This window comes from Liolophura sinensis, chromosome 11, assembly GCF_032854445.1.
Source record: "Liolophura sinensis isolate JHLJ2023 chromosome 11, CUHK_Ljap_v2, whole genome shotgun sequence".
NCBI lineage: Eukaryota > Metazoa > Mollusca > Polyplacophora > Chitonida > Chitonidae > Liolophura > Liolophura sinensis.
The window spans coordinates 5,161,843-5,366,124 of NC_088305.1; the positions used below are offsets into that span (position 1 = coordinate 5,161,843).

Consider the following 204,282-nt stretch of genomic DNA (forward strand, 5'->3'; position numbering starts at 1 on the left):
TACATCTATTTATGTTTCATATATTAATTATTGAATGAAAACATAACATCTTCCATTCTTTCTCTGTCACTTGATGAAATTTCAAAGCAGACCACACTTTACATCTTTGTTAATTTCTTCGAGTCAACACAATGAGTCCCACTGTGTGCACAGCTAGGTGTTTGCAGAACAATTTTATATGTTACATGAAAACAGAAGTGTAGACAGTCAGTGTGCCCCACTGGTTCTGACCCTCACCTCTTCCTCAGCCTCAAGGTCAACATCAGACTCGCCCTTCTGGAGCCCCGCAGCCACAGCTCTTTTCTTAGCAGCCTTTTCATCTTCCTGAAGAGAGAAAAGAAAATCCACTTTGCATCACAGTATTCTGTGCTCTGTCAAATACACAATGTTCTGCCAAAATAGAGTAAATAACATGTATTTCACCTTAGAGTTCTGTTGATCTTCCTGTCCGTGCTGGAAAACTTTGAGTCAGCACCAAAAGTAACACTTTATGACACTGAACTGCCTCAAAAAACACACATTGATATGTAAAATTTTAGCTCATTTCATCGCCACCAGAGGACACAGCGTGACGTCCCAATGTTGGGGAGGTCGTGACAAGTCGTGTGAGCTAAGACACTACAACACATACCACTCGTGTCCTTCACTGCCACTATAACCTCTCTGTTGTCCCACAGTTATTATTGGTATGTCTATGGGTCAATAGGGCTCGCCTGCTCTTTACAAAGGGAAGTAAGTCTTGTAACTGATACAACAACAGCGCCTTCTACCTACCTGAACAACAATGCCAGTTATCTCAATCACAACTCAAGTGATTACAAATACCGTACTTCAGGTATTAAGTTCACAATTCTGTAATTTTGCTTGACTTTGATTGATTCACTTAATGGTTGGCAGCAAAAGTATGCATGTGATTCTGAAAATGCATGTTTACGTACCAAATGTAAGGTTTAACAAGGTCAATCTTAGCTAATGTTGTTATTTAAGTAGTAGCAAACATTGCTCTGTCAGGAGTTACAAAATTTGCTTCCCTTTGTAGAGGGCTGCCAAGCCTCAGAGAATACCGGTAGCTCACTTGATTGAGCAGTTCATAAAACTGCATAATGTTCAAGCCATGCGATACATTCAAATATTGACCTCTACACCAAAATAAAGTAGAGTGATTGACACTGTCATGCACAGCTATTATCCTCTAATCAGATAGTGCTACGACCTTGCCATTAAATCAACAAGAAAGGCCAGAATTATTATACTATCACGACTATGGCTACTGTGACAGTAGATTTCATATGTTTGTGCACAAATTTACCACAGAGGTCTTAGATATGCAAATGGCAAATTGCATTTGGCAATTCACGTACTATGGGTGTCAACTGCAACCCTGTGCATGGCTGAGAAAATGTTGAGCTATAAGGTAAAAAACTGAGTGAGTGAGTGAGTGAGTGAGTGAATTTGGATATTTGGCCTCAGGTAAAACACTCCCTTGGTCTTTGATATACAAATTGCTGCTGATGATTGGCTATCTGTGTACTTTGTAGCCCTATGATTGGCCAAAAACTTTATCCAATCTGTAAACTGATACCGCCACTGACAGCATCTGATCCCCCTCTCATAATACATCCCTTACGTCCAACATGTAGTTGGTCTTTGATATGCAAATCACTTCCGATGATTGGCTATCTGTACACTATGACACCACCTCCAACAGCATCCGATCCCCTCTTACAATACCCCTCCTTACTGTGTACAGGCGAGCTAGAAAAAAGGCCAATTTCTCTTACCTTGTCAGCTTTTTCCTTGCTGTAACCATAGCGGCTGTCAAGAGAAAATGTGCGTGCACATGGTATTAGCAAGACAAGCAATATTCTGAAATTCTTCAACCCCCTTGCAGGTTTTGCTAGGTGTTTATTCAAGCATATTCTTAAACATTATTCTGTGTTCCGTATGACTTTTGTGAAACCCCAAAATTGGCCATTCAAACCAAAAACTTTTTGTCTCCAAAATCAAAAGGAAAATGTTCATAAATTGCCCCGAAAGTTGCTGTCATGTGAAGAATTAGGGTACTTGCAAGATGCTATTGCACGTTCTATTTAGAATTAAGGAATAAATTGGTTTTAAGACAATAAAGCAGTTGTATGAATTACTAACATATACCTCAAGCATACTTTGAAAAAAACCTTCAGAAAACAAAAGAGCTGCAAGAAATCACATTATACTTCCACCTAATTGAGCTTTGTCACTACATGTAAATCATTCTAAGCAGTTCAGTTATCGATCAGTCCATCAAATATGACTATTAACTCACCGCCCATATTCCAAAAGTGTTGAGTGGACACGAGATTCTTCGTCTCGAATTTTCCCATCGTCATGGCGGCGATATCTCCTCTGTGGTTTGTAGGCGTCCTTATAAAATCAAAAATTTCATCACCAATAATTGACTGCTATAGTGGCGTAATGGTTAGTGTCTTCACCTCAAAGTTTGGTGACCTGGGGTCAAACCCGGGTAGGGTCATACCAAAGATTCTAAAAAATAGTGCTTGCTGCTGCCTCGCTTAGCGCTCAGCACTGAGAGGTTAAAACAAGGGAACAGGGCTGGTTGGCCCAGTGTCAGTACAACGTGACTGGCTGGAGTGTCATGTTTGGTGTCTTCGGCATGATACTTTAGTGGCGACAGAATCCCAATCCCACAAGAAGACACAGCAAAAGTACTCACACATGATGATTCCTCTTCGTTCTAGGATTTAAAAATTGTTAATTACAACATAAAACCCATGCTTAAATACACATATACATCACCAATCACTGAATCATGGCAGCCTGTTCGCTTAAATCTCACTTATATATGTCTAGTTTTTAAAAAGACAAAATAGAAATTGAGACAGAATTAAATTATTGATTTATTTATATATTTGTTTACTTGACCCAGGTTTCTTTCACTTAAATACAACAAAAGTCACTTATTGGGTGTAAATTATACAAAAGGAGGAGTGTTCGGTAAGTAAATGTGAGAGGTTTTCCACATGTGACGTATGGGACTGGTGCAAGGCAACTGTCACTGGTGCAAGGCAACTGTCACTGGTGCAAGGCAACTGTCACTGGTGCAAGGCAAATGTCATTGGTATAGGTAACTGTCAATGGCGCAAGGCAACTGTCACTGGTGCAAGGCAACTGTCACTGGTGCAAGGCAACTGCCATTGGTGCAAGGCAAATGTTATTGGTATAGGTAACTGTCACTGGTGCAAGGTAACTGTCACTGTTGCAAGGCAACTGTCACTGGTACAAGGCAACTGTCACCAGTGCAAGGCAAATGTCATTGGTATAGGTAACTGTCAATGGCACAAGGCAACTGTCACTGGTGCAAGGCAACTATCACTGGTGCAAGGCAACTGCCATTGGTGCAAGGCAAATGTCTTTGGTATAGGTAACTGTCAATGGCACAAGGCAACTGTCACTGGTGCAAGGCAACTGTCACTGGTGCAAGGCAACTGTCACCGGTGCAAGGCAACTATCATTGGTATAGGTAACTGTCAATGGCGCAAGGCAACTCTCACTGGTGCAAGGCAACTGCCATTGGTGCAAGGTAAATGTCATTGGTATAGGTAACTGTCAATGGCACAAGGCAACTGTCACTGATGCAAGGCAACTGTCACTGGCCCAAGGCAACTGTCATTGGCGCAAGGCAACTGTCATTGGTGCAAGGCAAATGTCACTGGTGCAAGGCAACTGTCATTGGTGCAAACCAACTGTCACTGGTGCAAGCCAACTGTCACTGGTGCAAGGCAACTATCATTGGTATAGGTAACTGTCAATGGTGCAAGGCAACTGTCACTGGCGCAAGGCAACTGTCATTGGTGCAAGGCAACTGTCACTGGTGCGAGGCAAATATCATTCGTGCAAGGAAATGATCGCTAACAAACTTCACGTGAGACCATTTAATGGGGAGAATGTCATTTCGAGAACATTATAGGTGAAGGAATAATGATGATTTCCAGTAAGAAGCTGCCATTGAATAAACACCTTGTGTCCAAGGGATAGAACAACAGCAATCTTTGAATATCAGCCATGACCCATTTAAACGCAGATTTGAAAAAAAATGACATTCAAAAAAGAAACCTTAGTCAGATGACTCACCTTAACCACCTTCACAGAGCTGACAGCTTTGTCTTTTGTATTCTTGAATTCTTCATCCTTCAAAAATAACATCACAAGGTAAGCAAATAGTAATATAGCAGACTCATCTTCATACATGGAAAACCGGTTCATCAACCTTTTCACATATGATAGACCTACCTTCAGTCCAATTTATGCACATTTATAATTTCATTTTGGAGACAAAACTACATTGGTTGGATTGCCACATTTCAGGGTTTCACAAAAAGTAGAACTTTAGCTGTTAACATAGATTAATGCCTCCAGAATTTGCTTGAATAAACACCTTGCAAACATGTGAAAAAGTTGAGGAATAACAATAATCCAAAGACTGAAATAATTTTCTATTCAATATTTCAGCATTTTATTATGACGAATTACGAGAGAAAACATTAAAATTATGCAAATATCAGATGAAAATACGATCTTTAGTATATTTTTTCATTAAGGAGAACAGGGTATTTGAAAATATGTTTGTATGGTGGGCATTTGAGACCATCTCTTGGTACACATGTTCTGTGCGTTATAATGTTCTAAATAAGGCTGTGATGGATGTCTAATAAATTTACTTCAATCCAAATTTGTTTATATCCAAAGACATGCATTTAATTATGACAAATATTTATGAATATATTAAAAATATAACAGGTTGAGCACATTTCTTTGTTGAAAAGACCAATTTCTAGCCCAAATTTATCTAGAACATTATTGTGCACAATTACCCTCAGAAGGGCAATGTTACACTGGTTTGACTTGCCAAAGTGCATAGTTTTGAGTCCATGTTCTTGCCAAAATCTCCAGTGTAACCTTTTCCACAATGATGAGCTTTCTTGTGTGTGCTGTGATATAACAGATTAATGTACACATACATGTACATGGCTTCACTGTGGCTTCCCTATGTATCCCTGTGGCTTCTCTATGAATCCCTTTGGCTCCCTCATGTGACACTGTGACTTCCCTATGTATCACTGTGGCTTCCCTGTGTATCACTGTGGCTTCCCTGTGTATCACTGTGGGTTCCCTATGTATCCATGTGGCTTCCCTGTGTATCCCTGTGGCTTCCCTATGTATCCCTGTGGCTTCCCTATGTATCCATGTGGCTTCCCTATGTATCCATGTGGCTTCCCTATGTATCCCTGTGACTTCCCTATGTATCCATGTGGCTTCCCTATGTATCCCTGTGGCTTCCCTATGTATCATTGTGGCTTCCCTATGTATCCATTAGACTTCCCCAGGTGTGCTGTGACTCTTGTTGAACTGTGACACAGAGAACAGCCTAATGCAATCCCCCATCCCCTATGTTTCTCTGTGACTCACCTCAGGTGTGCTGTGACTCTTGTTGAACTGTTGCACAGAAAACAGCCTGATGTAATCCCCCATCCCTTATGTTTCTCTGTGACTCACCTCAGGTGTGCTGTGACTTTTGTTGAATTGTTGCACAGAAAACAGCCTGATGTAATCCCCCATCCCTTATGTTTCTCTGTGACTCCCCTCAGGTTTGCTGTGACTTTTGTTGAACTGTGACACAGAGAAGAGCCTAATTTAATCCCCCACATGTTTCTCTGTCACTCACCTCAGGTGTGCTTTGACTCTTGTTGAACTGTGACACAGAGAACAGCCTAATGTAATCACACATATGTTTCTCTGTGACTCACCTCAGGTGTGCTGTGACTCTTGTTAAACTGTGACACAGAGAACACCCTGATGTAATCCCCCTTATGTTTCTCTGTGACTCACCTCAGGTGTGCTGTGACTCTTGTTGAAATGTGAAACAGAGAACAGCCTAATGTAATCACCCACATGTTTCTCTGTAACTCACCTCAGGTGTGCTGTGACTCTTGTTGAACTGTGACACAGAAAACACCCTGATGTAATCCCTCACATGTTTCTCGGAAACTCACCTCAGGTGTGCTTTGACTCTTGTTGAACTGTGACACAGAGAACAGCCTAATGTAATCCCCCATATGTTTCTCTGTAACTCACCTCAGGTGTGCTGTGACTCTTGTTGAACTGTGACACAGAGAACACCCTGATGTAATCCCCCATATGTTTCTCTGAAACTCACCTCAGGTGTGCTTTAACTCTTGTTGAAATGTGACACAGAGAACAGCCTAATGTAATCCCCCACATGTTTCTCTGTGACTCACCTCAGGTGTGCTGTGACTCTGGTTAAACTGTGACACAGAACACCCTGATGTAATCCCCCACATGTTTCTCTGAAACTCACCTCAGGTGTGCTTTGTGCTTGTTGAACTGTGACACAGAGGACAGCCTAATGTAATCCCCCACATGTTTCCCTGTGACTCACCTCAGGTGTGCTGTGACTCTTGTTGAACTGTGACACAGAAAACACCCTGATGTAATCCCCCATCTCTTCACGAGTCTCTATAGCTCTCTTTACCAGCCACTGAAAGAAACAGGCCATCCTCTGTCTGGTCATTTGGTAGGTGATTTGTTTGTTTGTTCAATATAAAATATACGAATTTATTTAACAGTCAAACTGTTGTTTAATGCCACACTCGCAGATTTTCATTTCAAAGATGGTAATCAGTTTCACAGCTGCAGAACAAGGCCAATAAACCACCAACCTTTGGTATGTTGTGACTCAGGTTTAAAGAGGCTATACCATGTACTCTGGAGATGTTTGGTAAAAAAAAAAGTTAAATCAACTTTTATGCATTTACCTGGAATAGCTCAAAATTCTTGCCTTTCACTAAAAATGTCACACTGTCTTGTACCTGTATCTGTTTATAGTGTTAAGATGATTCTGAAGTTTAAAAATGTGAGCAGCTTTATAAATTTTAGGAACGTTACCAATTTTGAATGGTAACATATGCACTGACATTTTATTGGATTTGTGCTGATCAACTTCTCTAGAGAAGCCTTTTTAACACCGATGAACTTTCATTTGTGTATTGTGATGTACAGGATTAATATACACATATATACATATGCCAGGAGGAAACTAGGCAGAACAAGGAGGAAACTAGGCAGATCAAGGAGGAAACTAGGCAGAACAAGGAGGCAACCAGGCAGAACAAGGAGGAAACTAGGCAGATCAAGGAGGAAACTAGGCAGAACAAGGAGGCAACCAGGCAGAACAAGGAGGAAACTAGGCAGAACAAGGAGGAAACTAGGCAGATCAAGGAGGAAACTAGGCAGATCAAGGAGGAAACTAGGCAGAACAAGGAGGAAACTAGGCAAATCAAGGAGGAAACTAGGCAGATCAAGGAGGAAACTGGGCAGATCAAGGAGGAAACTAGGCAGATCAAGGAGGAAACTAGGCAGAACAAGGAGGAAACTGGGCGGAGATCAAAGAATACTCAGCATCTGGAGGCAGGCGGTAGCTTAAGATAGGCAGAGCCTGGAGAAAACTGGGTGGAGCCTGGAGAAAACTGGGTGGAGCCTGGAAAAAACTGGGCAGATCCAGGTGAAACCAGCACACTTTGCCAAGTGTATGTACCTGACAATATTCCTGATACAGGTGTCCATTACACGTCTGTACATTTAACACAGACGTTCTGAATATGTCAGAACATATCATAACTCTACATCTGTGAGAAAACAGGACTATACCTGCACCACAGGGAAGATATGAATGAAGTCCAGTCCCTGGATCTGATGAGGCTCTATACGGTGAGGGCATTTCATCTTGGGCAAAACTTCTACGATTTTCTCCGTTAGAGCTCTGCAGGCAAAGGACATGATAGGTACACCCGTTGTGTATCATATATGTAATTAATCACCTCTCCGTGACATCATGATTTTTATAGAGACGAGCACCCCAACTGTTTTTCTTTTCCATGAAAGACATCTTGGAATGTATATATTTTATTTAGGCCAAGGTTTCATTAATTCTGTTCAAAATGTCATGATCAAAACAATCGCATTAACAAGAAAAAAGAACACATTTTAAGGCTTTGCTTGAATAAATGTATAATAATAATAATGTAGTTTATAGGCTTAAAAGACTTACATCTTCTGACCAATGGTGGAGTTTTCTTGGAAGAGAAGGTCCACATCAACATCAAAGTTACAGGTCACCAGGCACCATGTCATCCCACCCACCACCTGTAAATAATCACAGACCTGTACAGGGAAATGTAACTCGTCTAATGCCAGTCAGGGGCCATGTACATCACCCTGTTGTCTCCACCTGATGATCTCACCTTTATGTACCACACTGGTCATATTGCAAGGCCATTCGCAGGCTGCTGAAAGACATTTCTATACAGCCAGCATGAGCCAGAAGCCAGCATGAGCCAGAAACCAGCATGACCTAGAATTGAACTCACAGTGTCCTTGGTCATTGCAAGGATTTTGAAAAGATGTTTTCAGGTTTGAGCCGAAGATAAGGTGATATCCTGCTGGACAAATGCAAGTTTCTGCCCCAGAAGTAATATTTAATGACCTTTCCATACTAGCTCTGATATTGGCAAAGTACTGACTTATTCACAGGATAACAACTGCATACCATGGTGGACACAAAAAAGATCACCTTGTCAAAGGGAGATAACCCCTTGATGCGAGCTCTGAAATATCCTGCTGCCAACAACAAGTCAATTGTTTGCTGTAATTTGACATTCTGTTCCTCATCTTCTCGCACATCATACTGAAAATACATATACAAAAATTGCATTAAAATTTATAAAAGATGCCCATTTTTAATTTTACGGTGGATACATGTCTAAAGAACTGATGATGAAAATGAGAAACCACATTTTTATTAAGTTTCATTATAAATACAAAGACAAGCAAGGTTCTATTTACAAATAAAGGCTGTTTTAAAGTGCTCTCAGCCACACTAACATGTTGTCAGAAGGGTGATAGAGCACTGAATCTACTTGTACAGGAACAAACAGAAGAAGATCCTTTCTAAGGCTTTCAAAAACTAATAATATCAGGTTTGTACATTTTTGCAGGATTAGATTGTTCGGTACAGTTTGCAGTTTGAGCATGTATCATACATTCAGCAGAATTCTCACTCACACCCTGAAGAAGTGTGGTGACAAGTGACTGTATGCAGCTAAGGTTCTTTAAATAATATGGCAAGTTATATCTGTTAACTACAGACCTTAATGTTGACTTTTTTTTTTTGGTCTTTAAAGCCACTGTCCTAAACAAAATGACGAAGACCCTAAGCTTCACAAATGTACTAATGCAGAGACACTCTGTCTACTCCGCTGAAAGAGCTCGCCAATGTGACACAGATGGCTAATTAACATAATCCAGAATGATCAATGAAAATGAACGTACCATCTTCAGCTGTAACAACTTTCTGTTTCATTGACCTAGATTGGGTTTAAATACGAAGACAATCTATGGTTGACCTGTGGGTAACTGGTGACATCAGATATTGCTAAAGTAGTTTTGATTTTGTAGGAGATGTGAGTCTTGATTTGATTTGATATTGACTGCTTGGTGTTTTACGCCATACTCAAGAATATTTCGCTTATACAATGGTCGCCAGCCTGGGAGAAACCCATGATCATCTGCAGATTAATGTCAGACCTTCCCATGTACAGCCGGAGAAATCCACCATGGGCTGGACTTGAACTCACAGCGACTGAATTGTTGGGAGGCTCCTGGGTCATTGCGCCGCAGTGGAGTTGCTCTGAATCAAGTCAGAACTTAGCCCCAGGTGACTATTTCAGCTCCTCTCTTTCTACTACGCTGGCGGAGTGTTACAGCCACAGGGGCATGCTCGATAAGTCCTTTCTAAATGATACCTGCAGATATGTGGCTCTTCCCTGTCAGCTTGCCCTCACACGCAACATCCCAGGTATATTCCACTCGGTAATGACATACCAGCCTCTGATACTGCAACCTATTTCAAAACAAATCCGCCATTAGGCTTGTCTTTTCAGGGTCAACGCACATGCGCCATCCACGAACAACAGCTTTTTCAAGACCAATAACTGTGGTGAATGTAAAATGTTTGTTGCTTCAGTGATGTCCGTTTCATAATTTCAGAGCTGGTGTGCCATTATTGAGTGGAATATACCTGCGATGTTGTGTGTTTGGGAGAGCTGACAGGTAAGAGCCACAGATGACGCCTGTTTTGAACTGCAGACATTATTTAGCAAGGACCTATCGGACATGACTTGAATAGATGTATGGTTTACCATGGCTTGCCCCTGTGGCTACAATACTGCGCCAGCACAGTATAAAGAGAGAAGCTGACAGAATTAGTCAGAACGCACTCTAGCCAGTATGCCTTCTACCTTAACACCCTCTATATATAACACATGTTCAAGCTAGTGGCATGGGCTCTGATGTATGCCTTAGATTCTATATACATTCTCTATATATATGGCCGGTAAATGTTCCTCCAGTAAAATACACATTTTTAAATTTAAAAATGATTGCAAGTAAATATGATTGCTGTTGTATAGAGAAATGAACAATGCATTGTGGACTTAATATTCTTGACACAGATTACACAGCTAGGCCTACTGATATTGGTCACATACTTCCAAATACGTAGGCTAACATAGACATGTACATGATGCCTGCTGACAGACCAGTGTTGTTGTAGACTGTCAACTGCACACACACGTTAGACCCCTGGCATTTAGGCAGAGGGTGTTTAGGTAGAGAGCGTTCTTGCAAGAGGGCGTTTTGACCTGATCCCAGCTGAAGCAGCCACCTGGGGCTAGACAGAACTATAAACACACAAAAAATGACAATTTTTTGCCAGAAATGGTCAACATGATCATAACTGGAGCTGACTGTGGGCCAACAAAATACTAAATGCACATTAATAAAAGTTAGCCGTGAGATACAGGCTAAATAAAAACAATTAATGAAAACAGCCATGTCCTAATCATGATACAGGGTCCATTTACCGTTACTGTCAACTATCGTGTCACGTCCAAAAAAAAAGATTTGCTACTATAAAATTCAACTTTCTTTTGCTTTTAACAAACACGGTTATGCGTTGGTTACCTCAATTTCATTTCCATCTGCATCATACTGAGCAGACGATAATTTTGAACCACTTCGAGGTCTTCCGGCAAAAACACTCCCACTCGTCGCCATTTTTGATTCTGAAACCTGGTCATGTGACACGGGAGCACAACGAGGTCACAGCAATGCACTGACGGATGTCTGAGATGAATGTAGGTCGAACTGACACCGGACCCCGATGTGGGACACCAGCTTTTTATCGATCTGTTGTCATTAAAACGTAAGGGTTGTGAGGTGGGGGTTTTGACTTAAATGATAATTTCTCCATGTTTTTGAATGCAAAGGATGTCATCGTACTTTTGATGTTGTCTCAAGGGGTGTATGTACATTTGATTTAATAAGCAAATGACAAGAACCGAGAGATATGTAGGCCAAATGAAATATAACAAAAAAATATAATGATAAGAACACATACTGACTGAAAAAGTACCAGCAGAGAAAAATACCAAGAAAAACAAATTTAGAACGTTGAAAAATGAATATAATTTCTATCTTACAAAGGTTATCTAGACTCAAATGGAAAGAGCCTGAATACATTACTAGCTTGTCTTTATTCTTTTTTTTTTCAAATAACTGATTGATAATTTTCAGAATAAAAACTGATTAAAAGAATTAAGGTATGAAAGCGTACAAATGTGTCATTCAATGAGAAACATAAGTTGAGAAAATTAAACTTAATCTCCGGTACAAAATCGTTGTGCTTTAAGTCACGATGCAATAGGAGAATATATGCTTGCCTTCCGTCCCGCAGTTTACGTCTTGCCTGACGTTGTACGAATACTGGCTACTGCAGTGATATTCCATTATAGGGGTGAATATTACGGAGAGATAAAGTCTTTTCAAGCGTGGTCAATAATTTCTCAAGGTTTTTAGATTATACGCATTTATCTGGCGACAAAAATCAACAGAGGCGTGTGAAGCCTCATGGTTGACCCAGATCACACAAAGCGCGGGAGATGGCGCGTGCTGTGTGCTGGTCGCTGATTGGTGGAGTGAGATCAGCCCAGTTGTAGAATGGTGTGACGCTGTAGTTGTCAGACGAGACGATATGGTCTGACTGAAAAATCACATCATTGCCGGCTGAAAATCTCTTTGTCCCTGTCGCTTACACTTCTGATCTCTTCTCGAAGCAAGCAGGTAAGTCTCAGTCGTTGTCTGGTGGGGAATTTGGGACCAGGAAGAAGGCTAACTTTGACATCCAGGTTGAGTTTCGTTTTCTGAAGAATCCAGCTGACCTTTAGCCTTGAGACTGGAGCCTAGAAATGGCTGCTGTGTTTTGCTGATCTAGGAAGTAAGAAATGTCGGGGATTTTGCCAGCCAAGTCATTATAACTCAGGTGTTATCCATCCAGAAAGAGGAAGGTGAAAGGAAATTATTAGGAAAGGCTGTACAAATACCAGAAGAGGCAAATAACCGTGTGTAACTCTTATTTTAGAGGTTAATATGGGAACGTTTTTTTTACGTGTGCGTGGCAGTTAACAGATGAAGAAAATTAAAATGTAGGTTTTACGTTTTCACTATTTGAATTATTCGCAGCGTTAGGCTTGTTTTAATTTATCCTGAAAATGTCACAGGTTTCTATTTTATTTGTTTGTTTGTTATTTTTTCATTTTGGACTATCCTCGAGTAGAGTAGTAATTGGTTTTCTTTTTAACTTACTGTAGTGAAACATTTGACAAGGGTTTGATATTCTCTTACTTTTGGGTCTTCATAATAAACTCGGTTGACTCTAAACCGGGTTATTTAAGTCTTTGCCATCAAGCACACTCTCTCACCCAGCTTTGATAATTAACATCTGCCTAAAAAGGAAACCATAAAAAAAAGTGGTATAAGGAAAAGTTCATTCAGACCTTCATGGTGAAAAATTGGCTTACTTGTCTTCTAACTAAGTGATAGGGCTAAATTAATTAACAGAGCGACAGATGTGTACCTGGATTATTGCTTTTAACTTGCATGCTTTAGTTTAATACATATCTTTATTTTTATATTGCTTCCTCAGGTAGTTATTTCCATGCCCATGATCATGGCCTCAGTAGGGTATTTGGTCCTGAGGGGCACAGTCCTCTTCTCTGTTGGCGTTTTCTTTGCTCTGGTTCTCAATCTCCTTCAAGTCCAGCGCCAGGTCACATTGTTTCCCCCGGAGGAGCTGGCTAGCCTTTTCTCATCAGCATGGTGGGTTCCGCCCAGCTGTGGAACTGCTGCAGGTGGGTTCTAATAACCAGATGGAACCTTTGGTTTCATTTTCAGTCATGTTAGTCTAACAGTATGTTACCTGTAATAAGTGGTCAAAGAGTTTGTGCCATGGAAGCATTCATGGCTATAGTAAATCTAAATTGAGAGGGTACATACGGTGGCAGTGCATTGGGTGCGAAAAACAGATCTTTAGGTTGGTGTTTTTTAATTGCTCAGGGCTGCTTCGATAAGAGTCGGAAGGGACCTTCGTTGAGTAAGAAATTAACACTGCTAGCATTGAGACTCCAACAATGTTAAGACAGTATAAGAAAAGGAGTTAGGAATCTTTCAGGGCCATTAATCTCTTCAATATGCCTGACAAATGAAAAATATATACTAACACACCTTTTCATTCACTAGCACTTTCTTCAGATAAATTTATGCATACAGTTACTGTGAAAATGCTAATGGTAGTGATTTGTTTGTGTCTCTAAAAATACAGGCTTCATTAAACTTTGCAAATTATTTCTCTACACCTCATAGTTCTGTCAGAATGTCTGAAAATATTGGGCGCACTGCTGGTTGAAAAGATTGTTAGAATTAGGGTAGATCTTTAATGTCGCAGGATGTTACATGATATATAAAATAGATAACAATACTACCACTCACAAGTCAAAAGTGAACCACCTGTCAGGATTAAAAAATATGTTGCCTCCCCATTGTTGTAAGAAAGTGAGAAGGTCATAAATTTGCAAGAACACCTCTTATATGAACGTTGATGTATAGAACTACATTGTATAGATCTGGCAGACAGCCTATATGTATGTCTGGGTCACCTTGCTGTTAATGCCTATATGTCTAGTATTATATATATGTGCATAGAGCTGACCCAACATTATTGCTAGGTCAGAGTTTTGGCAAAAGAACAACAGACACCCAGTGCACCTGTACGGTAGACATTTATGTACGTACTGTAATTCTTCAACCTTTTCGCATGTTTGGAGGGTATTTATTAAAGCATATTATGAGGCCATTATTTTGTGTTGACTCATGAAATTATACTTTTTGTAAAGCTCTGAAATTGACCAGCTCAGCCAGTGTAGTTTTGTCTCTAAAATCAAATGAAAAAAGGTGTATAAATTGCACTGGAAGTTGCTCTTTCATGTGCGAGAAAGTTGAGGAATTTGTGTTTACCCATCTTTGTAGCCCGACCGTGACAAACATCTGGTATAAGGGAAGGTCTGATAATTGCATATTTGCACATAATACAACTTTTATTTATGTCGTTATGGGTACAGATACTTTTTTATTTACTTAAAAAAATTTAAAAGAAAAAAAAATTTTTTTTTAATGGTTAAGGTTGTTTGATTTGAGATACTATTCAACAACTGAAATGTAAATGTATTATTTATATTAAAGACATCGGGAGAGGATTCTTCAATTTCTTGCTCTAATCTCCGATAACTTCAGCATGCATTAACAGTTACGTAACAAATGCATATTTCAGAAGATAAAGTGAAAAATAGTAATAAGCCAGTCTTTTTTCATTAAGGCAAAGAAAGCACTAAAATGAAATATAATTCAGAAGAATAGTTTGATATTTTACTGAGTAAAATGGTTTTTAAAACATCAGATTACACAATGGCCTGTTTGTCCCAGAAGTCGTGCGTTTCAAGGTCCACTCAGCAGAAGCCTTCATAGGCCTATATGCATGTTGAATTATGAAATTTAGCAGTCTGTGTGTGCACCAAGATAAATTTGCAGCATTCCTTGTTTTCATACGTGATCTCCCATCTTTTGTGATTTCAGCCATTATTGGCCTCTTGTATCCCTGCCTCGACAACAAGTTAGGTGAGGTGCATCGCTACAAGAGGGAGTGGTCCAGCGTCATGAGATGCGTGGCCGTCTTCGTTGGAATCAACCATGCCAGTGCTGTATCCTTTCCTTTCATGCCAGTGTATGTTGTGATCGTCATCACTGTAGTTTAAGGGAGCCAAGGTCTGAGGGGTTAAAACCGCTGTCTTTTGATCGCAGGGTAACACAATTCCTGGTTTCTCGGTCTTGATGACAATAAGTGGTTGATGATGCTCATGTGACCATTTTCACAAACATTCTAATGTTCATTAAAGACATTTGTCCGTTAGCAAGATCGCATGCAAATCAGGATGTCACATGTAAAAAAGTTTGCATGTAACTTGCCAAAAGTTGGTGGTTTATTTACGGTCGCTACAAAGTTTTAAATCCACCAATAATTACTCACTCGCAGAGGTCAGGCCTTACCTTTCAAAGAAGTTGCTGGCCCGATGGCTCAGGTGGTAGAGCAAATACTGGTAAATAATTCTGTTTCAAAGAATAACTCAGCGTAGTTTAATGGCTACATCAGCATGATAATATAATAACAGCTAGCTGTCTCATTGTTGAGTCAAACATTTGTAGGATGTTTGTAAACGGTCTGTCTGTTATCTGTGGACGGGGGCTTGTTTGGTCTACTTTTGTGCTTACTGACATGAATTGGTGATAAAGGGCAGAGATAACCTGTTTTAGTGTGGTGTGAGGCATGTCACCTGATCACAACATGTAGGCCAGTGTGATGTGAATGGTTCATGTGAACACATGTAGGTAACTAAGACGATATTTGTTTATATTTTGTGTTTTATTTTCTGTTCAAAACCAGTCCCATTGATTTTGTATCTGACGTTTAAATTAAAACTTTTGCTTACTATTGGACAATCAGCAACATTGTTGTTTTGATTGTATGTTAACTTCAGGTCATTATCATTCTGTCTTACAAACTTGTGAGGAACGAGGACTGTGCTCTATTCAACAACCTCCTCAAAATTACATACATGTACATAAGAACAGGAAGAAAAGTCCGTAAGTTTGTTTGCGCTATCGTTGATCAAAGAAATGTTACGTACCTTATCATACACTTTCATGACTAGACATGACCATGTTGGTATGTAATTTTTATAGAAATTTGTTCTATCTCCTCACCCTGTTCACCTGTTGCATTTAGTCAGAAAGTTGGTCGCAAAGGTCGGTTATTCACTCTGGGCACTCTGGTTTCATTCAACCATAAACCTGACTGATGTGCAGGCCTAGAATTTCGAAATTTCTTACAAGAATCCAGTAGGATTCCCAAGGTCAGAAACTTCGAGAATCCAAAGTTCCAAAAAGTAAATAAAATTATTTACTTGGACAAATGGAATCTGTAAAGAAATCATTAATCCTCAGCCTTTTTCATACCTGAAAGAATAACTTTAGTTTACATCTAAAGTTTAATGAAATTTGTTAATTGAAATAATTTGACTACATGGGGTAGCCAAACTTTTAGGTTTGTTTTCAGGAGGTGCCGCGAGCCTTTATGTCCAAAAGTCACAACATCTGCGACAGTTTTGTCTTTGTATAAGTTTTTTTATCTTCTCCCTATGTTTCTGACAGACTAGTATCTGGCAGATTGCCAGCAAAGCCTTATCTCCCAAATCATCACACACGAACTTATAATTGTCTCTGTGGTCCCGTTCCCTTTGCAAAAGGCATTTTTGGGATATACAGTTCACTTTTTTCGCCGAAGACACGTCCATTTTTACTGCAGTGGTTACCAAGAAAGAGACCTGTCCGTTCTCCCAACAGTGCAAGCACACCTTTGCTATTTTTGTAAACACAGGTATAACCTCCTGCTTTACTTTATTATTATCATAATGGGGAACGTTAAGCGTAACCTGAGACTTACTGTGTAGTGTATATTTAACACAGACGAGGACTGTTAAATTGATTTTAAATACTCGTGAGTGCTCGGTGAACACGACTGCAGCAGCAGAGGTTGTCACTGAGACGCTTTTGCCTGCCTTTAAGTGTTAGGAGATTGTGTCTTGTATCACACACTGCCATTGACCAATATATCAAACTCGACCAACGGAAGTTGAAGCGGGGTGGCCGTCATCGTTTCTGATCGGTGTACATTAAAACTGAATTCATCATGGGTTTTTTTGGAACACCTCAGGGGAAATAAGTATACACTTCCTCTGTGCGAGTCCGTGTAAATTTTTGTAGACAAGCATGGCAGGAGTCTTTGCACAAATCGATTCCCAGATTTGCTTTGAAATTCTAGGCCTGGTATGATACGCATGAAACATTTCTGAGTAGGGTATTAAACATGAATTAGTGAATAAATTATCTGCAGTATTGGACATCATCTGATCAGATAGCATGCATTTTGGTGTTTGTGCATGTTTGTTAACACCCAGAATCAAGCTGCAGGCATAGATTAAACCAGAATTTGAAATCAGACCGTCTCATTTCCAGTTCTCTTCCACTTTACCCTAGCTCTGCTAGTTTTTTTTTCAGAATATAGCATCTCAAAGACTGAGACACTCCCTCGGCTAATGCGTGGAGGGTAATAATTGTTTTTCTGTACGTCAGTAAGTCATTATTACCACTGAACTGTTACCTGTACATTTCCCTTAACTGGCTCCTCAGAAAATCGACTTTGCTAACAACATGCAGCTGTCCCTGTCACTGGCAGCCATGTCTATAGGCTTGTGGTGGCTGTTTGACAGATCTCGAAGCGGATTTGGTCTGGGCGTGGCCATCGCCGTCATAGCAACCTTTGTGACACAGCTTTTAGTTTATAATGGTGTTTACAGGTAAGTCGGTTTTGTCATCGGTGGTGGTGGCGGCGAAACAGATAAATACTTTTAAAGATCATCGACTACCTTGTACCATTTACCCAAAATGACTTTCGTCCATAAAAGTGCATTTTCATAGGCAAATAAATGTATTACAAAATATTAGGCAGACCTTCCCATGTACGGCCGGAGAGGAAACCAACATGAGCTGGACTTGAACACACAGGGTCCCCATTGGTGAAAGGCTCCTGGGTCATTGTGCCCCGCTGGCCTGCTAACCCCCTTGGTCACGGAGGCCCCTTGTTGCAAATGGTTATCTATATCTAAATTTGCAAGACCTACAGTCTGCTGTTGTGGAAAATATTTACACACTCTTGCAAAGTGGCGAAAAAAAAAAAAAGAATGTTAGGTTTCTAAGCTGCATGATCAACAATACAAAGAATTGAATGGTAAATTCTTAGGATATTTTGTGCATACTAATAATGGAGTTCATGACACTAGCCTACATTGTCTGTAAAACTTTTCCTTTCAAACTGATTTCAAGCTTATAAAGAATGTATTTGTGTCCATGTATTTGTTTGAAAATGTGTGTTTTTTTTTCTTTTCACCAGACCCTGACTATGAACTGTCTTTTTTTTGTTTTCTTGTTAGGTACACTGAGCCTGATTTCCTTTATGTTCGGTCATGGTTACCGTGTATATTCTTCTCAGGAGGTGTAACAATGGGAAAGATCGGCCGACAGTTAGCCATGGTAAGTTACATGAAGACATGCTGGACAAAGCAGTTGGGAAAATAAGCCATTGAGATAAAAAATAATTCAGTCTACAAAATTGCCATTTTTGTATGTTTCTTTTTAGGGGGGAAGGTGGGTGGGTGTTGATTTATAATTATATATTCTTTTCACTGAATCATAAAATTCCTTTGAAAACACACAAGAATATGTCCAGGAAACAGTTTATGAAAATGCATCATTGTATGTTACGAAAGATGCATGGGAATTTTCTTCTGCAAATTGTCAGAATTGTCCTACAGTGTTTCGCTTGATGGTGTTTTGAAATTCTCTTTATAGAGCATGTTTGAAAACATGTATGATACAGTAAGTGTTCATTGCTTGTCATGCTGGCTTAATCTTTGGTCAAAGGTGGGAAGGTTTGTCAGCAACCTGCAGATGGTTGTGGGATTCCCCAGGGTCTGCCTCCTTGTCATGATGGCTTCCTCTCTGGTCGTATGTTGTTGTATAAGTAAAATATTCTTGAGAACATTGTAGAACTCCAATCAAATAAATAAGTAGATAAATAATGAAACATTGCTTGACCCCAAAAATTGGTTCACATGTTAGAGTTTGGTAAATGAGAAGACTATGCTTGCTGTTTGTTTTTACAGTATGACACTGATGTAGAAAGGGAGAAAACTGACTGAAGCAATTTCCTGGGATATCATCTTAATTTGAATGGTATGGGTATTCATTTACCATGCTGGGTTTGAGAGTTTGTATCCGAAACTACAGCTTCATCTGTCGGAATGGTTACACAGTGATCTCAAAGGTGTGACGGAGTAATGTCCCTTGAATGACGCAGTGATCTCCCCTGATTGCTGGTTGTCATATGAGTATGATAGAATGAGCAGCACAGTGAATGGAATGTCTGGAGGCATTTGTTGTTGTCTTGCTCAGTACTTCAGTATTACATGTACCACGGACACAGACTGAAAATGTGCAATATTTGCTGGAGCATTGTTTCCAGTGGTGGTGTGTTTGATGTGAAACAATTTCTAAGAGAGATCAAGGCTTTATAAACTGAAAGACCTTTATGTAATCATATTTGTGTATATGACGGGAAAGAAGATGTATGTTTTATCAGCGGATCTCTGACAACATAAGCCTGATGTCAAGTGGATTTGTCCGAAGACTGGAAGATGTTCCTCTAGTTCCAGAAGCTTCTGGTTTATCTTTTCTGTCATGGTCCCTAATAAAAATTGTGTGCAGGCTGCATAAATGACTTCAAAAGGCAGATAGAGCTGTCTTATCAACACTGAAAACATTATTTGCAGTTACCCAGCTCAAAGTCTTCGGCAGAAATTTCGCTATGCAAATGTAAGGAAGTTTGATCTGAAACAGTTATTTGTCATTGCGGTAAACTGGTTCAGCCTTTTGCCTTGGGACTTAATTTTGGCAAACCTCTGCTAACTGACAATTTGTCTTCATAGAACTGACCGCAGATATTTTGCACTGACTCAGTTTTACTGCAGCTGATTTATAATTAAATAATCTGGTAAGGTGGTGGAAGAAATCTCTCCACCTGAAGTCTTACAGTGACATTGAACTGTGCTAGGAACAAAGGTGTATCTGTGGCAAGATGCAATGATATTACATGAACAAGTCTCTGTTAACGTGACTGTTGCTTAGACTGTGTACATTGTAGATTGATTGTAAATATTGTATGGACTTGTTTCTGACAATGTACAGGCAAGTCTCTTTTTTTTTTTTTTTGTGAACTGTAACCACAAAGTTCTGATGGACGCATCCTTTCAAAGTTGTGATTGAGATAGAAGTACATACACATGTGGGCTTTCCCATAGCTACATCTAGCACAGGAAATCAGCCATTGTCACTCATGTGGGTAAAGTTGCACTTGAGTAGTTGGTAATGGTAGAATTTACTCTTTAGTAAAAGCTTGGAACTACTTAGATGTGACCTGTTACTAAAGTGTATGTTTAATCAGAGTCTGAGTACAAATCCCCGGATATTGGACAAATTCCAGACAAATGAGTGCAGACAAACCTGGCTTAAAATGTCTACCCTGTAACATGAACATCCCCTGAAGTTACAGGAAAAACATGAAGTTGACCAAAGAACTATGTTGACAAAAAAAAAGGAAGGGAAAAAACTGTACCGTCTAAAGCAGGGGAATATTTATCAGCAGCCTCTTTGAAACATTTGGGATCAAGAGTGACAATTTACACGTGCTGATTCCATGGATGGAGGTGTGACTGGGCCTTTGTCAGAGGTGTGCAAAGGGAGATAATACAATGGCAGTGAAGAGTTCTGCCCTTTGCTAGATTAGACTGAATGATCACATAGATCTAATATAGTAATATACACATAATTATGCAATGGGAAGGTAAGTAGGAATCTGTTAAGCTGCAGTGGTTTTCTCAAGCTTTGTTTTCTTTCCAAATACACATGTAGCCGGACTGGTATTATTCAGTAATATTTGCTTTTGAAAGAAATACTTATCTGTGAAATAGAAATACTTATCTGTGAAATAGAAATACTGAGCATAATGTTGTTAAATCTGCTTACCTTGCACATGGTTGTGTATGCTTATTATTCATAGACAGGATACCTCCTATCCGTATTTCATTTGTGTATGTACTGTAACTGTTAAACACAAAATGCTCATTTTTAACTTGCACTGTACATGGAAATATGAATATTTATTCATTTCAATTAAAAATTGATCAAATTTAGGTATTATGTATGAAAGAAAGACACAGATGTTTTGTATGAACTGCAGGATGTGTGTGCAGAGGTAAAAATGTTTGATACTATGAACTCTTCAGAGTGATGACCTTGGAAACAGTCACATGGAGATGTCAGCTTAGGTCTCCTTTGTGGTGGCTTGAGCTTAATTTGATACTTGTGTTTTGAGTTCTTCAAAACGACTGATTGGTTGAACATTTTGATCCCTTTTGTGTATAATGGCATAAAGGTATTTTGACAGTTTTTCTGGTTGACACATTGTGGCATATTACTTGTGTATGCAGTGGACCCCTGAAATGAGATGGTGTGTGTGCAGTGGACCCCTGAAATGAGATGGTGTGTGTGCAGTGGACCCCTGAAATGAGATGGTGTGTATGCAGTGGATCCCTGAAATGAGATGGTGTGTATGCAGTGGACCCCTGAAATGAGATGGTGTGTATGCAGTGGATCCCTGAAATGAGATGGTGTGTATGCAGTGGATCCCTGAAATGAGATGGTGTGTATGCAGTGGATCCCTGAAATGAGATGGTGTGTGTGCAGTGGATACATTCAGAACATTTAACCTAGAAGTGCTGATAGAGATCAAATATATTGGATGATAGAAACCTTTGCAACTCAACTGACACAGTGAAGAAAATGTCACATTTTATTGGTTACATATGTTTTCATTTTTCACCCATTTGATACGCCCAAGATCTCTAAAGTCTTGCAGTTTACCAAAAATCTACAATGGCGCTTATCTTTTCACAGAACTTTTGGGAATCAGTTTGCAAAAACTTCTCCTAAATTTATGTCACCATACATGAATAACTTTTGCCAAAAGAAGTTATTACGAATTTGGATTTACTTAGTTTTATGAAATCGTAACTGTGACTTTGTATTTTATTTGGTAGAAGACGGTTCCGTTGGGCGGCTTTGATTGCATGATTGACAAAGAAAGAAATTAACTTGCTAGGGAACAGAATGTGTGTTTGCATTGTTCTGTGTTAGGTTTGAGGAAACTGCCAAACTGAAGTTCTGTACTTGTATATGTGTGTTTTGTATAGGGAAAAGACGTTTGGGTCCCAAGGTCAAACTCGGAACACAAAAAAAGATCAGTTCAAAAACAGCAGGTAGTTAGAGGTGCTCAAAATGGTTTGTAATGCCAGGAACATTGGTCTGTAAAGGGGGTCGAATACTCGGCCACAAATAAGGAAAACTGATTTGTTTTCATCTTGCAGTCTGTGAATTTCCCGTTAAAAGCACTGAATTGTAAGACCTGACGTTGCAGGATTGTTTCTCTAATAAATACACGCTCTTGACATTGATGTCCAACACTCGTCTCACTCATTACACTCGGTAATGGGAGAAAGGTGAAGGTTGAATACACAAGGGCTATAGGATAGTAATGTACTTTTATCATTCTCATTCATGTGTGTCCAATATTTCTCAAATACCAGAGTAACAGTTTGCCCCCTTCGACGAAAAAGTGATATATAGTACCAATAAATAGCTCATATTTATTTGTTTTACGAGATAAGTGCATATTGGTAATATTCATAATTAAAATAAAAATGTTTTATCAACTTGAGTTTTGTGTTGTATATTATTGAAGTGTTTTTGATGGTTGAGTTTAGCGGGGTGGGGGGGGGGGGGGGGCTGTTAGGTCTGATGTCTTTGGCGTAAACACTCCACCCGGACACCTTATGACGAAATTGTGTTATCTATAATAAATACCCACGTAATATATGGCATTGTTGAGAAGGTGTACTGGAAGTTTATCTCACTTCTTTTAGGAGATTTGAGGGGGTAGGGTGCGAACTCGTTGGCTCAGATGCTTAAACTGCTGGCTAGCTACAAATACCGAGATTCCGACAAATGAGACCGCGTGTTTGAATCCAGCTATGGCTGTTTTGACTGCGACATTGTCAGGTGGTATGTCAGTTATATGTACAAAATGTACCTGGTGACGGTCAAGGGTATATTGCTGTTTCCTTTCAGTCATACAGTCGCCACGATACGGCTGAAATATTGCCGATGTGGCATTAAGCCATAATCATTCATTCATTCAATCATTCAGCCATAAAGCTAATGTTTGAAGGCAGGGATATAATGTGTCCGATTCTGCACCATTCATAGCCATGAACATCCGGGCTCCTCGTAAAGACCCAGAGGTGATAAGTAACATGGAGCTAAACGCGCGAAATGTTGATATTTGCCGATTTCTTAATTTTAAAGTACTACAGGGCAAAGAAACTATCATATTCGAAGGTTATGCACATTCTCATTGCCTTTTCCAGAATATTGTTTTTCGTTAAGTTGTAGTCAAGACCTGTCTTGACTGGGGTTCACATAATGATGGCAATTATCGACCTTGGTGTTTCGGGTTGGTACCAATGTACATCCATTTGTTTTAGCTCTAGTTTTGTGACACTTTTGGTCTGATTCGTCATTTTCTGTCGATTTTGTATTTTGATTAAGTTTGAAATGTTTAACGCCATAAGAATTTTTCACTTCTGTGATTGTGGTCAGTTTTATGGGTGGAGGAATGCGACGTGCCTTGGGTAAAACACCGACCTTTAGCAAGTTAATGAAGAACTTTCTCTTATTCTGTTTATTGTGACAAAGGCCTCACGAACAGCGAGGGCGTGGAAATCAACACATTTCTTGTCCGGCAGGGTTGAACCCGTACCACTTTTGACCTAGCTACTGCAAGAAAGCACTTTTAATCACCATCCCTTCATGCATGTGGGCTGATACTGTTAAATAGGTGCCTCTTTTTATGACCAGAGCCTTCGTGGCCGAGTGGTTAACGTGCTAGCGTAACACAAGAGCCCAGGAACCTCCTACCAACGCGGTCGCTGTAAACTGATCATGCAGGCATGCCCCTCGTTCGTACGTGGAAAGGTCGGGCAGCAACCTGCGAATTGTCGTGGGTTTTCGACCAAGTTCCGTCCATCATAATGCTTGTCGAGTAAGTTAAATATTCTTGAGTACAGGGCATAAACCACCAATCAGATAAGAAAATAAATCTATATTTGCGATCATGGGCTACAGCCTGCTCCCCATGACAGATCATAGTATGGCACAATACACCTGTCGCGTTCTTGTTGGTGGGAAAGTTCCAGTCCTTAATAAGAATTGAAGAATACAAAAATGTCAGATATAAGACCATTAAAAACTGTTCAGGGAATCAGTTCATTTAAAAAAAAAAAGAACAAACAGTAAAATGTATTTGAAACATTTGAAGTGTTTGCCTACAACTAAACTTCAACACGCATATACATAATGTGCTATGAATGCATTCGCTGCGAATTCCGCGGCCTGCATGAATAATATGCGGAAGTGACGTCTTCGATATGCACTGAGCACAGAATCCGACATTTTATAAGCATCTTACTCCGTTGGAATATTCTATTAAAAAGTCGCTTTATTTTTAAGACAGTATTTAATTGTTTCATCTAATATCATTTGGCATCTTCTTTACCATTCATCCCATGTATAAGTGGACTACTGTTTACATCCATGTATAAGTGGACTACTGTTTACAGCCATGTATAAGTGGACTACTGTTTACATCCATGTATAAGTGGACTACTGTTTACATCCAGAAAGTTGTTTTAGCAGTCTGTATAACACTATACATCAGAATTCAAAGTAAGGAAAAAGAAGTGCACGTGCCTTGTCGGGCATTCGTCTTTAAGATTGTGTCTACCAATCAAATACGTGATCATGATAGTAAGGGCTGTCTTAGGTCATACTTTCTGGAATATGCTGATTTGGCGAAATCAGTTAGCCTTGTAAAATGTAAGCGTCTACTTCTCAACGAAAGCAGTAGAGCAAGTACAGAATGTGATGTTCCTTAACGGCAAATTTATGTATTTATTTACGTGATTGTTTTACGCCGTTCTCAAGAATATTTCACTTATCCGACGACGGCCGGCATTATGGTGGGAGGAAACCGAGAAGAGTTTGGGGGACACCCACAATCACCTCTTCCACCTATAAAGTAATTCCGGCTATTATTTCATTATTTTCTTTGCGACAACGTGATCTGTGTGCAAATGGGTAACTTGTTACTTATGTATTACAAGACGAGCGGGTCGTGGTATAGTGGTTCAAGGTGCTTGCATGCCTCTGAGGCACACGGGGTGCGGGTTCAAAACCCTCCTATAACCGATCTTAAACACAGTGGGGTAAACTGACAAAAGGCCGGGTTTTATCGGGGACGCGGGGACCATGTGCCAACTATATATATCACACAGTTGTCGCTGCCTTAGTTTTACTGGACACTGAATTTGTAAACTCCCCCACTCTCAGTGTCCGTGGGTGAATGATGCTCCAGCCACCCAATGGTTTGATCACACTTGAACGCGTGACGCCACTGAGCCGGAAAGGTTACCCCACGGAATTTGATTGCCTCTTCTAGGGCGTTAAATCTCATGCAGACAATGCACTGACAGAAAATCAGAAAACAAATGTGTCCAAACCGAATGTAAATCTAACAATACTTATATAACTGCACATTACTTTGGGCGACGTCGTATTAGTGAAATGTTCTTGAGTATGGCGTAAAACACCAATCAAATAAGTAAAATCAATCAATCAAAATAAATAATAAATAAGCATAGCCTATATACACAGACAACTTCTGACGATAGTCCAATCGATAAAAAAAAAACGCCAAAAAACATATTCACCAACACCCACACCAAAGTCTTGTAAATGAAGCAAGTCTTTAATTAGAACCTTTTACATCACGTTCTTTCCAGTTAATGAGTTTGACTCATGAGTACAGTAACTATATACACAAATTAGGCATCGACTGGGAAGGGGTCAAAGCTTGTATAAAATGATGATTTCAGACCCTTACTTCCAGGTGGTGTGTGTCGAGCATGGCCTGGTTTTCAGCATGGAAATGTTTCAAACATGGCCTAGTGTCCGGTATGACCTCGTGACCAGCACGGCATGGTGTCCAGCAATGTCGGGTTTCCAGCATGACCTAGTTTCCAGCGTAATCTGTTGTCCAGCATAACCTAGTATCCAAGCATTGTAATGATGCAAAGCAATGTCCGGTGTCCAGCATTGTCTGGTGTCTAGCATCTAGTGTTCAGCATAGACTGACCAGCATTAAATATTATCCAGCGTTTCCCGGTGTTCAGTGTATGTTGCCCAGCATTGTCTGGTTCAGCAACTATTGCCCAACATTGTCTGGTGTTCAGCCTATATTGTCCAGCATTGCCTGGTTCAGCATATATTGTCAAACAATGCCTGGTTAAGCATATATTGCCAAGCATTAGCTGGTTTTCAACTTATATTATTCAGCATTGTCTGGTGTTCTGCTTCAACTCACACAAACACCACACATAGGGACACTTGTTCACCTTTGCAAAGTTGCCATACACATTCACAGTTAATGTACCGGTATATATATAAAAAAAAATCTTGGCACTATACCTGAAGATATACACAAATGCACCGACAATAATAAAAATATTCGACTGTATATATACAAAATTATGTTCACCTGTAGATGAGAGACAAACAGTTTTGTTCCCTGGAAAACAAAAGCATTCATATACAAATTGAGAAATCAGCCTTTCTTTTGATCGACAACCATGCATGTAAACTTGTGATGGGTATGTACATATATATATCTTCTCTCGTTATGGGACTGGAATTGTCATACAATAGGCCAATGGGGTGTGTCTCTAAATAACACAGTAGTGATAGGATATAAAACAGGCGTATATACAGATAACCCACACGGTGTACATCGTCTTTATCGTGACCTTCAACACGGCACTCCAGTCTATGAAGAACTCTGATGAAAGCAACATTTGATTGTTCACTTAGTGGTGCAGGAAGTGTTGGAGGAGTAGGGTTAGGTGTAGCAAAAAGAGGGCTCGGGGTGTGGACACTGGGGGTAGTCCAGGTCACCAGCCTGACTATTTACCTGTCCAAAATTTCTTTGGGTATCAACACCGTGTATATCATCCATACTTCAGTCTCACTGAAGAAGTATTTAGGCAGTGATTACTATGGATAGGGCTTACGACTTCGCCGAGATTGAAGATCAGTCCGTACATATTCTGTTTACGATTCTTCAGTTCCTAAGCTTTTAAAATAACTAGCTCACATTTCAAATTCACTGACGAATGTTCAATCTGACTGAAAGCGGAGATTTTCGGGGGAGGGGGTAAAAGTGACGTATTTGGAAAAAAAACATTGTAAATATTACATAGTATTAAATTTCAAGCGCGGTATTTGTTATAGCTACTCTGTCCGACAACAGCCATCTGCACTTAATAGATATTCACCCACTTGCCTTCCGTATTATACATAAAGCAGCCAAGCTTACGCATAAGTACATGTTGAAAAAACATCAAAACGTTGAAAAAAAATATGCGATACAAAACAAAGCATAAAAACATAGTATGGCATAATTTAAGAGGAACTATTAAACAGTATATCTGTACATATAACTTTGTGTTATAGCGTGTAAATGTTAAAGTCTGGCGTTTAGTTTTGTCTTGAATAAAACACCTGTGGACGGGCCCTACCTGGTGCTACTATAGTGAAACATTTAGAATCATCACTTTCACAGAACGATGGGTGTGCATCTTTGATGAAGGACGAGCTTAACACTGTATTAGATCAATACATTGTTGTTTTAGTTTTGATCAAGACAGCAGTCGTGCTATCTAAACAAGAAACACAGAGATCTACAGGCATGGGTAATTTTGTTTATGGAATTTATTCTCTTAGTTTAAAAGCAAATGTTAAACTGTTAGCATTTTGTATGTTTAGAAATGTAAAATATGAGACACTGAGAATAAAATCCAGGCGGAAAATTGTTCCATCATATTTAGGATACAGAATTATATATTCACAAAAAACCACAAATGTAAATCGCCAATAAATGAGAAGGAAAACTGCCCCTGAGTATACCAGTATACCATACAGAATGGCGGAAGTACATGAATGTCAAGATCACTGGAAATAACAAATTCAAATTGGTGATTGTTCCCCAACATAACCTACTCGACCTTGGTCATTTCAAAGGATACACGAAACGCTTGATTTTTATTCCTAATATGGAGAATATGGTGAGGCCCCTTCTTGGGGTGTAAATATAGCTTTAAACTAGTTTTCCTGAAGACATTTAGCAGTGGGGGAGAGGTGAACTGGAACTGGAGGGCGCTCAGTTGGTCTCGTGTTCATCGATGGCGTCATTCCAAACGTTTCCGATCATTGACGGAAAATATTCATAATACGGAGGGGATATTAAAAAATATAAAATATACCACATATATAACTTTTTCGGCATATCTTTCTTCATGTTCCCTAAGATCATACTCTTCGTTTTATATCAAATTTTCATGTATCCTTTAAACGTTCTCTGAAAAAAATGGTAAAGCTGACATTTTTACTTCCATGTCTGGAGATGGTATCTCCGATATAAGCGAGCTTGACGGACCCATGTGACATAAGAAGGAAAAATAATACATCACGTATTAGGGAAAACGGTACACATGTATGCAAGATCCCGAGGGACGAATCCACGGGACAAATTCAAACTTAAAACCATGATATACATGAAATACACAATTTGTGGCCCCATGAGTTGAAAGTTTCACATACAAGTGGTATAACATAATACTCGTTAGGTGTTTCCAGTGTTAAACAGACAGGGCCTAAAAATAAGGGTTTTAATCATATTTCAAATCAAGATTAACGTCAAAAATAATATATGGAAGCGGCCCCCACCGGATGTAAGCCGGTATTTACGATTCAAGGTCTCTTGCGGATGGGCTGTAGTAAAGTAGTCCGTACAGACTCGCAGCATTTACACCTGTTTCAAAACCTAACCGACTTGAAAAACGCCACTGACGTCACATATCGAATTCACGGAAAATATACATTTAAGGCATCTGGGGTTCTTGTTTAGTCTTAATAAAGATGCTTGGTATTGTTTAGTTGCGTGTCATTTTGAGACAAATCATAACTAAAGTATTATACTTGTGTGGTACATGTAAAAAAACTATCCAGATTCAGCGAGCTAGTCGCGAAGGTCGTTTTTCCATCGTCACAATACGTCTGATGACTTAGTTGATAAAGTCGTCTAGACGACCACTGGCTAGATGTAACGTCTAGCCACAAGAAAAAAAAACAACCCAATGCAACCGATACGATAAAGTGGTCCCAATGGCTCCATGTGCAGTCCACATAAAACTCCGCACAGTTGATGAAATTAAGGACAAAGTGGTGTTTAACACAATGGCTAGCTTTGACATCCACAAACAACATCTAAAACAATTGATGGAATAAAGAGATAAGTCATGTCAATCCCACTAGCTGAGTGTGGCGTCCACAAAACATACTCCATCCGATTGATGAAGTAAAGAACCAAATCATGTCAATTTCACTGGCTCGTTGTGGTGTTCACAAAACAAAACCCAGAATTAGTAAATGTCATAGAAATTCCCATTTGCTAGTGACGTCCACGGACAAACATAAAAGTCGGGTAAAGTCAATAATGCTCTGGCGGGGGGAAAAAACGTTCCAAGTGCAGTGCTAAGAAAAAAGTGCCAAACGAAAGACTGAACGGTGCAGAAGAGGAAAACGGACGAACATGCCGGTACAAAACCATCTCAGCGTCTGATATCGCCATTAGTGCAATCATTGCCTTCGTTCCCCAGGGTAGGGGATAACAGTTCATCATTCTCTTCCTCAGGGCAGTCATCCTGTGGCAAAAAAATAAAACATAACTGATGTAAATAAAAAACATGGACAAAAAAGAACAACATAATAAATGAAAACGACGAAGACTGATGTTCCTCTCGAACAAAAAAAAAACATTAAAGCAAGCGCTGATACACATCGAATTGAACTCAAGTGACAAATAAACGTAAAGAAGGTGTTCACAATACGGGATGTAATTACAAAAACAATACATCAGATAATTATTAATAGGTACAATCTGAAAGAATTAAACGCACAACTGTAATAGAGGTAATAACAGAATGTAACCGCACCGATATATCAACAATTTTAACGTTGTGTTATTAACTAGGGTTTAACTTAATTGTGCACAAAAGAAACAAAAACAAACAAGAAAAAAAAACATCCAGTTGAAAAATCTCGTGCAAAGATGGTGAATCACAAAGAAAGGGGTGAATTAAGACAAGGATTGGGAAGAGGTCTTCTATAACGATAAGGGCGCTGGAGGGCAGATAACAAACGTGTCAGGCATCTAGGGATTCACTACCATAGTCTAATTAGTCATTAAAGCAGTTAATGGGTTCGTACCAAACACACAGTACCCTGTGGTCATGACTTTTAGCATGTTCGTTACACGTTAATCATCACTTTCCTTGGCGAAATAAAAAGAGTGTGTGATAAAGCCGTGAGTGTGTAGTAGCTAGCACTTCTGTCTGCCATCAACGCCACATTCAAATGACGGTGCGCCATCGCAGAACAGATTGTGATTGGATTACAGAATTTTCGGCCAGTTACGGACATAAGAATGGGTAAACTGACAAGAATAGTTTAATTTTGACCAGTTTTGCGAAACTGTTGTTCTCCAGCGTATATTCTTTCATTTTATACTTTTTATGGAAAACGTTTCAACCAGCATCTGAAAAGTTTTTCAGATTCACAGAACGATTCATTAATGAACTCAGAACAATTCATCAATGAACTCAGAACAATTCATTTCAGCCTTCACTAAAGAGCCTTAAGCTATCCGCGGTAAATGTACCACTGATATAAAGACTTATCCATTACTAAAACCATACAGATAATGCGGATTTCTCACAGTTTCAACGTAAAACTTTTTTTAAATTATGTACTCTACTTAACATGTACGAACAGATAGTGTGACTGAAATGCACAAGCACCATTTTGTTTTTTTTTTACTTTCTGCTTTGTTTGAAAATACCAGTTCATCATTTATGTTTTGTTTCCATTGTGTAAAATTTTAACCCGTATTTTGTCATGGGTAAATGGTAAGGTCATATGTTGAGTGAAAATCATACTGTCAATCCCCGGGAGAACGTTGAGTTTATAGTTTGGAGATTCAAGTTCTTTGTCGTCAAATTTAAAGAAAAGTCCTACTGTATCATGTGACATGTCAGAATTGTTAAGGAACTGTTGTTAACATTTGTTTACCGATCACCATGTTCTGGAAGCATAAATAATTCCTTTAAGGGCTTATTAAATCCACCTGCATTCAGCTCCTCAATACTATACGTCACTCGTTTACAGCTTATCTCAATCTTCAGCTTTGGGGTAGCTGTAGGCTACTATATCATTAAGTGTTCTGCTGTCATCATTATTTGTTACGCACGACAAATGTAAGCAGTCAAGTTCAGCTGGAAATAATGAGAAAGAGTTTGCAATATATTGGCTCTGGTGAGTCTGAAATTAAAAAAAAAATGTTATACCTTTTTCTTGTTAATTTGCGAAAATGACGAGTACCAAGATTCAAAGATCAAACCATTGAAATAGATTTCCCTCAGAAAAGAGGAAACTACCAGCCATTATAAGTGAGAGAAGGATGTGCAAAGGACAGAGTAGCACACTGGTGCACATAGATGTGGAAAAGCAGGTTACCTCCCTTGTTGTGAAGCTGTCACATACCCACTCCAACACGGGTTTTGATTAGTTTGAATTAAAAATGTTTTTGAAGGATGAAAATGTTTTCGAACAACATGTCATGAAAGATGCAATTCTTTGTCAAGAGGCTTGGCAGAACCATCTCTGCGAAAATTCAACACTTTTCCAATTTGGAATTATTTTTGTGACTTCAGCACATACTTATTGATTTTTTTTTCTTAACAAAATTAGCACTCATATCAAATTATTTTACTTTTCCAATTGTACAACATTTGCAGGCCTTGTACAATTGACAAACAGACAACAAAGGAGTTCGTCGGAACGGCGCAAGATTAGGTGATTCTCAACACATACTATATCCACATTTGTGTTTCAAAGAGTCCCGAACAATCACACACGATTTAGTGCCCAGACATTTCTGCTCACACGAAAGCTGAAAGCTATTAAAATCCAGCAATGAATGCCTGTACAAGACACAAGCCCTTGGGAACATCTGACAGCCTTATGCACGAAGGGTATAGCATATTTCTCTTGACCTCATAGAAAGTTGACAAAAGAGTGCAGTCCGACTGAAGTCCCATACGAGTCGCCATAACATCTAAACGACTAGCAGTCATGTACTATTTTAACAACCACAAAATTTCAATTACTGAAATCATCACTCTCTTTGCCCACCCCAAAATCACCTCACCTCACCCCTCCATAAAAGCGGGGCCTTTTCCGCGTATTCGAAACATTTGACCTTGTGTGACCAGACCGTTCGTCGGGCACTATCGCGAGATTGTTCGGGAAAAAGCGAGATTAGCACACCACTTCCACACAATGACTACACGGAATTGCCTTCCACTTTCTGTGCGGTGGGAGCCCCCTTCAAGATAACCCGTTCCACCATTCCTTACAGCTTCCAGAGGGGGTCAAGCTCTGCTGCTCGGATTTTGTTGTGCTGATGGCATGCACTACACTTGGTGCCATGAGAACGGCCTCTAGCGTTTGACTGTTGAAGGCAATCAAACATGATACATATATGTGAGACGTTCAAAGTGAGACGTTCAAAGTGAGACGTTCAAAAGGTCACAATAAACCGAACAGACAGGGAAAGAGAGATAGATATTTTGAACAAGATATCACAAGGCAAAGCATAGAAGCATGAGAAGATAGGTTCCTTGTTTCCACGGATACGACGGAGTGTTCTCTAGACAACACATTCTGACAAAAAAGCACGGTTTACATATGTGTCTAAAAGCTGATAGAAAAAAGAACTGATGAAAGATCCTCCGAGGCAACGGTTAAGGTGTCATTTTAACAGCATATTGGAGAATAAATGCAGACTTGAAATGCTTTATCAGTCTAAGGTTGTCAGGATTCACAACATCAAGAGTTCTTAAATTCGATCTACTGATAAATTATTTTCACTTTTGATATTGTTAAAATTTGTTACTTTTCAAATCAAGGTCACGAGGGTTTGCAGTTGACAGATTTGTTATTCTTGAGTTGGGCTTACGCCCTGAGTTACCTCGTGGTTTAACAAAGTTTTAATGTCATTTGTGTTGGTTTTCCAGGGAACACTTTTTAATTTTATTTAAAATTATACACCTTTCATAAAAACGTTTCAAAAAATCACGAAAAGAAGAAAAGGAATGTTTCAAAAATGTACACAGATAAAAGCATGAAGTCAGAGCAATTCACCACTAGCCTAAAGTGCCCTTAAACCATCACCGCTACTTGTGCCAGTGGTATAATCTCTTGCAAGACACGTCACCCTGAACCAATAAAAATCTAGCTTTCAAGAGCAGTTGGTACTCTGTAGGTGTTGAGAAGGAGACACAAGTTACCTGTTGCCCTATCGGTCTATCATGGCTATTGATTAGTACCTGAGCGGTGAGAGATTGAGAGAACACCTGAGTGTATGCTTGAGGAGGACTGTTAGCGCTGGCTTTCCGGGCAGACATCTCCAAGCCAAGAACGCCTGCATCTCTGGACGTCCTTGACCGTTTGCTGCTTTCTTGCTGCTTAAGTCTCTTGCGCCATTTTCTTTCCAGTAGATTTCGAACCTATTTACATACATACACACAAAACACATTATAATAAACTGCAATAAAGGCAACCGTATGCATGTATGGTAATAGATAGGCATAATAACTACGTCTACGTCTAATTAACCGACATTCATTACATTAGTAATTACTCAATGCCCAGTTTCCGTCACATCTTCAACATTGAGGAACCTTTGTCGCCTGAAGCAATTCTGGCCACATTTGTGTAATTTGTTGTTTATTCCCGCCTTTACCATGACGTTTTGTAGGCAAACTAGTGACATCTTCATGTATTACAAGAGAAAACTGGCCAGTCCACCTTGGACCCTAGTCGCCATTACGCAGGAAAAGGCAGTCCCTTAGGTAATGTGTCCATATGCATTTTCATGGCTAACGTTAAGCATTTAGGTTTTGCATTCTAAGTGAACATTCACAAGGAGTGCATTTCTTCAGACAAGCTTCACAAGAGTACCTAGCTCATCTCTGCATATTTTGACAAGAATACCTACGCGCATTCCAAACCACTAAGCTGAAATGTACTCAACAGACTCTATAGGGTCGCGAAATTCTCCCAACATGAACAACGTTGGGCTGGTTGACAGTGAAAACCATTATCTTAATAACTCAGAACGATCTAAATGATCTCTCAGCCAGTCTGTCGTCGCATTCGTGCCATACACTTCACAACTTCACGTCTTCACAACCCTGCGCAGCTAAAGACATTTAACACCGATGAACGGCCTGAGGAATACAGCCTTATCTACTCAGATGATCGCTGACGAAAATAATATATTAAACAACAGCCACATCAACGCGCTGGTGAAAGGCCGTGTAGATTGCCGTGTGTTCCAGGCTGCGCTCGCTCCCCGGGTTATTTATCAGTTAATACCAGCGAGTGACCTGGCGTTAGACAGCTAACGCTATGTAAGGTACCCTTCAGCATTGACATTACCTCGCCGTTCAGGAAACAGAAGAGTAAGGCCACAAAAAATCCCTATAAAAAACAAAACAGAAAAAGCATGTCTCAGAGGGATTCCGCTATTACCAGCTGGGCAAAAAGAAACTTTACTTATTAAAGAAGAACCTTACTTTATTTGTTAATTTATTTATTTGATCGTTGCTTAACGTTACACTCCCTTATACAATGGCAGTCTTATAAGTAGAGGAATCCGGAATACCCGGCGTAAACCATTGACCTTTGGCAAGTTACTGATGACCTTTACCACGTGTGCACGACTAATCTTCAGCGAACGTTAGACTGCGCAAACGGCCATACAATCTTCGTCTGCCACCAATGTCCGATGGATGGTGCGGTAAAATGATCACCTTTTTTTTGCAATTCCAATTACACGTAGCGTTTTAAACGCAACACTTTCATATTTCGCAACTCATTTAGTGGATATCAGGCATCTATGCAATTTGGTCATACAGGTAATAAAACAGAGCTGTATTTTTCACTTGGAAAGAAGGCGAGGCATAGGATATAGTTTAAAACGTACAGCATCGAGAGTGAAACCAGATGACAACGGTGTATTAGCTGTCAAATGGTCACACGTAGGCTAACCGGAGAAATGGTGATAGGAAAACCGCTACGCAGGCGTTTTATGCTACTCTCATACTGTACATTTAAATCAGACATGCATTTTTTAAATCAGACATACGTTTACTCTCTATACTCTACGTCTGTAATTATAATGTATGTACTGCTCCAATTTTGGCCAGAAAAGCGGTACAGTTAAATCCAGTAAAAGTTTCAGATGCATTTTACTACGTTGAAATTCTAAAATATTAAATCCAACTATTTTAAAGGACAGAATTTAATGATCTTTTACTTGACTTATACTTCACGTTAGTGTTTCATTTGCCTTTAATAAATTACATTTTGAAAAAGCAACTCTACCCTTGGGCAGGATGGGCCTTGCTTTATCCCATATCACTATGCAATACTGTACCTGAAATGATGACAGGAAGGCAACAACGCTTTTGTAGACCAGGTAACCCGGAGTGCCTTCTGCCGGTCGGACAAGCATCAACAAATACTGGATGCCTAGAAGTGGTATAAGAATGAGAGTTGCGCGAACAGCTTTCCTGCAATGAAAACCGGTAATATTTAGACCTAGTCATCAATGTGATTATTCGGTAATATAAAACACCGCATAGAGCTACGACGGTGGGATAATTGGCAAATGGTCACACATAACCGTTGGGCATGACAAAACGACAAAACTCTTGTCAGTTTACCTAAGTTCGGGTTTATTTAAAATGTTGATGTAAATGCTTAAATAATAGCAAGTTTCACCCCAACCCGCCACCCCTCCTCCCTCCCCGGGCCATGGCTAAAGCAGAATTAGGTAAAAAATGCATCGATGTTAATTGCAATATTGGGTTTCCCTCGGGCACTGCCCGGTTTTCTCCCATCATTATGCTGGCCGCCGTTACATGTGATATAGATGTGAAATATTCTTGACTACGGCGTAAAACTACAATTAATCAAATAAATAAATGGCAATATATTAGGCGCCACTGGTCTAGAATTACTATAAGTGCCGCACCGTCATCACATTTAATATACAATCACACCAAAAGTCGTACTCACCGAATTCTCACTTGTATATGACGGCCGTCAGTTTCATGGGTGGGGAAATCCGATATATCATATAGCCTATGCCAAATTGTCAGGGATATTCCACTTCGTGCTGATATTTTTTTAACATACGTTAGTATAAATTCCAAGGAACAGAACGCACAGTTAGACTGTTCACCACGTGTCGTGATAATCGTCAACGACGAAATCTAGTGAGGTGTAGCACGAAATTAGCATTCAGAATTATTAGTCGGTTTGAACGTTTCCTTACATTTGAATCATTAAATCTCCACCAAAGCTTATGTGTCTCTGTTTGATTACCATACTCAAGAACTTTACACTTCCGTCACTTACTCCAGTTTTACAAATAATTATGACCGAAGCCAATTATCAACCCAGGAATCGGAAATCAGTAGGCCTGCAGGCATTGCATTCCCAATGCGAGTGTTTCCGGAGAAAGGAAAAAAACATGCTTCCACTCAGAAAGGATCAATCAGGTCTTCTGTGGGGAACAGACATTTTGACATTTTTCTATCAATTTTATTGATTTATTGATTGGTGTTTTAACACTGCACTCAACGATGTTTCAGTTTTTCCACGCATGGCGGTCAGGTGGGAGGATACAGTACGTGGTAGTTCACAGCATACAGTGCGTGGTAGTTCATAGTATATAGTGCGTGGTAGTTCATAGCATACAGCGCGTGGCAGTTCATAGCATGCAGTCCGTGGTAGTTCATCACACTGGGCCGCGTTGTTCATAACAGTGCGTTATGTACGTCACAGCATGACATTTTGCAGTTCATTGGGTCGTGTGGTTCACAGCATAGGAATATGTGGTCGCTCTGCATTGTTTTAGTGTTATTGTATGTTAAATGTGATGACAACAAAGCAGTTTGAGTATTTCTAGGCCAGTGACGTCTGATCAATTGCAATTAACATCACTGCATTCTTTTTTTACCTAATTCCGCTTAAGCCTTGGTGCTAGTGGGCGTGTAATTTGCAACCATTTATCCATTTAAATGAACGGTGAGCATAAAACCCTAACCAAGGTAAATTGACAACATGCCGCATTTCACCAGCTTCGTGTGCCCATTTGCCAGTTATCACACTGTCATCTCTGCTCTGGTTATTCTCTCTGTGCTGTACGTCTTAATTATATAGCATAGATTTATGCAGTTTATAGCATAGTGTTATGTGGTTCACAGTATAATGTCGTGTAGTTCATAGCATAAGATTGCGTAGTTGACAACACAGAGAAGGCGAGTTAAAATGCCTATAAATATTTATAGCGTTTGTTGATATGGTATGCACATCCGTAGTTCACGTGAGAAACTTCATCAGTCGCCTATCAAAGGCCGATAGTTCACATAAAACTGACCGACAACGCAAAAGTGAAAAATTCTTGAACATGGAGTTAAACCCCAATAAAAACCAATCAAATAAATACATAAATAAATACATACATAAAATGCCCCATTTTGTATAGTTCTTGCTTAGGAATCCGAGAGTATACATCCAGATCCTAATAACCCACTTACCGCGTTTGACATGTTTCTCGTGCGTAACTCGCTCGGAGTTTTGTCAGTAAAATACGGAGAATGTTCAACAAAAACACCAAATTTACCTGCAAGAAAAAAAAGAGAAATAAACAACTTAACGCAGGAGAACCAATGACATTCACAGCTCATTAATCATGTCGTCTGCTCTGTTGGGTTCTTGTTCTCATGGAGTCTTTCAAGTTGTATCTCGAAAGAAATGTTCATACAATTGCTGCAGAATTTGACACAGTCCAAAGGGAGTTAAAACCATACAGAATAATGATCAATCGGCTCTGGATTTTTTTCGCCTATTGGACAGGTGGACAAAGTGTGTCAAAGAAAGGGTTGGGAGGAACAAAACAAAAATACAACATCGTTAGGCAGTGTCTCTGGCCAACTATGAGAATAAACCCAATCTGTTGGAGGCATTTAAAAGTTAACTTTAAGTCAGTTATATGGATGACAACTTCTATAATGACATAAATCGACGTTCCTGTGTGCCTGTTTTACAGTGTTCTCGAAAGTGGAAAGAAATACGGTGGTTCATTTGTGCCATACAATTTCATTAGGATTTTCTTTTATATTTTCTACACCTACTTTCTAGAAAGCCACTTCTCTAACGATTTATTTATCTGGACATGTTCGGCAATCAATTATTGTATTTTACGCTGCTTTTCTCCGCGGTTGTACTATTTCAAGCGCGGTGAAAATAGTTTGGATTGTGGTGAACCCAGTTTGGACAGCGGTGAAATTGTTCTACATTTGGGACAAAATTAATTCGCCTGAGGTGAATAGTTTGAACACATGACACTAATAAGTCTGTACAGAATGAACATTGTTTTCTTATTGGGAGCGCATGTAGACAAATGATAAGAATTATGAACTTACGAATAAGGTAACAATTATGGGTACAACGATGATATATTCTAACGGACCAAACTTCATCCAGCATCTATAAAAGAAACAGACATAACTTTAATCTATTTTAAGGTTAAGTGACTTCTGAACACATTTTATAAATTAATTAAAAGGACATCATTAATTTCACATGTGTGTTTCTGTCGTACATAACAGCCGTGACAGATCTGACAACATCCCTTCATTTTGCGGTCATTTGTAACTCCTACCTAGGACAGTCCGAATTAATATACCAGCAGAAATTTGTACAGACACTGTTTTAATATATGGACAGTTAATTCTCCAGTCACACTAGAAACTCCAGGGCAATACACCTTTATTTTCCACAGGCCAAAGATTTAGCAAAACCTGATCGTCATTTAGTCAGATATTTCGAGAGCTCACATACATGGCAGGGTAATTATACCATCATGTTTGATCATTGCTTAACTAGTGTAATTATGAACAGTAGTTGCTATAACGTATTTTATGTCATTGAATTTTTGAGATCACATTAGCATCAACATCTGAGTTACAACCGTACGAAATACTAAGGGTTCTATTTGGCCCAGGTGCTAAACCGCCTGACGTGCTGCAAGTGCCATGTCAATGACCAATTATGTCTCATCTTTGACGGCAACTCTATCGGTTTTGGTTGAGGCTTTAAGTCAACAAGTTTGTCAAATGCCTGACGAAGGTCGGTGGTTTACTTAGGACATTCCGGTTTCCTCAACTCATTATATAATAGCCGACTGCCGTCATGTAAGTGAAACGAATTTATTTATTTGACTGGTGTTTTATACTGTGCTCAAAAATTTCACTTATACGATGGTGACCAGCATTACATGAGTGAAACAAATTTGTTTATTTAATTGGTGTTTTACGCCGTACTCAACGATATACAACTTAAACGACGGTGATCAGCATTATATCTGTGATACACAGTGGTACAGTGTAGAAATTAGGTGAGTTTCTTAAATCTCACTTACCGAGTAGAATATCTGTTATTCAACCCCCTAGCAACAGAATATGCAACTGTCGGAATAACTGGAACACCTGGATAGAACAGAAATAATCAGAACAGATGCTTGGGAACAAGATTGATTTACTCATTTAACAAAGTTTTAACGCTGTGTTCAGGAAGCTTTCAATTATACGGTGGAAAGTCAGTTTTATGGGAGCAGGAAACGAGCGTACTGGGCTTAAACCACCAACATTTGGCACGTTACTGACAAACTTTTCCACGTGTGGCGTACATATTTGCAAATCATATTGGTGAAAGACAATAAAGTAGTCTGCGGAAACAGACTCACGAGAGTCAGCGACTGCTTATTGTCACCAATGCACCAACAAAAGAAAGCGAAAACTACAAATGCCATGTCCATGTTCGAGTTTGAACCCATCATCACCTTGTGTGTCCTTGCTCTTAGACAAGACAAGAAAGTCGTGAAAAATGCTCTACTGGTACCACAGGCGGGTGTCTGCCTGGTTTCCTGGAACCATTACGCTGGTCGCTGAGTTATAATGAAAATATTCTTGTGTACGTCGCCAAACACAAAATGAGAACGTGGTATTAAAACTACTCGTCGGAAGGCCCGGTAGCCAGGTGGAATCGGTACCCTGTTAGCACTTCACAGATGTAATTCTGAGTGTTTTAGGGTATAAAATCTTTCTTTACTACCAGCCGACCAACCTTCGTTATACATACTCATGTTTCGTATGGAAATAATGTAAAATGTCTAAACTTTGAGTAGATATATGTATGAGTTTTAGTGACGAAAGCTTGAAATCGTTGGCTAGAGGGCACAAGGTTGTGGCGAGACTGACATCCCATTGACGTTGATATATATATTTATGCGGCCAGCATTATGGTGGGTAGAAACCGGACAGAGCCCGGGGGAAACCCACGACCATCCGCAGGTTGCTGGCAGACCTTCTCACGAAGCCAGCATGAGCTTGACTTGAACTCACAGCGACCGCATTGGTGAGAGACTCCTGGGTCATTACGCTGCGCTAGCGCTTTAACCGACTGAGCCACGGAGGCCCCTTGACGTTGATAGGTACCCATCTCCGTAGATTTTGAGGATTAACCCATGTCAAGATTTTTATGAGTTAAATTATTATTGGCCATGAATGTTTGGGGCTGAGTTACACGGCTAAACGTTGCTTAATAACAAGGGTCTGCACGAGGCACCAGATGGGGGCTTCCTTAAACACAGTGACGTCACGGCAAATATTCATGAGAAGGATGCGTGGCTTCTCACCGGAGAAGACTCCAACATGGCGGGACCTTGGAAAGTGCATATTTTGTTGAATGATATAAAGTTTATCTCTCTCTTACCGAAGGTTTCGAAATTCCAATCCCAAGATTTCAGGTAAGTTACAGTTTATACACGTGGATTGGAGACATAGTTTTATCAAATGTGGTTTGTTCTTTTACGTCTAGAAACTTTCCATGTTGGATGTTGTGCGAACAACTATGACCTTAAACGTGGGGAAAGCATAAAAATCACATGAAGTTATAATGGAAGAGTGCGAAAAGTTAGTTGTACATAATATTTTTTCGATTTGACTTTAAAGAAAAAAAAACTTTTTTTGATGGCTACTTGAGACAACCTCTTGGTATCAGGTTTATCAGGTTTTCATAATAATGTTATGCATGAGGATGTAACACATGTTTAATAATTATATTTCCACTCATCGTATTTATATTTTTAATATATTCCTAAACACTATCATAATTCAGGTTAAACGCATATTTCTGGATATAAACACAAATTTACACTCAAATAAATTTATCAGACATGCGTTACATCCTTATTTATGCCACGGCTATACATACTAAGAAACTGTCCCTAATATGCATCATACAAAAATATTTTCAAAAATTATTTTCTCTTGAAAGAAAAATTAAAAACAATATAAGAAAAGATCATAAATGCACACACGTTTTCACGCGCTTTCATCTAAATTTGGCATCATTTTTATGTTTCCTGCTCTTTATACCAAACTACTGACATTACTTTTCCAGTGGACTCGCCACGATATGGCTGAAATATTGCCGATGTGGCGTTAAGTCCTAATCATTCATTAATTTCCAGTGGTAATCGAACCAGGAACTCTCAAAAAAAAAATGATCTGGTAAATTTAAAACAACGTTTGTTGACTGTTGAATGACGCTAGAATGTATTCTTTTATTGTAGCAGATTATTCTGTTAACCATATCACATATATTCATCCTAACATATATCCCATATCCCAGAATACATCCTAGCATCACTCAGACAACGGACTTTCTGTTAAAACTAACAGATTATTTTTTTGAGTGAAGTCTTACCCCAACCGACCGCATAGCAGATCCACATGAGTTTAGCCCCCGGACTGAATGGAGTGACTATGATGGTGTGGAGATACAGGCCCTCACAGAACATCCAGAAGTAATTACACAGGGTGAAGAAACGGGTGGTCACGTGTAAAACCCGACACCACATCTGAAACGAAGCGGACCAAGGTACACACTGTGAAAAAAAACTCTCGCGTACATGTAAAATACAGCCATGCATTTGAAACGAAACAGATCACGTTACACATCTTGAAAAATGCATTGTTACATGTAAAAGACGACACCACATCTGAAACGAAATGGACCAAGATAGCGCAGTGAAGAAAGTCTCCGGTACATGTAAAATACGAAACCATGTCACTTTTGCGGCTTCGAACATATAACCTTAATATACTACATTTCTTGTAGTAAATGACCATACGGCAGTATGGTTTTAGAGTTGGATGTTAGGAAATTCGCTGTAAAAAAGACAAAACAATGCAGTCTATTGGCTGACATAGAAAGGTTGTCTTACTGTGTAGTATTTGTTATTGTAAAACAAATTACTCTCCACGCCTATTGTCCAGCATGCCACTTGTTTTGGCATAATTATGACGTCACCTAGGGCAATGCGTTCTTGTTGAAATGAAGCGCAAATCTGATAGTAATACTTTATTTATATATTTATTTGATTGGTATTTTACGCCGTACTCAAGAATATTTCACTTATACGACGGTGACCAGCATTACGGTGGGAGGAAAACAAGCAGAGCCCGGGGGAAATCCACGACCATCCGCAGGTTGTTGCCAGACCTTCCCAGGTACAGTGTAATACCTTTTAATTTAAATTACAATAATGTTATTGGACTGAAGTCCGAGCTCAACAGCTTATTATGCGTACTTCTATATTAGTAGGGAAAGTTTAAGGGAAAAAAGCAAATTCAGTATGACGTTAGTACATCTTCACGATTTTAAGAGAATCTACTGAGAAACAGAGCAAACTCAACACATATTAATCGATAACCCAACACAAGCTCGCCGCATATTAATCGTTATCCCAACACAAACTCAGTGCGTATTAATCGTTATTCCAACACAAACCCTGCGCATATTAATCGTTATCCCAAGACAAACTCAGCGCATATTAATCGTTATCCCAAGACAAACTCAGCGCATATTAATCGTTATCCCAAGACAAACTCAGCGCATATTAATCGTTATCCCAACACAAACTCAGCGCATATTAATCGTTATCCAACACAAACTCAGCGCATATTAAACGTTACACCAACACAAACTCAGCGCATATTAATCGTTATGCCAACACAAACTCGGCGCGTATTAATCGTTATCCCAACACAAAACTCAGCGCATATTAATCGTTACACCAACACAAACTCAGCGCATATTAATCGTTATATCAACACAAACTCAGCGCATATTAATCGTTATCCCAACATAAACCCTGCGCATATTAATCGTTACACCAACACAAACTCAGCGCGTATTAATCGTTATACCAACACAATTTTCAAGTAAACAAGATAATACACGTGTACCCATACAAGAACAATGGACATCCTCTTCAGCATTCTAAACTTAGCTACGACTAAACATTCGCCAAGACAATTTTCAATAAAGCATGCGATTTATTCACGGATTCTTTGTCCATACTTATTCCCGCCCCGCCCCGTTCTTTGTTTTCTGCTCATTTTAGGTCGCGTATTAAGCTTTCGTATACGCATATCTTTACGTTTCTATATTTATTCATCGAGGAGAGTTGGGGGATAGTGCCCATTGGTGAAGCTGGGACTCCTAAAAAAGTAGAAGTGTTAAAAAGCCTGTTTCTAATTCCTTAAAAGACCACTGGTTGGCTGGTGTGGGAGATAAGAAAGTCCAGCTAGGCTAATTTGAATTTTCGGTACTGTGCATATAGGCCTACATGTTTTAATCCATGAAACTTTATCTTCGCTTTTGGCCAGTCAGCGTCGCTTATGTAATTCCTTAAAGGACTCACGGGATTTTCTGTGATGATGACGGCATCCAGGTAGATGAGTTTGTAGCTTAGAATCCAGACGATAGCGGATAGGATGTAGGAGACGAAAAGGTGTTGATGAATCAAAACTCGATCACACTTCAGCTGTCTGAATGCAAACAAACGTGAGAAAACATTACTACCATCCATTAATTGTCACCCATAATTACCTGAAGTATCACAAGTGTGATTCTGGGGGTTGTGAGAGGCTGTTGGTTCACCGCGCTGCACTAACACGCTGGCCATTATAGGCCACGAAGGCCATCGAACATCGGCCTCCAATAAAAATGGTCTACGGCCGTACGTGGGAAGGTCTGGCAGCAACCTGCGGATGGTCGTGGGTTTCCGCCTGGCACTACCCGGTTTCCTTCCACCATAATGCTGGCCACCGCTGTATAAGTGAAATATTCTTGAGTACGGCGTAAAACACCAATCAAATAAACAAATAAATATAAAAATGGATATTCCGGGTCAATAATCACGAGGCCAATTCCCAAAACAACATTCAGCACAAATCACCAAAAGATCTAAGAAACTACATTGAGTACGAAATTAGGACGGAATCATGCAAATGGTGCTGGAAACACGCAGCAGTGTTCTAGGCGAATGAATGAAATCAGTGTCCAAATTGTGTATCATGCTACTCGTAGTTTGTATGTTGTTGATAATCAAAATATGTTTCTCAGTCCAGATTGCAACTGTTCACATTGTCAACGTGGCTTGCAACTGTTCACATTGTCAACGTGGTTTCCACCTGTTCAAATTGTCAACGTGGCTATCTATAACAATCACCGATCTTGCAAATATTTAAATATGTACAATGATGGGGAGTGTTTATTACATATGGTATCCGTTTAAAATTCTGACTTTATTATGGCTTCGGTGGCCTTATGGTCAGAGTGTCCGGCAGGTCGTCGGGACACTCGGGATCAAACCCGGTACAGGTCATACCAAAGACTTTAAAAATGATAATTGTTGCTGCATCGTTTGGTACGCAGCAAGGAGAGGTTAGAGGAAGGAAACAGGACTGGTTGACCCGGTGTCAGTATAATGGGACTGGATGGGGTGTCATGTCTGATGTCTTCGGTACGATACTTCAGCTGTGGCAGCGCTTTGAGGGCATAGACTCCCCTTGCCACAAGAAGCCAAAGTATATGTACACACACCTAATGACTCCTCGTCGTCACTTACTGAACAAAATGTTATATGACGATAAATCTCAAGCAAACATACATACATACATGTAGTCGGCTCTGTGGATCTATGGCTATTTAATATTCATCAATATAATGATCTAAATAAAGAATAAACCTTCAAGACAATGAAATGAGAGTATGGGGCGGGCAAGAGTTCGGCGTTTGCTTCACTCGATTAGCTCCGCTATTAAGAGCAATACAAAACGTCCTCAAAAACACAAGAGGCGTCTTGCTGTTTTCGTTCAGAAATATTCTTGAATCACGATAGGGATTCTTGCAGACATGTTTATTAAGCAGGCAAAAGCCGTTTTCGATTATGCTGTGGCAATGCTCGTAGTTCACAGATCAAAGAAAACCAACGAAACGTATAAACTGACGGTCATTGAAATAAGAGATTGTGACAAAGAGTTTCGAAAAAGGTAATACAAAAAATCCCACGAGACGAAATGCAAATGGAAGAAAGGTAAAAAAAAATTCCACAAGTGCAGATAACAACAGACTAATTTCTATGCTTATCGTTATCATACATACACGACTTGTGTATATATATATATATATACTTCTGACGCTTTGAATGGTTTGTCATGCGATTGTTATTCCTAAGTGACAATGCAGAGGGAGCTTTGATAAGACCAGTTAACGGTGCCAGCTGTTCTCATTAGAAAGGTGAATCACATTTTATACTTACCTAAAGTAGAAAAATATCCCCAGAGCAACGGCCAGGAAGGTAATTGAGATGAAATACCCGCCTATGTACAGATAAACAACCTGTTTATGCCCCTACAATCAACACATATAATATTTGTCAGGTGCCATGTTCGTTCACAATGTCAGCCGTCGTATAACTGAAATGCTCTTCAGAACCGGGTAAAACGCAAATCAAATCAAATAAATAAATAAATAGATAAATAAATAAATAAATATTCACAATGAATCAATATGTGACCGATGGTAACTCTTTCTTGACATTGATAAGATATATAGCGACAAGAAGACGAACAAAATTAAGAATATAAATCTATTTAAACTACACAGACACACCCATTGTCATTATCCATCGATGTGCTTTATGGACCGTTGTCCTGTTCTACCAAACACCTAAGTTGCTTGGTATAGCCACTTTCTTAATGCGGCAATGTGCTTTCCAGACTGGTGTCTAATTCAATCCATTGTGACAAACAATGAATAGAAATGCCATCCACAATCGCTCCGGAACAACCTGTGTACTTCTACGCGGGGCGTCCCTGTCCCTGTGTCAAGGATCGGTTCATATCAGCCCCACGGGCAAGGAAATGGAGAGAACAACAACAACAATAACAAAGGAAAGAAACACTTCTTTGACAATACTTAAAAATACTTATGCTAGAGTTCTCCTTACCTCCAAGGATTCATTGTTGACGCAGCCCGTGTAGTTTGTCCAAGGGCGATTACTCTCCGGGTGTTCCCACCAAGTACCGTTCACGGTACAGTCTTTGAAGGCTGTAGCTGGTGACAGAAGTGAACGCTATGATACAGTTTTATTCACAAACTAAATGTCTGGGCCTGGATTCACGAAAGATTTTTATTGCTGACGCATATCCGTTCAGCTTAAGCAACAAAATACTATACTTATGCAGTGTTTGACTTTCCAGATACGCTACATGTAGTACTTAAAAGTAAAATTAATCTAAAAAGACTTAAAACTGCGTATTTCAGCAATTTAATGAACTTAAAAAGTTTCGCCAAACCGGGCCCTGATGTCCACAAAACGCACTGGGGTAGACTGTACATATTGCTTCTGGATATCTCGCTCCTTAAATTACTTATGGATATCTCGCTCCTTTCTTTGCTTATGAATATCTCGCTCATTGCATTGCTTACAGATATCTCGCTATTTACACTGCTTACGGATATCTCGTTCCTTACATTGCTTATGGATATCTCGATCCTTACATTGTTTATGGATATCTCGCTACTTACATTACTTATGGATATCTCGCTCGTTAAATTACTTATGGATATCTCGCTACTTACATTACTTATGGATATCTCGTTCCTTACAGTACTTTTTATATCTCGCTCCTTTCATTACCTATGGATATCTGGCTCATTTCATTACTAATGGATATCTCGCTACTTACATTACTTAAGTATATCTCGTTTCTTACGTTACTTATAGAGATCTCGCTCCTTACACTGCTTATGAATATCTCGCTCGTTACACTGCTTATGAATATCTCGCTCGTTACATTGCTTATGGATATCTCGCTCGTTACATTGCTTATGAATATCTCGCTCATTGCATTGCTTACAGATATCTCGCTATTTACACTGCTTACGGATATCTCGTTCCTTACATTGCTTATGGATATCTCGTTCCTTACATTGCTTATGGATATCTCGCTACTTACATTACTTATGGATATCTCGCTCGTTAAATTACTTATGGATATCTCGCTACTTACATTACTTATGGACATCTTGTTCCTTACAGTACTTTTTATATCTCGCTCCTTTCATTACCTATGGATATCTGGCTCATTTCATTACTAATGGATATCTCGCTACTTACATTACTTAAGTATATCTCGTTTCTTACGTTACTTATAGAGATCTCGCTCCTTACACTGCTTATGAATATCTCGCTCGTTACATTGCTTATGAATATCTCGCTCGTTACATTGCTTATGGATATCTCGCTCGTTACATTGCTTATAAATATCTCGCTCGTTACATTGCTCATGGATATCTCGCTCGTTAAATTGCTCATGGATATCTCGCTCCTTACATTGCTTATGGATATCTCGCTCGTTACATTGCTTATGGATATTTAAAGGCGGAACTAAGACGCTTTCAGTTTTCGCATACATTGTTGTCAACATGATCCTCGTGTTATTTTATGAGACTGTGACATTTAACTTTGTGAAAAAACCGACCACCGGTAATTTCACTTCGATCTATCGTTATAATTACAGACTACGATAGCAAAAGTTGTTTACTCAAGATACATAGAGATCACTGATAAATTGATACCATATCGCGGAAATATCAGGTAATAAAATAAATAATTACTGTCTCAATTACTTCCAATTTTTGTGGTCTTTAATCTTGCAGGAAAATGTGGCATAGGTTTCAACTTAATCAATTTTCACTAAAATATGCTGCGATTGATTAAATGAAATAAGAGCAAAAGTTTTTAACATTAATACAAGATTAATTAATAGCTTGTCTTTGGCCATACGTATAAATTGAAATCTCTGATTAATACTTCAAATTTATAACTTTACGTAAATTATTTCTTTTCAAGATGCATCGCAAAAGTCTCTTGTTGCTATAAAATATTAATTTATCTGGCGGACAAATCTGCGTGGTCAATCAAACGATTTTCTGTACATCTATTTGTGTTTTTTCACTTCAAAATTACAAAGCCAATGGGGAATATTCTCCGTCTAAAGTAATCCCAATCAAAGCTACGTAGTCTGTTGTCCATTCCTACATATCAAATAACGCTTTGTGCGCAAACCTACATAGTACTCAGGTATCACAACAGAGTATTTATCAAACCAGCTTGGACCCGAGGTGCCATTGCGCGGGACAATGTATACTCCACTACAGAATCTTACACCCGCACACCTTTGTCATAACACACATCAACTTTTGTGAAATCATCTCTTTAGTCTCTGACATACTGCGGTGTAACTTCTGATCTGGTTTACGAAAATCTTATTTGGTGTACCCAAAACAAATCGATCAAAACTCGCAACAGTTTTTATACGATTGCCATTTGATGTCAAAGCCTTCGTAGCCTAGAGCTGTAAAATTATCACACTTTGAATACGTAGTCCTCAATTGAGCGTCCAGCAAAAAAATACAAGTGAGAAAGGACAAAAATCAATAATCGATCAAAGATAAGATGATGAAGGCACACTGCTAAATTTAGTTGGAGGCCAGCGTTAGCTTTCGTCGAGCTGTGTTCGCCGCTACCCAAGGCGAGTGTCGATTTCAGCCTGATGAATTACCTCCCACCGTCCACTACTGAGCAGATGTTTCAAGCCCCGATCAATTTTACAAAAGGAAATACCCTGCTATCTTTCTATGAAATGTTTCGGTAAGCTTTGCCTTATGTTATGTTCAGCACAATGTTATATTCATTATGCTGATTCTTCGAAACACTTAAAGAAAAGGCATATTTGAATGAAATAGAACAAAACCCACTGGCCTGATAGTCGCTGCAAGCCAGCGCTGCACATGTAACTATCTGAGCCAGCGCTGCTCATGTAATTATCTGAGCCAGCGCTATACATGCAACTATCTGAGCCAGTGCTGTAAATGTAACTATCTGAGCCAGCACTGTACGTGTAACGATCTGAGCAAGCGCTGTACATGTAGTCCTCTCAGCCAGCGCTGTACATGTAGCTCTCTCAGCCAGCGACGTGTGCATATCAGGAAATTATACACAATAATAAATAATGGCAGTTTCTATAAGACGAAACTGATTAGGATGCATCTCAGGTTCCGAATCGAATCCAGCAATTGGCGATGGTTATCCGAGGCACGAGAGAATCTGCATTGTCGTGGCACTACACTGACATGAATATAATTAGTGAAGACATTTTCTGGCGGTTGGAAAAAGGAAATAGCATTCTAAGGACTGACGAAAATGTTATCTATCTATACCGATGCTAATTTCTTACCGGACAAACAGTGCAAAAGGCGCTAAGCAATTTATCCGGTCTCCATGGCGCCAGTCAAACCCCATAATACGGTCTTCTCATACTTACCTATCGCACGTCTCCTCCCTAAGGGGAGGGAATATGACTTACAAAGTTTATGCCTCCCACGGAAAAGAAACCTAAATCTTATGAGTGATTCCCAACGTGAGTGGCTGTGACCCGGGGGATACATAGCTGGATTAGACCGTGGGGCTGTGGTGTTATGCTCACGCCGAGTGTCTCTGCTAGACCCAGCACCAACGATGCGCTATTGGAGATGATTGCGGAACTAAACCTTTTCAATGCAAATCCTATCAACGCTTGTACATCTCCGTGTACATTTATTTTGCATAAAGAGCTCGCCAGGAAGGGCCTTTGGTCATCTTGGGGACGCCTATGACCAATATTATGATGGTGGAAAGCAGACGCTAACTGTTCACATGACATGAGAATTTCATGAGATACTCCAGGGACAGGAACCATTTACAGGCACGCAAACTTGTACAGTTACCGTAAAACTACAATTCCCATAATAGCAAATTGTGTCCAATTGCGAATTTGTATGTTTATCTTGAGGTAAGAAAAAAAAAACACTAAAAGCAAGATGTGTCCACGGTTTTGGAACTAAGAGAATTGACAAGAGACCGTATTTTACCAGTTGCGTGTGACCATTTGCCAGCTGTTACACTGTCGTCGCTGCTCTGGGTTTTCTCTCTATGCTGTACATCTTAATTATTCTAACAATACTATTGCATATATATCTTAAATGTAGTGTTTTCAGTTTACGAGATTAGGAATGTGAGCCGCTTTAGATTGTTCCAAAGCACTGGTAGTTTTTAAACATTTTACCTACTTTTCAGCCGATATACCACTTTGCTAACTTACAAACCGAAAATATACATTTTAAACAAAGCTCTTTTTAATCCAACTGGAAGGAAAAAATAAAACATTTGAAGATACCAGTCTTAAGGTAATAAATATTAATCACACATTTCAAACAACGTATTTTTGTGTCCTCGGGGGGGGGGGGGACTTCACTCTTAAGTAGTGATTATATATTTGCAACATTGTTTTCTTATGTAAAATATCCCAAGAGCAAATCTCAACTGTAACTACCTCCCGTGGAAGAAAAGAAACTTGGATTGGGAGGCAAGGCTACCACAGAGCTCGCCTTTAGGAGACACGTGAATCGAAAACTTCAGCTCAATACATTAAGTATTGGAATCGTGATAATTTACGGTAATTAATCGGTAATTTAACGCCGATCTCAAAAATGTTTCACTTATACGAAGGCGGCCGGCATTATAGTGGGATGAAACCCGACAAAATCCGGGGGAATCCCACGACCATCCGCAGGTTGTTGGCAGGCCTTCCCACGTACGTCCGGAGAGGAAGCCAGCATGAGCTGTTGTACTATTTGAGGTACCACTGCTAACATTTGGTTTAATTTTGGTAATTTACGGTATTTCGTATGCAATGGAATATTCTCTTCGTGTTATTGTGTTCTACATGTCTGGAAACCCTGAGCTCAATACATGCAGTACCACCCCTAAGATGTTGTCTACCATTGATTTTAATACAAAATACACTAAGTCAGGAATTCAGTAATTTACGATATTTTATATGTACACACCAAATCAACGATGGAATATCCCCCTCTTGATACTGTGCCCTACATGTGTGGCAACCCTGAGCTCAATACATGCAGTACTTTTTTTGAGATACCAACCCTAACATATTGTCCTACATTGATCATACAATATACTAAGTCAGGAATTCAGTAATTTATGGTATTTAATATATACACACCAAATCAAAGATGAGCTATCCCCCTCGCGCTATTGTGTGCAAACCCTGCGCTCAATGTATGCAATACTTTTTAAGATATCACCCCTAACATTTTGTTTAACGTTGATTCTAACACACAATACACTATTGAGCTCTCCATACGTGCAAAACCTGATCTCAATACAAGTAGAACTTTTTAAGATTTATTTATTTATTTGATTGGTGTTTTACGCCTTACTCAAGAATATTTCACTTACACGACGGCGGCCAGCATTATGGTGGGAAGAAACGGGGCACAGCCCGGGGGAACCCCCCAAGACCATCCGCAGGTTGCTGTCTGACCTTCCCACGTACGACCGGAGAGGAAGCCAGCATGAGCTGGACATTTTGTTGCTTTCCCTGTTATTGGGTATTGGACGCCGACGCCGACGCTCAGGGTACAACATAAGCTACGCGTGTGCCTTGTACAGGTCAGCTAAAAGCACTTCATACAGGGTCATATGCCAAAATCAAATGGGAATTCGCGACTAAATTACAGTTTATAGGCAATGTGGTGCATATATAGTATATGACTCAAATGGCTTGTCATAACGGAATAGACTGCGGAGCATATTTGCGCCAACCGCAACGGGCCAATTATAGTCGAAGGGTAAAAGAATGGCGCATTTACGTATAAATTGCACTAATAATTTCCACTTCAATTCAAACTAGTTTTGCGTAAGCCGCCATTGACGATCCTCTAAATAAACTAACATGTTATAAGATAGGCGAAAAGAAAAGTAAATTATTATACAGGTGTAACAGTGATAAGCAAGCCTTACCTGTGGGATCAAACCCTTCTCCGTACTCGGGACAAAGTTGTGTTGTTCTGGTACCTGCTGGAGTGTCATCCCAACACAAAAGACCGTCAAACGTCCGATTACAGTAGAGTTTACCTGTACAACAAACACAGGTGTAGACATTGATATGGCGGATGCTTGAATGAATGAATGTTTGGGGTTTAATGTCGTGCTTAGCAATTTTTCAGTCATATGACGACGGGGAGTCATTAGCTGTGTGTATATATATATATATATATATATATATATATATATATATATATATATATATATATATATATATATATATATATATATACCGTGTCTTCTTGTGGCAGGGCAAGTCCATGCCGCCAAAGTGCTACAGCCACTGAAGTATTATGCCGAAGACATCAGACAAGACACACCACCCAGTCACCGTTCCCAGTCTGGAAAGTGACACATAATACAAGATTATGCTAGCTATCTTGACAACAGACAGCGCTGGTATGGTGGCATGACGTCATAATAACGCATTACGGAATGCAGCATTACAAAGAAAAATGACGTCAGTCTGCGAAATAATTTAGCTGCGCGGGGTACAAATTTAGCGTCACAGAGAAAAACGACGTCAGCAATTCAGCTGCGCAGGGTTTAAATCGCATATACCCCTTGTGGGCATGGCCTGCAGCTCTGACAGATGTATATCAACATTTTAACTTGTCTGATCAGACAATGACGTCGATAATGACGAATGAAGTTTGACGCATCAAACTATAAAGACCGGGATTGAATCTGCAACCGCTGGGGGCTGCTTCTCAAAGAGGTCGTAATGTCACGCCATCCTAATCACCATGGCGTCGCATACTGACGGCATATGCCGCCTTGGTATTTACGACCCGCATAACGTTACGACCTCTTTGAAAAACAACCCCCTTGAGCCCTAGCGATTGAAAAACAAAAGTTCTAGCCACTCGGTTACACGGTGTCAATTACACAAAGTGTAATTTTACAATTTTCTTCAGTTATGAGCATGGGTTATTATTTATAGCAGGCAGCCAGATATTAAATGGGAATAATAGCGACTGGTGCCAGATGGTCGCGTGGACTCGATACGTCTTTCTGGAACAGACATTCGAAAACAAGCAAAAAAAACCTTATGCTGGTTTTGCCATGATATGGCAGTGTCTGGACTGCCTGTTAGACCTTAAATATCATAGCAGCACACATTTGTCACTCCAAACACAGGACAGGGATTCCGTGGTAAAGATAACTTCTAATCCCATGGAGTTTTACCTAATTCTTACCAAATATCTGTATTCTCAGCTTTCAACTCAGCAGACACTGTTGATTTCGATTTTTGAGTTTTACGACATGCTCACTATTATATATCATTTATACGACGGTGATAAACGTTATGGTGGCAGGGAACCAGACAGAGCCCGGCGGAAACGCACGACCATCCGCAGGTTGCTAGCCAGAGAGGAAGCCAACATGTAGTCTGCCAACATGCAGCTGTTACAAGTCACTATCATAGTATTCGTGCCGCACGCCGGTCAAAAAATGTCACACTTATTAATGATGAATTTGCTCAATCATCGTCTAACAAATATGAGTGCTGATGCAAAGTGAGAATGAAGGAAATGAAAGACAGAATGAGGGTGACAATGATGCAGCGAGGTTGCGAATGAGACAATAAGGTTGATAATGAGAAAGCGCGAATAATGAGAAAATTGCGAATGTGATAATAAGGTTGGAAATGACGTAATGAGGTTGCAAATGAAGAATAAGGTTGACAATGCAGTAGCGAGGTTACTGATCAGGAAATACGTTTGACAATGACATAGTGAGTTTGCGAATGAGACAATAAGGTTGATAATGAGAAAGCGAAGTTACGAATGTGATAATAAGGCTGAAAATGACGTAATGAGGTTGCAAATGAAGAATAGGGTTGACAATGCAGTAGCGAGGTTACTGATCAGGAAATACTTTTGACAATGACATAGTGAGTTTGCGAATGAGACAATAAGGTTGATAATGAGAAAGCGAAGTTGCGAATGTGATAATAAGGCTGAAAATGACGTAATGAGGTTGCAAATGAAGAATAAGGTTGACAATGCAGTAGCGAGGTTACTGATCAGGAAATACGTTTGACAATGACATAGTGAGTTTGCGAATGAGACAATAAGGTTGATAATGAGAAAGCGAAGTTGCGAATGTGATAATAAGGCTGGAAATGACATAATGAGGTTACAAATGAGACAATAAGGTTGACAGTGAGAAAGGGAGGTAGCGAATATTATAATAAGGATGGAAATGGCGTGATGAGGTTGCGAATGAGGAATAAGGTTGACAATGAGGAAGCGAGGTTGCGAATAAGATAATATAGCTGACAGTGACGTAACAAGGTTGCGAATCAGACAAGAAGATTAACAATGAAGTTGCAAAGCTACAAATCAGATAATAAGATTGACAATGAGGTAGTGAGGGTTGCAAATGAGGATAAATGAGGCTAATAATGAGGAATTGTAGTTCAAAATAAAAGAATGTGATTTATTAAAACAAAAATGAAATCATACTCAAATTGAGAATGAGGACAATTACAAAATAAGATTAACAATGCGAGATTAGAGTTGATGAATGAAGAAATGAGACAAAAATGAAGTCATACTCATATGAGAATGAGGACATGACGATGACAATTACAAAATAAGATTAACAATGCGAGATTAGAGAAGACGAATGAAGAAATGAGACAAAAATGAAGTCATACTCATATTGAGAATGAGGACATGACGATGACAATAACAAAATAAGATTAACAATGCGAGATTAGAGATGACGAATGAAGAAATGAGACGAAAATGAAGTCATACTCATATTGAGAATGAGGACATGACGATGACAATAACAAAATAAGATTAACAATGCGAGATTAGAGATGACGAATGAAGGAATGAGACGAAAATGAAGTCATACTCATATTGAGAATGAGGACATGACGATGACAATAACAAAATAAGATTAACAATGCGAGATTAGAGAAGAAGAATGAAGGAATGAGACAAAAATGAAGTCATACTCATATTGAGAATGAGGACATGACGATGACAATAACAAAATAAGATTAACAATGCGAGATTAGAGATGATGAATGAAGAAATGAGACAAAAATGAAGTCATACTCATATTGAGAATGAGGACATGACGATGACAATAACAAAATAAGATTAACAATGCGAGACTAGAGATGACGAATGAAGAAATGAGACAAAAATGAAGTCATACTCATATTGAGAATGAGGACATGACGATGACAATAACAAAATAAGATTAACAATGCGAGATTAGAGATGATGAATGAAGAAATGGGACTGAAAAGGAAGAATCAGACTGAGGATGAAGGGGAATGAGGTAAACGAAAATAGGCAAATGAGGTTGAGGATAAAGGATTGAATTTATGTGATCAAGAATGACAGAATCAGTTGGAGAGTGAACAATAATGTTGATAATGTGGGGATGAGGTTTAAAATGACGGAAGGAGAGAATAACTTAGGGAATATAAGGAATGCGGTTGCAAATTAAGTTGACGTTCCACGTTATTTCCTCGCATAGTAAATGAGAAAATATCATGAAGAGTGACGAGAATGAGGTAATAAGGTAGAGATTATAGAGATAAGGTAGAGAAAGATAGAATAGAAATGGGAACGAAAGAATGAGGTTGAGAATATTTGAAAACGTTTGAGAATAAGGGTAAAGGGTTTAGGATTAGATAATGTGGTTGAGAATATGGGAAACGTTTGAGAATAAGGGTAAAGGGTTTAGGATTAGAGAATGTGGTTGGGAATATGGGAAAACGTTTGAGAATAAGAGAAAATGGTTTAGAATTATACAGAATGAGGTTGAGAATATGGTAATAAGGTATGGCAAGATGGAATATGAATAGAAACAAGAGAATGCCTTTGAGAACAACAAAAACATCATGAAATCAAGTAGAGAACTACGTTTCCCATTTATCTAAGAATCTGGTCGTTCCAAATCCGTTTAGACAACCATAATCAGGACAAGGATTATCCTGTAATTGCGATTCATATATACCACGGAACCCTCTCCGCTGGGTTTTAGGACGTCAGATTGTGGTAATTGTGTAACACACTTAGACGACCTCAACAACCAGGAAACTGAACATCTGTTTCAGACAGCCAATCTGGAGTGTTTGCTCTTGAAAGGGCTCTTTAAGAGGTAACGCGTGATGTCACGATATTCTCGGAGGTGCACTACACGAAATCTCAGGAAACTGGAAAGTTGTTAGTTTCAATTCAAAAACTCTAATCTGTCTGGAACTACTTTAATTCTTAATAAAGCATTGTTGGGCAGAATCCCTGTGGCGTACTTCGCTTTGCCGGATGGTTTTATCAATGGTCATGACGTTTAGGTGTATGTACAACACTCTTGACGTTTCCATCCACTCAAGAAGACACTCGGCAGCCCTACTAAATGTTATCGGCCCTAGCGTGTACAGTTAAATGCTAATCGCATCAATAAATGAAAGCACGAATAACAAATGACTTCACTCACTGTCGTTGGGGAAGGGCTTGCGGAACACGGTGCGGTTGCACTCGCTCAAGGCATGTTCCACAGCGTCTAGAGACATTGTTTTAGGCACAATCGTGGAGGTAGACGATGCACTATAGGACTCTCCGGTCACTGCTGCCATCTCGCCACGCTCTGCAGAAACGAATAGAAAAACATTGTTAGATGGTTGTATGTTTGACTGGATTATAAATATACAGTGTATGTGAACAGAGATTCTGTTACGAATCCAGCGAAAAAACACCCACAAACTGAACTGAAGGAAAACTGTCAAGACAATGTATTAATTGGTATTTGGTTTCACGATGCCAATTAAATAGGACTTCATGCGTGGTATTGATACTTCAATCAAGGGTTTATCCTAACAGTTTATGACAGTGCTTGTATAACAGGCTCCAAGGCTAGGAAACGAATACAACCGCCACGTAAAACACTTAAATAAAAAGTGGCACATATGCCAATGACTGCCCCATCGCAGACCTCTAAATAAAATTTGAAGAAAGCTTTCGACAATCAAGTGGTAAGAAGTTTGTTATTCACCCATTAGCGGCGCAATGGTAACAAATTAAAAAAGGAACGACAAACAAGTTTTAATAAACCGGAAAATCCGTTTAGATAGGCTTTGAGCAATATTGCGGACAGCGGGTTTTTGCATGATTTGCTGAAATAAAAAGTAAAACAAAAGGTGGTAAAATTTGACGACACCTTGTAAACAAACTCTATCCCAACTACAAAATACATAAACGGACAAAGGACAAACTGTTTGAAAAACGTACCCGGCATGCTGACCAGACATTTATGGCTGACAAAATATGTGAAAGTTTCATACCAGACCAAACTGGTGCTATAGTCCTGACCATACAATGCAGACAAAGTTTTAGTACAGACAAAGAGCGGCGGACGACTATGGACAGTAAAGGGGATAAATCTACCATAACAAAGGCTTTTCTGACAATACCGCCAGACTATAGCACACTCGTCACCTGGGGTAACTATCAATGATTCACAGAATCGAATACACAGCATTAAAATCAGACAGTTCGTAACAATAGCTTGACAGCCGCGCATGGAGATGTTTGCGCTACAACACCTGGACCACAGGTACGAGCATGCGCAATATGCTGCAGTTTTGTAGTTTACCTTGGGAAACTTCGGTTTCTTTCACACGTAACACTGATGTGTCTAAGTTTTACATTTTTGAGGAAAACTTCAAACAGCAGTTCAAAGTTTGGCGGATTAATCAACTCCTAATTTTAACCGTTTTGATAAAAATTCATGAGAATGGCATTTAATTAAAAAAAATCAAATAAATATAGACCAGTTAAATTGGTGATTAAACGTGTACCTAATGACAGCAAATGTCGCCATGATCTCCAACAAAGTAAGCAAAGATCTATCGGCAAATGTGACCAAAATCATAAATTTGAATATAATCTGTAACGAATGCGGGCATCATCGATATTTATTTATTTGATTGAAGTTTTACGCCGTGCTCAAAAATATTTCACTTATACGACGGCGGCCAGCATTATAGTGGAGGAAACCAGACAGAGCCCGGGGCAAACCCACGACCATTCACAGGTTGCTTGAAGATCTTCCCACGTACGGCCATCATCATTGATAGAAATGTGATCAACATCTACAGCATCTATACCGGTGGCGCATGTAGCCACGGTCTGCAACAAACGTTGTAATTATTTCTTGTAATATAGGAATGTTACGTTTCCAGTTTGTCCAAATATTGCCATCGCGGACAGAAAAGAATTAGACACGAATTACTTCATGCAGGAAATGCTCCTCATTACACAAGGAGTAATTTAACAATTTTCTGCAGTTAGGACTTGGAGTAAATGGGATTCAAATGAACTGGTGTCGGAAGGTCAAGAGGTACCGATATGTCTTCCCATAAGAAACTATTTTAGGACAACAAATACAGGCTTACGTTTGTTTTACTCTCAAATAGCGGCTTCTGGACTTCAGTCACATGTTAAGCAGCTTACAACGATAAAGTGCAGCTGATACACAGGCTGTCACTAGAACGAGATGCGCCGATGCATACTCCTATACCTGAAGTAGAGGTTAAAACATCAGGGGCAAAAAACACACCACTGTGGAATGTTTGCGTCTAAACCTGTTCTGCGTTAAGAGGTTTAACAGAAAAATTAAGGGCAGCTGTTACTCGCCATATTGAACGCCGATTGAGTGACACATCGTGATAAATGAGAACAACAATGTGGATTGGGACTAAATATCACGATCTTGAGATCTATCGTTTATCGCCTCAATGATGCCGTGAATGACGCGTACAATAAAGCACGCAACGTGCGGTAAGCTTTCTTGGTTTGACACGCACAAATCTCTCCTTGTTATTAATTATCAAGCTTTCAAACACATGTACTGGCAATGTTAAGAAAAAAAAAGGAATAACACAACCTTAGTTGCTTTGGAAGTGAAATGAAAACAGGCCAAAAACGTCCGCAGTTATTTCGTTCGGAAGTACTTGGCCACTGTACAAATCAACTTTTAATCCGGAATTCTTACGAGGCCATGGGCGCGGCATGTTACAGAAACCACGAACACCATGTCGAGTCACTTGTCAGCAGAAACAGTAGCGTTCTCGAGTTGTCGGTTAAAAGTGACAACATAACGGCGCTTTCGATTTTCTTAGTTTTCATTGCTTTCTTACGTTCGATCCGCCATATCTCGGATATGCAACATGACAACAAATAGGCGTGCTTTTCATGTTCTGTGTGGGTTATTTTCTCCACGCATATATACATTTTGTCTAGTGTTATCCATTCTTTTACACACCAGATTGTGTTATCAACCGAGATATTTTAACGAGTTCATCTACTGGTGTTATTGAACATGGTCCATAGCAAGGTAAGCGGAGAACGACACAACGGTGGAAGTCTTCACAATCTAAAGTTCATTAAAGACCACCTGTCTTTTATTAGTTAACATGGTATGGATATCTGTACATTTCAAGTGGGAAAGTTCGTCAGTAAATTGCCTTAGGTCGGTAGTCTAACCCGGGTGCTCCCGTTACCAACACTGATTGCCACTGTATTTATGAACGGGACTGTGACCATTTGTCAGCTGTCATGTTGTCGTTGCTAACTGCTCTTACTCTCTATGTTGTACGTTTTTAATTAGATTATTTAAGATGCACAATGTCAAGACAATAGTAGAATAGACTTACAGCATAGAGAATAAAACCAAAGCAGCGACGACAGTGTAATAGACTTACAGCATAGAGAATAAAACCAGAGCAGCGACGACAGTGTAATAGACTTACAGCGTAGAGAGTAAAACCAGAGCAGCGACGACAGTGTAATAGACTTACAGCATAGAGAATAAAACCAGAGCAGCGACGACAGTGTAATAGACTTACAGCGTAGAGAGTAAAACCAGAGCAGCGACGACAGTGTAACAGACTTACAGCATAGAGAGTAAAACCAGAGCAGCGGCGACAGTGTGATAATTGACAAATGGTCATACACGTAACCATTGAAATATGACTTTTTGCCGATTTACCTCAGTTAAGTTTTTTTCCTAAGCAACTTACATGCCTCTATGGCCATGGCTTATGCAGAATTAGGTAAAACGGAATGCTGTGAATTGCAACCAATTAGACGTCACTGGTCTAACTATAGGCTGTTTCAGAGCATCGTCTATGCCACTTTGGCAACGCAGAGACAGTGAAAATATCAACAACAAAAATTCAGAATCAGTCCTGATGTATCTGGATTTTGCATGGACTTAGTAAGGCAGTATCATAGCGTTTTAGAGTAAGAGAGAAAATTGGCAATGCATAAGCAAGACGTGTTACTTGTGCTTTCAACATTCAAACATCATCGAATATTACAGTTAACAGCTGTGGTTTTACCCCTGTATGTAGAGAGCACAGACGAAACTTCCAGAACTGTTCCAGATAGCAGCCATTGTCCAAAGCTATACCTTGCAACGTCAAAAACACTCACGACGGTTTGTGCACTACCCCAAGCTTTTCAATCACGAATTCCATCAATCAAGTCACGGTTTCAGGACTCCTGGATTTTGGCGAAAGTTGTCGCCCTGGCTTGTTTGTATTCTTGGTGGGATAGGTCTGACAGATGATGTTTGGGTTTCTCAAGTCCGCAGCGGGGTTATCCGCCTCTCCACAGGGAACGTAAGCCAGCTGATGAGAGTAAGGTGAAAAGCTCTTGATGGCCACACGCACATACACTCTGACGTTTTCTGTCGTATCAGTTATATGTTCAGTCAGTTCCTGGGACTAACCTTCTATACTTTATTCATGACAAGTGACGGCGGAGATCTTACAGAAGCCTGAGGCGAATTTTACAATAAGGTCTTCCCGACTAACTTCCAATGTCCTATCCAATCCACTATGACTCTTCAATTTCAGAAAACAAAAAGTCGGCCCTCGGCAAAGAATAATGGGATTAGACCATCCTACGTGTTAGTGATGGCGACTGAAACTTCTAATGCAGTCTTGGTATTGGCTTCCAGTAGTTTGATATACACAGAGCACTTTTCCACACCTTTGAAAAAAAAATCCGATTAATGAAATAAGCCCCAAATAGGAAGGGGACGTTTGTCTTTTAATCGTTATGGCACAAGAGGAGCGTGTTCAATCCCGGCCTTGGTCAGCGCAGCGTACGTTCGTTGAGAACACCTGTCTTCTAGTAATGATGTGCATATCTGTACGCCACACGTGTGAAAGTTCGTCAGTAACTTGCTCAAGGTCGGTCGTTTAACCCGAGGAGTGAGGTTTGCCGAATCCATAAAAACTGACCGCCGTCGTATAGGCCGAAATTCTTTATTATAGCGTTAAGCAACTATGAAATTGTATCAAATCAAATGGGAAACGACGCTGAAAAAAGCCACATAAGTGCTTAGCTTTGCGTAGCTGGAGTTGTTCTTTAGTATAACATGTCATCTTATATTTTGTTATATTCTTTCGCAAACATCAATTTCATATACAGTCTAGAATGGTTAGTTGCTAGAGGGTACATATCGATTCCTCACTGTCCTATATATTTACTCAAAGGAGAGAAATCAAGCGTTCAAAGTACCGTAAAGTTATAAAAAAACCCACAATTACAACTATGCCTGGAAAAAAACCTTCGTTCATAAATACAGAACGAAGTTGTCTATAATTCAAACCCCTATCGCCAGCGAGATAAACACTAAATAAGAACAGCTATATTGTGTGCATGGGATATCGCCGCAGGGCCGTAAATCTTTAATGTTTCGAGAAATTCAAAAGGATTTTTGCCCAAGCACTTACAACAGGGAAGAGCTGACTTCTATGCTCTTAAAGGGAGCGGGTCGTGGCTGGGTGGGCACGAAGAAAAAGATACATAACGTATGGGTTCAATCCAAACCTAATCTGTGACAGCTCTAAACGCCATAGACTGAACGCGACATGAATTCAATCAAGATGACTGTAGTCTGACTGATAGACGTGACACAATGCCATCTGTGACACCTCTAAACGCCATGGACTGAACGCGACATGAATTCAATCAAGATGACTGTAGTCTGACTGATAGACGTGATAAAATGCCATCTGTGACAGCTCTAAACGCCATAGACTGAACGCGACATGAATTCAACCAAGATGGCTGTAGTCTGACTGATAGACGTGATAAAATGGCAACTGTGACACCTCTAAACGCCATACACTGAACGCGACATGAATTCAATCAAGATGACGGTATTCTGACTGATGGCCGTGACAAAATGCCATCTGTGACAGCTCTAAACGCCATAAACTGAACGCAACATAAATTCCACCAAGATAGCGGTACTCTGACTGATGGTCGTGACAAAACACCATCTATATAAACGCCATAGACTGAACGCGACATGAATTCAACCAAAATGCCTGTAGTCTGACTGTTAGACGCGACAAAACGTCATCTGTGACAGTTCTATACGTCACCGGCTTTTCGTGACATGATATCAAAAATAACGCCTGTCGTTTGTTCTTTGGAGGCATTCATGCCTAAAAGTCCATAATTTATATCATTTATAGGTAAAACGAAATTTCGAGAAAAAAATGCAGAATACAATACAAAAAGGAACTCAATATTATGTGTTTTTAAGAGTCAAATGCTCGATGTCTTTGGAATAGACTTACTGCACTTCTCTATAAAGCAGGTGCCCGTCATTATTTCCTTTGCGATTAGTGGGCGTTTGATAGATACATCACTCCATGAAAACAGCAATCAATGGTTAAAACAGATCAAGCTCCATGTTAAAGACTTGCTGTGGATCAAGGGAAACACACGAATAAAGAAAAACTATAAAAAAATTTGGGGGAGTAGTAAGAATTCGGACATCTTTGGCTCACTGACCTTGTCTATGTTAAGTAGTTCGTGAGCACGTTGCGGACAACAGAGTTGAACCCCAGATCACATAGTGCAACCAGATGTGATGCTTCTTTCCTTCGCGCTGGTAATTATGAATAAAGCAAGTCTGTATTCTGCCCAACCCCGTGCCCCTTGTTCACATAATGCTGAGAGAGGGTACTGTGTCTAGATTTACTCATAAACACTAATTCATTATTTATGAGACAGTTGTTTAGTTTTTAATCACTGTTAAGTAAACCCATCATTCATGTGCCATGTCGTTTTAAGTAGTGTAAAATCGCTGCGAGATTGAGCTTCGTTATATGACACCCCCAGCGTGCTGCCTTGATTTACGTTTGGGAAACGTCAGTTAGTTATGACGGCCGGAGGACCGATTGTGTGTGACGTCGGAAGCTCGAGATGGAATGGGAACAGTGTAGTACTTTGTCCGGGAACTTCTCACGCGAGATGTTGTAAATCTAATCGAAATAAGGCCGCTTTATTCATCACACACAAGCTACGACAAATCACTTCATTTGCACAACGTGTCAAGCGTATGGCTTGTTTACACTTTCAGATTTAGTCGGATCCCAAGGTGAGAGGTTGAAAAAAAAAAAGCTTTATAATATAAGGCTGGGCGAATGGGGCTAGGGATCACCAAGCATCAGGTACCTGAACTCCCACCAATAGAGGCATGCCCGTTTGGGAAACATCTTCTTGAGGCAAAATGTGCACGCAATGACTTAGAAGTACACGTGTATATCTCTTTTTGCATCAAAATCCTTTAATTTGCACAATCGAGTTAATTATGATGGGGAGTTTAATTAAACTTAATTCAATGTTTGTATTTCACAGGTGCATGCATGCTGTATCAAACCACCTGGCCACCATTGATGTATGTAAATTATATTATAACGTATGTTCATAGACCAATCGGCCATCTACAATAAAATTCATTGATTATGCCATTTATCACTGGCGGTCAAACTTGCACAAGCATGCTCTGCAATTCTTCTGTAATGGGATATAAAATGTTTACGGTAACTTTATTCCCGCCGCTACAGTTCCATTTATGTGCGCTTGCAGTAACTTTATTCCATCTATGTGTGCTTGTAGTAGCTTTATACCATCTATGTGTGCTTGCAGCAACTTTATTCCATCTATGTGTGCCTGTAGTGCCTTTATTTCATCTATGTGTGCTTGTAGTACCTTTATTTCAACTATGTGTGCTTGTATTAGCTTTAGTCCATCTATATGTGCATATAGAAACTTTATTCCATCTATGCGTGCCTGTAGTAACTTTATTCCATCTGTGTGTTCTTGCAGTAACTATATACCATCTATATGTGCTTGCAGTAACTTCATACCATCTTTGTGTGCTTGTAGTAACTTTACACCATCTATATGTTCTTGCAGTAACTTTATACCATCTATGTGTTCTTGCAGTAACTTTATACCATCTATATGTGCTTGCAGTAACTTTATACCATCTATGTGTGCTTGTAGTAACTTTACACCATCTATGTGTTCTTGCAGTAACTTTAGTCCATCAGTGTGTGCTTTTTTCCTATGTGAATACATCAAATAGAATCAAATGCCTACAATTCCGTTAATCGCACAATCCCTCTGTCGCTCTGTACGAGTTAAAACGTCTGCCGACTGTGCCAGTTGTACAAAGTTCCTAGGTGCATTGTGTCTACACGACCAAAGAAAGTCGATCTCTTCGGTTATTAAAAATGTCTTTAATGAGTTGTGTCGACATCCCCAGAGACTTTCTTTTGCTTCAGTTGCACAACGTCGCACGCGGAATGCCTATTTAACATTTGACTGGTACGTGGATGTCGTTAAGGCGATCTTGGTTCGGACGATATATTGCATTAAGAAACTTTGGTCTTCATGGAATGTTATCTCAGCTTATGAATTGCAACAAAAGATAGTTCAATGTGAAAGGCTTAAGAGCAGAGAAACTAAATCCAGAGCAGCGATGACAGTGTGATAGTTGGCAAATGTTCACAGGTAACTGGTAAAATACATGTCAGCTTACCTCAGTTAGGGCTTTATTCTAACTGTTCATGTCAATGCTGAAACGCCCCCTCCCCCCACCCATATCGCCAAGGCTTAAGCAGAATTAGGTGAAAAAGGAATGCAGTGTGCTATTTAATACAATTTATGAGGCCTCACTTGTTAATAATTAGTCACAATACAATGTTGTCACGATATTTAACAAACAATAACATTAAACAATAACAATGCCTCTATTGTATCAGGGTCGTGATTGTTGTCTGAGAAATTATTGGCTCAGGGTCCTAAGTATTCTTATATCATTTATTGCATGCTGTTTGAAGTCCGATCGGATACATATATTGTTTTAGCCGGCTGACAGATCAAAAACCCATCCATAGACAAGTCAGGACGATAATGTATCTGAGATAACCCCAGCTTTGACACCTTAAGTAGTTTGATCATATCTATAATGACGAGCTAAACTTTTGGCTCTGCTTGCTACGGTTTTGATCAAGCCATGGGCACACGTTTTCCCACTTTAATTCATACTGACCTTGGGTGGAGAGAAAAACCCGTCCAGACTTTGTCTTATTTTCCACTCTGTGCTAGCTAAAGGAATTGTTAAAACAGAATTTTCCAATTTTAGGAAAGTTCTTGCATCGGTTAAATATTACAGAATTCTCCTTGCCATAAAAAACTGACGGCTTAAATGTTTTCATCGAACCACAAACGCAGGTTGTAAAATAAATAAAGGTTTATTTTATATATTTATTTATTTATATATTTATTTATTTGGTTTTACGCCAAACTCAAGAACTTCTCGCTTATATGACTGCACCGGTTTTATGGAGAGAGGAAACCGCGCAGAGCCTGGGGGAAATAAACGACATGTGGTAGAGGCTTCATGCATGAACTCACGTCGCGTAATACTGTATGTATTCAATTTCAGTATGATATTCACTGTATTATTTGGTTCAATAAAAACACCAGTTAACAAAACTAAAACTAATATAAAGGGAGTCTGTACTGAGGCGTCCGTTAGAATACACACGTTGCATTGTTCATTCAACATCACTTGAATCACTTTACTATGACAATATCATCCCTATTTCTTATTCAAAAAGCAAAATATTTCGCCACTGCTTGATGTTTACTTTGAGATTGAAAAGAACGGACAGACAAGATGAGCTTTATAAGAAAGCAATGCTCTGGAGAAATTGAAAATGGCTAAATCACACGAACGGAACAGTCCCGCGAGATTTGCACGCACTGGTGTCATATACGTCGGCAGTAACATCTACTCTCAGACTGACAATCTAATGCAGGAAATGGCGTCAGACCGACAAGTATACCAGAGTGTTTCCTAAAACAAAATGGAAATCAAGATCCCACCCATCGAAACGAAGCTACGGTTTCTTCTACACCAAACTGAAAATGGCCATGCAGTATGAAACACTAACAAAACGAGAATCAGCTGTTTGGGAGAATGCTAATTTGATTATATCTACATTCGAAGTTACCTACATTTGAACCTTGCAGAGAATAATACGGTTCCTGTTAGAAAGGACTTTGGATACTAATTTCACTCGCCCAGAACATATCCTTGCTTTCAGCATCGCAGAAAACAGATGACTGCTCTCTTATGCATGATTTCCGTCTTAACTTCACAATTTACATACTTTTTTAGTTCTTTGGTGGTTTGCGTTGAACTTTGTCTTGGGAATTGGCCTTGCGATTATTGACCTGAAATGTCCGTTTTGGTAGACAGATTGTATACGGATATCTATTTTGATGCCTACAGATTACAAAAATCGTGAAGAAAGTACAGTCTGGAAACCCTCACTGACCAAGAAAGGCCTATAATGCTACAAAACATACGGCTTACCCTTGACACGGCGTGTGTTTAAACCCCACTCCGACTGCAGCTTTGTATCAGGAAGGCTACGACGTACCCGATCAATCCGGTGTTCAAATAATAAAAACGACTGCATATCCGAACATAACATTCATGGATACTCGCTGAAACGCCAACAGATTTTATAAATCAAATGGCTGCTATCGACACTTTAGACATTCAAAGGACCCGGTGACAAAGAACTGAACGAAGCCTATCATGTGATCACATCGATCAATCTGCGATCTCTTGGGTTGTCATTGGTTCAATGTAGTGTGACGTCAGGTCTTAAGACAATCAAACTATCACCTTTGTGCTGCTAATATTTGGTGCTCAGGAGGGGAAACTTCGTACGGTATTACACTGAGTCAGCAGTATGCATATCTTACGCAATTGGACCAGTCTAAACTACTGCAATTCTTCAAATTTTTTGGGACAACTCGTCTGCTCTTTGTAGCCAATATACAAGCAACCGTAGCAGGAATATTTTTCCACATGGTTATGGTATCTAATGAACTACATATTCATATCTTTACTTTTCCAAAAAACAGGGAGATAAATGTAATATTTTGCTTTCAGAACTGTTAATATCTGTTCTAAAAATGAGAAGAATTAGGGTCTGTCAACAGGAAACGGAGAACGTACAAAATTTTCACAATGTTCCAGCAATTCGCACTATATTGCAGGGCAATTCTGGTAAATGCTACGGCAGACTGGTTGATGGTAAGAACTGAGCGCTGATTGGACGAGGACAGCACGCCAATATCTCTAGTAAAGCAGCCTGATGCCAATGGGATACCAGCGGGTTGTCTTCCCACAACAGGTGGCGCTAGTGTGAATTAGGTCTTGCGCTTCACAAGTCTTTTGTTGCGCGAAACCAAATGTTGTCTGTAGCGGTTTCATCCGTGACGTATTTGGTCTACCCATTGTGACATCGCGCTGTTGACGCTGCAGTGGAATGTCCAGCGTCATTGAAATGACGTAATACGTCCCACTTCGGACTTTTGCCGGTATCCCTTTGTAATGCTATATTTATTGAACACCAATGATTTTCTCGTAAACGTTTGTGGAGAAGGTGCAATGCGATCGACGGTCGATGAGGTGACATGCATACCCGTCTCTCCCAACTTCTCTCGTGTATCTAGACGACGAAAACAAACAAATCGTCGAAAACTTATTCTAAAACAGTTACATTTTCCCTACGAGATCGCTACTTTTTTTGAAGACTGATACTTCTTTATATATAAAATGTATTGTGGGATAAGGAGTTTTAAAACGCACTGAAATACAAAACTGTTACAAAAACACGATTAATCTCAAACCAACGAACAGCAGACTAGGACTTGCAAACGTCATTAGCTAGAAATATCAGAATGGATTATACCCTCGAGACATTTTTTTAGCCTCCTGATCTGAGAGTCACCTGTCTCTACTGAACAGTGTCATGTAGCAAACTGATCGGCGCCTTTTTGGTTTTTCACCTGCGTTTCTATTGATCGTTTGTCACTGACAAGATTTATTCTTCCCTTATGTCAACCACATTGGTTATGTCTTCCCAGTGTTTTCCTTTTAAGAACAACGCCACGTAAAAATGAAACGAGCAAAAGGAGATAAAAAAAACTATACCTGGAAATGCTTTTACTTATTTTTTTTACCCATTGTCGAATATGGACTGTAAGGTAACTATCAGGATCATTGTGATAAGGTATGTGTGCAATGACGTTACAACTTTTCCCACACCTTTATGTTCAGGTATGAATAAAATTCCGGTGAACATAGGCCATGCAAATGTTACAGCACGGTATATGGTTGCAATATTGCCAAGGTGCCGTTAAACCATAATCATTCATTCATTCATTCAATGTGTCCCTCTGCATGAAAAAGCTGATCTGAGATTAAATATCTACGTCACTGGTGACGTCACACCACATAAATATAGCCCTTAAAACCTAATTTACAATCTAAACATTTGGCTGAATTTAATTCTGTGAAAATAATCTATACAAAGTAAAAAAAAAAAGTACGTATGTTTGTATGTATGCTTCAGGCTTAACGTCGTACTTTACAATTTTTCAGTTACGTGACGACGAGGAGTCATTAGGTGGGTGTACATGTACCAGCTGTATTTATTCCGTACAATGCTGATTTCACTTCTTCCCCCTGAACATATCTTTACAACATGATTGAAAACTGTTGACTGCTTCTCTTTGTAGTGAGTGAGTGAGTGCTTGGGGTTTGACCGCTGGTCTACGAATGTTTGCTTCGACGCATTTTTGTGTTTGCTATCGCGTGAAGTTTATATTCGACACTTGCTAATGCTGTCAGCTATGCAGGCGTGTAATGAAATTTGGAAATATGCTAGGTATATGGTACAATGTACTTAGCTCAGCCTGGGAAATCAAATGGCGTGCGGCTGTCTGTATGTACATCACTTGCCGGAATAAACTCATACATCCCGACGAATCAAATGCGTACTCCGAGGTATTCTAATGCTATTCCAAAAAGATCTAAACAAAGACTATATGTACAATTGTAAGCTTAGAAACTCATTTATTCGTATGACAATCGATAGAACCAAACCTCATAGATTAGGTCATGAAAAAAAAAAAAATTCATAGACCGATATAGCATTCATAACATGGGCAATTTTCATTGCATCATAAAAACCAGACCATATCAATTACTCGCTGGATAAATGACATTTGAAGCTCCGTCAACAAGTCAAAAGCCGTTGGCAGTTTCATCAGTACACCTCGCGTTGTTCACGGTACAGGCCTGCTGTAAAGGCAAGGCAAGACGACGACAAGCGAGCTGCCACCCATGGGGCATTACTGTCTATTGACTTTGACTTTGTTTGAAACAAAAATAGTATGCTAAATACGGAAAACTTGGCAAACGCAAGAATTTACTCTCACGAAATGAAAAAGCAACAAACAATTTCTACAAAATCTCGATTTATATTTCTCGTCACTAGTTTTCGTAAACGTCGCTGTCCACCTTATAACGCCATATATGAAACGACGTGATTGACGAGGAAAGTCACGAAAAAATTTTAATACATTCTTTTCACAGACGTTGGTAAGACATCGGCGTTCAGACAACGGCACTTTTAATGTTAGCTAGTCACAAGGAAACTAACGTGGAGAAATTAACGACAATTCAACGTTGTCTGTGACAAAATTGTGTCGGTTCAACGTCACGGGAACCATAAGTTCGAAATGACGTCCGCTGAGGTCCTTATTCCAAAGACTTGGCAACTATGATAAATGATGTAAACCCTCGAGCAAAAACGGTGAATATTTGTAGAAAATAAATGTCATGAAATAAGACTACAAACAGCTGAATATACACAAAATAACATTTTCTCAAAAGAATATTATCTTAACTACTGCTCGCCAAGATATGGCTGAAATATTGCCGATGTGGCGTTAAGCCATAATCACTCATTCTTAACTACCACTGTATGCTGAAGGCATTTTTCTAAGATAAATAGAACTCTCAAAGTCAGGCAGAGTAGGAACTTAGTTATAGGCGAAATTTTACCATATAGATATTAGATATATAGACATATCATATAGTGATCATGGATACTATCTGAGCAGTAATTCGGACATGTAAACGCTGAAAGATCTGGAGTCGCCTGCATGTGTGACGACTGATTATTGCAAAAATGACAAAACCTTTGCTAATTAAAAAATTAATTAAAACGAGGGAAGAAGACCCTGACAAATTCTCAGATAGGTTGAAGAGCTCAAAACGAACTGATATAAAGCAGCCGCAGCCATTCGAAATATTCTGCTTTGGTTTTACTTTTGAGGGAAAATGTTCCTTCAACTTTTAGGACTTCTAACAGTAAAAGATGGTTCTTAATTCGTAAGCGGGTTTTTACGAATTGGAATTAAGCAGATGTTGGCAGAGCTATGATCACTCTGATAACAGACTATACAGCCTGAATAACAAAAAGCACTACACGAGCTTCTGTCAATGATCAGAAGGAGCCTGGAGGGCAAATGTTTAACTCCTATTTACTAAAAGGATTTTACTCAAACCTCAGCTTCTGGATTAGTGTGTGAGATTTCCTAAGAACTTTCTCAAAGCGATCGGTCAAAGCACCGCTTTGACTACACTTCTAAAGATTCAAACTCTGAACAAAAGATTAAAACCTAAATTGTAGAGTAGTACGACTGAAAAAGTTCAAGAGCACAGTTTGGGGAACTATTTTGGTATATGTTCTTAAAATTGCCATAGATGTGTACCCAAGAGGCAATTTATTACCACATTCATAAACTGTTATGAATAGGGAACCCAAAGTTCCCCCGGTCTCTGCCCGGTTTCCTCCCATCATAATCCTGGCCGCTGTCCTAAAGATGAAACATCCTTGCTTACGGTGTAAAACAAAGAGGCACATTTATAAATAATAGGAATAAATATCTAATCATATATTTTCCTATTTTATTTAAATGTTCGGTAGATCTACAGCTTTCCATGCCCTTTCCATGCCCACAGGTGAAAAACATGATTAAGATTAAATAGCACAGTTCGAGAAAATTTGTCCGAAAGTACAATATTACATACTTAAGTTTCTTTCATTATGGGACGTATACTATACAAACTGCCTTTACTATCATTGCTTTCGGACTCACATTATCAGACAATTATCTCGAGATATCCTTTCGCCAAAAAGTATAGCCAGGATGATGTAAACTGTCGCTGAGATGCTGGTATAATCGTCTGGGTGTGTAAGCTTAATTGCTACATGTACTTATGGATGGGCCGTCGGCACAACAAGTTCTTAGCAGACCCGTGTTTCCAAATCGCCATGCTAAACGAAGATTTTGTGATCTGTGATCTGATTTTCTCTCACTTCTTTTGAGAGGCACTTTGATCTTAGTAGACAGCCGAGTGTTCACTGCCACGATAATTACGTAACCTCAATTCATCGTATCGCCATAACAGACACGTCTAGTAGAATTCGTCAAGCAAATCTGCTTGGGCACCGGAAGAGAAGCTGGTGCTTAGACAGGTGAATTACTGGGAGCCAAAGTTAAACACAAATACCAGCTTCCCTCTACATCCAGGCGTTGACAACACGTTTGAAAGTGTAAAGTGCTTTGGATGAAATTGTTCCGATGGCTAAGCCCCATCCGTTCCTTATTCTCTGCTTCTATTTATGAAGTAGGACAATCTTTAATGAATGTGTTTTGTCGATCTTTCACAGGAGAAGAATCCCGTAGGTGGTGGTTTGACACACGCTAAGGTCTTTACGCGCTTAGTGCCGCTTGCATAATGTTTCAGACTATACAAATTGAGAGTTTGGTTAACGCTGAGAGCTTTAAGTAAAAGGCCGACTCAACTGCCAGAAATGGGATTCCAGACAAATGAATGGAAATCACGCTTACGGCAGACAGAATTGGTTGGCCATTCCTTGGATTGTTTGGATTGAAACGTAATACTCTATGGACCAGAGCGGTTACTGGTTCGAATACAGAGCTCCCATTATCTCGGCAAAGATGAGAGATTTCTTAAAACAAAATGCTGTACATATTTTTGGATAAATTTTCAACTGGTATTTCAGATAATGATTTTCACGTTTTAGTTTTCTCATCTTTTATAAAGGCTTATGACGGAGATGTTCCGCAAAACATCGACATTTGCTAATCAAAGCAAATTTTCTGTATTTACCTAGAACAGCCCACAGTCTAGTCGCTCAGTAAATATCAGACTCATACCTTTACTATCTATAGTATTAAGACGATTCTTAAATTTGAAATAGTTTACAAATTTTAAGCACATTATTACTGAACTCTAACGGAAAAATCCACAGACGAGGTGGATATTTTGTGAAAGGTATTTATTTGGGTTATTCTAAAGTACTTGCAAGTATTTACGCTGATAGATTTCTTGTCTGTCTTAAACCCGCGACCAAGTCAATCCATGCCACCATGTGAGTAAGCCACCAGTCTTTACATAGATGTAAATCTACGCGATCATATTTGGTGGTTTGTGACAAGCTTGATGTAAATCTATGCAGCCATACTTGAAAGACTGTGGTCATCCTGATGTAAATCTATACAACCGTACCTGTAAGATTGTGGTAAACAGGATGTAAATCTATGCAACCGTACTTGGAAGATTGTCAAAAACCTGATGTAAGTACATGCGACCATATACTTGTGAGATTGTTGTAAAGCTGGCGTAAATCTATGCAACCATACTTGCAACTGTAATAAGCTTGCTGTAAATCTATGCGACCAAGCACTCTGCGTTTGTGACAAGGCTGAAATTAATCTATGTGACTGTATGTGTAAGGTTATGGTCACGCTGATTTCAGCCTATGCGATCGTATTTGTAAACTTGTGGTCACACTAAGAACATTCTATGTGAAACGGTGGATATCAGTCAATGTGACCGCACTTGTAAACTTGTGGTCACCCTGATGTCAATCTATGAGAAAGTACGTGTAAGCTTGTGGTCGCGCTGATATTAATCTACGTGACCGTACTCGAAGGGTTGGGGTCACGCTGATATCAATTTATGTGACTGTACTTGTAAGCTTGTGAGCACGCTGATATTAATCTATGAGAAAATTCGTGTAAGCTTGTGGTCGCGCTGATATCAGTCTATGTGACTGTACTTTAAGCTTGTGGTCACGCTGATATTAATCTATGAGACAGTACGTGTAAGCTTGTGGTCACGCTGATATCAGTCTATGTGTTGGTACTTACAGGCTTGCGGTCAAGTTGACAAGTCACTCTATGTGACGGTGCTTTTCGTGGTATTCCACTACCTTATCCACAAAGTGTGTTAACTCTTTAAACGTTGACAGACGTTTTGCGGCCTAGAAGCGTTGACTCGATTTTAGTCGATAGCTTTTAACAGAGATTAAACAAGTTCATGAACTTCGGGGGTTTAAAGAGCTAGGATAATATAAGTTGATGCAGGCGTAACCGCGTCCTCCAGCACCCATGATTCTCTGCTATTTTTAACCAACATTACGTCCTAAGCACAAGAAATTTAAGAAGAGTTCCTAAAATAAAGTCTGGAAATATTATACAGCTGTTTGTGTCACGACAACATAGAGCAGATGGTATATGTGTCTCAATATTGAACATTTAATGGCTATGTGTGCCATTAAACATATCGTCCTCTCCACTTAACCTCATCTAAAGGAAACGTCATCAAAAAGGCTGGCTGCTTCATTTGCTTTATTAATCCGCCTGTCTATCGACGCAGTATTAGATTTTAAAATAAATATAATATTCACGGGGCCTCCGTGACCTAGTGGAAAGCGCGCTTGCGCAGCATAATAACACAGGATCCTCAAACCAATGCGGTCGCAGAGAGTTCAAGTCCAGCTCTTTCAGGCATCCTCTCCGGTCGTATGTACAAAGGTGTTAGCCACAGTTGGTCTTTGTCAGCTGATGGTCGTAGGTTTCCTCCGGGTTCTGTTCGATCCCCATTATCATAATGCTGACCTCCACTATATAAGTGAAATATTTTTGAGCACGGCGTAAAACAAGGGCTTTGTAGCAGTTTAAATGCGATATCTTCCACTGCCCATACAATCAGGAATCAGGGTCATATTGCTGGCTTATCGACAAAAGCTTTGTTTTTACGGCAGCTAATCGGTCCTCTATACATCAAAGAGGTTGCATGTTCAACTAGGTTGTATTTTCCCTCAGTGCCCACGATCATTTCTTTTAAATTGCGGACTCTTAAATTGGAAATCAAATGAGTCACATACCCCGGGTCTGTCGCTGTAATCAAATGCACAGGGTTATTGCACAGCAACTAAATGGTCATGGCTCCCTTATTCCAACTCAATCCTCAGGACTTCCATGTTTCACTTCAGTGCTCGTGACTCCCTCATTCCAACTCGATGCTGGTGACCCTTTTATTACAACTTAATGCTCGGAACCCAATTCATGCAGCTCAAAGCTCGTTACTCCCTCATTCCAATTCGATGCTCAAGATTTTCTTATTGCAACTCAATTCTCGGAATTCATTTAATGCGACTCAATGCTGGTTACTCAATTATTGCAACTCATTGCTGGTTACTAATTTATTGCAACTCAATGCATGTGGCTCTTTTATTGCAGGCGTGTGGCCATAATCATTCATTCATTCTTTACTTGCAATTCGGCGCGTATGAGTATATATATCACTGCAAAACATGATGTCGATTTTGATATTTCCAGCTATATTCTGTGGGACGCAGTATAAAGATCAAATGGCAATAAAGGTGACCTGGTACACAGTTCAATAAAACAAGCCAGGCAGATACATATTCTCTAATTCACAATCACCTGTGCTGTTTGTCAGACGAAAATAACAGGAACTGAACGACAAGGACATGTATGTCAAGATCAATTATAAATTGAGGAAAATCAATCATCCCGGAAACTCAGATCTCCAGATCGACCACAGGCATAAAGAAATGTCTGGCATATTAAAGGCTTGACGGAAGGACGGGGGAGAGGTTCAAAGACGAATAGCAAGAAGGAAATTAGGTCTACATATCCGCAAACTGATGATCGTTGTACAGGCTAGTTCCGGGAAAACAAATATAACAATATGGGGTAAGTCAATACCCACGCAACATTATATTTAAAACGTTGTTTTCTTTGCAGCAACCTCCGTTAAAAACATTCCAAAGTCTCTACCTCTCCAACCTTCCCAAACCTCCTGCTGGACACTATTATACCTGTAAATTATTGATCGCGAAATCCGTAAAAATTAGTTCCATGCGAAAAAGTCACAGTATACCTAAAAGTCTGACACGTACAGGTTTTTATTTTCATTTACTCTGGACGTCGCATACCCTGATTTCTCTCATCCAAGAACTGCTACAATAATATCACACAAGAGACTTCACAATATCCTCCTTATGGCATAGAACCAATCCGTATTAAAATTTATACGACTGACGTTGCGTATGGAGAAAGAGAGGCACAGAAAGCAGTAGGAATCAAACTGACGACACTGAATTTCGTAGAAGCACATGTCGGCTGTCGGCTAATTAAATAGTAAATCAAACTACTGGTACTGTACTATACTTATACCAAAATCATGTCTGACATACGAACTACAACAGACTGAAAGTTATTATCTACATTCAAGTCATACTATTGACCGCTAATTTAGCTATGCTTCTGTTGGGTGGCCGTAAGAGCCTGGCGACGAAAGACAGCAAAGGATTATTCGTCAGCGTCTACTCAATCCTCCCTGGGGGATACGTGTGGTAGTGGTGGGAATTCCAGCAAACTCAGAATCTGTGAGAATCACAGCAGGTGATAGTTAATGCGACCTTGTCCTCAACAAAGGGCAACAGAGATTTGGAGAGGAATCTCAGTTCGACATTCGTATACCAGTCGTAAACCATAAAGTGTGGTTCACGTCAATAACAGCAAGACCCTAAAGAACCTAAATAGTAGTTTCCAAAGGAATATTAAAAAATAATATATAAATCGAGACCAAAGTCAGGAGGCAGGACCAACACTGATAACAATTCAGTATTGTCGTCCATAACCATGTTTCACTTCCCCGAAAATCTCGCTTTCCGTATTGTGTGACCCACAGATCCTTTGGCTCTCGCCAGACTTCCACGAAAACTGAATACCGTAGTGAACGATATATAAGAATACAATTCCTTTGCCAATCGCAATTTTACCGGAAACTACTGTTTCATGATCTTTGGACGCTTTACTTCGGGATTAATGACTGCATTGAAATTGGCTGGTTTCTACACTTAAAGGGGAAAGAACGCCCAAGACTATGGCCCGGCAAACGATATGTGAAGGAGGAAGGTTAGCTACAAATTTAGGCACATCGGTAAAGGGCTTACACAGCCTCGGGGTCGTACGTTTCAAGATTACTGTAGAAACTATTACCATTTTAACCTCAGTGATGTACAATTTTCAAGTAAGACGCTAATAGGCGATGTATCAATAATGCAATGGGTCTAGCCAACCAAATGCATATAGGTGGATTGTAACGACTCATTCCGACCTTTATTTCTCAGCCTTCTGCAGCGCCAAAGCCTTCCGTATAATCCCAGCACTATATAGACGAATCTTAACATTTGATGTGTACAAAGACAAAGCAGCCACTTGAGAATCGATCACAATGTGATCAAATATAGACTATCTACACGTCTTCTTAAAACCTAAGCTCACAGTTGGTCAGTTTTAACCTTCAGGAAGCGGATGTCTGTGTCCAGAGATTGGCTCAGTCGACCAGACAACTGTCCCTGAACAACGACTCCGTAGACACGATAATCTTTGTAATTGGATCGTCGGCACGATTCCCGGCCCTAATGAGACGCCTTCCGGAAATGGCTAAACTGCGATGGATGCTCTTCACTGTTGTTTACAAGAGAATCGGGACTATATAGAGTAAAATTCCACCAATTCCCCGTTCCCAAAAATAAGTAAAAAAAAAGCAAAAAAACAAACAAAACAAGAATTGTCGCCATTGTCAGTTATAGAGGTAAAATGTCAACTTGATAAAAGGATCAACACGTTTACATACTCAACGAGCATATAGATGATTGTTTTCATTTGTTTCCTCGGTTTATCTCTTACTGACCTCGGCATTCAAGTTAAGTAAAACGTTGCAAAGCGCCAATCCAGTGAGTTCCTTACTGCCAATACTAGTCCTAAAACAACTCGCGTGATTTCAAATGTCAGCAGACAATGTTTGCAGGTTATGTACAAAGAAATACTATTGAAACAAACAATTAACTAGTATGTGATAGCTATAGATTTATCTAAACGACATGACAAATGAATATCTTCGATGTATATGATACGTGCCGAGCTCAATACTTGTAAAGTTAAATGTCGATGTCAGGGTTAATCTGTAACAGATGCCTGAGTGCACAGAGAAAACCAACGGCCTTCACCAGGTACTTGACATACATCCTGACTTCAAGCCGCAGCATAAACAGCGAGAACTGGATTCGAACCAGTGACTTCATCGGTCATGGAGCCGATCGGCTAAGGTGAAATATAAGTAAGCCTTTATTTATAGGGAAACACTAAAATGTCAAAAGTAGTCCTGATAGGATTTCCAACCAGTTTTATCATAAATATAAACACGCTGTCAGAAATCTGTTATCATAAATATGGAACGAGGTGTAATAATGTGTACCCAGTCAATGTGAACCGGTTCTGTATAGGGCTTCACGTTGTTCCCATGGAATATGAACTAGTCAAAGCGAATTAGCACAGAGTTACATCGTATGAGTTCAGAAGCAATAAGGAAGAAGGCCACCGGGTGGACAGCGCCGTCTCCGGGGTCTTTAAATGCATATATAGGTTAAAAAAGAAAACAATAGCTATATAACTATTCATAAAAGTAAAGCATTAGTAAATGAAGGATGCTGACAATTTCCAGACAAATGGCGAGCTCTCTAATGCTCCAGGTTCATGTACATGTAAATCAGACGGGCTAAGCTCATATACTCAGAACAGGAAAGAACCGACTCGAGATGAGGTTCGGAAGACTGAACAATGAGGCAATATGATTGGTTGAAAATAAGGAAACAACATGGCCGACAACGCACGGTTATGCTTGTATACATAATATAGCTGTAATATTTTAAAAACTGATTATTTGTCATATGAATACTCCGTTTTGTGCAAACAACCCACACCATGCTCTTTATTAACAACTCATAGACGAAATTTTTCATCTGTCCTTTCTTTAACACGAGAAAGCTAATAAATGCAGGATCAAACAAAGGCATTTTGCCAGTACCAGGTACCCGAGTTATCCCAGGGGTTATTTTCGGTACTTGACGTCAGACCATGCACTATAAGCCTAAAGCTACTTGTGTTTGAATAATTATACGTCACCCATATTTATATGCAAATAATATGGGCGTCCAAAGTATTAATGTGTAGAGGTTGCGGTGTTATGTGTCATTTACGAAAGGCAATTCTGAGCGAGTATGACTGATTTTACCGATAGCTGAATATTGGTTGACGAGTTAAAAGAGACAGATTGTAGTCTTTGTCCGATATGGCTCTATGGCGTGGATGATGCGTTAATGGTTCTTTTAGGTCCTTACAGAGACAGATGATGGTTCCCCGTATTCCATGTATTCACAAAACTGAGTATCATCCAGTATGACGCATGCACCATATGAAGAAATAACGCCAAAAATCAGATTCTAACGATATACAGTCATTTGTTACACCTATAAGATTCCTTTTAAAAAGAGTGAAGAAAGGTTGACTTTTTAAAATTACACCAAGTGAAGTGAAATTTAAAACCTCAGTATAAAACACATTATATTATAACCTCTCATGTCCAAATTAACATCCATATTGACTTCAGATAACACGTTTCAAGCGTTCCAAATCTTAACTTCAACGATTCAACAACAAATTGGCGTCGAATCACATTTCATATTTGGACCAATTTCAAACTACGCTTCGCGGAATTGGTACCTGATACATGGACTTGACCATTATATGCAAACAATATTTGTTATGAAAGTAAAAAACGATGTCTCCAGCAAATTCGTGATGAAAGGAACATGTTAATGGAATGTTAACGCCAGTGGGAAAACACGGCACCTCTTCTGTGTGAGTTACGTCCGTGATGCCAATTACTACAGTCAGCATCGTGAGCCCATTCAAATAAAAAAAAAAAAAAAAGAATACGACCTCGCCTTGTTAATTCCTTGTGTGTTAATTTATCAACCCTGCAACTATGGTAGATATTGTTTGTTTTGCTCTCTGAAATAGAAAATAATATTGAGGGCCTCCGTGGGGGAGGGGGATAGCACGCTAGAACGGCGAAATGCCTCAGGAGCCTCCCACCAATGCGGTTGCTGTGAGTTCAAGTCCAGCCCAGGTTGGCTTCATCCCTGACCGTACGTGGGAAGGTCTGACAGCAACCTGCAGATGGTCGTGGGTTTCCCCGGGCTCTGCTTGGTTTCCTCCCACTTTAATGCTGGCTGCCGTGGTATAAGTGAAACATTCTTGAGTACAGCGTAAAACACCAATCAAATAAATAAATAAATAAATAAATAAAATACTGGTATAGCTGAAATAAATACACATTCACACATCTTCCCCTGATCCGCAATTATTGGGCTTTTAAAGCCCAATGAGCTTTTTTCTACTAGAGTACGTTTGCGATGCAGCGAAGTCAGGACATAATCAACGGCTAGAAAATAAACATTTCTCTTTTTTAACCCAAAGAAATCTTTTTAGAAAAGAAAGCCATACTACTAATGGATCTCGCGATGGCTCATGGCGAGACCATCTTCAACGAGGGATATTTCACAGGACAATTTCTTTGAAACAGGAAATTCAATCGGGTAGCCGTTATATGGCGTTCCAGAGAGTGTTACATAAGGCAGCGGGGTTTGGCTAAAAGCTTCCCCACCGTCAAGCGACGAACGGTCCCTGTCTCTCGCAGTTCACAGCATTGATTTGTCGCACAAAGGTAGGTTACTTAGCACTGTTATACTCGGGCATCCACCCGGCGATGTTGAATGTCGCAAACGTCAATGGCGCAAGAATCGGTCTGCGTTCTGGAGGCGGTGAAATGGACGGCAGATAAGGCCGGGATACATGCATATAGTTAATTTGAGCTTAACATAAACATTGGAAGTGTGCCAGCAGTGACAAGGCCGATCAACGCACATGACAATATCAGATCTGTATAGAACAAGTTAAGCTCTATATGAGGGACCGTTCCTCAAGGCCATGAGTTTTACGGAAAGAATTCCCCACAAAATACTTGCTACACTATTGACAACCAAAAGCAAAAGGACCGCAGAATGGAGAGTAAAACTGAGTTGCGAAGAGTTCGTGATTGTTAGCAAATGGTCACACGTAACCGGTGAAATACGACCTCTTGTCAATTTACGTCAGTTAGGGTTTTATTCTAACCGTTCACATAAATGTTTCAGTAGCAGCAGTTTACACGCCCCCTACCACCATGGTTTAGGCCGAATTAATTAAAAAAATGCAGCGATGTTAGTTGCAATTTACTAGACGTCAGTAGCCTATAATTACGCAAAAGGAAAATGTATCAATTTGGATATTGTATAAGACACATACATCCTATTCGAGGCGAAAATATGCAAGCTCTGTTCATTCATTGATGGACTTCTTATTAAGATTTTGGATCACTCGAGGTAAAGTCGGCATATTTCATCACAAGAGGATCAGTTTGCAAGTGTTAGCGGTGACCACAAGCAGAACAACTTTTAGCAAGACAGGACATGAACGTCTGTTTCATAGCGGTGTCATATTCCGCTTAGCTGGTCACGTTGGACAAATGGACAGCAGCATTCAAAAGGCAACCGAAAAACATATTTTGATTATTGACAACTTATAAACTAGCATCGTACACAATTTATATACTGATTTAATTCATTCACTTAGAACACTGTTTGGTCCATACCAACATAATTCAACGCTGTAAATTACCTCCATTTGTCTGAATGTGTCTCAATTTTGTACTTTATATACTTTCTTGGCTCTTTGTGTTGAACATTGTTTTGAAAGTTGGTCCTGGGATTATTGATCCGCAACGTCAATTTTGGTTGACATCTGGCGTACAAATGTCTGTTTGGACACCTAGATTCTGCAACACCTCAGACAATTTCGTCGATCTGCCTAGTTAACCGTGACAATAACTATGTGAAATCAACCGAATGTTTACATCAGTTGGATAGGACAAACGAACTCATTTATTAAAGGAAAAACTGATCACAAGAAAACAAAAACAAAAACACACCTACAAAAAGAAGGAAACAGAATCTGTTAATAATACACTTCCCAGTCAGTCAATTTTTTTCAGTATTCCTTATTATTCCTAGAATCTTTTTACTTTTGCCGTCGTATTGATTAGCTTTTACGTCACATTCTCCTCAGCCAATCATCGCAGGATCTGTGCCATGCCCTGGGACGATTGAGCTAAACCATTTAGCACAGTTAACGGTATATTACTCAAGTGGTTGCGACTGGAAGCAAAACGAAAATCAAAAATGCTATCAGTTCAATTGATGAAATGGGATATTTAGGTCCTGTCGTCTTACAAAGGCTTTGTTTTCCTATGACCAAGTGTGTCTTTCGAAAATTCAGCTTGCGATTGACGAAATTTTACGGCCTTTTGCAAACACAAGACGTTTTTTTTGTCAAAATGTAACATTGGAAATGCGCCTGATACTACTCCTTTTTTGCGTGAATAGTTAATACATCGATATCAGTTTCATTTCCGCTATACATCAAACAACCATTTCGAAGTCACGATTTACTGGATATTGCTGATGGACACGGTGTCACCGGGGCCTAGTCCTTTGCGTTGTTTTAATGTGATTGTATAATAGAAGTTATGACAGCAGAGCGTTGTGTGTAATTCTAGGCCAATCAAGTCTAATAAACTGCAGCTCTCACAACTGCATATTTTTTAAAAACAAATTCTGCTTAAGCCATAATGTTAAGGGGCGTTTACGTTGCTACGTTCTAAGCATATACATGAATAGCTATATTAAAACCCTGACTGAAGTCACGTGGGCTGATTTCACCACTTCATCACTTCCCAGTTATCACGCTGTCGTCACTGCTCTGTTTTTTCTCTCTCTACGTTGTTATTTTTGTATCTAATATGCGAGCATCATCTTTTAAATTTTTAACAGAAATGAAGTAAGGGTGATGTTCAGAGCAATTTCGTGACAACCGCACAAAAGGAGCAAAAATCCAGTTGCATAATAATCCAAACACACACGGATATAACCAAATCTGCCAGCAGCTAAACGCCTTGTTGAAAAGCAGGAATTATTACTTCCACTTCCGGCAACGTGCCTGACAAAATAATTCTCTGATATCACTTAAATTACTTCAACATTTTTTTGGTTTGAAACACTTTCAAAATGTTATTTTAGATTTAATTTTAATGTTTATTTAATATTTATATTTAATTAAGTTAAAACATAATAAATCGCTAAATATATGTCGCTCTTAAACAGAATTTGCAAAACAGGCTGGCCATCTCTGTTCTGTCGCGCATGCGCAATATAGTGACCCTGTGCTCCCCAGGCTAGAGTTGGATAGCAGTGTCACAATAACTTGTTGACAGGGCATGTCTGTGTCTATTTCATGCTTAAGCGCTTGACTAGGACATGTCCGTTACAATTGTTAGGCGCTTGGCTAGGACATGTCCATTACAATGTTTAAGCGCTTGGCTAGGACATGTCCATTACAATGTTTAAGCGCTTGACTAGGACATGTCTAATGCATGTTTAAGCGCTATGAGTGCTGGGCAGCATTGGGCGCTAGTCTATAAGACAAGTCTATTCCATCTATAATCACTAGGATAGGAGATTTTTGCGGGTGTAAGGCTATAGTATGTTTGTTAAAGGCCTGCTAGGCTATGAGGTATGTCTATTATGGGTGTTAAGACATGACTTTTATGTACACGAAGTTGGGACTTGCCTATCATGGGCTAGGCCAGGACATACTATTAAGGGCACTAGGCTAGGACTCCTGTATCATGGATGCTAATATATCTCTTGTGGGCACTAGGCCAGGACATCTCTGTTATGGGCACTAGGTTGGGACATGTCTATCATGGGCACAAGACCAGGTTGTGTCTATTATAGGCACTGGGCTAGGACATGTCTGCCATGGGTGCTAGGCTAGGACCTGCCCACTGTGCGTTCATGATCACAACACACGAACTATCCATACATTACAGCATGAGATGACAGAGTGGGAGAACTGCGGCTTAACTGTTATCACAGCCGTAATACCCAACGATGCAAATATCGTAACTAAATTCAACCCCGTGGGAATTGCATGCAAATACACTGTGGCCAAATTAACAACATGGTAAGCATTATATTTGACATTTACTTCCAGCGGATCGGATATGCCGAGAATTTACTGTAGTCTACGAGGTGGCAAAACTTTGGGCATTACTATATACTGTACAGAAGCCATAATCTGGCGAGGGGACCCGCTCCCTCTCCAAAAAACTTCAACCAAACACACACACAAATAAGTATCAGCTACAAGGGATGGTATGTATTAACCACGCAGCGATGTCAATACCACGTCACAAGACATGCATGGACGACGATTATCTGTGCATGAGGAAATGAGCGATAAAAATAACACAAATGTTATAAATATGTAACACGTGCCTTACCGGTATACTTTTTACCTGTGATAACAATGTATCACCGACATTAGTTGTGGCTACACACATAGAGCTGGTACATGCGTAGCTGCCATCAAAATGCGCGATGTGTTGAGATTAAATAATTCAAGCGATGAGTAATTCTGATTATCTGTTGTTGAACAGTGCCAGAACAAGGCCAATGAGAAGTTGAACACCAAGCTTGTTCGGTTACCATTGATATACCTAATAAACATTTCCATAATCATTAAATTTTGATCACAGGCGTAAAATGCAGACCAGACCATACTAGATATTGGCATTGTCCAAACTCATCTATTATTATAAACGCGCATATCCAAGAACTGACAGAAACTAATGGAGATTTGTTTGTTTATTTATTTATTTATTTATTTATTTTAATGGCTGCTTAAGGCCGAACTCATGACTTTGTCTCTTTTCGATGGCGGTCAGAAAATTATTACGAAACTGGAATGCTCGGGAAAAACATTCAAACCTTTAATTAAGTTATTAAAATTTAGTTACTAATGAACTTTCCTACATGTGACATACAAATATGCGCACACCATATTTGTGGAAGTCAAGTGGTATTCAGCGAACTCAGCGTATTCACGACGCAAAGAACCACATGAAGGTTGTCGCACGCTTGTTCTCACCAAGACACCACAAACAGTGATAGCGCACGACACTAATGCTATTTTCCCAACCACGCGCAGTCCTTCATAACATGCATCACTGTGCAGTTGCAACTTTCCTGATGATAGAAGGAGTTTCTTCCGAACGCTTTCACAGTAACAATCGTGTACAGTGTGTGTGTGTGTTTGTTTTTTGCCGTGATGTTTTTAACAAACATTGTAAAACCAACTCATACCCATATCTTCTGATGCTATACTGAATGAAGAATTGATTTGCACCAAAAACCAGTATGACTCTATGATGCTGATGGCCTGGTTCATTGCTTTACTTGGATTGGTCATTTTGTTATTCTGACAGATTTTTGAATTTTTTTATTCATATATTCCTGTTAATACATTTTGATTTGAATGGCTGATTGATTAACGTGCATGGGTCAAATATCTGTATGCATTTCTTAGTTGCTTCTTAACACGTTCTGTTATTTTTGATTCAACGAATGGCTGGTTTTAATAATTTGTTCTGATTGATCGAGTAATGACGTTCCTGTTTGACTACATTAGTTTCACCAATTCTTTAACGAACTTCACGGTTGATTGCTTTATTCTAACGGAATGACTGATGAGTGCATGTGTACTGATTGACAACTTATTTCATGAACATCCTTGTTGAAATAATTGTTTCCCTATTTAGCAGTTCTGTTTCGATGGTTGATTGGTAAATTACGAATGAACGTCTTTATCCTGACTAATTATTTCAGGCGTACACACAATTGGCGGACTTCTGAGGACTGTCTGAAAAATTATTGAAAATAATATACATTATTTAGCTACGGAAGGCATATCTATCTCAAGCAATGCGTTGTTGTGGTTGGTCTTGTTTGGGATTTAATCCCAAATTCATGTTTTCTTGTTTGTGTCTACTTGTCATGGAAGTAAAGACACTCAGGCCTCAATACATGAAGGATAACTATATAGTTAACAAGGACACTAGATGCTGGGGTCATCCGTCTGGTAGGTTACTCTTTAAACCTGTCGCTTTCTAGGAATAGTGAGTAGCAACTGCTTTGGTACATAACACGGCGTTTGCAAACATGGGATTCGCAATTAATGGAAAAGGTTACATTTGCGATTCTCAGATATGACGTCCGTTTCATTTTATTGCGTTCAAGTTATGGGTAATGTTCAAAGGACAGCCAGTTCTTTATCTGAATAGTTTTCCCATGTTTTCATACATGGAAATCAGACTGCTGTGCGCTGTACAGCAATTTCAACTTAGCTTTTAAAAGAAGGCAATAGTTATTATATATTTCCGGGCCTATCAGGTGACACACGCACATGCGCTGTTGCAATTGTCTGCACAGCTTGCGTGGAATAGATCCTATCCCACATTCTCATTTTAGACAATGGCGTCATATGACGGAGAACTCCGCTGTGAAACGATTTATGGAACCATGAGCTCCGATTTGAGTGTATCATTTAAAAGCTACACTTGCATCATGGACCATAAATATTTTACGGTCAGAATCGGCACCCTAAAACCAATCTCAGGCCCATTGAGCAAAGTAATGTCTTCTCTCAAACCCTACTGGTTTGGGGTCTTGTAATGTGATATTTGAACAACAGGCCACAGCTAATAGACTTGATAAAACGTTCCACGCAAGACTATCATGTTAAGCTGGGAACTGCTGTTGGTCTTTGGTCTATAACCGGATTGGAGTGTAGAGAAAAAACGTCCAAAAGTCAATTTACAATCAATATTATTTCAGGGTTTGTCAACTTAAAGGCACAATAGCCCATCACATTCAAATGAAACCCAACGTTTATTAGCAAAACAAGAGAGTAATCAAAATAGGCAATCAGAATGGTCTTTTACAAAATCAACTGGACATTTCAGCTGAGTTTATTTATTTTTTCATTCCAATTGTGTTTAACACCATATTCAAGAATTTTTTCACTTTTCCTGACGTATACACCAACTCCTTTGACCACATTTATGCTACAAAACCCGGGCTTAATCCCGTAAAAGAACTGCTTTTGTGGTAAAAAGAGAGCGTCTCAGGAGATTTAATATAACGACTAAAGCAATGAGCGTAAAATAAGAGGCGCCACAAACGTGTGAGGGTTGGTAAATGATAACACTCTAGTAGAATGAACAAGAGAGGGCCTCTAATTAGCTATATGAATATACTCCTATTTTCTGGTTCACCACTAAGACGTGGCGAAATTAAGCACCGGAATAAGAATTCCTCATTTCTCGAAAAGAGATCTCTTACCTTTAACTCACTCCGTTTAAATCCAAGAGACGTCAGCACAGTGTTCCCCGCTTCGTGGCTAATTCAGCCAAATGCACGTACCAAATAAAGATCGAAAACCAGCCGCTGCAATGCACAATGTCACATATTTTTTCGAAGTTGAACAACTGTAGACAGCATGTCCGTGCCACTTAGGAGATAAATACTCCGGGACAACCAGATAAAACAACGAGACAGCAATGGGTCCTTGTACTTTCCAGTGCCACCAACAATTCCTGCCAAAACAGCAGAAGCTTTGTCTCGAGGACGAGCAAAGGCTCCACGGAATATTAAAACCGGAGAGGAAGTGATAAATTGCGTTATGTAAATATCGACACGCTTCCTCCCCTCCAAAATGCAATCCCAAGCTCCTTCACTGACACTTTCCCAGTAGCAGATCGGTCAGGCCAGATGCAATGTCTTCGTTGGATTAGCACTGGATGGAATTATAAGCATACGCTCTACCCTTTTGTATCGGAAGCTCGACTGAGTGGGCGCAGACGTCAAGAACCGGCCAGCTGTTCACGACTCGATCTCAGGCAACGGCGGGTAATCTGAACAAGGTCCCAATTGCTGTAGAGCGAGGGCAACATCACTGGCTAGAACTCACAAGCGCGACAACACCACCATATGGTATACGCTGGTATGAGCGTAGGGTGGATCGGATCTTGTACGGTCTTAAACACTTTATACAAGCTCGTTTGCACAACTTTGCACAAAGTGTACAGTTCGTCAGAGCACACTCGCTGTATACACTTTATAGAAATATAACTCTCCTGGAATAGAGGTAGAGGAAAGGTCGTTTTCGCATATAAATGTCGTCCACTGCGAGTCAATCTATTAAGGTCATAGTCAGGTAAATTGGTCTCCACGTAATTTGGCAGCTGTACGTGCGCAATGGGCTGGTATTTATAACAGCAAGTGAAAGGGCAATGCTTTAACAAAAGCCAAAAAAAAAAAAACAACATATATATATATATATATATATATATATATATATATATATATATATATATATATATATATATATATATTCGAATACGAGGCCTCATTATTCAAGAGGCTGACAGTTGCAGCCAACCAACGCTTTATATTCAGCGAATCAACAATCCAACACGGACACTGATATAATAGCCGTCAACCAAAATGAACGTCAATAATCGCAAGCTCATTTCCCAAAACAATGATCAACACAAACCACCAAAGAACTAAAAAAGTAAACAATGCACGAAATTAAGACGGATTCATGCAAAGAGAAGCAGTTTTCAATGAAAACAGGAAGATGCAAGAAATGGTTCAGGCGAATGAATTAAATCAGTGTCCGAATCGTGTACCATGCTAATTTATAAGTTGTTAATCCAAATATGAATCCCTGTTGCGCTTTGATTGTAACTGTTCATATATCCAGCGTGATCTTGTTCAAAACGATGCTGAAAATATGGCTCCTAGACCTGAGGTTAAGCGGAATTAGACAATCCGCTATGTCAGAATACATTGATATCGCCAATCCTCCATTATATAAACAGGTAGGTCCACTAATTAGGAGTGCTCACCGACAAACAGTTGTTTGAAGAAATTCGAGCATCCACTGTTCTAATTTCAGCACTATGCGACGGTGTAGAAGAAAGAGGAAAAAATTATTTTGAGTGGTGTTTTCCACCGAGCCCACGAATACATATAACTTAAACTGTGATATTGAAATATATGATATCATAGTCAGAAAAAGGCCGCAATAAAACAACTCTTGCTAATAAGGGTCGCTTAACTATACATTTGCTCTCCGTCATAGTCCTTTGACATTATACAAGTAAACAACTTGGAACTTATTTTCCTTACCCTTTATTCTTTGATAAACATTAATTGTTTGGTGGAAGCATTTCATCAACAAACGACACATGAGTTGATGGAAACAGCTTAAAGTATCACTTCCGCTTCTTTTACCGTCAATGATATGACATCAATCGGATGTAACTGTTAGACCGCATAAAAAGATGGCTGCAAGTGACGGAAAGAACACTACACAAACAATTTCCTTGAACAGAAAAACCGCAATCAAGTGTGCTGCGAATTGGATTGATGGAACAAAAAGAAAACCTTACAATTGGCTGATAAGCCCCACAAGAAACAAAACCACTCCTAAGAAAATAAAAAGAGACAAATGCTGAACCTCATAGCGATTAATGAGGTGGAAATTTTTGTTCTTAACGGTTAACTAGCAAGGGAAAATATCGAAACTAATGCTCATGTTTCTGGATAAAGAGTTTACGACTGCAAACTCGTCGTAAACTCTTTTAATCGTGCTCGAGGACTACAGAGTAGAACCGATTGACCATAATAACTGGTTGACCATAATACCCGAGAGGCAACCTTCCGAGGCCAATTTATCATTTTGATTTTGAAAAATGTGGCACATCGCTTCTCGTATTCCCTTGTGCCAATATCTCTCTGTAAAGAATCCTCGTCTTGGCAAAAATTCAGCAAAGGCCACGAAGAACATAGAGGCTATATGTGGGCTGTCTTATCAGTTAACCGTCCCTTGAAATAACGGCATTTTCAATATTAGGCAGACAAAAGATTTCCTTTGACCGATTCGACAAGGACCTATCTTAGCATCCTAAGCAGTTAGTTATAAACAGCGTCTGGGATTCGAGCGGATCTAATCGTTATGCATAAGCGCCCCAATTAAGCAGATATAAATCAAATCAACCAATTAATAAATCCTTTCTGATATTGGCACTGATTTCTTGACCTTTTAATACCGCTCCAGAAAAACTCTTTAAGAGGGCTCGGAATCGTTGGCAAACTTCCGGCCATTTACCGAGTGTGTATATATCGAGTGTTCCATCGTCGAATCGGTCAAGTGGCCTGTCAATAGAACCGGCTGCCCCACGGGAGGGTTTTCTGCGGAGCATCCGATGGGTCGGGGTATCTTTTTCCCGTTAATACCTCGGCCCAGTCGTTAGACTCTCAGCAAACGATTGCACAGTGTCATCTATCACACAAAACTCTGGCTAAATCGCAATTTTCGGCAGAACCTAGCTGGTAATGAGCAATACTTTTCAAGCATCATGTCCTCGAGCGCTTAAAAAAAAATTCTCGATTAAAAGTAAGAATACTTACTGTGCGGATCAGCAAAAGCGTAATCACGCCTTCTTGATGAGCACTTACATAGCTGATGATCATCTTCTGGCATTAGGGTCCACTTAAATGTAAATGGGATAATTTGAAATGGATTTAGTTTAACCAAATTTTCATTTGCCACTATAACCTTCATCCTATCTCTTGTCTGCATCGGGCCCACTCTTCATGCTGCCATCCCAAGAGAGTGACACTTTGAGCACAGAGATGAAATCCGACAATACCATCATCAACGTTAACATTTAGGTTGTCGACAAGACTTAAATATCTTTAGGAGTCTGCTTCACAAAACCATTATGGGTTAGAGTCCAAAACTTTAATCTTCTTAAGAAAACAAAATATTCGATATTCGATGGTAAAACCTGACTGAAAAACGTAAAATCAGCAATTATAATATTATCGATTTGACCCATAGGTTTACTTTGGTTTTAAAGTTCTCGGATAAAGTTCGTAATTGCTTTGTGAAACCCCTGGACTACAGTGCTGCAGTGGTTCCTTTCACTTATCTTTCTTATTTTGACGATTACTTCGCAAGAACTGACCTAATATTGGTGGAACAGCCAATAATCTATGACTGCATTTTATCCCAGGAATAAAACCAGATCCTATCTCTAAATTATCTGCAAGGCATAAAACAAGATAGATCGCTGAATTTTGTAGGAGGTATAAAATAAGATCATTTAGTTCAATAAATCGTCAAATTTTCTCCTAGATACAAAACTATTCCATCAATGAAATGTCTTCAAAACGTCATATGGCTTAGTTCAAAGACATGAGCTCAATGAACACACATTATTAGGAGCTGCTTAAAAAGAAGTCTTAACGGGTGACATATCAACAGGTGTCACAAAACATTAGGTTTAAACAGTGCAAATTTCAGAGAAATTTTGAAGATTTTACTGCGCGATAGAAACCCAATAAAGGGTCATAGTTCTCTTCGATATTTAACTTCACATTTTGCGTGTCAAATAACTCAAGAAATATGCAGAGGCAAATCTGTGATGGAAAAATAATGTGTTTCAGGCTAGAGAATAGGAGCCACTATAAAACAGCGCGTCAGGGGCACTTGTGCCATCCGTGGTAGAAAACTGTCTCATCTTTTGAGTCGAGACACGACAAAGGAGATTGAGACATACGACAAACATGAACAACTGGCGGCACCGCCGGGTCCCCATTGGCTTGACGCGAGAAAGAATCGTCCCTGGTTCGGTCGCGATAAGATTATAGGAACTCATCCAAGGGAGATAAGTCATATAAGTTAAGTACCTGACGCTATAACAAAATCCCACGGCTGCAATACGTGGTTCACTTGTCTATTAAGTGAGACATCCGGGGTAATAAACCGGATTTTCTGTTAAGGATCAACTCGGTTTGTGTCTTCAGGGAACGTCAATACTGGCTACAAATACAGAAAATGCTCAATATTTAACCCTCTGGAGTACCACATATCACCCTATATTACTATAATATTGGCGCCGAATTGCCCAGCTGCTTATCTATAACCAACAGAATTAATCTACCCAGTGATACCCAAGATAGCTCCTGATTCAATTTTACTCAACGGAGAAAGAGATTGCTGGCACAGTTACCGGGCAACTTTTGCCACAAAACGTTTAGAGATCTGCCTTTCTTTTTACATAGGCCTGGGCATCAGATGACCTGGCACTTTGGACCGCATTCTTTGGGACATAACCATAATGTAATCCCGATTTTTTGTTTTACTCCGGATTTACACGATCCAGTTATTACCACTAAAAATAATGCCACTAAAATTCGCGGCCTGCAGTCATCTGAACAGTCTGAGATACAAAAAATATTGATTTCAACTATATGAAAGCGCTGAGCAAAAGTATCAAATGTTCCCCATACCAACCGCCAAACGTTGATATCTGGGAACGCCAGAAACAAATGCCGTTGATAAGACGGTTGTAGCTAACGTGATGTAGTGTGTCACCTAACTACGATTTTCTAACTTGTCAACGCCGGCTAATTAGTTAACTTTCGATCGACGCAGGATGTGAAGTTCCCTTTTGACTCTGACATCCAACATTAAAACCCGCTGATGACAGTTGCTCGGTGCTTCGGTGGTTGTCCGAAAGTCCTAAGTGAAAGACTGGCCCCATCAATCGTCCTTTAATACACTGGAGTGTCGCATATTGACGAAATAAACACACAAATTGCTTTACATCTCCGCTCATCGATTTTGAGTCAAGACTCTCGTGGGACAGCGCGGGTATTGGAAAGAGCCAGGCAACATGGCAGACTGGTGTCAGGCAACTCATCGAGGATTCAGTTTGGATATTAAGAAAACTATGCCGCCTTAGGGTCACTCAGAGTTATAGTGAGCATGTGTTACTGGCGTTCCCGTAGACAGTACGCTTATGGTTTCTTGGTTCCCAGATGAGGGTAGGAAGTACCGATGACGTCTTAAGGGAAATAGGTGTATCTAACTCAAGAGCACATAGCGAATTTCGTCTCTGTTTCTTAGCGCATTTATCGATTCATTGTCAGTCCGGTCACCAGCTACTAGATGAAACAGTCACCGTCTACGAGCGTTAGGGGCGTATTAGGCTCAGTAAGAAAACAATCCCAATCGGACGTAAAGTCATTCGGACGGGCAATCCCCGGGGATACGACTTAAGACTGGATCAAGCCTTTACCCAGTGGGAAGCTATACTGAATAAATAAGGAGGAAATCACATGTACACTTGTCACAACAGTGTAGACGCTGTTAGTACTATTTTAATTGATTACGCAATATATGGTGAGACGTCAAGTTTAGGTATTCGTGGATTATCGTCAAAACCATGGGAACATAGATAAATATATTGCATTAACTAGATCTATATAAAAACAGGGGAGCGGGTTGTGACTCGGTTGTTAATACGCTTGCTTTCGATCACTACTGTACATGAGATGTTGGTTCGGTCCCAGCCATGGATACGGAATTAATCGGTTCACAGAGCTCTCTCTTTTCGTGCGACCATTTTCACAGTTCAACGGCAATGTTTGTTGAAAATCACTTGTCTTCCACAAGTATAGATGGTTTGCACATCTGGAAAAGTTTGTCAGTAAATAACCAAAGATCGCTTGTAGGCTATACCCCGATAATTCCGGTTTCCTGCACGTCTAAATCTGGCAATGAACACCCAAATAAATAAATGAATATATGAAAACTGTACTCGCCAGAAAATTCCAGTGTGCAGCATACAGTTAAGAAAACACAACAATCAAATTTATTAAGGAAGTACAGAATACAAATTACAATTGCACATTATATTCATAGATTATTTTTTATTAAAAATAAACTTTCATCACTTTTTATTTTTTTGCTAGTACTTTTTTCTGTTGATTGTGGCTCAATGCCATATTTAAAAATGTTTCACTCATATGGTGGTGATCATTTTAATACTGGAGTTGTGACGCTAGTTACTCACCAACTTTGTCACTTCTGACGTACACAGATATGCACAACATATTTGTGGAAGACATGTGGTCGACGACACCCATGTGGCCGTTTGTTGACGACAGTAGTCAGCAAGCCTTCGCGCACGGCGTGGCTGAATCATTAGTTTTTAAGCTTGCATATTTAACGTAAAATCTTCCGCTTACATTCATTTGATCATTTCGCACACCACTCTGATATGACATAATCTACGCTGTTATTAAAATAATCAATCTGCGCTTGTAGTAACTTAAGTAATCTAATTTTCAACTGTACATAAAATTTTTTAAAGTGGTAGGCTAAAATACTGTATGTAGGTCACATCGTCACTACACTGATGGTCTCGCAAGGGCGAGGTTTCTGTACGGTATATGAATTTAATTAAAAGTATATCAGTAATGTTAATCTAATGTAGTGGAAAGCCGTCTTGTCAGCGCACCATGACGGGTGGCCGTGTTTGCCTTGTGTTACCGGCGCCCACACTTAATGAAGGATCGGAGCGAAACGGTATTTGCATCGTATAAATGCTCAATTCCCTTTGCGTATTGCACTCACAAGCATTTAACACGCTTTCCCCTTAAAGCTCATTAGCAAGTGGTTAATTGGAGCGTTATTCGCGTCTAATCTGGCCAGTCAGATCTCAGGGGTGGGGTTGCCTGCTGTTTGGTGCCACCGTCGATATCCGGGCTGTTATGACGTCATGAAAAGGTGAGACCTTTGCTAAAGTACTGTATATGTACCAAGACAAGCATGAAGCCTTCATCAGCTATACACTAGGTTAGATGAGCGCATTAATTTTTCTTAATTTTTGTGCAGTAAAATTGTCAACTTCAAAAATCTAAAACATATTCACACCCCACCTTCAACTACAATGATGACATACCACCACTTGTAGTGTATCAATAACCTATATTGTGTATGATTTATTTATTTATTTATTTGATTGGTGTTTTAGGCCGTACTCAAGAACATTTCACTATACGATGGCTGCCAGCATTATGGTGGGTGGAAACCGGGCAGAGCCCGGGGGAAACCCACGACCATCCGCATGTTGCTGGTAGACCTTCCCACGTACGGGCGGAGAGGAAGCCAGCATGAGGTGGACTTGAACTCGCAGCGACCGCATTGGTTTATTGTCCATGGGGTAGTACTATCCAATCAGTAATGCATCACACTTCAGTTCGCAGGCAAATCTTGCACCCATTTGCCCAAACTGCGCATGTGTAACTTATACGCGGGATACCGACAACTTCCATGTTCCACCACATGAAATTTCATCGCGGAGATTGAATCCTGTATAGTACATAACTAGGTAAATATAGACTACATACTGGATTCCTTAGATTTTACGAAGACAAATAGAGTAAATACAAAACTCCTAGCACAAACATAAGTGTTCGGTGTGGGTTTAGACATCGACTTACATCCACTTATCGACTTTACCGGAATTAAATACACCCTTTTAGTTCCTTATATTTATATGTAGCCTTACAACGTAATTATCTTCAAGCTTAGTGGGGCGCTATTCACCTGTAGAACAAAGCAGTATAGCCCAAACTGAAAGGACTACGGTAAAAATACATGCTTCCATTTTCCTCGCGCAAATATTCAGGACACAATGAGATTTCATCCCGGTGATCCAATCCTACAAAATGGAGGCTAACTGGCATCATGACTAGGTGAAACTGTTCGATGACAAGTGCGAGTCTTTTGGATTTTTATCTCATGTAAGTACATCATTAATGATTTTTCCAGCCACGACAAGTAAATCGAAAAGGATCAAAAGACACAAACACACATCGGACATCAAAAGATCAACCCTGATGCTTTCAGAGCATACACAACGCCGATAAAAGCATTATACAATGTAGTCGAAACGAATGAGTTGCAGAATGCGCTATTCTTGCAGGTTGATAAAACTAAGTCAAGCTCTGATCGAAGTCGGAAAATTAAGAGCATTTTCGCTAATATTGTCTGATTTCAGAGGTATGCAGAAACCAAACCGATTTCATGGCGGTGTTCACCTATTGCTGACATATTTGGGGACAAGTTGTTAGGAGTGGTTTTGAAACCACCGGATAAAACTTGCGATTCAATAATATTTCAAACAATATTAGCAAACGAACTAAAAACTAAATATTTAGGGATTTTAAGTGAGAACTGATATCATCTAACTTAAATTACAAATATGAAGAATCATTTATGAAGAAAATACAAAAACACAACATGTGACATCCACCACAAATGAGTCAGTCGCGTTAACCCAAAAAGAAAAGCCATACGATATCCTTAAGATGGCAGAATCTAAAAACATTACACAGAAATTAATCCCATTTGACATCATTGCGGGTATCTTCCTTAATGCTACTAAAGACTAAACCAAGTATGGCTTCAGTCACTTCGTACGCCCAGTACTATAGCTATACTGGTCAATACGCGATTGGCAATCACGACTGATGCAGTGCGACAGTGTGAGACCAGGCATGAGTAAGCATTGACTTTGGGGACGATGTCAATGAGGTATTAGTAGCAGAGTAGCCTGGGGACGTCAACTATTTCAGTGTCTGCAAACCGTCCTTAATACACAACAATTGAAAGAGGGAGTTTGTTACCAGTCTGCATTTTATGGGTTAATATGTACAGTCTTAATGACTTCAATTTGTTTCAGTTTAATATACAGGTATGCACGACAACATTACCTTAATTATCCATTATGCAGTTTCCGAGTGAAGTTATTACTACAAAAGAGTGACTTCGGAGAGTGAAATAACGTCGCCTGCTCAGTGGCATGCTATACAGCTCCTTAGCTGCCTATCTTTTAAAATCACAGCATTCGTCTTTACATAAAACTACCCACAGAATATGAATATTTTTGTAATACGTAACACCCAAGCCCACCTATAAAAGTAATTCAGGTGGTTATTCGGATCCTGTTTTGTTAAGTGTCTATATTATTTATATAACCTCAGGTTAATATTTGCAGCCTGAACCAATAGTGCCGAAACTCGACGGCATCACGCCTCACTGATAATGTTGAGCCTCGAAACGTGAAAATTGGCAGAGGAATGTGAAATGAGATACGTTGAATGGCGAATATTCAATGATCAATAAACAATAACAATGTTTACTATCAATAATTCATCCAAATTCCAAACAGTAGGCTTGGTCATTTCAATCCAGGATGAATCGTCAACTTCCAAATTATTAACATTCCAGAGCAACGAAATACAAGACTAATTTTCAGAGTTAAAGCTAGTAACACAGAACTGTGCTACAGTAGAACAAAAAAAAATCAGACAAATCCGCTTTTTCGAACTTTACACAAACAGAAGCCGATTATATAATTACACGTTTTAGGCGTATGAAATTAGTCCAACGTCGAGGGGTAAACGGACAAAATAAAAGCTATACATGTCATACTCGGAAACGCATAAAAGAAGCAGTGCAAACTGCATCTCAGATAAGCTTTTATTTCGTATAAATTGCCATGTAACACTTTCATAAAAATGAAATGTATGATGCTGAGAAGAAATCAATCCCACTTTTGATTTGAAGGCAAACAATGCGTGGTTTCCCAAACCATGTAGATGCAGCATGCAAAAACAGCTGGCATTATAACTGCACGCTCGTACCGGATTAACAAGCTTTGGGGGAAATACCGTCATTGGCAATGTATTATTTACTCATTCATTATCACCACAGACTGATCAATAACCGCTTATCTGTTCATGATCACTGGTTTAAGCGTGTATGTAAATGTTAGTTCTAAGTTCCGGATTATGCACAGAAGCTATTTACAAAAAAAGCACCGTTATACAAGCAAATTACAGACGCGTATGTCTGAAACAGCTAGTGCAAAAACACTAAAGCTGAAAATAAAAGCTAAACTTGACAAAAAGAAATTGCACACACACCCTGGTGATACATAAGCAGGACAAAAGCTACGGTTCGACAAAAAAAGGCTGCAAAAAGACAGTGTGACAATGTGATGCACTTTCTCCCTAAACAGGTCGAGTTAAAGCTGTGTCCAAACACATCATTCTCTGTGTTATACTGTAGTACGTGGAACTAACTTTTTGATTTACGAGTGCAACTGTACAAAAACAGTGACTTGGACCGAGATATTTCAGGCGTGTCATGCCTCCTGTTGCTTCCTGATTACGTGCATCAGAAGAACTATGGCTACTGTTTATCACATTTACGCGAGCTATATCGGGACAAAAGCTGGGGTTCGAAAACGTCTACAGTAGACTGAGCGCATGGAATAGCCACAGAAAGATATAATGTGATAACTGGAAGCAAAACCGGTCAATTCAAAACTGTGTCCAAACGCATCATTACGAAAGGAAACAAAGCAAAACAGTACAGTGCTTGGATCGACTTGCTTTAGGCGTGTTATGTATACTCCCCTTTGGTCTCACATCACGCGGATCCAGTGAACTACGGTCACTGTTTATCATATTTACCCGAGTTGTGTCAGCTGAAATTAGTCGGATTCATGCAGATAATTAGCTTAGTTCAGGTTAACTAAATTATATCACTTGATTGCGAATAATCTTCAGAATCAATGGTTTAGCTCCGCTAATTACAGGAGTCAGTCACAAGGTACTAATGATCACCTTTTAGGTCTGAAACAAGGGTGGTAAAATGGGTGGTTTTATCTAAGGGTTTTTGTTTTTGGTGTTTTTATACCTTACGCAGGTGTTCCGTCACCGAGCCAAAGAGTTTGGAAGTACTTAACACGGCCAAAAGAAACTCATAATCTCCGTGTAATTTCTCCCAAAATACCAGATCCTATGATCTCAAACTCGCAATCTGATGAGTAAAATTCGTCGTTACTCCCAAAAAGGGATGCTCAAAACTGACAATCACAAGGCCATTTTCCCCCACACAATTTTCAATTTCTATTGTTAACACGAAGAACGATATCAAAAGTTAGATTATTCGGACTGACTGCTTTAAAAACGTTCCAGGTAAAACCAATGACCAGAACAGACCCTACCTCATCATTTAATCAATACTCGCACTACAACAGGGCTCTTTAACAGACGAGTATGATTCTTAGACTGCATGATTCACTGGTGTTCAACGCTGCGCTCAAGAAGTTTTCTTTCACTTATATAACTGCGGTCAAGTTCATCGATGGAGGAAATTTGAGTGCACACATATCTTGACTTGAGGCCGCAGTAGAGCCAGAGCCTGATGATTGCAACCAACCAACGTTTTACAATCGTCTGAACCAGCGAATCAAGACGACAAAACAGAGATTTGCACAACAGCCGTCAACCAAAATGGACGTTTAGTGGCAATAACACAAACCACCCAAAAAATGAGAAAGTTTATAAACACGAAATTAAGACGTATTATATAAATCTCTTTGTATACAATCATAGAAAAAGAAGAAATCAACAGTTTTCAATGATGATGGAAGGAATGTTCTACGCGAATGAATGAAATCAGCACCCAAATCGTGTACCATTCTAGTTAATAAGTTGTCATTAATCAAAATATATATCTCAGTTGCGCTTTGATTGCAACTGTTCATATATCCAGCGTGGCGATCTAATTCAATATGATGATCTACTATGCGGCCCCTCTCACTGGAGTTCCAAGCCCAAAGTCCCAAGATTCTTACAGCGAATAACGATAATGACCCAGGTCCATGTGTCGCTAAGGGTTCTGTTCAGCCGGAAAAATACCGAGAACGCCAGAAAGCAATGGAGCCATGAATAGTTCTACTTCGCACTCGCCTAACATAGCTTCCGAAGAGGGTTAACGCCGGTATCTTCAGCGATCATCCGAATGGTGCTGCGGAAATGGTTTATATTCCATCCGACTTCCCTGATACGTCACACGATAGTCTCACTGTCCTGAACGCCATAAGGAACGCAAAATAAAAGCAGAGAGCTTGAAGAAGTGATAGGATTTCGATTAACTCTGATATTGAGTCTGTATATAAGGAAATGGCTGGTTTCTTAGGAATCAGTTCTCCATGCAATTAACGCTCCATCACGAAAATTGTCCAGGTCTTGTCGCTTCAGCGAATCCCATCCGGGCCAGTGGTTTTATTCAAGATAACCGCTCGATAGATGCACTCAACATAAGGTAATTGCGTGGTAATTCACGTTCATCTCAGCGTAAAAGCTACCTTAGCAGAGGAAAGAGAAAATAATACGCTGTATCTGAGACATCAGTTCCAGGAAGGAATACAGTGTGGTCTGTAATGCCATCCAATCAATTAATAGATGAAAAATATAACATAAATCCTAAAGATCAATAACCACAAAAAAGCAAACATTTATAAGAACAAGCCCAATGAAACGCTTTGAATCAAAGTCAGGGAACCTACCAGTGTTCAAACATGGAAAAAATGGCAATAATTTTGTCAACAATCAACAAAACGACCCCAAGCTGTTTAAGTGAGTTTGAGCGCAATACGATGAACTGTTTGTTAATAGTGTTAGGTCCGGAAAACTCTTTCGAAATGGACTGACAGACGGAGTGTAAGCCCATTATTCCCCACCTTGTCCCGGCTACCGGTTTGAAATTAACCAACAAATCTTCAGTTAAAGAATCCCAAAAGGTGAAGTAACCAGGGGGATATATGTAGCTTTTCCCACATCTCTGCCTCTTGCGCTCTCACAGTTTATCTATTAGATACGTCTTACATCAGAGATTACATAATGAAATTGTGAAATCATATTTCACGGGTAAAATGAATTAAGGATGACTTGGCACTGGAATCTTGTCCACAATTTGATTTGCTCACATCACGCTCGCGCAAGAGTAACATCACGTTTCTGTCAACTGTAAAGTTCAGTTCTTGAGCTCTCCGCCAATTTGCGAAAGTCTAAGAACAACTTATCAAATTAAATAGGGTTACAGTTCATGCTTAAGTCTGTAAATCGCAAGCACTGTCCAGTTCACAAAGGTACGGTTCCCTTGACAGCTAGCATGTAATGAAACTCTGACTGCAGGCCGCCTTAATGAAATATACGTAATGTTCTATAATAAGATTTTACGGCCACACCGACCAAGGTCAGGCAGAGTAAGGCGCTATTCCTGACTACTGTTACCTTGCCGATGACAAGACCTTATTCCTGCATGCATGCCTACTGAAAGAAATATCTGAAAATCTGATCTCCATCTTGTCACTGTGAACCCATACAGAGTGTTTCAATAAAAACGATGAAACTATTTAAATAAAAGTCTGGGCACCTCCCGATGTTCAAAGATGGCTAAAATTCAGCCATAATTTTGTCAAAAAATAATATCTGTGATTTATTATGATGAAGTTAGTTATGTTAGACTTGGTAAATTCGGTTTTTGATGAATCTAACAGTAAAGAAAAGAATCTGTCTTTCTGTTTTTCTTTCTGTCTGCCTGCATGTTGGGCTCTCTATCACATGACATCCGTCTACAGTCATTCATCCAATCAACTTGCTGGAGAAAGCTGAGGGCCCAAGGAAACGATCAGACGAGTATCGAAAACATTCCGTAACCAATTATACAATTGTGATGTCAGTAATTTTTCAACGCGCAGTCGCTCCTGACTGGGTTTGTGCACTAACCATCCATTCACCAGATATCTAAGACATTACTGAAAGTATACAAAACCCAACATTCATCAGATCTCCACGGCGATTCAGTGACATTTTCACAGGGCTGCTCAATAGCTTGACCCATAAAATCTACATTATTCAGACCTCTAAAATGGCTTACAGTGACAGGCTGAAATCCACATGCTGGGTTTGCATACAAAAACCGACATTCTTCAGAACTCAACAAGGTCATAATGACAGGAAAGCGGTTTCTAACATAACAACATTGTAACACAATTCAACAGAGGATCTTTAATGGGGAAGATTTATCATCAAGGAGCTGGCAAATTTACCTATGCATTTATTTTCCCCACCCACGTTATAAATTCCTGTGGAATATTTCACGTTTTTCTGACAAATATTTCACATTCAAGATGGCGATCAGATGTATGCATAAAAAGGGCTTCCTGGTTATCAAGTCTAGTTGAAGTAATAGCTACAGACACATACATATACAGAATTAATTTGCCTAGGAGGTATAGAAAATAGACATATAACTCTTATACGTATGACCGATTTCACAGAAACCCGAAATCATACATTTTCTTTAAAACCCGTCATGAGTATACATTGAATCCATGTTTACGTAGCCTACGCTATGCCCCTATCGTCCCGGGGGAAATCTAACTGCGAAAGTAAAGCCGTGTTCACAAAAACCGCGAGCCGTGGGCTCGTGCCTCTCCCGGGACAGCTTTGCAGTGAGCGTATGTAACCGTTCTCCTTGTATTCCATAACACTTTAGGACAAAGCCCGTTTTCAGACAACCCAATAAGTGTATAAAAAACAACAATTACTAATATGTTACGTCACTAATACATAACAAACAAGGTGCAGTATACATTTTCGTAACATCTTATCCAGATGTGTCAACACATTTTAGGACTGTTCGACCAAAAAATATAGCTTTTGAGTGAGTGAGTGAGTGCTTGGGGTTTAACGTCGTACTCAACAATTTTCCAGTCATATGACGACGAAGGAATCTTCAGGGTGCATGTACGTGAAATGTGCCTCCTTGTTGCAGGAGGGATTTCCACCGCTCTTTTATTTAGTGCTGCATCACTGAGACGACTTACCGAAGGCAAGTAAGCCGCCCCGCCCGAGCCATTATACTGATACGGGTCAACCAGTCGTTGCACTATCCCCTTCATGCCGAACGCCAAGCGAGGAAGTTACAACTTCCTCTTTTAAAGTCTTAGGTGTGACTCGATCAAGGATTGATCCTGGATCTACCGGTCCCGAAGCGGGCGCTCTACCAACTGTGCTATCCGGGCCGGTCTATAGCTTTTGAAGCCTAGCACATGGTGAGGCGTGTACCCTAAGATGTTGGTGGACATTATTTTAGAAACTTAATTATAATAAAACAGATTTCTTTCTTGTTATTCCCACGAAAAACTGCAGGTTACACCCTAAGTGTACATGTACGTATAAACGTTACGTGTGCAAGAAACTACGCGTGTGCGTAATGCTACGTGTGCAAGAAACGCTGCGTTTGCGTAACGCTACGTGTGCACGTAACAACAACTGTGCGTAACGCGACGTGTGCAAGAAAAGATGCGTGTGCGTAACGCTACGTGTGTAAGAAACGACACGTGTGCGCAACGCTAAGTATGAATGAATGTATTCTTGGCGTCAAGTCGTGCTTGACAAATTTTGTCACACAAGGATGAGGAGTAATTAGGTGTGTGTACATATACTGTGGCACGGCGATTTCATGTCGCCAAATAACTGCTGCCACTGAAGTATTATACCGAAGACACCAGACGTGACACCCACGTCACATTATACTGATACCAGACCAACCAGTAAAGCAAATGTGCTCACGTAACGCTAAATGTATGTAACGCTGAGTATTCAGGAACACTTAGTGTAGGCAACACTGGTATTCAGGTATTCAGGTGTGCGTAACGCTCAGTGATGTCAGGCTACGTGTGTAACGTTTCGTGTGAGCAGCGCTAAGTGTATGTCAGCCAACGCGTGTACGTAACGTCTCGTGTGCGTAATGCTAAGTATATGTCAGGCTACGAGTGTACATAACCTTTCATGTGCGTAAGGCTAAGTATATGCAAGGCTTCCAGTGTATTACGTTTCGTGTGCGTAAGGCTAAGAATATGTCAGGTTACGAGTGTACGTAACGTTTCGTGTGCGTAAGGCTAAGTATATGTCAGGTTACGAGTGTACGTAACGTTTCGTGTGCGTAAGGCCAAGTATATGTCAGGCTACGAGGGTACATAACGTTTCGTGTGCGTAAGGCCAAGTATATGTCAGGCTACGAGGGTACATAACGTTTCGAGTGCGTAAGGCTTAGTATATGTCAGGCTACGCGTGTACATAACGTTTCGTGTGCGTAAGGCTAAGTATATGTCAGGCTACGAGTGTACGTAACGTTTCGTGTGCGTGAGGCTAAGTATATGTCAGGCTACGAGTGTACATAGCGTTTCGTGTGTGTGAGGCTAAGTATATGTCAGGCTACGAGTGTACATAACGTTTCGTGTGCGTAAGACTAAGTATATGTCAGGCTACGCGTGTACATAACGTTTCGTGTGCGTAAGGCTAAGTATATGTCAGGCTATGAGTATACATACCGTTTCGTGTGCGTGAGGCTAAGTGTATGTCAGGCTACGTGTGTACGTAGCGGTTCGTGTGAGTAACGCTAAAGTGTATGTCAGACTACGTGTGTACGTAAAGATTCGTGTGAGTAACGTTAAGTGTATGTCAGGCTACGTGTGTACGTAACGGTACGAATGCTTAACGATAACGAATGTCAGGCTATGTGTGTACGTAACGGTACGTATCGGTAACGGTGCCAGCCGTAAAGAGTATGGTGGGGAACTCACGTTTATGTCGCTTCCAATGGAAACATTCTTACTCCAATGCAGATCGTCCCGATCCCGACATTCATCACAGAATGGTAAAATGTTCACAGAATGGTAAAATGTTCACAGAATGGTAAAATGTTCAGAAGACTTCACAGAACAAACACAAAACAAAAATCCCCAAAATAAACGAGAAGCCAAGAATCCTGGCTTCAAAAAATAATATCACAAAAAAAAATAATATTATTGCCAGGGGCAAATCATCGCTATTTGCTTTAGTTCTCGACATTTTTTTGGGCATTCAAAGTAAGCAATCCCGAAGTGCAATCAGGTTGCTGTATTAAACATGGAAACGTTATAAAGACAACCGCCTCCTAATCCCTTACGCCCGCAGACCCAGCCTCTTTGTTAAGGAAAAAACCCACATCTCAAATAAAGACCACAGCTTCAAGATAGTGGATATCTTCATACTGTTGTATTATATCTTGAGCGTGGACAATCAGTATTTCTAAACAACTACCTCAGTAAATAAAGGAGAAAATTGTTCTCTGGTGTGAGCGGAAACGCGCTGCAAGACGCAGAGTATGAATCTGATGACTAAATTCCAATGGCGTTCTGAAATCTGAACTCTCCATGGTCCTATTTATTTATTTATTTGATTGGTGTTTTACGTCGTAGTCACGAACATTTTACTTATACGACGGAAGCTAGCATTACTGTGGGAGGAAACCGGGCAGAGCCCGGGGTATATCCACGATCATCTGCAGGTTGGTGGCAGACCTTCTAACGTACGGCCGGAGAGGAAGAGAGCATCAGCTAGACTTGAACTCATAGCGACCGCATTGGTGAGAGGTTCCTGGGTCCTCAGCCACGGGTTTCCCCTTATGGTCCTAACCTGTGTTAAAGTCAACAGCTAGGAATCACAACATCCGGCAAACCATGCAGGTTGGACATGCAAGGATTATCAGGTTTGTTTCCCCGTTTCATGGTTTAGACCAATTTGTGGTTTTACATTTTTACCCCATTTTCTTTTCGCCTGGTTTATACGCGTTCCTATTGGCTATTTCTACTTGATCACACTTTGGTTATTGATATCTAAGAAAGAAAGATTTATTTAATTCATTGGTGTTTACGTCCTACCCGATAATATTTCACTTATACGACAGAGGCCAGCATTGTGGTGATGGGAAACCGGACAGAGTCCGTAAGAAACCCACTAGTTTTGCAGATTAAGAAATAAAGAGAACGATACTATGTTATTATCATTAATAGTCTGTATCACTACCCAAAATCTCTCTAAATTATTAATACAGACGTCCACGTAACTTCATGAGAATCGCCATAATGACGTCTAAAGGTTGTTTCGAGCAGTTTGTAATATAAACATATGTAACAAAATTCTTGGTTTCATGTTTACTAAATTTTGTAATTTTGTTTACTAAACTTCCTGGATATATTACCAGTAATTTAGAAGGAATACTTTGACATGGTTTTCATTGTTTGGAACACGTACTAAAAATACATTTAGCCGTTTTGAGTCTCCGCCTCTCTTAGCTGTTGAGCTAACCACAGCACGAATCCGTCCATTTAAACATAAACGGGGTATACAGTTTCGTATACCCCGGTACAAAACATCGTACGGTTACACAGATGGATGCATTACAATACAATTTCACCTGCCCATGAAATATTGAAAAATATCGTGGTAACAGAATGAAATACAACTGCTGTGAGAGGCAAAGCCGACGTTCTTTGCATTATGTGGAGAATCGATTGGTGTGACGAAGGCACAATCGTCGCATTGAGGAGCAATAACCTGCAGGGAGTGGGGGTGTTGGGGTCGGAGGTCGCTCGCCCATTTAGTACGGCTTCGTAGAGCTTTTGCATCTGTCCCAGATATATACACACACACACACACATATATATATATATATATATATATATATATATATATATATATATATATATATATATATGGATGTGAATACGTGTATATAACTCAGGCATACCACTTGATAGAGAGACTCAGGAGACGTGACGACTCAGCAATGCTACGCACAAAATAACTCTTCACTTTCACAGAACAAGCGGTATTGTCGTACATATAATGCACAGAGTCATAACTCATCGTGGCAGCTGCTTCACACTTCACACTCAATTCCGTATACGTCCTGGTGCTTACACAGCCGTGTAGGATGTTACAGCTGAATAACAATTGGTTTATGGAAAGTCAGAAGTAGGCAGTATATACAATAGTACAATAACCTCAATGACACCACTGGTTTATATGTCTCTTTCCAGATTTCGCGCTTTCATCGAAGCTTTTATTTTCTTGTACAGACGTACATGTGCGTGCTTTCTCCGTGGCTTTCTAAATATATCATAGCCACTGTTTCTACTGAGGTTAAATTACACGCTATAATCATAGATTAGCCCACCATAGCTACAAACAAGTCGGACAGAAGAGCTGAATTTCTACAGAATCTTCCTCATTGACGTAATTTATCAAGATCGTAATTCCTTACCAAAACCACCAGAGTATATCCACCAATGAAGAACACCTCTCCCACAACGCCCCAAAGATGAAAGCAGTGACAATGATTTCCCGCCATTTTGTAAAGAAGCCAGAGACCATCTGATCTCCTTAGTAACAGGCGGCTTGAATGAAACAATTGTAAGCCTAATTGTTGTAGCATAAGAAATATTTTTGAAACGCTGTCAGCGATAGTGTTGGATTTGTATAATTTTCAGCTATCCAGATAGTTTGAGTATTTCTGTACAGCTTACGTGACGTTTCTTATACCAAAAGGGTTTACTGATCGCTGATGGAGCGGCAAACATGGCCCTTTTTCTCTGTGCTTCAATATGGAAGGGCGTTTTTGTTTTCACACTCTGGCAATCGCGTGATTTCCAACTTCATGGCTGTCTGGCAGTATTATGAGGTATAGAGGATCCAGGTACATGTATTAGCTACAGGCTTGTGTTCACACACAGTATTGTTCCTGTGGAATAGGGTGTCTTATCCTCTGTTTCAAAAACCCTTCCAGGAATTAACTTCGGCATATCCCAAACAGGCGATATGCTGAAGTAAAGACAATCCAATGGAGAAAAGTTGCTCTGAATGATAACAGTACTTTTCTAACAATCAGACAGAGCGTAAGCTCAAGGACGGAAGCCTTTATTTTGATTAAAACTGACGACATGTTGGGCAGTATTAATTTAAGCACGAATTTCAGCGTGATTTTCAACAGCAAAAAGAGTTCCCACTCTACGGGAGATAACCACTCTTTTTGAATAATAACCAAACTTTTCGAACAAGCCTGGAAAACCTACGCGCCTACATAAAGTAGGGTGGTTTGAGGGCCCGGGCAAAGAAATTTGAAAGAGATATCAGTATTTTATAGGGAATGTGGTTCAAATGCGGTTTCAACACGGATTTCCGACAAATCCCGGACTCGTGCGTCTTGTAATGTTCTATTTAAGTTAAACACTGTGCAAAATGTGTGTATATATACACATAATACCTCTTTCTGTTCTTTCTGGAAGCCCAGAAGGTCATTCAAATGTATGGAGTGTTTGCCAATTATCGTATATGAAATGAAGATTGAAAGCACATCAGCAAGTATAGCAAATATATGACAACAAAAACACATTTATCACTTTAACTGACTTTTCGATCGATATTTTCAGCTAAAATAAAAAAGAAGCGAGCCATTCTGTGTAGGACATTAAACAAACGCCGAGGACATTACGGCGTGGATGTCAAATTAATCGATAGCTTCTAACAAGAGTAAAGGGCTGAATTCCTGGTCAAGTGGGACATTTTGATGGACACCGCCGTTTACATTAAAATAATTCCCTGAGATAATAAACCATATACATAAAATCTGGTTAAGAATCTGCAAAGCTAGCGTCATTTGCAGCTGTTCGTCTACGGCAGTGACGTCAGACTTAAACGTGTTGATACGGACAGACAACTGACAATGTGTGCCAAAAGAAAAAAAAATACATACAAAAACACATAAAACGCCCATAAAAAGCAAACACGACTTTGGCTGTAACAGAATAATGAACTTTATCTGTATATTAAATGGAATGAGACCAAACTGTTTTGAATTCACATCAATACGTTTAATTTATAACTTTCACAATGGTTTTAACCGCATGTTTCCTGGTATTTCTCATACATTTTCTATAGCAGCGAAAATATTAACGCTGGAATCTGTAGATCATTCGCCCGGATTGCCTGAAGGAGATAATTAAAGACGCTGATGATAAATTTTCATTTCATCCTTGACAACGATGTCAGAATGTACACAGAAATGTTACCACGAAACGCTGCAAAGAAATAAAAATGAAGTTGTTATCCAAATAAAAAGTGCGTAAATTTATTCTCTGAACTCCTAAATGCCTCTCCAGGAATCGGTCATTTTATACTGTCATGTCAAGTCTTCTTCAAATGCTTTAACTTAATGCATATTTTCCCACTGTCAGATACACTGTGCTATCGATCTGTATACACTTTACACGTTTAAAGATAAACGTGTATACGTGTATTCATGAACAGATTACTGTGTATCTATGAGTATATACTGATGCCCAGCAATTTTTATTTATTTGATTGTTTTTTTACGCCGTACTCAAGAATATTTCACTTATACGAGGGCGGCCAGCATTATGGTGGTAGGAAACCCACGACCATCCGCAGGTTGTTGACAAACCATTCCAATAACGGTCGGAGTGGAAGCCAGCATCAGCTGGACTTGAACTCACATCGACCGCATTGGTGAGAGGCTCCTGGGTCATTGCGTCGTGCTGGCGTGCTGGCCACGGGGGGCCCCGACGCCCTGCAATATCCTGAATACCTGAGTAAGCAGATGAAAACAGACGAGCATAGCGTCAGGTAATAGTTATTGAGTAAGAACGTAATACGATACTGTAATGCATCCGCCAAGTTCTGCTTACCAGTAATGTCTTTTACTCAGATTAAGTTACAGCTTAGAAAGAGGACGGTAATGTATGGGTGAATATATATACGAGATACCTATGCCAGTTATAATATCAATTTATTTATTTATTTGATTGGTGTTTTAGGCCGTACTCAAGAATATTTCACTTATACGACAGCGGCCAGCATTATGATGGGAGGAAACCGGGCAGAGCCCAGGGGAAACCCACGATCGTCAGCAGGTTGCTGAGAGATCTTCCCACTTACGGCCGAAGGAGGAAGCCAGCATGGGTTGGACTTGAACTCACAGCGACTGCATTGGTGAGAGGCTCCTGAGTCATTACGCTTCGCTAGCGCGCTAACTAACTGAGCCACGGCGGCTATAATATGGAAAGCCGAATTTAGCGAGCGTGGAGGTGGAGTGAAAACTAATGTTTGGTTGTACACCCAATACCCTTGTTTTTGTCTGCATTTCCAGATACTTCTTATATATAATCAGTATTTTTGCTTGTTATCCATAAACTTTAGGATGTTACTCTGTTAACTTCTGTATGCCTCTTAAAGAATTTAATGTTTGGTTGACATAATGTGTTTATGTGTTTAGAGGGATTGAAGAGGTAGGGGGAGTGGGTCATAGTTGACACAAGGACAAGTACGGCTAATGTATAGTAATAGAACCGGCCTTACTTCCGATCGATAAGGTCAATGGTGTGCGGGTGGGGGGCGGGGGGGGGGGGGGGGGGGTCAGTCGGAAATCCTGAGAGACTCAATAACACAAAACCTGACACAAAGCTTTGTTTACTGCAGATAGCTCAGTGACAAACCAGTTGAATTAATTTCAAGAACGTCAACTCACAGGTAATGCTGATAATCCTCTCCTGTCAGAATCCAGGGACAAGCCAATGGAGTGTGCAACTCGTACTTACTCTTGAAGCACTCACACCCGTGTTTGGATATTCTGCATACGCTACATATTTCTGGTGATGAAAGAAGGGTCAAAAATATAACACGGCCTATGGCCAAATGCCATCAGTTCAAATCCATTTATTCATTATCGATGAGAAGGCTAGAAAGGGATACAATAGGTCTCATTTTCGCATGTCACAAGATGAAGATCGGATGGCGTAAAAGTGCTACTCTAAGGTTTCTGGAGGCCGTGTTGTCGGGAGAGAGAGTCGGGAGGAGGGCTAGGGCAGAGAGTGATCATTAAACCTGCAGAGACTACACCGATTAGTTCTGTGACAATCACAAATCCTGAAGACAACCATGAGAAGACCCATCGCAAGACAAATCGTAAACAATAATAGAATCCCACGCTCGACTTGCATGGCTCTGGTATTCCGCGAATCAATATCTTCCAAATGTCAAATTTTACCATTCATTGTGGCAGTTTATATTTACAAATTTCAGTCTCACGCATTTAATAGTGCTTTTTTTAAAAGCTGATTTTTCATTGCTTGTTATTGATCCTCTGAGTGGGCTCTGTAAGCCTTTAGGATTGAAAATCGAATCAAAACACAACAATTTACTCCAACCGGCCTTTACCGCAGCATTCAATCAAAGAAACAATCGTGTTCACCCTCTTCGGGGTATTTCTATTTATAGTAGAACGCTTCGTTTGTACAGTTTTACAGGAAAATTATTCAATGCGAAAAGCTGCTAGATAGAGAAAATACTCCCCGTGTCAACGACGGCCACCATAATTCGTCGTGACTTGCAAAGCGAAAGCTTATTTCCCATAGTTCTTCAGTTTGGCGATGTCTATTTTCCATAACATCGCTCCAACTGTCAATCGGACTGGAGAGAACACAGACACACGAAGCATCATATGCGCAGTAGCATACATCTGTCTATTCATGAACATGAAAAAACCTGTGTACTGTATTTCTACATATTATCGCTTAACTGAAGAGATTTAGTGTCGATCTTTGACAAAGATAAACACGGTGAAATGCCCATTACTCTTAAAACAGGTAGGTCACAGAAGATTACTAAACCGTGATATACCTATTTCGCACTTAATTCTTATTAAAGGCATGACAGTTCGCACCTTTATCGCGGACCTGCATTAGCGCTCATGTGTAACACACGACATCTACATCTACAGACGAATGGTTTGCTACACCTGCGCATAGACTATACATGCAACAGTCGGGAAACCAACTATGAGGGGCGGGATATGTGCGGTCTTTAGATAAATACCGGAGTTAGAATATTCGGCACCGACAACCGGACGCACTTCAGCCACGTTACCGGTTGAACAGCGCACGCGCGATATTTCAAACAGCTAACGCTATACTAATTAAGTTAGGAATATGTAAACGAGTATCCCACGAGTGCCAAACTTCTCGTCATACATGTGCTAAAATAAGGCGAATCCAAATGATTTCATTGGGCCATTCTCCTAAAAGAATTGCACTTTCACGTCATTATACTCGAAAGGTGTGCCAATTGTTTGATCTACGAGGAATTATTCCTGTTCTGTGTTGAATGAATTCTTTACAGGCAGGACCGAATATTGTACATATCGAGTCCAAAGCATTTCTTTCTGTCCTGCAAGTAACCTCAAAAACGTATCTAATCAGTTGAACTAACGCCCGACACCTAGGATACTGACCCTCGGACTCATCCGTTGGGATATCCCCTGGGGGGTAGGCACTGATCACCTCATCTCGCTAACTGTGTGACTGTCCACAGCAATCTATTCTGCCCAGATAACCAATGGATATTACGCAAGCGTAGTTGACTTCGAAATACTAGAATTCCGATTGATTTCACAAAAACTGCGTCTTCTTCTGAATCTGTTCCATGAAATTAGATTTGATATGAGATTTGAATCTATTCCATTAACACGGCTACACCTACACGCGGCAAAACAACGATCATGCTGTTTCACACAAAACAAATTATCATAGTACGATAAAGAACGGGATGCTGTGTTTTATTTCAAGAGTTTTAGTGAATGATGTCGTTCAACTGAAGTATAGTGTGACTCCGACATAAACAAATAGTTCAGTGCGACTTTCTTGGGTGTTATTAGGATTTTCATGCAGGAATAAAAGATTGGTTAAGATCTGACACTTGGCTCAGTCTGACATTGGACCAAAACCGCAAACTGTTGTCTTATACCCTTGTGATCAATCACCTGTCAGTTTTATCTATTTATTCAGAAAAAAGAACTGCGAAATATTTAATTAATTTTCTTTACACGACAATCAAAGTGAAAGCACTCAGAAAATACTTCATCACATTTTACATGTACGGAGCTTCAATACTTAATAAATCTTTTATATACCTACCAGCCAGTCCTAAGCAAGCAACAGAGCAATAATTAAGTTTTCGTATTTTTTGCCGTTACACTTCGTGCTTATTAAGTAAAACGTCTAAGTAGTTTACATATCAGCCCTCCTACCCATGGTCGAGGGCGGTCGGCATTCAGCTTAGACTGACGGAATACGTACGTAAGTGACAGTTAATTCTGTGTGTGGTGGTGGGGGTGGGGATAGGGGTGGAGGGAAACTGGGCTGAAAACCAACGTGTGATTTGACCAGTGTGGTCAGTAAGATCAGACAGAGTCAGTTTAGGGTCAGCAGATAATATATAAACCTAAGTATATCACGACATCTGAAATGCCCAATACGTGTACGTCTCATAAACAGCCTATTGACTGACTGAAGCTAGACACTCGTGAACTGCACACACTATGTGGCCTGTCACGGTAGTCAATACAACCTGTGACCGGAGAGAATTGGGGACCCATAACTCACTCATCCTCATCCCCTTCACCCATCACTCACTCTTTCCTTACCCCTCCCCTCCCCCGTGCAGATCTATACATGTAATTCTCTCTCCCAATACACTGTACCTCTTCACCTCCTTATGCTGTACATATAGAACTCCTACAGTGTAAGAGTATACTGTACATATACAACTCCTACAGTGTAGGAGTATACTGTACATATACAACCCCTACAGTGTACCTCCCTATACAGTACATACACCCATCCTACAGTGTACCTCCCTTTACTGTACATATACACCTCCTACAGTGTACCTCCCTATACTGTACATATACATCTCCTGCAGTGTACCTCCCTATACTATACATATACACCTCCTACAGTGTACCTCCCTTTACTGTACATATACACCTCCTGCACTGTACCTCCCTACACTGTACATATACACCCCCTACAGTATACCTCCCTATACATATACAACTCCTTCATTGTACATCCCTATACTGTACATATACACTTCCCACAGTGTACCTCCTTATAGTGCATATATACACCTCCTAAAGTGGACCTCCCTATACTGTACATATACCCATACATCCTGTACATGTACACATACATCTTACAGTGTACCTGTACACCTCCGTCCACTGTGCCTTAATACATACTGCACCTATCCACCTCCTACAGTGTGCCTATACACTTCCAACGGTGTACCTATAATCCCCATACGGTGTATAACCTCCCTGTAGAGTGCTTATACACCTCCTATAGTGTCCCTATACAGTGTTTCTATACACCTCCTACAGTATCCCTATACATGCCGATATATAAAGTGAAGCCGATTAGATAATCTCATAACCGACAGAAATGGAATAACAGAAGACTCAAAATTATAAAGCTCAAGCTGAGGTTATAAATTATTAGAAATGTATGTTTTGGTGCTCTGTTTTTCTGACCTGTTTTGATTTTTTTATTATCAACTGATCGTATTTGTCAGTTTCATTTCTTTATTTGACTGTTGCTTTACGCTGTACTCAAGAGTATTTCATTTATACGACGGCGGTCAGCATTATGTTGGGAGAAAACCGGGCACAGCTATGTAGAAACCCACGACCACCCGCAGGTTCCTGGAAGACGTTGTCACGTACGGCTGGAGAGGAAGCCAGCAAGAGCTCGACTCGAACTAACAGCGACCGCATTGGTGTCAGTTTCATGGCTAAGCCGATCCACCCTAGAGAACATCATTTATCATAATTACATAAAGTACAGGTAGGTAACGCGGTTAACATAAGGGAAAACATCAGTTATTATGGTTATTTATCTAAACTGCAGCTAGTGTGGTTATGTATCTCATACATCAGACATTGTGGTTGTGTATCTCATACATCTCATACAGGTAGTGGGGTTATGTGTCTGAAACATTTACTATTGTCGTTGTGTGTCTCATACATCAGATATTGTGGTTATGTATTTTAAACATTGGCTATTATAAATGCGTATCTCAAACATCAGATATTATGGTCATATATCTCAAACATCAGTTTTTGTGGATATGTATTTTGCACTTCACTACTAGGCTCTATAGGTAATGTATATCAACATCACTGAGGTCATACTGCTTTCAAATCCAAATGTCACCCGTTCTCTGTCCAGTTGTGGTTGCAAGCGAAGCAAAAGTACCTTACATATAAAAACACACATGGTTTTAAACAAAAGGTATCTTTGAATTTTCCACCACTATGGTAATGCTACCATATTCAACGACTCGCAAAGACCTTAGTTGTTGAAAGCGTAAGAGTTTAAGTTATTGTTTATATTTAAAATAAGTCAAGCCCCACTCACAATTCCCTTCGCTGTATGCGATAGGAAATCAATATCAGGGCACATGTCTCTTAACGGTTGTCACCGACTGCATGATTCATAGTAGTGCGTGCTATGGCTTCAGTTTAATTAACTTTCGTATCGTCAAAAATTTCTTAATTGAACATTTCTTAAGAGTCCGTTTCCGCATTTCAGCCCTTGAACAGGATTCAGGGGTTTCCGCGAACGCACTCATACGGAAGTGGCTTATTGTGGCCACGCATGTCTTTCCGCCGACATCCTTAATATAGTCCCATATCAAGAGGTCCACCGGTTCCTCTAAAACATGACACGGGACAGGTAGAGGCTTTTACATTCTCGTCATTGTGATAGCGGAAACTGCGATGGCATTGTTAATTAGGTTCACATATTCGTAAAGTCATTAAGAGGGTATTGGACATAAAGTGTCTATATTTCCCAACTTTCACTGTTTGCGCCTTCTCACGTTCGTTTAAGATCACTTTTCGACCACAAGTTCGGCGCTTAACAAGTGGAAAAGTTTACCAGAGATTTACCAAAGGTCGGTGGTTTTTATACGGTCACTCCGAATTCCTCCACCTTTAACTAGGCAACATGAAGACTTCCACTTAAACTTCACGCATCAAACCGACTTTACGGGCGCTCTACAAACTCTCTACAAGGCCTCTAGGAACGCGCTAATCTCAGGAACGTGCTAATCTCAGGAACGCCCTAATCTCCTGCCTTGTTTTGACTTTTAGCCTGAGCTGTACTGTATATCTATATCTTAACATCCCCAAAAGACAATACGGAAATTTTTTAATCAAACCAGTGAAGTTGGCTGTTGCTAACTTTTTAGTTTCTCGCCCTTGTTGAATCATAAAAAAACTATGTAAGCCGGCCGATGAGAGGTCTCTTTTCGCTCACAGAGGAAATGACTTGCTGGGAGACACTGTTATTGCTCGATGTTCACAGTGCCCGATATCGAAGTGTAAAAGTACACACGCATATTCTTTCCTGTCAGCAGCAACGTCCACACACTGACACATTGGACGAGCACGCTTTTTGTCACCTTTACCAGGCGCTGAAATCATCAAACCTTAGTTCTAAAATAACTCTACAGCTAAGTGGACTACCACAAGACCAAAGCGTTATCTGTCACGAGTTTAACAAACACGCTAAAATACCATGGAATACTAAAAACTCACAACAAACGGAGTAAACGCTGAGCAGCGAGGACAGTGTGCTCGATGGCCGATGGTCACACTTAAAAATGGAAATTCGGCCTCTTGTTATTTCATCAGAACTTGAGTTTTATTCTACCAGTTCATGTTAATGCTTAACTAGTAGTAAATTAATCACATTTAATAACCAATCTCATGAAAACAGTGCAAAGGGACAAGGCCTCAAAATGTCGTGTTATCATTACATTTAATAACTAATCTCATGAAAACAATGCAAAGGGACCGGGCCTCAAAATGTCGTGTTGTCATCACATTTAATAACTAATCTCATAAAAACAATGCTAAGGGACCAGGTCTCAAAGTGTTGTCTTGTCATCACATTTAATAACCAATCTCATGAAAACAATGCTAAGGGACCAGGCCTCAAAATGTCGTGTTGTCATCACATTTAATAACTAATCTCATGAAAACAATGCTAAGGGACCAGGCCTCAAAATGTCGTGTTCTCATCACATTTAATAACCAATCTCATGCAACAATGCTAAGGGACCAGGCCTCAAAATGTCGTGTTCTCATCACATTTAATAACCAATCTCATGAAAACAATGCTAAGGGACCAGGCCTCAAAATGTCGTGTTCTCATCACATTTAATAACCAATCTCATGAAAACAATGCTAAGGGACCAGGCCTCAAAATGTCGTGTTGTCATCACATTTAATAACTAATCTCATAAAAACAATGCTAAGGGATCAGGCCTCAAAATGTCGTGTTGTCATCACATTTAATAACCAATCTCATGAAACAATGCTAAGGCACCAGGCCTCAAAATGTCGTGTTCTCATCACATTTAATAACCAATCTCATGAAAACAATGCTAAGGGACCAGGCCTCAAAATGTCGTGTTGTCATCACATTTAATAACCAATCTCATGAAAATAATGCTAAGGGACCAGGCCTCAAATTGTCTAGTTATCATTACATTTAATAACTAATCTCATGAAACAATGCTAAGGGATCAGGCCTCAAAATGTCGTGTTGTCATCACATTTAATAACCAATCTCATGAAAACAATGCTAAGGGACCACGCCTCCGGAAAAGTGCTGGTTTATGCAGGAAGACATTGAAGAAAACTACATACTACAGAGACTTACCTGGGCTGCCATGTTGGCTGAGACAACAACAACTACGTATATCAGAGCTTCTTTTGGTGGTATTATCGTGTACTGGGTATATCTGATGGTAAGATCCAATGGGAAATCCTCTTAGCACGAGCCGTCAACAGGTGGACCACCATACACAGTCATAAAACATAGTGTAACTCCAGATCTAACTCACGATTTGAACACGGCGGCACGTATACAATATCAGTTGTGTCAGATAAAACGATATCCAGGATTAGAAACTGAAACCGGCGATTTTAGATCTCTTGGGGAGTGGAATCCGGTATATCTCCTGGCAGACTCACTTGTAACAGTTCACTATCTCTCTCTGATCGAACCTGAAAAAATGACAAAAAAAAATTGTAATATATATATATATATATATATATATATGTTGCTAATCTTTTGACAAGTCACTTCCTGGTTGAAAGAGGCGATATCTAAAGTTAGCGATACATTCAAAATGCCACCTAATGACAAGTAATAACGCGAGTCAATATGGAAATACATGCACCTGATATCACTGTAGCTCCGGGTTTAGCGAAAATAGGTCTTAGAATGCATTGCGCATGCGCAATAAGTAACAACGCTCTATTTCCTTTAAAAAATTCAAGTATATCAAGCTTGTTAAAATACTAGCCGCTAAACTTCAGCGTCTATCACGTAATGTAATTTATATTCTGACGATGCTTATGCTTATCACGAAAAAAAATATGAAGTGGACTTCATCATCAGGTGATAGTATATTTATGTGTTTGTGTTTGGTATACACGAGGCACGGCTTCAAACAGGAAGACTGACTTACAGTGCATGATATGAAATGAGAGATTCACAAGCATATTCGTTATAGCATGACTTCACTGGTCAGCCAGCATACAGGCAGATATATTTGTACGGATTGGCGTAAAGCGCATGATTCACAGGCATATTCGTTATAGCATGACTTCACTGCTCAACCAGCATACAGACAGATATATTTGTACGGACTGGCGTAAAGCGCAGGATTCACAGGCATATTCGTTATAGCATGACTTCACTGCTCAACCAGCATACAAGCAGATATATTTGTACGGATTGGCGTAAAGCGCATGATTCACAGGCATATTCGTTATAACATGACTTCACTGCTCAACCAGCATACAGACAGATATATTTGTACGGACTGGCGTAAAGCGCAGGATTCACAGGCGTATTCGTTATAGCATGACTTCACTGCTCAACCAGCATACAGGCAGATATATTTGTACGGATTGGCGTAAAGCGCATGATTCACAGGCATATTCGTTATAACATGACTTCACTGCTCAACCAGCATACAGACAGATATATTTGTACGGACTGGCGTAAAGCGCAGGATTCACAGGCGTATTCGTTATAGCATGACTTCACCGGTCATCCAGCATACATGCCGATATACGAACTGGCGTAAAGCGCCGGATTCCCCTGGATATACGTTATAGCATGACTTCACAACTAAGACAGCATACAGGCCGATATACGAACTGGTGTAAAGCGCCGGATTCCCCAGGGTATACATAAAAGCACGCCCTCACAAATCAATCAGCACACAGACAGATACACCGACTGGCGTAGGCCAGTACAAGGGTATTCGTAAGAGCTTCACCTATTCACATAACCCCCGAACAGACAGACGTTTTGATCCAAAGACTGAATTATTGATTCCTTCCGTGGGAAGTTCAGCAGTGGGGGCGGTCACGATCACTGGCCAAGCCGGATGTTTTCTGGTGCGCATGCCTACTTAATCCGATTTACATTCACAACATTGATTTGTAGTTCAACTTGCATTGACATATATATATATATATATATATATATATATATATATATATATATATATATATATATATATATATATATATATAAATCTGCACGGTTTAGTATGTAGCTTATATCTATTCATCTACCCCTCTTTAGCCCCATTGCCTGACATATCGATTAAACGAGCAAAGTTTAAAATTATTTCCTTTTCTCCCACATAGTTTTCACAAAATTCAAACTGACAACTGCTGAAAGACCATCGATACAAGAACGAAAGTCTCTCTAATGGCAGAATTTTTTTTTACTAAATACCACCAAAAACTTCAGAGTGCAGTCCAATTAGTCCTTGTCAAAAACATTTACCAAGTAAGAAGTTTCTTCATTAACACAATTTAGCAATATCTGTCCACAGTGTCATACATGTGTTGGAGAATGGAACATGGCTTAATAATCTAATAACGCATCACAAGATTTAGACACTAATACATCACAGATTTAGACATCACATGATTTATACACTAACAAATCACAACATTAAGACATCACAAGATTTAGACATCACAGGATTTAGACACTTACACATCACAAGATTTAGACACTAAGACATCACAAGATTTGGACACTAATACATCACAAGATTTAGACACTAACAAATCACAAGATTTTGACACTAGCACATCACAAGATTTAGACACTTACACATCACAAGACTTAGACACTACTACATTACAAGATTTAGACATCACAAGATTTAGACACTAATACACCACGAAAATGTGATATTACATGATTTGGTCGTCATCTTTTCGGGGAAACATTCGAGAGTATGGTGTTAAGAAATAGGCAGTTTGATAGAAAGATAAACTAAATAAATTTATTCATTTATTTATTTGATTGGTGTTTTACGCCGTACTCAAGAATATTTCACTTATACCACGGCGGTCTACATTATGGTGGGTGGAAACCGGGCACAGCCAGGGAGAAACCCACGACCATTCGCAGGTTGCTGGTAGACCTTCCCACGCACCGTCGGAAACAAAATTAACAAACAAATAACTAAATCAATAAATAAATACTCTAGAAAGAGCGAGAAATTATTCACAGATCCATCCACGTACAGATATATAGGCCTTTGTCTATCTGTGACATTAAGTTTGCAACTGTTTTCTAGAGGACCTTTTCTTTTTTTTTTCGCTAAACACATTATTGGAAAAAGATTTTACTACATGGCAGAATATGTCGAGGGCTTTGACAACAGCTGTAAACTGCATTTTTAATTCCTCAGCAATGTACTGTCGTTCACATGTACATGTATCGTACCGGTATACCTGTAATGCAAATGCTAAGTAGGCCCGAGCAATGAATGAAAAGGCGTATATTTGAAACTCAGAAAGAGCTTTGATTGGTTCCTAATATCTCGTGCGCAGATTTCCATTCATGTGACCATTTGCGGTAGGGCCACAACAATAGCATGTGTGAGCTCGGGTCTGTAAACAGGGAATTCCCGCCCCCTCCCATAAAACTAAGCCTGCAACACATAGCACAGCTTTACAGAATTTCCACGGAATACATGAATAACGCTGGTAGTTATAAAATTATATGCAATATCAAGACAGACTATAATACGCATGCTTCTGACAGTTTCAGTATAGGTAGCTAGAAATTTTAGACAAAAATAAATAATGTGCAACAGACAAACTTGTGGGTGTATATCGAATAAAAATATGATACAGTGTCAGATACAATGTCCACGTCCAAAAATTGGTGACAAAGAGGAACAATACAAAAGAGGAACAATACGAAAAACAAAAGCATGGAAAAGAAACTACATCAGCAATGACAGTGTGGAACTTGGCAAATAATCTTAAGCCATGACATCGACTTCGACCATTATTTTGGGAAACGTACTTTAAAAGTGAACTGCTGTATGTGGGAAGGTCTGTCAGCAACCTGCGGAAGGTCGTTGGCTGCCCCCATTCTCCGTCCGGTTTCTCCCAACACAATGCTGGCCGCCGTCGTATAAGTGAAATATTTTTGAGTGCGGCGTAAAACAGCAATCAAATAAATAAATAAATAAAAATGCATTGCCTTTCAAATTTCCCCCCAAAACGGCTATCAACAGTTGTTTTTTCTTTTGTAAGATTGTGGAAGTCGTCTTTGTGAAAATTACCGCTTAAGTATTTTTATTGCCATTCTGTACAATTTGTCGTATACTACTTCATCTATATGATACGGGTACTGAACATTTTCATGACAGTTTCTAATACCCATTAAATAGTGTGAGCAGAAGCCTTTTAATCACTGGATAATTGCGTCTTTCAACCGGTCACCGTTTTTCTTTGCTATCCGGAAACAGGTGTCATCTGTATCATTTATGGTTGCCTATCCTCGGTGTTATTAATGGTTGCCTGTTTTGCTCATTTTTATATATGGTTGCCTATCTTCGGTGTTATTAATGGTTGCTTATCCTCACTGTTATTAATGGTTGCAAGGGGTGGTAATGAGCTAAGCGAAAAAAAAAAAGATCAAACGAATATAAATAGTGCCGTGGCGAACCGTAAAGCTCATTAGTGTTCATTACAAGCAGTACAAATGAGCACCAAATCGTCTGACACAACCACACGGTCACAAGTGACCTCTGCCTGTACACGTGCGCATATCTACTTGCTTTAACACGTGGGCCTATACTGTCAGTCAGTTATCTCTCCGAACTGTTACGCCTTTGTGTCAATTTGCTTCCTGAAACCACTGTCGAACGCCCTAGAAATGAGTAATGGGACACGGGAAAGACATAATACCAGCGGAGGCATTTAAAAATGTACCGGTAGGGTGTCATTCCTAGATGTCAATTATTACAGGTGTGATGTTCACACTATAGCAGTTCCATAATGACACGTTTTGAAATCCTTTTCTGAGACTAGGTTTTGTGATTTGGGAATAGTATTGAGAATCCTTCGTCTACCCTAACCGAAACACTGAGGCTGTAGACTTTCACTGTATACAGAACATCACAAATGCACGAGGACATGACTATGATGCTGCTGAGAAGACGTCCACTGTATAAAATCGCCTACGCCCTTATGTGTGGAAAGCCGCGTCGGCCCTTTCAACATTTATTTCAGATATGTTCAGTTCATATATCTTGAATTCAATCAGATGTGATGAACTCATTCCAGATATCTTGAATTCATTTTGACATATCTGTTAATTATTTTGACATATTTGAATATGTTCTGAATGCATTTTGTCCTGCAGATATGAAAAAAAAAAACAGACAAAACATTTCACATATATAAAATTTAATTCTGTCCATGTCATAATGAATTCAGCCTAACTGAAATAAACGTGAACTTGACATACTGTGCTATATTGGGTGGCCCCATATTCGCCCTGGTTACATACGTTAGCAAAGTAAATGCCTGAACGACCTTTAAAGGCCTTACCAACAAAACTGAGAACATTTGACTCAGCCATGTTGTGTCGGACAGAGCCCATGTGTGGATACATACAGCCTGAATACTTCAACTTCCCCCTGCAAGAGGGGTGACTATGACGCAAAAATTGGTATGTGTCGATCTTTCACAATCATTATCACTATTATTGTCTTTCCATATAATTTAAAAAAGAATTTCAGGTGTCTGGAACAGTTTTCACACAAATCATCATGGAACCAAACAGCTTGCCATACTTAGGTATGCTGTGACATTAACCTTATCAACGCTCTCGAAATGAGTTGGTCTAATACGTCCTTTCATTAAGAATGCGATTACGCGGCTTCTTCTCAAATGCCACCACTATCTCTCTCTCTCCCCCCCCCGACTAACCCCACCCCCAAACCACACATACACATTTCCTCTCCCACAACCGGCTCGTGGAATCATCAACACCAGAAATAGATAAAATAGATACTTCAATGGCTGTATTGAAAAACTACATTCCGTGTCACACATGAATTCGTGCGCTGAGCAAATGAAAGGCGATCTAAACCGAAAGATTTCCTAACTGACACAAACGCATACGTACTTGTATAGAATGCAGGTCCATGATTTTTTTTATATCTTCTAATGTCAGGTCGTGCTTTGTCCACAGACATCAGGCTACTGAAAACACCAGAATTCAGTCTGAGCCTCATATTTGTTCAGACTCTCTCATGTGTTCAGGTGTTGAGCTCACTTGGCTTGCCAGGCGTTTCTTTTAGTCTTGTTAGTAAAAAGCTAAATCACCCACGGAGTGTGTTCTCCTTCCGTTAACCCTCCCCCCCCCCCCCCCCCCCCCAGCAGGTTCTGTCGTAAACCTTTGACTTGTATAAATAGCAGTCACCTCTGGGACTCTATAACAAAGGTATTAACTATCTTGCATCCGAAGAATATTGCAGAACACAAAGTTCATTTTTGTAATTTATGGGAGGCCTACGCATAGAACAATGGGCGAGAGCCCCGGGATTATTTTCCATACAAACTCGCTTCCGGTCGGGAGTCCACTTCTCAGACGACTGTTTCAAAACACAAAAACCAAACAGCCAAAATGCTGTTGTTTGGGATAAGTTTAACAATATGCAGATTAATGAAGTCGTCCGAATAGATCTGAGTAAAATCAATTCTGGCATTTGTAGTGCAGAAGACATCCACGAACTATTATATTCAGTGCCCTGGGAGTAGAGAAAGATGTGATCAGAGCATATACAAGTCATGGGTTGACAGCTTGTCCAACAGGTGTCAACATCGGGCAGATATGTCCATCATACCACGGAGGTTTACAAAGCACAGCTTTACAAATCCAGAGCAAGCCCCTAAGCGATATATGACCTGTAAAACCGACCGAGCCTTCTTGATTTCGCATCGGCTACAGCTGACCGACGTATGTGCAAGGTTTCTCAGTTTTGCAAAAGCCTAGCAACTCCCTCCAGCATGTTGTTCAAATCTTTTGAAAGCAGCAATAACTTAACCTAAAGTTTTCCGGTGACGTGGTATGTGTGACCATGATGTGGCAATCGAGTTCACAGATATATAATTTATAACAACGCTTGTATGGGCGCAATCTGATTGGTCACAGTTCTGAGTTTATACTCCAGTGAACCGACAAAATGCCTCTCCCACGTAGGACTATTTTTTCTAAGAATAGAAGTGAAAGAGACTGAAGGCGCGTCATATAAAATGAAATACAGAACACCATAAAATATATCTCTATTGTATTCACATTCATAAACAGGAGCATCAGTACAAAATTTGTGGATAGTCTACGGTGAATTAAGACTGTTTAAACGGTAGTGCCTACCTCAGTATGAGCTTAATCCACAAACATGCAGGCCTGCTGGGTCGCCGAGTCCATATGCATAGCCGAGTGCTAGTGTTTGCCAAAAAAGAAGCCAGTTTGATACAAAAAATCACTTTCCAACTAATGTTTAAATACACACTGTTTCCTCGTGGATAAACAGTATGTTTTGCAACCGGTTTGACGAAGTAACCTCCCGCACATCATTGGCGTTCAACAACAGCAGCAGCCCGTTATGAACAGCTTAAACGCCTTGTCGCAAACAAAATTGCGTCTCATGAATAAATTCAACTCTCTCTGCATCTTCTGCGCCCAACTTAATATTCTCTAGCTCGGAATTAAACCGCTAAATGTTTTTAGAAAAATGTTTTCCACAATTCTTTATGAAACGACCAGCAAATGAAACCTTTGCCTCGTCATTTGGTTCGCCGTGCACGTGACGTTGCTTAGTAACGGTAGAACCTTGATCACCAATTTCATTGGCCCAAAGAATCTCATAAAATGTGTTGCGGTGTTCCCGTCTTCAAAACAATCGACTAGCATTTCTCACCGTTTACAATGAAGTAAATATTAGATAATATCCTTTTATTCCTTAATTGAATTACAAAGACTGACTGTAATAATTTTAGTTTATTGGGGTATAAACGAAAAAACCGATGCGCTAACTTAACATGACAATGCAATTGTCTCACAAGATAACAGATGCAATTAGAAAGAATTTAATTAATGTAGGCTCTATAATCTTGGTCTTCTGTAAATTCTATGTTCTCTAGCAAACAGTTATGTTGATGGGTTAGTTGTAGTGAACAGTCCACTGGGGTGGACTTTAGGATTTTTAAAATTTAGGAAAAGTCATTTTATTTGCGTATATACCTGAGAGGTCGGGGCTCACTTTCACAAAGCCGGGTAAGACATTTATTTATCATACATCTGTCGTACGATATTTTGTACGTCGAAACTAAAGTGCCGTTGTCCTGTATGTGCGATATCGTACAAGTGCGACATCTTTGTGAAAGTGGACCCTGTAGATTTGCGGCCACTTACGTGAACCTCTAGCGATGTTCTTTGTATAAAACACCACTGTCCGGCCGTGAGGACCAGTATTTAGGACAAACTTCGAAGAGTACGATGTAAATCACGTGGATGAAAGTACTCATAAAACGGTGACGTCATCATATGCATAGCCATCTTAATCTGTTCAATTGTCACTTCGGGTTACAGGAGTGCATTAATTCTCCTTATTATTTATGTAGTAACTTTTTCAACTCCAACCCCCAAAATATATATCCTCTAACTTTCCCGTGGTACCATGCCATACCCCCAAATGCAGATTGCACTTTTCTCTGCAGCATAACAAAAAAAAAATCAGCCTACTCACATGTAGCATCATGTCCACCATTATTTGAGCTGTTGTTGTCGGAAGTGAAGGTGCAAAATAGCAATTCAGAAATTTATAGTGTATCAGCAACCTATAATGTCTGTGGTAGTATTATCCAATCAGTGTCCCTTCACATCGTCAGTTTTTCTATTGGCAAATCTTGCACCCAATTGCACGAAATGTGCATGTGTAACCTCTTTTTGAAAGCGGGAGGTCACATGACCGGCGCCTTTTTCTGAAAAATGTTGGCAGAGATACGGAGAAATCAAGCATGCAGTGTATATTCACTACTAAAACTCACATTTGCAGGGGGCGCCCTGACCGAGGTGTTAGCTGCCAGCGCGGCGCATGACCCAGGAACTTTTTCACCAATGCAGTCGCTGTGATTTCAAGTCCATCGCATACTGGCTTCCTTTCTGGCCATACGTGGTAAGGTCTCCCAGCACCCTACAGATGGTCACGTGTTTCCCCCAAGCTTTGCGCAGCTCCCTCCCATCATCATGCTGGCCGCTGTCGTATAAATGAAATATTCTCGAGGACGGTGTAAAACACCAATCATATAAATAAGTAATATTACGTATGCGTGCAGTCAGAGGTTAGAGTCCGTGCAGTCAGAGATCAGAGTCCGTGCAGAGTCAGAGGTTAGAGTCTCTGCCCTGAAAGCCTGGCACAATGGTTTCAGTTGAGTTCCAACTAAATCGCAACTAAGGCTTTTAAATGGATAATCCTTTTCTATCAGATCTCAGCTTATGTTACAGCTAAATACAGTCGTGGTCAACTGGGTGTCAGAGAAAAGTATCTAGTATGAGGCGTCATGACTGGTGTCCTGGGTAATGTGTTCCACTGAGTCAGCGTTGTGTAAATGACAATATTGTGGACGAAACACAAATAAAAACTAAAAATCTTCTCTGCATGAGAGGCCGTTCAATTAGAAAAAAGATTTATCTCGTACAATTTCTGATAGGTTACGTTGTTTTTTCTTCACCTCACCACTACACTACAAAGTACATCGAAGATAATAGCTCTCAGCAAAAACTACATGTACAACCCAAGCTGCAAGCTACAGCAAAATACCAGTTTGGAAGGTAAACAACGACGCATTGGAACTAGCAACTTGTTCTGCGTTGATTCCACATGTTTTCAATCCGCGGTAATCTAGTCTCGCAAAACCCCGCATGCCCTCGCGTTCCCTGGACAGTCTGGTATCAGAACCGCTTACAAGTTCACATACATATACAACACTCGGCTGTTCAAAGTGATGACTTAAGCGAATTCTGGTCAGTTTATTTCCGCCCATGAGCTCATTTAACATCGTGAGCATGGTGTATTCAGAAGTGAGAATAAGGATGTTCGCTACAGTAGGATACCACATTTTGTGGGACTACGGAGACCTCGTTGTGTTGGATACGTTTATTTATTTATTTATTTCATTGGTGCCGTACTCAGGAATATTTCACTTATACGACGACGACCAGCATTATGGTGGATGGAAACCGGGCAGAGTGCGGGGGAAACCCTGGACTTGAGCTCACCACGACCACATTGGTGTTCGATACGTAGACTAGCAGATGTTTAAATGTGAGAGCAATTATGGAGCTATACCACCATTAAAACCGCTTTGTTCTAACCCACACACCACAGAACTGGGGAAACTTCCTTATCCCTGAAATGCTAGTACAGCTAAACAACAGTGCAGCAACGTCCCAGCATTATGAAGGGATGTATACTGAGCAAATTACATTCATGTCTCACATAAACACAACTACATGGATATCAAATAAAATACTGTTTTAGGCTGATTTTTGTTGTTGTTGAGAAAATGCTTCCATTAAACTGAAACATGAGTATTATTTACGTATGTATTACCTTTAACACTAGCCACCATTTTAAAAGTGAAATATTCTGTGTACAGCGTTAAAGCGTAGAGAAATAAAGATATAGACATATTCACACGCTTAAACTAACATATTAATTGAAAACACACCATATTCCCTCGTCAAAACACAACCATATACTCTGTAACACACATTGGGTACTTAAAGGTCTATATTTGAGCTCTGGAGAAGGACAAAATGTCTCCCACCCTATCACATGCGCCAAAATGATATAATCATGCGCCATTTCCACACAAGCACATAGTGGGGCCCACATAACTGGGTATAGTTTCACCACCACACCATTAACCGCGCGTCGCCCTGTAACTGATATGTAGGACGACGTACATGTATAATATCTACATATAGCTACTGGATAAAGCTTTGCAATTTATGCTAACAACTATAACTTTCCCATAGGCCGTACTCATTTTCACTCTGCAAGTGGGCTTTAGTTTAAAGATTTTACTCACATAAGCAACTTTTCTCCAAGCGGACTATTTTCTTGTCTCATAACTACAAAACGTATATACACAAATGTCATTATTTGTATGTATAGCTACATAAGGACATATATGGACAAAAAAGGTCTCGCATGTAAAACAGATTCTCTCAAACAAATTGGCTGGACACGACCCTCCTTTAATAAAACAATGTCATAAGTCAAACGTAATTAACAACGACGCAAGTTTCTAAGACGCTTGGTGTTCATAATTGAACGTCGCTTCATTGAGTACAATCATGTGAATGACTAACAGCTATGGTATGAGAGGTAAAATCCATATGTATTACGCATGTAAGGCGATTTATCAACAGCACGATTACTCGCCATCCTTAATTCACTCAACAAACCCACAGAGCCGTGCCTGTTGACGCAACTGTCAATCAAGTTTCGGAAGTGAGTTTACTTGCACTCGGGATGTTATTTTTCTCCGGCTATACAATAGACTATATCTATTATCTGTTGACCTTGCACGCAATAGTTATGATTTCATCAGCATGCAGTCGTATTTATTATTATATCGATCTTTGTTTATTAGGTCGGTTCGTATAAACGCTCGCTTGTACACGTTTGTGCTGGGGGTAGACACATATGCGTGCATCTCCGCATGGTACCGACAACTGTCGCCCACTGCCCACTTGATCCTCAATAAATATAAGTATGTTCACAGTATACACGTCATATTAGGCTCATATAAAACAAGACCGTGAATTGATCTGGCTCTGAAAGGAACGTACAACTGTAAAAGTACTCATTTGTACAGTACATCTAGTCTACATTTACGGGCTTCGTGTCTGGTTTGTGTAAATACAATAAGTTATATGGGGTTTTACTTGGACAGGTGGAGCAATAAAATCCGGACGGAGACTTATTGCACGTGTCAATAATACCGCTGGGTATACAGCGCATTATACCAAATGCAGGGTTCAAGTTTTTCGTAGAGTCTAGTTTCGTCTGGCTTTATGTAAACCTATTAATAGTGTGTAGTTTGGTTACCAACAGGCAGAAAGTTTAAAACAGCAACTTTTACAACAGTACCAACGTGACTAGGCCTATAAAATGAAATGGTTTATAGTCACGAAACCTTCTCTTACAGGTCTTCTCGTATCACAGCGTGCAAAAACCAGTTTATTTACCATTTCCCTGATGTCTCCTTTAATCCAATGCTTCGAAGCTGTTTTTTTTGGGGTTGCACTAAAGAATGTCGTATTTGATACCGCGGACATCCGGGCACTTCACTCGTACGCGGCAGCGGTAAGCATACGATGAGGTGAAAAATAACACGCATCGTCCGAACACCATTTATACTTAATATATATAACAAGGTACATAACTCCAATGTCTGAGACAGAGGACACAACTTTACATAAATGGAAATAAAACACGGGAATATATTTCAACCTCAACCAAACAACGTTCGTTCGAAAGAATAAGCTTTACATCGGCGTGTGAATCGGCAAGAAAGCGTGTTTTCACTTGGCTACATGAAGCTGGAAACCTGTAAGTTTATAGCTTTCTTGTTTATACGGACAAATCCGGTAACAGGGAGGAGACCATCAGGCGACAGTTCTGGCTTGATTTCTCAGCGATGAAAGCCGCTGAAGCCACCATATTTCAGCCATCGACCAAGTGAAAGGTTCCTTAAATAAAACACCCTGACATACCTTAATTTGTTACGGTCTACAGCAGTTATGCTGCATTCTTTGTTTTTTTACTCCACACACGCAAACATGTCAGTTCAACTTGCCCCGATCACTCTAATCCGTCAGCGAGATAAAAGTTTAGCTCTGATTGGTTGTAAGCAAATCTGCGACCAATCAGAGCGAAGCTGACGGATTACAAGTGATGTAGACAGGTTGAACTGGCAGCTTACAATAACATTTTAATTCGTCGATGGTAGAAATATGGTGGCTCCAGCGGCATTCATCTCTGAGAAATCAAGCCAGAACTATCGCCCGACAGTCTTTTCCCTGTTCGACTAAACACGTGAAAACATGTTTGTGGGCCGATTTATACACAAGTGTAAAGTTTAATGTGCCAACTTTTGAACGAACGTCGTTTGGTTGAGATTAGCTCATTTTTCCGTGTTTTGTGTCCAGTTATGTGAAGTTGGGTTCTTCTGTCCTAGGCACTGAAGTTATGTACCTTGTGATATGTATTATGTATAAATAGCGGTCGGAACATTCTGCCACCTATGGTGGAAAGGTATAATGAGCAACATTCGACGATATTCAGGGAGGTACGGCTGGCAACAACCACACATTACAGTATGTAAGACGCGTGAACGATGTGCACAAAATATATAAATTGTGAACGTCTACAAAATCTCGTTTTGCACTTATGATAAAATCGAGACATACCGCATAGAGAGTAAGACCAAAGCAGCGACGAATGTCACCGATGAATTACCTCGGTTAAGGTTTTATTCTCACTGTTCACGTAAATGCATAAATAGTAGCAAATTACACCCCCTCTAGCACCATGGCCTAAGCAAATTAGGGGAAAAAATACAGTGATGTTAATTGCAATTTATTAGACGTCACTGGTCAAGAATTACTCAAAATGCTGAGTTGTGAAATTTAGCATACAATAACATTAAAGAACTGCAAAGCGACCAAGAGGTCATGAAACAGTTTGTATCAACTCCCTTGGAATATAAATAATGTTTTAACCGCCGTGTGTGAGCGAGTAAGCATGTCAGCGCGGTAAAACGGCAAATGCCCGCCGTCTCGAGCAGAGGCCTTGTAAATCGAGACATTAGGGTTTCACACACAAACTATCTCTGGTCCTGCGTCTAGCCATAGCCATAGCCATAGATGTCGCTTGGTTTACAATGTAGTATTGGTGACCAACCTGATGACATTGTCATCATATTTTTGGTGGTAAGAACTTTCAAGCCCATATAAACCGATGACAGTAAATTTCTTTTCATGTATATATAGACCACAAATTCATACCCCACTTCCCCTGAATATTCATTAGATAGCCTGTCTTTGCTGAGGGGATCTGACTAATAAAAGATAGTGCGATTCAAATTTGAAATTATTGAGCATATGGCGTGAATTCAAAGGAACTGTTCACGGAAAATCAAACTATAAAATGTTATATTGGGTCATTCTCCCCACGAAGATACATGTAGCAGAATTGATCCTATTTTAACATTAGATGATATAGGGCACTACACAGCAGTTCGTAAGAGTGTTTGCAAATCTCCGGAAGCTCTCTCTGCTCAGGGTTTCCTTGACTGTCACGTGATACGAACATGGGACGAAACACTGAAGAGACATAAAAGGTGCGTGACTTCAGATCTAACAATTCGCGACTGATCTAATCTGAACAGCGCCGTCTTTCTCAGCTTGATACTCTCACTGTTCTCTAACTATAACCCATATATATGTAGATGACGTGTGAGGTGATCGCGAAAACTAAAATTAGATCGGCACCTCTACCTAACAAGCCTACATGAGATGGGGAAATATATAAACTGTCATCTTGCAAATGTTTCATTTATTTATTTTGCCATCAAAATTACCCACAAATGATAAGTTTCAGCACGTTATACTTACTCAAAGTTGATATATTTATTTATTTATTTGAATTGTGTTTTACGGCGTACTCAAGCATATTTCACTTATACGACGGCGGCCAGCATTATGGTGGGAAGAAACTGTGCAGGACCCGGGGGGGGGGGGGAACGCACGACCATCCGCAGGTTGCTGGCAGACCTTCCCCGTGCGGCCGGTACTAAAGTTGAAGCCTAACTTATAATTTCATAAGGCTTATTGAAGTCCTGAAAGACTATAAATTATAACTTATAACAATGCGGATATGAAAAAACACTCGGATTTCATGGATTTTCCGTATGACGATCTGCATTTTATTTATCAGTCTGATTAGTGTTTCATTCCGCATTTTCGCAATATTACCATTAAAACGGTCTCGTTTTTCCCATGAGCCTTTTTTTTTTTAAAGGGTGGGAGTTAGAGTGAGCGAGTGCTTGGGGATTAACGTCTCTATTAACAATTTTTCAGTCATATGACGACGAAGGAATCCTTAGAGTGCATGTAATGTGCCTCCTTATTGCAGGACGGATTTCCACCGCTCTTTTATCTGGTGCTGCTTCAATGGGACGCCTTACCGACGGCACTATCCCATTCATGCTGAGCGCCAAGGTCTTAGGTGTTCCTTGATCCAAGATTGACCCTGGACCTACCGATCCCGAAGCGGACGCTCTACCAACTGTGCTATCGGGCCCCGTCGTAGGAGTCAGACAAAGTGACGTAAATGACAGGTTGATGCAACACGACATACAACGAGATATGATAAAAAAAACCCACCTAATACTATATCCATGTAACGAATTCATCTGCACATATTAAAACACAAATGTCAGTGGATTTGTCTGACAGTGAACGTCAGTAAGCGAAGTATGTTATCTTCTCAACAAAACATGCCCTAACTACATAATAATCCTTTGTGAAAAGAACATAAGCGACGCTGTGTAATACTTGTTTTCGTTACCCTTTCAACCTTGGCGCAGCCCGAAACTCGGTCTGCGTGTTCGTCACGCTCGCAGCATGTTAATCGAGTAGATGAGTTCATTGCATATACCATACGTGATGTTCCATATATATATATATATATATATATATATATATATACACACACACATCACACACATGAAGACGTACGTAGGGATAACGTAACAAAGAGGGCATCATTGACATCTACACATTCAGGAAATGCAGTCCAAATTGAGGTCACGCGATTTCCAAAGGATTCGGGTCAGTGCAAAGCACATGACACCAAGCTCGGCGAGTTTAACTTAAGCCTATAAAAGTGCAACGCGATAAAGTGTTTTCCAAAAAGTGACTAGCTCAACATTAGATTTGCTATACACTGCTACACAAAGAGCCGTACTGTATATCGACATATTCATAAACTGGATCCTTCAATTTGTGGAATAGTGGTTGAGTTTAAGGACGGAGAACCGGAGTTCTCGTGGGAATAATACCACCGCTAATCGCCGGGTATACACTATAGGCGTACACGATAAACCTCCCAAGTTAAAGCCGCAGCCTGTATCGAGGCCAACGCTTTAGTTGACCGACCAGCGATTGTCCGCAAGATATCGGAACAATTAGACTTCTGCGGATTGAAACAGATCTCTGACTCATCACCACAACATACGTCTATGATATGTAGACTTATAGACTTATTATGTAGACGGTATATAGACTTTTATGGTGTATAAACTTATGGGGTATATAGATTTATAGAGTACCGGTATACAGATTTATAGGGTATACAGATTTATAGGGTATATAGATTTATAGAGCACCGGTATACAGATTTATAGGGTATATAGATTTATAGAGTACCGGTATACAGATTTATGGGGTATATAGATTTATAGAGCACCGGTATACAGATTTATAGGGTATATAGATTTATAGAGCACCTGTATACAGATTTATAGGGTATATAGATTTATAGAGTACCGGTATACAGATTTATAGGGTATATAGATTTATAGGGTACCGGTATACAGATTTATAGGGTATATAGATTTATAGAGTACCGGTATACAGATTTATAGGGTATATAGATTTACATGGTATGCACGGTAGATTTATTGCGTTCATATCAACACTGGAAAGACTGGGTTTTATATAAGCACAAACTTAATACTCTTGGAAACTGCAAATATGGATCATTCGTATACCAGTGAGCACTGTCGAGATTTATGTAGATTATCCAGTAAAATTAGTTTGTACGATTGGGTAGCGCACTCTGTAAGCTTCAAAAAGCGTGACTTCAACGTACTTTAAAATGTAGGCCTGAATGTAGGTTGCTCATCAAGTATATATCCGGGAATGACAATGCCAAAAAATATCAAATAAATAAATAAATAATAAATTAAAAAGAGCACATATCCTAGACAAAATAAATGATAAAAACCTGAGGATTGCATTAAAATATGAGATCTGATATCATCATATGAAATCTTACCCGATTTCATCAATAGAATGATTCAGGATATCGGCAACGAAGGTAGACATACACACATATGTACATGTACGTGTGCTATATCAAGGATCTCTCAAGCATTAGACTGTGTACTGTGTTCCCGTATTGCTGTCCACGTATATACAAATTAGCACCATATGTTAAACCATAGATATAGAACGATCTGCCGAATACAATGCTGAGTGGACTACCCTTTAGCATTGTTTACATCAGTCTGACAACAGACGTATTAATACATCGGGTGACTCTCCTGGAAAAAAGGCGTTTGTCAGCCGTCGCTGGCGGCTATAGTGGAATCATGCAACTCGGGGACGGTGGTCATAAAGATAGGGGTGGGTGGGGGTGAAATTAGGACACGCCATTATATCTAAAATCTACGTACCGTGCCATTTGACCACATATGTATGGAGGGTCCTTGTATATATATATACGCATGTGTATTATTTCTAACCACAGGCTGGCGTTACCCTCCGATGACCCTTTTTTTTCTGATTTCTAGATCGAATCAATGGCAAATTGGTTGACGATCAAAAGTGTGATCAATTATTGCTTTATACATTTTTGTCGATGTTTAATAAGGAATCGATGATGACACTGTTCTGATGCGTCTAAATCTGTAAGGATTTGCTTTGTTAGGGCCTTTAATAACGACGATATGCTGTTTAGTGGGGTCGGGAGTTCCTAACCACCAGGAAAAACGTCGAAGTATGAAGCCTACTTTCAACACAGATGAGCAATGACTCACTCTAACATCTAATCCCTGTTTGTGAGATGCTTTCTCTCTAGTGGTTCATAGCCTCTTTACCCCTCCTGACCTGGGTAGACATGAATGTGCGCACAGCGGCGGGTAAAGCTAGGGGAGCCATCACGGACAGGGCATTGCCCCACGGTGTAAGTTAAACACGTGACCAACTGCCGCGCAACGAACAACAACACCATGGTGTATTTAAGCCAGTCCTCCACGACGCTACATCAGTTTTTTTCCCTCTTTTTCTTCTTCATGCCTGACATCATTTTGATGACATGAGGGGTATAAACTCAACGAACAACTAAAAGTTTGTCTTACCTGAACTTGCTGTAATCCAGAGCACTTTCCTTAAGGCTTCGGTACATATGTGTACAAGTTAACTTCACAGCCCAACATCCACACTAATTATCTGTCAACCAGAGCACAATGCAGTCTAGATCCGCTTTGAAAAAAAAACAGCATACCCGAGTCACACTCCTTTATCAAGCAGCTGACAATCCGCAACCGTTACGTTCAGCATGGATACATCAACTCACATTTATATTCGGTTCGTAGAAAACTGTTATGTGAATGATATACACGGAAATGTGACATACATATATATTCCATGTGGATCTCATATAGTACGCCTGGCTGAGCCCGACTTCGTTGGGAGGGCAAAGTTCGCGAAGGTCAGGCAGACAAAGACTTCGCTTGGCGCTCACTCAGCCAGCCTTCTCTCCAGCGTTGACTTGGGAGTTTCTCGCACACACACAACTACCGTTGATGCTGTCCCGTCCCGCACTTCTGTGCGGCCTTACAGTGCTAAGATTGACACTCAGTAGGCCTATTACTCTGAGGTCCAGGAGAAAGCAGTTATACGTATCTAGACTACAACACGTGTTGCGAGGAGTCAGTTGTGTGTGACAAATCTGTAGCTGATCATATCTGTATTGTAATTTGTCAATATTTAATGTAAATACTGCTGTAGGGCTACTGTGTGGGACTCCTCTCTGGCCAGCCTTATCTCAGCCACCACCCCCACCCAACCACTCCGCAATACTCCGACGTATTTTATCCGAATTTTTCCACATTTCAGCAGGTATATGCCGCTAAAAGAACAAAAACGCAAACTGTTTAAAAAGCACTGTATATATAGTTATATATACTTTGGTAGACATTGTCTCTTGATTTTGGTTTTGATTATCAGTTTCGTGATGACTAGCTGTACGTTACGGGATCAAATGAACGCTCTTATTAACAAACAAAACCAGCATGTATATGCTAATGACCTCTTTTTTCAGCAGTTAACTCATCGTAGTCGATATTGTGTCACATACATGTAACTATGATTATAGTAATTATAGTTATGGGACTAATATAGACATATCATTTGATGAAGAGACCTATCTGTATGTAAATGTACATGTATATATATCTACTACAGACACTGCTCTATGAAGTCTAATCCGTTAAATGAATGCTAGCTAGGTTTTTTTCGATCGTGACAGAATATAGAATATGCTATAAGCTAGACAAATATTTTCAGTGCGCATGACCGAGGTTCCTTCGCTGTGGGACAAACACATCCAAGGTTAAAACATTATTGCCCTTGGCAGTCTCAGAAATGTCTGCAAGTTGCGTAAATTTTATGTCTTTGTGAAAGTGAAGACTGTAAATGGGCGCGAACATAGTTTCAAGTGGAAATCAGATATAAGTATACATACAAATTAGATTTGGACTGAATATTTGGCTTTTGTCCAAGTCGGTAATGTCGTAGCATAGACATAAATGATCATGTGCTTTTGTTTATCACACGTATGACCCATTTTGCTCATGCGCATTGATGCACCAGTTGAAACAGCTATATGGCTTATTGCTACAAACTTCTACACTCTATATGACAAACTGCTCTGCTATTCCAACAGGATATTTGTGTACGTGTAACTGTGCAAACGATACAGTATTTGTGCTCTTTATTGATCCAGGTGTGTGCATTACTATATATAAAAGTGTCTGATTAAAGTATATGTGCTCAGTAGTTTTATGCGCATGTAAATTCGTATCTGTAACCGAGCAATTTATTTATTTATTAAATTGATTTTATTGGAGTTTTAGGCCGTACTCAAGAATATGTTACTTACATATAACTTGCCAGAATTATATGGGAGAAAAAAAAAAACGCGCCAGGAGAAAACCTTGGACCATCCGCAGGTTGCTGGAGGACCTTTCAACGTATGACCGCTTGAACTGGACTTGAAGTCACAGCAAGTACATAAGTGAAGTATATGTCTGCTCATTAAACATCCTCGGCTCAATGGTCAGGTTCACAGATAGTGACGTAGATCTAACTCTGTGATGACTGTCATCACAGGACAAAAGATCACCAACAGACCAACTGCAAACCAACATAATTTTACCTCTGTATTGAAAAACTTGATCCATTTGTGAAAAGAGGGCGAAAAAAAAAAACGTTATTCTTGTTAGCTTTTGTTCAAGATACAGCATTGTGGTGAGAGAATCCCAACATAAACTTGTGGATGGTGGTCGGTTTTCAAGGGGTCTGCCTGGTTTCCTCCCACCACGGTGTTGACCGCCGCCGTATAAGTGAAATGTTCCTGAGTGCGGCGTAAAATTTCAATAAATAAGTAAATTATTATTTGGTCTGCTTCAGATTTTGGCATCAGCAGTTTGCCTTTTTTGCGTATGAACCAAAAAAAAAAACCGTATCTGTGTCTCAAACATTAGAGCATGTACACGACACGTGTCATCCGCACGTGAGTAGTACGTCAAGATGACTTGTCTGAGCGTGTAGTCGTGTATGGGTCTCAGATAGGTCTGTCTAAGCCAGGATGAACGAGTGCCGGTGACAGATGTAAAAACCTTGTCTTGCGTCATCTAGGTCAAGTACAGTTTAAAAAAGAAGACAACTTTAGCCCACGCTTTTGCCAGATGTTAGTGCACAGGATGAATAGATAGGATTACGTGGGAGTTAGACCCATTATTATATCACAGTCATGAATTCCACTTATTAAAGCACTGTCCCAAGTTAAGGCAATTAACAATACCAATAATAGTGCTACCATTGACCATAATTTCTTAAAAAAAAAAAACAAAAAAAAAAAACGGCTGTACCTCGATGAAGGGGCATTTGAAAATAGTATTTATTATTGTATTTATGGAAAAATCTTTCATGACTGGTACAGTTTTTGTTTTCTCCCTTTATAAATGTAAAATTCTTGTTTTGTGTTGTTTGACAGTGACTTGAGCTAAACACTAGACACTATAGGATATGTTGAGACAGGAAGTCGACACTGTACCTTGATAGGCTTAGGCGTCGAAGAATTTTGCACCACTCATTTCGCAGTCTGTGACATGTATTGGTGTCTTTCAGTAGTACGTTCATGTGGTAATATCTACTTATTGTTTAGATTGTACGCCACACTCAAGAATATTTGACTTATACGACAGCGGAAAGCATTATGGTGGGAGGAAATCGGGCAAAGCTCGAGAAAAACCCAAAATTACCCCGCAGGTTGCTGGAAGATCTTCCTGTAAGACAAGTGAGGAAACTAGTATGAACTGGATTTGAACTCACGGTACCGCATTGGTTAGAGGCCCCGGAATCAATGAGCTGCATAGGCCTGCAATCAAAATCCTACATATTTCGCCATGGTTACTTCATTTAGAATATTTTCTCGAATATTTTCGCGAATCCCCAGATAATGTTTTCAAAGATGACAACAATGATGTCGTCTCGTTTATTTTGCGCTGATCTTTAAGAGTTCGGCGTTGTTGTTGTTATTGTTGTTGTTATTGTTGTTGTTGTTGGTGGTGAGACTATATATTACTGTTCTTATGTAATCACGGGTATGCATTTTTGAAATGCGCTTGCGTCACTCCTTGTTATCGCACAAATGCAATTTTTCTTTGTTTAATTCAGTTACTCTGTTGCTAATAGGAACTGTACATTAATTGTCAAGAATACTGATTTGTTCAAAAATTTCTTCACGTACAAAACCTGTCTTCTTGTAACATAAATGAAAATCTCATTAGTGTAGAGCTTTATTTACCAAGGAAGTAAACAAATGCCCGTAATTTTTGAAACATTTCTTTCATGGTGCATATATGCTGGATTAGCTTCAGTAGCAACTGGCTAAAGACTCGAATGCCTCAAAAGACAACAAACGTTACAACAGTGATCTGACAATAGATTACTGTTTAGGTGTTGTGAAACACACTGACTTTATAGGATAAATGACGACAGACTATATATAACTGGCTACACATCGAAGCCCAAATAGCAGTAAGAACACATCGTTATCTGGTATAGTTGTGACTTACGTAAGTGTTTTATGAGCACACGTATACATCGAAAAGTGTGACGTAATAGAGGAAAAATCGGAAGAATGAACGCATAGCTTTGAATCGCATTTGATTAAATACAATCACATTTGATTAAATGCGCTAACATTACCCATGGGAATGTTCGTCAATGGCGAAAACAAGTGTCTCACTTCATCAGTTTTGCTATCTTGAATTACCCCCATCTACCGCGCTCCACGCATGTTTATTCCAACGCAAATTGTTAACATCGTTCATCCTGGCCGGCTGTACCGGCACTCGTGAAATCCATTTTGGACGGCTATTTCAGGACACATGTGCCACACCACCTTCCTGTGAACAATTCCATTGTTTTGGTCTGGATGTTTGGGTGTGTTGTTGGGCGATTCTGCACCACTGCCTTCTTTCGGTCTCCTCGGAATGTTTTATTATCCAAATGTATCACATTCGTTCTGTAAAGTTTCAGTCCTCAGTTAACATATTTTCGATCTCGTCGTGGTGACAATTTTAGGGTAATTTTCACTAATAATAAATATCACAATATAGCCCAATTAGCCCATATCCATCCGTGTTGTTCACCCTTTTCTTACCCTGTTGGTTGCAGGCGCAAGTGTATTTTGTTTTCGCATGTTTGTGTTTGTATGTCTCTTTGTTTGTTTTGCAGTGGGACATATTTTAATGCCAGACATCAGTTTTGGATCCTTCAAGTTCCGTCTGAGAGAGAGAGACACCTGAACTTCGGCAACCTAGGAATCTTGGATAAACAAGGAAGCATTAGGCGACGAATAAACAACATTGACTTTTAACAGAGCGGCTTCGTAATGTGCTTTCGTCGTGGCCAATACTAAACCTCATGTAAACAGGCTTACTTCTCGCAAATATTTCACTGCTTGTCTACACTTACTGAAACGTACTGCAGAGTTGTCCCCCCTTTCGCGACTGAGCATTTTCTGGACCAAGGCTGTATTTTTCAGCTTATCTACCAAAATGAATCAGGCAGAGATTTCAAAACGGTGTGAGATTTTTGATCCAGGAGTGCTGACACTCACAAATGTGGAACAAAACACCTGAAAGCGTTAATTTCATTTGTTTTGATTTGTTTATATTTGAATGAAGACACGGTATATGTACACACACCTAATGACTCTTCGTCGTCATGTGACTGAAAAATTGTTAAATGCGGAGTAAACATACAGTTAGTTATTTCCCCGTTGCTAACTGGGATCAGACAGTTTGCCGTTCAGACGACGTTCATGTGCATATTTTTGATTCATCATGACAACAATAAAGTTCTCACAATTCCCTGCCATTCAGTTGTGAGGGGCCTGTGAAACGGTGCATCAGCATGAACTAGTGGTCATTTACATGCACCGGCTTTACAAAAGGTGTCTTGTCAATGCCGTTTAAACGTAATATATATCAACATGAGCGAGGAAATCATTTAGATAAGATACCAGGGCCCGCTTTTTTGCTTAAGAAAAACTGTTCTGCTCTAGTTTTTGACTAGACTTTTGAGTTACACGATCGTCATGAGAGCGTCCAGTTATTCTATATATAGAAAAGTAAAAGTCTTACCTAAGACACAGTAAACCCTCCAACCGCCTGAAGCATTCTGGCCCTGTTCTTCCCTGAAGCAAGCAAGCCGGCTGAGTGATTGATTGACTGGTTGGTGCTTAACACCGTGCATGGTCAAGAAAGTTTCACTCACTTGACGGTGATCAGGCTTATGGGTGGAGGAAACCACCGACCTTCGTCAAACCTCCTGACTGAAAGCCGCAACTGACACAGCGACAGCTGGATTAGAGTAGCCTACATCAATGACTTACGGTCTGATAGTCGCAGTGAACCAGTGCTTTAACCGGCTGAGCCCGCGAGTCCCCTCCTGGTATCAGCCGATGGTATGTGAGAAGGCATAAGGCCAAAAACTATCACACAGTACCGAGGGCCTCCATCGCCGAGGAGATTAGCACGACAGCGCAGCGCAAAGACCCGGCAGCCTCTCACCAATGCGGCCGATGTTAGTTCAAGTCCAGTTCCTGCTGGCTTTCTCTCAACCTGCGGATTGTCGTGGGTTTCCCACCACAATGGCGGCCGCCGTAGTATCAGTAAAATATTCTTGAGAAGGGCGTAGAACACCAATCAAACAAATTAACAAATAAATAAATAAACACATGAACAAATAAATAAATAAACAAATAAATAAATAAATAAATAAATCATACGCTACATCAATTATGTATGGCCATGCACCAAACCATGTAAATCTGTCACAGCATACATAAATTTCGTGTGACCTGAGCTAAATATTTCTCACACAGTTCATCACTTATGTGTGGCTGGCCAGAAAACTTTTTAAACTAGGCCACGTGCGAACAGCCATGAAACCAAATATCCATGATATCACAGCGACATGAGATCAATTATAGCTCTTCTCTGTATTCTGTAATATGATAATCATAATCGTCCGCTGCATTTAGCTGTGTACAGCGAGACCTGGGGCAGGGGGGAGGGGGGATATTATTTCTGTGTCCGGCTTGTTTGTCTGGGCCGAGCCCTATGATTGTACAGTCTACAACAGCCTGTTTGTCTCTTGTTACGCAATTATGACGTTCCCAAGATCCTATCAGCGCTTTACATTTTATCACAATTTTTGCTCGAACATTCCACCAGGGGCAAACTTTACAAATGGCTAATGATGGACAGGAGGGGACCATAGGGGAGTTTCGAATTCGAACTCTTTTATGGTTGAAGGTAGAACAAGTCCCACTGTATCATGTGACTTGTCAAAAATTATAAGGCGACTATTTTTGATCACTTATAACACGGGCGTACGAAAAAAGTGTCATGCAATAACTTAGACAGGACTAAATAGAGAAAATTGAGAAGCTGAACGTTTGTGGTCCTGAGAAACTTTTAAAGGAAAGACGTGTCAATTGTGAGTCTGAAAATAGGTGATAGAGGTGATCAGTAAGTAATTTTCAACAGAGACTGCCTAACATTTTTCACCAGTCACGTGACACGCCTAGTTATCTTAGAGAAACACGGAGTGAATCCACGAGGCTTTAAAGGGATACAGGATCGTTTCTGATTGGCTGGTATGAGAGAAAGTCCGGGCTATGGCTTGATAACCTGAATTTTAGGTGTGGCGTATTTAATCAAGCGTGACCAAGGCTATTGGCTCAACCCAGGAAAGCGATCTCCATTGTCAACCAATCATCGTTGATTCTGTATCCTTTTTAAGCCACTTGGGCAGTACCTTGGCAATACCGTGGTTCCAAGATGTCTATATTTTATGAGGGTTAAGAGATAGTTCCTTGCATTTTGGGGCATTAGTCCTGGATATAGAACCGGGGAATCTAGCGGTATTAACAACTTAAATTCCAACGAAAACTTCATAAACGTAATTCAGTGTAACGGTATATGTTTGCTGTTGAAAATGACTTTTTCGCAGCAAATGTGGAACGGAGACGTGGTTTGACGCACCCCCCCCCCTTACCACTGCCCCCCCCCCCCCCGCCTCACTCCAACACAAATCAGAAGAGACTGGAATCACTTGATATCATTTACAACTGAGTTTCCTTCCAGCCACCCATTATTTCTCACATCCACAGCCTGAAGTAAGTCATTTCATTTGTTTATGCAGACAAGTTATTAAAGTTTTCTTCCAATAATTTTCAGCTAAGCTTCATCTGCGCTTCTTTGCCGGAGACGGAGACCTAAGGTTTTACAAATCACAGTACATTGTAGTTTGTGGTTTTCTCCTAAATCTTATCAATGAATACAGTTTTTTAATATCAGCAAATTTTCTGTATTTTGTATTTTCTTTTTTCCCATGAATGGGGAGGAGTGGGGAGCGTTTTGACAATAAACAAAACATATGCGGTTGGGATTATATTACCATCTATTAATCGTAAATATTTTTCCATATGGTGACCACTGTTTATCTCTGGGCTAGACAATACAGTGTCCAGTTACTGCTTTCTCACGTATACTGCACTGCCACGGTCACATTGAGGGGCCCGGACAGACTTCACCTGAGCCGGTATGAGGCTTATACAGTCAGTGCTGGCAACCAGATGAAGGTCAGGCAGCTAGACCGACAACACGCTGTGTTTTATCAGTATAGAGGTCTTGTAAGTCCCCAGTTAGCCATAAATCAACTGTGACGACCCGTGTAATGTCACATCAGGGATATTAACGAGTGTAAATATGACAACGTAGTCAAACACTAACGGCGCTTTTTCTGCGCACAGGGAATAACATGGTTTCCGTTGTTTGTCACAGTTTATATCATATACATGGCTTACAGCACAGAATAAATCCAGAGAAGCGACGACAGAGTGATAGTTGGCAAATGGTCACATGTAAAAAAAGACTTACAGCACAGAGTAAATCCAGAGTAGCGACGACAGAATGATAGTTGACAAATGGTCACGTGTAATAAAAGACTTACAGCACACAGTAAAACCAAAGAAGCGACGACAGTGTGATAGTTGACAAATGGTCTCATGTAATAAAAGACTTACAGCATGGAGTAAAACCAGGGTAGAGATGACAGTGTCACAGTTAACAAGTGGTCCCAAGTAATAATATACTTACGGCACATAGAGTAAAACCAGAGCAGCGACGACAGTGTAATAGTTGACAAATGTTCTCATGTAATAAAAGACTTACAGCATAGAGTAAATCCAGAGTATCGACGACAGAGTGATAGTTGGCAAATGGTCACATGTAACAAAAGACTTACAGCACACAGCAAAACCAAAGAAGCGACGACAGTGTGATAGTTGACAAATGGCCACATGTAATAAAAGACTTACAGCATAGAGTAAATACAGAGTAACGACGACAGAGTGATAGTTGACAAATGGTCACATGTAACAAGAGACTTACAGCACACAGTAAAACCAAAGAAGCGACGACAGTGTGATAGTTGACAAATGGTCACATGTAATAAAAGACTTACAGCACACAGTAAATCCAGAGTAGCGACGACAGAATGATAGTTGACAAATGGTCACATGTAACAAAAGACTTACAGCACACAGTAAAACCAAAGAAGCGACGACAGTGTGATAGTTGACAAACGGTCACATGTAATAAAAGACTTACAGCACACAGTAAAGCCAGAGTAGCGACGACAGAGTGATAGTTGGCAAATGGTCTCATGTAACAAGAGACTTACAGCACACAGTAAAACCAAAGAAGCGACGACAGTGTGATGGTTGACAAATGGTCACATGTAATAAAAGACTTACAGCACACAGTAAATCCAGAGTAGCGACGACAGAATGATAGTTGACAAATGGTCACATGTAACAAAAGACTTACAGCACACAGTAAAACCAAAGAAGCGACGACAGTGTGATAGTTGACAAACGGTCACATGTAATAAAAGACTTACAGCACACAGTAAAGCCAGAGTAGCGACGACAGAGTGATAGTTGGCAAATGGTCACATGTAACAAGAGACTTACAGCACACAGTAAAACCAAAGAAGCGACGACAGTGTGATAGTTGACAAATGGTCACATGTAATAAAAGACTTACAGCACACAGTAAATCCAGAGTAGCGACGACAGAATGATAGTTGACAAATGGTCACATGTAACAAAAGACTTACAGCACACAGTAAAACCAAAGAAGCGACGACAGTGTGATAGTTGACAAACGGTCACATGTAATAAAAGACTTACAGCACACAGTAAATCCAGAGTAGCGACGACAGAGTGATAGTTGGCAAATGGTCACATGTAACAAGAGACTTACAGCACACAGCAAAACCAAAGAAGCGACGACAGTGTGATAGTTGACAAATGGTCTCATGTAATAAAAGACTTACAGCATGGAATAAAACCAGAGTAGAGATGACAGTGTCACAGTTGGCAAATGATCACATGTAATAAAAATCTAACACTAAACAGAGTGAAACCAGAACTGTGTGATGGTTGGCAAATGGTGACGTGTATAATAAAAGACTTACAGCACAGAGAGTAAATCCAGAGCAGCTTCGACAGTGTGATAGTTGGCAAATGGTGACATGTATGTAAAAAGACTTACAGCACAGAGAGTATATCCACAGCAGCAGGGTTTTTGACTACATTAGTAAACGACAGAGCGAAAAGGTTCCAACAAGAAGCGGCATTTTACTGGTTACGCCTAATCACTTGCAGTGTCGTCACTATCTGCAGGCTGTAGTCGTTTATAACGTGTATAGATTCCTTCTTTTTTTATCTCGAAATCCCTCTGACTCACCAAAGGCAATTTCCTCATGTTTTATATCTGCTGTGTAAATTTCTTTCATGAACTTGATGACGGTTTACAAAGAAATTGAATGATATGCGAACCCCCCCCCCCCCCCACAAAAAAAGCTCAAAAAACAACACGTACCCAAAAATATTTTGACAAGATTTGCTCTACATACATTTTCACATGATTAATCAAAATCCCATAATTGTTGACGTTGTTTGATACAGGATAACATTTCACCTAATAATCCTGCACTGCATTAGGCTGATGGATCGACAAGAAGAATGGCATTTGGTGATTGCTACGGCAAAACAGCCTTTCGATTGACACAGATGGCACACTGTGAACTGGCTCAGTCATAAAGTAGTCTATATGCTTTCTGCCTCTTTCCTTTCATGATAGCTGACCCCATATACACAACATATCAAGGCTTAACCCGCTTTTATCAAGGGATATAGTGGTGAGAAATAAGACTGCTGTCGATAAACCGTTAGGTTTAATTTTATGTGACCCGACTGCTGTAATTCTCAGATCTCTGAAGGTCTGGTCATTTGCGGTCAACTTAAAGCGACTGGTCCATTTATATGTATTAATTCATTTAACCATCAACGTAAAGTATGCGTGGAAAGGCAGAACAAAACAAGTATGGTTTTAAGAAAAGGGAAAAAGATACCCCCGCCAAAAATCAGAGTTTTGTTTCTAAAACTTATTTGATTTATTTCTTAATAACCCCTCTGATTTATACATATTATCAGTCAATGGTTGATAATGTTCGGAAATGATTTCATTGATGAATATACCGGGAGCGGTTACATAAATACACACAGGCCTCATTACTTCACCAATTCCAGAATATCTCCCGGAAGCAGAGTTATTCTCATAATTTCGTCGAATAAATTAATAGAGGTTAGTCTAAACGTTTCTTGCATTAATAATGTTAAAAATTTTACAGTCTAACATTATGTTAAAACTTGCCAAAATCATTACGCCGTGCATGATTATAAGACACGGACGCCAACATTTAACAGCATTTTAAACGTTGCAACAGTTAAAACCTTAGAAATTATTGATATTTCAAATTTGTATGCAGAGAGTGGACAGATCTATCTAGCTGATGGACAAAGATAGTAGTCAGCTTCTGTGGCCTAATGGTTAGAGCGTCCGCCTCGAAGTCGGTAGAGGCCTCCGTGGGCGAGGTTCTTAGCGTACCAGCTCGGGGCAATGGCCCAGGAGCCTCTCGCCCATGTGGTCGCTGTGAGATCAAGTCCAGTTCATGCTAGCTTCGTCCTGCTGATACTTCAGTGGCGGCAGCACTTTGGCGGCATGGACTCACCCTGCCGCAAGAAGACACGATATATGAACACACACTTAATGACTCGTCGTTATATCACTAGACAATTGCAGAGTACGACTTAAAACCACAAGCAAACATGCATACATACAAAAGTAATAGCATCTTGCACGGAGTAAAAACTAAGGGTTTATCGGACATTGGCATTGAAATGTACATACCCTGCCAATTTTCTCGGAAAAACGTTATTACAGGCTTCATGTCTAGACCTGTTATGGACAATCACATTAACGTGATGACTGAGCACCAGATACAGGCACTAGGCGGCGTATAGGAGGAGAGCAGATACAAGCAGCGCCCCCTAGGGGAGGTGGATCAACCGACATATTTGTCCGGATTAATCTGGAAAACAATATGGCCTGGAGACCGGCAATATAAAGGGAGGAATGTCATTGCGGTATATCTAAATTTACGAGCAGGTCTGACGGGGCAGATCTAGTTTATACTTTATAAGGCACATGTACAATAGAAAAGCCTTTTTCTTTATTTATTTATTTGTTTATTTTGTTACTTATTCATTACTTCATTAATAAATTTATTCAGTTACTTATTTTATTCACTTGACTGGTGTTTAACATTGCACATAGATATTTTAAGTTTATGTGTGGCAGAAACTGCCTTCCTTGGCCAGGTTCTTGGTACATATCTGGACTTAAAGCTGCACCCCGAGATACTCGTTTAAATTTTTTCATGACAGATATCTGTCCTGCTACACACATCTGTATACCAAAGGTTTAGCCGACGTTTGTCAAATGAGGTAGTGGAAAAATTATAATGTCAAAGTCGACATTAGTTCTAAACAGGTACAATGGTTTCTGTAATTGGAAATGTTTTCTTTTAATTGGTATTTGATGCCGTTTTCAAGCATTTATTTATCACACTTGTGGGATTTGTGGGTGAAAAAAACTGTAATGTCCAGAGTAAACTAGCATCCTCCGTCAGGCTAAAACGAAATCGAAATGATCATAGCCCGAGTCCTTAGACCTGAATGGTAAGGGCCCACACCTGAGACCAGATTGGTTAAGGCCCGACACCTGAGACCAGATTGGTAAAGACCCGACACCTGAGACCGGATTGGTTAAGGCCCGACACCTGAGATCAGATTGGTTAAGGCCCGACACCTGAGACCAGATTGGCTAAGGCCCGACACCTGAGACCAGATTGGTTAAGGCCCGACAGTTGAGACCAAATTGGTTAAGGCCCGACACCTGAGACCAGATTGGTTAAGACCCGACAGCTGAGACCAGATTGGTTAAGGCCCAGTTTGGTTAAGACCCGACACCTGAGACCAGATTGGTTATGATCCGGCACCTAAGACCAGACTGGTTAAGGCCTCGCTCCTGAGACCAGATTGGTTAAGACCCGGCACCTAAGACCAGACTGGTTAAGGCCTCGCTCTTGAGGCCAGATTGGTTAAGGCCTGGCTCCTGAGACCAGTCTGGTTAAGACCCGACACCTGAGACCAGACTGGTTAAGACCCGGCACCTAAGACCAGACTGGTTAAGCCTGGCTCCTGAGACCCTACTGCTCAGAACCTGAATCCTTAGACATAAATGGTAAAGGCCTTCGTCCTGAGACGTGATTGGTCAGAGCCCGAGTCCTGAGACCTGACTGGTTAGGACCTGAGTCCTGCGACTTGATTGGTCAGAGCCCGAATCCTGAGACGTGATTGGTTAAGAACTGTGTCCTGAAACCTGATTGGTTAGTCGGAGTCCCGAGACCTTAGTAGTCAAGCTTAAGTCCAACGCTGTATAAGCAAGAGCCAGCGAGTGCCTGTTTTCAGAACTATGAACAGGTCATGTTGAAGAGGAAGGGAGAGTGGGAGGGAGTGTTCCTCCGTTGCCGAGGGGGATAGCACGCAAGACCGGCGGTTCTAATGAGCTGACATAAAGGTGTTCCTAGGAACCTCGGGGTTCTCAGATGGAGCAGACAGACATGAGATTACGTTGGAGCAGACATACGGACAAAGAAGTGGTTTTTAATGTATATTATAAGATCTGAAGTTATAGAATCAATAGATTATTTTACAGTTGGAATAAATACATAAAGAGAAGTAGGATACTAAGTTAAATAAGAAAATAATGAAGGCAATTGGAACACAACTTAAGCACTTTTACCTCGTAGCAAGTTAAGTTCGAACTGAACCAACTCGTGAGCAACAAATCGACTGATATTTCGCTTGCTGTTGATTGGCAGAATTTTTGCAGAGAACTCTTGACATGCATATGTGACCTGCTCAGTGCGCGTGAGGAGGCCCTGCACTTTGGATTGCACAATTCCAATCAACCAACTGAGTTTCTAGACGTCTTGTTTTCATAAGAAGAACTATGTAGTTCTGTATAGAAGGCTGATCAGTCTTTTAATCCAGAAAAAATCTGTGTCAGTGGTAACTAATCTGAGAGCTTTCGTTTTAAAGTAGATGTCCATTGTATTTGCTTTTGTTTGTCTATTAATTAATTTATTTATATGAGTGTTGCTTAGCGCCACGTTGGAGAGTATTTTCCTGTACATTGGTGATCAGTTCTGTACATAGTGGAAACCGGAGTACCCCATGAGTAAACACGCACTGACCTTTGAGGAACCTTTCCTCGTGTGATGCAAATATGACTATAGACGTAAAGCATAGAGACTAAAACTATAACAGTGACGACATTGTGATAGACGTACAGCATAGAGACTAAAATTATAACAGAGACGACATTGTGATAGACGTACAGCATAGAGACTAAAATTATAACAGAGACGTCAGTGTGATAGACGTACAGCATACAGACTAAAACTGTAACAGCGACGGCAGTCTGATAGCTGGCAAATGGTCACGCGTAAGCGGTGAAATGTGGCCCGACTCTTGTTAGTTTACCTCAGTCGGGGTTTTATTCTAACTGTTCATGTACATGCATAGATAGTAGCAATTTGCACGCCCCTAGCACCATGACTCTAGCAGAATTAGGTGAAAAATTGCATTGATATTAATTGCAATTTCTTAGTCTTATGTCACTGGTCTAGAATAACTCAATAGAATTACGTTTAATACTTGTGGAGGTCAAGTGGTCTACCACCACTTGAAGGCGCTAGGGGCTATACGTTCATCATGTTGAATTAGATCACCGCGAGATACATATTTTATTATCAACACCTGATATTCTAGCAAGGTACACGATCTGAATACTGATTTAACTAGAACATACCTAGTGTCTATCCAACATCAATGAAAACTGTTGAATATCTCTCTTTGCATGATGTCGTCCTGTTTCCTTGTTTTACGTACTTTCTTAGTTTTTGGCAGTAGGTGTTAAACGTCAAGTTGGGAATTGGCCTTGCGAGTACAGACCAGGAACGTCCATCTTGATTGATCTGTTTCAAGAAAAAACACAAACGGTTACATGAGTGTAGTAGATTGCCGATTGTCGACAAGCCCCTAACGAAGTGTGAAAGCGAGTGAGTCTGTCAACGGCTTGTCAAAGAATTCACGAACTGCTTTGAAACGGGCGTCATTTAGTTTCGCATTCATTTATTCACAGTTACACTAATCACCATTACTTATTATTTTGTTATGTATTCGTTATTTTCACCAATACTCTAAATTGGCTGGATGCAAAATTATTCCATTGCTCAAATAACGGTGCTCTTTATGAGCAAGGGTATTGAAAAATAGCTGTGGTGTGGCGTACATCGTCCAATAGGGATTAGGGAAACCAAATTCCCTCTCCACGTGAATGACTGTAATGCTCGAATAACAACACCAGTTAACAAGACCCCAGTTAAGGCATTATCCAATATTGTCCTTGTGAACCTAAGAATTACGAATCGACCATTTTCCCTGGTTGTGACGAAATTGCATCATTCAGTCTGCATGGCATTGATTGGTTCACCGTGCAGGTAACTGGAATATAACGATTCCGGTCACAATACACTTAAGATTGTCAATGAAGGGAGCGAGATGCGGCGCGGTGGTTGAGATGTTTGCATTGCAATCGCTAGAACATACGAGATGTGGCTTCAGGCACAACCTAGACGGCGACCTGATGGTTAGAGCACCCGCCTGGAAAACGGGAGGCTTGTGATCAAACCTGGGTCGGGCCATACCAAAGACTGAAAAAGACTCAGCACTGAAAGGTCAGAGCAAGGAAACACGACTCGCTGTCACTATAATGTGACTAGGTGGGGTGTCATGTCTGGTGTCTTCGGCACTCCAGTGGCGGCAGCACTTTGACGGTATGGGATCGCACTGCCACAAAAAGGCAAAGTATATGTACATACACCCCATGCCTCCTCGTCGTCATGTGAACGACAAATTGTGAAAAAGTGCGATATAAACCCCCACTTTCACTGTTTGTGGGAATTTGGTGAACATAATCGGTCGACAACGCTCCTTTTGTCGTTTATGCAATCTATAACATTCGTTGAAGATCACTTGTCGTTATTTATTGCCGAGTGCTTTACCCCGGGCGGTCTTCTTTCTTCCAGGAACAAAACTCACCAATATACATGTAGTATAAATAAAAATGATTTGAATGTTGAGATGAATATTCCATTAATCAATATATCAAACATATACATGTAAGTAACAAACATTTTCTCTTATCAGCGATCTTGCATATACATCAATACACTGTTCTTCCAGGTTTTTTTACAATTGAAAATTGAGTTAATTTCCTTTATTTATTCATGTTCGCTTGTCTTCAAGCATTTTCTAACAAAACGTCGTGAACTACAACAATCGCCATGAAAATTCGCTCCTTTTCAGTAGGAATATAGATCAATATACACTTGTTATTTATTTATCAATATATTTATTTATTTGTGCAATTTGATTGGTGTTTTACGTGGTACTCAAGCATATTTCAATGGATGCTGATGACAGACGGCTATTTATTTTTCTCCACAATAAAATGAGAAAATCCATACCAATTTGGGCACCGAGATTAAAGGGTTTTAAATGGTCCATATTGTTAAGTTCTTCTGGGGAAAAACGTCCAGTTTATGGGAATAACGTAATCTCAGTTGTTGCCATGGAAATTGCTGAGCTTGTAAACCAAATAAAGAACAAAAAACGTTTAGGAAACGTAGGAACGGGCTGATATTGCTCTCCATTTTGGCGGCGAATGAGACTTTTTCCCGATTGGCCTTAGATAAGCGTGTCAATGAACATGCTTTGTACATTGCCAAATTACTATAGCTCTCATTGTAAAACACCCTGGAATACCTAGAATAGGCGAAGTGGCTGGAAACAGATAAACGCACAATCTGTGCGTCTGGCTGTGCTCAGACGGATTTTGCATGGATGGGTGTGGCGGACTGGAGTGGAATTTTCAAAACCAGCCAATCCCAGTGTATATTTAGCTCGATGTACCTAAAAACCATATAGTGTATAACTACTAGGCCCTGAGACAGTGTTCAAAAAAAATATGAACTTGGAATGTTTCATGCTAATCTTAAGGAAGTTATGTATTAAGTATTGTGCATCGGAAATAACCGATTTCCATTGGCGGGCGCTTGTGGACTTATGCAAGTTTGGCCAGGAATATCTAATATTATGGGCATCAAGTCGCTTTTGTGTGAGCAGAAGGGAAGCGGGTTGAAGGTGGGACAGGGAGTCGTCCACACCCCGTGCTCACTCCTTTCCCCTTTATTTACAAGCCTGAAATATTATCTTAACGCCATGTATCCCAAATCTCCATCAATGCTTCCGATTAGCCTAACTTTTAACATTGTGTCGAATCAGTGTAATATATGTATTGTGCCGTCTCACCGATACTTTATGCTGAAGAGACTTGACACCCCTACTAAGTCACAACCCGCTGACAGTGTGTCGTCCACTAATTTGGATCATTCATCTACACTTGCAGTGAAATTTTGATGAAATCTTATAGCAGAAAATGAAAAGGTCTAGTTGTAGCGACAGGTACCGAAAGGATACCATTCAGATTTATCAGAATCTCGTAAACAGTGTACAGGACTTGTGCTTCCCAAATGCTCCTCGTAAGCTCAGACTTAGGTAACATTTCATGTTGAATTCCAATAAATAATTTTAAAAACTTTTTAATATTATTATTGGTTGTTATTACACATATTCTGGTACGTATTTTAATGACATTTATCTCCCGCGAGTCATGCAAGAGATGAATATTTTAAGAAAAAAAAACACCAGCAACAACAACAACAAAAAAGAAAACATTATAGGAAGCATTTGCATTGAACGATTTTAAGCATAATGACATCGACAACTGATATACATTCCTACATGGCAAAGGGAAAGCGACGAAAGTAATAATGGTGTTATGAGTCACATGTAACTTTCTCCAAAGGAAGCAAAGACAGTGATTTGTGGGATTCTAGAGTTTCACTGACATTTAGCAGCAAATATTGTTTCATGATTAATGAGGAAGAATTTTATCAAGCTTAGAGACGCCATCTGCAGACTGTTGACGCAGAAGCTTTCTGACATTTTGTACCCAAAAAGTCACTTTGTCTTTAAATTAATGTCTCAGTTTTGTAACAATAAATTGCGATGATAAATTTAGACTTATTGTGACTAGTTCGTGCTTGTATATGTCAAGCTGCTGGACAAGTCGGCTATGTATCGGTCTTCTGGCTAAAGGAAGAACCTGATTCAGGTCAAACTATTACGAGCATTTAGTGTTGTGGGTTTATTCGTGTTTTGACACTGGACGTTTATATGGACCTGACGGTGACAATAAATAATGTGGTCCTAAATCAGCAGTAGGCAATTACCATGTGAACAAACAGGCAGGAGAGCAAAACCTACTGTCGGAAATTTGCTAACTACATATTTTATTCCAGCTCTAACTTCAAGCCACAAACAAGATAGATCACATGACAATGGTTCCTTTCTAATTCCTCCGCGAGGATGGGGTGTGTCGCATGTCAAAACAGGAAGCATTTTTTGCAAAGTACTTGGGTTGAGTGTTACATTTTTGCAATGATACAAACTTAATGATTTCAATCTTCATGCCTTTAACAGAATCACCATTTTGTTAATTTATGTATTGATTGACAGTTGTTTTACGAGGTGCTTCGGAACCTTTAAAGGTGAACAGCAAAGTATTTAATTTTCGCCAAAATTATAATAGTTACGACTCTTCTGTAATTGAGTAAAACTGTGGAATTTTTCTTTCTTAAAGTAAATAGTTAAGAATTTTTAGTATAAATATTTAAAATTATCTAACGTAATGTTGTATTTAAAATTTCCATGGCTTATCACTGTTTTTAGAGTGTCACTTCGTCCTTGGTGGTGCCAGTCGTTCATGTTCACAGAATGTAACAGTTTTTCTTACATCAGTGACGATGAGATAAATGAACCATGACCTCTTCGAAGCCATGACGTTCCGAAATCCAAGGGGAACAACCCATGGATCTTTGGGCAAATAACATACTGTACATATTTACACTGCAACTATTAACAACGTATGACATGTATTTATAAAAAGACACACATTAATGTGCAAATGTATACGGTGGGACTATAAACGCATACGTTTTGGTTAAAACCGTTCTCACTTTAACATGTATATACCTATCAGTATAAATATGTCGAGCTTTGGACGGGCATATATATCACAAGGGGACAATGTCACTATGTAAAGGAAATATAAATAGTTAAAGCAACGGAAGAAAGCCATGCAGAAACACAACCAAGAAATAACCTAGAAGAGTGCATCTCTCCAAACATGACCGAAAACACATTGCCTAGGAAAGTGACGTCTTTCTCATACACACAATTCAGCATGGCTGACCACTTCTCTCTTGCATGATAATAACTTTTCTCTCTTCCACTGCTTAGTTTCCCATCTCTTGTGGGATTTTGTTTCACCATGGCAAAAAAGAATTAAAATCATTTTCTTAGAATTCGCTAATTGACAAAACGCGCTTTCCATCCTGCAGATCATTGAAGCGATATAAAGATGTAATAATTCAAGTCAGATTTGATTGATGATATGAAGTAATTTTTGTAAATTTAAAAAATGTAGTTATTCTTATGTAAGAAAATATCAGAATATTTCCCCTCCATCGAGAATTGGGCCGAGTGATTAGCCTGCCAGCGTGGCGCAATAACTTTGGAGCCTCTCACCATCGCAGTGGCTGTGAGTTTAGGTTCAACTCCTGCTGGTTTCCCCTCCGGTCGTACGTGTGAAAGTCTGCCAGGAACCTGTTTATATGGTTTCATTGGGTTTAGCGAAGTAACGAAGCAGTGGTAGTTTCTCTGTACCGATAAGACCCCATCTACAAACAAATCAACAAAGGCAAGTTTAACGAAAATTCGAGAAGACATGAATGTTTTTCATTGGGTTGAGCCCTGCCCATTTTAATCGTAAGGAGGACTGTTTGCAGACGTCGCGTTACAATTCACAACTGGGTACTTATCTTTGAACGGCTCTCGCGGCACAACCTTTCCCTTTCGAAGTCGGCTCCCAGTTGGTGTCTGAAAGCACTCAGCTAATTTGACGGTCGCCTTCTTGACGATGAGAACACCCGGCTGTTACCTCGCGAGAGAGTTCACTCGACTTGTTTCAGTCGTCGAGGTTTTTGTTCTATTTCCCGGGATGGTGGTGATAATTACACTTATTAGCCGACCAGATGACAGACGGGGTGCCTACGAGCGATGAACATTGTGACCCTCCAGCCAGGCCACTCATTAAACATTTACATCTGACATTCGGGAATCCGTCCATTATAACAGACGTTCTGTAACATCGGTGGTCACGTGACGGTAACCAAGTTTGCCACGCGAGAGGACATGTTGATGATTGACACGGTTTGGAGGACTTCGGTCTCGCAACGGAGGTCTTTGGACCTGCGCGGATCGTGTAATATTCACATGGGAACTGTTCTTTTAGTGGCCACAAAATAATCTTAAGAACTTTTAGTATCAGTCTCTTTCAAAGTATTTTAAAGATTTTAAAGTAATTAAAAAAAGAATACATGAAATAACAACATAAAAATGAAAAACAACGTCGAAAAGACCCTCAGAAATCATCTTTTACCTTAACAAATGCCACTGACATCAAAACACGTCTGTCTTCTCATCACTCCTGAAAACTTGGGGAAATGTTTCTTTATTCAATGAACGAGCTTGCTTTAAGTTACATTTGTGTATGGAGATTTGCGTTGAAAAAAGTCCTTTCTTTTTAACTTTTTGTTTACACAATGACAGTCGGCAGACACTATACCCGGCGCCCTACCCAGGCACAATATACTGGCATTAGACCCACAAGTAGTTAACACATCTTTATATGCAGAGCATCATGCAAAGATGTATAACGGATGATACTTCTTCAGTCTTTTGTTTCTATATGTATTTGTTTGTTTATTTATTCCATTGGTGTTTAACGTCGTACTCAATAATATTGGACTTATACGACGGTGGACAGAATTACGGCTGGAGGAAACCCGGTAGAGAGCCTGGAGTAAACTCACGTCTATCCGCAGGCTGCTGACAAGCCTTCCCACGTACGGCCGGACAGGAACTTTAGTCGTTTACGTTCTATCTTACACACTGGGAATAGTCCGTGCAAAGGTGCTAGTCTTTTAAGCAATACACTGTGTAAAATATCTGTATATACATGTATACTATCCAAAAAAAAAAGAAACGCATAGGTGTTTTGTTTTATTTTAAAATGAAATAAATACATTTTGTCTTCATTTCATGAGCAAAATGTGTTTTAATATTGTTAATAGTCACAGTTAGCACACATTGTATTCCTCAAAACATTTCTTGGTTGAAAATGTTGCGTTTGGAGGCCGTTTTTGGAAGAAGTAAAAAATACAGCACCACACTGCATCACGTGCAGTCTTACACGCCGAACTTACGCATGGAAAGCATGCAGTGTGTGACTATAAAACCGCAACTTCGGGCCGGAAATCGGCGTCTTTCAAGTGGTGTTTTCAAGCTGATTCAACATGCCACGTCTTGACACTGTCACAAGAAATATTGCCATTGGAAGACTTCAAGCTGGAGAGTCCCAATCGTCCATTTCTAGGCGTCTACACGTCAGCCAGGGCACGATTTCACGGCTTGCTGCCCGCTACAACAATACTGGGACAACAAATGACCGTCGGCGTTCAGGTCGACCACGTGTCACTACAGCAGCCCAAGATCGCTACATAAGGGTCCTCCATTTGCGTGACCGTTGTGCTACAGCTGAAAGCACAGCAGCCAGCATACCGGGACTGAGGAGGATATCAGGTCAGACAGTGCGGAACAGGCTGAGGGAACATGGACTGAGAGCCAGGAGGGCCCTATGTTGGGATCGTGCTGCGACCTCACAATCGCGCCAATGGTGTAACAACGTGACTGCATGGAATCTACGCAACTGGCGACGCATTTGGTTCAGTGATGAGTCCAGATTCCTACTGCAGAGACGTGATGGTAGAAATAGGGTTTACAGTCGTGCTCACGAACGTTATGCCCCTAACTGCGTACGCCAAGTGGACATTTTTGGTGGAGGGAGTGTGATGATGTGGGCAGCAATATCGTATACTGGTCGTACAAATCTTGTCCACGTTCAGGGAAATCTTACGGCCATACGCTACCGAGCCACCATCCTGCAGCCACACCTCTTACCTGTCATTGACGTTCAGCGGGAGTTGTTCCAGCAGGACAACGCCAGACCGCACACGGCACGTGTCACAAGGGACTTCCTCGCCGAAAACAATGTAAATGTGCTACCCTGGCCGTCCCGTTCCCCGGATCTTAACCCAATTGAGCATCTGTGGTATGAACTTGATCGACGTCTACGCCAACGTCAACCTCAACCCCAAACGCTTCATGAGCAAGTTGCATGTTTGCAGGAGGAGTGGCAGAACATTCCCCAGGCCTCTATCCAGCGTCTCATCCAGTCCATGACAAGGCGTGTCAGAACTGTTATTCGTGCCCGTGTTGGTCACAACAGATACTGACATTCCACTCAAGTGGGAGACTCATTGTGAGTGTCTTACCTCAAGCTGATGGCCTTGTTGTCTAGATATGGACCCTTCCTTAATCTGTGTAAAAAAATATTTGCAGAATAGCAATTCTTATTTAGTTATGCATAACTAAAAAGACTGCATCACCTCCGCAAAAAACCGGGTTATGCGTTTCTTTTTTTGGATAGTATATAAACACAAAATCTGACAAAGAATTGTAAATACTTTACAAAGATAAATTCAGCAGATTAACAAGCAATTAATACTGTACAGATACAAGTAGGTTTACTGAACTGACCTACGATAGATTTGCGTACACACTTTTTAGCTGTGATTAGCTCTTGCCCCTTCAAAGCACTTTGCCTACAAACAACGTAATACAACACAGTACATTTGCAACACGTTACAAATAAAGCTACACACCGCTCAAGTAGTTAACGCCCTATCTCGCTGAGACTGTCAGATCTAGTGATCAATGAGGTCCCTTGTTCGAATCCAGGTTTAGACGGTGCTTTTTTGTTGTTATAATAAATGCGATATAAAAGACGATATATAAGACAACATATCCATTTACCTAATTGTGCTTCAACTATTGTGCTAGAAGGCGTGTGATTTACTACAATTTAGCATTTAATAGTAGAGTAAAACTCTGAATGAGGTGAATTGACAAGAGGTCGTATATCACCGGTTACGTGTGACCATTCATCGCTTCTCTGGCTTTACTCTCCATGTTGTACGTCTTTTATTATATTTATGTCAGTTTGTCAGGGTACGCCGAAGATCGTTGGTTAATCCCCGTAGTCCTGTGTCATCCAAGTGAAAAATTCTTGAGAAAATCAATAAATAAAATAGCTCTGAATTAGGCGACCAATCGTTGTCAAAGGGCTTAAATGCTTGGTTTAGTTTCAGTACAACGTCGTGTTCGACTTTGCTTTATTCTACCAAGTTGAGTTTTTAGAATACAATCCGTTCTCTTGCAGTGCCAAAACTTTGTATTTTCAAATGTTCTATCTTTAAAATGCCAAAGCTGTGCACTACAAAAACGTGTCTTTCTTTCAAAAACTTTACGGAGTTAATCTGACTACATATTATTGAATAAGGAAAGCCGTCAAGTCAAAATTAACATGAACCTAACTTGCGCACTGACAGAAACCGAGCTTTTCCAAAGGCCAGATTGGAATCACTCGAGACCGTCGTGTGACTCTAGTCAGCAACACACGGCATTCTCCGGAAAATGCTTAACTCGTGAAAGGTATGGATTACAACATGGATATGCACGCTTTTAATCTGATCATAGCTAAAGTGTTTTCGGAGTATAATCGTTCTTTTAATCATAAACGGAATCAACAAATTACAAATATCGTGAAAGTAGAAAACGCGGTCCAAATTTGAGAAAAACAAAAGTGTATAGCCCAGCAACATAGTCACATGATTCGAAATGGTGATTAACGAAGTGCACGTGATGCTTGTTACGTGCCTAACCATGGCCTGACGGGCTTTCTGTGTTACAAACAAGGGCCATGAAGTCAGTATAACATCAGGTTTAAGTAAACCCTGACTTTGTGATGTTCAATTTTGACCTGTTGAAGAGATGACATTAGAAAGCACTGTGCACCAGGCTGGTGAGTATGCCGATTCTGAGCTGTGAGCAATATTAAGGCATGTAAAGCCGACCTCATAGCTTAATTAACCCTATCCATGGGTACGCAGGTAGCTGTTGTGAGATTTGGCTGCTTCCATTGATCTTGGGACCTTCGCAGAATAGCCTCCATTAAATGTGAAATTCAGCGTTAATTTTCTTAAAAATTATAGCATTTGACACGTGATGTCCATTTGATAACATGAATATCGCGCTAAAAATTTTAGTTCGTCTGACATAAATTCCACACCCTTTTCAGTTGTAAGAAACGATCATTAGCCCTAAGATGGCTGGAGATAACTAGCTTCTCGCCAATACACCACAACATTAATTCATTTATATATCTGATGTAGCGACCAGCATCATGGTGGAAGGAAACCGGGCAGAACCAGGGGGGAACCCATAACCGTCCGCAGGTTACTGACAGATGTTCCACGTACGGCTGGAGAGGAAGCCAGCATGAGCTGGACTTGAACTCACAGCGACCGCATTGTTGAGAGTCTCCTAGACCATTGACACGTTAACCACATCGTCCACGGAGGCCTCCACCGTACCATTAAGCCCGCTCAATGGCAGGAACACTCTGCCCAACATGTGACATTGTCAAAACTGGGTGTTATACTCTAGACATTCTGTTTTCCTATAACTCTAAGAGTCAACAGGAATTTGTTTACTATTATTTAAAAATGCTCTAATCTTCCAAAATGTTGTAGCATTACAAACACGTGATATATCAATTGACGTCAGGTTTTACAAAACCATTTATGGGCAGAAAGCTATCAGGGGAATGCAAATCAAACAGTAAGGCCTTCTTTCACTCTTGTGTCATATTTCATTATTATGTTAATAACCGTGTAATACATTTTTTAAAAATTATTTTCTCATTCTGGCGTTCCATATATAACGTAACTGGATAAAAACTCAACTTTGTTTTAATCTAAAAATTATATCCTTAATTTATCTTATTAGGCTGGGCCCAGGCTTTCAGGCAGAAATATTGATTTCCATTTGCAAGTTTTCTGACAGTTATCTGTTATCTTGCTAATAATATTTGCAAGCTTTCATTGTTTTTTTCCAAGTCTGTGAGGACAAGATTAGAATATTTGAGGTCAAAGCATAATTTCTGGAAATGTGTTAATCGACAATTAATAATGATATAATGTTATCAACGCAGTAAATGGAAAGGGACTGACTGATTATATTACTACATTGATAATGGCATGATTGTTGCATTAGATGTATGGGGAGATTTCATGTTCCTTCATACAACCATATCATGCAATGCAACTTTTGTATTAGCTTTGTTATATTGATTTAGCTTGGTTATAACCAGACCGAATAACAGTGACTTCGTTGTATTAAGGCAACTGGTCAGAAATGCTAATTAGATTGTTGGAATTGTGCTAGGTAAGCATGTATTGTCTAAGGTATAAGTAACCATTGCACAATTTATGTCAAGGGAGCCAGCATTGTCTAGATTGCCAAAGCAATCAAGCAATATTGCTGATGTAGCATTACATCTGAGCAACCTCAGCAATACTGGCAGCGTTTCTCAGATTGAACAACAGCCAATCGCAGATTTAAGGCCGTATCTAAGGTCGTTGATACACTAAGACACGCATTATTGCTCAGTTTATTTGAGCACCACCAGCATTGTTCATTTTGTATTGTGAGAGCCAGCATTGTTCGGATTACATAAAGGAGAAAGAGTATTGTTCGGATTACACACAGTGAAAATAGCATTGTTCGGGTCGGATTAGATAAGTGAACATTAGTATTAATAATATTAATTTTCTGATTGTTGTTTAACGCCTTACTAGTAAATTTATACAATGTCGGTCGGTGTATTGGGTAGACGAAACTAGAGAGTTAAGGGTAGACCACCGACTTCTAGCAAGTTATTGACGAACTTCTTACCATGTGATGTACAAAAATGCTCGATATAAGGTCCCCACCGATCGGCAGGCCGCAAATAAGGCCACACAAACATCGCCTACTCGTTTGTTGTCACCAAATGCACACGAACAGTGAGAGCGACAAAATATCTGTATATACATGTATACGTTTGTTATACGTTACCAAGCATTGGCTAAGGTGTATTAGGGGAAACTATAGCATTAGTCAGTTTGTTATACGTTACCAAACATTGGATACGGTGTATTAGGGGAACTACAGCATTAGTCAGCTTGTTATACGTTACCAAAACATTGGCTAGGGTGTAATAGGGGAACTATTGCATTAGTCAGTTTGTTATACGTTACCAAACATTGGCTAGGGTGTATTGAGGGAACTATAGCATTAGTCAGCTTGTTATACGTTACCAAACATTGGCTATTGTGTATTACGGGAACTATTGCATTAGTCAGCTTGTTATACGTTACCAAACATTGGCTAGGGTGTATTAGGGCAACTATAGCATTAGTCAGCTTGTTATACGTTACCAAACATTGGATAGGGTGTATTAGGGGAACTACAGCATTAGTCAGCTTGTTATACGTTACCAAACATTGGCTAGGGTGTAATAGGGGAACTATTGCATTAGTCAGTTTGTTTTACGTTACCAAACATTGGCTAGGGGTGTATTGAGGGAACTATAGCATTAGTCAGCTTGTTATACGTTACAAACATTGGCTATTGTGTATTAGGGGAACTATTGCATTAGTCAGCTTGTTATACGTTACCAAACATTGGCTAGGGTGTATTAGGGCAACTATAGCATTAGTCAGCTTGTTATACGTTACCAAACATTGGATAGGGTGTATTGAGGGAACTATTGCATTAGTCAGTTTGTTATACGTTACCAAACATTGGATAGGGTGTATTAGGGGAACTATTGCATTAGTCAGGTTTGTTATACGTTATCAAACATTGGCTAGGGTGTATTAGGGGAACTATTGCATTAGACAACTTGTGATACGTTACCAAACATTGGCTAGGTTGTATTAGGGGTACTATTGCATTAGTCCAGCTTGTTATACGTTACCAAACATTGGCTAGGGTGTATTGGGAGAACTATTGCATTAGTCAACTTGTTATACGTTACCAAACATTGGCTAGGGTGTATTAGGGGAACTATAGCATTGGCAAACTTGTTATACGTTACCAAACATTGGCTAGGGTGTATTAGGGGAACTATTGCATTAGTCAGCTTGTTATACGTTACCAAACATTGGATAGGGTGTATTAGGGGAACTATTGCATTAGTCAGTTTGTTATAGGCCTACGTTATCAAACATTGGCTAGGGTGTATTAGGGGAACTATTGCATTAGCCAACTTGTATACGTTACCAAACATTGAATTAGGGTGTATTGAGGGAACTATAGCATTAGTCAGCTTGTTATACGTTACCAAACATTGGCTATTGTGTATTAGGGGAACTATTGCATTAGTCAGCTTGTTATACGTTACCAAACATTGGCTAGGGTGTATTAGGGGGAAATATTGCATTAGTCAGCTTGTTATACGTTACCAAATATTGACTAGGGTGTATTAGGGGAACTATAGCATTAGTCAGCTTGTTATACGTAACCAAACATTGGATAGGGTGTATTGAGGGAACTATAGCATTAGTCAGTTTGTTATACGTTACCAAACATTGGCTAGGGTGTATTAGGGGAACTATTGCATTAGCCAACTTGTTATACGTTACCAACATTGGCTATGGTGTATTAGGGGAACTATAGCATTAGTCAGCTTGTTATACGTTACCAAACATTGGCTAGGGTGTATTAGGGGAAATAATTGCATAAGTCAGCTTGTTATACGTTACCAAACATTGGCTAGGTTGTATTAGGGGTACTATTGCATTAGTCAGCTTGTTATACGTTACCAAACATTGGCTAGGGTGTATTGGGAGAACTATTGCATTAGTCAACTTGTTATACGTTACCAAACATTGGCTAGGGTGTATTAGGGGAACTATAGCATTGGCAAACTTGTTATACGTTACCAAACATTGGCTAGGGTGTATTAGGGGAACTATTGCATTAGTCAGCTTGTTATACGTTACCAAACATTGGATAGGGTGTATTAGGGGAACTATTGCATAGTCAGTTTGTTATAGGCCTACGTTATCAAACATTGGCTAGGGTGTATTAGGGGAACTATTGCATTAGCCAACTTGTTATACGTTACCAAACATTGAATAGGGTGTATTGAGGGAACTATAGCATTAGTCAGCTTGTTATACGTTACAAACATTGGCTATTGTGTATTAGGGGAACTATTGCATTAGTCAGCTTGTTTAACGTTACCAAACATTGGCTAGGGAGATTAGGGAAATATTGAATAAGTCAGCTTGTTATACGTTACCAAATATTGACTAGGGTGTATTAGGGGAACTATAGCATTAGTCAGCTTGTTATACGTAACCAAACATTGGATAGGGTGTATTGAGGGAACTATAGCATTAGTCAGTTTGTTATACGTTACCAAACATTGGCTAGGGTTGTATTAGGGGAACTATTGCATTAGCCAACTTGTTATACGTTACCAAACATTGGCTATGGTGTATTAGGGGAACTATAGCATTAGTCAGCTTGTTATACGTTACCAAACATTGGCTAGGGTGTATTAGGGGAAATATTGCATAAGTCAGCTTGTTATACGTTACCAAACATTGGCTAGGGTGTATTAGGGGAACTATTGCATTAGTCAGTTTGTTATAGGCCTACGTTATCAAACATTGGCTAGGGTGTATTAGGGAACTATTGCATTAGCCACTTGTTATACGTTACCAAACATTGAATAGGGTGTATTGAGGGAACTATAGCATTAGTCAGCTTGTTATACGTTACCAAACATTGGCTATTGTGTATTAGGGGAACTATAGCATTAGTCAGCATTAGTCAGCTTGTTATACGTTACCAAACGTTGGCTAGGGTGTATTAGGGGAAATATTGCATAAGTCAGCTTGTTATACGTTACCAAACATTGGCTAGGGTGTATTAGGGGAACTATAGCATTAGTCAGTTTGTTATACGTTACCAAACATTGGATAGGGTGTATTGAGGGAACTATAGCATTAGTCAGTTTGTTATACGTTACCAAACATTGGCTAGGGTGTATTAGGGGAAGTATTGCATTAGCCAACTTGTTATACGTTACCAAACATTGGCTATGGTGTATTAGGGGAACTATAGCATTAGTCAGCTTGTTATACGTTACCAAACATTGGCTAGGTTGTATTAGGGGAACTATTGCATTAGTCAGTTTGTTATACGTTATCAAAACATTGGCTAGGGTGTATTAGGGGAACTATTGCATTAGTCAGTTTGTTATACGTTACCAAACATTGGATAGGGTGTATTAGGGGAAATATTGCATTAGCCAACTTGTTATACGTTACCAAACATTGGCTATGGTGTATTAGGGGAACTATAGCATTAGTCAGCTTGTTATACGTTACCAAACATTGGCTAGGGTGTATTAGGGGAACTATAGCATTAGTCAGCTTGTTATACGTTACCAAACATTGGATAGGGTGTATTAGGGGAACTATTGCATTAGTCAGTTTGTTATACGTTACCAAACATTGGCTAGGGTGTATTAGGGGAACTATTGCATTAGCCAACTTGTTATACGTTACCAAACATTGGATAGGGTGTATTGAGGGAACTATAGCATTAGTCAGCTTGTTATACGTTACCAAACATTGGCTAGAGTGTATTAGGGGAACTATAGCATTAGTCATCTAGTTATACGTTATCAAACATTGGATAGGGTGTATTAGGGGAACTATAGCATTAGTCAGCTTGTCATACGTTACCAAACATTGGGTAGAATGTATTAGGGGAACTATAGCATTAGTCAGTTTGTTATACGATACCAAACATTGGATAGGGTGTATTAGGGGAACTACAGCATTAGTCAGCTTGTTATACGTTACCAAACATTGGCTATTGTGTATTAGGGGAACTATTGCATTAGTCAGTTTGTTATGCGTTACCAAACATTGGCTTGGGTGTATTAGGGGAAACTATTGCATTAGCCAACTTGTTATACGTTATCAAACATTGGATAGGGTGTATTAGGGGAACTATAGCATTAGTCAGCTTGTTATACGTTACCAAACATTGGCTAGGGTGTATTAGGGGAACTATTGCATTAGTCAGTTTGTTATACGTTATCAAACATTGGATAGGATGTATTAGGGGAACTATTGCATTAGCCAACTTGTTATTCGTTACCAAACATTGGCTAGGGTGTATTAAGGGAACTATAGCATTAGTCAGCTTGTTATACGTTACCAAACATTTGCTAGAGTGTATTAGGGGAACTATTGCATTAGTCAGTTTGTTATACGTTGTCAAACATTGGCTAGGGTGTATTAGGGGAACTATTGCATTAGCCAACTTGTTATACGTTACCAAACATTCGCTAGGGTGTATTGAGGGAACTATAGCATTAGTCAGCTTGTTATACGTTACCAAACATTGGATAGGGTTTATTAGGGGAACTATTGCATTAGTCAGTTTGTTATACGTTACCAAACATTGGATAGGGTGTATCGAGGGAACTATAGTATTAGTCAGCTTGTTATACGTTATCAAACATTGGATAGGGTGTATTAGGGGAACTATTGTATTAGTCAGTTTGTTATACGTTACCAAACATTGGCTAGGGTGTATTAGGGGAACTATAGCATTAGCCAACTTGTTATACGTTACCAAACATTGGATAGGGTGTATTAGGGGAACTATTGTATTAGTCAGTTTGTTATACGTTATCAAACATTGGATAGGGTGTATTAGGGGAACTATAGCATTAGTCAGCTTGTTATACGTTACCAAACATTGGCTAGGGTGTATTAGGGGAACTATTGCATTAGTCAGTTTGTTATACGTTATCAAACATTGGATAGGATGTATTAGGGGAACTATTGCATTAGCCAACTTGTTATTCGTTACCAAACATTGGCTAGGGTGTATTAAGGGAACTATAGCATTAGTCAGCTTGTTATACGTTACCAAACATTTGCTAGAGTGTATTAGGGGAACTATTGCATTAGTCAGTTTGTTATACGTTGTCAAACATTGGCTAGGGTGTATTAGGGGAACTATAGCATTAGTCAGCTTGTTATACGTTATCAAACATTGGATAGGGTGTATTAGGGGAACTATTGTATTAGTCAGTTTGTTATACGTTATCAAACATTGGCTAGGGTGTATTAGGGAAACTATTGCATTAGCCAACTTGTTATACGTTACCAAACATTGAATAGGGTGTATTGAGGGAACTATAGCATTAGTCAGCTTGTTATACGTTACTAAACATTGGCTATTGTGTATTAGGGGAACCATAGCATTAGTCAGCTTGTTATACGTTACCAAACATTGGATAGGGTGTATTAGGGGAACTATTGCATAAGTCAGTTTGTTATACGTTACCAAACATTGGGTAGGGTGTATTAGGGGAACTATAGCATTAGTCAGCTTGTTATACGTTATCAAACATTGGATAGGGTGTATTAGGGGAACTATTGTATTAGTCAGCTTGTTATACGTTACCAAACATTGGCTAGGGTGTATTAGGGGAACTATAACATTAGCCAACTTGTTATACGTTACCAAACATTGGATAGGGTGTATTAGGGGAACTATTGTATTAGTCAGTTTGTTATACGTTATCAAACATTGGATAGGGTGTATTAGGGGAACTATTGTATTAGTCAGTTTGTTATACGTTATCAAACATTGGCTAGGGTGTATTAGGGGAACTATTGCATTAGCCAACTTGTTATACGTTACCAAACATTGAATAGGGTGTATTGAGGGAACTATAGCATTAGTCAGCTTGTTATACGTTACTAAACATTGGCTATTGTGTATTAGGGGAACCATAGCATTAGTCAGCTTGTTATACGTTACCAAACATTGGATAGGGTGTATTAGGGGAACTATTGCATATTTCAGTTTGTTATACGTTACCAAACATTGGGTAGGGTGTATTAGGGGAACTATAGCATTAGTCAGCTTGTTATACGTTACCAAACATTGGATAGGGTGTATTGAGGGAACTATTGCATTAGTCCAGTTTGTTATACGTTACCAAACATTGGCTTGGGTGTATTAGGGGAACTATTGCATTAGCCAACTTGTTATACGTTACCAAACATTGGCTAGGGTGTATTAGGGGAACTATAGCATTAGTCAGCTTGTTATACGTTACCAAACATTGGCTAGGGTGTATTAGGGGAACTATTGCATTAGTCAGTTTGTTATACGTTATCAAACATTGGCTAGGGTGTATTAGGGAAACTATTGCATTAGCCAACTTGTTATACGTTACCAAACATTGAATAGGGTGTATTGAGGGAACTATAACATTAGTCAGCTTGTTATACGTTACCAAACATTGGCTAGGGTGTATTAGGAGAACTATAGCATTAGTCAGCTGGTTATACGTTATCAAACATTGGCTAGGGTGTATTAGGAAAACTATAGCATTAGTCAGCTTGTTATACGTTACCGAACATTGGCTAGGGTGTATTAGGGGAAATATTGCATTAGTCAGTTTGTTATACGTTACCAAACATTGGCTAGGGTGTATTAGGGGAACTATAGCATTAGTCAGCTTGTTATACGTTACCAAACATTGGATAGGGTGTATTGAGGGAACTATTGCATTAGTCAATTTGTTATACGTTACCAAACATTGGCTAGGGTGTATTAGGGGAACTATTGCATTAGCCAACTTGTTATACGTTACCAAACATTGGCTATGGTGTATTAGGGGAACTATAGCATTAGTCAGCTTGTTATACGTTACCAAACATTGGCTAGGGTGTATTAGGGGAACTATAGCATTAGTCAGCTTGTTATACGTTACCAAACATTGGATAGGGTGTATTAGGGGAACTATTGCATTAGTCAGTTTGTTATACGTTACCAAACATTGGCTAGGGTGTATTAGGGGAACTATTGCATTAGCGAACTTGTTATACGTTACCAAACATTGGATAGGGTGTATTGAGGGAACTATAGCATTAGTCAGCTTGTTATACGTTACCAAACATTGGCTAGAGTGTATTAGGGGAACTATTGCATTAGTCATCTAGTTATACGTTATCAAACATTGGATAGGGTGTATTAGGGGAACTATAGCATTAGTCAGCTTGTCATACGTTACCAAACATTGGGTAGAATGTATTAGGGGAACTATAGCATTAGTCAGTTTGTTATACGTTACCAAACATTGGATAGGGTGTATTAGGGGAACTACAGCATTAGTCAGCTTGTTATACGTTACCAAACATTGGCTATTGTGTATTAGGGGAACTATTGCATTAGTCAGTTTGTTATGCGTTACCAAACATTGGCTTGGGTGTATTAGGGGAACTATTGCATTAGCCAACTTGTTATACGTTATCAAACATTGGATAGGGTGTATTAGGGGAACTATAGCATTAGTCAGCTTGTTATACGTTACCAAACATTGGCTAGGGTGTATTAGGGGAACTATTGCATTAGTCAGTTTGTTATACGTTATCAAACATTGGATAGGATGTATTAGGGGAACTATTGCATTAGCCAACTTGTTATTCGTTACCAAACATTGGCTAGGGTGTATTAGGGGAACTATAGCATTAGTCAGCTTGTTATACGTTACCAAACATTTGCTAGAGTGTATTAGGGGAACTATTGCATTAGTCAGTTTGTTATACGTTGTCAAACATTGGCTAGGGTGTATTAGGGGAACTATTGCATTAGCCAACTTGTTATACGTTACCAAACATTGGCTAGGGTGTATTGAGGGAACTATAGCATTAGTCAGCTTGTTATACGTTACCAAACATTGGATAGGGTTTATTAGGGGAACTATTGCATTAGTCAGCTTGTTATACGTTACCAAACATTGGATAGGGTGTATCGAGGGAACTATAGCATTAGTCAGCTTGTTATACGTTATCAAACATTGGATAGGGTGTATTAGGGGAACTATTGTATTAGTCAGTTTGTTATACGTTACCAAACATTGGCTAGGGTGTATTAGGGGAACTATAGCATTAGCCAACTTGTTATACGTTACCAAACATTGGATAGGGTGTATTAGGGGAACTATAGCATTAGTCAGCTTGTTATACGTTATCAAACATTGGATAGGGTGCATTAGGGGAACTATTGCATTAGCCAACTTGTTATACGTTACCAAACATTGGCTAGGGTGTATTAGGAAAACTATAGCATTAGTCAGCTTATTATACGTTACCAAACATTGGCTAGGGTGTATTAGGGGAACTATTGCATTAGTCAGTTTGTTATACGTTACCAAACATTGGCTAGGGTGTATTAGGGGAACTATAGCATTAGCCAACTTGTTATACGTTACCAAACATTGGCTAGGGTGTTAGGGGAACTATAGCATTAGTCAGTTTGTTATACGTTACCAAACATTGGGTAGAATGTATTAGGGGAACTACAGCATTAGTCAGTTTGTTATACGTTACCAAATATTGGATAGGGTGTATTAGGGGAACTATTGCATTAGCCAACTTGTTATACGTTATCAAACATTGGCTAGGGTGTATTAGGAAAACTATAGCATTAGCCAACTTGTTATACGTTACCAAACATTGGATAGGGTGTATTAGGGGAGCTATTGCATTTGTCAGCTTGTTATACGTTATCAAACATAGGCTAGGGTGTATTAGGGGAACTATTGCATTAGCCAACTTGTTATACGTTACCAAACATTGGCTAGGGTGTATTAGGAAAACTATAGCATTAGTCAGCTTGTTATACGTTACCAAACATTGGCTAGGGTGTTAGGGGAACTATTGCATTAGTCAGTTTGTTATACGTTACCAAACATTGGCTAGGGTGTATTAGGGGAACTATAGCATTAGCCAGCTTGTTATACGTTACCAAACATTGGCTAGGGTGTATTAGGGGAACTATAGCATTAGCCAACTTGTTATACGTTATCAAACATTGGCTAGGGTGTATTAGGAAAACTATAGCATTAGCCAACTTGTTATACGTTACCAAACATTGGATAGGGTGTATTAGGGGAGCTATTGCATTTGTCAGCTTGTTATACGTTATCAAACATAGGCTAGGGTGTATTAGGGGAACTATTGCATTAGCCAACTTGTTATACGTTACCAAACATTGGCTAGGGTGTATAAGGAAAACTATAGCATTAGTCAGCTTGTTATACGTTACCAAGCATTGGCTAGGGTGTTAGGGGAACTATTGCATTAGTCAGCTTGTTATACGTTACCAAACATTGGATAGGGTGTATTAGGGGAACTATAGCATTAGCCAGCTTGTTATACGTTACCAAACATTGGCTAGGGTGTATTAGGGGAACTATAGCATTAGCCAACTTGTTATACTTTACCAAACACTGGATAGGGTGTATTAGGGGAACTATAGCATTAGTCAGCTTGTTATACGTTACCAAACATAGGCTAAGGTGTATTAGGGGAACTACAGCATTAGTCAGTTTGCTATACGTTACCAAACATTGGATAGGGTGTATTAGGGGAACTATAGCATTAGTCAGCTTGTTATACGTTATCAATCATTGGCTAGGGTGTATTTGGGGAACTATTGCATTAGCCAACTTGTTATACGTTACCAAACATTGGCTAGGGTGTATTAGGGGAACTATAGCATTAGCCAACTTGTTATACGTTACCAAACATTGGCTAGGGTGTATTAGGGGAACTATAGCATTAGTCAGTTTGTTATACTTTACCAAACATTGGCTAGAATGTATTAGGGGAACTATAGCATTAGTCAGTTTGTTATACGTTACCAAACATTGGATAGGGTGTATTAGGGGAACTATTGCATTAGCCAACTTGTTATACGTTACCAAACATTGGCTAGGGTGTATTAGGAAAACTATAGCATTAGCCAACTTGTTATACGTTACCAAACATTGGATAGGGCGTATTAGGGGAGCTATTGCATTTGTCAGCTTGTTATACGTTATCAAACATAGGCTAGGGTGTATTAGGGGAACTATTGCATTTGCCAACTTGTTATACGTTACCAAACATTGGCTAGGGTGTATTAGGAAATCTATAGCATTAGTCAACTTGTTATACGTTACCAAACAATGGCTAGGGTGTTAGGGGAACTATTGCATTAGTCAGTTTGTTATACGTTACCAAACATTGGCTAGGGTGTATTAGGGGAACTATAGCATTAGCCAGCTTGTTATACGTTACCAAACACTGGCTAGGGTGTATTAGGGGAACTATAGCATTAGCCAACTTGTTATACGTTACCAAACATTGGATAGGGTGTAATAGGGGAACTATAGCATTAGTCAGCTTGTTATACGTTACCAAACATAGGCTAAGGTGTAATAGGGGAACTACAGCATTAGTCAGTTTGTTATACGTTACCAAACATTGGATAGGGTGTATTAGGGGAACTATAGCATTAGTCAGCTTGTTATACGTTATCAATCATTGGCTAGGGTGTATTTGGGGAACTATTGCATTAGCCAACTTGTTATACGTTACCAAACATTGGCTAGGGTGTATTAGGGGAACTACAGCATTAGTCAGCTTGATTTACGTTATCAATCATTGGCTAGGTTGTATTAGGGGAACTATAGCATTAGTCAGCTTGATTTACGTTATCAATCATTGGCTAGGGTGTATTAGGGGAACTACAGCATTAGTCAGCTTGTTGTACGGTATCAAGCATTGACTATTGGTGTTTTTCCAGCGTTACTTGTAGCACTGGTTAAGTTGTTAAACTGGGACAAGCATTGATCATTTTGTATTTTTAGGGTAGCTAATAATGATTGCTGCGTTATAAAGGCGCCAGCATTGATCGATTGGTATCAGCGAGCTCTGGTCAAAGAAAAAGGCAGCTTGAGAATTTCGCGTACCTTTTACATCAAAACAATAATCCACTATGAGTGCACAAGAGGGCGGTATGGAGACGGTCATGCCTAAATCATCTTGCTATTTTTGGCTAATAATATTCCTTCATGACCCAATCTTCCGAACGGTAGCCCGGGCCGGCAATTTCCTGTCTTTGAGTTTTAGGAACCAAACTGTTTTATTTACCTGAGGAGTTGAACAGCTTAACCCCATCAGTGGTAAACCACTAGCAACATTCCGCGACATAGAATTTGATACTGTCTATCTGGCTTGTGGTATTCATTCACTTTTTTATGGTATTGTCTCTTCAGACAAAGCTGTTATTATTGTTTTTCATTTTCTTTAATACGTCGCATTCAGAGGATGGCGAATGCTGTAATGACACTTCCAGGGCGTTAGTGTGAGCGTGAAGACGGACAGGATGTAGTACACCGTTAACCTGATCTTTGAAAATGATCGATGTGTTGGAAATCAAAGCCTCCAGCCGATCATAACACGGGTCAGCAACCCTCCATTAATGCCATGCTTCAAGATATCGTATTTCATCGGGATGATATCGAATAAAATCAGGGTGATAAACTCCTCAGATAAAAATGTGTTCGATTATTATATGAAATCTTCACTTATATCGACCTTCTCTCACTGAATTGTCTCAGTAAGCTGATCGAGCTCAGGCCACGTCTTGTCTCTCAGTTCGACGCTCCGATGATAAATGATTGTCAATAACCCATCAGAAATAAGATTCGGAGACCCCTATGCTTTTAATAAGACTTTTAAAGCCAGGGCATTAGCAACTGCGCATCGGAGGTGAAGATACGCTTTTTTCGAGAGACAATGACCGATTCCTTAACCAACATTACGATAGCTTATGCATCAACGATATTAAGATACCTGTTTCTTCAACCAACATTACGATACCTGATGCATCAACCAACATTACGATACCTGATGCATCAACTAATATTAAGATATCTGATCCATCCACCAACATTACGATACCTGATGCATCCACCAACATTACGATACCTGATGCATCAACTAATATTAAGATATCTGATCCATCCACCAACGTTACGATACCTGATGCATCCACCAACATCAAGAAACCTGATGCATCAACCAACATTAAAATACCTGATGCATCAACTAATATTAAGATATCTGATGCATCAACCAACATTACGATACCTGATGCATCAACCAACATTAAGATACCTGATGCATCCACCAACATTAAGATACCTGATGCATCAACCAATATTATGATTACTGATGCATCAACCAACATTACGATACCTGATGCATCCACCAACATCAAGAAACCTGATGCATCAACCAACATTAAAATACCTGATGCCTCAACCAACATTAAAATACCTGATGCATCAACCAACATTACGATACCTGATGCATCCACCAACATTAAAATACCTGATGCATCAACCAACATTAAAATACCTGATACCTCAACTAATATTAAGATATCTGATACATCAACCAACATTACGATACCTGATGCATCAACCAACATTAAGATACCTGATGCATCCACCAACATTAAAATACCTGATGCATCAACCAACATTAAAATACCTGATGCATCAACTAACATTAAGATATCTGATGCATCCACCAACGTTACGATACCTGATGCATCCACCAACATCAAGAAACCTGATGCATCAACCAATATTAAAATACCTGATGCCTCAACCAACATTAAAATACCTGATGCATCAACCAACATTAAAATACCTGATGCATCAACTCCCATTACGATACCTGATGCATCCACCAACATTAAAATACCTGATGCATCAATCAACAGTAAAATACACGATGCATCAACCAACATTGCGATACCTGATCCATCACCCAACATTAAAATACCTGATGCCCTAACTATTAACCTCATCAGCTTTCAGGAATATTTTATGTGTATACGCTTGTACGTATTATTAACCAGTTCCAGGATTTCCTTGAAAACATTGCTTCAGTCCATTCTTGGTTACTTGGCATCTCTTTATAAAGACATAGGAAACATTAACATGCGGTATAAGTCAGATGAAGGACCATCAAGCACCCTACAAAGGAAAGTGGTTTGTTTTATTTATTTTTTTCATAATTCTTTCAACCGAGTAAAATGGATTTGAAACATTGGAGTGTAAGGTGGCATTTTTTGATCGCACTGTGGCCGGTGACGTCACATCGGGTTCTAGTCACTTAACACACACGGGCTAAAAGACTTTTGCAATATAAAATAGAGCTAGGAAGGCACTGGCCGGTTGAATATTATAAGGAACTATTTCAATTTATTTATTTATTTATTTACTTATTAATTTATTTGATTTGTTTTATACGCCGTACTCAAGAATATGTCACTTATACGACGGCGACCAGCTTATGGTGGGAGGAAGCCAGTCATAGACCAGGGAAATTCACAACAATCCGTATCGATCTGGCTGACCTTCCCATGTGCGACCGGAGAGGAAGCCAGCGTGACCTGGACTTAAACTCACAGAAATAGCACTGGTGAGAAGCTCCTGAAATAAGGTACTGCGCTAGCCTGCTAGCCACTCCGCCACGGGGAGACGCCCTGGAACTACTGTGAAATCTCATGTTTTGAATCATATTTAGTCGGTGAAAAGAATTCTAAAAAACATATATTAAACAATAGTTTTGCTCACTGTTTTATCTTTCGCTTTATACTTTTGTTAGTTTTTCATTCCAGAGGCTCGCCGTTTACATGTATAGCGCGTATTAGTTTGGTTTAGGGCAGTATAGACTGAATTTGTACAGCAAGAATGGTCGGTGGGCGGATTGTCCGCGAGTGGATGTCATATTTCAAGCAATTAGTGGACAATTCGACGACTATGGGCTGTATGATGTTCCAAATTAAATATGATCCGACGAAAGAGAGAAAGACATTAAAAAAGCAATAAACAGTCGTGCAGGATACCATGCAAAATCAATGTACATGATACATGCTTTTTTGCAGGCAATAAAATGCGGAAATCCATATGAATGTAGGGAGCCATGATTAAACTGTTTTTATGACAACGTTCAAAAGTCGGCGAAGACAAATGATCCAGCTTCCCATCTGGGTAATTGATACACTAGGGTATAAAGTTCATCAGTTGCCTCTGATGTGTAGGAATCATCTTAGTTTGACTGTGTGTTTTAAAGTGGTTTAACGGAGGCCTCCCTGGCTCAGTTGGTTAGCGCGCTAGCGCACCGGAATAAGCCAGGAGCCTCTCACCAATGGGGTCGCTGTGATGCCGACAACCGTTGAAATATTCCTGAGTCTGGCGTAAAACCCTTAGGGATAAATAAATAAATAGACATTGCAAGTCAAACATGCATTTTAATGATTGTGTGTCAGAAATTTCAGGAATTTACTAGATTGTCACGTCATTTACCACTGAAGTCGTGTGTTCGAATCCACCTCTTGCTGTTTCAGCTTTAAACCAGAAGGACATGTCCGTAACCTTTCAAAGCGCGGTAGTTTAGCACGGGCACGTTGGTATCCCTGACCCATAAACCACACTGTTGTCATATATAAGAGAAAAATTCCAGAGAGACATCAATCATTTATGAACAAACAACTGAATGAAGAAAACCTTGTTGCCTTTCTTGTGACTGTAAGCGATCGTTATGGGGGAAAAAACACACACAGAAAAATGATGTCTATCAAACGCGTTCAAAGGCTCAGTGGCTCCGCACGTAAATAACGGTTCAAAATTATCGCAAAGGCTTGCAAGATTCAGTGTTGTGAAAACTGGATGAAATTCGCTTTATTAAAACCTATCGATATTTTAGTGAACATAAACATCATCATGGCGTCGGGCAAAAACCGTCCGCAGATTATTCTCTTTCATCATTTTAGAATTTCTCCTGCGCCATAAAGATTATTTAAAGCTGGATAAAATACAGTGACTTTCTCGATTCACACTTGAGTAATGTCACGTCTCATGACTTTTTACCGAATCACACTTGAGTAATGTCACGTCTCATGACTTTTTCTCGAATCACACTTAAGTAATGTGACGTCTCATGACTTTTTACCGAATCACACTTAAGTAATGTGACGTCTCATGATTTTTATCGAATAACACTTAAGTAATATCACGTCTCATGACTTTTTACCGAATCACACTTAAGTAATGTCACGTCTCATGACTTTTTACCGAATCACACTTAAGTAATGTCACGTCTCATGACTTTTTCTCGAATCACACTTAAGTAATGTCACATCTCATGACTTTTTACCGAATCACATTTAAGTAATGTGACGTCTCATCATTTTTTATCGAATCACACTTAAGTAATGTCACATCTCATGACTTTTTCTCGAATCACACTTAAGTAATGTGACGTCTCATGATTTTTTATCGAATGACTCTTGTGACGTCTCACGGCTTTTTCTCGAATCACACTTAAGTAATGTCACATCCCAGGACTTTCTTTATATAAATTTCCCTTTGTCTGCAGAACATTATCAAAATAGCTATTTTCTGAGAAATCATGTCTGAACTACCATTGGATTATTCTAATAACTTAAATGGATTTTAGGAGCTGAAAATTATGTGACAAACTTTCGGAAGATAGTACTATACAGGTAACCCTTGCATATTATTCTTGAGCACTATTTTTACTTGTTGTATTTATCTCTTAATTTATGTTGCTGAGGAGAGCTGATTTGGATGCAGACAATCCTCATTAAAGAAATGAGGCATTAACTTAAATCAATGAAAAGTAGGCCTTCCTATGACAGTCTCCAGCCGCCTCACTGAACCATTTTTTGTTCATTTTTAAAATATATGCGATCACAGCGAGCAGGAAATGTTGTAAATCCATACACCGTAAAGCACAATCAGTTGTCGATGTCTTCTTGTTTGTGTAATCTGTAAATTCCCATAGGTGTTTTACATGTGAGACGAAAAAGAACATAAAAGTCCAAAGCTATACTCTGACAAAATTTGTATCCGAGCACAAGAAAAACACCGCGTTAAAATACCTCATTGATCAAATATGATTTTGAGTTTCTACGAGGTGGGGCGAAGAGTGGAATTTATTTAAGGAAAAATATACACATTGCCCGGAGAAAGTACAGTATTATATTTGAACACATGTTATGCGAAATATGAAATTATACAGATGATAACAAAAACCAGAAAACTTGTACAAGAGCTAAACCATTACAACTGACCTTGAAAACAGACCATCACCCGAACTCAAGTTTTGGTAGCAAACAAAAGAACTAAAAAGTCCAGGCCTTATAAAACTGAAAACATTGAATAACTGGTCACACATTGAAAAAAAGAACACCAGATAGCCTGAATTTTTGTTCGCCATAATTCTTGGCAATTTTTGCCGTGCAAATGGTAATATCTCTTTTCAAACCGTCTTTTTGATATGTAATTCGAAATTCATTGTTTTTAAGTTTTTAGCTTATAAAGGCTGAGCTTTGCTCAAGTTAACACATTACAATATTAAACACATACGGGCACAAGCAGAATTAAGTATACAAGACACCGTTTTATACAATTGACGATTTCCATCTGTTAATACGTTGCCAATGATAGATGGTTCTGAAGACTATTACAGGTGAATAATACACACATGGGCAGGCTATAACAGACAAGAGAAGTCTGGATGAATTGTAAAAGACACATGGGTAACAGAAGAATCTATATCATCGCTGACATCGTGAGTGACATGGGACTTTAATCAGTGCGATATTGACGCAGTTTCGACGGAAAAGTCATCTGACTGACGCGTCTATTAGCTGAGCTAGTCGGCAGTCCCGTTATAAAGATAAGTAATGGCGGTTTTGGGCCTGAGTCCCCGCTACCATTAGCTTTATTTTCCGGTCGTCAAATTGGAATCAGTTCCGGCATCTCGCCTGTCTGATGTACGGCCTCATAACTCCTCAACCGTGCGAGGTATTATACCCTCGGAGATCCACAAAAACCTGCGCCATTTAAAACTCAGCATCACGAATTTAAGAGACATGATATATATCTGCCAGGTATTTGCGAACTGTGTCTCCGCGAGGCGATAGAAAAATAGACGGCCACACATGTAGCCAGACCGAAAGTTATTCACTTCTGTTATCTTTCGGGTCATACCAAAGACTTTAAGAATGGTACCTGTTGCTGCCTTGCTTGGCATTATAATAACTTACCCACAATTTAGGTAGTCAAACAATATTTTGAACCTGTTATTTAAGAAATAACAAATAGCAGTTTCAAAGTGATTTTGACTTAAGTTTAAGATCGCTTCGTGATCGGGATTGGATTCCTCCACCCACACACCTAACTGCCTTCTTTCAACGATTTTCAAGTGTGGCATTAAACAACAACCAAAATAAATAAATAAGAGCAAATTTCCAATATAGACTTTCATGCTGTCTTACACCCAGGCCCCTCGTTAAACGAATAATTAAGATTAACAGATAGGATATCAAACATCTGTCAGTCAGATAGACAGACAGACAGACAGACAGACAGACAAACCAATCGATTTAAATTTTAGCCGCTTAACCACGCCAAACAAGCTTGAAACGAATAAAGAATAATATCACGGAAAAATGCCCTTATTGTGGATTTTGGAGAAAACAATCATATGCCAAAGTCGCCCGCTGCGAATGGCTCCACAATTAGTCCATGCGTTTATGATTTGACAGAGGCAATTTGGCGAATCTTTGACGAACTTGCTATAGTAGCGGGCTGGAGAATGGTTGTACAATCTCCGTCTGAAGTTTGTTTTATTCATTCATTTCACTGGTGTTTTATGCCGCCGTACTCAAGAATTTCACTTATACGACGGCTGCCTTCATTATGGTAGGAGGAAATCGGGCACAGCCAGCATGAGCTGGACTTGAACTCACAACGACCGCATTGGTCGGTGTCTCCTTGCGCGTGCGCCATGTTGGCGTGCTTACCCCCTCGCCCACGGAGGCCCACTGAAGTTTGTGATTTTAGATGGGAGCCATTTGAACAGCGTACAGTGCACGTGCACAAATTTGTCATGAGATACGAGATACTACACATGTTATATCTGGGCTAAATATCCGTCAGATGACACACGATACTCTACGCCCTTATGGAGTGTGGCAAGTAAACAGTAGAAGTAAATAGAGATCCGTATCCACCTATATGTAGCTGTCAGCAGTCAGATGGATGTGCAATGGGTTAATGGTTTTTGCCTTGGTCAGAAAATTGGTGTTATATGTCTAGGGAGTCCTGATTTAAAACTGTTTCTGGCATGCCTTTGCTGATAACCAGAGAGTAGTTGGGAGGAATTGATGGAGCTGTCATTAAGCTAGTTTAGACTCAGTCTTCACTGTTACATCTTCTTAATGATATGGGTATGTTTTTCTTGTATTCTTCACTGGATTTCCCTTGACATCAGCGCAAAGAAGGATGGTATAAGCTTTTGATCTGTTGTCAAGCGCGAAATTTTTCGTTCTCCTTTGTTCCCGTGGAGTGCAACAAGTATCAAGGGAGGTAATTCAGTAATATCAATCAAGTCGTTTTTTTTATTCCTTTTTATTTCTATGTCTTCTGTACTCTAGGTGGATTATGCAAAAACTTCCCTAAACACAAAATCGTCCTCCGACAAGAAACTGTATTTTGCCGATAGGAAGTCTTGTGCTCATATTAGATATTAATATTTTTAGATGAAGGAAAACTTACCTACCCTTACTCCACCTTAAGGAATTGTTTATTTATTTGATTGGGGTTTTACGCCGTATGGTCTACTCTAGAATATTTCATTTATACGACGGTGGCCAGCATTACTTGATAATGTTTCTCCTCTTACAATTACATGAAGAAATGAAAAATTTTAAATCCTTATTTAATTATAGATGAAGTCTTGGAACTTCTCGTTCAAGTTTGTTCATATAGTTAAAAACTGATAACAATTGGTGACTAAGGACAATATCGTCACAGATTTGCTAATCTTCACCAAAGCAGATGAATATTACTTAGATATTGTCTTCAGATGTACGATCACATCCCTGTTTAAGTCATGTGAAACTCCTTTGAAAAAATGCACTAGGATATTGATAAAGTAAATTACTATCGTGATGACTAGCTATTAAATCTCAGGTCTGCAGAATTAATTCCCTAAACTGGTCAGAAAATGACTGACCGCAAGAGGTTTAGAAAAATACTGTCTTGTGACTGGCGTGCTTATCTCAGTACGATTTAATTTGCTTCCCGTCTTCTGCAAGTCCCGGTTGAAGTGGAAGTGAGAACGTGGGTTTTATGAGATCGCTGTGTAGCCAAACGGGAACAACCCTCTAGACCAACGTCACGACCTTCACCTCCCCCGACCTTCACCTCCGCTGAAACCGGGCAATCACCGCTGACGGCAATCCCGACAAATGTCTCCCGTTACCTTCTGCAGTATCTTTCCAGTTTCCAGAGTCCATGTATATTTGATTTCTTCTCATATAGATTCACCGTTGTTAAATGATGCGAGACAAAAGACTCCCTTAAGCTATCATTGTTTTACAGGGTATCTGCCAGAACGTATCTGGGTTTTCACATCATAGACTCAAGCTCGTGGTCTTCAATGACTCTAAAACCTCACATTTCTACATCTGGACCAAAAGCTTCCAGTTGTATCCACCAGTTTTAAATGTAGACAAAAGCTCCCAATTCTATATTTAGTGCAAAAACTACCAGTTCTACACTTGGACCAAACGCTTAAAGTTTTGGCTAAAGTCCCCCCCCCCCCCTCCACATTTGGAATGAACCCTGCAGTTGGTTGTGGTGAGTTTTTCCTCTTCTAATCGCCTGATCACGTGTTATCTAAGTCGATCTGGTTGATCACCACACCTGTATTACTTCATGACCACAACACTTTGCTCAAAATGTCTGCACAGCTGATATGACTACAGTGAGAAATATTACCTGGTTTGGATGAGATTTAATCGGAAACCGAGTGACTATTGTCTAGGCGGTGAATACACATTGGAATACATGATCTTATCACAACTGACAGAAAATGTTTTTGCTAAACAGGCCAGTAGTACAGTCTCAAGCATTATATAGTTTTCAATATACCTATACGGATTATAAAAGACACATGCGGCAACGTAAACTTTTCTTGCCTTCATTTTCAAAAGAGTTCTAATTATTCAGGAGCTAACAACAACAACAACAACACTTCTCAAAGCATCTTTTTGAGACTATTAAATTGCACACTCTTGCAAACTGAATCGAAAATGACTAACTAGCAGTTCAACTTGTGCAAGTATTTTGCTCTCAGGTCAACCAAGTCCTCCAGTCGGTCCTCTTGCTTTTCTTCTCATCGCATGTGGCCTGCTGCCAGCGGCACAGCGGTGAACACTTGTAAACCGTCCATGGAACACAGGGAGCGTTGGCCGAAGTACTAGCATCAATTCAAGAAAATTGTACGTAAGGCTCTTTATTGTGATAAATTAGTTATCGCATTGTGTTGAATGGGTATAAGGCCTGATATTTCGTCTCAAAGATCAATATTTTCGATCGCCCTTCGGGCTGGTGAATATAATGATCATCTCCACCAAATATCAGACCGAATACCGATGCAACACAGTGGAATAATTTACAATGGTTTCAGAGATACCACGTGAAACCACATAATTTGCATATTTTGTCTTAGACCGTGAGCCGGGCAATCTGAATGAACTCAGCTGAACATAAGAGTATCTATATTCAGCTGAGTTTATTCAGATTGTATGCCGGGAGGTATACCGGTTACCTGCCGATGGTCGGTGGTTTTTGTAGACACTACGGTTCCTCCACCCCCACAATAACCGACGTCGTATAAATGAAATATAATTAAATTTATTTATTTATTTGATTGGTGTTTTACGCCGTACTCAAGAATATTTCACTTATACTACGGCGGCCATCATTATGGTGGGTGGAAACCGGGCACAGCCCGGGGAAACCCACGACCATCCGCAGGCTGTTGTGAGACCTTCTCACGTACGGCCGGAGAGGAAGCCAGCATGAGCTGAACTTGAACTCCTAGCGACCGCATTGGTGAGAGACTCCTGGACCATCACGCTGAGCTAGCGCGGTAACCGACTGAGCCACGGAAATATAATTAAAATTACGTTAGACCACAATCAAGTAAACAAACATATTGAACATAACGGAAAAATGGCCGCTACTATGTGGAAAAGAGGAAACAATTCTCAAGTCAATGTAGAGCTTTGGAACGACTGAACAATCAATGATGTGACGCAAGCGACTTTGCGAACGTAGAGTGCACAAGGATGAACTTGTCCTGGTGTCAGATACTACACACGTTATATATGCGAATGTAGTCTGCCAGCTGACACCATTCACCGTACACCGTTATGTGTAAGTTTGTCAAGTAAACAGTACAAATTAAATAGAGATTCGTATCCACCGACATGTAGCTGTCTGCAGTCAGATGGATGTGCAATGGGGTAATGGTTTTTGCCTTGATCAGAAAATTAGTGTTAAATGCCTATAGGGAGTCCTGCTTTAAACTGTTTCTGGCATGCCATTGCTGTTATCCAGGGAGTAGTTGGGAGGATTTGATGGAGCTGCCATTAAGTTAGTTTAGACTCAGTCTACACTGTTACAACTCCTGGGTGATGTCGTTATATGTATTTTTTTCGTATTTTTTTTTCTTCATTTCCCTTCACATCAGCGCAAAAAATGATAGTATAAAGTTTTGATCTGTTGCCAAACGCGGTATTTTTTCTTCTCTTGTGTACATGTGGAGTTCAGCAAATGTTAAGGAAGGCGGTTCAGTAATATCAATCAAATCGTTTTTATTCTCTTTTATTCCCAAGTCTTCTGTACTCTTGGTGGGTGATGCAAAAGCTTTCCAAAACACAAAAACGTCCTCCTACAGGGATCTGTATTTTGCTGACAAGAAGCCTTGTGCTCTGATTAGATAATAACAGGCTACATGAAGGCAAACTTAGAAATAAATTACTAGATGTAAATCTGAATAATACTTTATTATTCATTAAAATCTTATTAAACGGTTTATTCAGTCGGTAATTTCGCGATTTAGACGACGAATAGTTTATTTATTTATTTAGTTTCTTTTTAAGATTTATTGCAAGACTACCGCATATCGACACGTGATATTGTCGTAACTTCTTTAAGCATACTCTAACATTGGTGTTGTATGAGGTCAATTCAATTGTATGAGGTCAATTCAATTGTATGAGGTCAATTCAATTTGTATTAGTTCAAATAAGATAAACTTGCTACATGGGAAATATGTCAATTTGCATGGTGATCCTGTGACGTAGCCACGTCACATTCCTTTAGCCAACTGTTCTCATTGGCAATGCAATTAGTTAACGAAGCCATCAGTGAAGAAATGGATTTATTCGCAGTAAGCAATGTAAGTAGTACTGTTTTGTTAGAAAACTCTACGTTAAGGAATTGTTTATTTATTTGATTGGGATTTTACGCCGTGTGGTCGACTCAAGAATATTTCACGGCGAACAGCATTATGGGAGACGAAATCCGGATAGAGCCCGGAAGAAGCCCACAATTATCCTTTATTTGTTTCTCCTCTTGCAATTATTAAAAGGAATGAAAAATTTTAAATCCTTCATTTGATTATCTTTAATCATATATGGACCAGGCCTTGGAACGGCTTCTCGTTCAAGAATTGGTCGCTAAAGACAGCATTGTTACAGTTTGGATAATCTTCACAAAAGCAGATGAATATTACTTAAATATTGTCTTCAGATGTATGATCAAATCCCTGTTTAAGTCCTGTGAAAATCCGATGAAAAACTCAAAGGCATTGCTTAAGTAAATTGCTATCGTGATGGTTAGCACTTAAATTTCAGGTCTGCGGGATAAATTCCGTTAACTGGTGAGCAAATGACTGACCGCAACAGGTTGGGAAAAATACCGTCTGCCTATTGGCGTGCTCATCTATCAGTTCACTATAATTTGCCTCTCGTCTTCAGCAAATAACTGTTAAAGTGGAACATAAATGAGCTAGAACGTTAGTTTTGTGAGACAGCTGTATAGCCAAACTGGGACGTCCCTTTAGACCACATTCATGAACTTCACTTCACAGTCTATTCCCGTGATGATCGCTGGAAGCGGGCACTGACCGCTGACGGCAATCCCGGCAAAGGACCTGGAATGGTATGGCGGGAATCAGCCCCAGTGAAAGAAACTTTGGACCTCGAGTAGCAAAACTGACTATAGCTGTTTTTTTTTTACAATTCTTATTCATGATAACCCTTATTTATTGCAAGACGGCCTTTACCTTTACTCACACAAAAATATATTTCGAAAGAAGGAAAAAATAGCCACCAATATTCGAACTCTTCCCCGATATGCAACCTTTTCCCCACAGCCTCTTGGTTAATCCACTGTACTTACACAAATAGGCCTGATAGACGACTGCAGAAAAAACTCATTGCATTATGAAGTTAATGTTTTACATATGAAGAAAAACGTCAAACAAAACGCGTAGAAATACACTCATGAATGTTTCAGTAAACATACTTTACTGGTTACCATTAATCTTCATACTATAAATTAAAGAGACAGTGTCTCGTTTGAACAAAAATTTGGTGATTTTGGGCAAGAGTACACTAAGAAACAATCTCTTTCATGGCATTATAATTTTCATGAGTGTTTCGATCAAGTTTTATACTTCTGATTTCGAAATGTTCAAATGTGTGATGCGATTTTGAAATTTGCACATTCTCATTGTAGTTCTGTGGGGCCAATTCTCCACCTTGATGTATCAGGTCCTTTCTCCTCATTACCTTCTAGAATATCATTCCAGCATTCAGAGTCAATGTATATTTGATTTCTTGCCATACAGATTTACCGTTGTTAAATGACGCGAGACAGACTACTCCCTTAAGATATTAATATTTCACAAGAAGTCTATCAGAATGTACCTGGGTTTTCACGTCAAAACATCAAGCTTGCTGCCTTCACTGTCTCGAAAACCTCACATTTCTGCATTTCTATCAGAATCACCCAGTTGTAGAATTAGATCAAACGTTTCCATTTTAGGTTTGGATCAAATGCTCCAAGTTCTTTATTTGGTCCAAAAGTTCCCAGTCCCAATCGGTCTTCATTTGGCCCAAAAGCGTTCAGTTCTACATTTGGATAAAAAGGTTTCAGTTCTACATTTGCACCAAAACATGCCAGCTCTATATTTGGTCTAATTTAGTTGTCAGGTGCTCTCGTGTGCCTCAATTCTTTGATTATGTAACGCAAGTCTGTCTATCTGGTCGCAGCTCCAGAATACTGGATTACTGGATTTACGACACCTGACTGATTACCTTTATGGTCTTATCTTGTGTACATTGAAAGCTTCTCTGAATATAACACTGACTGTGATATGGCTACCAGCAACCTGCGGATGATGATGGCTTTCCCCTGGGCTCTGTTCGGCTTCCTCCCACCGTAATGCTGGCCACCTCGGTATAAGTCAAATATTCTTGAATACGGCATAAAACACTAAACAAAATAAATAAAGAATAAATACATGATAAACGTAGCCAGCTTTGGGTCAGCTCAGACCGGCCACAGTTTGCTCATAGTTCAGCCACCCTATCCGAACCTGCTGTGATTCATGACCAGGGGTACATAAATATACCACTGTTCCTCACAAAGATCTTATTGAAAGAAAATCGTCGTTAATTGTCTCGGTATTTACTAAAACAGGTCACCGTTACATTAACGTCAGAAGCAACAAGGCTTTCTTTAGTTCTACTCTTTATAAAGGTTACCACTCAGGGGATGTTACATTATTCATTGAATTACTTGAATTTCTCATTAATGACATCTATGTGAAATTCGGTTTCAGATACCATTTACCAACAGTGCATAGGTATTCCAATGGGTACCAATTGTGCGCCTCTTTTGGCAGACCTATGCCTGTTTTCATATGAATACGACTATATGCAGAAACTACTTAAAAGTAATATTTTTAAAGCTCGATCCCTTTCATTTACCAAGCGCTATATTGATGATCTACTGGCGTTAAATAATCCCCATATGGCTGAAGCGGTGAGGGAAATCTATCCGCCTTCACTGGATTTAAAGGAGACAACAGATAGTCCTGATGGTACATCTTATTTGGATCTATATCTGTACAAAGACGAACGGGGTCTCCTTTCACGCCGTCTTTACGACAAAAGTTATAATTTCAATTTTGATATTGTAAATTATCCTTATTTAGATAGTAATATACCAAAGGGTCCTGCATACGGCGTATGCATATCTCGCCTTGTAGCATTCATCAGATCTTGCGTTAATTGTGATGATTTTAATCTGCGTCACAAGTTGCTAGTTCAAAAACTAGTTTGTCAAGGATACTCCATCAAACGCCTTCGTTCTAAGTTTCTCAATTTTTACAAGGAGTATAACACTCTCGTTGGCAGGTATGAACAGAGCGTTCAGAATCTCTGGCGATCTGCATTGTGATCAACCACACAGCTGTTATCCATATGTACATATCTATCACGTACAGGGCATTTAACAACATAGATGGCGCTGGTTGCCCAGTGTAACCGTCTATCTTGTATGTCATGTGTAACATCATAGATGGCGCCTCTTGTAGGATGAGATCTTTATATATTAACGGGATAGACGTAATCGTCCGTTACTTTTGAATCACAATCTGATCGGTTAGGATCTGTAACGCTCGTCATTTTCAAACTGTATCTAATACCGCTTAAGCTGAGGCTAGGGGCCGTAAAGGTAGCCATGCTCATTACATCAGCATGATGCCGTTATGAACAGTTGCAATTAAAGCGCGACTGAGGTACTTGTTTAATTGTTATTTGACATGGAACTCATTCACGGACTACGAATTTTAACTTTGATATGGAATTCATGCCTGGAATATTCATTGTCTGCCCGGCATCATTGAAAACTGATGACCGCTTCTCTCTTGTGTGATACCGGCTTTATTTCTTATTTGTATAATTTCTTACATACCTTTGTCCTTTGAGAGTTAGTGTTAAACGTTGTTTTGGAAATGGATCTTGCGATTATCGACTTGGAACGCCTTTTACGGACTACAAATGGTATATGAATGTCGGACTTGACGCTTATATTTAAAGCATATTTTTTTCACCATTTTGGCATTAAGTGAAAATGTTTGCCAAGGTCCTTACAAAGAGCATTGGTTTAATTTGGACATTCCGATTTCCAACATGAAAAATTCTTCCGTAAGACATTAAACAACATTTAAATAAGCCAAGAAAATGTCACACAAGGTAAATGGAGAAGATTATTGAAACTGACCACCGTTCTGTGGAAAACCGAAAACAATTTCGTGTCAAAGCAGCGCAGTGGGGAATGACTATACAACTATAGTCTGTTCAGTTTATGATTTGATGGAATCGATTTGTCCAGTCTACAATCCATGTGCATGAACTTTGCCCTGTTATCAACCTGTACACATTTTATATCTGCGACTATGGTCTGCCAGATGACAACCTTCCCCGTACACTCTTATACATAAATTTGACAAGCCAACAGCTCAAAGTAAATACGCTAGAGATCTGCATCCACCTATATGTAGCTGTCAGCAGTCACTAACAGATTCGCAATGGTGTATTGATTTTTGCCTTGATGAGAAAACTAGTGTTAAATGTCTAGGGAAATTTGGTTTAAAACGGTATCTAGTATGTCATTGTTGATAACAGGGATTTAGTTCAGAGGATTTAATAGAGCTGTCATTAAGATATCTTAGACTCAGTCTACACCGTTACAACTGCCTGTTAATATCTGTTTTTTTTTTTAGTTTTCTCCTTTACTCTTTGGGATATCCCTTTGACATGTACTCAAAAAATTATAGTACAATGTCTTGATCTGTTATCGAACTATTTTTTGCCTTCTCCTTTGTACTTGTGGCAATTCAATAATTATCAAGGGAGGCGATTCCGTAATATCAATCAAGCCGTTTTTCAGTACAGTCTTTTATTCACCAGTCTTTTCACTCTCTCGATGATGCTTAACCTTTTCCAAACACAAGGGACTACGTTTTACTGATAAGTGTCCACATAAGATAAGAAGAGTAACTAGGAAAGCGTTGAAGAAATTGCAAATTGCACGAAAGTTGAAGGACGCAAATCTCAAAAATACTTTATTACCCGAGTTAAAATCATATGAAACTCTTTATTCAGGCGGTAATTGGTCGGTTTACACTAGAATTAGATGGTAGAGAGATAGTGTGTTCTGTACTAAAAACTACCTGAAAAAAGTTCTTGTATATTTTACTAAGACGTATTCCATTGTGGCTGTTTTTTTATGTATTATTATATTTTGGCTTTGCATTTGTTCAAATTAGTTCTTATCCGTATATGTGGAATGTACAATTTGCATCGTGTTCGTGGGAGGTAAATACAATGTTTTCCTTGAAGCATTAGACATGTTTGATTGCTACAGTAAAAAGCTTCCATTGAACAAAGAGACGTTCTTTTAAGCAATGGATTTGTTTCGTTGAATAGACGAAGATGCCTAAGTAATCAAAGGAACTGGTTGGTAATATAAATCAGAAAAATCTCTCGCTTGATCGACTTAAACAAATAAAACAGATACAGTTATAAATCGCACACGTGCATGGAAATTTTTGTTAACATTGTATCTAGGGAATTACTCTCCATTCATCGCTACAGTTATTGGTCAAATCAATCAACAGGAAAAAGCGATACATTTATTTTTTTTTTAAGAAGATTGCGGGATTGTCTTTCTCTTTTCACCACAGGTAAGCTATTCGGTGTTTAATTGGTTTATAAATGCCTGCGAACGAAATTCAGTACCACACTCTTCATGACGTCATACACGGTGTCATGCGACCATTCACTGTATTGTACTGACATGATAATGTCACACGGTAATAGGCAGCTGCCACAAAATATTGTTCGGCAGCTACGAAATACCGCTCAGCTGCGATGCTGCACAACAAGGTTCATGACTACACCGTTATCATGCAACCATGCACTGTATTGTACTGACATGATAATGTCACACGGTAGTAGGCAGCTGCCACAAAATACTGTTCGGCAGCTACGAAATACCGCTCAGCTGCGATGCTGCACAACAAGGTTCATGACTACACCGTTATCATGCAACCATGCACTGTATTGTACTGACATGATAATGTCACACGGTAGTAGGCAGCTGCCACAAAATATTGTTCGGCAGCTACGAAATACCGCTCAGCTGCGATGCTGCACAACAAGGTTCATGACTACACCGTTATTATGCAACCATTCACTGTATTGTACTGACATGATAATGTCACACGGTAATAAGCGGCTGCCACAAAATATTGTACGTCAGCTACGAAATACCGCTCAGCTGCGATGCTACACAACAAGGTTCATGACTACACCGTTATTATGCAACCATGCACTGTATTGTACTGGCATGATAATGTCACACGGTAATAAGCGGCTGCCACAAAATATTGTACGTCAGCTACGAAATACCGCTCAGCTGCGATGCTGCACAACAAGGTTCATGGCTACACCGTTATCATGCAACCATGCACTGTATTGTACTGACATGATAATGTCACACGGTAATAGGCAGCTGCCACAAAATATTGTTCGGCAGCTACGAAATACCGCTCAGCTGCGATGCTACACAACAAGGTTCATGACTACACCGTTATCATACAGCCATGCACTGTATTGTACTGACATTATAATGTCACACGGTAGTAGGCGGCTGCCACAAAATACTGTTCGGCAGCTACGAAATACCGCTCAACTACAATGCGGTACAATGTTCATAACTACACCGTATCATGCGGACATGCACTGTATTTTACCGACATGATATTATCACATAGTACTGAACACATTTCCCATATTATTAACCATTTCTTTCTAATTTTTCTTATTTTTGACAACTGTTTTAACAAAATGTCACAATTCAGAAACATTCAGTACTATGGAGTCACGGCCTTACACATATGTTAGAAATGATGATCAACACAGACAGGTTTCAAAGACATTAACTTATATCCAGAGAGAAACATTGTTCTTTCGTAAATTAACTGGTCATGTGAGGACTTCTTCTATATAATGTGGCACCCACGTGACACTTGACAACAATTACAACACCGGGGTAACAAATAAGATTAAAAGAAGTAGATAAAAGAAATATATTCCTTCTGTATTTTTGAATTCGTGTGAATGTATTTAAGTCAATTTGTCTAGAAGAGTCCATCGAAATAGAAAAAATCAATTATAGGGGTCGCTTTCCATCGTCCCGTATGATTAGGTGGATATTGTGTCTAAAACAGACCATAATATGTTTAATTATCTCAGTGGTGCATTGTCATTGGTGCATAATACGTTGTGCCAGACTTCTTTGACACTATTTCGACTGTTGAGAATTGACATTTAAATCCTATAGATTATGTAGAAATGCAGAATAACAGGCTGACCTTTAGTTTAAAAAGCATACTAAGGGATACGAGAAAAACATCTGACTAACTTGACTGTCTATAATAAGAGAGAGTTTAATAATGTTTGTAATAAGTAATAACGTGCAATGAGTAATAACCTATAATGAGTAATAACCTGTAATTAGTAGTAAACGGTAATGGGTAATAGCCTGTAATGAGTAATGAACGGTAATGGGTAATAACCTGTAATAGGTAATAACCTGTGATTAGTAACAACTTGTAGTGAATAATAAATGGTAATGAGTAATAAAGGGTAACCGAATCAACTTACACTCAGTACTCCATAATCACCTATGATGACCGGCAGAAGTGAAGTTGCCGGTGCGTAAGGAGTTAGAGACACGTGTGTTCTATCGCCAGAACACACGAGGAGCGGGTTCAAATCTGGCCGTGGACAGCCAATTTATTGATTCTCTCGTTCTCACTGCTGTTGTAGCTTTACTGAGAGTGGGCAGTCGTTGACGTTAAGTTTAGCGCTTAATGAAGACCATTTGCCTCCCACCAATATGGTGTACACATCTGTACGTTGCATATTGGAAAGTCCGTCAGTAACTTGTCAAAGGTCAGAAATTTTTCTTTCGGAACCATTCATCGTTGTTCTCAGCAGAACACTGGTTCCGAAACATTGAGGTATGTTGAGTCAAATATTCAGAAAAATCACCGCATGTAAAACGACTGTTCTCGCAACCTGCTTTTACCCAGTGGACTGTAATCTCAAAAAGGAATCTTTCTTGCCCATAAGACCTTTCTCTCTGTGCAATGAGACTTTACATCCATCATTGTCTTAACGATAACTTGAATGTTATTTATTGGACTAGTGCGAGCACACTTGTGTATTATCCATTGTTGTTGTAATTGTGTGACAGAGATTTTTTCTGTTTTCTTTTTTTTTGTAGTGCTTGAAATAATATTTCTTTGTTTCACCAGAAATGTGTTTATCTTTAAGCTGGGATAGTTTTCATTTCCGTATTCTCATCCTCTGACCCTTCCCTCCATATATCGGGTGTCCCTTAGCATAGTTATAGTGTTATTTTATTTTAAATGTGATGACAACACAGAATTTTCAATAATTCGGGACCAGTGACGTCTAATAAATTGCATTTTTTGTTTTACCTAATTCTGCTTAAGCCATAATACCAGGAGACGTGCAATTTACTGCTATTTAAGCATTCACTTGGACAGTTACATTAAAACCTTAACTGGGGTAAATTGACAAGAGACCGCATTTTCCCAGTTGTCACGCCATGGCCGTTCTCTATGCTGTATGTCTTTTATTACATTGTAATATTCTTGAGGAAAGCGTTCATAAATATTGAACGAAAACAAATAAAGAGGTAATTTCCAAAGCGCGGAGCTCGCTGCACGTGTCACAATATCGACCAATGACGTCCGGTGAAAGAATCTACTTCCGGCTTGGCAGACGTTTTATTTACCAAGTGGTGTATTCTTAACCTTTCAACAATAAGTAATTACTCGGCATATTTCCGAGGCATTGACAGAAATCAACCCACATTCATCAGATAGATTTCTATAGCGAATGATAGAAATCTTGTGAATCTACGCGTTGAAACAGATATTCGTATACCAAGGTAAACATTCCAGGCCAATAACCGCAAGTTAAACGACGTTTAACACAAACTACCAAGGAGCTAAAAATGTATATTAATTTCGAAATTTAGAATACAGTCATGGAAAGAGAAGCAGTCAAGAGTTTTAAATGATGTTGGAAACACGCGAGATATGTTATACACGAATGAGTGAAATCACTGTGTACAACGCTAGTATATATGTTGTCGATAATAAAATATGTATCTCAGTTGCGCTTTGATTGCGATCTAATTTAACACGATGGACATACATCCCCTAGCCTCGGGTTAAGCGGAATTAGACTTAATGATGAAGCAAAGTGCCAGAGATTCTGAATTTGGCCATATTTGCTTACAAAGGAATTATACTCGTTATAAAACGTGAGAAACTGAGAATGAACGCGGTTGATGGAATGACCTTGACGCACTAGTTTTTGCAGTAGTAACATGTGACGTTGGTTGTAACATGTGAAGTCGTTACGCAACACAGAGAATCTAACTAATGATACAAGGCGAGATACTGACATCATATGCAGGACCCTTCGGTATATTGCTGTCGAAGTAAGGATAATTTACAACATTCACAACAAAATTTAAACTAAATAGTCGTAAAGTCTGCGAGAAAGGAAACCGTGTTGGTCTTTGTACCAATATAGATACAGACAAGATGTACAGTCTGGAGAGTCTGTGGTTTACTTTAAGCTGGGTAAATATCTTTGATAGCCTTTGCCATATATGGATCAGTGTAAGCTAACAGATTGATCGTGTGACAAACAGATCAAAATGTGTGAATGCTTTCTGACATTAAATCTGTGAATGTTGCTTAGCACTGAAATCTCTGAACTCTGCTTAACATTAAAATGTGTGAATGCCGCTTAACATTAAAATCTGTGAATGCCGCTTAACATTAAAATCGGTGAATGCTGCTTGACATTAAAATCGGTGAATGCCGCTTGACATTAAAATCTGTGAATGCCGCTTAACATTAAAATCGGTGAATGCTGCTTGACATTAAAATCTGTGAATGCTACTTAACATTAAAATCTGTGAATGCTACTTAACATTAAAATCTGTGAATGCTACTTAACATTAAAATCTGTGAATGCCGCTTAACATTAAAATCTGTGAATGCCACTTAACATTAAAATCTGTGAATGCTACTTAACTTTAAAATCGGTGAATGCTGCTTGACATTAAAATCTGTGAATGCTACTTAACATTAAAATCTGTGAATGCTGCTTAACATTATAATCTGTGAATGCTGCTTGGCACTAAAATTTCTGAACATTGCTTAACATTAAAATCTGTGAATGTTACTTAACAATAAAATCTGTGAATGCCACTTAACATTAAAATCTGTGAATGCTAATTAACATCAAAATCTGTAATCTGTGAATGCTACTTAACAATAAAATCTGTGAATGCTACTTAACATTAAAATCTGTGAATGCTTCTTAACATTAAAATCTGAGAATGATGCTTAACATTAAAATCTGAGAATGCTGCTTAACATTAAAATTTGAGAATGATGGTTAACATTAAAATCGGTGAATGCTGCTTGGCATTAAAATCTGTGAATGCTACTTAACATTAAAATCTGTGAATGCTACTTAACATTAAAATCTGTGAATGCTGCTTAACATGAAAATCTGTGAATACTGCTTAACATTAAAATCTGTGAATGCCACTTAACTTTAAAATCTGTGAATGCTACTTAACATTAAAATCTGTGAATGCTGCTTGACATTAAAATTTGTGAATGCTGCTTAACATTAAAATCTGTGAATGCTACTTAACATTGAAATCTGTGAACGCTGCTTAACATTAAAATCTGAGAACGATGCTTAACATTAAAATCGGTGAATGCTGCTTGACATTAAAATCTGTAAATGCTACTTAACATTAAAATAAGTGAATGCTGCTTGACATTAAAATTTGTGAATGCTGGTTAACTTTATAATCTGTGAATGCTGCTTGACACTGAAATTTCTGAACATTGCTTAACATTAAAATCTGTGAATGCTACTGAACAATAAAATCTGTGAATGCCGCTTGACATTAAAATTTGTGAATGCTGCTTTACATTAAAATCTGTGAATGCTACTTAACATTAAAATCTGAGAACGATGCTTAACATTAAAATCGGTGAATGCTGCTTGACATTAAAATCTGTGAATGCTACTTAACATTAAAATCTGTGAATGCTACTTAACATTAAAATGTGTGAATGCTACTTAACATTAAAATTTGTGAATGCTACTTAACATTAAAATCGGTGAATGCTACTTAATATTAAAATAAGTGAATGCTGCTTGACATTAAAATTTGTGAATGTTGCTTGACATTATAATCTGTGAATGCTGCTTGACACTGAAATTTCTGAACATTGCTTAACATTAAAATCGGTGAATGCTACTTAACAATAAAATATGTGAATGCCGTTTAACATTAAAATCTGTGAATGCTACTTAACATTAAAATCTGTGAATGCTACTTAACATTAAAATCTGTGAATGCTACTTAACATTAAAATCTGTGAATGCCGCTTAACATTAAAATCTGTGAATGCTGCTTAACATTAAAATCTGAGAATGATGCTTAACATTAAAATCTGTGAATGCTGCTTGACATTAAAATCTGTGAATGATGCTTAACATCAAAATATGAGAATGTTGCTTAACATTAAAATCTGTGAATGTTGCCTAACATTAAAATGTGTGAATACTGCTTAACATCAAAATATGAGAATGTTGCTTAACATTAAAATCTGCAAAAGCTGAGTAACATCAAAATGTGCGAATATTGAAAGATTTAAAATATATAAAACTCTATACACTCTATACACACGTGGCTTAATGTGAAAGTGTGAAAATGCTGCTTGACGTTTTATCACTGAAATAATGTTAATGTATCACAGTTCGGATTCTCCGCCTAGACAACGAACATCCGCTGACCGACTTGATTTGATCCAAACCAGACAATGTTTATTTTCCCACGTTAGCCATATCAGCTGTGCAGCCATTTTTATATTTAGAATATCTTTTAATCTGCACAGAGAAGATAAGAGTAGTAATCAGCCCGATTAAGTAATTAAGTCCAGAAATTTACGTAACCCTGGTCAGGCCACTAGAACAATCCCACATGAGAGACTCGCCGCAACGCACTAAAAAGTTTACTCCAAATGTAGAAGTGGGAGCTTTTAATCTAAATGTAGAACTGTGAGTTTTTGGTCAAAATGGAGAACTGTGAGCTTTTGGACTAACTGTAGAACTGTGAGCTTTTGGTTCAAATGTAAAAGTGTTGATTTTTGGTTCAAATGTAGAACTGTGAGTTTTTGGACAAGATGCAGACCTAAGAGCTTTTGGACCAAATGTAGAACCAATAGCTAATGGCACAAATTTGGAATGGGGAGCTATTGGTAATTATAGAATTGGGTACTTTTGAACCAAATGTTAAACTGTTGGCTTTTGGTCCAAATATGAAACTGATAGCTATTGATCCAAATGAATAAGTGATAGTTGTTTAATCCAAATGTGAAGCTGGGAACTTTTGTAGCAAATGTAGAAGTGAGAATGTTTGATCCAAATGTGAAACTGAGAGCTTTCGGACCTAATGTAGAATGGGCAGATTTTAGACCAAATATAGAAGTGGGAGTTTTTGATCCAAATGCGAAACTGAGAGCTTTTGGATCAAATGTAGAACGCCTGTATGAATGTCCTGTAAACGCGTACCACACGGCAATCGATCTGTGCTGACAAAAACCAGGATATGTTTATTATCCACTCTAGTCATATGGTCGGTGCAGTTAACTTTATATTCGAGAATCCCGGAACGTCCTTAGTGGTTGACAACTGGTGCACGAATCTCTGTTTCAACGCATTGATTAGGTATACCTTAATTAGGTATAAAGTCGTTAAGAGCCCGAAGGTGTTAAAGTCCAGTAATCTAAGATTGTGACCAAATGACTTACGTAACCCCGTGGTCACACCAACTAGAACAATCCCAGATGAGAGGCTTGCCATTAAAAGTTTTTCGACCAAATGTAGAACTGTGAGTTTTTTACCCAAATGTGGAACTGTGAGCTTTCGGTCCAAATGTAGAACCGTGCGATTTTAGTTGAAATGTAGAATTGGGAGGTTTTGGTCCAGATGTAAAACTGTGAGCTCTTGGTCCAAACGTAGAACTGGGAACTTTTGTTCCAAATATAGAATTGGGAGGTTGTTGTCCAGATATAAAACCGTAAGCTTTCTGTCCAAATTTAGAACTGTCAGCTCTTGGTCCAAATGTAGATCTGGGAGATTTTGTTCCAAATGTAGATCTGGGACGTTTTGGTCCAAAGGTAGAACTGTGAGCTTTTGGTCCCAATGTAGAACTGTGAGAATCTAGCTCAAATGTGGAATAGAAGTGTGAGCCCTTGGTCTAAATGTAGAACTGGGAAAGTTTGTTCCAAATGTAGAATTGGGAGGGTATTGTCCAACAGCAGAACTGTGAGTTTTTGGTCCAAATGTAAATCTGGGAGCTTTTGGTCCAAATGTAGAACTGTAAACATTTGGTCCAAATGTAGAACTTGTAGCTTTTGGTCCAAATATAGGTCTGTGAGCTTTTGGTCCAAATGTTGAGCTGTGAGCTTTTGGTCCCAAGTAGAGCTGTGAGAATTTAGCTCAAATGTAGAAGTTCTGTCCAAATGTACAACTGGGAGCGTTTGATCCCAATGTACAACTGGGAGCGTTTGATCCTAATGTAGAACTGTGAGCTCTTGTTCCAAATGTAGAAATGGGAAAGTTTGTTCCAAATGTAGAATTGGGAGGTCCTTGTCAAAATGCAGAACTGTGAGCTTTTGGCCCAAATGTAGATCTGGGAGCTTTTGGTCCAAATGTAGAACTTGTAGCTTTTGGTCTAAATGTAGGACTAGGAGACCTTGGTCAACATGCAGCTTTGAAAGGCGACAATAGTAAGCTCAAGACACCGACGTGAAAAGCCATGCATACTACGACTGGATTCCTTTTGAAATATTAATGCTTGAGCTTGTAGTATGTCTCATGCCATTTAACAACAGTAAATTCGTATGACAGGAAATCAAATATACATTGACTCTGGAAGGTGGAACGATACTGTAGAAGGTACATATAATGGGGAGAAATTTGCCGGGATTTGCCGTCAGAGGTGATTGGCTGGTTCCAGTGCTCATTTCGGTAATGGACTGTAAGGTCAAGGTCGTGACGCTGGTCTGAGGGTAAATACAGATTCTGAGCTGTCACCGAAAACTGACTTGATAAGTCATTAATGTCCTACTTCATCTAAAATTTGCAGAAGATCGGAGGCAAATTATATCACAATGCGATTAGCACGCTATTCACCAGACAGTATTTAACCAGCCCTGCTGTGGGCTATGACGTGCGTAGCAGTTAATGGAATGTAATCAGAAAATGTTATTAAGAAATTGACGATATACTTCCTTATTTTAACAACTACTTTGTTGTTGTCGTTGTTGTTGTTGTTTTAGTTTTGTCATTGTCTGATTAGTGAGTAGAGGAAGGGTTTCTGAGCAGATGACACAAATACCCCATTTATGTGCCTTTTCTAGACAAACCTTGTTCAACAGGGGTCGATCTACTGCGGGAACTAAACAGGGATTCACTGGTGGACTACAATGCCCAAGAAATTTTCATTTACGTTGATGGTTGTGAGTGGAGTAAGAACGGGTTTAAACAATCGCCCGTTCGGCAGGTACTAGCATGACCAATCTCTTGGCATCAAGCAGCAGTTGAAACAGTAACAGCTCAAGATTGTTCAAGGTTACCAAAACTGTAACGACACAGTTTGGGTGAAACTAGACACGAGTGAGTGAGTACTTGGGGTTTAACGTCGTACTTAACAATTTTTCAGTCATATGACGACGAAGGAGTCCTTAGACTGCGTGTAATGTGCTTCCTTGTTGCAGGACGGATTTCTACCACCCTTTTATCTAATGCGGCTTCACTGACGCCTTACAGAGGGCAAGTAATCCGCCCAGCCAGAGCCATTATGCTGATACAGGTCAACCAGTCGTTGCACTATCCCCTTCACGCTGAACGCTTAGCGAGCTAGACATGGAGCCGTTACTAGTTTCAACAAACATCTTAGGCCTTCTGCTATGTAATAAAGACAATCAAGCAGAAAATCCCATTCATTAATTCTTTGTTTAATGCAATTGGAAAGAAGACGCTCGAAGGACGAAAGCGACGGAGTTTTGTGATAAGTAAAGCGTAACATACAATTCAGAGAGCAAATGACGTGGCTAAAATGGTCTATTGTCTCAGAAGTATTTAGTTCTTTTTTGTTACAAATTGCAGTTTCTATGTCCTGTATAATTGTTAATCTAAAATAATTCAAAATACATCAGCTCCCTACTCTCATTGTATATTGTGTCCGGAAAGGGTCACCTATTTTTGCTGAACATTCAACAAATGACAAAACTGCAGGCTTAGCCAGCCAGTCGCCATTTGTCCTACTACATGATACATAAAACCAACAACAAATGTGACTGTATAAATGTATGTGTTAACTGTTACAGGACTGCCTATGAAGGACATCACATTTATCCTGCAAAATATGACCTCACAAATATTTAACAGTCTTGTGGTGCCAACTTTGAACTGCTTTGTTTAAAAGCGATTTTCAGGTTCCACATCGCAACTGTGCAGTATTTTATGACAGCCGTACAGTATGGTGCCGCAGCTACTCGGTACTGCGTGGCATTATTATGTCAGTACAATACAGTAAATGGCCGGGAAAATGCTTTAAACAGCGTTCTAGCATAATCCATTGCAGACAATGTTGCAATTCAGAGTATGCAAGCATTAGTTAATAAACAGGTAGATGGAAGAATACTCTGCATAAAAATGGCAAATTTTTGTAAAGCCGGGGTCAGAGACGAGTATCTCTATATGAAGCTGAATATGTCCATATTTGTAAAATATTTATATATCTGTTACTTATGATATCCTCATGTGCTCAGTAATGGACCTGAGGAGAAATTGACCTGAACCTGAGTCAGTGGTTCTGTTGGGGAATCTTTCTGCTAGGCATTGTACAGTAACTGTAGTGTACAGGGCGGTAAACATTTGGCAGAGAAAAACATCGCCAATTTTTGTCCACTTAAACACATCTACTCTAAAGGATGTGAATATATATTGTGAAAGTGATATATGTGTAATGGTTTGATAACACTGCTATGTCCGGTAAATGTTGTCCTGGGCAAGAGAATAGCGGAGCACATGTATAGTTTGTCACGCTGAAAACAATAAAGTTAGCAAGACAAAAGCTATTAAAAGGAAAAAGTGAAACCCCAGTGAGAAAATATGCTCGGACGCAGTACCCCCTGCGAAGCCCATAAAGGAAACCATTACCCTAATTGAAACTTAAATTGCTTTTAAGTGTGCGTCTAGAAAGCACAAACCAGCAAGACAAAAAAGAATCAAAAATCTTTTGTTGTTTTTCAGTGTGTTGAGAATAGATGGCCAAATCCAACTCACTTGACTAACGCTGTCGTTGATTGATGTGCTTCCAGGTAATGAGGAACCTGCAACGAACATCTTGTGAAATGCCAAACTTCTCATTTTTGACATATAATATAATATTATATAATACCCACAAAAACACATATCTGTAAAGCTCTTTTGTGTGGCTACACCACATAATATGTCCACACATTTGTCATCCTGCTGAGTTTTGCGGATGGATACATTCGGCTCTTAATTTAACCACTTTGGGCTACCCTATAGTGTGCTGTGGCGCAGTAATATCGCTTTAATAGCTCCGCAAGTTGCGGAAGCGGTAACATGAATCCACATGTACATGTACCTAATAAAACACAGCGATTTCTTTCCTGCGTAATGCTTTGCTTTTTCTCCTATAGTGTATGCGCACGACAGACACTAATTCCACATCCGAAGCCAGCACTGAGTAATGCGAATCATCAAAATATTATACATTTAATTAGTGTTGTATGTTTGTCGTTTGTATATTGTGTTTCAAATAGCAAATTTTACGTTGCACATGCCTCTGATCCCTGGCAACTCAAGTAATGCATGTGACATAGATCCCTGGCAAATCAGTCGTAACACAAACTCCAAATCCCCGAAAAATCAAATAAGCAAGGTGACCTAGATCCCTGGCAAATTGGCTGTAACACGGACTTCAAATCCTTGCCAAATCAAGTAAGGAGTGTGACCCTGATCCCTGCTAAATCAGCTGTGACACGAACTCCAATTCCCTGCCAAATCAAGTAAGGAGTGTGACCTAGATCCCTGGCAAACCAGCTGTGACACGGACTCCAAATCCCTGCCCAATCAAGTAAGAAGTATGACCCTGATTCCTACTAAATCAGCCGTGAATTAAGCTCCCGCTATCTAGGATTCAAGTGTGGAGTAGGCATTAATTAGATCCCTGGGAAATGAAGTATAGAATGGACATCAATTAGATGCCTGTGAAATCAAGTGTGGAGTAGACATTAATTACATCCCCTGAAAAATCAAGTGTGGAGTAGACCCTAATTAGACCCTTGGGAAATCAAGTGTGGAGTAGACCTAAATTTGATCCTTGGGTAATCAAGTTAGAAGAAGACCTTAATTAGATCCCTGGGAATCAAGTGTGGAGTAGACCTTAATTAGATCCCCGGGAAATCAAGTGTGGAGTAGACCCTAATTAGATCCTTGGAAATCAAGTGTGGGGTAGACCTTAATTAGATACCTTGGGAAATCAAGTGTGGAGTAGACCCTAATTAGATCCTTGGGTAATCAAGTGTGGGTTAGGTCCCCGGGAAATCAAGCGTGGGGTAGACCTTAATTAGATCCCCGGGAAATCAAGTGTGAGGTAGACCTTAATTAGATCCCTGGGAAATCAAGTGTGGAGTAGACCTTAATTAGATCCCCGGGAAATCAAGTGTGGGGTAGACCTTAATTAGACCCCCGGGAAATCAAGTGTGGAGTAGACCTTAATTAGACCCCCGGGAAATCAAGTGTGGGGTAGACCTTAATTAGATCCCTGGAAATCAAGGGTGGGGTAGACCTTAATTAGATCCCTGGGAATCAGATGTGGGGTAGACCTTAATTAGATCCCCGGGAAATCAAGTGTGAGGTAGACCTTAATTAGATCCCGGGAAATCAAGGGTGGGGTAGGCCTTAATTAGATCCCTGGAAATCAAGTGTGGGGAAGACTTCAATTAGATCCCCGGGTAATCAAGTGTAGGGTAGACCTTAATTAGATCTCCGGGAAATCAAGTGTGGAGTAGGCCTTAATTAGATCCCCGGGAAATCAAGTGTGGAGTAGACCTTAATTAGACCACTGGAAATCAAGTGTGGGGTAGACCCCTAATTAGATCCTTGAGAATCAAGTGTGGAATAGACCTTAATTAGATCACTTGGGAAATTAAGTGTGGAGTAGACCTAAATTTGATCCTTGGGTAATCAAGTGTGGGGTAGACCTTAATTCGATCCCTGGGAATCAGATGTGGAGTAGACCTTAATTAGATCCCTGGAAATCAAGAGTGGGGTAGACCTTAATTAGATCCCTGGGAATCAGGTGTGGAGTAGACCTTGATTAGATCCTTGGGAAATCAAGTGTGGGGTAGACCTTAATTAGATCCCTGGGGATTCAAATGTGGAATGGGTCCCTGACCATTGAAAAGCAGTTTGTACCATTCCATAAATAGAATACTTCGTTTAAAGGAGAAGAAAGCATAAAAATTATGCCAAAATCAGATGAAAGAGCATCAAAACTTATTTGCAAATATGATCTTTAATATTTTTTTAATTTTTATTTTCAAGAGAAAAGTGTATTTGAAAATATCTTTGTATGGTGGGTGTTGGGGACCAACTTTTGGTATTCATCGTTGTTGCATAAATAATGTTCCAAATATGGATGCTTGTTTTATAAATTTAGTTGAATGTAAAAAAGGTTTAATACATTTGTTAGCCGAAAAGAACAAATTCTAGTGCTAAAATATTTATTAAACCTGTGTTACATCCTCATTTATCACCTTATTAAACAAAAACTATAAATATCAAAAGGGGGTTCAAATACCCACCATACAAAAATTTTTAAGGAAAAAATATTGATGGCCACATTTAGGAACAATTTTTCGCACTCTTTCATCTGAACTTTATGATATTTTTATGTTTTCTTTACCTCAGTTGCGTCACATACAAAGACGGTCATCACAAAGATGTAGAGGTAGAACTTTTGGAGTTAGTAAAAATGTTTGATGCACCTCAGGGCTCACATCACTCACATCATGTTGCTGAAATAAATATAATTCAAATATGATATTAAGTGTTTACTTATTTATTTATTTGATTGGTGTTTTACACCGAACTCAAGAATATTTTACTTATACAACGGCGACCAGAGAGGAAACCGGGCAGAGTCCAGAGGAAATCCACCATCCACATGGTTGTCCGTAGTGGCTTAACATTGTAATCAAGAATTATCAGCTTGAGAAAGGTCAACAAGTGCATTTCTACTCGAAAGTATAACCTGCTCATTTGGTACTTTGAATCGCTGAATTTATACGTCGGCCGCGGAGATAGTCATTGTTCGTTTTTTTTACTTGAAAAACAAGCAGACGTCACAAAAACTCAAAGGGACATAACTACAGTAGAACAAACGCTCGAGATCGTTGGATATAAGGGCGAGGTCGTTGCGTTTGTGGGCGTGACGTTGCTTGAGCTCGTTCTCCCTAAACATCATGATTTGCTCAAAAAATGTGACCGCAGGATTACACCGTATAATGTGGAATAAAATCAATGAATTACTCGACACAGACAATACCGATCTCAGTGACACAGTTCTGCTAAAGGATGAGCTAGTTTACCTCTGGCAAAATCGTAAAAACGGCATTTCATGTTCGTCCTGGTAATGAGGTCGGTCCGCGTTTGCCATTAACCGCTTACTGCTTACTGTCCTTACGAACAATGAGCGGAGTGGGGGGGGGGGGGATTTACAAATTCCCTATCCAAGGCTGAAATTCAACCCGACCCTGGTGTGCCTGGCTCGTGGTTGGGGGGAACTCACATTACAAGTGAGCCCGGTTTACACTTCTGGTAGGAATTACGTCATCAAGGGAGCTGTCAGGTTGACAAGAAAGCTGGGTGCTAGAGGATATTATGGTACTGAGGGTATAATGAATGGATGAATGCTTGGGGTTTAACGTACTTAACAATTTTTCAGTCCTATGACGACGAGGAGGCATTAGGTGTGTGTACGTATACAGTCTTTTCTTGTAGCAGAGCGGATCCATGACGCCAAAGTTCTGCCGCAACTGAAGTATCATGCTGAAGACACCAGACATGATACCCCACCCACTCACATTATCCTGACACGAGGCTAACCAGTCCTGTTTCCTTGCTCTAGCCTTTGAGCGCTAGCACCAGGGTATCACTTTTAAAGTCTATGGTATGATCCCTGGCGATAACCCTTAGGCCAGAGAAGCGGTCACCGAGGCTATAGAATTTCCGCTTCATAAGTGATATTATGTTTAACCTGATATAATATTTGTTTGAAGTAGCCCGTGGTCTAGTTGTTAAAATGTTTTAATCTCCAAGACACACGAAATGTAGTTCAAATCCGGTCATGGATTGGGGATTTTGTGAATTT

General features: G+C 39.6%; 3 protein-coding genes across 8 annotated transcripts in view; 1 reads left to right on the plus strand and 2 right to left on the minus strand.

Annotated features, from left to right (window-relative positions):
- Nucleotides 1–11,222, minus strand: part of LOC135477593 (coiled-coil domain-containing protein 93-like) — a 30,296-nt gene extending 19,074 nt beyond the window's left edge. Inside the window, exons 1-9 of the mRNA XM_064757757.1 lie at nt 11,098–11,222; nt 8,648–8,761; nt 8,126–8,220; nt 7,726–7,837; nt 6,458–6,556; nt 4,132–4,188; nt 2,306–2,403; nt 1,782–1,815; nt 238–324 (exon numbers count right to left, since the gene is read on the minus strand). Of these exons, the coding sequence (XP_064613827.1) occupies nt 238–324; nt 1,782–1,815; nt 2,306–2,403; nt 4,132–4,188; nt 6,458–6,556; nt 7,726–7,837; nt 8,126–8,220; nt 8,648–8,761; nt 11,098–11,190 (789 nt within the window). The 5' untranslated portion in view covers nt 11,191–11,222. The remainder of the gene's footprint in view (nt 1–237; nt 325–1,781; nt 1,816–2,305; nt 2,404–4,131; nt 4,189–6,457; nt 6,557–7,725; nt 7,838–8,125; nt 8,221–8,647; nt 8,762–11,097) is intronic.
- A 925-nt stretch (nt 11,223–12,147) lies between these two features.
- LOC135477419 (insulin-induced gene 2 protein-like) lies at nt 12,148–22,945 on the plus strand. 2 transcript variants are annotated; one of them, XM_064757512.1, is made up of 6 exons: nt 12,148–12,255; nt 13,118–13,322; nt 15,100–15,224; nt 17,770–17,936; nt 18,570–18,669; nt 19,302–22,945. In XM_064757512.1, the coding sequence occupies exons 2-6, from the start codon at nt 13,130–13,132 to the stop codon at nt 19,335–19,337; spliced, it is 621 nt and encodes a 206-aa protein (XP_064613582.1). In that variant the 5' UTR covers nt 12,148–12,255; nt 13,118–13,129; the 3' UTR covers nt 19,338–22,945. The 2 variants fall into 2 exon arrangements, with proteins under 2 accessions (XP_064613582.1, XP_064613583.1); XM_064757513.1 differs by lacking the exon at nt 12,148–12,255 and adding an exon at nt 12,282–12,409.
- A 3,199-nt stretch (nt 22,946–26,144) lies between these two features.
- On the minus strand, nt 26,145–136,129 carry LOC135477411 (calcitonin gene-related peptide type 1 receptor-like). Of its 5 annotated transcripts, none has more exons than XM_064757495.1 (15): nt 135,571–136,129; nt 117,662–118,008; nt 57,458–57,607; nt 52,904–53,017; nt 46,982–47,088; nt 46,292–46,383; nt 44,390–44,516; nt 42,388–42,541; nt 40,040–40,106; nt 39,042–39,105; nt 38,154–38,239; nt 35,984–36,119; nt 34,984–35,025; nt 33,897–34,049; nt 26,145–30,125 (listed from the first exon to the last, which is right to left on the minus strand). In XM_064757495.1, exons 3-15 carry the CDS (start codon nt 57,594–57,596, stop codon nt 30,033–30,035), a joined length of 1,374 nt encoding a protein of 457 aa, XP_064613565.1. In that variant the 5' UTR covers nt 57,597–57,607; nt 117,662–118,008; nt 135,571–136,129; the 3' UTR covers nt 26,145–30,032. The 5 variants fall into 5 exon arrangements, with proteins under 5 accessions (XP_064613565.1, XP_064613562.1, XP_064613563.1 ...); XM_064757492.1 differs by having other exon boundaries at nt 33,870–34,049; XM_064757493.1 differs by lacking the exons at nt 117,662–118,008; nt 135,571–136,129 and adding an exon at nt 87,804–88,070 and having other exon boundaries at nt 33,870–34,049.
- Between the last annotated feature and the right edge of the window lie 68,153 nt (nt 136,130–204,282).

What these genes read in the sequence shown, in the direction of transcription:
- LOC135477411 (XM_064757492.1), bottom strand. Translation starts at nt 57,596, where the DNA reads ATGGCAGCAGTGACCGGAGAGTCCTATAGTGCATCGTCTACCTCCACG. An exon ending in AGAAGGGTTTGATCCCACAG is followed by an intron (nt 47,089 to 52,903) that starts GTAAGGCTTGCT and finishes TTCTGTCACCAG; the next exon opens with CTACAGCCTTCAAAGACTGT. An exon ending in GGGATATTTTTCTACTTTAG is followed by an intron (nt 44,517 to 46,291) that starts GTAAGTATAAAA and finishes GTTTGCATTCAG; the next exon opens with ACAGCTGAAGTGTGATCGAG.
- LOC135477419 (XM_064757512.1), top strand. Translation starts at nt 13,130, where the DNA reads ATGCCCATGATCATGGCCTCAGTAGGGTATTTGGTCCTGAGGGGCACA. An exon ending in CAGCTGTGGAACTGCTGCAG is followed by an intron (nt 13,323 to 15,099) that starts GTGGGTTCTAAT and finishes TTGTGATTTCAG; the next exon opens with CCATTATTGGCCTCTTGTAT. An exon ending in GAATCAACCATGCCAGTGCT is followed by an intron (nt 15,225 to 17,769) that starts GTATCCTTTCCT and finishes CTGGCTCCTCAG; the next exon opens with AAAATCGACTTTGCTAACAA.